The 286960-nt window shown below is 45.0% G+C and overlaps 7 protein-coding genes and 1 long non-coding RNA gene across 9 annotated transcripts; 2 read left to right on the forward strand and 6 right to left on the reverse strand.

The window, feature by feature from the left end:
* Nucleotides 1–14298: 14298 nt before the first annotated feature.
* LOC138117031 (uncharacterized) lies at nucleotides 14299–16016 on the reverse strand. The gene is made up of 3 exons (XR_011154470.1): nucleotides 15942–16016; nucleotides 14881–14920; nucleotides 14299–14386 (listed from the first exon to the last, which is right to left on the reverse strand). It is a non-coding gene; the product is annotated as an uncharacterized lncRNA (long non-coding RNA).
* Nucleotides 16017–46838: 30822 nt separating this feature from the next.
* Nucleotides 46839–77617, reverse strand: CRISPLD2 (cysteine rich secretory protein LCCL domain containing 2). The gene is made up of 16 exons (XM_069026599.1): nucleotides 77465–77617; nucleotides 76523–76569; nucleotides 72242–72567; nucleotides 66819–66937; nucleotides 64537–64669; nucleotides 64333–64448; nucleotides 62921–63021; nucleotides 61581–61739; nucleotides 60209–60269; nucleotides 59520–59586; nucleotides 58427–58557; nucleotides 58236–58279; nucleotides 57243–57315; nucleotides 56489–56564; nucleotides 52160–52293; nucleotides 46839–50220 (listed from the first exon to the last, which is right to left on the reverse strand). The coding sequence occupies exons 3-16, from the start codon at nucleotides 72482–72484 to the stop codon at nucleotides 50166–50168; spliced, it is 1512 nt and encodes a 503-aa protein (XP_068882700.1). The 5' UTR covers nucleotides 72485–72567; nucleotides 76523–76569; nucleotides 77465–77617; the 3' UTR covers nucleotides 46839–50165.
* A 4949-nt stretch (nucleotides 77618–82566) lies between these two features.
* Nucleotides 82567–129993, reverse strand: USP10 (ubiquitin specific peptidase 10). The gene is made up of 14 exons (XM_069026418.1): nucleotides 129882–129993; nucleotides 110229–110297; nucleotides 107250–107295; nucleotides 101645–102670; nucleotides 95924–96015; nucleotides 94236–94345; nucleotides 93718–93773; nucleotides 92480–92583; nucleotides 91635–91734; nucleotides 90241–90421; nucleotides 87594–87759; nucleotides 85845–85989; nucleotides 84736–84801; nucleotides 82567–83668 (listed from the first exon to the last, which is right to left on the reverse strand). Exons 1-14 carry the CDS (start codon nucleotides 129900–129902, stop codon nucleotides 83481–83483), a joined length of 2370 nt encoding a protein of 789 aa, XP_068882519.1. The 5' UTR covers nucleotides 129903–129993; the 3' UTR covers nucleotides 82567–83480.
* Nucleotides 129994–135493: 5500 nt separating this feature from the next.
* Nucleotides 135494–153972, reverse strand: KLHL36 (kelch like family member 36). 2 transcript variants are annotated; one of them, XM_069026478.1, is made up of 5 exons: nucleotides 153867–153972; nucleotides 149518–149599; nucleotides 144848–145921; nucleotides 143789–143946; nucleotides 135494–137508 (listed from the first exon to the last, which is right to left on the reverse strand). In XM_069026478.1, the coding sequence occupies exons 2-5, from the start codon at nucleotides 149575–149577 to the stop codon at nucleotides 136953–136955; spliced, it is 1848 nt and encodes a 615-aa protein (XP_068882579.1). In that variant the 5' UTR covers nucleotides 149578–149599; nucleotides 153867–153972; the 3' UTR covers nucleotides 135494–136952. The 2 variants fall into 2 exon arrangements, with proteins under 2 accessions (XP_068882579.1, XP_068882578.1); XM_069026477.1 differs by lacking the exon at nucleotides 153867–153972 and adding an exon at nucleotides 149716–150031.
* A 221-nt stretch (nucleotides 153973–154193) lies between these two features.
* Nucleotides 154194–174116, forward strand: COTL1 (coactosin like F-actin binding protein 1). Its single transcript, XM_069026479.1, has 4 exons — nucleotides 154194–154387; nucleotides 154712–154794; nucleotides 164518–164675; nucleotides 172802–174116. The coding sequence occupies exons 1-4, from the start codon at nucleotides 154311–154313 to the stop codon at nucleotides 172910–172912; spliced, it is 429 nt and encodes a 142-aa protein (XP_068882580.1). The 5' UTR covers nucleotides 154194–154310; the 3' UTR covers nucleotides 172913–174116.
* Nucleotides 174117–225971: 51855 nt separating this feature from the next.
* Nucleotides 225972–238709, forward strand: MEAK7 (MTOR associated protein, eak-7 homolog). The gene is made up of 9 exons (XM_069026682.1): nucleotides 225972–226072; nucleotides 226282–226396; nucleotides 227497–227673; nucleotides 230233–230463; nucleotides 230936–231080; nucleotides 231708–232148; nucleotides 233376–233494; nucleotides 234332–234511; nucleotides 235531–238709. Exons 3-9 carry the CDS (start codon nucleotides 227506–227508, stop codon nucleotides 235663–235665), a joined length of 1419 nt encoding a protein of 472 aa, XP_068882783.1. The 5' UTR covers nucleotides 225972–226072; nucleotides 226282–226396; nucleotides 227497–227505; the 3' UTR covers nucleotides 235666–238709.
* Nucleotides 236511–264783, reverse strand: ATP2C2 (ATPase secretory pathway Ca2+ transporting 2). Its single transcript, XM_069026681.1, has 27 exons — nucleotides 264372–264783; nucleotides 259193–259303; nucleotides 258427–258543; nucleotides 256634–256723; nucleotides 255909–255944; nucleotides 255755–255816; nucleotides 254455–254563; nucleotides 254229–254378; nucleotides 253800–253868; nucleotides 253390–253465; nucleotides 253085–253151; nucleotides 251749–251873; nucleotides 249511–249608; nucleotides 248697–248798; nucleotides 247789–247878; nucleotides 246304–246405; nucleotides 245597–245753; nucleotides 243811–243981; nucleotides 243386–243483; nucleotides 243248–243298; nucleotides 242513–242679; nucleotides 241790–241858; nucleotides 241591–241707; nucleotides 240831–240978; nucleotides 240154–240249; nucleotides 239713–239854; nucleotides 236511–239098 (listed from the first exon to the last, which is right to left on the reverse strand). The coding sequence occupies exons 1-27, from the start codon at nucleotides 264468–264470 to the stop codon at nucleotides 238986–238988; spliced, it is 2832 nt and encodes a 943-aa protein (XP_068882782.1). The 5' UTR covers nucleotides 264471–264783; the 3' UTR covers nucleotides 236511–238985.
* Nucleotides 264784–269304: 4521 nt separating this feature from the next.
* WFDC1 (WAP four-disulfide core domain 1) lies at nucleotides 269305–284170 on the reverse strand. The gene is made up of 7 exons (XM_069026894.1): nucleotides 283085–284170; nucleotides 277230–277425; nucleotides 276398–276481; nucleotides 274632–274772; nucleotides 273591–273632; nucleotides 272744–272818; nucleotides 269305–271954 (listed from the first exon to the last, which is right to left on the reverse strand). The coding sequence occupies exons 1-6, from the start codon at nucleotides 283226–283228 to the stop codon at nucleotides 272760–272762; spliced, it is 666 nt and encodes a 221-aa protein (XP_068882995.1). The 5' UTR covers nucleotides 283229–284170; the 3' UTR covers nucleotides 269305–271954; nucleotides 272744–272759.
* Between the last annotated feature and the right edge of the window lie 2790 nt (nucleotides 284171–286960).

Below are 286960 nucleotides of genomic sequence, written 5' to 3' on the forward strand. Positions count from 1 at the left end.
AGTTCTGATTGTGGTTAACATGCAATTAACGTTACAAAGAGCTAATTGAATGAAGGAAAACAGAAGTTTCAAGGGATCTCCGCTTCTCACCTAGACCTTGGAAGCAGGGGCAGCCATGCCTCCAATGCTCCAACAGTGGGACTGGATCCTTCCTCACTGCCAGAGGAATTTGGCTTTGATGGATTGGCTGGTGCACAAGTGACAGGAGGTGAAAAATTGTCTCTGACTGGACTTGATAGGGCTGGAAACAGAACGTGACCTGAGCTCCAAGCATGGTTCTGGTCCTCATTAGCACCCTTCATCTTCCCTTCTTTTCCAGGGAGCTACTTATTTCTGAGCCTCAGGTGAGAGCCAGCACCAGCTGGAGATAATTTAGTCCTACTTCACTAATGTTGATGTCTCTGGATTTAATATTGGCACTTCTGGAACCCTCCTAGGGCTCTTTGGCTCGGTGAGGTGGTTCAGGTAGTTATCCTGAGCATAATATTTTGTTAACCAAGAGGGTGCAGATCTATTTCAAATACAAAACAGGAATCTGCACATCCAGGACTAACAAAGCTCCCCAAACTCTTCCACTGCTGGATACTCAGCAGCCCTCAACTGTGGGGAACATCTTCAAAAGCCTTTCAGGCTTAACTAATGCCTGCTGGAGAAACACTCCATACCAAAATTAAGTCCTCAGAGGGAAAATTCAGTGGCTGGAGAGATGGATTTGGATGTGCTGGGAATGCAGAGAGGAGTGAGAGTTGAGCTTTGTCAGGGTGGTCACCAAGCACTTTGCTCAGTGGAAGAGGCATCCAGATGCAGCCAGTCAGCCCCCACTGCTCTCCCCGTGGCTCCTGGGAATACCTGATCCAAGGGACCTAAGCAATGGCCTAGGGAGAAGCTGGGAGAGAGCCCAGATACAGCAAGTTATGAGAAGAACAGACAAATAACTGAGGCACATCACAACAGCCTTTGCCCATACCCTTGTGCCTGGGGACAGGCACAAATCCATCAGCTGAAACCCCTGGCAAACCAGAAAGCCAGAGGGAGATTTAAAAATTGCCCCTTGCCAGACAGGCCATGGAATATTTTTCCTGCACTGTTGCTCCTGAGCTCTACCCAGGGGTGTTCCCAGCCTTGTCTCCCCTGCAGTTCCTGTGTGCAGGATGATCTGGTACAGAGGGACATCAGTGATGGACAGGAGGTACCAAAAGCATCCTCATCAGTGCTATAAAAACCATAGGTGTTATCCCAGGACCAGAACAAAGGAGGGACACAAAGAGAATGAAGAAACCTGTGAGTTTACAGTGTCTTTAGTTTCACAGACTTCCCTCAGCCACGTTCAGCAAAGCCAAATTTAAGATATCTTTTTGCTTTAATTTCAAAGAGTTCAGTTTGATGCCTGCCTTGCCCATGGCTCTGGTGGGAAATGCTGGTGTGATATATATCACAAACAGAGTTTTTCCTTCAAGCCCCTCAAAATCTCATCTGCCTTATCTGTGCCTGCTCTCACACCCAGTCATTTATGCAGGTAACTGCAGTCCCCTCACTTGCCAGTGGCATGGAAAAGCCCTGGAATTAACCCAGCAGTTTTGATGTCTGCAGTAATTGTACTCTGCCTCCTCTTTCACGGAGAAAAAATTTGCTACAATACTCAAGATAAAACAAATAAATCCAATCTAAAAGCCCATCTAATTGAATTAAATGAAAGTAGCCTCTCAGACTGCCCCTTCTGTGAATCACATTATCTTCATGTTTACTGACTCTTTGACAGGAGTCTAAATGATCCCAAATTTAATCAGAATAAATCAACTAAACAAAAAAAAATCCCTTCTAAAGAGGACAGACATTCTTAACAGTCATCTGGAACAGATTATTCCTCTCCAAGTAGCATTGTTGATACTGAAAGTGTGGTAACAATATCCTTTTCTAATGTGGCTCTGCTGTGGCTCCATCCATAATAAAACCAGTCGATGCCAAAGAACCCACTTAGCATGACAAGCTTCCCAAAACCTGGATTATTTGGGTAAGACTCTGATTTGACATTCTGAGCTCCATGATCTGATGAAATTTCTTCTAATATTTTTTAAGGAGACCAAGGAATGAGCATCACCTAATCTGGGGAAATGCTTCTGTTGAACCGTATACCCTCCAAGCCCTTGTAAATCCTAAACACTACTAAAGAGAGATGGAGGCTGAAAATCCAAACAACTTTCCCTGTTTCCAACCTTGTAAAGCCTAAAATAACTGCACCTTTTCCATTTTCTTGGGTATATATTGCCAGCTGTGTGGCATGGCTGCATTCAAAGCTTACCACAGAAAAAGCAGAGTAGACATTACTCTCAGAAATGATGGATAAACGTCATTCAAAGAGCACCACCTTTACACCAAATACTCAGTGAAACCCAGTAATATGGAGGGCTCAAAAGGAGGCAACTGAAACAAAACCACCCAGTAGAAAGAACTGAAGACTCAGCATTTTTTGGCTCAAATACATCAAAGAGTGGCCTGCCAGGATCCCAAATGAAGGCATTTTTACCACAGCAATGGTGGTCAGTGCTGGGAAGGTGCCTTTTATTCCTAAAAAACATCTCCACTTCTGCCACCTTACAGATATTTGTGTCTCATTGCCCAGCACTTTTCTGTCACAAGTGATAAAGAAGTGATCAAGGGCAGAGAGATGGGGCCTGCAGGTCCTTAGCAAATTGCATTTAAAATTATAGGAGTTCCATGACTTTAATCCTATTTTTTCCTTCTCCCATTGTCCACTTGCTGATGCAGGATCTGTTCCTGCCCTACTTACACAACCTCAGTTTCTCTAGATGTACACCTCCACAATTACACAAAAAAATAGTTCCTCTTTGTAAAAGCTCTTCAGAACTTTGTGAGGAAAAACAAGGAAAACAACATCATAACAGACTCTGTTAGATGCTGGACATTACCAGTTCCAGCTGTTCTATCAGCCAAACACTTCCAAACTATTTAGCCCAGAGCAGCAAATCTCAATGAAAAGCTGATCAAAAAAAAAAAAAAAAAGGGGATGAGAAGAGTCAGAGCCACTTCAGAACTTCTTTGAAGTCTTAGTCTTCCCCATCAGTGTGCTGCTCCCCGAGGTCACTGTGCTGTGCCTCAGCCCAAATGCCATCCCAGCACAAGAATTAAAGAGCCCTGGGTGCAACTCTGCATTGTTGCCTGTCCGCGCTGAGGAGAGCAGCCCGTGATCCACGAGAAGCCACAAAACCAGCCAGCAGATTTTGTCCGTGTGGTTGTTGGCAACTGCTGGGACAAAACATGGCTTGGAGTCATAACAGGACCTGGGGTCCCCTCCCTTCAGCCCTGCCACCCTCGCTGAGAGCCAGCTGGGAGCCTTTTTTCTTCTTCTCTTTGTTGTCTGTGTTGTCTGATAGCAGAGGTCCTGCCAGCCTACAATTAGAAACAAGAGCTGTGCCTTTGTGCTCTGTCTGCCCAGAGATAGGGCAGTAATTTATGTAGCCAGCATGCCAAGGACTTGCCAACAATGTCAAAACCAAGTTCATAATAAATTACTCTTTTTGGGGCACTTCCTTCACTTGCCAATGGAGGAAAAGCAAAGAAAAATGACAAAGAGCCCAGCTCGTTTCCTTCAGACAACTGTGATTGATTACAGGAGAAACAAGGAGGATTCCAAAAACATTACTCTTACAAGAGAAGGTAACTCAATCTCCAGCAAAAACAAACAGCCATGTTTAAATAAACCTGAGAAGTGCTACTGCCCGTTTCCCTAGAAATTGGGGGAGCATTTCTTCCCCCCGATATTGTTCCTGTGTGAGACGCTGTTCCGCAGGCCCAGGGATCTCCTTTGGTTTGGGTGGCCTGGTAAGTCACCAAAGGATAAAAGGCGGAGAACAAAGGGAAAAATAAAAGTATTATGAGCTGCAGCTGAAGTGCCTGACAGATGTTGGGTTGCTGCTTGTGGGAACTGCCTTCCCACTCCAGAGCAGAGGGCTCACCCCGCTCACTGCCCAGGCTCCTGCAACTGGTAGGGGAGGGGTGGGATGGGCAAGGTCTTTTGCCAGTACACCCTCCCAGAGACCACTGGTCAGTGGCTTAGGGACTTCCCCCAGCTCTCCCAGGAACAGTGAATTCAATAAATCACGGCAACACTGAGGCCACATACCCTGCAAGGGTCCTCACAGACTCTAGAGCTTTCAGCAGTACCAACAGACTCAAGAACCACCTTCCCATGGCTCCAAAGACAGGATCCAGCCCCTCTGCACTGACCTTCTCCAGACCTTTTTCTCTCCCTTGTGGGAAAGGTGGGAAGGTTAAATATCACCTTCATTCCTCCTCTTCTGCTTTGACACCAGAATGGCAAATTGCTCAACACAACCAATAGAAGTGGGTTCATTAAATTTTGGGAACAAATGCAGGCGTTCAAGAGAAGTCAGGTCATGGGCATCCAGCCTGGCAAAACTTCTGAAGAAATGGCATCTACCTGCCCACTGGTGTTTAGGTCTTGCTTTTCCTTCTCGTCACGCACGCAGAACCCCAACCTCTGATCCCGTGAGGTGTGGAAAGCCCCAGGAAATTGCTGAGTTCCCCTGCGCCCTTGAACAACCCCCAGGGATTTATTGCCTGGACTGAGTGTGATCCCAAGGCACGCCCTGTGCCTCCCTGGCCACTGGCCTTGCTCTTTGCTTGAATTTCTTATTCCTGACTCGTTCCTTCATTAATATGGGCTATTAGGAAAACCCATTCTCTCCACTGAGATAAGACATGATTAATGACACGGGACAAATTAGTCATGCACTTACTTGGGTTTGTAGTTCTCTGAGATGCTGTGAACACATCACTCAGACTCAGGGTAGATTTTTTCCTTATTAAGCTTATTGTGCTTTATGAAGTTCATCAGCAAGAGAGAGGTGATTCAATCAGCCTTTTTTACCACAACTTTAAAACTAGTAGGATAAAGGAGTGGGGAGAAAAACAGCAAGACTTGTCTTTATGGATATCTGTGATGGTGAAAAGGCTGGCAGGGATAACTTGCTCATGAATTAATAGTGACCTGAGCTGCTGTGGTGAGCTGAGAACAAGAGCTTGCACATAGATTCAAACAAATCAGGCAGGGTTAAATCCCTGAGGAGCCCAGGCAGCTGGGACATCCTAAGTGCAAAGCAGGCAGTGCTGCCAAGGCTCCTTTTCCAGCCTGTGGAGACAGCAAGACAACTTGGCCCAGGCTCCAAAATAGCTGGCAAGGGAATCAGGGCCAAAAGAAAATGCCAAGGGAAGAAACATGCCTTCAGCACAGCCTTGCAGGGAATTAGGGGCTCCGGGTGCTGGCTCCCAGCCTCAGTGTTATCCATCCACAGCTGGATAAATGCCCTGAGACAGAGAATCACAGCCCTCACCTACTCATTCAGTGCTGGAGGAGTCACCTTTGAGGCATGAGACATCTCCCTCATCCCTGGGCCAAGAATTCCACTTGTATCCCATGCCCTGCTGTCAGCCCTGGTCTCTGTCAATGGCCACACTCTGGCTGGGCTCTCAATCAACTCCCCAGACTGAACTCGATGGCTAAAAATGCCTTGGGAACACCCTCCCCTGGTAGCCAGAGGCCTCTGGAGAAGACAAGCCAAATGAAGGGATGCCCATGATCCAAGGATGGGAATGAAGAGATGGACATCTGTGTCTCTGCCTCCACCTTCCCTGAGGGCAGTGATGGTCAGTTTGCCCAGAAACATCAGCAGAAGGGACGTTCTGATGCCTCAGGAATCTCCTGGTGGGAATGGAGGTGGATTTTCAGGGGCTTTCTAACTGGAAAGCAAGTCAAAGAGGGGGAGATTAAGGGTCTATACTTTGGGCTGAGACACGCTGAGCTAAACCACAAATGATCAAGCGACATTTTCTATTTGTGACATCAGCCCTAAGTGCCTTAACTGTCTGCCTGGGAGATCCAGCTCATCATCCCATGTCCCTGTGAGGCAGGAGGTACCACCTGAAACCCTCTGCAGAGCTCCTGAACCACACAGCCTGCACAAATAACCCTGCAGGAAAGCTCTGTTTCAGAGTAGTTTGCAGTGAAAATGAAACACTTGAGCACAACGTGTTCTTTGAAGTGCATTCCTGAAAGTACACGTGGCTGTGATCTTTTTGTATCATTTCCCAGATTGATTAGGAATGTACCTATTTTTTTAAAAAATTAAGATCTTCAGCATGGTCAGAAGAAGCCCTCCTGGGTTATATTCTCTGGCTTCTCAGCCTGGGCTCCCTTTGGGTGAACTGTCTCATGCATCCTCATACAACTTCAAAGGAGACACTTGAAAGAACTCAGAAACCACCACCATAAACTGACTAAGAGAGTATTTTAAGAAGTATTTTGAGCTGTCAACTCAAATACCTTTCAGAGACAGATACAACACTGAACTGCAGGGCTTTTTTAAATTTTTTTCCATGGGATAGTTAGTTTTATTCCCCCCAAAACTGAGTGCTTACACTTTTGATCCCTGTTCTTTCTGGCAGCTTTCACGTTTCCATCATTTGGCAACACAGCAAGGATTAGGAGACTTCCTGATGTCCTCCTCCTCCCTGAAAAAGAACACAGGGCTGACGTAAATTTTTTTGCTTGGAATATTTGGGCACACAACAAATGGGGATCTCTTACCTGCTTTGGTGTCACTTCTTGTGCTTTGCCTGCTGCACTGATCTGATAAAATACAGCACCAATGGAACAGATTTATATCAGGGAGGATTTAGCCTGGAAAGAGCTTCCTCTCCCCGTGGCCATTGAGTGCTTCTAACCCCTTCTAAGGCTGTGGGAACACAACATGGAGCTCCTATAGGGAGAAGAAAGCAGAGGAAAGAAAACACCACATCTAGCAGGTAGCAGGTTATGATTTTGCTGGATTGGTTAAAACAGGGAGCGATTTTGAAGGTTTGGTACCTCCTTAACATTTTTCATTCAAAAAGTACCACTTATTCTGGGCCTTTTTGGGCAGATGGCCACTGAAAATGTGAATGGCAATCCACTGATTAAAGAGTGTACATTTGCAACACTAAGAGATATCAGCCAGCCATAAAAGAGGTGTAAATCATTATTTCATATCTGGTCACGGCAGTAGCCATAATCAATTTGTAATACTCTCACGTGCCTGATCCTTGACACCTTTTATGACTTTATCTGCAGATTTCCTCAGACCTGGAAATGTCCAAGGCCAGGTTGGATGGGATTGGAGCAACCTGGGATAATGGAAGGTGTCCCTGCCCATGGCTGGGTAGAATGAGATGAGCTTTAAGGTCCCTTCCAACCCAAACCATTCTGTGATTCCATGATACTCCCAGTATCTGAACACTAGGGGTATTTCTCTGTAACCTCAGCATCTGAAGCTGCTGAATAAACCTGTAGGTCCCTCCAGCCAGGTTGCACAGCACCGTGACAAAAGGACCCACCATGGGAAAGGCAGAGGTGTGGGGTTCGTATCTGTTTCAATAAATGCTTCATACATGAGTAAAGACTCACACGGGGTCACCTCCCAAATTACCTCACCTCTGTATTCCCACCTCCTCTAGGCCACTCTTCAGGCCTGCTCCAAGATGGTCTACAGGTGATAAAGCCTTCTCTTATGATCCTATTGCTAAGTTTAAAACTTCCATCTCCTCATCACTGCCACATTTTAAGTAAATTTAAGACCCCAGGCACAGGTAGTTTTTAGCTGTTTAAGAACATTTACTAACAGAAATTTAGATTTCCCTGGCAATTAAGTATGGGGTTGGAAGCTGTAAAATTTCATTAAACCACTTGAGGAGGGATAAAATAGGACTAATTGTTGTGCCCCAGCTAAAAGTAACTTGGATGACATCACCTGGGCAGCAAACAGAAAACCAGGGAGCTCCACACATCTCCCACACTTGGCTGGAGGTTTTGGTGCAAGGAAAGACAAACTCCCCACTGACCTGGATGAGTCTGTGCCCTCTCCACATCAGGAACAAGGACATTAAAGTCTCTCAGACCTGTCTGACCCTGAGGATGATCTTTCCTGTTTGACTGTCCTAAAACTTGGGAGTTTCAAACTGGTAATTTACTTGGCAAGCAAATAAACTACAGCAGTGCTGGACCCTGAAAAGTTAAACTATCATGTGAACTCTCATTAAGTACTTTATTCATATTTGTTTTCTAGAGAAAGCCCCCAAATTTGAATTAAAACAGAAGAGTCAACAGGAGGAGAAAGTGCAAGCTAAGTGCAAGATATTTCTTTTGCTTTCAGTAGCTGCATTAAGGACAAGAAGCCAAGAGCAAAATATTAAATAAACATTGGAAATACTAAGGTTTTGGTGTTTCATGGCAATTGTTTTCAGATGGATAGACATAAAATAATCCCACATCAAACTGTGTCTGACATGCCTGCCACCAGGTATGGCCCTAGTGAGGCAGATATGGAGGAAGTGGTGAAAAGGAGGATAAATTATTTACCCAAAACCCACTCCCAGTTCCTCCAGTCCTTTCCAGTGAGGGCTGTTAACACCCACACCTCACCATTCAGTGGTGTTAGTCAGGATTTTCTTCAAGCAGCGTTTCTGAAAGGTCACCACTGACAGAAGCATCCTGTTGTAAACCTGTCATCAAACACCTGTGGAACAAACTGGGTTTCCAGCAAGGTCAGAAGCTGGACTGGGCAGGAAGATGCTGCCCATGGGACCTGCTGTGCTGAAGGGAAGACCTGATTTAAGAATTGCTGTTGCTCTTAGATGTCACCAACAGAGTCTGACACTGCCATGGCTCCTCTTGTTGAAGGAACATCAGACAAGATTATTCCCCCAGATCCCGTCAGGTCTGTGGCCACAGTGTATGGAGATGTTTTGATAGCCCATGGAGATGCCCCCCTGAAGTTATTCCATCTCTGGAAGGGAGTGTTTGGACCAGCACTTGGAAATGGCAGCATCAAGCTAAACCTGTTCAAAACTAAAAATCGACCTGGAGGAACTAATTCAGAAAGGGGTGTGAATTCCAGTAAAGAACATGGAAGAGCAGTATTCCTGTCCCTCACAGCTGCAGGAGGAAAAAGCCAAGTTCTATCTGTTCCAGGTCATCTGTTTCAAGACATCCAGGAAACAAGCTACCCATAAAGTTAGGCAGGACACTCAGACATTGGATTCCATCCTGGAGAACAAACAATAAGGACAAGGAATTTCTTGCCTTGCCTTTCCTGAAATCTGAGCTGCTGTTAACCAGCCCTGTTGAACAACAAACCCACGATCCCATCACACACAATATCTCTGGATTCAGCAGGAGGAAACCTGGGATTTGGGATTTCTGTCTCCAGAGACATTCCCCCTTCTGACATTCCCAGCCACAGGACACACCACAATTCATGTTCTCTACCACAACCCTTTGAGGAGAAAAGGAAGATGTTTCTCCAAGATTTCTGTCTTCCAGGAATGAAATTTTACTCACAAGTTTCTCACAATTTTACTCACAAGATTCTTCCAGGGATGGCAAAGAGAAAGAGAGTTGGAAAGCAGGGAGCATTCCCAGTAGGTGAAGTCCCTTCTGAAAGGTCCTCATAACCCATGCCAGTATTACCATAGCTTGGATTGAATATTTCCTTTCAGCAATGAAATTTAAGGCTGAAATCTGAGCTCTTGGGACCCTGGTAGCTTGAATGCCACAACAAGAACTCAGCTCTATACCTGCTCTTTATTTATTCCAATATGAAATATGAAATATAAAATATGAAATATTTGGGCAACATGAGGGTTGAAGCTAGATGACCTTTAAGGTCCCTTTCACCCCAAATCGTTCTATGGTTCTATGGAATATGAAAATTTGCACTTGCAACCAAAATCCTGCCTGTGTTCTGTAGGCAGCCTTCCTCTTCCAGGTGTAGAAAAAGTCTCCATGAAAACCTTCCCCTTCCATTGCCCCCACTGCGCTTGGACCCCATCTAGCAGGCCACCCTTATTCCTTCATTCTGGAATTTTCTTTGGAAGCTTAAGGAGCTTTTTGGAGCATGGAGTGGCTCTTTTTGCTGTGCTATGGACAAAACGAGTCCCATGCCTCAGCAATCTCCTACCCACTGCAGGACATCCTTGTTACTCCACCTCCTCCATGGAATGGCAGGAGACAGGATCAAGAGAACCACAGTGGGTGTGCAGGAAGGACGAGGTGACCTCCAGCTCTGCTAAAAGATGGGTGTTTATTGCTTTCCCAACACGATAAAGCTGAGTTCAGTCCCTTTCGTGCCAGCACTACTGAACCATTCTTATTTCCTGTATGTGGAGGTGGAAATGTCATGCTTCAGCCCTGATTTGCTTTTTTTCTTATTCTGTGGTTTCCATGTGCTAAAACTGACTGGGAGATGTGTCCTCTGTGATGGTGAGAGGCAGCTGCTTCCATGTGAGCTCACAGCCCATTAAGCAGTGCCAGCAGTGAAGGTGTTATTGGAGGAAGCATTTTTATTGCCAGGATTTCTTCTGTCTCTGGGGTTGAGGCACCACAGCAGATTGTTAACGCTGCTCAGAGCAGCAGCAAAATCCTCCTCAGAGCTCTTCAGGCTCTGTTAAAATGGACTGGTGCACTCTTAAGGTCTGCATGGGATTTTATCACAGCCTTGGTGCAGAGGATTCAAACCCAAACATGAATCTCTTTCTGTCCACTGAATCTTTCAGGAGCCAACACTGGAACAAACGACTCTCTTCCAGTTCTTTCCTGACCAGGCCAGCAATTTAACCCCTTTCTAAAAAAGAACCAAACAGGCTTTAGTTTCCATTACAGTAAGGGCTGATTGACCTGGCCCTCTGCTCTTCACAGGGGCACGAGGCCAGCAGTGACACCCAGCAGCAACAAGAGTCACCAAGGAAGATTCATGCAGAAACCAACTGCCCAAGATAAGTTCTAAAACCTCAGTTATTCCCCTGGAACCCATGGGAATCGTTTAATGAATCTGAGAAATTCTGTGTAAGGGAGAGCTGGAGGGCAAAGGCGTGAGCCAGCACAAGAACTTGAGCAAGGGGAGAATTATATGACATTAATATCTATTATAATTACCTCAGTAATTGTACTCAGGGAGATGATTTCTATTTCTTTGGTATTAGAGGCAAAGTTGATCTGCTTTCAGTTACAAACATCTCTAAAATGACAAAACCTCCAAGGGCAAAATAGATATCCATCTACAGACAATTTGCCTAGAGAATGATCCACATTTGTACCTTCAAAAAAAGCAATTAAAGAGTATCTGGCCAACCAAATATCATCTCACCTCTGACCAGCACACCTTTCCTCTTGGCAAATCCCCTACAAACCCAATTTGGTGCTATGGAAACAAAGAATTGGCCCAAATCATTTCACTCTTTCTTAACCCAGGTCATGTTTAACAAAACAATTGTCCTAAAGACTTCAGGTATCCTAAAGCTGAAGCAACTCACTGAGCCGCTGGGATGAGAAAAGATCCAATGAAACAAAGGTGAGGCTGGCAGTATGATTTCTTTGGGATTCCAGTTAAGCTTGCAGTGGGGACAGCAAGAATAGGAAAAAAGACTCCCAAGAGTTCCACGGTGCAGCCCCTACTGCCCTGATAAAATGTGACATCATCTGATGGAGCAGAAAAATCCGAGACTGAAGTCCTTTCTTGCAAACTTACGGCCTAATTAGAGAAGCTACAGGGGGAGCAGACAGCTCTTCTTGACAGCAAACCCAGGAGCTACTAAACTCCCAGCAGAAATTACTACACATTCAAAGTCATCATGTAATTTAAAACATCTGTTCAGATATGGAGTAGGGGAAAATCTTCCATAAGAAATAGATCAGGAACTTCCTTTCTTTCCCTGCTTCTTAGAACTTTCCAGTGAAGGGAATTTCTTTTTTTTTTTTTCTTAATTTTAAAGTACTGTACTGTCTCAAAAGCTAGACTGCTTTATCTAGAAGCTTGATTTCCCACAAATAATTATTACCATAAAGTAATAAGGGAGAATTGTACCTAATTTCTGGCTCCTTTAGTTCCTTTCCTGGGATGATCTTGCAGAGCGGTTTACACATCCCTCAGCATCTTCTCCTAGAAATAAAATAAAATAAAATAAATAAATTAATAAATAAATAATCTGCCTTTCAGGGTGTTTCTTGTTAAAACAAAACCTGAAATAACTCAGCTCTGCCCTCCACTTTTGCCAAAGCACTTCAGAAACATAAAGCTTCCCACAAACTGAGGTGAGGTGCTGAGGGCAGAAATAAATAGGAGGGCGTTTATTGCAGTGTAAACATCAACCAAATATCAGCTCAGGGGCTGCCAAAGTGTCACTGGTGTTGGGCAAATCTTGTGACACACCAGCAGCAGCCATCAGCTGAGGTATAAAGCCATGGGATGTTCCCTGGAGGATCCAGGAGCACTTTGAGGGACACCCAGGACACTCCAAAATGTCTCAGTGCCATGGATGCATCCCCCAGCACTCCTCCAGCTGGGCCCTCTGCCAGCACATAGCTGAAGTCTAACCAGTTAAACCACAAGGAATTTCTCCTGGTCCAGTCAGGAAGATTTAAATATTCCCCTTTTTTGTGGTTTTTTTTTTTTTTTTCCTTATGGCTGGAATTGCTCAGTAAAAGCTTTGCAATGACAGAATGTCTATGGGGGAAAAAAAATTGTGCCTGTCCCTGGCAGAACTGAGGGACACTGAGCAGCCACCACGGCTGGGAGGGTTCCTGCATCTTCTCCCTGTCCCATGCCTCTGTACATCCCATTTGGGTCCCCTCCTGCTGCAGAGCCCAGGTAATTCCTTTACCTCAGGCTGGAATTGCCTATGGCAGCAATCCAGGTTTAGGGGTACACAGATGGAATCCTTTCAGGAGCCCGAGATCAGCGGTACAAACTCTAAACTCATTTCTAATCAAAGAAGTTTTAAATGAAAGTCTAATTTTGGCAATGAAATGAATGAGTTCTTAGGCAAGGGGAGAGGGCCTCACTCTGGCCCCATTTGGAAGCCAGGCTAGAGACACTGGTTGTTTGCTGAGGCACATCCTCTTCCCATACTATCCTGTTTTCCCTAAAATAACTCAGCCAAGCAGTAATTCATGGTTATTGACCAAGCTATAGAAAATCTCAGGGGCATCGAGGAGATAAATGGCCTCTGGTTTTACATAAATAGGAGTGATGGAAACAGAGCCTTTATGTTGCCTCAGGCACTGCCAGGAGGGTTTGCAGCTTCTCTGAAAATCTGTAGGATTATGTTGCTCTGTGCCTAAAAACATATTTACACTGGGAACAACAGGCTGGGTGGAAATGGCACTTTTTATACTGACAAACCACTGGAAAATGAAGTCCTTGATAGACTTTTGCACCACACTGAAAAACAGAATTTAGGAAATCATAAAGACACTTGAATTGACATTAATAACAATGAAAATCTCTGGCTTTTTTGGCGATGCCTTCCCAAAAGCAGCTCCAAATTGTGTCCACCCTCCTGCAGCCCCAGTCTCCTCCATTTTCTCCCTGTGGAAAGCTGGTGCTGAAAGGACAGATATGGGACATGACCCACCTCCTCCCTGGTCCTTTCTATTTTTCTGGGTAATCTCAGACTCTCCCAGCTGGGGAAGCTGTTGAAGCAAGGTTAATTCTGCTAAACACAGCTGCTCCTGGAGCTGGTTAGAAGGTGGGATTGCTGCTGCAGGAGAAACCCTTCATGCTCCTTGCTACAGCCTTATAATTCCTTTCAAATCCGCTGGATTACAGGCATAAAGGGCGATGGTTTTCCTGGAATTGCAACGCAATTCCCGTGTGCAGAGTTTTGGGGTGTGATCAGCGCTAGCAGCACATCACAGCGGCAGTGCTCCCCCGGGTTTGGTGCTCAGGATGTGTCACAGCCCCACCACAGCAGGTGAGCAAAGGCTGCATCAGCCTGAACGCTGAGTTCAGGTGACACCTGCCACACCTTCGGGTGGTGACACGATGGGAGAACCCTGAGCAGCCCTCTGGTGTCACCTTTGCCAGCAGCAGCAGTGATGCAGTGGATACAAGAGGAAGCAAATCAGGTCCTTCCCGTGCAGAAGCAAAGCCAGAGAGTTCCAGGAGCAAGAGGAGTTGCAGTTTGTTGGTTGTCAGCATTGATTCATGCACACAGCCTGGATGAACATCAAATCCTCTGTGGGAAAAGCTGCATTAGTCATTGTTTCCAGAAAAATACAGCTTGCAGCAGACACCACAATGTATCTCTTTTCTCCTGCAGTTACTCATGCAACTATTACTTACAGTCTTCACTGGCTGATTCGAAAAATTCAAATATGAAATTAATTATACTGCTCATCAATTCCTCTGCTCCTGGGCAAAACCTGCATAGACAAAGCAAAGGCTTTGTCTGGCCTGACCTGGCTAAGGGATGAGGGGTCTATTGCTTCTTTATGGGGTTGCACATCATCCCCCAAGGAAAAAGGGTCAACCTTTCCCTAGGAGAGAAAAAAAAAACTTGGCATGAGGGCAGGAAACACTTTGGGTTTTATTTTTCTGTCACATCCCTCCCTCTGAGAACATTTCCCATCTTCCCTGGGCAAGGCAGGCAGTGTTTTGCATCCAGATTTCAGCTGTAATCCCTTTCTGAACGAGCTGCTGCTGCCCTTCAGCAGGGCTGCTCTTCCTGACACTTGGTAGCGTTTATTTGTCATGGCTGAGGCAGAGGAGTGAATGGAATCAGACACATATCCATTTCTAAGAAAGGCTTTTAAAGTTCTCCAAGATGCTTTTCCTCTAAGTATTCCTATGGATCATCTGCCAGACCACCAGCCATGAGGCACTATCGAGTGTAACAGCTCTGTGTTATTTTATGTATTCCTCCAGTTGGAAATAGTCAAATCTTTCTAGAGCTGTGTGGAAAGGGAGGCTTGAAATATTAGTGACACGTTAAGAAAGGACACTGTCATCACATAATAATAGGCAAAATTACCTTTACATCTGTCGTTGCTGCCACTTTTCCTGGAACACCGCTAGAAAGAAATAAATTTAAATTTATCTTAGCTGAACTAGATATAAACACCACCTTTGCTTTCATTATTGCTGGGCTTCTGTAGTGGTTGCTCTGTCAGCGTAGCTAACAGAAACCAATGAAAATGTAAAGATTTTCACGAATTCTAAAGTTTAGGATCATGTGAGCTCTTGGACCCTGATAAACATACACAGAGCTACCATTACCATGGCCAAACCCCATCTCTGCAGGGAAGGAGACACTGCAAAGACCACTATTTTAGAAATACCTGCCTGTTTCCAGAACTCTTGGTTTGCTTCCACTTGCACACACTTTGCACACAAATTTGACCATTTTCTCTACACATCTCAGAGGCTGCAGCCATAACAGCTCTCTGGAGCATCACTTCTGGATAACAAGCAGTGACAGGCTCAGTGAGATCAGCAGGAAAAGAGGTGAGTCTGTTATGGAGATCTCATCCCTGACCACTGCAGGTTGCTGCCAGATCAACACTGCATTTGCATTTTCAGCTCACTCAGGTGCCTTGGAAAAGTTTCTTGGATGAGGGACAAACCACAGGAGTCTCAGCACCTTCGGGCATTTAGCTGGTTCTGGGCAGCTGGGGAGAGACCACTGTTGCTGCAAGGGAATAATGTCAAGAAAACATCTGGAGGTGACAGACAGCTGAGTGGCAGAGGCCTGAGGAACTCCAGATTCTCCTGTCCTTAAACCATCCTCTGCTTTAAATTGCAAAATATTAAACCCCAAAATTTCTCTAAACGTGAACTTGCATGGAGCAGACAATTCCCCTCTGCTTCCCCTGTTCTTGGTGATCTAACCCAGATAAAGTCAATGCTATCAAAGAGAAACTCAAAATGCAGCTCTTTTCTTCACCCTGAAAATTTGCGGCTTTAACTAGATTAGGGGGAAAATACAACAAGATTAACAATGTACAAACAAATACAAACACTTCCTGGGGAGAACACAACTGGGAAAATTTGTTAATGGTGTTAAGAGAGGATTTGAAGGAATGGAGAACTTACAAGCTATAACAGCTGTCAGGGAAATGAACTGAAAACATTTCTTCCCTCTGTGGAAAAGGATGTTGGACCTTTTCTGGAAAACACAGAAATTAAAACAAAGAACCTTTGGTTTTCACGCTGTGTCAAGAGAACTTTCCCAGGTTTTGACAACCCTTTGTGGAAAGGGATTTGGCAAATCCTGTGAAGAGAGGTGAGAGGACAAAGGAGAGCAGAGGTGCTGGGGTCCAGCAAAGCCATTGCTGGGGGCAGCAGTGAGGAACTGCAGAGGATGACACCAGGAAGAGTGAGGTCAGTAATATTTGTGACCCACAGTCCAGGTTTTTCTCCCAATTTTTTTTCTTTGGAGTTTAAAATTCATCTTGTTCCTCTCTTTTTGAATTTTAATATGTGAGTTGTCCCCACAGCAACTTTTCCAGCTACTCCAAGCCTGCAGAGCAAATAAACCCTTTGGTACAACAGCCTAAACTCACACATGCAAAGACACAACATCCCACAGGAAAACAAAAAGCAGAAAGGGAATGATCAAGCACTTGGTTCTTTGTGACATGGAGAAAAAAAAAGTCTAAAATCCAGCTTTTGGGATATCTGGCTGGGCTTTTCTTTGCTGCTCAAAGCCCCATCACCAAAGCAACACGAGGACCACAGGAGACAGCAACTGCTCCAATTGCAGTGATTGGGTGCAAAGCAGTGAGAGGATGCCCAGGCAGTGTCTGGGCTGCTAAGAGAAACAATTTCGAAAGGCCAGGCTTAAAGACATAAAAAAGAGGAGACACACCTCTTCTGGGAGTGGAGGGAGGTGTGAGATAAATCAGAGCTGTCTAAAGAAAATCCATAAGCTGCTTTTCAGGTCATAAAGAGAAATACACTGCACATGAGGAATTTGTTCTTAGCTTTGCTTCACAAACGGGCAGGCAACAGCCTGAGAGAAGTCATTTTAATAGAGAGAAAATATTTTAACAAGATGTTCTGTCCTTGAGCAGAGGTTCTTCCCTGCACCTTTGAGCCCTCGATCCCCAGGGCCAAACGTGTGGGACTGGAAAAGCAGCCGAGGAACGGCGGCCGCCTCCCTGCGTGCCCCCAGCTGCCAGCAGGAGCTGCTGGGACAGGCTCTGCTCCTGTCAAACAGGGCATAAATCTCTGCTCCTGAAGCAGCTCCCTGAAAAGCAGCTGTTCCTGGGCTCCTGTGGGAGCAGGGAGCATCCCCACCGTGGGCCAGGGATGTTGGCTCCAGGTGTGTTGGGCATTTGGTGCAGCTGCCAGCCCATTTCCAGTATCCCTGCGCTGCTTCTGAGTTTGGAACGCAGGAGCAGCTCCCAGGATAAACGAGGTGTTTTCCCACACCTGGGATGCTTTCTGCCTCACTGACGAGGTAAAATTTGGATGGAATGTAGGCAGTGTCCCTCCAACCACCATCTTCTGCAGGGCTGATGGGCCCAGCAGGGATTGATTATCTCAGCAGTGTCCCTGTGTCTGCCCTTGCATGAGGGACAGGAGATGGGTCACTCTGCCACCAGGCTGGAACACATCCCTGTGGGCTGACCTGCCCGGATCATCCTGCCATCATCCTTTCCTCCTCTGATTCAGCCTCTCCTTTCCTTGTGCTGTGGGTACAGCTCTCAGCCTTGCAACACCCCACACAGACACTTATTCCCCTTTAGGGATTAATGGCCCAAATTTCCCTATTTCAGGGCAAGCTGGCAAAAAAAGCCACATCCTGTGTGAGTCAGGTACAATGGCCTTGCGGTTCCATCATGCTGTGATGTGACATCCTGGCAGATTCCTCCTGCCCCCTGTTCATGAATATGCCAAAGGATAACCCTGTCCTAGCAGCCTTAGTCAAACCTTTCAGCTCTTGAGGGTTTTGGAAGTAAATATAAATATACTTGTGTTTATTCAGAATTAAATATAAATAAACACGGTGTTTTGCTTATTGTTGCTGGCTTTGACAGGTGGAAGGCTTTGGGGGGGGTACAAGGTTGGAGATGGGACCCATCAGAGGCAAAGCATCAGCCAGGACATTTGAGCAAAATCTGTGCTCATCTCCAAGCCACAGCATTTATTCCAAGCCCAGTGTAAGGATATTTTTCTTTCCAACAGCTCATGATTTGTGCTAAGTTGTTGTTGGCTGCTCTGCTTTTGTAGATATTTTCACATCTGTAGGCCTGTAAAAGGTGACATTGATCTCTCTCTGTTTCTGTGGGTGAGATTATTTTGGAAAAGGCACCTTGTAGGTGTAGGACATTAAATCCTGCCCTTAAATCATGTCAAAACTCAGGTGGTCAAAACAAAAGATATACCTATAAAAAAGAAAGACTCGGGTTCAATTTTGGAATTTCTAGGGATACCAGCCCATGTTTATTGCCATCTGTCTGTAAAGTCAAAGCTCTTTGGGCCATTTTCACCAAATGATGACCAAAAGCAGTTAAAAAATTACAAAAGCAAATGCACTCTGACTGCAATATAGCTTAATTTTAACCAGCAGGAGTTTCAGGAGGGAAAAAAATAAAGGGAAAGAACTTGTTGACATGAAGCATGTGGAGTCATTCATCCAGCATTGTGTAAGGGCTGTAAATCTGCCTGGAAATGAGGCATGAAATGCATCATAAAAAGTATATCATCAAAACTATAAGATCAGCTTAAAATTTATGGTAGTAACCTGGGGAGAGTGTTGCATATCTGAACTTTAAATCAAATGCTCCTCAGCTGTATATTCCTGCAAGCTTTTGCACAGAACTCCTTTCTCTTATTTCCCTCTCCTTGCACCAACTCTCAGCAGTAAAAACCCCATGCATTTTTATTTTCTGTGAATTCAGCAGTGAAAACTCTGTCTGAAAGTCAATGCAAAGCCTGCCACAGCAAGTGAGTTACAGCAGAAGCATCACTGGTTTAAACTTTGGGGGAAAATAGAGCTCAATAGTGAAACAGAGAATTTATCCTCCCCTGCAAAGGTTTTGTTGATTCAACTAATGCAGCTCCCCATACTCCTTATTACTTTAAGATGTTCTTCTGACCTCCATAACCCCACTGTAATTATCTTGTTGGTGTTAGTTTCTCTTTCTTCCTCTCCCAAAAGACTATTATTCTCTTTCTGTGACCAGATGAAAACCAGATGGGGAAGATAAAGGGGAGAGATGAAGAACTGGGTGTCTACCTGATTTTTGCTGTGCCTGGTGAATATGGGTGAGCATGATCAAAATGAAATCATTAAATTACTCTCTAAATCCTAATAAAAATCGTTCTTTTGGTTTTACTGTTGTGCCAAGGGAGTGGGGGTCGTGATCCTTCCAAATTACAAGGGGCCAGGGGTTTATCTCATCTAAGTTTCTCTGCACTACAAACCAGCCAACAAATTGCCCAGCACAAACCTTCAGGAGGTCTCTTAATCTCTAATCATTCATCAAGAAAAGGCTGCAGAGAGCAATGGGGGAAAGATTCTCCTGCCACTGAAGAAACACAAAATAAGGGCAGTTTCTGAAACAAACCAAGGCTCATCTTTTTCCTGATGTCTCCTGCAGCTTCTTGATATTTCTGATAAGTCTTGAAGAGGAAGCAGCGAACCACAGTCCTTACACCTGGACTAATTCATGCTGTATATTTATATTATGAAACTGTTTCATCTGAATTCTGGTTGCAATCTGGGATGCTCTGTGCCTTTTCCCTGTTTTTTGGAGCCCTGGGACCCAGCATTGTGCAATCCCCCATGCGCAGCTGCAGCTCTGCCAGTTGTAGTGGAAAAGTTCGAGCAAGAAAAAAACATTCCTTGGCCAGACACCAAACACACTCTCCAAAATTACTGTCAGGGTTTAGCTAAGGCTCAGCACTCATGGCTAGCAAGAGCTGATGTGGCCTAGATTTGCAGCAGGCTTCTGACACCTTCACCCATCCTTCTGGGGCTCTTCCCAGGGCTTGCTTTGCAGGGGGACCCTTTTTTTGCCTCTGATCCCGGCAGACTGTGAGTGAAATCTGGGCTGGGTTGGGTTTGAGCATTTCCCTCCTCTGGCAGCTGGTCTGTAGCTTGCAGCCTGCTGCTATCCCAGCAATGGGGTTGTGCTCCCTCTGCCATCATCTCCCGAGCAAACAGAAACCTCTTCTGTCACCTCATCATCATTGCCAAAGCCAAGCTTACAGGCCAGAGAGCACTACAGAGGCCTTCACCAGACAACATAAAAACTGGGAGCAAACTCATCCTGGGGCCAAAAATAAACACCCATGTTTGTGTTTAGGCGACCCAAAAGCTGCTAAAGCCTGGCCTCTTATGCACATGTGACACATGAAATAAATTTTGCTGAGTATCTCCAGATTAAGGTGGACACTGCTGCCACTGGGCAGCCCAGGTGACATTTAGTGTTAATGAGAGGTACAATAAGCAGGGCAGAAATTCGGAATTTGTAGGTGGGCAGTTAAGTCCTTTGTAACCCCTGAGTAAGCAGGGAGAGTTGTGTGACCCTAAAAGTCACATGCTGGTGCCTGAGGTCTCTCCTGGGCAAGGGGAAGAGGACCAGATGTTACCTGCACCCCCTGCTCAGCTGCACTGATGGACTTCTCAGTGTGGAATTGGAGACAAAGACTTCCCAGGCTTCATTCACCTCTGGCCACACATGGGAGAAAAGCAAAGGAGTTTCCCAGTGACTGCTTCCCACAGTGCTGAAAACACCTGGGTAGAGAAGAGACAAATGGGTCCATAATCCCTTGCTTGGTACAAAAGGTGACTCTCAGCAGGCCCTAGAAAGAGGCTGGTATGACCACCCAGAGTGCCAATTCTGCTTGCAAGGCCCAGGAAACCCTAGGATAAAGTGAGGGTGAAACATGGAAGACAAAGACAGGAACACAAATGGAAGGCAGAGCCAAAGGCAAAAACAAAAGGCACCAAATATCCGAGTGAAGGTCTATGGATCTCCTTTTCCAGGCTTGTTGCATGTCACACCCCAGCACTCACTCCCCAGGATGGATTTCTGCCCCTTGCTGACACAGTGCTGCGACATTTGGGCCATCAGGGCAACAAATATTGATCCGTGTGGAGCAGCTCCTGATTCCAGCACACCATGTCCTGCGCCGCAGCCCAAGCCTCATCTGCTCCATTTTATCACTGAAGTCTTGGCTGCATCTTCTGCTTTTTTCCTTTTTTTTCCTTTTTGTACTTTTGCCTATTTCTTTTGGCTTTTTTTTTTTCAACAAGCTCTTCTCTAGCAATCTGCTGGAATGAACAACCAGCCTGCGCCAGCTGGGATGGGGCTGAACATGGAGCTGAGATTTATGGGAGCTGAATGCTCAGACAGTTGTTCAGGGTGGAAACTCTTACCCAGCAGAGCCTGCTGGGTGATTTTAATCAAGGCTCTCTATCTAATCTCTAGGAACCTTTGCAGGCAAACCTTGTAGCTGTGCTCACCAACAGATGCAGCAGCTAGAGAAGAGTTTGGGCTCTAGCCCTTCACCACCACTGGCCAAACCCAGTGCCTCAGTTTCCCTACAAGGTCCCTGAATACTCTCAAGGCTGGATTTTGCTGGGTTCAGGACTGCCCACCACTTCTGTAAGTGTTTGACCTGCTCTGGAGGAGGCCTAGCTAAGAGGTGGGAGGTATCTCAGCACTTTACACCCAGATTTTGAAAAGGTTGAGATCCAAAATAATTTTCAGGTGCCCCCATGAGAGCAAAATCTTTTCAGTCCAGCCCCTCCTCACCCTTAACAGCCCTATAAATTCAGTGGCTGTGGCACAGGGAACATCCCAGAGCCCTTCATCTGCAACAAGGAAGAAAATCCACTGGAGAAAAAGAGGAGCAAGAAGCTCCCCCGGCACCACTTCTTTCCAGGTACTTTGGGACCTCTCCTACATGGGTGTAGCCCCACGTTCTGGGAACAAATCAGTTGTCATTTGCTGTTTTGATTTTTGGGGCTTTATTCCTTTGCAAAGGTTCTTTCTTGACTTTAAAACAAAAGAATGAAAGAAGGGGAAAGAATAGATCCCCAGGGAGAAAACACTATCCAGTTAGAACATAGAAGTTGTTAGATTTTAAAAATGCACTACTTTTTAAACCGTTCATTTGGGGGCTGGTGATGCTCTTGTTACCCTTAAAGGTGGAAACTGAGGCTCAGAAAATTCACAGTAGAAAATTCAGCTCCCTTCTCTCAAAGGGGCATTGCAGAGCTTGGTTACCTTTTTTGTCCTTCTTTCTCAACCCAAAGCTCCTCAGGTCTCTTCAGCAGGTCTGAATCAGGTTGGATAGCAGGGCATTTGCACGGGAACTGCCCTCCCTGCACAGGTAACAGAAGAGAAAAATTTAGGTAAATGTTTTAATTAAGAAATATTTAAGTAAACTTTTAAGTAGGCTTTGCTGGATATGAACCAGGTTACAAAGACATGTCCCAAGGACTGGGTGGGCTGTCACTTGTCTGCCTCACTCTGCCCCACCACATGTGGATCCTCCTGAATGCTCCAGAGCTGGAGGCATCCCAGTTCTGGGTCAGGAATTCCTTGGGAGAGCTCTTTGCAGGGCTTTGAGGGAAAGCCCCAGGTTTGTGATTCCTTTTGCATGAAATAAAAGACATCAAGACTGACTCTGGCCCGAGCTTGGCTGTTTGCCTGTGGAAAACATAACAGTATGCAATGTTCCTCATGCCAGTGGAGAGCCCAAGAAATGTTTTAATTGCTGTTTATGGTAACTGAATCGCAATAGAGAATTCAGTAGGACATTTTTGGGTTCTTAACTCACAGTCGATGCATTCCTCCTCTGCATCCTGGGGAGGTGCTGCAGCCAGGATTTTTCTGGTTTGGAGACACTTAAACCAGTTATGTTTAAGGGTAGTCATGGCACACTTATCCAGACCTAAGGAAATTCTACCCAAGATTCTCCCAAACATTTTTGGTTGGTTTGAATGACTGATGGGACCAGAAGCACCTTGCAAACCTGAGCCCACAAAAAGCCACCACAAAGTTCTAGCCACCAGGCGAAGATCAGCAGAAAAATGATTTTGGAAGGATCACGGAAAGCAAGACAGCTTTAGAAAAACAAAGCATTTACCTGAAACTGTGGTGGTGCTGGTGAAAAGGAGCTGTGAGGGAGAACTGCTGCACTGTCCCCTGCAATCACTGCCAAAGCCTGCACAGACACAGCTGGGATTGACAGGTCAGCGACTGACAAGCAGAAAACAGAGGACTCAGCATTACCACCCCTCTTTTCCTTCCCCTGCACTCACACTTTTTGGTTTTAATGTTGACATCCCCTTCAATTTAATTAATCAGAGCCAGCCAGGTGTCCACCTGTTTCGCTCGGACTGAAGTGAAAATCCATTCAAAACCAACACACAGGACACACTCAAGCTTTCCAGAAATGAAACTAAACCCTAGGAAATACCTCGATACCATTGTCCCAGGGAACACTGCCTCTCATTTCTGATCATTTCTCCAACAGCTGCTCCGAGCTGCTGGGGAATGATGCTCCATTCAGCCCTGGACTCCTTCCACCCTGTGGATTCAGGAACAGAGTCAGGACACCTGTACCTAAAAGCAAAGCCATCCAAGTCTGGTTGGATATGCTGCCTGAGAGATATTATTCTTTTCAGATGAGAAGGAGCTATTCAGCCCTGACTATACTGGAAAGGCAATACTGTATTTCTTACAAGAACTGGGATATTAATTTCTGGCACAACTCAGAGTCAGGACATTTTTTTGCTCTCCTGAAATTCCCCCACCCTGAGTTTAGAGTCAGTGCATTAATCTTTTTTCCCCCACCAAAAAACATAAACTCAACTCCTGCTGCCTTGCCAGTATCGTCTGTCTGTGCAGCCCCAGCCTGCAGTTACACTGAAGGAATGTGCTGCAATGCTGTGCCTCGCCAAGCCTGAGGTTGGATTATTCTTACCTCTCCAGGCCTTTAAAAACGGGCGTACTTTGCTACCCACCCTGCTTTCCTGACAGAGACAGCTCTGCAGCAGGCAGGAGGCCACCAGCCCCCTCAGATGTGCTGTAGGAAGAGGGTGGGTGCTGTTCCTCAGCTGTTGGGGTGGTCTCACTGCTCTCTGGGGGATGATGGATCAGTCTGGGATTTGGCACAGATAAAATAATCTGAGTATTTTTGGCATCACCGTTCTGGGAGTCACCCTGGGCTGTCTGGTCACTGCAATCGTGACGGTGGTTCTTGCTGTGGTGTAAAGTTTCAAGAAGGGACACTGCAGTGACAGCTCTGGGCACAGAGCATCTGTGATGGAGGAGCTTTGGCCACGACCCTACAGCAGTGGGATCAGGGGCTGATCCTGCCAGAGCAGTGGATTTTACAGCTGCAATATCATCGCAGCATAAATAACCGGGCAAATAGGAAACAGCTCAATTTATAACAATCCAAAGTGACACTCTAAATCTCAACCTGTCTCCAAATAAATCCCCTTGATACCATTACTAAGATACACCGTCTGCACCTCAGGCTTTTTCTAATGAGTGGGAGAGAAGACTCCAATAAATCTGGCTCATGCCAAGCTCACAGAGCACAGCTTTCCAGCCTGGGGGCTGAACCACCGCGGCCAAAAGGCAAAAATCATCTCAGGTAGATCTTAATGCCTACAGGCACCAAGCAAACAGCTCTGCAAGCACAGGAGATGGAGCTATTTATCATCAGCAGGGGCCAGGAAGAAGTGAAGTGACCTGTGAAGCCAAACACTTCTGTGGCTCCGATAGAAATCTCAGGATATTCCCGTTCCAGGATCCGACACAATGGCTGTGTCTGGCCGGACGTGCCTTCAAGTGATTGAACTCCAGCTCTGTCTGGGCAAGGCATCAAACTCCACAAATCTCCATCCAAGCCTCGCACCTGATGGCACTTTGAGCCAGTCCAGACAATCATCTGGAGTTTATGCTCCACTCCTTCAGCCACCTGCATCTGCCAGCCCGCCTGCCTTCGCTCAGAGAGAGCTGGGGAGATAAATGCCAGCAGATCCTTTCAAAAGGCAAAGGAATCCTGGGAAAAAAATCGGGTTTTAGGCAATCTTAGACTGATGAGGGAGTGTGAGACCATGAGGGTGATAAGACCCTCCAAGCCCTGGTTGCAAAAGTCAGGAGTCACTGTGGGCTCCAGGGGGTCTCTGCTGGGACCAGCTCCTGCTGAAACAGGGCTAATTTCTAAATTCATGGAATCACAGAATGGTTTGGGTTGGAAGGAGATCATCTAGATCCACCCCCCTTCCATGGGCAGGGACACCTTCTGTGAGAAGGAATTACATCAGGTTACTCAGGACCTCATCCAGCCAAGCTTTGAAAATCTCCAAAAAAGGGGATTTCACAGAGTCTCCAAGGCTTTGGTCCAGCAGGGACAAATCAATTTGTGCTGACTCCTTCATGGTCCCAGCAACACCAGCTCCTGCAGATCCTTACTCCCACTAGACAGTTACATTACATGGAACATCAGCACTGGGCACTATTCTTAGGGGGACAGAATTACCTGAAAATTGAAATGAAGCCTTTATTGATGGACTCAAAGTATTCAGAAGTCAGGAATATGCTGGTTTTTCTCATGGTGACTCCTTCTCCAATATTGCTGCAGTGTCAGGGTTGCTGTCATCTCAAAAAAAAGCAGAAAGCCTGAAAACCATCTGAACTGCAACTGCATTAGACACAGACCTGGCAACTCAAAAACACAAACCACAATTTCCCTGGTGTCCCACTGACCTGAGAAATACAATAGAAAAACTGAAGTCATCATTCAGGAAAAAAAATATTAAATAAAATCAGCACCTAAATTTCTCCTGAGGAACCTGCTCTTGTAGACCCTGATCTAAGAAGAGATTCCGTCCAACCTCAAATATCCTGTGTGATTTTGGTGGGACTTTAAATAATTTTTCACATTGTTTTGAAGTTAACTGTATTGAAACTTGCATTCATGTGCATTCTTGAAAAGTAGCATTAGTGGGGAACTTGTTGAGAAAGCCGTGGAGTAAAACCAAGAAATTTTTCAATTATATTTGACACAACTCCAAACCTGGTCTGGAAATTAATTTATTTTTTTTACAGATTTCTCTGCATGAGCTCCTTAAGTCCTCTATTTACCAGTGGGGCTGTTATGCTCATACTTGTTTTCTCCCTATCAAAACCACACACCTTCTTTATTTAATTTATTGCACCAATTGCTGAAATTGTGCAACTCCTGTGGATTCTTTCTAAAGCCTTCAGACAGATGACATCCAACAGGGAAAAAAAAAAAAAGCCAAAGGAAAAACACCCTTCTCACAGAGGAAGAACCTGAAGTCTTATACACCTGGCTTCCAATTTTTTGGCAACAGCAAACCCCACATTTGCTTATTCTAATATGCATCATTTTGATAGAAATTTGGAATCAGTATCCTTGGTGTCCCAACACTGAGTTTCCAGAGGGAAATATCACCTGTAGTATCTTTAGCAAAAGAAGGCCTTTAAGAGGGATGAAATCTTAAGACATTGAGTGCAGGGGAGGGATGGAGGCTGAGGGAAAGGGAGCATGGACATGGAGAAGGATTTAAAAAGGGAGAGGGAACCAGAGGGTGGTGGTTGGGTGGCCTGGGCATCAATGCACATGCAGCACTGGTGGTGTTTCTGCACCAAAGGACATCACCTGCCCCATTTTCTGCTCCATGTGTCCCATCCATCCCACATTTCAGTAAATTTGGGCAAAAAATGCCAAATGTCCAGAACACAAACCCTTCTGCAGCTCAGCCGGTGTTGAGGCCAGTTTGGTTAGAGAAGAGAGAAGAAGGAGATGACTCACAAAGATCTCCCCAGTCCTCTGAAAGCTGTTAGAGTGACCATGAGACAACAGCCTGTCCCTGAAGATAATCCAGTCCTAGAACTGGGACAAAGAACTGGGAATAACACTGGCAAGAGAACAGACAGGCTCTTCCTGGGGACAAAAGCCAGAACATGCTGATGCATGGCAAGAGGAAGAGGCAATTATTTTTATTATCCAAGCCAATCTGAATCACTGTAGAGACAAGAGCTCAAAAATAAAGACCAGGCCCATGTCCTTTCTCGGTTTAATTGCAGTCACTCCAAGAGGATTTTGTTTGAACAAGGATGCCTGATGTTATGTCTACACTGAAAAGAAAAAAAACGTTTCCATTTCAGTTTGGTCAAGCCCCATGAGCTAACCTGGGCTAAAATAGAGGTGAAAAGACTACAGGAACAGGACAGGGGTGGACTGGGTCACATCAAAGGTCCTCATGTGCTCAGGGAGGAACACCCAAGCAGAGGAAGCTGTGACTAATTCCACACCATATCCAGCCCTCAGAAACCCACAGCTTTAGGAAGGTTTGAAGTCACAGGTCCCAACATGGACATGTTTATGAGCCTCTCATGGGCCAACCCTTCATGCAGCAGCTGAGCCTCCACAATATCCCACAGAAGTGAGCTCCTGGGCTGGAGGATGGACTGTGGGACAAATTACTGCTCCTCAGCTGATTTAAACCTGCTGTGTGGGCACCCCAGCTCCTTCAGGTCAAAGTAAGAGCCCAGAGGTGATTTGGGTTTAGGTTGGGGCTGAATTAAAATTGCTGAATTTAGTAAGAACCTTTGCTGGTTTTCCTTCTTTCTCTTTATCCTTGTTTTCATTAGAGTTAATTAATATGAATTGGTTAACTGGCACTAAAAACATATTTTTCTCTTTCTGCCTTAAATTAAAACAGAATCAGGATGTAGGCATCATCAAGCCAAGGATCCAAACACACTCCAGGCTTAAGGAAAGCCCATGCTCCAATCTAAATTTTGTGCTTGAAATCAAGGAAAAAAATATTTCAGTTTGGTGAGAAGAGTTTCTTAGTCTACGGAATATTATTCTACCTCATTTTTATTTTATCTGAGCCTACCTGATTGCCATAAGGATGAATGATTGTTTTTCCCAAGGCTCCAATCCCAGTAGTATACAACCCTTCATTTTTCTTTCTTTTTCCTAAAGATTTTTGGCAAATAATTTCCATCTCTGGCTTCTCACACCCTATTTTGTATAGGAAGGCTCAGGACATGCCTGGCTGTACAAAGGGGTCACCCTCCAGGTTACTGATTAGGAAATAGTAGGGTTTGTCAACATCTGGCCCTGACAAACTTTTAAAATATAAATACAGATGGTTTTATTTAAAAGGCAAAAGGTCCAAATTCAGCTCAAGGATGAAGCTTGTTTGCTTTCCAATCTCTTTTTTTTCCCCTGGATGTTTGGTACGTTGTGTTCCATCGCTATGAAGTGTAATCACATTTATATAATAAAACGTAATTAAGAAATGGAAGTATAAACTGGGAGTTCTTTCATTTTGCTACTTAATCGAGACATTTCTAGCCCAAACTGAGCAGAATTCGAATATGTCAAGTATTTCTGAGAGTAGATTCCTGTGATAAGAGGGAATACAAGGCCCAGTGAAGCAGAATAAAGAGAATAACCTCTCTAACTGCTACATCTGTGGACCAGAAAATTATTTCCCTTCATCCAGAGTTTGACTCTGCAGTGCTGCATCTGAACCTCTCTTTGCATGAGCTCTGATCCTGCTTAACTGTACAGCACATCAAGTGCAGATCCCACTTTAGCAGCTCTTGCCCAGGTAGAGATTTCTACCCCAGAAAATATAAATCCAAGCCTTTACAGTCTGTCTCCATAGCTTTCCTCCACATAAAAGTTCACAGACTGGCAACAAGGTGCTGAATTGCCAAAGAAAATTGCTCAGTAAATTCTGCTCAACAAGAACAAACTCCCCACCAAATCCTGCAATTCAGGCCAACATAATCCATGTGGATAACCCAACATATGGCTCCCAACAAACCCTGTGATCAGGCACCTGGACTTCAAGAAATCACCATCCTGTATCTCAGGCCTGACACTTTCAGTGACCTTTGGATGCTGCTGCTTTAAAAATACCATCTCACGCAGTCTTCGTGCCCCAGGGCTAATAACCCAATAAACCCACATCTTGTCATTGCTTCCTGTTTTCCTGAGGCTTCTCATCTCTCTCCCCCTGACAAAAGCAAAGGGATTCACTCTCTCTGTGGAGCCCTGTGTTGAGTAGAGCAAAACCAGGGGTTTGTTGGGAAAAGGAACATAGGGGGAAGCACAGAACCAGCATTGTGAAGGCAAAAGGGCTGGGCTGAGAACATCGTTTTTATCAAGAGAGGTGAAAAAATGTGGCATTCCTTAGCTAAAAGCTAGATAGTGCTCCTAGCAGGGCACCAGTGAGCCTGGAGCAGAGACAAAGTTTTGGAGATTTATATCCTGGGAATCTGGCTGTGACTCTGCGTGGTGTTCAGATCAGTAACAGGGGGAGTGTGGTGGAGACAAAACCCCTTTAAAATGAATCTGGAGCTAATTAAAACACCCTGCTCTGCTTTATCAGTTCAGAGCCAGGTCTCTGGGTAGAACCATGAGTCTGCTCTGGGTGGTGTTTGTGCTCAGGACTTAGACAAAGGAACAAGGGGAGAACTTTCAAAAGGCTGAGCTTGTGTTGCAGTAGGAAGGGTTTACTGGCCAAGATTAAATTCCAAATATTCTTGGAAAACTGTTGAAATGAAAATCATCAAATTGCACAAAGAAGAGCAGAGAAAGAAAGGGAAAACCAGGGGTGAGTGGGGGGGCTGGGAATAGGGGCTGGAGGGGATATGAAGATTGGAAAGGTGATGGGAATAAACTCCAAGGGAGGCAGAAGAGAACAGCTGGGAAAAAAAAAAAACAAACCAATTTTGGAAAACACGGTGCATGAACAAGATTTTTTTGTCTAACCTAGAAAAGCAGCGACAGGAGATGGGAAATGTGTGTTCACAGCTAAACACATAAAGATCATTATCTAGGAAAAGGCAGCCAGCAGCTCTCCAGGAATGCTCCAAGGAGCACATGAGATCTTTGGCATTATTTGCAACAAATACCTTGAACATGTCTTCAGATTTAAGCACTCTATGAACTCGCTGTTTGTTGGGATTTCTTTTTCCCTTCTTGGCGTGAAACAACCTGAAGGCAGCACTAAATATATATATATAGAAAACAAATAAATACACAAATATATATTAACAACACTTCTTAGTCATAGAAACCCTGGGAAAACTTCAATTTGGCACACAAACATGGTTGATTTTGCCACAAGGACTCTGTTTTCACCGCAATTTTTGCACTAAGCCCATAAAAATGATGACACCTGAACCCCTGGGACCAGCAGGAGCAGTGAGTCACACATTGAGTTTTCTGCCATTGACATGCAAGGCTGCTGTTATTGCAGAACACAAGGTCCAAATGCACCAAGCAGCACTAAACTACATTTCACAATCAGACTTTTTTTAAAATATGGGTTTAATTTGCCTTATGATTTTAAGACAATTAAAAGAAAAGGGGGAGGACCCAGCACCATTTACTTCAACAGATGCCCACTGTCTTTTCCTTCACCTGCTGTCCTGCAGCACATCCTGCTACTGCCCTTGAGGAACACAGTGGCATTAGGGTGACCTTTGCAGCCTCAGTAACTGAATGGCAGAAAAATAAAACACTGAGGCACAAGCTGAAATTCCCCCAAAGCCCCACCAGCGCCCTCAACAGCCTCCAGTGCATCCTTTGTGCAAGGCACAAATCTCACCCAAAACCACTCATTTTTGTCTCCTGCTCTGTTTGATCTTTGTGGAAGCAAAATTCCTGCAGCACCTGCACTCCTGCAGTGCCAGGCAAACCTGGGGGGACATTCCAAGCTCTGCTGTCCTAAATAGGATGCAAATAATCAAGGTTTTACTCTGTGACGTATAACCATGCTGGGCAATGTTTCCTGGAGCAATCCAGCCCATGATCCAGATGGGAGGGGCTGTAAGAGCTGACAGGGGCTGCAGCTAGAACATTACACTGGAGATTTAGGAAATATTCCTGAAGCTTTTATACTCCATGTGCAGCTGCAGCACGGAAGGCAAAACAGGATGTCGGCTGCACCAGTAGGAGAATGTCCTCTAATTGAAAAGATTTGGTTATTGTTGTATGAGGAAATGATAAAATCTAGTGCAGAGCAGGGTTTGGTCAAGAAATGATATGGGAAATAAATTCTACCAGGCTTAAGACAGAGAAACATTCAGGACAATGGGCTTATTCTCATTTCTCACAGCCTGTGGTGGATGGATCAGCTCTAACCTTCACGAGAATGATGTTTTGTGTGTGTTTGCTCTGTTCAGCTGCCAAGTGGGAAAAATACTTTCAAGCAAGATTTTAAAAGTTCCCCTGTCAGCACAGCTCTGCAGCCACACACTGAGCCCCAGCAGTGCCACCAGAGGCAGCTTTGCATCCAGCACCTCTGCTCTGAGGAGACGCCAGTGCAACACCACCAGAAATAGTCCCAGGGACACCCAAAAAACCCCCAAAATAAAAGCAAGAAGCTGCCTCAACATAAGACAACTCTCAGGGTCACCTCTGGTGATGTAACCTCAGAGAACTCCGGTTTTTATAGGAGGGACTGCATTCCAAAGACCTGTGAAGCAGCAGAGCATTGCCAGCTTGGGCTCCATCCCGAGTGACATTTCATGCTTTGCCACAGGTAACCCAAATATTTTGCAGACATTTCTCCACCAGTGAAAGAGAGAAAAAGGATAAAACTGCCACTAAATTGAGCTAATGATGTAAGGCTGATTAATGAAAGAGGTGAGGGTTGCACTGCTGGCCTGCTGGGAGGTCAGAGCCAGAGGGAGTTTGTTGATATACCTTCAAAAATAGGTGGAGCAGGCAGAACAGATGTGCTCCCATGGAAAACACAGTTATGGGGAGAGGTGGAGCTTTGCTGGGTCAGCCACACATGATGATTTGTCAACCACGGCCTGAAAAATGGCCATAGAGACACGTAATTAAACCCACACTTCTCTAATAAGGGCAGGACAGCTATTGGGTTTGGAGGGTGAGAAAGAGCAGCAATGTTGACACCTGGAGATATCAAATCCCGCTTTTCAGAGGGGATGACCGGACCTGGAGGGATTTGTGGGATCCCTCCAAACCCTCTCTCTGTCCCTTGGTGCTTCTTATACAGCCAAGCCCAACACCATAACCTCAGGGGTAGCTGCCCTCAGCACCAGTTTAGACTGGGTTAACCTCCTTGTTCCTGCCATAACACAGAACTTCCTTACCTCATTTAAGAGCTGACCTCCTTCTCTGGTCTTTCAGCCATCAACAGAAGATTTGTGGGGTCCCCAGGGATGTTTGTTGTTCTCCAGGGATGCAGAGGCAGCCCAGATGCTCAGCAAGATCCTCTTACTTCTCATTAGGTGCTTTAAGGTACCTATGATCTCATGGATCCCCATGGGAACAACAAAAACAAACCCCAAACCCCAAATCCAGAGGTTTATGTAGAGACACAGGGTTTTCTCAAAGCATCAGCAGATTATTATTTTTTTTTATTTTTATTTTTACTCATTCTGGATTGTATATGTCATCTCCTGGAGAGCACCATGTTTCTTTCTACATGGTCACAGCAGCAGAGGTCCAACACAAACAGCTTGTTTTTTCTAACACCATCAAGAGAACTGCAAAGAGAAAATTATCTGTCTGGGGTATTTGAAAGCATTCCCTTTGCTCTGGTTTGCAAAAGACCTGGCCAAATTTCTGCCAGAGAAAAATTCAGCAAAGGGGAGGGATTTGAAGGAAACTTGAAACTGGCAGAACAGAGGAGGAAAATAAATTAAGGAGATTTATTTTAGCCTATTATTTCATTTCTTTAGTGCTATATTCGAGCATTATCTGACTATAGACACAGGTCATCTTTGCTAAAGCACTTAGCTGTTTATCTTTTCTGCTCTCCTTGCTGTGGTATTTCTCGCCAGAAAAGGTTTATGTATCAAATTCCCGAATTTCTACTCATTTCTTCATAAAAACCAGCTAATTGCATCACCTCTTCTCCCTGCCAAATGGAGATTGTCATTTTATTTGGCCTATTCCAACTTGTTTTTTTCTAGAAATAATAATATTTTGGCTGTTTCTTTCTCGTTTGAGAAAGTAAACTTTGCAAAATGGCATCAAACTTCCCCAAACACGAGCTGATTTGGAGATGAAAAGTGTTGCCTTCAGACCAGGGCATTTCTCCTGAGCCAGTGCAATCATTACTCAGTGTTTGCCTGTGAAAAAGCACATGTTTAAATTTTGTCTGAGTCTCTTCAACTTGTGTTACCTCCAGTGCAGGGCTTCAATACTCAGATGAAGGGGGTGAGTGAAGTAAATGAAAATATTTGCTGGCTCAGCAGGTCTTACCTTGCAATTCCCATATGAACTGGGACAATCACATTCATCCTGTAGAGCAGGACATCCAAACTTGGTTAAAGGCTACCAGGCACAGATGCTGATTCATCCTCCCTGTGTCCATCCCTTTCTCTCCCAGCCCTCTTGGCTCATGAGCAAACCAGGGGCCATCTGATTCTCACCTCAGCAGCAGCATCCAAGTGTCTAAGCCCTGCTCCCAGGACAGGCTTCCTCCTGCAGAAAGATAAGGAAGAATAAGAGGAATGAAAACCCCACTCAGCATTTCCAGTGATACTGGAAATACCCACTTCTGGGACAAAGCCTTTTCTTTCTAACTCAGACACAGAGATTGAAAATGATCTGCTGCTGGGAGTTCAGCCTGGTTTTCTAAGGAAACAACAAATCAAACACTGCAAAAGCAATGAAGGTTGGCACTGGGGTCGTGTGGGTGTTTGGCTGCTTCTCTGTTATCCCCTCCGCCTCCCTGCTATTCCAGCTTGAGCTGACTCCAACAATGTGACCCAGACTATCTGCCCTGGTAGCTCTTCCAAATTACATCCTGCCTGCAGATATCCTTAAATTCAACTTGTACTCATTGGTGGTGTCCAGAAGCTGATTCTGAGTTGGAGGAGCCCAAGAGCTCTGGAGTTCCGTGTGGTCAGTTCAGCTCCAGGGGCACCTCCAGCCTCCTGAGGGTCCCACTCCAGCTCCCACCTTGCAACCTCTTCCTGCTGCATGCTAAGAAGCAGATTTGGCCCAGAATTTTAAAGCAAAGCAAAGCAAAACCCTGTGCAGATGCCCAGAGTCAGGAAAAGCACAGATGGTTTGCCTTGGCCTGCTGAAATGTTGGCCATGTTGTTTAACTGTACCTTTGTACACCAGATTCCAAGAAGGAGAAAAAAAGCAACTCTGTGCATTTTATTGCTGAGGTCAGGTTCCTGTCTCCCCAGTCCTGTTTCTCATTCTCTAATCAAACCATTCCTCTTAATACAACCAGTTCCCAAAAGTCTGCTTGCCATAAAGTGCTTTAACCTTAGAATCTTATTTACTATAACCTTAATTGAAGGGTTCATTCAGACTTAATCTATAAAGTGTTTTGTGCAATCAGTCAAAAGCTTGAGATCAACAACAAGGCCTGGGCCCAGAAATCAGCTCTGCCAAGCCCAGCCACTCTCAAGGTGACCTCAAACTGGGTTGCACAAACACTCTCTGGAAGTCCAGAACGATACAGCACATTCAGAGAAAACCATCCCAGCCAGAGCAAGACCAAAAAGCTTTTAGGGAGGATGTAAGGCCAACCTAGAATGAGATGGGTCTGGGCCATCTCACTTTTGGACCTAATTTTTCAAGCTCTCTCATGGTGAAGTCAAGGAGGATCCCATACCTGTGCCCAGCTTGGGAATTGGGACCAAGTACCTGGCATGCCCTCAGGAATCCTCCAGGGAAAAAGCACAGCCTGGGAAAAAAGAGATTTTTGAGGTCGTTCCATACTGTTGGGAGCAACAAAGCAGGAGAACAGAAATGCCACAGCCTGGTCATTTGTTTCCAAGGAATGATCTTAATCCAGGCCACTGACTTGTGTCTGAAGGTGCAACTCTTCCCTACACAGCTCAAGTTATTGGTTTGTTATACAAGAGGCTTTTTGCTGAATTTAATAAGAAATAAATCGAGCTAAGTCTCTCCTGCAAGTGACTTTATAGGATTGCTATGTTTTTTACAGATCCCTTGCAGGTTCTCATACTGAAAGATATTCTACTCAGCACAAAGCCCTCAGCATCGTGAGCAGCCATGTCTTTATAGCCACAGCTTGGATTTCACATAGCTCTAAAAAACCAAAAGTAAAACCAACAACAACAAAACAAAACAAAAAAAACCCCATGTGCCCCAAACATGTTTTCTGGTAACATTTTGATTTTCAAATTATGTATGTACCCAAGAAAAAGAGAAAAACCCTTGATCAAGAAGAGCTGCTTACTGAAAGCATTACTTGTTTCTTATTTCAAAGGGAAAATTGAAAACATTTATGAAGGGTGTAGCTATTTACCAGTCCAGAGTGTTCTTACAAACAAAATAATAAAAAACATATCCTCTTCTCTGTTTTGTTGTTTAATATCTTCCAGCATATCACAACATGGAGAGCAGAACAGAGGAGAAAATAGAGTGTGTTTCCAAAAAACCTTGCAACAGGAGAAAAGGATAAACGACAATGTGTTTCAGCTTTAAGTGCACAGAAAAAAATGAGACAGGTGCAAATTTTCCATCAGAACAGCTGAAGAAAGTCTCTCATGCAATTTACCTGCAATTCCAGTTGGGCACATCAGGAAAAGTGAAGAAATCTGAAGGCCAAGAGAAGAGCTGAGATCATCCAATGGACAAATGCACGTAGGAAATCCTTGAACTTCTTTGGCAACCTCTCACAGAAATTCAGCTTGAGAAAACAGATTAACAGCAACAAAGTCAAGTTCACCGTTAAGTTGTTCTTATTAAACATTGTTCCTCGTTTTATTGACAACTGTGATGTTCGTCATAATTGCTTTATTCACATTATTTTACCCACAGAGAGTCCTGAGACTATGAAAAATAATTTGAACAATATGAAAAATAACTCGAACACATCTCTGGCAGATGGGTTTCCAGCCGGGAAAGATGGGGAGGGTATTTGTTCTTTGCCCTGGGGGGGACAGGCTGTGACAGTGCTTAAGAGGCTGAAGAAGTGGAGGAGCTGGTTTGTTTTAAAAAGAGACAGAACCAAAAGGCTCTCTATCCTTTCACATCTGTAGAACAGCTGGATTTGTCCTGTGCTTCATCCAGGCATTTGATCAGATTTTTTGTCCATTGTAAGCCAAGCAAGGGTCTAGAAATAACACTGCAGTAAGGGGGGAGTGATGCATTTGCTGACGCTGGCCTCTGGATACACCCTATACCTCAGAGGAGCAAGCAGGCACGTCAAAGAAATGCCATGGGAAGTTTATTTCTGTTTCCAGGCCCATGTGATTCCCTGGGAGAAGGCAGCTCTGCCTGAATCCATGCAGTATTTCCAACTGGAACAGGAAACCACCCTCAGCAATGTCATAATTCACAGCTGAGACCTGCAAGCCCCTCCAAGAGTTGTTCCGAAGCTTGGTCAGTGGTGGGCTTGTCTCCAGTCCAACTGCCCCTGAATTTGGGAATGGGTTGAGCATGTTTGACTTTCCCCATATCACTCTGTTGGTACCACCAGTGTGGGGCTTTGGAGGCTGCAGCCAAGGTGTGAAGTAGGTCCAGCAGCAGCAGTGAGGTTGTGCCAATTTACACCCCCTCGGGTGTTTCTGATGAGGGCTTACTGTGCCTGAAGAACCGAGTGTCCCATTCACACCCTGGGAAAGCCATTTATGGTTTCAGCCTCACAGACAACCCAGCCTGAGCCACGTGTTCCCAGGTTACAAACCCAGCACAGAATATCAGTTTGCTTTCATTAGGGAAAAAGAAATTTCTGGGATGAAACTTTCCTCAAGATTCTCATTCATTTGGCCGAGAAGTTGGATTACAAATTGTACTTCCCAGATACCTGGGACAAGATTCTCTGAGACATCAAAAGAGATTAAAAGATTTACCACAAGGCAGAGAAACTGTGTCTGTAAGGACATTCTTCTAAAATCAGGAGTACCCCAATATTCAGAGCACAATGCAAGACCTCTCTCTCCTGCTGCCCAAATCCAGACCACGTAACATCAAAACTCAGGATGACACATCTACAGGGCAGGGTGGAGGGGTTTTCTGTAAAGCAACAGAGCAACACAGAGTAACTGACAACTTCCCTGAGCACAGAAAAAGTGTTTCAAGTAATATGTGACTTTATTTTGTATTTAGATTGGCCGTGCTCTCATTTTCCCACGAGAGAACTAAAACTTTCCAGAGGAAAAGTTGACTCCCAGCTTGAAATGCCACAAAATTCAGATGTCAGAAGTTCAACTTTCCCACCAAAGGTTTGATCAGAAAATGGCCACACCTCAGACCAATATTGCTAAAGCAGGCACCAAAACCCTTCAAATGTCCTGGGCATCCCTGTTCCAGGCTACCCAAAGAAATACTGCAAGCTCTGCTGTCCATGGACAAAAACCCAGTTACTCTCGGGGAGAATAAAGGCAATAACAGAATTATGTTTATCTGCTCCATGATCAAAAGAGCGACCTGAGTTAACGAGCTTTTTGGAGAGGTTCCAGGCAAACTCATGTTCCAAAAATAAACCTCAGATTGATGCAAGTGGACATTGTGCCAAAGAGGACAAGATAGGGGTAAAGCAGAGCACAAGAGCAGCAAAGTGAAATGTGGAACTGTTTGCTGCTTGCATCCTTTGATGACTACAGATGGGAAATTTTAGTTGGAAATCATCCACACAAGGAACTTCAGAGTCCAGCTGGTGGTTTGGGTGAATTGAAAGCAGTTGGATTTCTGAGTGGGCAACGCTGACTTCTCTCTTTCCCAAAGCCATGAGTCAGGCTGTGCACAGGGATCCAACATGAGCAAAAGCACAATGAAGGAAAATCCAGCAAGCTTCAACACGTGGCTGCCTTTCCTGTGGCTCAGGACATGGCCACAGTTCCTTTCTTTGGCTCTTCTCCTGGTTAAGGTTGGTTCCTCTGGGTGGACAAGGATGTGAGCAGCTCCTGCTTTTATTTGGATGAGGCACAAGCACTGGAAATCTTGACTGAGCCAAACGGGGCTGCAAACAATGCAATGACATCCCTGATGTTATTGGAAAGATGTTCCACATTGCCTTCCCTGCTGCTGGAAGGGAACAGTTGGCCTTACTAATAAGGAGACGAGCAAACTTTCTTCTTCCCAGCCCTCCTGTCCAGAATCCATAACTCACTGACCTGGAGCAATGCTGTCCTGCTGACAGGCATTTCTTGGTGGCTGATTTCACTTCCTGGCACACCATGAAGACCTTCACATCTGCTCTAGACACAGTCAAGAACTGCAGTAGCTCTGTTTTGTTCCCTTGAGTCTTTCTTGCTTTTCTGATATATATTTTATGAAAATGTGGTCTCTCTTCATGGAAGTTCATTTTATCCCCTCCTGCCTTGTTACCAGATAGGCAGTACTGAGGAGGACATGTCCTTAAAGCACTAATTCTAAGCCCTGTCACAATGACAGCTTTGTGCACAACTGTTCCAGCTGGTGTGGGCAGAAGAATGACTAAAAAGATAAGAGGATGCATCCCATCAGCCCCATCACTCTCATATCCTGTTCCCCAAAGTCAAGACTTACTTGGAAATGTCCTTCTCTCTTCTGCTGTGCATCACAGGCCTCATCTCACGATGCCTTGGTTCTGGATTTGGAATGGGAAATGCCTTTCCTGCCCCGTAAATCCTGATCCTGGCATAAAACAGGTCCAGACACCAAAAGCTCGGGTGTTACACCGTGGCATGAGGCTGCAGCAGAAGGTGTGACACCATCCCATCATCGCTGACTCAGCTGGCACTAATGGGACTAAATGAGGGTGATTATGTTCGGGAAGAGGTGCTGCCGTGCCTGGAGGGCATCGTCTGTGCCAGACACTTCATTCAATAGTGACACCGCCCAGACATTGCTCCACATCAGCCCACCAACACTCTGCAGCGATTTCAGCAATGGGCCTGAAGCAGAGCTCAATGAAATCAGGGAGGAAAAGAGGAGCGGGGCAGTTTCAGTTCAGTGAGTGGCTGTGACCAAGCGGTGCATCACGACTCGAGTCCACAGCGCAGTTTCCAGAGGAAGAATTACGCAGCTGCGGTTCCAGCCTTTGGGCTTCCTGTGACACATTTGCCTGTTTTTTAATTTCTGTGCAATATCCTTTAACAGATCGTGAGGACCACTCATGACCTTTAATTAGAAAATTGGTGAGCCGGTATTACAACCCACTTCCCACAACCCCATGGATTCCCACAGCAGCGTTGCCACACCTTTTTCTTAGTGCCAGAGGGGCCAGCAGCAACAAGAGGCATGGTCTGATGCCATCTCCTGTCCTCTTCTGCCATGGTGGAAATCATTCATCTGTAAACATATCCTCTCAAAGATGTCACCACTCCAGAAAATCTACATTTTCCTGCATGGCTGGTTTGGAGCCTCTGATTTGTGCAGAACTGGGGTTCACGTGCAAACTATGAGCAGAACTGCAATGACCAGCCCAGGCCCCTGTTAATGGTTCCATAAATGAGATCCCAAGAGGGTTTTGTGAGCCTTTCTCTTCAAAGGGGGTCTGTATCCTCGCACCCTTTGCAAAACTCTCTTCCTGTCCAGTCAAAACAGATGTTGAAATATCGAGTAATTCTCAGTACACTCATTAAAAAAACAGTCTGTGGTTCATTTTTGCTTCCTCTTCCAATAATTTTCTTGTCTCCCTCCTCTCCCAGGAAAAGCCTTCCCCACCATCAGTGTGAGGGGGTTCCCTGAGCTCAGTCTGTGCCCACAACTGCTGCCACCACTATCCCCTGTGCGCGGCACAGCCCTGCCTGCCCTTCTCTGCCACTGGGGAAGGAAGGGGAAACGAAAAAGGGGGGGTAGTGTGCAAGTCCCAGAGGTCTCAGGTCTGCCTTTAATTAAAGATACAGATCACAGAAGATAATGAGAAGGTACAGGAGAGCTCAGCTTAAAATGTGGCTTTGATGAGAAACTCACATCTGCCAAAATCACCGTGCCCAGAGGGCTGGTGGGTCAGAGGTGTTGGTGGGAATAGGATTTCCCTCTGCTTTGCATGCCCCCAGCTCTGGGAATGACTCCTTTACCCATCCACCAAACCAGAGATGCTCCCACAGACAGGATGCAGATTATCCAGACACAAAATCTCACTGCACCCAGCAAGGCACCCCTCAGCACAAGGCTGTTCAAGCTGGCTCTGCAAATGGAGCAGCTGCAAGGGACCCTTCTACTCGTCAGTGACCAAGCACAAAACCGATGGTGCCTATCGCTGCTGCAACAACAGGAGTTGGGCTTTTATTCAGCCTTGTCATCCTTGGCAGTTTTCCAGGCTGCCTGTGCTGTTTGACCAGCTGAGTGAGCTGTTCCATTAATTTTCCCTGAGGAAAGTCCGTGGGGAAGCCGTTGATATGAAGAGGTAGAAAACAACGGCTGTGTTGTCTGCCCAGCCACCGAGCTGGAAAGGTGCCCGTAATTTCCAGAAAACCCAAACGTTAGCTCAGGAAAAGCGAGGCTGCTTGTGGCTGTCTTTTCCTAGGGAGAAAATTTCCTTTACATTGCATTGAGCTGGAAGAATGACACCCTCTGGTATCCCACAGAAGATGGCTTTCCTGGAAGAAGGCAGAGCCAATAGTCAAACTCTTCCAGGTGCTTTCATGGGAAGGAAAAAATGTGTCCTCAGCATTTCTGGGCAATTTCAGCACCACATGAGAATCTGTCTGGAGCAGATTTGCAGGCCATGGACTTATGTCCAACAACCCTGAGACCCTCAGGCTAAGAGGAAAGGAAAACTGGCTCCAGGTGTCCTTGCTGGCATCTCTGTGCCAACACAGCTCAGGAGGGAGCGCTGTCCCTACAGCCACGGTGTCCCTTTTGTCTTTCCATTGGATCAACTTCAGGGTCAAAAAGCAAAATGTGAAGAGGAGTCTCCATTCCCAGTTCCTGGAAAAGAACCTCCACCTGCATGGCCATGTGGGACCAAAAAGCTACAACCCTTCGAGCTAATGTGTGTGCTAATTGATGAATCAACTGCTCAGAGCTAAAAGCTCTCACAGAGTCCTTCCAAAGCCAAGGTTTGGCTTAAAGGAGCTGAGGAACCAGACACAAGAAGTAATTTGGGACCACCTAAGTGGCAGCAGGCTTGGCAGGATGGGCTGCAGAACCAGGACAAGGCATCGTGGAGTTACTGGTGATGAAACTGAGCCTTTCATAACTGCCAGAATGAAACACTTTTCTTTTGGGGAAGAAAAGGAAAATAAGTTTGAGGGGCTTCAAAGCATCAGGATCACCTCACACTCTGTCTTCCACTCACCTCTCTGGATTTTGGGGATTGGCTTTCATTCAAAGTGCACAGCAGAACTTCCCTCAGATTTCACAAAAATAAGGTGTTAGGCTCCAGGCTGAGTCCTTGTCGTGGCTCTTTGCTCTTCACTCCTCCTTTAGCTCCATTCCTCAAGAAAAGCCTTTCTCCTTTGCAGTTCTGCCTGGAACTTCTTAGGTTTTTTCAGCTGACACTCTTTTTCAATTTCAACAAAAGAGATTGCTCCTCTCTTCACCCAGACAGCATCTCAGTCTCTGCATGAGCCAGCAAATGCCAGTGAAACACCACGGGAAAATTAAAAAAAACCAAACAAAAAATTAATTTAAATTTTTCATTAATGCTTTGCAGTGCCAACAAGCTTTTAAGAAGCCACACTTTCAAACATGAAAAGAAATTACTGAAATAACTGCAATTTCACTTTTTAAAACTCGGCATATTTTCAAATTTTTTTAAATATATTTTGATCAAAACCACTTTTCAGTTTAAACTGCCTCACAACAAAAATGAGGATTGGCTTTCACTCCATTTTGATCCTTAATGAAACAAAAGTGCTTTGGGGGTTTGGGTAGTTGCATAAAGTTTAAATAATGTGGTTGGTTTGGAGTTGATTTTTTTTTTTTCTTTCTAAAGGTCAGTCAATGAAAAAAACCTCCATTTATCTGTAATTTGCAATTACAGAGTCAGACCCTCCAATTCCCCAGGAATGCCCCACTACTGACCCTCAGATGAGGAGTGCTGCTCAACGCCCTCCCTGCTTGGGTCCCTTCCAGGGAAGTTGCTCCCCTCGTGGGACTGAGACTCCAATCGGTTTCACTGACCCAAGGCCTCGGAGCAGCTCCACGCCTGGGTCTCAAATGGGAAAAGTTGGCATACAGAAAGAAAAAGAAAAAAAAAAACCAGAGGAACACTTACCTAATTCTGTGCTATTGCTCATTAAAAAGGCCTGCCTGACAGGTCCTGCCGATATTTCTGTTCCCAATGTATGAATTATTAATATTTAGTATCTGTGACTCACTAATATTTACTTTAGGAGGTATTTTTATAAAGTTTGACTGTTTTCTCGAAGTAGGAGCTAACGGAGGCTCCTGTTGTTAACAGCCAGGGAGCCCTCCCTGAACAAACTTTTCTGGTCACTGTTTAAACTGGGCTGCTGGGCTCTTTTGAGGCCCTGACCCTCCAACGCTGAGCACTGAGGCTGGCAGGGATGGCCCTGCTGGGACACAGCTAATTTTAAATCTGGATCCCACGGCAAAGGAAAAACCTCGATTTTACTGGCAAAACTGTCACAGTCGAACGTTGTGTTCAGATTACGGGAAGAGGCTGCGAGAGAGCACACACACAATCCCTTTTTTGGGTACTTGGCATTAACTTTATCTGAAGTCATGGATTATATAAGAGAAGAGCAGAGACCTCACACAACTTTCTCCTGCGTCAGTGCAGGACACCCGGGGAGGGAGGGACCCTCCACTCCAAGCCCCCCTGTTGTGCCACACTGTGCCCATGGCCAAGGGGACAGGGCTTGACCACTTTTCCAGTAACTCTCCTTAAAAGTGGATCACAAGCATTTTCTGGAACTGCATCCAGAGCTGTCCACAACATCAGCTAGAGCTGGCTCCTAAAGTCCTTTTCTTGGTCTAGACTCGAAACTTTGGAGCTCATGAAAACTTGGGTGTTTTCTTAATTTTATTGCCCTCGTTAAAATGGTCGGTGTCCAAACAAATCCCCATTTAATGCTTTGGATTTGCAGAGATCATTGTTTGCTGATAATGAAGCTGTTCCCAAGGAAAGCATTGTCCAGCACTGGGCTACTCAGATCCCCGCATCTGTTTTGCTGTAAGGGTTTGGGACAGCTTGACTTCCCTCGTGTCTTTGGAAAGGCACACACAGCCTGCTGAGCTGGCCAGCTGCCCTCAGACGCCTGAGATGGTTTCTTGACTCTGCAGATGAGAAAATTTCCATGGTCTCCCTTCTCCCCACCCAAAGCCTGTCCTCAGATGGTGGCTGCACGCCTGGCACTGGGAGGAGAAGCCTTCTCTGTCTGTGCTGCTCTGCAGTAGCCAGCACTCAGTCTGGGTTACTCTGCACTGTGACTCCCAGGGGATGCCCTAAATCACCCCTTGCCAGCATTTTTGGGGGGTTGTCCCCAGTATTTTACCTCAGACATGACGGCCACTGGTCAAACACACCTCAAAAATCATTTGTCTGCCAAAAGACCTAAAAAACCCAAAAACCCAACTGAAAAACCCGAACAACAAAGAATTAAGAGTAAATTGACTATTTTTTATCATCTCAGTCCATGCTGCCATGACACTGCACACCTTTACTTAGGCCACTTCCACCAGGTCATCTCTGTCTGTGTCACCCATGGAAAAATGACAGTCCCTGCTTGTGCACCATCCTGGTCCAGCAGTGATGGAATGTTTCCTTTACCCTTGAAAATCATAGCAAAAAACCACCTGGGAAGACCATCAAGACATTTTTTAGTCATCCTCTACTCAAAGCAGGACCTCATTTTAGGAGCTGCCATCCAGAATATTCTTAAAACCCATATGGCTTGAAAAGACCACACAGATAATCTGCTCCAGTCAGAGTCTTTATCAATGGTCTCAGTGTTTCCTACTACATTTTAAGACAATCCCTTCCCAGTGGGGTCCCTTTGGGCATGAAGAACAAATGTCCTCTCTCCCTTTACTGTACCTTTACACACTTCAGGCATCCTTTTCCTCACCTTTTTCATCCTCAAAGATCTCTCCTGCTTTCTCAGGAATTGTTTTAGCTCTCAGGTCTCTCTTTGCCTCCTCCTGGACTTCCCACAGCCAGCTGAGTATTTTCCAGCCAGAAACAGTGCAAACCCAGCCATTGTCATTTTGCACCAGAGACCTGAACAGACCAAGCAAAGCTGAAAGTTTTCTCACCTGCCTTGCTGATCGTGCCCCTCCTTTCACACTTGATGTGACTTTTATCTCCTTGGCTGTAATGTGATGCTTTTGATTCTAATTTATCTTGGTTGGGTTGAGCTATTCCCTACCAGCTGGTCTCCATCTTTTATTATTCCTTGTACTCTTCCAAACGTAATCTGATTTTTGCAGACTGTTTCTTCCAGCACAGGTACTGATGCAGTTTTGGAGGTCCCTGCATTGATATAAACCATATTTTCATTACAAGCACATCAAATAAGATGGTGTGAATACCCCTCCTACAGTCCATCTGTACTGGATTTTACTCTCTTTTTTCAAACTTACACAGCCTGCTCAGCTGATGAACAGGGAAATTAGGCTGCTTTTGAGATTTGTTTCTGACAAACTTCTCCTCTGGTCCCTGGACTTAGTTCAGAGGTGGTGTTTTCTCAGCTTCCACTTGTGCAAAAGAGAGATGTGCAGAAACAAGCCTCGAGGCAGCTACTGAAATGAAAACTTCAGGATATCAGTCAAGAACTTCTCAGGGCAGTTGTATGTGTTGGCAGGTCCCCCCTTGGGGTCATGGTCACCCACATTCCCTAAACCACAGGAGCCCAAACCTGACAGAAGCAGCCCTTGTAAGACATCCCAAAGCTCTGAATTTATTTTGCTCCCTCCTGCTTTCAGCTCTCATGTTCCACCTGAGCCTCCTGACTTTTCCACCGCTATAAATATCCTTGTATTCCTTTTGACACTTAATCTCCCTGCCATGTGCTGGGTTGTGCAGTGGCTGAGGGACAGTGTGGACAGCCCTCCCTGCTGCCGTGGCACAGAGGGTGAGGAGCAGAGGGAGCTGCATAAGGCAGACCTTGTCTGTTGACTTAACTCTGTAACCCAATTTTAACCACTGTCAACAAGATAGAAGGGTGGTTTCTGTTTACACTGAGGCTTCTTTACGCTGCTCTCTCCACACCCTAAAGTGGCATAAATGCCTCCTAAGTGCCTTAAAGTAGGTCCTTAGTATAAATGAGAGCCAACCCCATCGTTTGCAAAATGGCTTTGAAAACATCGCCGGGGGCGCATCCTATAAATGACTGTGGGTTTTTGGAAGGACACCCACCCCAAGGTATGCCCGTGCTATACATAGGCTCTGATGAGCTCAGCACGGGCTGAGGAGCCGCCAGCAGAAGGCAAAACAACCAGCAACAAGCTATTTCTCCCTGAAGCAGCAAGCAGGGAGAGCCCGGCTCCTTGTTGATCCCCAAGGGTTCCTAGCAATGTGGGAATTCAGGGCTATCAGGTCAGCCACCCTCACTCAGTTCCACGTGGGTTTCTCTTTCCCCTCTACTTTCCTTCAACCTTCCAGTTTTTATGCCTTCTCAGCTAAAGCAGAATCTGAATCCCACCCCATCTGGGAAAAAAAAGAATAAATCTTTCTCCTCCCTCTGTGTTTCTCCCCAAGCCTTCACTTACCTGGTTTTCACACCTGTTGTACAGGAAGAAGGAACAGCTTTGTTTGCCATGTTGCTCTCACGCAGCACTGGTGATAACACCAATTTCTGGTGTTATCTGGATGAGAAGAGGACAAAGCACATGGCTCGAGCAGGAGGAGACAAAACCAGAGACAGTGTCAAAGGAGGGGAAGCTGACCCAAAGGATGGGTTGGCTTCAGCCCTAAATTTTGAGCGTGATGCTATTTTGCTCTCTAGGCCAACCAGGACCTGAATTTTAGCACAGAATTCATGGAATCACAGAATGGATTTGGTTGGAAGGGACCTTAAAGATCACCCAGCTCCAAATCACAGAGAGGGACATTTTGTAGCACCACCAAATAGGATATCAAACAACTCTTGTCATTAACAGGGTGCTCTAATCAGCCTCACAATAACCATTAGCCTGAATTCCCCTCTCTGCTTACCTTTAAGCTCTGCTTATGGAAATCTTCCCGAATACTTTCAGCGAAGGAGATATTTCTGCAGCAGTAGGAATGGGGGAATGAAAGCACCAAGTAAATTCAAAGGGGCAGTTTTGAATTGCAGAGCATGCAGGAGCCATGGAACTTCCCTTCTTGAGAAACCACTGACAGTGCAATGATGGTGGTAATTCATCACTCCTAGGCTGGGATTTACAGGGAAATATTGTTTCACCATAACTGCATCAGCCCAACCTCAGAGTAATGCAAACCTCTCTGGATTTAATGTTGATCTTGTTGTATAGGTAATGGAAAACACAAAATTTCATGACCTTGTCAATCAGGATCCCATCCCATGGCCCAGCCCACATTTTTGGTCAAAACCCATCTGGTGCTCATTGCCTGGAGGCTGAGTTAGGGACCTCCCTGGGTTGCTCCTATAACCAAATGGGGTTGGATTACCAGGAAACAACTTGGTTTGATTTGTGGTGCTGTCAGCAAGGATGAGCCTGGAGAAAATTACAAGGGGAATTACAAAATCTGAATACTTTTCCTTTCAAAAAATAAGGGTACTATTCACACCAGCCTGTTCAGGTGGGGAGGAGATAATCTCATTTGTATTTTGAAGCACTAATTCATTAAACACCGTTTCTAACCCATTAATCTACTCCATCCCTTATGTTGCAGGGATTTAAAGACAGCCAGTGATTTTCCCTTACTCTCAGTATGTTTCACTAAGGATTCATCTTATTTTGATGGGGTAAAGATTGACTTTCAATGCCTGAGTATTGGGCAATTTATTTATTTGTGGAGCAGGCTTTGCACATCCCAATCTCATTTGGGGTCTCCAGGGGATGGTCTAGTTCCCAGAAGTAATCCCAAATAGCTTTTCTAAACACAAACCCAGCTCTGGCTGAGCATTAAGGACAAGGGAGGCATTCATTTTGGGAAGGTTTTATTTCACAAATAATTCAGAAATCAAAAGAAAATGGAGGGGTAGGGAGGAAAGATATTTTACAATTCGATATTTAGAAAAAAAAATCTAGTTTATAAACAACCACGGCCCCTTGATAAACATGCAAAGGCACACAAAAATTTACATGTAACTTTTATACATAGGAAGTAAAATACATCATTTTTCATAGAAAAAAAAAAAAAGCAATTCTATGAACTGGCCCTAAATATTTAGACTGCACAAGTGACCAGCTGGAGCCTCCTCAACCAGATGTTGGCTGAAGGTCTTTGAAAGAAGGAATGAGTGGGGCCAAGGCCCCCCAGCACAGCGGCGGCAGGGGAAGCGCCGCGCTCCGGATTTCGGCCTGGTTGTGTTTCCTGGAGATTTGGCTGAGTCAGATGTTCTGCAATGACAATGTCATTGCTTCCAAATCCCAAGTGATGGGAAAAGAACAACCAGGCAGCATCAGCTTTGCCAAGGGTTTAAGCAGGCTACACCTGGATGCCTCAGGTGCCTACAAATCTGCTGAGCTGGGGCTGAGGAGGAACAGGCCTGGTGAGATACAGACGTGATGCATCAAGAAGCTGCACTGAAATATAGCAGGATGAGAAGTGTTTTGGTATCAGAAATAAAATCTGTCAATATTTGGCTAAAAACTGGTACTGTCCCACCTATTTATGAATAGCTAGCACACGCGATTGCAAGTCATTGATAGGTCATGACTGCCTTGGAGGACCTGATCGCCCCTAATTCTGGTGGAGGTATGTTTAAATTAATAGCACCCAGGACCTTGAATAATATTTGTGTAGTAAAGTCACAATTTCTCTTTTGTACAACAAGTATAAAAATAAACAGATACAGACTTAAATTAACATCGGTTTCTAGAAATCCAAACCAGTTGGCTGAAGACAAAAATACGCAATTGTAACTTGAATTAAGGATTTTAGGATATTTCTGTTGGAATAATAACCCTTCCCTTGTCCCCTCTCCGTCACCTAGGTACATCCCCAGCTGTTTGGATTTTTATGTGCTCACAGTAATCCCCTGGGTTTTACTCCAAGAGCCCTCACATTTCTTTCCATCACCTTCCATCCGTCGTTTTCATGGATTCTACGTTAACATCGAGGTGTTTTATGTGCTTTTGCAGTCCCCATGAACCTGACTGCATCTCTCACTCTCTCCAATTCAATTCGTAGCCCATTTGGCCCAGGATGTCCCAGATCCTTGCTGCAGTGTTGGATGGGCTTGAACCAGACCATGCACATGTTTCACAGTGGGCAGAAACAGGGAAGCTTTTCCTCACTGCCAACATCTCGAACACTCCCAACCAGCAGCTTTTCTAGGATATGTTCCAGCTGTTTTTAACATCAATTTACTTAGTAAGAAAAAGAAATAGGTTGGCTTTCCTATCTAAAGTCAATACTGTACACCTTGGAAGACGATACTACATAAACAAAGACGACACGAAGAGTCACTTCTCTCTATCCAACCCAAAAGTAGGTTTTCTGTGCAGTATTTTTTGAGACAATGTAAAACAGTTCCAATTTCAGATTTTACAAATGTTCTCTTTTCAAATTCAGATTTTACGGAGAAATAATCCCCAGTGGTGAGACAAACTGAGTGATAAATGTCATTTAAATGCCATTTCCTTGCTGATTTCATGGTGTTTACAGAATTAAAGAAGTGTGTAATCATATAAATGCTTTTGGTCTCTGTTTTGAAAGAGCTTGATGAGATGGCTCTTGTATCTGCCTAGATTAAACCAAATATGTTCTGGGTGTAAGAGCAGCTGTGAGACATCTGCCAGATAGAGGGAAATACTCCCCCAACTTGTATCCAATATTACAATTCAGTTATTGAGCAGAAGAACTGGGCATTTACAAGAACTGAAGAACTACTCTTGACCTTGTCTTCTCATGACTGATGAAGTTACTGGATGTGTGTGTAAAAAAACCTCACCAGATTTGTGTTTAGACCAATCCTAAAAATTAATTTCCAATGTGAAGCAGAGAATATTCTTCTGCTTTAAGAAAGTAGGTCATCCTAGGCCCTTCTCTTCACTTTGAAATGCATTTGGGTGCACGTCATGACAGAAATATCAAAATATGGAATATCATCATTACAACACCTATGAATTTTGCAAAACCCACCATCCTGGATAGCAAATGCTCACGGGTACAGCATTTACACTGAAAGTGGGCATCTGTTGGCTTCACAAACTGGACAGGAAAAATTAATCTACTCCAATTTATGTCATATCTTTAAAGTCTCAAAACTGCACACACCACAAGGAGCTTCACAAAGGAAAAGTGACCCTGCTTCCTACAGATGCAACCATTCCTAGCAGAAATAAGATTAATTTTATCACTACTTAACTACTATAAAACAACCAGCACTGCTGTATAAACCAATACACTGCATTTAACTGAAGTTATGGCGTGGAGTATAGGATGAGATGTGCCAGCACAGGAGCCCAAATTCTCTGACTTCTTAGAGGTTGCCAGACTTGCAAAATACCTGGGAGTGTTTGACCAGCAAACACTAAACCTGCTCTTTGGATTATCTGGTGGCCTCATTTTCTGCAGTGAGGATCTCTGCCACCATTTTACACCCTGCTCCAGGCCCATAAAACCTCGATTTTGGCTGCCAAGAACAACCCCAACCACCCTCATTCGAGGTACCCTGCCACGGTGCCCCAGCAGCCTCACACAGCGGTGCTGCTGCACACCACCTCGGTGGGAAAACACCACATTTTATCCTCTTTTGCACAGAAACCATCCAACATACACAAAACCACTCTATCCAAGCCCATCCTCTCCCCAAACGATGCAACTTCTCAATGAGTTTCTCATTTCAAAGTGTCCAGCACCTGGACAGCCACTCACTCCCAAGTCCGCTCGGCCACGCTCATCCTCACACCCATCCCAGGAGAAGCTTCACACCCTAAAAACACCATCCAGGGCCAGGCTGAGATCCCTGCATCTGCTGCACACGGAGCCACCGCTGTTCTGTGTAGCAACACCTCTGGTAAAATGAAACTAAGAACAGTTTATGGTCGCTGAATGCCCCTAGAGAAACAAAAACACGAGACGAAAAGATACAACGCTGCACAGGTGCGATGAGATGCCAACAGCTGAGTCAGAACCTGGGGTCTTTTTTGGGTTTTTTTTTTTCCCCTTTTCTTTTGGAGTTCCCTGAAGGAGATTGGCAAGGAGGGTACGGGCAGAGCTGATGCTGTTCAGAGGAGCTTTGGCGTCTCCGGAGATCAACAGAGCGCTCTCCCAAAGAAACCTGCACCTTCCCTGGGGGGTTACTGCTTCACAGCAAAGATTCGGAAGGCGTTCCCATCTGAAGGATTCTTCAAGCTGGAGACAAAGAAAAGGAAAAGAAAACAAACATGGCATGAACCAAATGAAGACATCACAGGACCCAAACAGGCAACTCTGAATTTCTCTTATCTCTTTCCTACCAGGAGCAGGAAATATGAAATAGAAGTGGCACGAATCCATGGTTTCACCTCTTTTTTTATGTTTTCAATCCAATTCTGTAGTGCTAATGCCAACAAAAGGAGCTGGGAGACAACAGACTCTCTTACAGCCCTAGCTTTTATCCAGGGAACACTGTGCTTCCTTGTGAGGAGATTCAGGCATAAAGAGGAACGTGTTTTCCTTAAAAAACAGTTGTCAAATAGGCAGGCAGGTCCTGGCTTGGCTGCTAGTGCTGGCAGTAGGAACAGCCAGATCAGCTCACATTAAATGACAATAAATATGGATATTCATTTTCAGTTTCCAGAGGTGTCCCAAGATGCTGTGACTCCGAGCTGCTGGGGATGTCTGTGTGCATGGGGAGAGGGGGTATTTCTATTCCCAGGTCCTACTGTGCTGAAAAAAACCCAGGAAAAATACAAAACTTCATATTCCCACAAAATAAACATTGCAACAAGGGTAAGGACTCAGTAAATCCTAAAGGCAATCCTTTCCCATCCCTGTCTGGGTGTGTATCTTTACCCAAGGTTATTTCCAGTGTTCTAAAGGGTAAGTGTTCACCTTAATCTTGGAAAAGCTATTTCACTGTCTGGTGGATCTCACAGCATGAAGTTGTTCCTTATTGCCAAGTGTAAATAACACTTTCCAAATCTTCATCCCTGCTGTGAGAATGTCTCTGGTTTCCCTCACCTCCCAGATCAGCACTGGCTGCTCATATTGCACATCCCTGAGAGTGGTGGGATTTATTCTTAGCTAGGGCACAGTTTGCCATCCCAGTAAAAAGTTGCCTTTGAGTATAAAAGATAAGTGAAAGCAAGACTGAGAGAGAAAAAAATTCAAAGGAACAGGAGGTTTTTCACCTAAATCCAATTTATCGAATTGGAAAATGCTGACCGTGACAATCTATTCTAAACCTGCCATATTTAACACCTATAGCTTTCCTGTCTTACCCTGTTTTTATTTCCTGAGATGCTCTAAAGCACTCTGGAATTTCTGTTACTAGAATAAATCCAGCAAACTTGATAGAACTTCTTATGATCTTCATAAAAGAAGAACTACACACAGCAGACAGAGTTAGTAGTGACCAAACCCCCCTAACTGTGGGAAATTCTATATTTGAAAAGATAGCTCTGAGAAATCAGTGCCATCACACCAATATCTGAAAAAAATACATAACAGATTGAAAGTGAAGTTTCAAATTAGAAAGGATTGGATGAGCTGTGACTGGACTGTTTTGATCATGAGGAGGTACAGGATTTCAGAAGCACAGATGTGCAACTGGTCACTGAAACGTGCAAGTTTTGCCCAAGAGAAACTACAAAAAAAACTACAAGGGTGGTAAATTCATCTTCTAAAAGTGTTTGATCGTGTCTCAAGAGGTTAATTTACTCATGCTTCTTTCAAAGAGAATAGGGGACATGAATCAACCAATACAACTTAATCCCACATCCCAGGATTGAATGGAAATCCAAATTATAAACCCCAAATCATGACCCAGGCTGAAAACTGAAAATACCCGTGCTCATCCCCTGATGTGTCAAACACACAGCAAAACAATATGGCCTTGTGCTGTAACAAAACCAAGCAAGGCTTAACAACGTCTCCCACCTTCCACAGGAACCTGAACGCAGCTCCTGCCTGGGGGGAGGTAAGAGCAGGACAACACGCTCTGTTTGTTGGGGTGTCACAATTCACAGTGACACTGCGAAGCCTCGTCTGTCCAAGCCACCAGCCTGTCCAGCTGATATGTGCCGACTTCCACAGGCAGCTGAGCCCGCTGTGGAAAAGGAGAGGAAAGCACAAAGCAAAAAACTCCCACCTCTCTGACTGGACGCCGTTCTTTAGGGAGCCAACGTAAGCTTTCTTCTTTTCTACAGGCATCACGTCCACAAAGCCGCCTCTTTCATCCGAAATGACCCCTGCGTGCACTGCAGTTTTGCAGATACTGGAGCTCTGAAAAATATTCAGTATTTTGATTTACACGCTGTCTGTATTTTATATGCGAAGATTTGTCAATTCCATAAACACCAAGAGAAGCAGGGAATAGAAAAAGAAATGGTTATGAAACAACTTTATCCCTCTTTTGGACATAGAAGGGACTAGATCTTGCAGGTATGTCATAAAGCCTGGGTGCAAGAAAATCCACAACCACCACAGAGGACAGTGTTTCCATCATTCTGAGGTGGAGCTGCACCTGTGAGATCATCACAGAATCATGGAATGGTTTGAGTCAGAAAGGACCTTAAAGCTCATCCACCCCTACCCTGAGCAGGGACACCTTCCACTGTCCCAGGTTGCTCCTAGCCCCATTCAACCTGGCCTTGAACACTTCCAGGGATGCAGGGGCAGCCACTGCTTCTCTGAGTAACCTGTGCCAGGGCCTCCATACCCTCACAGGGAAGGATTTCTTCCCAATATCCAGTCTAAACCCACACTTCTTCATCTTATCCAGGGCCAAGACTGAATTAAGGACAACTTTCCAGCCAGTGCCTCTTGGGACTGCACCAGAGAAACCTCTAAGGTGAAACTCAGTGCTAGTGACCTCAGCAAAGGTTATTCACACCACTGCTTGGAAAGGAAATGCTTCTCCTGAATTAAGGTAAATGACCACAATTATGTGAGAGAGTTCACATCCTTCTTTCTAGGAAAGACAGAAGGGCTGCACCCACTGAGTTTGCACCATTGTAGTTTTTGGATGTGCATTACCCCCTAAGGCAGCACCAAGTGTAGAGGGAGATTAATGCTTCTGGAAAGACTAAAGTTTCTCTCTTGCATGTACCAGAAGAGCTCTAGTAGAGCTGGAGGAACACAAAACAGTAGCAACTGATGACTAAGCCCCCAAAGCATCCAGGAAAAGGGAGCAAAAGCAGAGAAGGCTGAGGGATAGAGTAAACTTGGCCATCAGCTCTCTGCAGGGTTTACATACAGCAAGCTGGAAGAACAGAAAGGAGAAACCAGCTTTGCAGAAGGAACTGCTGCAGGTGAAAATCCCAACCCCAGAAATGCCCTGACTGCTAAAAATCCGAGTACCACGAAACCAGTTCCAAGTGCAACTGTTCCCATTGCATACGTACAACACGGCCCATGCTGCTTCCTTCTCACAGCCATATATGGCAGCTTTGCCTTGTACCCTATATATTTATCACTTTGGATGGCCTATCTCTTGGCAGGTCTCTGAGTTTTGAGTGCCAGTTTGGTGTTTTGTTTCTATATATGGTCAAGGGAGCAAGGGAATGCTGTGTTTGGAAGATATGCAGTGAATTCGCCCAAATATGCGGTGGGAAATCTGTAAATCTAAAACTGCCTCATAAAATTAAACTGTCCTGGATCAATTTGCAACACTCTCCACTGGGAGACATCCTAAACAATGTTCTTTTCAAAGCATTCCTGTTATGTTTTTTTTCCAGGACTTGCTGTTCCGCCGCTTACTCAAAGCTTTGACCAACAGACTTTTTTATTGCCTTACCCCAAACCTCCTCTTATCACTCTGTTGGATTACAGCCCTCTCATGTCCCAGGCCGGGCTGTGCTTTGATGAATTGATTGCAGAGCTTTTAGAAGGTGAGATATTACAAGAATAAGGTCTTCCCTTTCAAGTTCAGGGGTACAGCACTATGGACAATACAAGAGTTCTCCATGGTGAAGCCCCTGGGGATGCTCTGAGACCAATTCCTGATTAAAAGAGCTCCAGGACACACACCATAAAATGACAATACACTTGAGAGTAGGTCATTAACAATATTCTCTGCCTACGAGCTTGACCACCCAGAATTTCCTCATTAGTGTGACTGGTTTAATCATTAAATTCATATTTCCTGAGAGCTGACTCCCAGCTTGGTTTGCTCTGGTGACAAACTCCTGCCTCCATACAGGTCATCCATCCATCCTCCTCCAAGCAATCACTGCACAACTGTGGATAAAAACCTTATCTCAAAAGTGGGGAAGTTGTTCTCTTTCCTGGCTCCACAGGGCTCCTGAGCAGGGATGGGGATGGGTTTCCCTTGCAGGATTATGTCACACCAGGAGCCAGGCAGAGTGACAAATGGCAGAGTCTCATGAAACATAAAAGCTCTTTCACAGCCTTCATAAAGGTCCTTGGATGTTTCCACAGCTCCAGCATCAAGGCCAGGCTGGACAGGGCTTGGAGCAACCTGGTCTGTGGGAGGTGTCCCTGCCTGTGGCAAGGGGTGGAACTGGATGAGCTTTGAAGTCCCTTCCAACCCAAACAATTCCATGGTCCTATGACCACCCCAGAACCAGGCCTGTCCACTTTTACCATTGCTTATTTCTTGCATTTTACTCATTTACCCCAAAATTCAAGTCTCCTCTATGCCCCTGATCCACAGTCTTACTAATTTCCTCATGAACAATTCCCTGAACTGCTTTTTACAGCACAGTGAAGACTGGAAATGGGGTTAAATGCTTCATTTTCTTTCAGATAACTTCACAGCTGGAGCAGAAGTCCTCCCAAGGGCCATGAAGGTGCCACACCAGACAGGAAGTTGGCTTCTCTGACCAGCACTTGTCACACCCAGCTCATTGCCTGCTTTAATCATTCCTCAGCAGTGGCCTTGGGTTAATTCCCAGCACAGCCCTTGCTCCCTGGGAAAAGCCTTTTCCCAAATTCTCCCTGTGTGGTGTGGCTGTTTCTCTTCTCGACTTCCCATTCTGAGCATTCCCAGCATCACCACCTCTCCCTTTGCAGCACCATTCAGAGTCACCTCAAACTCTTTGTCCCAGCTGGTTTCACCTGCTTTGCCACCAACCTCAACACTTTCCTAGCACCTCCACATCACCCTGTTAGCACAACAGTCCAAAAAAAGGTTAACCAAACCCCCTAGGAAGTGGCCAAATACTTTTTTATCATTATTACTTTTCGCTTTTTTCCCGAGCCACCATCCATGCCCCCGTTTATGAAACAATACCCAGGAGGGACAGTAGGAAATGTGTTCATTAAAGGACACTAATCCTTTTGCGTCAGTGCAATGCCAGCCTGGGGTGCTGCTCCTCACCTAATACCCTTGTAATCACAGGCCCTGTTCGGGGTGATCTGAGGGAGGTTTGTCCTCTGTAGGAAGGAGAAAACTATTTCCCATTTCCTGCAGGTGGGAGCATGCAGGAGGCAGGGACTGCAGGGAGGCAGCTGCTCCATGGATTTGCCTGTGAGCTAGTCCAGGATAACCTGTTTGTGCAGCTCTACCTTCAAAAAAATTGGTCCTGAGCAAAATAAAAAATAGTGGGTTTCTTTTCAAAATTGCTTCCCCAAATTACTGTATGATTCCTGCAGGATGGGTTTTCTCAGCAGTCTGCAAAGCTCCAGGGTGACCCAAAGCTGGGGGTCCACAATCTGCTGACTGCTTCCCCTAGGCTTTCAAAAGCCATGATCCTACAGGCTCCAGGGCAGCCAGAGAGCTGGCATTTCTGAACACAGTCCCCAATGGAAAAAAGAAAATGAGGGAAAAACCCAAAATAACCAGGCACCCACAAATGGAAAAACATTGAGATTCAGTTTTTAGAGGCCTAATATTAAGAGATTTCAAGAAAATGACTCTGCCCAGTTTTAGCATCAAGTCTCTGCTCATCCCCATGAGCAGAGCTCAGAAAAACAAACCCATAAAACCAGCTCACACACTTTCTTTCCACTTCTCTGAGTTCTGTCCTGGCTGCTGAGAAACTCTGTTAATCTCCCAGAAACCAGAGAGTGGAGGGAGGCCTTTTTTTTGCCAACTCTTTAGTGTGATGGTATGGAATAAAAGCCCTTTGGTGCTCCCCTGTAAATCCTAATATGCTTTACAAAGGTAAACAAGTGCAACCATGATTTCACAGCCAGAGCTCACAAGGCTTGGGGAGGCTAAGGGACATGCCCAAATCTCTAGGAATCTCTCAGTGCTGGAGAGTAGAAGGGCTCCCCAAACAAATACTGACCATAAGTCAAGGAGTTGTGACGTTACATGCCCAAGTCCTTCAGAATAAATCAGAGCTGGAGAGCAGAAGGGCTCCCCAAGCCAGCTGACCCCATCTCTTACCCCCACTTGCCCATCCCCACATGGAATAACCACAAGAGGGTTTGAATTTCTCCCCTAAACCCCAGTGTGACCCCAGCTCTGGGACAGGACTGTCACGACATGCAGGGAAACGTGGGTACTCACATCTGCGTAAACGTTGGTGCCAAACACCGGTGCCCAGTACGGCGGCTCGTCCTTACAGTGGGCTGGGCAATAAATCCTAGAAAACAATGTATTCAGATTTATTCCCCAGATCAGGGCTGGACAGGAAGGCAAGCTGCATTCCTGGGAGATTTCAAGTGCCTGCATCTGGTCTGCAGGTGGCAACAGTGAATTTGATTATTTGCTCCCCTCAGATGACATTTGGTGGTTGCTGCAGAACTGCAAATAGAGGGATTTGGACCAGTAGAAGAGGGATTGGTCTTTATGACTCTTTCGAGGTGGAGTACCTGTATTTTTGCTCAATTCTGTGCACATAAATCTCTGCACGTGTTTGTGCCCCCGTGCCCTGTCACTTACTCCTGCACAGTTTCCAGAGCAAACTTCTTCCATGTTTTAAGGTGGAAAGGAAAACCACATCCAAAACCCACTAAATCCAGAAGCAAAAAGACAAAGAATGTGCAGTTGCACACTCACACATGAGGGTGTGCTGGGACAGGATTGTGTAGCCTGGCTGATACATTACTGAAGCCATCCAAAAACATAATGTGCACTTTCTACTGTGATGCCAAGAAAAACATGACGGCAGGAGGAAAGACCCCATCCCCAACCCCCTCCTCCAGTTCAACCAGTAAGATCAGCTCTTCTCCCACCAGCCCTTAAATTCAGGGCCCTCAGCCCCTCTGTTAAGCTGCCCCTCCTTAGGAGAGAGGGTTTAAACCAAGCAAGTTTGCGTTACCTTGGGCAGTGGCTCGCTGGCTTTTTGAAGTGGCACAGCTCAGCTACTGTGGTGTAACAATCCAGAGTCTGTGCTGCCAAGATAAAAGTGGGAAGGCAAATTATTAGACCCAAAAGCTCAGGCTGCTGCAGAAAACACAAGTCAGAGCCACACAATGCATTTGGTGAGACCCACGTCCAACAGAGAGCACCAAGAGCAAAGCTGCTCCGGCAGCAGGATCCCAAGACAGGGTTGGCCAGCTCTCCAGCAGCAATCCTACAACCACACTACAACCTGGCCTTAAAAAGGTCACAGCTTTCAAAAGAGATAAGCAGCTGATCCACAACACGTGGTTTTGTTACAGCTCCAGATGTGGAGCCTGATTATCCTGACACCTACGGCTCCCCCTGAAAGGGGCTCAAGTAGATCTAATCAAAGGGATGACTCTGCGTGGGAGGAATTTTTCATAGATATTGAGAAAGTGGGAATTGTTTAAAAAGTAGAACAGTGTTTATTTATACCCTCATCAGAAGTGTGTGACTCACTGTTAAAAACTAATTTCACGTGTATTGTGCTTTTCATTACATTACTGCACTAGGATATTAGCCACTATTTTTTTTTTCAGTTTTTGTAAGTGTTGACACTTGACTGAGGCTTTCATACATGGATGGCTCAACTTCCATCCCCTCACTATGAGCAGCTGAAGTCTGGACCCACCATGATCCATCAGCAGGAGATGCTGCTGGAATTGGCCCATTATCACCTATTTCTCTATTTTCCTCTCAGATTCCCACAGGAAAATGAGGTGGGTGGTGGTGGAATTGCTCGTGGTGGGTGGACAGTCACTCCAAGGTTCTAGATCACCCTACACCACCAAGCCAGGGTTTGGTTGTGGTACAGAACCATTGGACACAACCTCTTAAAATGAAAAAGAGCCCTGAAAGGAATGAGGTTTTCAAGTACCCCATAAAGCTCCAGCAATAATATTTTCTCCCCTCAACGTTTAAAACTTACTTGTGACTTTGGAAACCATGAATGCATTTGAAGGTTTGCTTTTCCTGTAAAACAAGCCAAAAAAAAAATTATTGAAAAACCAAGCAGAGTAGAATTACTTGGATCACTGTATCTACATAAGAGCAACAAAGATGACTGAACATCTGCTTGTATTTAAAGCAAATACCAACAGTTTTTGGTGAAGGCAGTACCTGAACGACTCCACACCGTTCCTGGTGGACTTCACAAAAGCGGGTGTCCTTCCTTTCCTCGTGATATCCACCAGCCCTCCTTTATTGTCCAGGATTCCATAATGGATTGCAGCACGACATATGCTGGAAGACTGACAAGAGATAAATAAATGGTGTGTGAAATAAATCAAACAAATCTCGTCCATGCAGCAACGCTGCCCAGCTGCTGCGTGAAAAATGGAGAAGAAATGAAACCACCACCAAAGCACCATGTGGAAAATAAGCTGAGTACACTCCTTTGGAATCTGGTTGTTAAATCTTCCTCTCCCAACACGGCCTGATTCTTTTATTACTATTATTTTAAGCTCTGCCTGGTTAAATGGCAAGCTTTTTTTTTAAATAACAAAACCATACATTTAAACACAATTTAGAGGAAAAGCAGCATTGGAAGTGAGAGACCAGTCTGAAATATTTCCAGTTCTCGACAAAATATTCAAACCCAAAATATTTCTGCTGACGCCACTTGGAGGGGAATGGTGTCTGCAATCACAGAAGTTGCAGGGCAAAGACACATCATGGGTGATGCAGTCACGCACCAACAGTTGGAATAGGGAAACAAAACCTGATTTTACCCAAAGAAACCCTTTTATCTTCAAACTTCCTTCACCCCAAAAGTAGTTTTGATGGGAAAATGGTGCCATGCTTTATTTATCAATTATCTTACTAATTTAATATCAAGCAAATCAGCCCAAAATGGTATTTCATTACAACATTTAACAATGTTTTTATATAAAGTTTCTATTCAGACGACAGCTGCCCACATGAACAAAGAGATCTTTGTAGGAGCTGCCATCCCTCACTTTCCATGGGTGTCCACATTAAGGACAATTCCTGATAAAATCACGTCTGGAAGCACTTTGCCTTCCCAGAGTCCTTCCCTTTTTTCAACACCAAGATGAGGAAAATACAGATAATCTTTATTAGCAGCGTTTTACAGCACCACAAATGGAGAATATGAAAAGCCAAATTACACCAGAAAGGCTGGCATTTCCCATTTCTGTCATTACCACTGACTCCCACAAATTACATCCACGAGCTATTAAAAGGTACTTACACTCTCGTAATAAAATGTTCCAAAGATCTTTCCCTTACTGTACAAGCAGCCAGCTGGGCACAAATACCTGGTAAAGATATGTATCTTTGAGGGTGGCGAAAAACAATTCAAGAAAAACAGAACTTTGACTCTATTTCATGTAATAGTCATTCCATTCATTTCATGTAACTCTCCCGTTTTAAAAACAAGATTGCAAAATAGCTACTTTTTAAAACAGTTGCTCCACCCTCCTTAAGAGCCCGACCAATATTTAGATTCCGTGGATTTGGTTTTTCTCCAAGTGATAAACTGTCCTGTCCTTTGCAGAAACCTTACCCAGAAGTTCTTGACTGGCTGGGAGGGGACAAGCCATGAATTATTGGTCTGGCTTGGACAGCAGTGAAATGCATAAAAAAAGCTCAAAAAATGACTCTGCCAAAATTTGTTAAATTATTTTGGACACCTGAAGCTGTGGGTCATCATGGCTGAATAAAATCAACCAAACCACCTTATTGCCAGGCTTGGCTGAAGGCTTGCGTTAAGGGAATTTTAGGGGATTTTTTGGTTCAGTTTTGGGGGTTTTCTTAAAGAGATCTACCTAGACAGTCCCAAAAAATACACAATACAGCCTGTTCTGAGTTTGCAAGAACTGAGTAATATTTAGATTACTTTTTCCCTCAGCACTCCAAAAAGCATCAACAAAACCCTACCTGTTGCATGTTGAGCCTCTGCACTTGTCTCTCATCTTGGTTTCACAGGTAATGACTTGTGCTGGAGAGAAAAAAAAAATCAAATAAATGCATTTTTTAAAAAGGAAATTGCTCAGCCTGCTTCCGAGCTACAGAGATGAGCAACCTCCACACATCTTTCCTGGAGGTCTTTGGTGCAGCCCGATAAAATCTGATTTTATCCAGCCTGGAGCAGTTGGTGCCTCTTTAGCCCTTCACCTGAGACAGGTGTCTTTGGAATATTAGCAAGGGATATGCAGCTGACAGCTGAAGGCTTTGATTTACAGCCTGAGGTCTGCAGTCAGAGCCCTCATTCTCCTTTTAATTACAGACTCTCCAGATGCTGGCAGATAAACTTGAAAAGGACCCGCTGGCTTGCCCCACCTTGTTTTCTCAAAAAGTGTCTTTTAATTAACAGTGGTTGGAAAACAACGAAGGAAGTACCAGCAGCTCCACAAATAACTCCAGAAATATTCCCAAGCAAGAAATAAAGAGGAAAGAAACTATAAACCCCAGAAAAGTTGTGAAGGGGGTAAAGTGCTGAGTGTAGAGTGTTTTAAATGGGAAATAAAAGCAGTATTTCCTAATTCTGCTGCTGATCGAGGGGACCTTTGGTACATTGATGTTTTATTGAGATAAGGAGGACATGGACTGCTGGAGTCAGTCAGAGGATGACACAGAGCTGCTCTGAGAGCTGGAGCCCCTCTGCTCTGGAGCCAGGCTGGGAGAGCTGGGGGTGTTCACCTGCAGAAGAGAAGGATCCAGGGAGAGCTCAGAGCCCCTTGCAGGGCCTAAAGGGGCTCCAGGAGAGCTGGAGAGGGACTGGGGACAAGGGATGGAGGCACAGGACACAGGGAATGGCTTCCCACTGCCAGGGGGCAGGGATAGATGGGATATTGGGAATAAATTCTTCCCTCTGAGGGTGGGCAGGCCCTGGCACAGGGTGCCCAGAGAAGCTGTGGCTGCCCCTGGATCCCTGGCAGTGCCCAAGGCCAGGCTGGACAGGGCTTGGAGCAGCCTGGGACAGTGGAAGGTGTTCCTGCCCATGGCAGGGGTGGGATGGGATGATCTTTAATGTCCCTTCCAAACCAAACCATTCTGGTATTCTGTGACATTACTTTAATAAACAAATAACTGTTGCAGATTGCTGTGCAGAAGGCACAAGCAGCTTTTGAGAGCTTTGCTCACCACTTCTGGCAGCTTTCTGCACAATTAGCAGTGAATTTTCATGCAGATCACCTCCCCCTCTACTCAGTTATATTTCCCCAGAGCCTCCTCATCTTTTTACACACCTTTGCCCATAAAGGTGTTTCAAAACTCCCAGGAACTGAAAAAGAGAAAGGCTGTGACTTACTCATGTAGGATTCTGGGATGATTTTCTTGGGCTTGGTGGATTTGCTGAGTTTGTTTTCCGGAGGGCGGAACCGCACCGGCTTCTGCTCCGCCACCTGCGGAATCTCCACCTCGTTGGTCTCATCTGTCTCAGCAATGATGGGATCTTCATAACGGTGATCTTGGTAAAAGAGGGGATCAAAAATAATTACAGCATGCTCACACTGATGGGGAAGTTAGGTTCATGTTTCGTGGGAATGATTTAGTTGGACAAGGATCTGCTTTTCAACAGCTGGAAGTTTAAAAATACCCATTGGATGCAGCACAGGGCTATTGCCAGGACACTCCTCTCCTGCTCCTCTGCACATGAAGCAGCTTTTACAGGATCTTACAATAAAGATTTGCAGGGATCCCCACTAATTAGTGGGAAAAAAAAGTGCTGATATTCCTTCCTCTGTTTCCCACTGAGCTCTTCCCTTTGGAGGAAAACACAAATTTGCTGAAGGGCTCATATTCCATCAGGGCATCATCCCCTTCCTTCTCCCTGCTGCAGCCCTCCTGCACCCTGGGGTCCTCCCTCAAACCCCACAAGATAAAAAATGAGAAATGCAGCGTTGCAGCAAAATAAGCCTCTGCTTTGGGCAAGTCTCCAGGGAATCTCCCTGTTTTCAAAGAGCCCAGTTCTCCGTGGAGCAAAACACTTGGGAGGAGAGAAATGACCCCAGGGGATCCCAGATGCTGGGGGTAGCACTGCTGCACTGGAGGGCTCACCTTAATAATCCATTTTACTCTATTGACCTCTCTTCCAAAAAAACTTCACAGGTCAGGAAAAACCCTTCAGGATCCCCCTCCTCTCCTCCAAGGGACACGGATCACTACATTCATTTTGCAGCCGTGCAAACCAAGGTGGGGAGGGAGGCAAAGGCTCCATTCCCGGCCCCTGAAGGAGCAGGGCTGGCAGCCAAGCTCTGCCCACCCACGATGTCTCTGGTAAGCCCTGGAGAACATTCCCTTCCCAAACAAACCCCTCGAGGACAGGATCGCTCCTGCCCACAGCCTGCCAGCGCTCAAAACCCCCTGCAGTTCCTGTGCCAAACCCATGGAAGCTCAGAGCTGCTTCTCCCCATCCAAGCCCTCTGTTTGCACCAGGAAAACGTGCTGAATCTGAGCTCCAGATTTGCTGCAGCTCAGAGGTTCTTGCTTTCACTGACTGGCGATCTCCCACATGTCCCCATGTCGGAATATTGAGGATGGGTAATTAAAAGGGGCAGAAAGCCGCTGCTGGTTCTAATTAGAAGCTTCCACAAGTTTTCTCCAGCCTTGTCCCCCACCCCAGAGGTGTCCCAAGCCCCCAGCAGATACCTTTGTAGCAGAGGTTGTTCTGGCAGCTCCCCCCATAGCTCGGCGGGCACTCGGAGCAGGGACGGCCAGTCTTGTACGGAGCTTCTCCGATCCAGTTGCCCCTGAGAGCACAGGAGAAACAAGCACCCATCAGACACCCAAATACCCAACCAAGCCTCCAAAATCAGAAACATCATCCTGGCCCAGAGCAACTAAATAAATACTAAACCACCAGCCTTGCAGGAAAGATGTTCCTCCTTGTTTCACCTCTAAAATGACATTTAAAGAAATTGCGTGCCGTGTCACTTTTATATTAAGTTCCAATATAAACACCGGGATCTTATGTGAACAGAAATAAATCAATGGATTACTGCATTTTGCTGAAGGAAGTCCCCAGAACAAAAGCCCATTTTGGCACTCTGTCCTGCAAATTTTAGGGGATAAGGAGGTTGAAGGAGCCAGAGTTAAGCCGTGGCTATAAACTCCTGGGTTATGCTCCTTCAGCTGTCTCCACCTATGAGGCTACATGAGGACAATGTGCACCGATGCCAGAGAGAAAAGATTAACCAGGAACTGCACAAATAGAGTATTTTTCCATCCAGCAGCCCTGAATGGATGACGTGCAAGTCGCCCAGCCTGCTGTGGGGGCTCTGTGGGAGATGGTGTTATCCCTCATGAGGAGCTGGTTGTTAAATCCCACCAAACCATGAGCAAAGTGTGCTCATCTGACATGGGGAGAGGGGCTTAGAGAACCCACCCAGGGAGCTCTGCCTGGGACATGACAGCTCCAGCCCCACACTTTTTCTCCTTTGCATTTTTCTGCACTATGATCCCCCGAAGTCAGATGCTCCCCAAGCCACTCCTTTTGCATAGAGTGATTTCCCTATTTCATTTTGTTTTGAAGTTTTAAATTGCCCAGGGCTTGGAGTGAGAATGTTTCTCTTATTAGCCATTAAACCAGCAAATATTAACTGCCATTGCCAGGTAGTAAACTTCTCCTGGATGTAGTAGGCAAGAAATATGATTTTCATTTTGAAATTTAATCAAACCGTGGAGCTAGTGAAATCTTGACTGCTGCAGTTATTTCAGGGTTTTTTTGGCATTCACCACCACCCCATCCCTTCCCACCCTCTGACAGCAGAGAGCAAGCCTTGCTCAGCAGCACATGCCAGCTCCATCCTGGCCATCTCCTGCTCCTCCTTTCCCTTCCCGTGGCAGGAACATCAAAGCTCCAGTCTGGCCCCAGCCTCTCATTCAGTTTTCCAGGCAGTGCTCAGTAGCTTTGAACCAGCCCTGTGCTGCTGTCTAAAGAAAAAATTTAAAGCCACAACCACCAGTCTAGACTGCCTGAAATCTCTTCCCCAGATCCTGAGCTAGTTAAGCAAGCTGCCAGTTTTGGGAGAGCTGGAGAGAGCCCAGCTGCTCTGCCTTACTTGGGGGAGTAGTTGCAGACCAGGTAGACAGCATTCTCCCAGATCTCTCCCCACACATTCATCTGCTTGCAGACATTCACAGCACAGCCAATCTTGTTGGTTGTGGCCCAGACTATCTGTAAGGGAAATGCAGATATTGAAAATAAGCAAATTACCAGTCTAGACATGGGGGGGTGTGGGGGGTATGGGTACAAACCCCTTTACCTGGGTGTAATGCGTGCACATGGCACCTGTGCACCTGTCTGGGCACCACGGGTTGCACTCGTGAGGATATGGGAATGTGTAATCCTTCACTTCATCATACCAAGACTGGACATGGAATGCCGGAGATCGATACCTGAGGGAGAAAAGGCAGTTGGAATCAGGATGTTCCAGTAGAAGTTTTCAAATTAAAAAAAAAAACAAAAAACAAAAAACAGGTTTTTTCAAATGTTAAAGATGAAGGGTTAAGATTCGATATTGAGAAGGAATTGTTCCCTGTGAGGGTGGGGAGGCCCTGGCACAGGGTGCCCAGAGAAGCTGTGGTGCCCCTGGATCCCTGGCAGTGTCCCAGGCCAGATTGGACAGGGCTTGGAGCAACCTGGGCTAGTGGAAGGTGTCCCTGCCCATGGCAGGGTAGTTGGAACTGGATGAGTTTTGAGGTCCCTTCCAACCCAAACTGTTGTGTGTTTCTACAATTTTTTCCCTCAGATTCACAGACCTGACTCTATTATTTATAGGTTTGACATGATCCTCAAGTGCTGCTGACCTGAAATGCCCTCTCCCTTTTCCACACAACTACAAAATAACTTCTAGTTTGGCGGAAAGTTGTGTTTTGAAAGTAAACAGAAGTTAGGCTTTGCCAAACATCTTAAACCAAAAGCCATCATGTACCAATTTTACCACGGGGCAATTTGCTAAATCTGGAAGCTCACTCACAGCCAACACTGTAAGACCTTTGAAAGTGAGTGGGCTTTTCCTCACTCACATCCCACCAGGAGCTGGTGTGGAGTAGCTGGTGCACTGCACTCCTATCCTACCTTTTTTGGCAGCAATTTCCCCCCCACGCCGAGCCCCCCATGCCCTGTGTGTAATCTCTGCCTCAGGTACCACGGTCTGTGGCAGTTCTGATGCTGTTTGTGCTGTGTTTGGGGAGCACAAATGGTGTCAAAACCACCTGCAGAAACTCATACACGTTTTACTCACTTGGTGCACAGTGAGCAAACAGAATGATCTGCAAACTGCACCAAACCCACCGCTTTTGATTGCTTTCAGCAGCTCACACAAAGTGAGCTGCCAGAAATCCAGATGATATCATTACCAACTGGAGCTGATCCTTTCAGCCAACTTTTCATTAAAAAACATTCATTAGAAGTATTTTAAAAACATCCATCTCATGATGTCATGACGTGAATACTTTCCGAATCCTATTTTACAGGACAGGAAATGGAGGCAATCAAGTTATGGCCTGTTCCTGAAAAAGCTGGGAAATCTGATTTTTCTTTCCTCTCAGGGACTGCAAAGGGAGCAAGATTGGATCTTCTTCCATCAGGAACCCATGGCCATCCTGAGCACTGGTAGGACAGCCAAGAACAGCACAATCTTTTGACTTTGTTTCCAAGGAATTAACCACTCTACTTTCCAGTCATTAGTTAATTCTGCCAACAAAAATGGGCCCAATTTTTATATCGGGCTAATTTCACACCAGCAAATTTCCTTTGCTTTCCACCAAGTTCTGTCTGATTAACTACAAACACAACTGCACTTCCACCCAGGAAATGGGCGAAAAACACTCAAGGCTCCTGAGCAAGTACAAAATGTTTGCTGTGCAAAGCAGGTTTAACCTATAAGAAGCTTAAAAACAGGGCTTAACAATAAACAAATTTCACGTTGAGATGGAGAGGAAAATCCATTTAGAAGCCTTAATGTCAGCTTTCCTAACTGGGTTAATGATTCTAGTTTAAAACTTGTCCCAGGAATTTGAAAAAAAAAACCCTTCAAAGTGTTTTCAGTAAAGAAAAATCAGGAGCCAGATAAATATTTATGGAAAACACAGCAAGAGATAATTAAATTCTGAACTGAATCCAGACACAAACTCTGAGCTGAATCCAGACATTGCTCCTGAGAAACTTCAGCCTTCAGCTGGTTCTCTGCATGATGCCAGAACCTGCCTTGAAACAGCAGATTTAGGAGCAAGGGTTAAGGCTTCTGTGCCTGTTCTCCTTAAGGAGGAGTGACCTTAAGCACCTTACAGAGGAGTTACCCCGAGGTCCAGATGGATGGAGGAGCCCAAATCAAAGCTGCTTTCCTGGGAAGTGTCAGTGGGAGGTGGCTGCAGGTGTTACCACCATAACCATCCCACTGAAGCCATCACAATCAATGACCCCCAGCTTTTCTCCCATCTCCCCAGTGCTCCACCAAGCATCAGAGCAAAGCTTTCCTGCTGTCTCTAAAGGAGGACCCATAAACTGCCCTTTGCAATGATCCTGTAGCACCCCAAGCCTTACCTGCCCCAGTGAACTGCCAGGTTCTGCCCAATTGACCTGATGAGGTCACTGGGCCCGTGGTCCCAGATGCACTCCTGAGCCCAAGCGTGCGCTGACCGTTCCAGCTCCTCGTCCCAGGTCTTCAGGGTGTGGGGAGAGAAAAAAACAGGTCAGTTTTTCATCTCAGACTTACTAGATCAAGAGATTAAACCAAGAGGAGTTAGTGGACAAAGACTAAGGTACAGATTGCCCCCCATGTCCAGCCTGTCCTGGTGAAGCCAGCACATTTCTGTGCTAAAATCACATTTCTCAACAAGTTCCCTTGCCATGAAAGTCCAGGGCACTAAAGGATCTATGATTTTCCCCAGCTGATGCCATGCTTCTGAGGAAATGCTTCACTCAGGTCATCAGAAAACACACAAACCCACATAGGAAGACCTCAAGAACACATCTAGACCAACCACCCTAAACCAGAAGATATTCTTGGCAGTTGTTTTTCTAATATGTTTTAAAAAATTAAAAATTAAAACTCGAGGTTGGAGATCCCATGATCTCCAGCATGACACATATTTCTGAGTCCTGCAAGCATTCTAGCAAACAGTCAGTGCTTTGATGTATTTCAGCATGATTTTTCATCCATTGTCCTTCCTGTTGGGGTATCTCCAGGCTTTCCCATCAAGGGGAACTCCAACAGTGGAGAGCTGTTGGAGTGGAGAGCTCCACTGCCTCCACCACCACACAGCTGGAGATCTTTGGTCCAACCTTTTAATCAAGGAGTGTGGGTCTGAGGCTCCCAGTCTCACCTCCCCTTCTCCTTTCAGAATAACTGAGAGTCCACCAGCAGATCCAGTCAAATACATCAGAGGTGGCAAAGTCCCAGGGTTTTTAAGCTTTTTCCACTCTCACTGAAGCAGGCATCACGTTAGAAGTGACAAATCCCATTTCTGTTCCCACTGAGGGCAGGATGCTGGGGTGAGATCACTCCTCATCGAATATCACCCAGTTGTGAGCCAAAGGAGAGCTCCAACATGACACAAAGGCAAACAGGAAAGCAGCTCTGCTGGCTCTGCTGCCCAGGAGAGTATTTGTTCTAAAGTCCAGACTTACTGGGCCCAGCAGCCAGTGCCCTGAATTCATTGTGTAATTACTGACAGCTGCTCTATTCAGAGCAGCCTTTAGAGGATAATTCACTGGATAAAAAAAATATTACCACACATTCCTACAAATAAAACCAAAGAGAAGAGAGGTCTTGTAATGTGCATCCAGCCCATCCACGTGCCAGCATGAGGCTGTCCTCTTTGGACATTTACCATCACAACCAGCTGCTCTTTCCAAGTCCTGTCTTCTCCAGAAGAAAAGCAATTTCTGATCTCAAACATTTCAAAGGACCTGTCAGAGCCTGGAGGGCTGCAGGGCATCCAGGCTCTCAAACACGTTTAAAAACCATTCTGAGTGAGTATCTGGACACAATCTCGGGCAGTTACAGCTGGGATGAGGAAGGACTCTGCATCCCTAGATAAGACAACAGGAAAATGCAGTGTCTCCTGGAACTTGGTGTGTGTCCACTATCTCAGTGAGGCAAACATGACCTCATCCCACTGAGCTCACAGCCCAGGCCTCCCAGAACAGCTTATCATGAAGCACTCTCAGCAAACCAGATTCCAGCAGCAGCCCAGAGCTGTCCCGAGCTCACCAGCTCATCTTTGGACTGAGCAGTGACCGAGCAAATCCATGTCAGTCTGCAAAACCCTGTGGACACAGCTCTGACACAGGGAGCAAAACCATTTTCCTTCTCAGCCCTCCAGCTCATTGACAGGGAGGGGATCAGACCCACCACACATTCCCAAGCCTCTCGCAGCCATGGCGAGGCCCAGCTTTCTGTGGTGTCCCACCTTGTGCACCCGGCAGTGACCGGCCACAGCCCGCCCTCCCATCCAGCACAAAACCCACAGAAACTCTCCCAAGACGTTCCGCACCCCGAGCTCCTCAGACTCCCACCCAGCTTTATTCCCTGCAGCCCCGGAGGTGGAGATGCTCCAAATCTCCTAATTTAATGCAGAGACGTCCTGAGCAAAAGGCCATTAAATGGGAATTAATGCGAGCGTACGCGTTACGTCTCCCTTTGGTGCCTGTGGATAAAATAAATGAACTCGGGCAAAAGACACTCAACAGGTAATTGGGAAGGAGCTCCATCTCTGCACGGCTTTTTGCTGCAGGAGGAGAGCAGCTCGTCCTGCAGGCATCGGATTACAAAGCCATCCCATCTAAATCAGAGCAGTTATTTGCCTCTTGCTTCTCAGACGCAAATGCAGTCAGGGGGCTGGAATTATTTCAGAGCTATAAACATAGGGGGGGGAAAAGAAAAGAGATTTCAGGCTTTCCCAGCTACACTTGCAAGAATTCTTTATGCCAATATTCAAAGCAGTATCTAGGAAGACAACAGAAGCCAGAGGGGCAACGAGCCTGTGCTCAGCTTCCTTCAGAAGCAGAGGTCAAGAGTCCTTCGGGGGTGTGTGATTCCAAGTGATTTACCACATGGACTCTGTTTTTTCACTCCTGTGAGTTTATAATGGCCTTTCAAAGTGGAGTGTACAGTGCATATGTAAAATAGATGCATATGTACAATACATATATCGTACCACAACTTGTAGGTTCAGATTTAATGATGCATCCCACAAGGAGTCTGCTCACTCAGCCTAACAAGTTCGCAAACCTAAAGCCAGACACCTGAATTGCAGTGATCGGGTTACTCGCTCATTTTTCTCCCCAGCTCAGACTTTCTGCAGTACTGGCAGCTTCCTTTTAAAAGTGGCATCAAACTCCAGGACTGACATGTCCTGGCAGAGGCTTGGAGATGCTTTTTGCTAACCCCCACAGAAACACCATCCCATCCCGACAGGGAGAGCCACCACCCTACCGCTGAGGGGAAGGATGCATACCTTATACATGAAAACAAACTGTTTTCCTTCCAGCAATCTGCACTGAGAATAATTTTGCTTTATCCAGCTGTCTCTGAGGCTGCCGCAAGAGGAAAGATTTCTGCCTTTCATCACTGCTGAAAGCATCTGACTAAGCCATCTTAAAAGGTCACCATGCCTTAGGATCCATTATGTCCTTTTTCCTCTGGGTCCGTTATGTCCTTTTTGCTCTGGGACTATTAACAAGGAGTTTGTTTTGGCCTTGGCACCCATCCACCTCTTAAACAGTCCAAATCCACACTAGATGTGTCGATCATGGAGCTGGTGGAGGGGTTAAGGTAATTTTGAACTGGCCCAGTTTTGTCAGGAAGTTGTGGCCTGCTCACTCATTTTCCATTAGCACTGAATACCTGTGCCAGCTTTCAATTAATTACACAAACCCAGCAGCTAAACTGTTTCTTTCTTCATTTTTCAGTCCACTCAACCTTTATCCCATGTGTATATAGTAATTCTTTTGATCTCCAGATAAGTCATAGGACTCACTGTGTTCTTGCTTTCTTACTAACAGTGTCCAAAACCTGAAGTTCATCCAGTAGCAGTTAAATATGTCCCTTTCCTGGAATATATTACCCCCCATTTCCATTTTAGACCATTTAAATACGTCAGATATGGAGCTGGGAGAGAGGATTTTCACAAGGGAGCGTTTGGAGGTTGATGGGCAAGAACAAGCTCTACCTGCTCATCCACAAATTATCCCTGCACGTCTCCAGTGACGCTCCACTCCGGCACCAAAAGGAAAGAGGAAAGTTTATCTATGGTTCTAAAGACAGACCATCCTCTTAAACGAGTCCAAATGAGAAATGTCCTCTGCAGGACAAAGGATTAAAGAGAAATTCCTGTTCAGCATATACATGGCATTTCCAAGTCATACTGTGTAAACACCAGCACATGAAAGGCTGATTATAGCCCTTCCAAGCAGCACCATCTCATACTCAGCTCCTTTCTTCAGAGCACATAAGGCCCTTTCATTTGCCCTCAATCAGCCATGAAAACCACTAGAAAAGCTCCCTGAGCAAAGGCAAACACAGAAGTGCAACCGCGCCGCGAGCGCAAACAGCGGCCGGGCCGTGGACACTCGGCAGCTGCTGCTCTGCCAGCCCCAGGGCCAACCAAAACACCTTGGGCTTGCTCACACTTTGTGTTTACCCTCTGGAAATCAATCAAGGTGCCTCTTCTGGCAGCACTTCCCTGCAGGATAACGTGAGAGCCGCTGAGAAAGGGATACAATCGCCGGTTCTTAGAAAGGCACGGGATTTCTGGCAAAGGAGGGACCAAAATCCAGCTGGTGTGGACTGACTGAGGGACAGCTGTCCTTCCTCACCACTCCCTGCCCTCCCTTCTCTTTCCCTTCTCCCTGCAGTCACAAAAGGCAGGATTTTCCATTTGCAGCCCTCACTTCAGCACAGCTGGCAAACAATTTTATATTACATTTAAGTGTACTTTTCTTTTACCCTTTTAAACACGGTCTTAGCAAATCATCCATCATTTGATCCGTCAGCAGGAGCACACAGTTGAAGTCAGACTAGTTTTGGTCAGAACTATATTTGCACACCGGGAAAAGGCACAAAAAAAGTAATTATTTGCCTACATCATTTTGTGGCCCTGTTAATATTTTGATGGCATGGCAAAAATAGCTCAAAGTAGGGTCTCTGGCACCAGGTGAGAAAAAACTATTCATGTGAATTGTGGATGGCAAAGGCATATTTCTTACTCGAACGTTTAAGTTCTCCCACTGAAGTGGGAGAATCCATTGACCAAACTTTTATTTTGGTTTCCTGAACTACAAAACCCAACAGCACTGACCCGTCCACCCAGGAACTCCCAAAGCCTTTCCAGCTATTTCCAGTGATTGAAATGCTTTGCAGATGGAGCCACATTTCTCAGGCCCTGTCTCCCTGTGGTTCTGGGCAGATTCCCAGTAGCCTTGTGGAGGGTTGGCTCACATTGCTAAGCTCAGGTGATCAGTGTGTGACCGAGGGCAGGTGCCACCTCCAGCACTGGGTGGCTGCTGATGGCAACCCAAAAACCACCAGAAGATTCCCTGAGCAGCCAGCGGTGTCCCCACAGCAGCCTGAAAGCTTTCACAGGGAGAGCAGGGGTTAAACACTGGGGAAAATTTGCTGCTTTTATGCCATGAAGGTAATGGAAGAACCTGCTGGGGCAGGCTGGGGAATTGCCATCACCGGAGCCGCATCCAGGGCTGGGCCAGACGCTCCTCTGTGAATAATGGAACCAGCTCTGAAACTATGCAGAGGATGGACTCGATGACCCATCGGCAGCCCTTTCCAACCAAAACAGGCCACTGATCTAAAGCATCCTTCACTCTGGAATGAAAGGCTTCAGGAAACCTCTTGAGAAAAACTTATTTCAGAGGAAACTCGCTACACCTCTCACACCACAAGGAAAACTGACGTACAGTTAGGAAAAAAAGAAGCAATAAAGCAAATTATCAGGCTCTAGACTCACCATGTACTCCATGTTAGAGGCCACTGGATACACCTGACCTCTCAATTTATTGTGGAGCATCAGTATCTCCTGTCTGTCTGAGAATAAAATGGCTCTCTTGGATCTGGAGTGAGCTTCCCCATGCTGGTATTTACTCAGGATGCTCTCCAGGTGACTCGAGTTGGGCAAGATAAAGCTCTCAGCTGTCTTTGTCAGCAGCAGCACACATCCAAGAGGAATGATCCAAGGCAGGCCAGGATTCATGGTGCCTCCTCGACAGCCAGCAGAAGCAGAGATGAAGATGATGGTGGGTTTTCTTGCAGGGACTCCTGTGGCTCAGTGCAGGTCTGGAATTTGGGGAGAAACAGGCAGTCAGAGCAGTGCTAGAGGCACTCTTAGTGCACTTGTCCCCCAACAACATGGTCCCACAGCCCAGATTTGTGCTTGGAAAAGACTGGTGCTTACAATTATTGCTCACCCCAATGACAGGAAGACCTGAACAACACCACGAGTGATGGGGACTCACTTTATTACACCTGGGAGTTCCGCTGATGCTGGGTTGGGAGTGAACACTTCCCAGGCACGTAGGAGGATGTTTTCTGCACCCCTGGCATCCCTGGTGGAGCTGCCACCCTGCAATGCCCAGCAGCTCCGAGTATCCCCAGCTCCATCCCTTCACAGGCAGGGGGACACTTGAAGTGATCCCCGCAGAGAGCAGCTCCTAAAGCCGTGAACGTTTCTGAAGAAAAGGGGAAGTAAAATCCCCAGCGAGCCGGATGAGGAGGTCAGGCAGCAGCAAGAGCAGCTGCCGGGCTCTGTGAGAGCGGCTGTTTATGGGAAATGTCACCGTAGGGCCGAGCAGCCCCGATCCGCGCTGGCAGTGACGCACCGGGGCTCTCGCTGACGCTCCCCGGCGGGCGGGAGCGCTGCCAGGGCTGTGAGTGATGGAGCAGCAGGAGCAGCCGCCCTCCCCCGGCCAGATTAGGTGTTCCCAGAAACTCGGATGCCGTCAGCACCCAGAGAGGGTCTCGGTTTGGTCGTGGAACAGCTTCGTTTAATCCCTGTCCCTCGCTCCATGGTGCTCCTGCTCCACCTGTCATTCCCAAGCACTTCCACCCCCCCCCCCGTGCTCCAATTGATCCATCTAGCGATCCTCGTGCGTCTTGGCTGGTTTTATTTGGATCAGGAGCTATTCGCAGGAGGCAAGATGTGCTGCTGCAGGGCTGTGCAGCACACACCGCTCCTCAGTGGGATCCAAGAGCCACTGGAGCAGCATCAATCCATCGGGGCAAGCATCTGTACAGACAGTGCAAGCACAGGATCTCCCTCCTTAGGGCTAATTTTTGGAAGAAAGTTTCCCCATCCCTGTCTCCAACACGAGGTGAGGATCTGTTTTGGACAGCACTGTTGAAAGCCACGCTGAAAGCATTCCTACACAGAGGCAGGAAACAAACCCCAGATTAGCAGGAATTATTCGAGAAGTTTCATCCAATGACACGGGACTTGGACACTCTGGGACCAGATGATTGGAAGCCACCCAAAGCAGAGAAGAGCCGTCTAAATCCCAGCTGGAAAAGCAATGCTCGAGCACGAAGCCCCAAACCCCTGTTCCCCCAACCCAGCACAGCAGCATCTGCGGAGAACAGCAGCAAGCACGAGGTGCTTTGCACAGGCAGGGACCCCAAAGAAGCTCTGAGAACCCCCGAAAACTTGTTGGCTGACTGCACAAAAGACACAGAGTCCCTGTTTGAGGTTTCTTTTTCGGACTGAACCTTCAGGCAGATGAAAACCAGCTGCCCTCAGCCTCACTCCAGGCAGCACATTAAGCCTTTGCCTGGGTACAACAATGCAGGATGTAATTTGCTCCGTTTAGGTAACAGCTTCTCATCATTTCCCGCTCCGCAGAGCAAGTTGAACACACATGCCTTGTCCCCAGCTCCAGGCACACCTGGAAGACAGGACGTTCAGTGGCACGGGGACAAACACTCCTTTAACCTCATCCTCTTCTCAGCCCTGCTTGCGGCATTCGCTTCTCCCCAGGCAGGAGCCCGACTTTCAACCTGGCTACAGAAGGGTAGGGGAGGCAAAAGAAGCAGTTGCTTTTGTAGACTGGCTGACCCAAATTCGGGGGACAATTCCTACTTTGAGGCACTTCCCGGGGAGTTTAAAAATAGCTGCACTGCCACGGCCATTCACAATGTGGCCATTTAGCCCCGGCAGCTCTCCCTGCAGGAACAGCCGGCGCTCAGAGGCGGCCGTTGCACCCCTCGTTTGGCCGGGTGCCCTTTGCTAAACAGGAGCCCAAATCCACCACCCATCTAAGGCAAACACTGAACTTTCAGAAAGGGCAGATTGAAAAAATCAGCTGTAGCATCTGAGAGCCAGAGGAGCTGCCCCGCTCACGGCTCCGCAGCGAAGCCAGCGCGTCTGGCTTGGCAAACCGGCCAAAACCTCGCAACAGATGGTGCATTATTCCTCGGGATGTGCTTCCCTGGGTCTCATTTGCCAGCAGAAGGATACCAGCACCTCTCTAAAATTAGGTCACTTTGGCTTTATCTTCTATTTCACTCGAGGTGTGCAAGTCCCTTCCTCTGCTTCAGCTTGGGGTGAGGAGCGCTGAGTATCCCATGAAAGGATAAAGGGATCAGAGAGGGACGGGGAGCAGAGAGTTCCCTGGCCAGATTAATTGAAAGCGGCTGAAAGATGCTCAGGTTTCAGAAAGCTCTCACGGATTTCAGATGTCCATCCATCTGCCTCTCAATATCCTCACGCCCAGGTGCAAAGAAACACTTGGACATGTGTGTTCCAGCCTAGCCAGTCCCAGGGCCCTGCAGGGTTGGGGCAATGCCTCGGGGCTGCAGCAGGAGCTCCTCATCCAGGGAGGCTGAAATCACATTGCCTTTGAGCTGGGGTTTGACATTATTCACAGAAAATTATCAGCTGACAGTCAGCTGAGGAAGCCTCTGCTGTTGATTTCAAGGGTTCAGGAGGAGCACAACCTCCCTTTAAACGCATCATGCTCTTGCCACTGGTGCCAGGTGAACATCTGGGAGCCATCAGAAATGACTGAGTCAGCAGAAAAGGACTCCTGAATATGCTGTAAAGCCTGTCCAAAGTGGGAAGAAATGGGAGGCCTTCTTCTGGGGTCTGAGGGAGTTAAAGAGCAGCACTGGACTTCGGGAAAGGTTATTTTTAGAAAGCTATTTCCCCAGCTAATGGATGGTGTCTGCTTTGCACGGAAAGCAGGAGAGCTGGTCACATCTGAAGCCTGGCAGAGACGCTGCTGAAGCCACATGCAGGCTGATCCTGCATTCATGTCCTCATGTCACCTTATTCCTTAGTGACTTTGAGCTTTGACTGCCTCCCTGGTAAAGCACACGAGTGGGTGCCTGCTCCTGGGTTATGGGTGGCATTTGCAGCTAAAACATCCCAGCGCCTGTGGAGTTACACATGGCACTGGCTGACATGAAAGGAAAATGCAAAGTTAGCTCAGGATGTCAGGAGAGCATCTAAAACAGCAAGGCAGAGGGGAGTTAGCCTGGGATCAGCTTCTAAACTGAGCCTGGGATCAGCTTCTAACCTGAGTTAGCCTGGGATCTAGGATGAGTTAGCCTGGGATCAACTTTAACCTGTGCAAAGAAATCCAGGGATAAAGCCACAACTTAATGCACTAAACTCCAGGTCATCTCTTTCCCTGGGATGCACACACTCCAAGCTTTGCAGAATTGTGGTGGCTTCCAAAGACAAGCAGGATGACAAGTTCCTTGACACAGGAAAACAGTGACACATTGCACTGAACCCCCCTTAGATTCAGCATCTTCAATGCCATGGGCCAAAACCATCTGGATCTTCCATTTCAATCCACTCCCACAGAACCCAAGTGGGTGAGTTTCCATGTAAAACCACGTGGAAAACCCACTGCTAACAGACACCACACGTGGTGACGCTGAAATTCCTTTCCTACAGGACTTGAGAGCAGAGCTGCACAAACACAGGCAGCCTGGAGCACACAAATGTGCTCCTAGAGACTGCAACAGCATCCCCTGGATATTTTCTATTTGCACAGAAATCCACTCCTGTACTTGCAAACTCCTCCCATTCATTCAAGATTAATGCTTGTTAATCTTGCATTAAACTCTGCAGAGCACACACGAGGGAAACTCAAACTTGTGTTATTTTATAGCATCCAGGCAACTTTTTGGAGAAGTTACTAAAACTGTGCCTTCTTAAAAGAGTCATTTCTTGCACTCACACCACCCCCAAAACCACATTTCAGAAGCCAGGACCGAACTTTACACTTACCTTGCTGAGTACTCCCAAGTCTCCAGGTAATTGCAGCTCCTCCAAGCCTGCTTGAGGAAAATAAATTAATGTGTCTGAAATATTTAAGCGAGGTGGAGGAGGAAAGGATGGAATAAGCCTCAGGAGGTGTGAGATGTGCAAGGTCTCGGCTCAGCAGCTCGGACCAACTGCAGTCTCACAGAGCTCCCCAGTGGTATTTATGCTCTCCAGGCAAAGAGGAGAACCCTGGATCATCCCAGTGACAACGGGCGTGGAGTAAGAACGAAAAGAAGAGGGAGGGAAAAGGTGGGGGGGGGGGGGAAGCCACGAGGAGAGGGGTGTTGGTTGGGATCGCAGCACTTCAAGGGCAGTCATTGGGGCTCAGAGCAGCAGGACCATCCTCCCTAAGGCGGTCACACTGGCAGCGAGGAGGAGGAGGAGGAGGAGGAGGAGGAGGAGGAGGAGGAGGAGGAGGAGGAGGAGGAGGGGGGCAGTCCCTGATCTTATAAAAGTGTTGGCTGTGCTCTCCCCAGCAGTCGGCCCTGGGAGTCGCAGCCCGGCGGCATTCCAGGGGCACGGGGAATCCTCCCTGCAGAGGGGGGACCGCGACGCCCCGATGAGGGCCTCCGGTGACAAGAGAGGGGGAATTCCAGAAGGGAATTTTCTCTGTAAGGGACTAAAGCCAGCTGTCTGCCCTCGGCTGCCGGCTCAGCCATTCCTGCTCGGCGCAGCGAGGGCTGTGGGATTTCCCAGTTCCAGCCCCTCAAGTAAACCCCATGGCATCCCGTTTTTTCCAGATCGGGACTTTAGCTGGGAAACAGGAGATTAATCCCACTCTGCTTTGCTGCCAGAGCTCTCCCAGTGCTGACATTCCCCACGCTCAGCCGCTGCTCCGGTGCAACAGCGGGAGCTACGGGCAGTAAGGAACGCGAAAAGCTGGTGAGACACGCGGGGAGGACTCACCTCTCCTGCCGATGTCCCAACAGCTCCAGCTTTGGCATCCAGCTCCGTGGTTTTACTCACCGTGAAAGGAAACGATTGAGCAAAAGACAAGCTAGAAGTTCCTTCCTTTTTCTTGAAGTAAACAAACAGGAAAAACCCAAACCACTATCGTAACAGCTTTGAGTGTGTCACAGCACCTCTGCTGCAGGACGCTGGAGAGGGCAGCTCCAGGCATCAGCATCCACGGGATTCCCGTGCGATCCCCGTCCCGCAGGGTCAGCACATCCCCCGGGATGTGCCCCTGAGGAGGGGCAGCAGCCACACCCAGCACGGAGCCAGGGGAGCACCCGTCTCCTGGGAGCCGGCCCATCCAAGAAAAGCAGCTCAGATTTTTCCAAATCCACTGCCTAGTCGTCTTTCCAAAGTTCTTGGGGAAAAAAAGGCCTTCCATTCTTCTAACCAGTCAATATTTACTTCTTCAGGCAAAACACCAACCACTTTTATTTACTGTTTACTAGGAGGGGAGTTTACAAGATATTCCCAGAGGTTTGTTTAAACCCAGGGGCGCTTGGAAAGCAGAAGGACATTTATCAAACTTGTTCAACAGAGGAGCAGAGGAGCAAATATTGGCAGCTGGGAGAGCACCACTGCTCCGAGCAAAGAAATGAACCCTCAGAAGTCAGCACCAAGGCATCACTGCTGATCCCATCTCTTACACAGAAGTTTTCAAGAAGGAACAGATTGTCCCCACTGGGGCTGTGTCTCCCACCCCATTTCAAACTGAGATGGGCAGCCAGTCCTCACCAGCCAGCCCCAGTCCCGCAGCCTGGTACAGCCACACCAGCCCCTCTGGCTGCTCTTCCCCTGCCCACACTCTCCCAGCTCTATTTACAAAGAGTTTCTATTTACTTCCAAACAAACTGTGTATGTGAACCAACAACATGTGGTCGTGGTCCAGCAGTGGGACCTGGCACTTGTGCCCTGCCAGGAGCCATTCAGTGCAATTTGGGCAGTTTGCTCCCAAAAAAGCTCAGACTTTGACACCAACACAGGCAACTCAAAGACCACCCAGAACTGGGCTGACAGAAGGTTCTGCACTGCTTTACTGTCAAATCACTGTATCCTCTTTTTTTTTTTCCTTGCTCTTATGATTCCCTCTGCATCAGTGAGTTTGCTGTAGGCTTATGTAATCAGCTGAAACATGCTGCAGCCCCTCCAACTCCTAATTTCCCCAAAACACAGTGAATTTCACCCCAACACAGTGAACCCTCGTGCCCCCACACAGGCTGCCACCCCAAAACCATGCAGATCCCCAGCCCTGACTCACAGCCCTCAGAAGGTGCTGCTCACTCAATTACCATAAAGCTGAATTAACTCATTTTAAATCTCACATACCGACGTACAAATAATTTCCAGACCTCAGAGGAATTTGGTATTTTGTAATCTCCGCAAATATCCCGATGGGAAATGAATCCCTGTAGGATGGTTTGGGTTGTCTGATTGCTCCATCAACCTGGCTGCTTTACAAAGATCTGATTTTTTAATTTATTTTTTTTATATACACCGGGATGGTTTCACTGTACGAGGCATACACAGGGCCTGGTTGTGCTCAGGGATGAGCACAGCCTGGAACAAGAATTTTTACCCACCTCATTTTGTCTCGAGTCAGCAGTTTGGGGTCATATGTTCCACCAAGGCCAAAACAATCAGAAGTTACTTTTAATCATTCCTCGTTATTACTGCCTTGATTATAACGTCTCCATTTCATATGTGGTAAAAGCCACACAAAGCAGGCTGCATATATAAGTATATATTAGGAGAGAGGCTTTTAATGTAATAGCCAAAGAATGGGAAGAGACACAGATTTCCCTATGCCCTCCTAATTGACCAGGCAGACAGCGAGTCTTGATCTCCACTGGAATTAATGCCCCTTTATTTCCTATTTAAACAAGAGCTCGGCAGGAACGGCCCCAAAGCAGTGCAGGGCAGGGTGAGGAACAGTGAGAGGCTCAGAGCTGCAGGGTATTCCCTGGTTTGACTCCTGCTCCAGAGCAGAGGGAGCACAAGGGGATCAAGAGGGTGAAGTGTTAGCAGGGAACCTGCAGAAACTTGTCTGTGATCACAGGGAGAGCACAGGGGGGACCAGCAGCCCCTGAGCTGCTGCTGCTGGGCACTGGGCACAGCCACGCTCAGGTTTGGGGGTATCACCCCCGTCTGCTGCCTGCTCACATCCCCCTCCTGCCTCGGGTAAGAAGTCCCTGCCACACTCATCACTCCAGCAGGGTGGAGATGCCCCTCTCTTGACCATGATGCAATCCAGAGGCTACTCCAGCAGATGAATTAACAGTGTGGGGATCCAAATCACAGAAGGGAAAGGCAGGCATTGATAGATTTACTCCCAAACACAATTATTACTTGGCACTGTGAGCCCCTATTTGTTCTTTCTCGCTGCTCTCCTATTTTGGGGCAGGACTGACCACCCAGGTTCATCTGCAGCTTCTTCTCCACCTTCTCATACTAAAGAACATTCCCCCACATGCTTCATCAGCTGATGATGAGCAAGAAAACAACTCCCTATAAATCTGCGCTGTTTCATCAGTGACCAGGAAAAAGTTGAGGTAAAACAATAAAATAAGAACAGAAGCTGCAGCAATTTTGGAAAACTGGGGGGACACCACTGACTGCACTGAGTACAAGTCAAATGTGAATGAAAATCTACAAAATTCTCTCCATGAAGGTGGTGAGGCACAGGGTGCCCAGAGAAGCTGTGGCTGCCCCATCCCTGGAGGAGCTTAAGGCAAGGTTGGAGGGTGCTTGGAGGAGCACCCTGGGATAGTGGAAGGTGTCCCTGCCCATGGCAGGGGGTGGGGAAAAAAAGAATTTTAATATCCTCTCCAACCCAAATCAGTCTGGGACTCCCTGAAAAGCTGAGCCTTGCTCCCACAGCTCCCCACATTCCCTGGTCACATCTGCAGACTGAAACAGTTCAGGTCCTTTAACCCAGCACCCATCTTTGGTGATTTCACCCCAGACCAGGTGAACTGCCACTACATCTGGTTATTTGCCAGAACAAATCCTTTCAAAAAACCCCTTTGGGTCATTAAAATATCCTGAAATAAACCTCCAGTTGCAGGAATCTCCAACACGTTGACAACATCCCCTGCACGTCCAAGGCTCGCTCTTCATTCCTAGTGAAAAGCAGCAGACTTAGGGCACATCTACAACAAACCCTCTGCTGGCAGCTCGGGATCAATCCTGGCAGCAGCCTTGGAGCTGGACCCCACCCCGGACCTGGCCCAGCCCAGCACTGCCCTCTGCTGCAGCCCAGTCCCGGAGGGACATCATCTCCAGAGGAAATTGTGGAAAACAGCAGTTTCCTACTTAAAACACCTTCCCCCATCCCCCAACACCTCGTGGCTGTAACAACCCTCCTCCCCCAGCCCCTCCAGCCCTTCCCCTGCACATCTGGCTCATGGCACAAAGTTTTCCCCACAGCCCTTTGGAGCAGCACATCCAGTTTCTCACTCTGAAAACTTCAGGTCTTAACGTGCATTTAAAAAAACCCCATTTCGCAAATCCTGGTTTAAAGTTCAGTAACCAACCACCGGATTTACGGTGCAGTGTCATGGGTGTTGGGGTGTTTCTTTTACATAACCACACACAGAGCAAACGATCAAAAGCTGCAAACCCCTCGTTTTGCAACAATGGGAGGAATTTAATACAGAAAATAAAAATTGTGGCTGTGTGTCCACATCACTGTTGCCACATATTTTTATTTCCCTTTTAATACACTGCAGAAGGACTTTAGTGACAAATACATTTGTAATATCCTCAGTGAAAAATTCAAATATTCGCTTTTAAGTGATCCTGAGACACTTCCAAGTCATACTGAGAGAATTTCAGCACTTGATTTTTAAACTGGCAATGACTCATTGCCATTTCTGTAAAACAGTAACACGTGCAACTTCTATCAAGTATTATTTAAATTACTGATCACCTGCAATTTTCTCTGGGCTATTCAGGTTAACCTGCACTATCAGAAATGCACCTCTTCACTGGAGATACAGCTAAATAAATACCCAATACAGGCACAGGAGTAATTAAAAACAGGGTTTCTGCTGTACAGAAAACCACTTCAACCAGGCTCCAGAAACAGGATGTGAATAATAACCAGCACAGAACAGTACGTTCAAAACCTGGTTTCTTTCTTTTTTGGAACAACCTCCTAATCCCCCAAGATTTCAAGTTCTCGCCAGTGGGGGTCTGGGGTAATTTCCATCACAGGGAAGCCCTGGGAGCACCAATCCTTTGGCAGCCCCAGCTCCAGGAGATGAGGTTTTCCTTGCAAACAGCCAAAATCCAAGTGAGCTTTGGACAGAAAATTGTTTTGGGATTGGTGGAAGGTCACCAAAATCACGAGCAGTGTCTCGGTCACCATCTGTAAATCAGAAAATACTAATAAAGCATGATCAGCAAAAACATAACAATACATCTGGACATCCAAAATCATGACAGAGCATCATTAAACTCTCTCAGCAGACCAGCACCACCCCAAAGAGCCATGGGGCTGGGATGCTCCTTCCTACAGCCAGAGCTCTGGGCAGGAAACTCCCGTGTGGGACAGCACAAGAGGGCAGAAGAGTCAGGACAAACCAGGGAGCTTCCATCATCCCATGATGGAATTAGCAGATAACACCACTATCATCAAAGCATTAAATAATATATAGAGGTTTTTAGAGAGAAAGCAATGGGAAGCTGATCAAGGAAATATTTTTACCCAAAGTTCTCCATGACAATGTCAGTTGGCTGAAGAAGACACAAACAAAACACCACCTACTTCAGAAACAACAGTGCAGGGCTCTCAGAAGGATTCAGAGGGAATTCCATTCCCTCTCCTGGCTGCTCAGTGCTCAGCCCTTGAACTGCCACAGCCCTTTCCCCTCCAAGTTCAGTTCCACCTGAATGCAAAATGGGAACATTTCTGAAGTATCAAGAAAAGAAAAATCATCTCCACTTCATCTGGGGAAGGCTTCCTATGCCTCGAGAAAGTCCTACACAGAAACCTATGGACTTTCCAAGGGTAGGATTCACACCTGAGGAAAAACAAAACCCACACACACACCTTAAACCAACTTTGTGACTTTTATTGATGGGCGACAACTTTATACTTCTAGGTATCACTAAACTGTGTACAATTAGGAACTCAACATTATAGGAGAGCAGACAGCAAAATTAAACAAAGCAGACTTAAAGAAATATCAGTCTTAATTATTTTTGCCCATTTTCTTAATTTCATGTACACAGAAGCATAAATGCAGTTTGAAATTTCTTAATAGCAATAAAGTTACAATCACCCATCTATATAGACTAACATCTTAACTCCAAATATTTGATCTGCAATGTGTACTTAAGCAGTTTCTCATCGCACAATTATTAAAATGTGTCTTCCTATCAGGAACCAGCAACTCTGCAGTTTGTACATGTTTTGAAGCACAAAGGACCATTTCCATCTCATACACATCGGCTCATATTTTACCACTTATCAAAAAACTATTGGGGAAGCAGAGAGAGCTTTTTATTTTTTTTTTTAATTTTTTTTCTTTTTTTACTGAAGTAAAGATAAAACATTTTCACAGAAATCTACAAGTTCTGTTGCTGGTGCAGGGTTTTCTTCTACTACGCAATTAGAAAGTGGGGATTAAATGCAAATAATGCAAATCCCCTTTTTATTATCTTAGGATTCAGCATTAACTCGGATGAACTTTATTTTTTTTTACTATTTTTGTGATTCACGAGGCTTCCAACCGAGCGACTTCATTCTGCAAAGTCAAAAAGTCAACACAAACCACGTTGTGCACAAACGGCAGCTTCCTTTATCACTCTATCCCACAGTTGCAAGGGGACCAAAAAAAAAAAAAAAAAAAGGAATAAAAAGGGGGGGGAAAGGAAAAAAAAAAAGGAAAAAAGATTCACTCAGAAGAGCATTTACAGGAGAAAAAGTTAGTGATAGTTGGCGTTCTAGAGCGGGGCGGCGGGGTCACAGCAGGTCCACTTGGCGGTAGTACAGGAGGTAGGCTGTGCGCTCCAGGGCCGCCTTGACCACCTGCGAGTGGTGGATGACCCTGACGGCCTGGTCGTCGATGCGCAGCCACCCGTTGAGGCCGATCTGGAACACGTCCGTCGTGTAGTGCCCGCCCGTCGCGCTGTTGCCGTGGTGGTACACAACTGTGGGACAGAGCGGGATTGGGATGGCAAAGCAAGGGGGAAATGGCACCCAGAGCTCCCCGTGCTGGCAGCTGCTCTAGCGAAGAACCTCAGGGTTTAGGGCTTCCCTGTGTTTGGGCTGTGCAGATCGTGGGATGGGACCTAAAAAGCTCGGCTTGTTCCGTTCTGTGCTTGTCCCAGGGTGCTCCAAGCCCCGTCCGGCCTCGCCTCGGACACCCCCAGCTCTGGCCCAAGGGAGCACGGAGAAGTCCATAGGTGGGGCAGCCACAGAATCACAGAATGGTTTGGGATTGGGAAGGATCTTAAAGATCATCCCATCCCAGCCCCTGCCATGGGACACCTCCCACTATCCCAGGTTGCTCCAAGCCCCATCCAGCCTGGCCTTGGACACTTCCAGGGATCCAGGGGCAGCCACAGCTGCTCTAGGCACCCTGTGCCAGGGCCTCCCCACCCTCCCAGGGAAGAAAGTAACCACCTGTCCTAGGAGACAAATCTTCATTCCAAATATTCCCCTGGTGGTATTTCTGATGGTTACTGGGACTGTTTGCCCCTGGGGAAGTGGAAAATGGGACTTTCCAGCTGCCTGCAATCAATGCCTACATCAATCCCAATGGGATGACATCCAGAGGCTTGGGTGGGATGAACACCTTGGCTTTGTATGGCTCAAATAATCTTTGTATCTGGAAAAAGGAAACTGGGGCAGGGCCCTGGGATTTGGCTGTAAAACCAAGGAGTTGCTTTAGGTCCCTGTGTCCCACCCAATCCTTATGGCAGGTGGCTCCCCACCCTCACAGGGAAGGATTTCCTCCAGTATCCCATCAGACCCTGCTCTCTGGCACTGCAAACTCATTCCCCTTGTCCTAGAACCCCCAGCCCTTGTCCAAATCACTGTTTCCCAAGCACACCAAATCTGCTGATTCTAAACAAACCCCACTGAACACAAGAATCTAACACCCACAAGCTACTTCAGTGCAATTTAAAAGAAAACACTTCATATAATCCAGTGTTTCTACATCTCCACACGCAGAATTTGCATTTGCAATACAGGGACCACACGGATAAAATACCTGCAAAGAGCCGGTAGGTTCTTTGGCCTTTTGAAATTTTACTTTTCACACCAGGAGATAGTAGCTCTGGAGGAGGAAAAACAGTCACAAATTAGAAATCCCATATCAAGAGGATCAACTATTTTTCAGAGAAACCAACACTATCACAAAGGAGAGAGAACATTTAATGGAAATTTCTTCTGCAGCCTTTCAAGAATGGTCGTGGCTCTAATAACTGGCTTTCAAAGAAGTGAATTTGCAGGTTTGCTGAACACTGTACTTTATGAAAGGTTTAAAAATATCACCAAAAAATGAAGGGAAAAAAAGACAGAGTGAAAGATCAGACTTATTCAATTTTTCCCCTTTCATTCCTCCTGTCAGACAATGACAAAATCAGATTCCAAGTCATGCTTACAATCTTAAAGGAAAATTGAAAAATAAAATCTTAAGTTAAACAAAAGAGCACTGCCTGACAAGGTCCTTTTCTCAGCTGAGATGTGAGTATACATTAACTTTATTTATTCCTATTTGACCTACTGGGTGGCTAACTGTCAATTTGTCAGCTTAAAACAAAAGGCATTATTTTGGCAAGATTCAGATGCTGGACAATTTCCAATCTCACACCACTTAAAGTCAGCATCTCTTAGGATATTTGCTAAATAAAGGATCCTTGTTTAAGCTCTGCACTACGGATTGTCTATCTTCAGGTTACATTTTCAATAAAACACCAGTTTCTTTCCATCAGCCACTAATTAATTAAATAATGTGACACGACTCTGAATTAAATTTGTGATTAAAATATCCAATATTGGCAACAGCCTTGTACAGGGACAGAACCCTGATCCAAGGGGATCACTTCCCATATTTGCCCTCAGCAGCCTATATCCTTACTCCATAAATCCACAGAAGCTCTCATTTGGCCAACCCATTGTCTAGGAAGTGCCAAAGGTTTGAAGATCATTCATCATAAAAAACCCATACAAAACATTCACCCAAATGACCACATTTTCAGACAACGACAAAGACAAGATCTTGTGGAAAAAGAAGAAAATTGAAACACAGACAGCCCCAGGAAATACAACATTATCTTTCCCATGAAGAGGGTGAAATTCTGTTCATAAATCTTTTACCTTTACTGATTTCCAGATCAACAGTGTACTCAATATTCTTGATTAGCTTCTGACATCCACCAGTCTTCTCATACACGAAGCGCTTGAGGTGTAAAACGAGAACAGGGGGCAGCTTTTCTAAGGTGAGTCTTCGACTGATCTCCACCTGACACACACACAGGGAGGAAGAAAACCTGTCATTTTTTGTTAACTTTTTGTTACCTCCTCAAAATTACTCCTTTAAATAAGGAGTAAGTATTTCACTTTAAATACTAGCAGCAAACCCCCAGATTTGTTATTACTGCAGTATTAATTTATGATAAATACATGTTTATGACTTAAAGCCCACTAAATCTTCAATCCTAACGTTGTCTTCAAGGAGAACTCTGTATTTTCAAAGAGAAAAACATGAGTTATGACCACACTTTTCTCTACTAAATAGTGATTTTTATATAATTATAACCAAACAATCCACAAAATTTCTGCCTGGAAACCTGGAACTGAGCTCAGAATTGCAGAACAAAAATGTTTTCCCTTCCTAGAAATGAAGACATAAAAATATTTCTCAAAATAACCACTTAAGGTTTTTCTCCATTTTTTAATTGAAAAAAATCTTTATTGGTAACCATGAGCATATTATTTTTCAATATATGGCTTGATTCTGCTAGAACCTATTAAGTGTGGAATAGAAACTCCTGGGGGAAAAGTATTATCTCTTTCCAAGGTTCTACAGACAGTATGTTCAGTGTTCTTACTACAACTTTAATACAAGAACAACTATTTCAACTTGAATTTCTTTTGAAAAAAAGATCTGAAGACACTGTGGAAGCTTGTATTTCCATCCAAACTCTGAAATATCAGGCAGCACCTAATTTGAACACCCCTTTCTTCCAACCCAGCACTGGGTTGTCAGTCAAAAAACTTTAAACCATTTGCAGGAAAAACCAAAAAAATGAGTGGCAAGAACAACAAGATCTTTGTGGTAAATCATAATGAGCTTGAATTGCAAATGTCTTTTTCACATGGAAAACAACTGGAGAAATAAATATTCTGAATATTCAAGGCAAACAAATTTCCACTATTCATCTTTAGCTTTTCAAGGAAAACGAACCATCCTTTATCTAATCTTATTCTCGAAAACTTAGACACAGATGTGAACACCAGAGGGAACACCTACAACTCCAGAGTTATCAAGAGTGCACACAAAATTCCCATGTGAGCAATCCATGCACACCAGAGATGCCTTCACTATTGCCCCCCACAGGAAGCAAGGCAAGGCCTTAGTGAGGGAAGTTTAATTATTCCCTTCTGTGACAAGTTCTCAAACTGCCAAACCAAAGGCAGGCTTTTCCTCCTTGCAAGTACTTTTCTATTGCAATTATTACTATAATGGATTATTTGTAAATAGAAAATAACAAAATATTTACTCTGAAGAGCTGCTTTACTAACAGCATCTGGCAATCCCCAGGAATCATTAACTTGTGATATTGAACATAACATGATGCATCTTTACCACAGGTGAGCCTGTCAATTTAGTACATATTCCAGTAAAATCCCCAATAAATTACTACATCAACTCAAAACCCAGCTATTTACAGGCCTGGCTTTGTTTCAGAGCTGGCATTTCACTGCTGCAGGACACTCTGAAAAGGTTTGTACCCCTTTTGTTAAAGTGTGTTCCAACAACTCTTTGTAAAGCCAGAGCTCTATGAAAACCCTTTTAAATGAAGTTTAGCACTTGGCTGTAAATAAGGGGTGAAAAGAACACACCTCTTGCTTGGTTTTTGTGGTGTATCCCTGGACAGACTCTCTTGCCACCAAACTTTCCAAGGCATCCTGCACAGTGCGGATCTTGTCGGACTGGATGTCCAGCTGCAGGGTGAAGAAAAGCTGCAGCGTGGCAGACTCCTTGGAGCTCTGCTGGTAAACAACAGATCTGTGGAGAAAAAAAGAAATCAAAATGTAATAAAGCATGATTTTAAACCAGACAGAACCTTCAAAGAAGAATGAGCTGCTTAAGTAACTCAATTTATGGTTAATTCAAGAACACATACAAATACAAAGGTTAAACATTGTTTTAACAACAGGAAACCCCCACTTCACCCCAATCTAAGTGGTTTTAACACCCACTAAGAGTATTCTGAATGGGATTGGAATGGAATTGTTTTATTTATGCAAAGTAATTGGATAAGCATCCAAAGTTTAAAGAAAAAGACTGAAAATTTTGATAAAGCATTTAAAAAAAAAATCACCTCCTGGCTCTGTTAGTTTAGTTTTCCAACAACTCTTCACAAGTGCGAAGTGCCAGTGCTTATCTGTGTTCTACTGTAAAAATCACAGCTGATTCCACATTCTCCAACAAATATACACAAATTTTTCAGGCACTTCACTAAGACAGATTTCACTGTGATTTTAAATTGTTTGCTTAAATCTTGCCATAGGAAATATGAATTATGCTCCACTGAGGACTGGCAGCTCCTTTTCTTCCCATCATTTTCTGTATCCAGGCTTTGTCCATGTATATTAATTATTGTGTTGTTATGCATTACAAAGCTCAAAACCAGAATTATAACTGACACAGCTCTGATCCATGTGGCCATGCTGGAATATTTCCAGGTCAGGAAGGAAATGTTAATGTTCAGATTAATTTTAACGTTCAGGATAATCAAAAGAGCCCCTTTTACTCAGGCAAAGCCCTGAAGCACCAACAGAAAGCCAGTGCAGCTTTATATTGGCACATATATATCCCTCAGAGGAAAGAGAATGCATGAAAAACAGCAGCACTTTTATTTACTAAAATATTATTAGAAATTGTATTGTAACACCTCTACAGAATATTTTCTTCACAAGATATGCAGAAATTGATTTGATAGCAAAACCTTTGCTGGGCTATGATTTCCCTGTAACAATGTACCTTATTATTAGGATAATTACAAATCTCAACTGGACATTGGAAAATGCATCATTTTCAATGAAAAATTACTCAGCCACTGCAAGAATTCTCAGGAAAACTTTGTACTTTCCCACTTAAGCCTCATGCTGCTATAAGAAAGATTTTACAGGCTGGGGTTTTTTAAGTAATTATGCCTAAATAGACATTTAATAGATTCAAGCCTCTCAAGGACAGCCTAAAAATTCCCAAGTCTGAAGTTTCTCCAGCCAAAAGATGCCAATTTGAATCATCTTCTCCTCACTGCTTTTCCCAGTTTCTGATGCTTTCATTTAGTGGAATTCTACTGGCAGTTTTATATTCAGTCCTTCCTATCTCCACCCCCAGAGGATGAAGCTTTCCAACATCCCATGGGATGCTGTCTCTGTGGTGAGTTGTGCCCTGGTGTGAAGGATAAATAAAGTGGATGTGGTGCCAGGAGATGTTGGATTGGATCCTGTGGTTCTGCTGCTCAGGGCAAGGTTTTGCCTTTTTCCACTCTTGCCTTTGCTTTATATCATTTTCTGTGCACTTCTACAGAAAACTGCATCATCTCAGTGTTTTTAATACAAAAAACTGATGGAATCAGGTAGAGATCTAAACAAATCTGACAAATTCTGATAAATATGCCTGGGCTGTTAACAGCACCTCGGGTACGTGAACTGTGGATGCAGGACTCCATCAATACCTACAAACATCTGTCTGCCAAATTCAATGGAAAATACAGTTTTATTTACCAGCTGTCTGGCTCAAAACCCAGTAGAATAAATAATTTCAGAGCATTTCCCAGGCAGAAGGCTCTAGCCCACATTATTCACACTTCTAGACTGAGTATCTGGCAACACAGAGAGTCAAACACCAGCAATTAAGTGTCTGTCTCCAATTTAAAAATAATTCAAGTCTAGCAGTTTTGTTTTGCAGTATGTTTTTAGCAAGTGTTTACTTTGCTTTCATTTTAAATTATACATCTCTCCAAACAAGTCAGGAGGCTTCCTTTCCAAAAAATATTCTTTCAGTATCTACTTTCTGCCTTTGTATGGTATCAGACCTGCGTGTAAGTAATAACCTGCATTCTTTTCATTCCAGTAACATCTTGTAGCAATTTACATTTTTCCAGACTTTTTTTGCCTTTAACATTTATTTACTATTAAACACAGCTTTTTTCTCTGGGAAGCATTAAGCGTCTGAATAACTTAAAGTCTACATTTTTTTATTTCACTGTTCCACTGTCAAGATTTAACTCTGTAAATCTCATTCTCTCTCAGTATCCTTATTTATAACATGAGATGCGACTCCTAAGAGCACACAAAAATTAGGCAGCTCTAAAATGCTTTGGAATTCTTAGACAGTATTCAAAGCATAAATATTTCAAACTCCTTTCCTATGTGCAATTCAGGGCTCAGAATATCAAAGCAGTCTGTTCACTTAAAGACATTTAAAAAGATTCGGCCACTACCAGTCAAGAACTTGTAGGAAAAAGTACTGTACCTTATGTGACCACCAAAAATATCAGTGATTGGAGTCTGGACAAAGTCAGCCTGGCGAGTGACTGAGGACTTGTTGCGAGGTCCCACCTGCTCCCACTCATCCTCACTGCCTTCCCCCTGCTCCTCCTGCTCCTCTTCCTTGGGAATACTCTGAGCCTCGGGGCCGTTGGACACCGACAGTTCTTCAAGTGACCAAGGAAAAAAGAAAAACACATTGAGGTTTTTGACAAATAAAACATCAAGACAGATAAAGGATTTGAAAAGCAAAAAACCCAATACAAATTATTTTCTGAGGATAAAATGTTTTCATAGATCATGGATTTGATAAATAAAAAGGAACATGCATATTCCAGGCTTGCTCCCAGCTGGACACATCCATGTATTAACAGAAGGCAGCTCCCTGATGACTGTATGTAAATAGCAAAGTTTGATATATTTTTAGTAGTAAATTTATGGGGTAGAAAATTAGAAAGTCAAGTGTTATTCTGGAAAGAGAATTATGCCATTATTAAATACAATTTCTTCTCTGCACAGGTATTTTACAGGGAACCCAACGCTTAGCAAATATTTTCCCAGCCAGTGCCAAAGTCAGGAGGTTATAAACTGCACACAGCTAAGGAACAAAATATGGAATGACTTTATATCCTAAAAAATTTACCCTACTAAAGAGAAACTGGATAACTAGTGATCTGAATTCCATACCTGGGTAAGACTCACAGTATTTTGTTTCAGGGGGCTCAAACTAAAGCCACTATAAAACAAAACAGAATTTTACTCTGCATACAAATTCTAGCAATTCTTTCAAAGTAAACTCTTCTCCACGTTAGTAAGAATTTTAAAATAATTTAGTATGTTGGTTTATATTAGATATAAATTAGCCATTGTTCTAGAAGTCTCCATTTTAAAAGAAAGACCTTAACAGCTGGTTTAAAGATTAGTGAAGAGGACACTGATATATTTTTGAACTTCCATGAAGACAGTCAAAAACCACTGACACTGCAGGTGTTATAAATGACAAACACATCTATGCTTAAGACAAGACTGGTCACCTCGAGTTAGCCCCCAAGAATGCTCAGCTGGGCTCAGTAAAAATGTGTAATATTGAGTTTTGTTGCTCAGGAGAACCAGGGATGTGACTTATTGTCATTCAGAGTATTGACAGAACTATGATGCCTTTCAAGAAACCCAGTAACTCTTCAGATCATTGGTGAATTGGGCAGAACGGACTCATTTTATCCAGATTTTAAGAAAACAGTATTTGCTAATGTCCAAGTTCTCTAAAACATGACATTCTATCCTTAGCTCGACCTCTACTCCAAGCATTGCTCTGCATCCCAGAATCACCACATAAAAACAGCATTTGAAATGAACTGTTATAAGAAAAAATCCACTAACTTTCATTATGTGGAGAGAGAAGTTTCTTGAGGGTCAGCATTTCTTCATGTAGTCCATTGAGGATAAATCCCAAGTATTCTTCAGCATCCTCTTGCCTGCCCTGAACAAATTTTTTTTTTCAATTAACTTTATGATATTTTCATGGTTTCCTTTTAACAGAAGGTTCACTGAACATGCAGCTTTCTCCTATTAATTTAGCAACTACTCAGTCAAATGTTACAATGTCAAATAAAGTTTAGATTTTGTTATAACAGCACCTCATTTTTAGCCACAGTTAAAACAAAACTGCCCTAAGCAGTAAATACACACATAAGCTCCACAATGGCTACAGGAATTCTGCATTCTTCCCTATACAAATTCCATTTAACTTGTGAGTTGGTACTTTTTTCCTCCATTTCTTTTACAATCACTACTAAAAGTTGCTGTCAAGCTAAGGCCAAATCAAAGGATGATTTGAATTATTATCTTTCCTTTAAATTGAAATTAAACGTGAACAAGGTATTTTAAAGTTTCTGGATCTTCAATCAGTCTTAGCTGAATTCCTCATAAAAATGAGCAACTGTTCATTTCTTAAATGTAAATTGATCGGTAACTCCATTATAAAAAAAGATGTTCCATTCCAACAGTAATTTTTCCATTATTCTGACCTATCAAACTGCCAAACCTGCCATTAACATTTTTCTATAATTCAGGTCCCAAGACAGTCGAGCTTCATTACAATGAACTATCAATGAGCTGATTTTAGTGGCATTTGAGCACGGAGCCTGAGGTTTGGCTTTGCAGAGTTTTAATGCCTGTGACTGCCCTGCACTGCAATTCCACAAGTCAAGGATTTGAAATCCCACCTTTTCTGACAGACTTGACTTTATAACCGTCAAGAGCCTGTAAATGTAGGTTGGTTCAAAGGCAGCTCCTGGTCGGATGTCTCTCACTATTTTATCACCTAAAGCTGCAAGGTCAAAGAGAACTAATGTAAGTAACACGACAGAAAACATTTTTTACATTTTACCTTAACATTCTCTTCATATCACTAGATTTGGAGTCCAGCACTTTTATCTGTAAACATTGTTTTAAAACATCTCACATCACCCTGCACGGACTCCCAGATGGTCAGATGAAATTAGCAAACACTCTGAAAATTAACAACAATATCCACAGCCATCATAAAGGAGCACTTCTAGTGCTATTTACATTTTTGCATTTCTTTTGTACTCAGAGAACATTTAAACCTTTTGTGTATTTGCAATTCTAACAGACCACTTGTGTTCACTGCAAAATGAAAAACCCCAAGGAACAGCCTGGCAGAATGTTCCACCTAATGGCAATACAAGGCCCCAGAACTATACTTGAAAACTACACAATAAAATGACCTACAAGTAAAATAAGTTGCATAAGCCAGGAAGATTTGTTTTACAGAAAGAAACCACAGAAATGTCTGAACTGTTCGGAAATCACTGGAACAACCAGCTCCTTGTAATATTTCCTTATCATGTTACATAAAGAACAGTTTCAGGAATGTGCTTGTTTCTACAAGCTTGCAATACAACAGACTCTGCTTAAAATTAAGATTAAACAACTGAAACCTCTAAGATAATTTATTTGCATAAAAAAATAGGCCATTCCTCACTCTATAATCATCACTGAGCCTAAATATGTATTTGCAGGAATCAGACACTTCTACAGTTTTCCCACTGGAATCAGAAGCCAGAAAAATACTCCTGGAGGCAATCTCCAATTGCTTAAGGGACCTGTTATGGCCCCATTTTGTTCCAAATCAAAGTGAGTGTTCAGGATTTAAGGAGCAGAATTGAGCAATCTGATAAACAAACAGCTGGAAGTATGCAAGGAAGTGGAGGAAAATACAGGGAGTATCAAATGATTTTCTTAGAAAGGGCATGTTCTTAGAAGACATCTTCACAATCAAGGGAACTTTCAACACAAACTGTTCTTTTGGCACTTGTACATTTGGTCTGCCAAACAGAAGAAAAAAAAAAATCTAAGGTGCAATACCTCCCCCAATGCAGATCTTTACCCCAAAGGCTTCTCCCATCATTTTATGCTTTGTGCTCCTGCCCCCACTCACCTTGCTTTGCTTTAGGAGGTACAGGCATATTAGTGAACTCATTCATTAAACGAACACTGAAACAGAAGGGAAGCAACAACTGGACGTGAGCAGCAATTTAAGACTTAGAAGGACAAATAATAAAATTAGCTCGTTGTCATTCTGACTGCCAAAAGACAATAAAATCAAAGTGTATCACCATGAAATCTGGGTGAAGTTCAGACATAAAAATCAACCTGATCATTGCAGTGAAACCCAGGTCTTGGGTTTGGTCTTTGGGCTGGTCCTTGCACCTCTCACACTTCCTTTTTGCACATTAAACACTACATAACACTGGCACTCCCAAGGCAACAGGAATTATCTTCCTTGACAAGCCACGCAGTTGTAAATCACCAAGTTCATTACAAAAGTGTCACCCAAAAACACACACGAAAAACTTCTGGATACATATGAACTTCTAACAACAGTCACTGTTAGGTATTTCTGAGTTGAGTTTAGTCAGATCCCAGACTTTCATTCCTTTTTCCCAAGCTACTTACAAACTGTCTAGCATTGGTGTGGAGGTGCACGGCCTCTGCGATTTGGAATACATTGGAATGGACTTCATTAAATGATACATTGGAGGGCAAGCAACCAAGGCTTGCAGGGTCTATGCAGTGGCATTAAGGAAATATGCACAAAATGGCACCTGTGTATTAACCAAATACTCAATTATATGCAAAATGATATGCAAAACAGAGCTGTATTTATATTACGTAGATCAATCCAAGAATTAAACTGGAAAAGAGGATGAAGCTTTATCACAACATTAAGCAGCAATGTACAGAAGTTATACTAAAAAAAGCCAGCATCTTGTAACATGCAGTGATTTCACCAACATTTTAATCATGGCAAAAACTTTAATTAATGGGTAAGGAAACATTTCATCCAGGAGCAGGAGAGGAAAAGAACCTTCATAGGAAAAACTTTATAAAATTAACCATTTGAAAATTGGCAGGAGAGAACCTGGAACACATTTTCTGAGAAGAATGGAAGAAATCAGCTGAAACTTAAAGGTGCTGAGTCACCCCTGCAACCAAAGCAAAACCCACTGAGATGTGAGACATTCTGCACTGCAAAGAGTGGGGAGCAACCTTGAAAACTCCAGAGTGTGCTGGAAGAGTAATACTCTAAAAACATCACAATCTGTGCTAGTTGGTGAGAACAGTGAACAGAGGAAATGCATTTAAAAAATGGAGGGAAAGGGAAATGACAAAAAGAGGCATTGATCTCAGTAGCTGAAGAGTGACATTAATTTGATTCCTACAGTGTCCAAAAACTGAGTAATAAATTCCCATGTAAAACTTCAAGATTGAAAAAATGGGAGCTAAGATGTAGTGTATGTAACCAAATGAGTGCAGAACTGGTTATATAAGATAAAAGCTTTAGTTTAAAGCACAGTTGTTGGTCTGGAAATGGTTTATTAGGGTCTGCCATGATCAGTCTTGAAATTGGCATACAATATTTTTCACTAGCAGTACCAGCACTAGAAGTATCCCAAGTGTCACTTGCACTAGCCTTGCTGACATGGGAGATAATTTTAAAATTATTATTAATTTTTTATTTTTTATTAAAATATTGATTTTTAAATTATTTAAATTATTTTTAATATCATAATATAGCACTGAGGGAGGGTGCTTTCTGCTTCCCAGGGTAAAAGTTATTTTTGCAGGGGAATACAACTCATTAAGAGCAAGCTCATCTTCCATATGTAAGGTTGTAGAAGGATTAATTTAACTGGTGCTTTACACAGGTGATACGACAGTGACGACCTGCTCATCACAAACCCAAATGATCCACTTACACTGCAAAACAAAGCCCAAGAGTAAAAACAGTTCAAGTACAAAAGAGAAATAACCACTTAAATGGATGCACAGAATCATGGGGAAACACTGCTAGGAATTAATTACAAGGCTTTCAGTCAGGAGAAGCTACAGTTCTGAAATATTCTGACACAGGTAACAAACTGCAAACAGGATTGCAGGGGAACCCTGCATACCAAGTTCAACGATCCAAAATCCCCCTGGATTTCTGGCTGCTACACTTCAACATTTTAACCACAGGAGCGGGATCTGGGAAAACAAACACTTTTATAAAATACTTACCAGAACAATCCAGAAAAACTCTGACAGATATAATATACAAATATTAACTTAAGAGCATTAATTTTTTTCCCAGGGAAGGATACAGCATTGATGTAGCACCAGTTTCCTTTGTTGATCAGCCCTCGGGGTTGCAAAGACACTGGTTTATGTATTAGTCTTACATTTTCCAGTATTTCTGCAGAATGAGAAACAGTAAATTGAGCATCAACAAAACTCACGTGGCCATCAAGCAAATATCCGCTGCAGCATTACACAGTAATTCAAATCAATGAACAAGATTCCCAGAAACTTCAGCAAATGATTTTCACTCCATTTAACCACTGCTCACATTCCAAATCAGACGTTCTTTCTTCCACTGAAGACATCCTGGGATTCGGATCAGGAGATGCTGGTACAAAACTGATCACTGTCATTCCAAAACAAGACCTATTGATTTGGATGTTTGTTTACCTAAATCCAGATATTTTATTTATATTGCTACATAGGTACATACATAAGATATAAAATGCCATTAGCTGGAATCACTTGACACCAGTTTTATGAAGCTTTTCCCACACGTTTCTGCTTTGAAGAGATGAAGCCAATGCAGTGGTCTCAGTTTAGAAGTTTCACCATCCACTATCTTACAATAAAATCATCTCAGTGCAAACACACAGACAGATGTGCTCTGTTCTTCAGAACAGGCTGTTTTATTTAAGACTTCCAAAATCTACGAGATAACAGCCTTATATAACAGAATTCCTACTCTCTCCTGATTTCAAAAACGTTCAGCAAAGGCCCAAGTTTAAAACTTAGAAACCACTGCACATTAGTCTGTCCCAGTTATGAAACCAAGAGCAACACAGGCAGCTTTTCCAGGAATCCTGACCTGTTATTTAGGTACCTAAATAAGAACTGTTTGAAGAAAATATTGGAGCTCATACACTTTAAACTTGCAAAATAAGGACAAGATGTATACAAGACAAAATACAAACTGCAAGTAAATATAGCAATTGTATACTGAGGGGGTTATTTATTTTTGTAATAAATGAGAGGGGCTCTAAAGCCCTTATATGGTATAAGCTGGAAGAGTTTGAGCTCTTCATTAAAGGACTAAACAGATAAAATGACATGACATAGGTATAAAAACAGAGGTACAAAGCTGTAACTAAGCAGAGGAAGTGGCAGAACTGCAAACAAAATCCACGTCCTTCTACTTCCAAGATATCTCCCTATCTATAAGATCATATTTCCTACAGGTAACGCCAGTTCTAACCAAATAGAAGTGACAAAAAACCAGAGAATTTTAAATTCAGTTGTCTATTACATCAAGAACATGCCACCTGAAAGAGCAGACTGCAAAGAAATGTAAAATGGAAGATGTAGTACAGATGCAGAAGAAGATTCTTTTCTATGAGGGCTAAAATACGTTATTAGATTACTGCTAAGTACTTCAGAATGTATTGTTAGAGCAGCCACATGTGAACTGTGTTCACATATACAATATTAACTCATCACTGTTGAAAATAAGGATAAAAGTAATGGGAAAGTTTCTATTTTTTGTGTCTATCAATAACTTTTTACATTAACTCTTTTCTTCTCTATTTTTGCATCATGCTAAATAAAGATATTATTAGGACCTTTAGCATCCTCTTGTGGTCACAAAGCTGCTTTGTGGACAGGCTCCAGTGCAATTCCTGGGAGTTTTGCTTCTTTTAACAAAGGCTTGGGTTTGTGTACAGCAATTACATTCAGTAGCACATTTCCAATCTACATCAAACATTTACACAGTAACAAGAAGAACTTTTACAAGAGTATCAGAAGAAAAATACACTTACAACCGTGAGAAAATCTTAAAATTTCAAAACCTGTTGGAAGCTCTTGTCATTACCCAGAAAATTCATTTCTTTTGGAGGGTGCTGACTTGTGAAATGAGCCAGTATTTAGATATTTCTGTTGGTAAACAGAAAGCATTTTGCTAAAGTTCATTCACTGGGTTTTGTTATTACAAATATCTCTCAATTTTTTTTTAAAAAAAGGTGATTTCCTAATCAAAGCAAGTCCAAAGTTTAATGAGAGAAGCTCTGTGGATACGGTGTCCATGCTGAAGAGATAAGGGTGGTTACAAGTTAGGAACTGAACACTTGGCTTAAGGCCCTGATTTAAAGAATATTGTGTCTGTCACTCAGATCTTTCCTCAAATCTGGACAGTGACTAAAAAATCCCAGGACAACACTGCTGGATGACTCTAAACAAAAACATTTCTGTAAGCATGCAGTTTGAATGTGCAAGAGGCTGCATTTCTGAGGTTTATAAAACCCCCCAGACCCTGGATGTCTCCACAGCTCCTTGCTCTAAGCATTTACCCACCTTTACAATGAGAAAAAAATCTTCTACTATGTAACACTGAAACACCTTTCTTACAGTCTGAACTTTTTTTTTTTAATCACTAGTCTTGGCAGAACTGTGAGTCGCCATCTTCTTTATGAATTTGTTTTGTGCATTTGGATTTACATCCATAGTCACTCCAACAATATCATCTGACACAAATTAAATCCAAATTTTCCATATTTGCCCACATGGTGTTTAAATCTTACTTCCATTTTTGCTGCTGCACGGTGAAATTTTCCTTCAGAAGGAATGCCCAAAGACTGCCATTGCATCAAGTCCTTAACAGCAGAATTAGGCTATTTTCCATGTTTTCCATGTAAATTGTTATTAACACACACTGGGAAAAAAAACAACAAACTTTGTCTTCTTCAGCAGTACTAAAGACACCCATCAACTCCCTAAAACTTCCAGATCCTTTTCTCTAATACTTCTACAATTAGTTTGTCACATTGTACTTGCATTTGGTTTCTGTTCTGCTGTATCCTTCCATACTTGCATTTACTGGATTCCCTTCCTTCTAATTTAAAATCATTCCGGATTTAGTCAGATCTTAAATGTTTCTGTTCTTCGATTCATCTGAAATCCTGCCTGCTGTAAACAGATTTTATGGGCACTGTTACCTCCATCATCCACAGTGAAAACACTGCAAGAGAACAGGATTCAGAAAATGGTTTTAGATTCTTTCACTGCAATTTTTCCTAAGATTACCAAGAACAGTTAAAAGACTACTCAGAGAATTGACAGTTTTCCAAACACTTATTTCCTTAGCTTATTTACAGCATTACATAAGGCATTATTAATTATCAGGTTATAATTGTAGGGGACCAACTGTGAAATGTGGCAAGTAAAGCCTTGAAGAGTCTTATTTTTTACCAATACCATTTATAACCTTACTATCCCTTAGATATTCATTATTAAATGTTTGTTCTAGCATCTAAATTAGGCTGTGGTGCATAATTACCACAGTTGTCCCTTTCTAAACACACAAGTGCAGCACCTGCACAGCCGATACATCTCGGACACTTGTTAAAATTAAGTCTTCAGTATTTCTCATCAAGATTAACATGAAATCTGTCTGTTCTATTTATTTTCTAGTCCTGGTCACCTCCTCATCTTGTGTAGATTCTGTCTAAATTTGAGGCCAAAGAAACCACAGATCTCTGCAGGCTGAATCAAGCAGCATTACATTAGCTTCAAGGTGGCTGTGAATCGTTACCTTCTCTTGTAATAACAGCTGAAATTTGTCCCTGGAAAAGCAACTTCCCCTCTTGTGTGCTGAGCACCTGTCCTAAATAAAAGCTGTACAGAAGGACCTCAGCACTCCAACACTGGGTTGTTTGTTAATTTGATTTATTAATTTTGCCTGTTAACTCAAGATACTTCAGGTGTAGAGTTTACCTGTGTCCGGCACCCAATAGCACTTGGGGTCAAAAATTCATTCCCACTGGCATGAGTTGAAGCTGCTGAATTCCCAGCAAGTCCAAGAGGACAATCTCAACTCAGGCACAGGGAAAACAAGGCACCCACCAGCAGCTCTCTCTGACAAACACACAGACCTCTATGTACCCTGACACAGTGATGCTCACCGAGGCAGGAGATTTGGAATTAAATATGTACAGAACAGAGCAAATGATCTGTCTGGAAATCACGAACTGGAACTCCTGTAACACATTTTTGAGTGTGGGTGTATGAACAAAGCACTCAGGTACCTGCTTTCCAAACAGGACAGAGAACGCTCAAGTACATACAAAGAAAATAAAAACACCTTTTTGCACCCAGCAAAGAACTGATTACATGGCATTCAGATCTTCAAGTGAACATTTTACACTGAAAGCAGCAGCATCTGAGTTACAGGAATTGCAGCATTAGATCCTACCTAAAGCAGCTACAATGAGCAGATGAGTTCCTTTTATCTATACTCAGATTATTCCTCTGCCCAAACAGCAAGCTAATAGTGAAGGTGCAGAAGTAAAAGTTACATTTGTGTTTTACTGCATTGAAGACAAAATAAAAAGCTCTGCTCCCACCTGGTGGCAAAAAGTAGTACAGAAACAGTGAAAGTCTAGAAAGTTAACTTAGAGCTGGAACAACCTGGACAAGATAATAAACCTTTTCCATTTATAATGGCAAACAATCCTAGCTTTATGACTGTCACAAAATAGTTTTAAATTAAAAATCATTACCAAATGATAGATTGAGATTTTAAGACAACATTCTCCATATGGGTTCATACAGACTGTAATCACCTGCTTTTATATATATATATATATATATATATATATATATATATATATATATATAAAAATACAGTGTTTGTGACACCTAAGTGGAAAACACTCTGAAATATAAATTATTCTGACAGCTTTTCTCTCAACAGACAATTCTGAGTAATGAAACCATTGCTGAGCAAGGAGGGAAGGAGAGGCAGCACACACTTCTGGGCACTCAACATCATCTCCAGGTCTCTGTTAAGAGTGGAAATCTGACTTGAAGCTGTCACATTGAAAACAGCACTGTACTTGTAAATTAGCTTGTAGCATCAACAGCAGGATTCTGTACAAGCCTTCTCACACATGGACCACTTCACAGATTTAAAATAATTACTTTGGTTCAAACACTCATGAGCCAGTGACACAAAATGCACCCAACTGGGAGAACTTAACAGTTTCTGGCTGAATCTGTACAAACAACCTCCTGCACTTTCTAGCATTTCCCATTAGGAAAAATATGACAGGACCAGGAATCAAAGCCTTTGCATAATTCATTCCCTGTCCTGATGTCCCCTCTGGACAGCCCCTTAGGGTAATTCTTCAACTGGCAATAGCTAGCACTGGTTATGGATAAAGCAATACTGTTTGTAATGGTTAAAGAAAATGCTAAAATTGGAAGGACAGACTGCTCAAACAGCATCTTAGTAAATATGGTTATTTCCTGAATAGAAATTTCTGAAGCAAGACCCATGCAGACATTACGCTTCAGCTGCTGTTTAGTGCCCAGGAATTTCAGCTACTTTGGTATAAAAATAGTAACACTCTTCCTGTAATGGAATACACTGCAAAATTGCAAATACTGGATAATATAACACACCATTTTCAGAACAAACCTTTCTAACATATTTTCCTTTTTATAACAGGACAGAGCTGAACACAACCAGCCTATTTCAAACCACAGATCACTTGCACAGACTGTCTGACAAGTTGTTTGACAAGCAGCAGTAGTTTCACCGTATCTGGGATAATGACATGGCAATGCCTGGTTGGAATGTTTACTCAGGGGGATACAAATTGGCTTATTCAAATGACATCCTTCATGCAGTGTTTGAACAGTCGGCTCATTTACCAGAGGAATGTTCTCTATCAATATTGCACACTCCTGTTTACAAGCAGAGTTAATACCCTTCCAGTGTAACATCCACTCGTGTGTATTAACTATACCTGCAATCTTTATGGCTACAGGATCCTCTGAAACTGGAACAGGTCCCTCTTTGACTTCAACCTGTTTTTCAGGGACCAGAGGAGATGTGGCAGGAGGGGTATACTTAGTCTCAACATAGACCACAGATGTGGAAGCAGAGGGCTTGGAATTGTGAAAAAGACTAGCCCACGATTTTGCAGGCTGATTAACAGGGACTGATCCTGCAAGCGGGACCGTTGCCTCAGTAGTAGGTGAAGCTTCCTCAGGCTTAGCTTGGTCTGAGTCAGTGCTTTCCACAGTGTGCAATTCTACCCCATTGGCAGCTGTGTCCTCACCAGAGGATTCAAGTGTTTGTCCATTAGTAACGCCAAGAGTTTCAGTAGTATCAGTACCAGCATAAGACTGTACAACAGCTGTCCTTAGGGGGCTATCTCTGATGGCCTCTGAGGGGAGGCAAAACTGTTCAGAATTAGGAAGGCGGCATACCTCGGGCTGCCCGGCAGTCCTGCCGGGGGCTGCGGCGCCGGGGCCGGGCTCGGCACACGCAGCTCCGGCCAGGAAGTCCACAGAGCTGGCGGGGCTGCTGCAAGTCCTCGGCGTGGCCAGGGAGGGGAGGTCTCCTGCCAGCTCCGTGTCCTCCGCACTCAGGCTGTTGAGTCCGGCGGCCGTGGCGTGGCCGTTCACCAGCGCCTCCGGGGCAGCCATGCCGTCAGGGACATCTTCCAAGTAACTGTAGTATCCAGGGGGTCTTTTTTTCTTCTTTTTCCGCTCCCTCTGCCCAAGGCCTCCAGCCAAGCTGTCGTTTTCAGCGTTGGAGCCGCTCTCCAGAGCCAGGGTGGGGTCACTGAACTGGCAGTCAATGGAGTTGTAGTTTGTGTCGCTGAGAGCATCATCCGGAGTTTTCTGAGCAGGTGCACAGCTGAGAATGAATTCTGGAGCCTGAGGATTCAGAGTACTTGAAATACTGTAGTCGGTGTTATTTAGGACAGATGATTGAGTCTCAATAACTTCATTAACACCAAATTCAATTCTCTGGTACTCTTCCCCTGGACAAGAGAAAGCAAATCTGTTAAGAGAATCACACTGAGTCAAAAAGCTACAAAAACAAGGAAAAAAAACTCCCTATTTTCCTGTAACTCCAAAAACAAACTACATTTCCCCAAACAAAAGTAATTCTCATTCTCAATCATGAAGGCTTTCATAAGATCATCTTCTTAAAGATTCTGGTTTTCTTAACCAGAGTTATGTAATTTCCAAATCACTGCAACAGCTCCTGCACATAACCCCTATTAAAGTCACCTCTTAAGGAAAACTATTGAAGTCCAATGACTATAGGAATAATCTGCAATAAATTAATTACTGGATAATTGCCTATAAAATATGGTGTAATACTTAACTCCACGCTTTTTCTCAAGCCAGTCTGTTCAACTGACAATTACAAAATCTAAGCCTTTGCCTTTTTAACTTTTCCCCATCTGAGGTTTGGTTCTTGAGGGGCTGGGTTTGGTTTTCCTGGTGTGATTTATCACAATCAAAGATTTATCACAATCCTTAATAACAGAAAAATATTTTCATTAATTGCCTGGAACACTGCAATTAAAGCTTTTGTGGAACACTGCAATTAAAGCTTTTGAACCTCTAGGCTCATTGATAACTTCTTTAATTTTATCACAACTGGATTTGTTACTATGTAAGAGTAATGATATATACAAGTCCAGGATTTTATGACATGAAATACAACAGATACTCCTCAACATAAAATCAACATTCAACTTGTATATAGGAGTTGTATCTAAAAATTATGAACAGGTTTTTTTGTTTTATTGATTTATTTATTTGCCTTGGAACTAAAGAAACACTAAGAAATATTCTCATGGCACGCTGCAGTATCACAAAATATTTTCAATCACCAAGTTCTGCAATTTCACCGAATTTATTGTTATAATGTATGTGTGCTAACTGGTAACACTGAATACTTCAGCTACAACTATTTCTGTAACTATCAATTAAAGATACAAAATTAATGAAACAGTTTCAGGAATTTTGAAGGTGAGCTGACATTTTAAAGCTCTGTAGGTCTTTATGGTATCTATGTTACTGTTTCAAAGACATTACATTTTAGTATTTTGTGTTTCCTCAACGATGGGGGCTGAAACACGCATTGCCAATTTTTAAGACTTGCTGAAGAACCAAACAACATTAGATATTAATTCCAAAGGAATGTAAGTGGATACACCACTAAACTTTTAAGACTTTGTGCAACTTACATTATGCATGACATGTCGACAAATGAATATTTTCAAGTACACCACAGACTCACTAAAATGAGGTGGATTTTTTTTTAAACACAACAAAAAGCAACCAACAGTTCCCAGAAAAGAAGTTATTCATTCACACACCTAAGGAAATAATCCTATGGGAAAACAATCTAGTGGAGGATATTTTGATATACGACTGTCAATGGAAGAGTTTTGCAACTCTCTGGATACTTTCTAGAAAAGTCTGCTAACAAATATTTTAGCTTTAAAAAATGTGACAGGAACAAGAATCTGTATTTTTTAATATCAAATGAAGAGTAACAAACATTCAACATGTGTTGAGGTCTGACTTATCCATGCGATACCAACATATTATGATTTAAGAACAAATTATAAAGATGTTAATTGCTTTTCTGCTTTGATCTATTAACCTGACTAAACGAGAAGCAAACACGTCACATACCAACTTCAATCTTGTTGCCAGTCAGACTAAAGGAGACTTTTTGAAAACAAAAAAGGGTAAAAATTCCACACACATCTGGATTCTCTAAATCATCTTAAGAGAGTGAATTTCAAATGTCTGATTTTTTTCCCTCTCCCTGTGAGAAAGCATGTTTAACACCCTCTCTGTCATTCACCAACCACATCTGCAATCACTGACAAGCCATCACCACCCAGAAGAGAGGGCTGAAGTTTCTTTTTTAAAAAATCAGCAGCCTGGAGCCAGGGAGGGGGGAAGCTGTGCCTGATCTGCACTGAAGAGGGAAGGGCTGGGAGAGCTCAGGCAGCACCTCCTGTTCCAGGGGCTGTCAATGCCACAGAGCCTGAGCTGGCTGTGCACACAGAGCTCCAAACCAGCCACAGCTCTCTCTGCTTGCAAATGCAAAGTTTTGGGGGATTTAAGGGATATAAAACCACAACAAAACCACTCCTCATTAGTTCATCTGTTTATGGAGTGACTCCTTAGCTCAAGCATGAACCAAGAGCTGGTTCTTTCTACCCTCTGTTACAACAGCACAAAGCACAGGCAACAACTGGTAACATCCAATATTCCTCCTGCCTTGATACAAATGAATTATTGGGCACATTTCAAGTCCTACCACTTCAAATAATCCAGGACTACTTCTTTTCCAAAATCCACGTTAAAAAATGCAATAACTGCTTCAAAACAAAGAATGTGGTTTCCCTTCATGGGCGAGTCAAGTCTATCACAGCCCAAAGTACAAGCTGTCACATCTGTACCCCTGTCCTGCTCCTCTCTCCCCAGCAAGCTCCCAGCACTTGTGTGACCCAAAGCTAACCTAGCAAAAAACATCATCTAAGGGAGCATTTTTTCTAGTTTTGGTGAATTTATCAGTTTACTGTACACTAAACAATCACAAGAGCCCACTCAGGGCTAGTGGGGAGCAGAAAACAGAAGAAATCCCTTACAGTTATGGCACAATGAATGATGTAGGCTGAAACCTTGCCAAGAGCATAACTGATGTTGTAGCATTTAACACACAAATTAGGAAGTTACAACTGAGCAATTAATCTTTGCACCTTACAGCAGGATTAGAATAATAAATAACAGTAGCTACTGTATAGTTAGTCTATGGAATGACTGGCAGAAGCTCATTTGCTGTAAGATTGACAAGTTCATTCGAGAAAAATAAGAGGTAATTTTTTTTCCTTATTTGTTTTGACTTTCCACTTTGCTTCAGGGCATCTTTGTTTCAACCTAGTTCACAGCTCTATTTCTGAATGGACTGAAACAGATCTCTCTGCCGTGAACAACATAGCACACATATTGAAACAAGCACTGACAGATGCTCCAAGGACAGTCTATGTACAACCCCAGAATCTGTGAATGCACAGTACTAATTAGTGTGAACAGAGTTCTGCATATTAGAGCTTAAGCCATGATTTGATTACTCCTAGTAGGTATTAACAGATATTCTAATTCTGTAATGAAGTTAAACACTGAAGATAAGTATGGAAAAAAATGAAGACTATGGGGAATGGTAACATGGTAAGTGTGTGTCATCATTTATAAATATTCTGCATAAACAAGCACTCCAGTTTAGTTTGCACAGCTTCCTATGCAGCCATCACAGTGATAATGTGCATGCACAGTACAGTGCAAGCTTGTTAAAGACATTTTTCAAGCAAAACCTAATTTGCTGTCATTACCTAATCTCAGGGCTGGGAGGGGTTCTCTCAAGGTCTAGGAATGATCTGAAAGACATTTGTACAAACCAACTTTCTGTATGGCTTGTGAACATTAAAATCTCAGTCTGAAAGAACAAAACTTTAATCCGGTTAGACAAAGCAATATATGACTAGATGCCCCTGTCACCAACAGACAATTCACACCATATGGGCTTTTAAAAGACCCTTTCTAACTCCTACTTAAAACTACTCAGGATCCTAAAACTAGTCTCGTACTAAATAAAACTCCTGAATTGTCAGAAGTGTTGCTGATCTGCTTTCAAATGGGACCTGTGGTCCTTCTTTCTGACTGCCTATCTTGTTTATCTTTAAATGCAAGGCCAAAGTCTCCAAGCACAATGATCAGGTGTTCTTAAGCATTAATGTGTGGTTTGGTCCTCTTTTGACTACTTTTGAGAAATGTTCAGTCAGATACTTGCATGATTTTCTAAGGAGATCTGGAGTCATTTTCATTTACATCTGGCTCTCAGCTTCCTTGCTCTCCCCTCTGTCAAGGAGGAAACCAAAAACTAATTTACCTGCTGCTTAAAATACTGTGACAGTTTGGTTTAAACTATATAGAGTGAGGATCCCAGGGCAGCTCCTACCTACCTGTCCATTTCTCATAACTCTGAAGTAAGGTCAGGCTGTAAGAGGTATGAGTTGAGGCAGACGAGACCTGTGAGCGTTACAGCTTTAAAAGGGGGAATCTGTAATGGATTTTTACATTGTCACACTTTCATCAAGATATAAAAAAACCCAAACCAGGATTCTCCAAAAAAAAAAAACCAAGCCAGGCAGAAACAAGAGTCAAAGGGAGCACAGAACAGAGCACTGCTTGCACAGCAGTCTTGCTGTAACTGTTAGAAAATACTCATGCTGTGGCTCTTCAGCCCCACTCACTTTCACAGCTACATCCTACAGGACTCTAAGACTGTGGCACAGTCAAGGAGGAATAAGATGTCCACTGTAATTAGCTGAAGTTCAATGCAGGATTTTCAAAACCTCTCGCAGATATCATTCAGTAAAGGAATTTTAAAAACCAACCTGTTTAATATATCCCTGTGCTGAGCAAGTTCTAACAATTAAAGAGAGGTTACAGTAAATCTCAATAAAGTGTCATAACCTTGAAGTTTAAAAAAAAAAAATCTTGATTTCTTACCATCATGAAACTTACCTGTGGATTTAATACCACATGAAACTGTTTCATTGTATGGGGGGAGCTGTACAAAAAAGAAATGAAACTTATTTAAAGGCAAAGCAAATCTATGAACATTTGATATCAGTTTCATTTGAAACATCCGAATCCTTTAAAAATAACATCATAATTGAGATTTGATTTTTGGAGAGGATGCCTTGAACTCATGCTTCTATATTTATCAAATCCCACACTGCACCTTCAGCTGTCCTTGCAGATTACCACACTGTACTGAAAGATAAAGATTATCTTGGTTATACACTACAGGCTCACCAACCTCTCAAGCAATTCACCTCCCAGCATCAGGATCTTTCTTCATCAACTCACCCCGATTTTAGGATGAGGAACATATCCTCTTTCTCTACAAAAACTGAGGATAGGCCAAATTGTGAAACGATGAAACAAACTTTTGTACAGCCAACAATCACACCTAAACCTTTTGACTCTCAACCTGCTCCAGTGTGGTCCTTGAAACATTTCAGCCAAGGTGGATTCTTGAACACATTGATCAGTCTAAGCATAATGTACTCACAGCACAGAGTTTGTAAATACATCTCGTCCAAACAGTGGCATCACTTTATGGACTCAGGGGTTGACAGAATCCTTGCTATGGTGTAACCACACGTGGGCAATTTCTAACCCCCATCCCCCTGACCTGCCCCAAACGTCCTCAGCAGCTGAAAGCTTCTCCTGTGCCTGCAGAAACTGGCAGCCGTTGCCACATTGCATTCCAGCAGCTCCCTGGAGAACGTGGAACTAGTTCTGCAGTGGGAGATGGAACACTGAGGGGACAGTGCAGCTTTACAGTGCTATTCTAAATAGTAATTCAATGGTGTAAACAAATAAAGGATCTCTTTATTGAAGTTTTCAGTTCTCTAAAGCTACAGATACTTAACATATTGCCTTCTTAATGCACTGCAGACACCAGTGCATCAGAAGTGGCAAGAAAAATATTCCTGAAATTCCATTGCAAAAGTATATAAAAAGCACACATGCTGTAAATCCATGAGGTTTATGAACCTCAATACATCTTAATATATCATCTTTTCAAGTCAACAATGAGAATCAGTGGGTCAAGCTCCAGAACCTACTATCCATATTAATTTTGAACACAGGTTCAATCTAATTTTAGATCTAAAAATATTACTCTAAATGTCTATAACAAACAGTTTATGATAAACCTTGCAATTCTTGGTTTTATCCCAATCAAAGACCTTCAGAAAATAGAAAGATTTTTTAAAAAGTAGTCAGCCTCTTGGTCCCCTACATATCTGATTAATCAAAAGCACCTTTGCACAGCTGACTTGTTCCACACAACTGGGTCATGTGAACCATCTCAGCCAACAGGTATGAGACAGAACATGTGTCACAAATGTCACATGTAAAAGGGACATTTTAGACAACCTTTAGCTTTAACTACTCCCTTGGGTCTGTGGTTAAGAGACCTCAGAGGGACACCAGCACATGCCGGGACTGTCCCCAACATGATGTGTGTCAAACACCACTGCAGCATTATCATCTCTGTCTCGTCCTTCTTGAGTTTCACCCTGCCTTTTTCAAACCAATTTTTTACACCAATTAGTGCAAAACTAATAAGCATCGTTTTTATTTCACCATCCAGGTAATTAAAACGTTGAACTGAACCAGATCAAGGACAAACTTAAGGAACATCGTTTAACAGCTCTTTGTTTTGACAGCCAACCAGTAAGTGGTACACTGAGACAGAAAATGAAGTCACACTGGTTCAGATGCTGCAGGTTCACACTTAGAGAACAGCTTTGCAGAAGTCAAGACAGGATTTTCATCTTCCCCAAGGTGAGTGTTGGAACAGCTGATGAGGGGCACTTCAGGTGACATTTCATGGGATGAAAATGTCCCACTGCTGTGGGACTGCATTTATGGTGGGAAAACAGCAAGATGATCACAGCTACCAAGTATTACCTAAAGATCTCTTCTGTTTCCCATGGACCAGAGACACAGCTCTCCCCCTAAAAGAGCAGAAATGCTCTTTTTCCTTACTGAACTTCCCTCACTCCCTACCCCACCCCATTCCCTTCGTGCCCTTTCATTGTTCAGCAGTTTATTACACTAATTATCCTTAGAAAATTAAGCTACAGGAAGCTAAGTCACATTAACAATGGTTTGCAAACTGTGACAAAAGGATTTCCCCATCTACAGCTCAAGTGTTAGTTTCCTTTATGTTGAGAGGGCAGGATGGAAGCATGACTGAAATGTTTGAATGGAAATGTCTGGAGGAAATACATGGAAATTGACCCAGAGGAAAATTATTTTTCAAGTCTGGAGATTAGGACAATGGGATAAAACTCTTCCCTGCAAAGGAAAATGGTTTCATCATTCTCTACCAAGAACTACAGAGAATAAGAGCCTACAACACTATGTGAGTGGGTAATGAACTCGAACACACAAAGACAACTGTTTCCACTCTGTGGTTCTCTCTGTCACTCTAATTAGTTCATTATTGATGCACTTCTCAGACCTCACATACATCCTTCCTTGTGAGCACAGCTCTGAGGGTTAGCAGTGCTTCACCTGGCCAAAAATATTAAGAATCCCTGTGCTTCAAAAGGCTCCCAAGACTTAAAAGTCCACTTTACAATCAAGAACTCTGCTGGGCAAGTTCTCAGTATCTACCCCTCAAAAAAACTCCACCAAAGCTGAGGTACAGGGCTGGAAAACTCATTGTCAACATCCTACCACTACTGTCAGCTGCTCCAGCTCTGAAAGATGACAACCAGAAGGTGGAATCATTAATTTATATCTAAAAATTTACTTAATATCCACATACATGGAATGAAGACTACTGAATAATATCTTCAGTTTGTAAATTAGAAAGCCAAGTGAATGATAAAGAAGTATGTGTATTGTTGTATTTCAAATTCACACAAGAGATGGAGCTTTCAAATGTTATTTCCAAAACAAGTTTAAAGTAGATCTTACCTCAACAGAGCATCGTGGAGTCACAAAGAACTGATTAAATTCATCAGGGCTGAACTCCCCAAAAATATACTAAAAATAAAAGAGAAGGATCTTTGTTAAAGGACTATTTATATTCAATACAATTAATAAATTCATATTAAAATCCATTAAGATACTAGAATTTAGAAAGACCCATGTGCTGGGAGTCAGAAACTCTACCTGTTTGCATCCCAACTCCCATCTTGGTTCCTTCCCACATCTTTATAAAGAACTTTAAGCTCTGAAACCGTATACAAAGCATTTTCCTTCAAATTCCCATTGGAGGTGACCACAAACTGCTCCTCATCCTGTGACCAGTATAAAATCATCATGCAGGGTGAGGAGTTGCACCAGTTCATACAAGCTCCACACAAAGGCTGGTTTGCCTTCTAAAGACACCCCTCACAACAGAAAATAACCCAAGAATTACGTCTTCAGAGTTCTGCTAAACTGATGAGTTACTGTATACCTGAGAGGTCAAGCACAGAACTGAAACTGCCTAGAAAGTCTAAACATCATGATTTTGTTATTTCAGGAACTCTCCATAACAAACCTAAGATAAAACATCTTTCCCCATCTTTCTGCAGCTTTTCAGGTATTTTGCATCTAGACACTCTCTGAAAAAAAGTATCTAACAAGACCACAAAGAAAATTACACTAAAGTGAGAGTTTATATTTAATTTACAGAAAAGAAAAGATTCCCAATAAAAAGGCCTGACCTGTTGGCATTTCACAGCACCTGGAAGTTTCTACAAACTTCCACCTCCAGCTGTAATTGACTGAATAGCACCCAAACGCTCAGGGCAGAGATATTAGGACAAAAAGAAGTTGAACAAGGAGCTGAATAAACTGACAAAACAGACAAAGAGGACTGAAAAACGCCACTCTTGGCATGTGGAAGGATATTGACTTTAGGAGTCACTAGTCAGAAGTGCTGTGGATGAAAGCAGGTCAGGTTGGCCCAGAACATCACAGTCCCCACTCCCATTTATCTCCGTGTTCTCCCAAGGTCATTCTGCACAATTCTTTGCTCTCCTCCAGCCTCCCACCAGAAAAGCTTTTTCAGCAGAGTCAAGTCTTGCTCGTGGTAAATCCTCAGCTTGGCTGTATCAAGATACAACAAACCAGAGTGGGAGTTGAGCCAGAGAAAAGAATTCCTAAAATCTGGGAAATCATCTCTTCTGAAGCACAGGCTGCCACCACACACTGCACACACAATAACCCAATCACGGGACTTTTTTCAGAGTTTAGGTCATTTACTGCAATGGAACTTGCTGTTTACACGACTCACAGCCATCTACACTCAGAAATTTCAAAGCTTAACTGAAAGCCAAATTCCACAGCAATTACAAACCATAGTTTTCTTACACAAAAAGTGATTTATCACACATCACTTTTACATGTGGCAGTGTGTGCCCATTTTAATGGCCTTCAGGGTTTTTAAAAACATAGTAATGTAATCTAGTTTAGACTACAAACAACTCTATCAGTCAAAACAAACTGGAACATCTGTGATTCAAAGGGTGAAGAACAGTTAAACATTTAATGCTTCAAAAACTCTTCCCACAGCCAACTGCTGCCCACCAAGGGAGAATCCAACACCCCAAACCCAACAGATCCCTAAATTGTACCCGAGTGGCTTCACAGTTCTTGGCACAGGACTCAGGCTTGGTTTATGCTCTCAATATAACCAAAGCATTTTTATTCAGCAGCACATGAACTAGAACTCATCATATTCCAAAAACAAACCTAAGAAAATCACTTGCTGACTCATCACTAAATTATGTTTTACGAGGTATTTTTGATGCAGTCATGCAACAGAACAAAACAATCCCAAGTGTAGTCTATTAAAAGTTACATAAATCCAACCCTAATTCCTCCATGCAATAATATAATACAGTCATTTAACAACATTTTAAAGCAAAGTATCACAGGCCTGGTACTTCTTTCTGAGGTTTTTTTTTAATAAGGAAACACAAGACAAAAAATTGAACAAAGTGATCATTAATACCACTTTAATGAACTGTTTTAATGGTGTATTCATATAGAGAAATTTGTCTCTTTGCAACTCTTCCTGCATAATTTAAAACAGGACTTTAAATATTTACCAACATCTAGTCCTAGTCAGACTAAAGCTCAAAAAACCCATCCCATCTGGGCTTGAAATAAACTGAATTTTATCTGATTTATTTGTTTTTATTTACCAATGCTTCACACCTGCATTAAGTCACCAGTTAAAAGATCTCTGCACAGTAACTGAGAAAAATACTGTTCCAAAACAAACCTGAGGCCATAGGACCAATGACATTAAACCTGCCCAGTTTAACCAACCTCCTCTGCCTCCAGTCAGCCTCATCTCTCCAGAAATAATTTCTGCAAGCTGGACAGAATTTTCTACCCTTTTCGAGACACAACTATGCATTCAAGTGAAAAAGAACCATGATATCACATCCCTTGGCAAGTATAACAATCTCTACCAAAAAATAAAGGATTCAGAGGGGGAAAAACCAATGTATTTTAAGTAATTTGAAAGACACTGTAACTCCCTGCCTGCTGTCCATCCACCCATCCCATCCATGTATCCAGCCCAAGGAATCAGTGTACCTGGCACTCTACAAGTTACCTGTGTAAGGAAATAATTGTTCGAGCTCTGAAACAGCATCAGCATTACTGCACTACTTACCCTCCACCATTAATTCAAATTTAGAAGGTTTTCCTGCACCTGAAATGCCCAATAAGAAATTTTAAGCAAGAGAAGACTAGGATTTTATAAAAAGTAGCACACCCTTACAAGAATAACCTCATTATCAGCATGAGCTTTTGGGGTCCTAGCCTGCACCCTCAAAATTACTCCACCTAATCTCAAAATTCCCAAAGTTGCCTTTTTCCCCAACCTGACAAATAAAATCTAATACTTGGAACATCAAACATTTAATTAAATTACTTACACAACTTACCAGGCTACTCACGATCAGCATTAATTTCTCCCCCACTCTATAAATAACATTTTAACACATGGCAGAGATACATCAGCACGTATCAAAGCTTGGCCAAACCCATTTCAGATGATTTCAATTCCAATTTTAGTATTTTCAAGGGTGCAAGAAACACATACCAAACACATACCCATTACGACTACATCAAACTGATGCCTTTAATGCCCAACTAAGCTGCCTCACGCTGTCTCAGTCTCTGATCCTGTACGTCACACTACTTTAAGGTCCCAGTCAGGGATAACAGACAGACTTCACAAGCTCCAAGGAGAAGTGGGAGTCAGACACAGAAAGCCCAGGGTCAGCCCTGGAGCAGGTGAGAGATTGTGCTGTGCCCGAGATAAGCTGCTTGTCCTGCACCATCACTGCTGTGCCAAGGCAGCAACAGCCTTTCACCTGCACCAACAACTGCACAGCTCCCTGGGCAAAGGTTGGGCACTGCACATGAGCACAGAGCTCACCTGGCCCACACAGCAACAGCCAGGCCTATTCCTATCAATAACACAGAAACTCAGGGGATCTGGCAACATACAAACCCAAAATATTAAAAAACTTTATCCATGGAAAGCTGAACTTTAATTAATAGCTCTCTACAAATTTCTTGTTAAGACAAAATAAAAAAAAAAAAATCAAGCTTTCTCCAACACTGTTTAACATTCAATTCCTGATTTCAAAAATTGACTTAGATTTATAGCCTCAGAAAAAACACAGCTGCTTGAAAAGCATGTTAAACACTAGTCAATGGTGTCAGTGTTTACTCACAGGAGACAGGAATAAAGCTTAGGAGATCCAGTCTCACACCAAGACTGAATTTGGAAGAAAATCTGAAGAGAACATTGGGAGAAAGTTTTGAAATTTTCTGAATGCAACAATACCCCCAGACTTACTTTTAAAGATACCTAATCCCTAAGAGGCTTAACTCAGTCCCATCTGCCCTCCCTCTCCTTCTCAAACCCTTTCCACAACCTATGTAAGAGCTGTCTGTCCTGGCTCCTGTGAAGGAATCCTCTGGCGTTTTTGGGAGCACGTATTTCACATGCACTCGTCCCTCTCCTCTCCAGATGATTTAACTCTGCAGAGCCATCACTGATCCTGCACTGAGTGTGCTCAAGGGTCCCTTAGGACACCTCAGCCTGGAGAGCTTGATTTCTGTCACAAACTAAGAGCAGTATCAAAACAGTATCAAACAAACCCCAATGACCTTCCAGTTGCAACTGTATAAAAAGACAGATGGAAAATAATAACCTCCTCTGGGGGGAGGCAGGGGTGTGTGGAAAGAATGAGGCTTTGTGGAATTCTTGGAAAGGGGAGATACACAGGACAGCTCTACCTCTGCTACCTTTCCACTTCCTTGTCAGTGCTATCAAACTTCTCCTTTGGAATAGAAAAACACCACCAAACCCAAAACATACTGATGGATCTCTTCCATTCTGCAATTCTCAACTGTAACCCAAACTGACCATTTGCCAGAAATGTACAATGTTAACAAACACACTAAAATTACCAAGATTTAACTGATGTGAGTAAACACACACCAACATAATAAAATACTTTGCTTACACTGCACAATCACGTATTTATGTATTTTCCATCCGGTATCTTCCATATTGAGGTTTCATAATCAATCACTTAAAAGAGACAATTATTCACAAGGGGTGCTTTCCACTCTGTTTTTTTAAATACTGGTTTCAACATACACGAGTTCTGAACTTCTGGGAGTTTTCAAATGTGAATCTCTTCTTGCAGATGTCACATGTATGAGACCAAGGATGAAAATAAAACTAACAATGCTTGAATGAACCTTAAAAATGAGGTAGTTTTAGACAGGACATACCTAAAATCTTTCCCTTCAAATACTAACACTAACAACCAGCACATTAACTAAAGAAAAAAATTGCAAAATTAAACATATTTTATGCAATTCTAGAATGGTATATTTTCTCAGGAAGCTACTGGTGACATGCATGTTCCAGTACTTCAAGTTTAATTTCTCTGCCTTACTTCCACCTATCAAGATTTTGCAGTTGAAGTTTGGGCACTGAATGTAAAATACTGTCATACAACTCTTGGGACTACAAAAACCCCCAAACAACTAAATTCTTAAAAATAACTGAAAGAACCAGTTAAAACTGTAGCTCTGAACTGCCTCCTGTGTTACTTGAAGAGAGGATAACAAGAGAGCCGCATCTGTACTCTCTCCTTCCAGTTAAAATTTTAACTAGAATATTACACAAATACTCTGCAGATGAGAAAGTCCTTAAAAGTGTAACATATTTGCAATGTATTTTTTCTATAATACAAGTCAGGGATATTGAATGGATGGGACTATTAAAGCTGGTGCAGTGTTTCCAACTCACTCCTTAGCCTCTGTCACCGATTTCCAAGTTCAGTCTGACATGCTGCAAGGAATCAAGTCCCCTGTATCAAGTCCCTGCCTCCCAACATTAATTCTCTTTACAAAAATACTCATGTTAAACACCTTCCTTAGAGCAAATCCCAAATCCTGCTGATTGTCAGTTGCTGGTGTTTCCAGCCACAACAAAACTTGAATCAGTTTCTAACTTAATCTCTCCAACGTGATTACAGCAGTGTAACATCCAGCTGCACTCCAGCAGATTCTACAGCACTTGGAATAAATCATTTCATCAATACCATCCCCTTTACATCTTCAAGGTATTAACTGCAGCTAGATTTTAACACAAATTACAGAAAAGGAATTAACCAAACACATCTACACAAAAAATGTTTTCTACTACTCAGGAATGAAAGTAAAAGTACTTTTATATTTGTGTAATAACTGACCACCGTGACTGACCAAGCAGCATCTTAACTATACAGATAAAAGCAGCAGAAACAGAACTAATTCCAAGGAGAGGAAAAAAGACCCCAAAGGGTTAAAATACCTGACCTGCAAGCTCTCCCCATGCTGACTGGTTTTTGCTGTGGTCCCCCCAGCCACTTTAAAAACTGAATGCTAATGTTACCCCACCACCTGCAATGAAATCTCCACTGGCGTTCCTGTCTAGCAGCACGAACACTGTCCTGGAGGAATATAAGGAGGATGAGTACGTGTTCCACAGCTACTTGTCCTAGAAAAATGGGTAGAAATAGCACTGCTGATGCATCATCATCCTGGGATCACCTGTGCTACAAGAAAGCCAGGAAAATGAAGTGTCAACTTCAGCTTTCAGAAAGCACTAACGTGGCTTTCATCTACCACCCAGCAGCTTCAGATCTTCAGTCAAATTAGTTGAAGCTGCAAATACTCCCACTTCAACTGCTTTTCCATAAAGGAGTTAAAAATACAGCTTTTACAGCTGGATTATTCCTTGCCACCACTAAACGTCTAAGCAGAAGGTCGAACAAGTCAAACCAGTTCACATTTGAACTGAAATGATGGAATAGCTGATGCCTACCCTATCTATTATATATATATAATCTTGCCCACCAAGCTACTCCTACAAAGTGGACTTATTCTTACAGCTCTGGGACAGACTGGAGTAGAGGAGGAAAAGGAAGCATTCAGACTGAAGTGTGTTTTCTGGAAAGGAAAAAAGGGCACATGCATATGACTGCACTCAGGTTTTATTAGCAGAGAAAACACTCTCCCATTAGTCACCCCCTCAGCAAACAGGGCATCGCTTCCTCACCCCTTACTTCTCTCCCAGTATCTCAGGGTTTATCAGCTTTCTTATGGAAAATGTAGGAAAAAGCAGCCTTCCTTCAGGTTGTCCTTTCCTCTGAGCTGAAATTCATCAAGTCTTAGTACACAGATGATTACTTAATTGGAGACAACAAGGCTTTACAAACTCCTGAATCTCAAGAAACTTATTGCTAAAATGCTTTAAAAAGCACAGACAAAATTGTAAAACGGAGCCCCAACAGCAAACCTGTTTTTTTTTTTTTTTTAGATTTTGAATTTACAACCAGCATCTCATAACCAGGAGCTAAGAAAACCACTGGCCATGTATTTACAGTTGTACCACAGCCTCAATAGTAGTGTTTTTAGGCAAAGCATATGTCAATATATCCTCTTTATGAAAAAATAAAGCTAACTTTTATAAACACAAATGTATGGAAATGAAGCCGTACTTTAAGGTGGAGCAGTTTCATATCAAAACTTTTAACAGTTGAAAATGAAACAAATCAGAAGCAAACTCTTAGTGAAGCTGCCAGTCCTTTATCATTAGCCTGCAGCTCAAAACTAGAACATTAACACATCTTCATAGTGCCTGGAGAAAGATCAGAGCTAGGTAAATGTAGGTCACCTAAGCCCATGAGTCAGTGCCAACTCCGCCTGCCCACCATTTAAGCTATGAAAGGCTCAAAAATATAGTGCATGACTGAACCTTCCCTTTTTTTTTTCCCCAGTTCAGGGTTGTTTTGGATCTTATTACAGAATTTTTAGAGCTGAAGGAAGTTAACAGATTTTCTACACATTTCACATTAATAAATCTGAGGGGTTTTATTCCTTCATGAAAAAAAAAAAAGAATAAATTATCATCCTCAAGAAGTCATTTTCTGCTCAGAAGAAAAGCCAGATCTCTGGCTAGTAGGGAAGTACAGTTGTGACTCTCACATTACTGGAAGGACAGGTTTCATGACCAAATGGCCCCTACATCCTGATGTAATAAAGGAGGCACAACATGGATCTCAGCAGTTTATCCTGAATATTGTAACACAAATATTCACAAAAGCAGAGCAGGTTGTGCTCTTTTTATCAATTATACAACGTATTTCAAGTCAGAGCAACAAACTGAACAATAACCATACACAACCCTGCCAAAAGACGAGCCAATTTCTTACACCCAAACAAGTTCTGTTTATGTACACTCCTCATTCTATTTCCAATAATGAGGTGCCTGTTGGCACTCCTCTATTTCAAACAGCAGCTGCCACAAAGTGCATCCAGCCCAAGGAAGTTGTCTATTAAAATGCTCAGTATAGTTAGCAGGGGGGAGAAAAAAGGGAGTGGAAGAATAAAAACCAACCCATCTTACACAGACACCACTGCATTTCTGAGAGAGCTGTTCCAGAAAGTTCCCTTTAGCTGTTCCCTATCTTCCCATATCCAGAACTGCACCAGCAGAAAACCTCTGCTGCTTCACATTTAAGATTCTCCCCAGATGATATTTTTCTGTTCCACAAAACAACAAAGAAAAAGCCCACCAAAACAGGCACCACCTTATTTTGTAAATAATCACAGCACAAGGAGGGCAATGTAACTGCAGCATTTGTATATGATCATAAAGCAGTGGCCCCTGACAGGAGAACTGTATCCACATTTTCTATACAACTTTTAATTTGCATCCTATGACACACCATCAGGTATTTAGAAAATGCCTTCCCTGCACCTTCCCCTGGGACCTAAGGTAGGAACATACATGCTGTAAACAAGAGCTGCAATGAAGAGCAAGCATTGTGGGGCTACAGCAGGAATACCTGGAAAGTGCATTCCAGGCAAGAGGGAAGGTAACTGAATTGTGAGAGGTGATTACATCAACTCTTGGCTCTTTGGAGAGTAAAAGAAGGAATTTCTGACACCACCACTACAAACCCACAGAACATCTGCCTGTGATAAAGATAAGTAGTAACATTTTCCTATCTGTTTTCTTGCAATGTTAAATTTAAATACAAGCCAAACAAAAATACTTTCCTATCATAATCTCCAAGCTGGCAGTCCTCACAAATATCAAATGAAAAATAAATACTTCCCAAACGGGGAAGCTGGTCCTTCCTCAGTTCTGAATTCAAGCACAGTGGTTGGTACAACACCTCTGGCCAAGGCTCTATCTTCACACCCTTTCTAAATTTTGAAAACACCAGCTCCAGGCTGGTTGCTCATAATTCAGCAAACACATTTACTTCAAGCTCTGCAGGCTCCTCTTGCACTGAACTAGTTATTGAGTCGATGTGCAAATTGGAAACTCTAGCTACAATGAAGTACAAAAATAATTAAGACTTGCATTATTCTGATTTACTACTGCATGATAAGCTCTGAGGAGAGAGAAGTTGGAACATGAAGTTCCTCAAGAACACAGCCAGTTTACTATTTTATTACAGGTGGGGCAGGCGAAACAATCCCTTAGTAATTTTATCTAATACTTCCCAGCAGAAAACCCTTGGTGCTGGCACTTTTTTTTTTCCCTCTGCCAAACTAAAATCATTAGGGCTGCGACCTTCAGTGGCAGACACCTAGAGTGGGATGAACTTCTAAGAATACAGTGGTAAAGTCAGTTCTGCATTTGGAGAACACAGCTTTGGCCACATTAAATACCAAATTGCCTTGGAACACCTCACAGCTGTCCACCCAACTTGCAGGCACGCTGCATAAATCCACCTTTTTCTGTGGTTTACAAAATCTTTATTTAGCAGCTATTCTAGCAGCTAAGATCCTGAAGGATTGTTTTCCACAAGCTCCTCTCAGTTCCTTCAGGTGGAAAACCAGGACATGCCTCTTTCCTACCATCCCCACAGTCCGCAGTATCCAGGAGCCAGCACATTCCTACCCTGGCCACACAGGATGCTCTGGGCTGCTGGAACAAAGACCGGCTTTCCTGGAATGTTTCAAGAACTGCAGAGCTGCTTGGCACTGCCCTGGCAGAGCAAAGCCTTTCTTCTGTTCTTACTATACCTGAATTTACCTCACAGACTGCTTTTACCCTTCAAATCCATGGTTTAAAGAAGTAAAACTTAATAGATCTGGACTTGGATGAGGTTATTAAAAAGAAAAAAACAGAAGTAGAGCTCTAAGAATAAAAAGTGCAAGAACCTGAGTTTTAAGAAATGAAACAGATTAAATATGGGCACGTTTTAAATAGTTCAAGAATATTACAATTGGCTTGATGAGGCCAAGGATGAGGAACAAGAGTTAGATGAAGCGCTGACAGAGGATCTGAAGGATTATTGGTGGAGACAGCAACGGAGAAAAAAAGAAATTGATAATGGGTTTTGTGCCTGCCAGACCACTCTCCCCTCCAACAGCTGAACTATCACCCAAAATTCTGGAGTCACGTAATCCTTCTAACTGTTGTGAGGAATCTCTTTAACACAGTTACAGCAGTTTGTATCTCACACTCCCTCTCCTGTGAGCTGCTCCATGTGCCTCAACAGTGAGTGCCCTTCCCATGCAGGTGAAGGTGCCAACCTTGCAGATACAGTAACCAGCATTCTGGATGGCCCCCTATTATTTAAGGTATGGAAATTACACTAAAAATTATACTTCCAAAATATAGCAATCAAAAGCAAAGCTGCACAAAAATTCAGACCGCTTGTATCTTCATTTGATTCTCACTAGTCTGTGTATGTTTGGTATTTTCTTTGCTTATTTCCACTACTCTCATCTTCAGAGGACAAATACCTCAAAGGATCAATACAGAGCTATCCCAGAGAACAATTCCACCCTGGGTATGAGGAGATTGCTGTTCCTATTTGTCAAGCAAGCAGGAAAGCACAGTGGAATATAAAGAAAAGTGGGAAAAGAACGCATAGCCTCTGAATTACTGTAGCTAAACACTGTAGAAAACTAAAATTTATCTCTAACAGCACCTCAGCAGACAGTCACCCACACAGTGCTTTTCACAAGCAATTACTCAGGGCAGGATTTAAGATGGCTAAGATTAGGTGAGGCAAAAATTAGCTATCTGGACTCCATCCTGACAAAGAATACAGATTAGCACTTCTGGAAAGCAGCTAAGCCCACCTACCCAGGACTCATATACCTCTTTTGATGGCCTACACATCTCAACCCTAAATTTTTGAAGAGTTGAATGCTTACAGCATTTTGCTGGATTCACAGTCTCACCTCTTCTCCACATGTTGAAGGATCACAGAGGTGATTACAGTCAAACTGAGAAAAAAATGATCCAGATGACTTTTTAATTTACTTTTCCACTGATGGAAGGAGTGTTAAGGCAGTGAGGAACCAGTGTCAAACAAAATATACAAGTGGCCAGGAACAAGGAAGAATGAGACTTTCCCCTCTGTGAGTTGTGACCTGCCAAAAATGGGTTATCTCATAGAGAAACAGCCAAAAATAAACTAGAGAATATGTGAAAAATACAATGATTGGTAAATGACTCACGGGGATCACAGAAAAGAAACACAACTACCACTACATAATGAAGTCTCCAATATTTTAAGTTCTGCATCAGCTGAAGTTTGAGAGTAATAGTTCTGCAGAGGTTCTTACTGTGTTTTCTCCTGCAGGAACTCCAGCCCCTTCTAGGACTTCACCAGGTGACACACATGGATGGGGGATGTCCCATGAGGACACCATCCCATGCTCTGATTCTCAGGAAATTCTCAGCCATCCACCTCCTCTATCAGCCCAATGTGTGGCAGGCAGAAACCTGTGAGGATCTGGCAAAGCTCGTGACAGCAACGTTGTATTTCAAAGGGGTTTGCAAGTTAAAATGAAAATTGGGACACCACACAGATGCCACCGCCTCCCAAGACAGTTTTAGAGCTTAAGTATCTGCAAAACAATTTTACATAGATGCAACATAACTGTTAAATGCACAGATTAATACACTGCTGCCACCACACCCCAAACACTAAGCATATTAAACACTCATTTTTAAGTGACAGCATTAAAAACTGGGTATGAGTAGGGCAGTAGATACACTGCAAGAAAGCTTTGACAATTTTAAGACTTTTTTTAAGCAGCTCATTTCAAAAGACTAACACTGATAATGCTGCTACTTTATGTCTTTCCTTGTACAAGATCTTCTGTTAGCATGCAGAATTCTTTTGCACATATGAATGAACAGAACGCACAGCACTCCAGATATTTCCCAACACATTTACAGTCTCAAAGATACTGAAATTCTTTTGCTTTCTGAAGGTGAAAAAGGAATTAAACCAGAACGTACTGATGAACTGATAAAGCCCCCAATGCTCAGAGATCAGAGTACACTCATAGCTCATGTACCCTCCATGCAGGCAGGAGTTGAGTCACCACTTCCTTGGCCTGTTCATCCAGGCGTCTCTGAACAGGAACATCAACACCCAGCAGGGAGCAAATGCAGCTCTGCACTGGCTCTTCAGCTTCCTCAGTGCAGGGACAGGGGCAGGGGCAGGAGCTGCTCGGTCTGCAACCTCCCTGCTCCCACCCCACCTCCACCAGCTCCTCTGCAACTCCAGCACCTCCTTCTCTCCTCTCCCTCATCCATCCATGGCTTTAGAGACCCCCACAGAAGTACTATCAAATTGTTATCTGGCCCACAATGCAGACAAGGTTGAGCAACAACCATGAAACCACACCCTCAACCCTCACTTCTTCACACTCTGAACCTATAATACTTTCCATTTTCGAACAACACCAATTTAGGCAGATTTTGGAAGAACATGCTTCTCATGGGGCTGTACAATGCCTCTTTTGGTTCGAAATCTAATTAAAAAATCTTGAAAATCATAATGACATTCAGTAAAGCAATGAGTTACTCACACAATTGTTCAAAATGGCTGTTTTCCAAATAAGACAGAAAACACAAACTGAACTAGAAAATACAAACTGATTTAAGTTTTACATTAGTGATGTCTGCCATTATCAAATATTGCTGGCTACTCAGTAAACACACTGGATGTGCTGGACACTCAGACCTGACCAGAATCAGACCTGAGAAGCAGTTCTTCACTAATTAGAAGCGCTTTTTATTTTAAGCTGTCACAAAATAAACTTAGGAAAAAAATTGGTTTGCAAATCAAACGGTTAAAAAACACATTTGCTCTTAGCTTATCTCTTTTTTAACTACAACTATGAAGCCACACTACCATCAAAACACCCAGGCCACACAGCTCAGCCCCCACTGGAGCACTGCTGTGGGGCAGGAGGGATCCCTCTGACCCAGCTGCAGCCCCTGGTACCCACCACTGCCAACAGCACAAAGCAAAGGGGAAAAAATGTGCACAACTGCCCTACCACATCATTACAGGGCTCAACACTGATGAGAACTCGGGGGAATCTCTATTTTAAGGATGTGATTACACCAAACCAGAAAATCATATTTGCCTTAATGTGACAATCATTAGTGCTAAGTGTAATACGCGTCCATTGCCTTTATCCTGCCCAATTCAGAAAACTCAGAGCAGTGGCAGTACCTGAAACACCATGGCAGCATCTGCTTTCTGGACTCATAGCAACAAGAGTGACCACCACAGCCCAGTGACCACCACAGTCCAGTGCAGTGTTTGGACGACGATGAAGTTCAAGAGACTGAGACCACAAACCTGTTGACAGGAGCAAACTCAACAGCTTTATTTCTTCTGCTCTGAAAGCTGACTGCTCCTCTTTCACACTTCTGGTTCTGCTTCACTTACATTTTCTGTTGCTTGCAATGCCAGGATGACAATTTTATGTATTTCATTCTTGCCTGCTCTGAAAGCACACTAACTGTAGAAACCCTTTTTTTGTTGTTGTCTTCTCACTATGTGTGAAATGTGGAAGCTTAAACTTCTTGTTGAGGGCAATGGTCTACGGTCACAGCCCTTAGCTGAGAAGAAAGTGAGCACTGCCTAAATAAGTGGAAATTGCCTCAATAAGTTGTCTTCGACTTTTTTCCCAACTTTGTATCAATTAACTGCAGTGCTCCACAGACATTTTCTAACAGTCGTGGTTTTGGTTTTGTATCCCAAAGGCGGCAGAACAGAAAGTGAGGTTTTCCATGCTGTAAGGACATCAGAGTGGTATTTCTTACTTTCTTTGGTCAGCTAGCTATTATTAGAACCCGTAAGATTTAATGGACAGACTAAGTAGACTGAAACTCAAGAGAACTCAATTCTTTTTGCAATTCAGCTGTTACCTGTGCTGACAATGGCTCTTTTTCTTTCTGCTTGACTTCCCTCTCCTTTTTACCCTATCTACTCATACTTAAAATGACAAGGCCATCCCACACCATGCACCAGCCTAATTTTGAACCAAATACTCTCCCCTAAGTAACATGGTCCAAAACCATTATTTGAATACCACTAACCTAATTGCCTGCCCCTACCATTAAACAAATTAACCAAACTTTTTCCATTTCCCTCTCCATCCAGCCTAATGCTTGCACCAAGAATTCAAGGGATTATCAGTATCTTGCCTATTAGTAAAAGGTTGCTATAGTACCTACAAAGGCATCCCACTCCAACAAGACAAAACATTTTCACACCAGAAGCCTTCACTTCTTTGTATGAATGATACACGACTTCTGTATTTTGAGTTACAGTGGCAAAGCCATCACCAGCCTGCAACATTCATGGGGAAAAATGAGGCAGGAAATCTGTGGGTCACTACAGTAGGCTCTAAATGCTGTATGAAAAAACATGATGCCCAGTGCACTGAGGGAGTAACTCAGCTATTTCTGCTGGTCTGCTCAGTGTAGTTCAAACAAAATAAGAAGTCTTTCATACACAGAATTCTTTGAAGAAAACCTACTTTCTTGCATGGTTTTTTAAATGCATCTTTTCATACAACCTTTAGAGACATTCTCTTCTTTACAGTTCCTTACAGATCATGCCTTTTTGTCTTCCACCTCAAAGCTGAGACTCACTTGGGGTATTTACTTTTTTAACAAAGTAAAAAAATTTCAGATCCCTGAAAGTGATCTGAAATGGTTTTCCATTTTGTGTTTTTCCAGTGGTTAAGTGGTTTTCCAGTTTGTGCTAACATTACCCTCTATAGCAGCTCATCTATACCCCTTTCTTTCCTACTATAATTCCAATGCAAATAACATACAATGCTTCTTTTAAAGCTTCCATCCATGATATGAATTCACATACAATACTACAAGCAGCAATTCCCCGAAGTGCTCCTGCGCATTTCTTTCCTATGGCACTAACACTGATGACTACCACAGAATCTCAACAAGCCTTTCTTGATTTTAAGAACACACGCTTTTTCACAAGGTGTACTATTCAAAGAAGCTTTACACAAACACTTTATTAGGGCTACTGTGATTTAATCTTCCTCCTGCCTAACTACAGGTGAAGAAAAACAGACCTTGTAGCACACACTGAAGATCAATAAATCTTATGCTGTTAAACAAGGCAGAAAAGTTCTTACACATATTTAAAATATCAAGAACATCTGGAAATAAATTAGGTATTAGAGAGTCAAATACAAAATGAAAAGTCTAATGTACTTCAAAGTTTTACTCTATTAAAGCATTAATGAATATATTAACATGAGCACTAACAAAAAAGAATCCTTTTAAATGTTTTAAAAATAACCAACACAGCCCCATTATTGGAAATACTTAAAACAGTCTTAAATGTGTATGTTACAATTTCATAAAACAAAAATAGGGTTTAGAACATCAATTTTTAAATATCAGACTATTCTTTTATGGAATGTCTGAATATACAAACACACACACATGTACACACATACACTTTTTTCAGCATGAAGCATAACCCTTTGTTCCCTAATCCCCAGTTGTATGTTTAATGATCACACATAAAACACTTCCATCAAAAAGAAAAAACGCAGTTCCAGCATGTTTAATTCTTTGGAAATGAACATCTACATTGCTGAAATGGCATTAGTGACAAATGACTATAATCCAATGGCCCAAGGCCAGCAACTTCTATTATAACAGATTTGGCAGTTTTGTACGACACAGCATGTTGTGTGTCGATCACTAAACAGAAACGAGACTGCTCAGTTTACCTATAAACAAAACCCCACTTAACTTTACAAGTATTTTAACAGCTACATGAATGGAAAGACCAGTATGTCTGAGCAACTGCCTACAGAAACTGGATTTATTAATAGGTAAATGGCTGGATCCATTCTAAGAAGTCTCCAGATCAGTGCTATAGTCTAGAATGCACAGAATAAATAGCAGTGATTCACAAAACCTGTGGGTTTTAGCCTATTTGCATGCTGCCATATAGTTCCAAATTTAAGTTCCATGTCAGTTTTCCCAGACTTCCTTTTTTTAAGTCAACCAACCCACATTCACCCACTTTACTCTGTGTGGATTCACCATTCACATTTTAGAAAGGCAAATGATCCCTTCTGGCTACCGAAACTCCCAGCTTCAGCTGCAGCCTGAATTCCCAAGATCACGGAAACCTGGAATAACTACTCACTCCATGGGCAAAAGATGAACCCAGACCCTTCTGAGCAATGAAAAAGAAGGGGGAAGAGACAAATGCAGCTTCTTCAGCCCTTTAAAACATGGGACAGCAACTGAGCAGCAGCAGCTGCAGCAAGATGGTGCACTCACACACCTCCCTCCAATTCCAATTTTAGAACCAATTTTAGTCCCCAGCAGCCCTTTTCCACGGCCACCTTTTGTGTTCAGGGTGTCCCCCGTATCTTCAGTGGATTTCACAAACCTGACAAAATCCAACTGCCCCACCCCAAACACTTCTTTCTGCCCATGAGGACACTCCAACATCACACATACGTGCACAAGAAACTTATCCAGCTGCGTAACAACCTTTTTTTTGACATTATTTTTGAGACATGGATTTCCTAATCACCACAAACATCAGGCAATGCACTGCAAAGGCAGCACAGCACAAATGCCTGCAGACTGCTGCTTTTTTTTTTGTCTTCTAGAAAGAGCCCTGGCTTAAGGAAACATCAAACTACACCCTGCCAGGGAGCAGCCCTCCAAGCTGGCCATAAAAGAGGCAGTTTGCAGTGCAGTATTTCAGGGAGTCAGGTTGCATGCCATGTTCCGAGTTCCAGTTCTTCTGGTTGCCAGGCCAGACACAACCTGGGTGAGGATGAGCAGCCTAGGAGCTTGTTCAGCTTTTTTTCTGAGCTCAAACTTGCCTGGTTTTCACTTCAGCTGAGTTTGGGGGAAACGTGGTACATTTAAAATGACACCGAGTTCATCTGACACCACAGTAATGGTGAAAGAACAAAACAAGCATAAATGATTCATTCTGCTATGGTATCCTTTCTTCTGCTTAACTTGTTTTCACAGGATTTACAAACGATGCATCTGTATTAATTCCTTCTATGAAAAACAATAGAAAAAGTGGCTAAAACAACTGTTTATACAGCTCCTACAGAGTTTTATTCTTTCCAAACAGGGAAATAGTTTTTAAGCTTTTTTTTTTTTTTTAAGAGATATTTAGATGTCCTTGATAACAAGTGGTTTTAACCAGATCAGCTTAGCATCTTTAGTGTCATGGAGCGACACAGCAGGTTTACTTCTAGCTCACCTTAAAAAAAGTACAGATTGTGAATACAGTCAGCACATGCACAGCAGACTGACAGCAGCACTTAAATCTCTCATGAGATGATTATGAAATAGTGACATGGAATAGAGGTACAAACGACCAGCAATATCTAAACTCTGATATCAAACAATCCTGTGCTCGCTGGCGAGATGGCCACCCAAAATCAATGTCCCTTTGGAAATATTCAATATGATGGTGTTCCAGGATTCATTTGTCACAATGTGCAAACTGACTGATGAAATATTTCTGCCCACTATTCCATGAATCCATCCATTGGCAGAAATCTGCATTTTAGCTGGAGGAGCAGCAGGATTTTCCTGAAGATGTTTTTTCCCCTGCATGACAAAAAAATGCCTCAATGACAGTGCAGCCAAATTAGAGATATGAAGGAACAACACACTTTACCTCTGCATCATGACACAAACGTAAGGACTCAAAAATCTTATTTATCTTGTGCAACAGACAACTTTTATCAAAACTTTCTTATTTTTTCTACTGATCTGCAACACTACCACCCTAAAACAAAAAGGAAACACGTACACCTAAAACTGCATCCCTTAACTTATCTTCAGGCTTTTCACCCAAAAGGGTCCAAAACATTGTTACCTTAATTCAGCATCATAGCACCACACTGTTCTGGAAGACATATTTACATAAATCCCAGAGAGCATCTCAATAAACTGGTTGAATTTAAAAAAAAAAAACCAAAACACAAATAACATGAACAAATCACTAGCTAAACAATATCTTACAAACGTGCTTCTAAATTGTATATATTTCAAATGATATACAAACTATATAATACAAATAATATATTATAACTTAAGGAGCAGCCTCTCGAGACCTAAAAACCCACCCTTACCTATAGAGGGGGATGATTTAAAATAGTCGACGCTCAAGTTGCTACTAAAGATGAATTTACAGCCCAGTTTTAATTTCAGCTATGCAGCACTTCGCCATAAATTAAATCATCAGCTCAACTTTGTTTTGTTTAAAAGTACACCAATATAATGATGTATACCAAAACACATCCTTAACTCTTCTAAATCATGAAGAAAGCTGCATTGTAAACCCCAAACTTATCAAACTGACCACATGCACTGCTGAGCGCTGAGGGGGGAGAAAGCAGGGAGCGAAACAACTCCTGAGCTGGACAGTGAATCCTTCTGACATACCTGCATTCCAAAAATCATTCACTGGGACAGTAAAAAAAGGTCCAAAAGCAAGCGAGGTTCCTTAACTTTGAAATAAAACTTGAAGGATATAAAAATTTTTAATTATTCTTAAATTTGAAACAAACTCCAGACACTGCAACTGCCTTAAGAACACCCACAGTAACAAAATCATTCACGTTTTTCTCTCAAACATAAATAAATCAAGCTGGACAAAAAACGTCGTATAGTTTTCACCTACAACAAACTTTTTTTTTTATGGAAAAATCAGTGTCAGTGCCACCAGTGCACAACTTCATTTGATGTGTAACTTAATTTCACTCAGAAAAGAAAACCAAAAAACAAAACCCCCAGAAATCAAAATAAAGCATCACCTTGTCCGAAACGACTTACATTTTATGAAATGTATTTTCTATGACAGAAGACACGGATCTTTAACAAAATTGTGTTTAACGCCACCATAGTTTTCAAAACTTTATTATTTGCTAACAACAATGTTGCTCTAAGTCTTGCAAATAAAACACTTAAGTGCTCCACACGCTTTTCCTGACATTTCTGCTTTCAAGCTCTTTGGGAGAAAAACCTTAAGGGAAAGAATCAGCGAAGTGAACCCACTCAATCATTCGCTCTAAGCACACACTGGATTAGCCCAGGAACCGAGCTGTAAACTTCCAGCGAAAAACCACCACGACTGCAGTTTTTTTTCCACTCCGTGCACAAATCTCCCGCCTGGTTCAGCCAGTGGGATACAGGGAATCCGCACACGCATCCCCGTGCACGGCGATCTTGCAACACTCAGCCCTTTGCACCCCGATGCGCCGGGGTTTATCGAGTGTTTGGGCGGGGGGAAGGGGGGGAGGATTAGTTTACAAATCTCCTTATTCCCTTCTCGTTATAGAATCGTTTCTGCCTCTCCCACCCTCCAAAAAATAAAAGAGAGCAGCCGGAGCGATGGGCTCTATCCGAGCCACCCTCGGGCGGGGGGCTCAGCACCGACACCCCCCACCCCGGGCCCCGGCGTGGTGACACTGACACCGGCGCGGGGCCGACCCCCCGCACTCCGGACCCCTCCGGGATGGGAATTCCGCCCCGGGGGCGCCGGATCCGCCGTCCCCGCGGGCAGCGAGGCCGCCCCGCCGCCCTCAGCACATTCAATGAACGTGCACAATCACCCTGGGCCTACTCTCGGCCACCACGCTCCCCCCCCCACCCCGGGGCCCGCCCGCCGCCGGGAGCGCGGCGGGGTCCGGGCGCGGCGCCGCGGGGGTGCCCGCGGGCCCGGGCGGTACCTGCGCGCCGTGCAGGGCCATGGCGCCCCGCGTCCCCGGGGAGCTCGGCAGTCCCGGCCCCTCACGCCGCCGCCCCCGCCGCCGCCATCTTCTCCCTCGCACGCACCAGCCGGGCCGGGCGGGCGGGCGCGCGCCGGACCGCGCATGCGCCGTCCCCGCCCGCCCGCTGCGCGCGCACGGGGCGGGAGCTGAGGGCGCCGAGGGAAAAGGGCGGGAGGGGGCTCCGCCTCCGTGAGGGGAGCGGGCGGCCCCCGGCGGGAAGGCGGGCGGGGATCCCGAAAAACTTCCCCGGAACGCCTCGCCGGGTATCTCGCGTGTGAGAGGCTGAGGGAGTGTGGCGTTTTTAGTCTAGAGAAGAGAAGGCTGAGAGGGGATCTCGTTAATGCATATGAAATATCGCCGGGGTGGGCGCCAAAAGGGTCACAGAATCATGGAGTGGGTTGGGTTGGAAGGGAGCTTAAACGTCATCCAGTTCCAGCCCCTGCCATCGGCAGGGACACGTTCCGCTGCACCACGTTGCTCCAAGGCCAGTCCAGCCTGGCCTTGGAGACTTCCAGGGATGGGGCAGCCACAGCTTCTCTGGGCAACCTGCGCCAGGATGGTGCCAGACCCTTTTCCATGGGGCTCAACAACAGGACAAGGAGCAATGGCCATAAACTAAAACACGAGAAGTTTCACCTCAACATGAGGAAGAATTTCTGTTCATTGAGGGTGGCAGAGCACTGGAGTAGCTTCCCAGGGAGGGCGTAGAGTCTCCTTTGAGGGAGACATTCCAACCCCACCTGGCCACGTTCCTGTGTCACCTGCTCCAGATGTCCCTGCCTTGGCAAGGTCGTTGGACTGGGTGATCTCAAGAGATCCTGTCCAACCCAAATAATTCCGTGATTCCTTAATTAAGTTGGAAAAGCCTTCCAAGACCATCGAGTCCAACCTATGACCAATCCCTACCTTGTCAGCCAGATCAGAGCACTGAGTGCCACATCAAGTCATTCCTTGGACACCTCCAGGGATGGTGATTCCACCACCTCTCTGGGCAGCCCGTTCCAATGTTTAGTCACCCTTTCTGTGAAGAAATTCCTCCTAATGTCCAAATTTCATCTGTAAAAGGCCACATGCCAAGGGCCACTCTGGCAGGTGACAGGTAAGGAAGGCTGTGTGCCCAGGTGATGCCAGACCAAAGCTGTGCCACCTCTGTCCCAAATAAGCAGGCTGGGAATGGGTTCAGGGTTTGTATCTGGGGGGGGAAAAAAAAAAAGAATGACTAAGCCAATCTCATGATTTTGAGCAGATTGAGTCATAACAATACTGAAACCCCCAGGCAAGAATCCATCAAAATAATCTCTAATTTACTCCATATTTTTTTCCTTAAACAAACTACGAAGGCCTGCAAACGTCTACTTCGGCTGGGAAGCAAGTGGTAGACACAACTTTATATCAGTGAGAAAGCTGAAGGGAAGGAAGAGAACACAAGAACTTTGTGTCTTTGGCCGTTCACAGAAAGTGAGGAGAAGATTCCTCCCCGTCTCCACGACAAGGACATGTCCCTCCTGTTCTGTGAAGTGCAACACTTACTGTGTGCTGATGACAGTAAATGATGTTCTCTATCAGTCTTTTACCCTTCCAGCTGACATACCCAGCTGCCGCTCCCTCGCTTTTGTCTCTCGCAAGTGTTGCTGTGCTCTCCTGAGGCAGAGAACCAGCAGTGAAAATGGCTGGTTAATATTAAAAGAGAGAAACAAAAAAGGGAGACAAACGTTCAGGCTTTTTGCATACAGCATTTCAAACGTCTGAAAGCCCCTCTCCCCTCGGGAGTCTAATTTACAAGGTAAATAATGGAGTGAAAACCCTTACGTAGCTCGTCTGGTTGAAGGCAAAATTCCCTTCTGCCCACAATGCTGCCTAAGTAAACTGACTGTTTCAAAATACAAATGAGCACAGTGTCTTCAGCCTGGAAAGCAAAAAATTTAAATACCAAAACTGTTAAAACCCAGAGCTGAGGGTGAAAACTGAGAAAGGATGTCACTGTCTCATTCAGCAACATTTAAAACACGTTCAATTTTATCCCATCTTTGTATTTTATAACATTTTACCATAATATTTCCTAATAATCTAAGGGGGATTTTCTTGTAATGCCATGCTTTGATGAAACTTACCTGCTGAAAAGTTTCCACCTCAGTTCTGTTTTATTATTTTTTGCCTGTTTTAGTGGCCTGTTATTTCATTAATGCCTGCCTTGCATAAATCAGTTGTGTTTTCTTCCATCCTTTATGCCAGTGGCTGTGAATTATCCCTGCAAAACAACAAGTTGCTTTTCCAAATTAAAAAAAATAACAATGGATACACTTTCTGTGTATCCATGTTCTCAAGATTCATGGAATAATTACTAACAACATGTGAATTTAACAACAAATGAGGCTGTGGAATTAAAGGATAGTCTGACAGCAGCCCAGGAGCTGGATAAACCACTCCCACGGTATCTGTCTCCCAGGTGCTGCTGTAATTGCTCTTACCCTGCTGGAAATGCAAAGTGCTGGGGACTCCATGTGATTTCACTGGGTCATGAGATCTGTGCTCATGACAGCGCCCGGGAGATGTGTACACATGACTTCTGAGCACTTCTGAGGATGACTTTTGGGAAGTTGAAGCACTCAGGACCCTCACATCCACTTTTTTAGGGACAGAGGAAATACCTTCCTGCTGCACTGCAGGAACAGGTTGATGACTGTGGCAGGTCTACTGCTATCCTTGTAGGGCTTCCTCCTGGTGTCAAGAGCTTCAGGAGATCCCAAGACTTTTTCTTCAGAGATGCAGAACCTTTATCCCAACAGTTTCTAGGTCCAATAAGGGCTTTGCCTACATAAAGTATTTGCCAGCAGCAGACACCTTCCCTGGCTGGATCTCGGAGAGGGCCAGTTGGCTCATAGTAAAAATAGGATGTTTAAGTTTGCAGTACAGAATCAGCCAGCTCTAGGTCAGCATCAGAGATTGTAGAATTATCAACCTTGGTTATATTTTTTCAACTTTCTGAGCCCTAAATGTCCCAGGCCAGCAGTGGGCATTGGGAGTGGGCAAAGGGAACCAGAGAGCAGCATGGCAGGTAATGTTTCTGCAGGTGGGAACCACGAGCCAGGTACCACAGGACACAAACAGCAGCTATTTAATTCAAAAAATGGGTTAGTACAAACCTGACTTCAAACTCTATATTCTAAAATTTGCTGGAAATTTGTAACAAATTTGTTGATGTATAAAACTTAAGCATGGACTAGTTCGAGCCAACCTGAAACAGATTCGAAGTGTGGACAAGCCTTTAGTAGATCATGTGGGTGCTTGACTCAGTGTTTCAATTATCTATGCAGAACTTCTGGCTAATTAATTGTGACTTATTCATCCTTATCTTAAATATAAGTCTTCTCTCTTCTCGTTCAATCATCTCTTTCAGTTCTGGAGCCTCAAAAGAACCACCAAGTCTCCATCTCACCTTCCCCTCATGTTCTGTCACCGAACCCATCATCATAAAAACAGAAGTATACTTTTTCCCAAAGCAACTCCAAGTTCCAGGAGGAATTAAAAAATGCGTGTAGCATCAACAATCCCGTGACTGGGCTGTGTCCCTCCCTATGTGGAGTTACCAGGAAGGAGGAGGAAGCTGTGAGTAGCTGAGCTGTGCTCTGACTCGCACAGTGCAGTGACAGAACCTCTCCGTCTGCCCTGACCTGATCCCTAAGACATCATAAAGCCGTAAGTTCATGAAGGAATAATTAGCATCTAGCGCATTATTACATTCATGAGAACTGAAATAGCTCAAGAAGCTGAAATAAAATAATATTTAAAGCTGTCTTGTCACAGCACCCTTTTTTCTTTGTCTTACTGGTCAGAGCTTTGCTAAGACATATCACCAAGGGAAGAATCACAATTCAAATCTGCACTTGTTTTCTGCAAGTTAAATTGCTCTCAGAAAGAGTACTGAGGGTTAAATTATTTCTTTACATTCCCTAGTCACACGACCCCTTTTTTGTTGTCACGCAAGGATCCGGAATCCTAAACAGCGCCCAGAAAACCAGCAGTCTTTGGAAAAAAGCACTGAAAGCAGTCTGATCTCTTACACAGATAGACACCAGCACATTTTTCCCAATTTAAGATTTCAACTCGAGAACAAAAATATTTCCATCTTCTTTCTCAAGCCTTCAAAACAACTGCATCTCACACCAGGCTGTAATTTTTCCTCAGGGTGCCTCGGGGGATTTGTTATCTAACGTCAGTTACAGGCAGCAGCTCCTTGACATGCCGATGCCACAATACAGGCATGGAAGTGTGGGAAGAGCAAACCTGAGGGTTTTGGTAGCTGCTTTGTTTCAGGTAAAACGAGCTTTCCTCAGAATTTGGCAATGGAAGCCTTTTTAAAAATGAGTTAGGTAGAGCAGTAGTTATTTTTCCCTGGGGCAGGAAGAAAGAGCTGTGCTTCCTGGCAAGAGTAAAATGCTTCACAGGGCTTAGGGATGAAGGCGGTGGGATGTGCAGGTTCAGGAGCCAGGCTGAACCAGGAGAATACACCTTTCCTCTACCAACCCTAATTCCTCACCAAGAGGTCTGTTCAGACCTCAAAGACCAGAGAAGAAATCCACTCATGTCACACAAATTCTCCCTCTCATTTTTCAGAAATGCCAGCACACCAATTCCCCAAAGCCGTGCAGCGCTCTGGAGCGTGGCTTATCTCCAAGCCCCCTGTGCTATCTGCTAACACTTCCCAAGGGGTGATAAGTCTGGATACACAACATCCCAAATCGAGGGGCACTCTGCCAGACCCTGCCTTACCAGTGCTCCCTTGGAGGTGCAAATGGGAATCACTTGTTCCTTTAATAATGGAAAGATGCTTCTGGCAACAACAGGTAAGATCCCCCAGTGACCTCTAATGGCACAGGAGATGTCCCACACTCACTCACGGCCTCTGGCTTTGGTATTTTCCCCAATACACAGACCAGGGGAAACAAGGCTTGCTTCGATGAGCATTGAAGCCATCTTTTGTTCATGCAATGAAGTTTAATGATAAGAAATCGTAATTGTTTATCTACACCCCATTAAATACTGTCTTTGAAAACACCCTAAAAACGGGATTGGGTCTTTTGTCAGAGCTGCAAAAATGTGGAAAGGAATTTCATAGAATCATAGAATGGTTTGGGTTGAAGGGACCCTAAGCCCATCTCGTTCCCCCCCTGCCACAGGCAGGGACACCTTCCACTATCCCAGGTTGCTCCAAGCCCTGTCCAGCCTGGCCTTGGACATTTCCAGGGATGGGGCAACTGCAGCTCCTCTGGGCAATCTGTACCAGGGCATCCCCATCCTCACAGGGAAGAATTCCTTCCCAATATCCCATCCATCCCTGCCCTCTGGCAGTGGGAAGCCTTGTCTCTTCTAACTGTCTGGAGCAGAAAAATGCAGAAAAGCTGAATTATCTAAATAAGTTCTATTTCTAGTTCATATTGTTAAATTTACCTTCCTACTAAAATGTTTCCACCATTTTCAATTTCACTGAAAAATGATTACAGGGTTATTTTTTTCCAACTAATCAAAAAGGAAAACCTCAGTGAAATCAATACACAAGTCAGACCATGATGAATAGAATATTCTAAACTGGATTTATTGTTCCCAGACATTAATGTAATACATGAACACGTTAAAAGAGGGATATAGTAACAAGCAACCCAGTAACAGAAACAAAGCAAGTCTTTGAAATTTTTATTCTATAGTTACACATGAAAATGTCCCCAAAAAGTTAAGTAGTTGTCAGTCAACATAGCAAGGATTTCATATATTAAAAAATAACCCCAAAAACTTGTCCATGAGCTTGTCATAACCAAAGTGTTTGATTTGGGTTTTTTTGGTTTTGTTTTAAATTTATTTTTAGGCTAAAAAAGAATAACCATTACCTCATGCAGTATACAAAGGCTTTAAAATAAATCCATTAATGCAAATGAAAGACTGACTCCTGAGGCTTTTTTTTTTAGATTAAAAGAAAAAAAAAACACCAAAAAAGAACCTCAGGGAGTTTCAGAAAATTAATTCCAACTAGTTTTCTTAGCATTGAAGAAACAACCTATAACCTCCTTGCACTCCAGAAATTTATTCAGTTACCTCTTTCAGTACACGTGTGCTTGTAGTAGGTCTTGGATTTACCAGAGCTTCAAATGAAATTAAGTGCAAAAATGTTTTCTTAGTGTTCTCCAATTATTGAGGTAAGTAGTTGGGGAAAAAAAAAAAAAAGACAAAAGAATGAGGGTAGCAGGATACCACCTGCACATACACCAGATGGAAGAAAAGGCAAATCTGAAATACATGGAAAGGGAGATGGGAGGGGAGGACTGAGGAAAAAATAACAGCAATGATCAGGAGCTGAACTTTAAACCAAAGCCCTTGAAATCCACTCAGCAGATCACCAGTCACTGAAATAAAGAGTGTTTATGAGCATGGCTGGCGAGCTGGGCTCTGGGGAGGCTGGAATTGTGACAATAGTCCCAATTCCAGCTGACTGCCTGACAATGCTGGGAATGCCAGTGCTGCTCCAACAGCTGCACCACGTCCTGGCCAAGCCACACAGAGACCAAAGATCATCAAACGAGGAGTTCCTGACGGGGTCACGAGCACAGAGCAGCAGCTTCTACAGTCAACATTGTAACATACGGCAAACGAGAGACTGTGGTAGCAAAATGTGGTATAAAAAAGTATAAAAGTTGTTTTTAAAAACTTCCTTAAAACGTCGATAGAATACGATGTATGTGGAAATGCCGTGAACCACAGAAGGAAAAGCCTAAGCCTTAACATTCAGAAGAGCAGCAGCACCTCTCTGGCCACATCACCCTTTGTATAGCAAGAGGGGGAGTTTTTGGTGTCTTTTGTTGTTTTTACCTTAAACATGAGTTTAATCCAAAAAACCACATTCAAGTGGACATTTTCTGAGGCTTCAGAAGATGCCCACCCCATCCTGTTTAAAAAGAAAAAGAATAAAGGTTAGATAGAAATGTCTAAATACAAGGTCCTTTCGGAGTCCACCATCCAAGGGTGGCTATCCAGGAGTGGTCATCTTCCTCGATCTTGATGTTTTTTTGTTTTTGTCTTTTTCTTTTTGTCCTCTGTTTTGGGTTTCAGGGCACAGACACATGCGGACACTCCGGCAATCGCTTTGGGCAAGTCCGTCCCTTTGCACCACTTATTTTTCTCCTTGTCATAGACCTGGACTGTTTTGGAGAAGACAGCTTCCTCCCAGCTGTAGCCTCCCAGGATGTAAATCTTGCCTTCCCAAACTGCCACCCCCGACTCGCTGTTGGCTTGCAGCAGAGGGGCCACTCTGGTCCACTGGTTGCACTGGGGGCTGTAGGACTCCACGCTGAGGATGTCAAAGCGAGCCATGGTTTCGATGTTGTCGTCGCTGCCGCCAATGGAGTAGATGTTGTCCTGCAAGGTGCACATGCTGTGCCAGCCCCTGGCAGTGATCATGGGCCTCTTCTCCTCCCACACATCCGTGCGGTAATCGTAGCACAGCAGGTTCTTTCTGTAGGGGCCGATCTGGTAATCGTGGCCTCCTGAAATGTACACGAATTCCTTGTAGACTGTGCCAGCGTGGCCGTAGGTGAACCTGGGGCAGGCAAACAGAGCAGTCCTTACAGATTTTATCAAGACACACAAGCATTCAGCAGAGACTGTTCTAAAGAAGCAAACAAACAGTAACTAAAGGCAGAAGAGTCCCTGATCCCGTGGTTACCCAGTAACTCCTCTCATTCACAGGGCCTCACCCTGCACTGCAGAGTGCACAGCCTGACAACCACTTTTAAATCATCCTTTCCATAGCAAGTCCCTGCAGAGCACTGAGGTATGACAATCACTTTTTAATGCATCCTCTAGAGTGTGTCACACAGCAGAAATAACCCATCCTGCTCTACTGGCATGACCTTCACTCCCATTTTCCTGCTCCGGTGCTTGGCTTGCATCAGTCTGAGAGGGCCAGAGAGGGAAAAAATCCACATCTCAGTACGGGCTTCTGTGACAGAAAGGGGAAATAATCATGACACCTCTCAGACTTACCAGTAGAGTAGGGATTAACCAGGAGAAACCAAGAAGAAAACTGCTGCTGCCTTGCCCTGGCACAGCTCCAGGATCACAGGTCACATTTCTTACCCATGGGCGCTCTCAGCCCAGTTCATCTGCAGTCCCAGAACAGGCAGTGTCCTTCTCATGAGCCATCTGCCTGCTCTACCACCACTGCCCTACAGGTGGGAACTGCTTTGGTCACCCCAAGGAAAGGCAACAGAGCCCAATCCATCACAGATCATGGTGAAGTAAGAGAAAATAAGATGGTAGAATCAACACCATGCACACTGCATCCACAGGGCAGAGAGAAACTCCCTTTTATCATCCATAGTAAAACCACCACAAACCCAAATCTCCAGGCTGTTCTTAACTTCACACGAGGCTATTCCTGACCAAACCCCTTTCAGCTCTCAGAAGTGGACAGCCAAGGTGATGAACAGCATCAGCTGCTTTGAACATATCGTTCCTGCATGTCTTTTTTTCCTCTTTTTGGGGAGTTGAAGTGTCAAAAGATGTAGCACCAGCCACAGCAAATTGGCTCTCCCAAGGAGCCTAAACGATTCAATGCCCACAGGGCACAGAGCAATGTACTCATCACGCTGCACTCACGAGCCTCTACCACCATCCTTTGTAGTCAGGCACTCGAGACAACGCAGCAACCTCCACGGCAGACAAAGCTCTGTTAGCACTGCTTTAGCCTTTGAACCGTGCCTGAACATGCTGGAACTCTGTGTGGAGAGAACCTTGAGCTGTTTTTATTTCGCAGGGTAATGATTTCTCTGAGCCACACAAATGATATTGTAACATCTTCCACACACCTGAGTGCCAGCACTTCTGTGCCAAGGGACAAGATGGACTAGAAAAGAAACCCCACATTTACCCTGAAAGCACAACACTTCTGAGACAAGGTAAAAAGGTGGTTATTATTCTAGATACCTACCGAAACCTCTGATCCCTGTCTGAATCAGATATTTTAATAGGTTCCTGCTACAAGAAACAGAAATATCCCTGACACTCTTGGGCTGACAATGCTGAGTGACCAGGACAGTCTGTTCAACTATGAGGGCTGGAGCACCAGCCCTGGAGATCTTGCAGAGGTGACTTCACAGCTGTTCTGCTTCTTGGCCTCTCAGGGAAAAGACAGGAAGAAAAAAGGAGAGGACTTAGGTATAGTTATCCAAAAAGGCAACTCAAAATTTCCACGGCTCTCAATCTGCCTCAGGATGGAAGCAGTTAATTCACACTCAGTGCTTCTGTTGGACACGATGTACCTTGAGCACATGCACTCAGCTTTCACCCCTGACAGAAATACCATGGCAGGTGAAGTGCCCAGAGATGCTACTTCATCTTGTTTATGGCCTCTTCCAGACAAGAACCAGGACTGTCCATCTCCAGTGGCTCCTGGGCTGCTTGTCAGAGCCTGTGTTTCTCTACATACACAGGTGTGGGTTTAAAAATGGTCAGTCTGGGGATGGGATGGACAGCTTGAGTTCAGTTCATTTCAAACTGCAGCAGATTTTAAACCCATGTGTAACCACCAAGCTGCCTGGAGGCTGTGCTGTACAGGGAATTTTGAGGAGTCAGAAGGAGAACAATGTGAGGACATCGAATCCACCCCAGAACCCAGCATTATTGCACTGCTGATGGCAATCACACTGCATTCACCAGTCAGGGAAAAAAATTACTCCAAGTTAATAAAAACCTGCGTGGCCTCTGGAGAAGTAGGTTAAATGTTCTCCTACGCTGGAATTCTGTACAGGTAAGCAAGCAATAGCCATTGTTTCTCAAGCACAGGCATGCAGCCCAGCACAGGCAGCTGCAGAAAAAGCACTGATCTTGTTCTTTTGCCTCAGTCAACGGCTGTGTCCAGGGAACAGCAACAGCTACAAGAGTGGTTTGACAGAAACAATCAGATCTGAAGCACCAAATCGACCATCAATTTGTTATTGCCCAGTATGGGACAGTTTCCCACTGAAATGCACCAGAGGTATTTCACTTTGCCTGACTTCTGAAAGCTCATCCTAAATAGCATCACTTTCATTGGAACTGCATGAAATAGATGCGTACATTGAAACCAATCAATAGAAATCCTTTCTACAAGCCCTGTGATTGAGAGAGGGGCATTTCTAAATGGGCAACAGAAAAGGCACATCAATACAGTGGGTCCAGACATCCTCCAACAGAGAGCATTGAGCATTTTGGCAGTGTTTTCTGCAAGAGTGGTCAGAAAAAAGCAGAGGCATTAAGAGAAAGGATATTTGATTTTAACATCTGCTAGAGCTTGGTGCTGATTTTGAATGCCTTAACCCAGATACAACGCTGAAAAATTAGTTCCTGACCCAGTAACACTATTCAAATGCTAGAAAACCTACCATTTACTGTCTGAGACAGAAGAACACCTAACTCAATAAAGCTTTGGGATTCCCCTACTCCAACCAAAGTCCAGGTGAGCTGTGGTTGCTCTGAATGTCGGTGTCCACCTGTTGTAGCCCTGTGAGATCGTTCATGACCCAACCGGCAGAGCAGATACCATCGCTCCCCAGCCTGTTCCAACACAGCTCCTCACACAACAGCTTTCAGTTGTTCTGCCAAACTTTAACCTAGGGCCACTCAGTTAATTTCGCTGCTGTCTGCAGCAGACCTTTTCATGGTCTGTTCAGAATGAGAACACACTGCTCCACCTCCTGCTCTGGCAAGCTCACCAGCCACCGCTGCTCCCTGCCGGGCTAGGAACTATGACAGAAACTGCTCCCAGAGAGCCTGGGAAAAGGGGCAAAAAATTTAGGACCTCTCTGAAAAAAGGGAAAGGTACCCCACAACCAAGGACCCTAATAAGCATCAGGCAAAATGAATTCCCTCGTAGCAGGCTTGGAACAGGTCCACCCTTTAGACAACTTGGCTGAAGTTTTCCCCATTAAACATCTGCCCCGAGAGGCTGTTTTCTGCTCCAGCAAGACAGCATGAGTTCAGTCAAAATAGCTCAGCTCCTTCCAAGAGAGTGCTTAGGGAAAACAACGTGTTGTTTTGACCATATAGGGTGGGAAGGAGACGGGGGTAAGAGGAGATAAAGAAGAGCTTGTAAAGCTCTTCCTTAGAGGAGTGAGACCGCAAACAGCAACGTGGACACAGGGTTTGGCCAGGCCTGTGTGCTCGAGGACACAACCACTGCCTTTCCCCTGCAAATCTCTACACACATGGCAAGCTCTAACCCTTAGGAAGCAAAAAAACAAACCCATTTTCTGAATGTTCAGCATAGAAACTTTAACAAACAACCTCTGAGAGCCCCAACCCACACAGCTCGAGTCGAACAACACAAGCCCACACCCCAGAATGACCTCAACGCATGCCTGTCACTTCAGGGAACAGGATTCCAGGCAGTTGCTGGCTTGCAGCAGTCAGAAATGGCACCAGAGGTGCAGCACGGAGCCTGCTCCTGGTGGTCATGCACCCAAGAGGACCAAAACACCTGCACATGTTCTCTTTGGAGGGAAGAAGACAGACAAACATGGGAAAAGAGGCAGTTTTGTTGGGATACATTGCCTGATCACGCAGTCAGGAAGCAGAGGACTGGAGCTTCTGGTTTCCTCTACATGAAAAGTCTTGATACTAGAATAGGGCTGGGGGAGATGTTATTTGAGTGAAACAGGAACTTAAATCTGTTTGAGGGGAAAAAGCATGTGGTGAGGAGGAAAACAGATCAGATGAGGAGTGCATTGAAGGGAAGACTGGACTAAGCAGTAGTAACTGTAGCTAGAATGCTTTTAATCTTGAATGGATCACAGAATGTTCTCTCATCCTTCCTCCACTGTCTTAAAATCACAGACTCACAGGGATGGAGCAGCCACAGCTTCTCTGGGCAACCTGTACCAGGGCTGCACCATCCCACAGCAAAGAATTTTTTTCTGATATCTGATCTAACCCTGCCCTGTGCCCGTGGGAAGCCATTCCCCCTTGTCCTGGCACCCCAGGCCCTTGTAAAGTCTCTCTCCATCTTTCCTGTGAGCTCCCTTCAGGCACTGGAACACCACAATTAGGCCACCCTGAAGCTTCTCTTTTCCAGACTGAACAATCCCAGTTCTCTCAGCCTTTCCTCACAGGAGAGGTGCTCCATCCCTCTGATCATCCTGGTACCTCCTCTGCACTCTCTCCAACAGCTCCACCTGAAGTACCTCAGGAAAGGCCTGCCCAGACCCTTTTCAGCAGCCCCAAACCTGCCAGAGCCACTCCTCACCCAGCTCGAGCAGTGGACGTGTGTCAGAAAGGTTCCTGTTGCTCACCTCTGAGTCTGGCTTTTTGCAACCTGCATAAAGTTCTTTTTGCCTTATTGCTTCTGTGCAGAAAAAATAGTTGTTGCAGACAAGTCACTGCCCAGACCCAAACAGAAATAAAAGGACTGAAAAGACAGAAAATCCAAAGGTGCCAAGGACAGAGCAACAGGAAGAGAGGATGCAGAATAATTTATTTGGATGCAGGAATAACTTATCCAACTCCCTGCAGTGTAAGAGGGGTCTGTCCCCTAAGGGGGACTTTTTAGTCCAAGCAGACCACACAGGCAATCTAATAAAAATTAACCCCCACAAGTCAAAGTTCACTTTAAATGCTGCAGCTGCAGAATTCCTGAAGCCAGCACACAGGTAGCAGCTGGAAGATGCAGACAAACTGCCCCATTTTAGAGAGGCTGGGTGGATTAAGCCAACAGTGCAAACGTCCCCAGGATCATTTATGAGTAAACATATCCATATAGGATACATCTCACAGGTGACCCCAGTTAAGAGAAGGATTTAGGACCTGAAGATATTCTCCTACACAGCTTCCCAGGAAGGACTGTGGTGTTTAGCCCCAACTTCTGGATCTGTCTGTGTGAGCAGAAATAAAAAAGCATCCTGCTTGTGAAGAGCACTCGAGCCCAGCTGCTAGCCTGGATCAGCCTTACATTGCAGCACCTGCCCAAAATAGAATTGGGCAACAGGCTTCTGTGCCTTCAGTGGCTGCCTCTGGCTCTGCAGCCCTGCAGCTCAGGGAACAGGGGAAAACCCTGAGCTCTCAAACCAAACTGCAGGAACCTGGTCTGTGATGCCACCAGGAAAGCAAGCACTGCTGCTGAAGTTTCAGACATCATGGAAACACCATCCATACAGCCAACATCCCTGTGATTCCCACAAATATGAAACATCACTAAATCTGAGTCGCTGTTTGCACATGACATGCTGTTGTGCTGTCCTTACGAAGTCACTGCTCTGATGCTGACTCAGGACACAGCAATGTCCTGTCTTTTACCACAAGAGCTGCAGGGCTTAAACCTCTCAAAAGCACAACAGCCAAGTTTTAACTCAAACTGAGAGAGAGACAGAGCTCACATTTGCCAGGGTTCTGTATTTCCAATACAGGTAAATGCATTTAACTGCAGCAGCCAATCTGAGCAGCCAAACACAGAGAAACACCCTACAAGGAAAATCATCACACTAAGGTGACAAAGGAAGGCCAAAGAAATGACAAACCCCTTTGACCAAGATGTGAAAGTGCTTCTGAAAATATTCCACTCCAAGTGGTCTCAGGAAAAGCTTTTTAAGAATTGCAGAATGAAATGATCAGAGCTCTCCCTCCCATCCTCCAAATGCACCTTGGGATGAGAATTAAAACCTCACTGACACGAGGCACGCTGCCTGCTCAGATCCCAAATGCTGCTATGGTTTGTTATGGCTGATGCCACGTTGGTTTTACATCCCCTTCCCTCCTTTCCAGGGATCCCACTCATCAGCTAAAGTCACCCAAGCTCCCTTTACTCCCACTCTTCAAACACGGGGGAACTTCCCAAACAGCTCAGTTACCTGGGCAGTCCTGCTATGTAGGTCCAGGAGTCCTTCTGAGGGCTGTAGGTCTCAACTGAAGACAGGGCCCCGTTTTCATTCCTGCCACCAACAGCCACCAGCATGTCAGTGATCGCTCCCAGGTAGAAATCAACTCGTCGCTGTCTCATGGAGGCAACCTGGCAAAGAAGATAACCCGCTGACATCTTCTAGTGTCTGGTAAGAAAGGGGCTTAAGGGCTATTCATGTCTGAGGATGGGGCAGTTGCTCCTTCCCCTTTATTTGGTAAGGAGAGATGCTGGTTTTGACCATTATATTCATAAAACACTTCTGTTTTTCTGCAGTAGCATCCATTTTCAAGTCAGGGGACAACAGGATGCATCTAAGAGACAGGTTTCTCTATAAACATTTGTGTTTATAAGGACCTCCTTTCCAAACTCTGCAAGAAACAGATATTGGAGTCACTGAAAACCACAAATGAACCATCTGGGATGAATGATTCATAGAGGAATCCTGATTGGTTCATATGGAAACCATAACAGGTCCATATAGGAACCATAACTGGTTCATTAGGAGCAACGAGTGGCTGATACAGGAATCCACACGGCCACAGGGTTTCAGGGAAGACTGGGAGTGAAGAGCTTGTTCTAAGGGACATTTAGCACAGAGACATTTGACAATTGTCAGAGACATTTCCTTTTTACAGCACACCCATTTTTGATTTATATGTACTACTGCTTGAGGAAAACGAACCAAACAATCACCTCTAAGTCCATTCCAGCATTCATCCCAGAAGTAATATAAAGAGTTGCAGGTGAATGCTGATCAGAAATTTTACAGATGAGATACCCAAATCCCAAGTGAAGCTGAATATCTGCCCCAAACTCTTTTGCTCTTTGTGTAATTTAAGCATTCCCACAAAGGACTTGAGTATCTGCTTCAACTTAACTAACTCGACTTTCCATTTGGAAGTGCTGCCATGTTGACTATTCTAACAAGCCCTGTCCTTCCACCAGAAAGGAGAAAACACTCTAAACATTAAGGACTTTGAACAGAGAAATAATACAGCTTAAGTCTCACCTTTATCCACTGGTTACAGCGGGGATCATACCTATATAGGAGATTTGACGCCGCATCCCCTCCATTGTCCCGTGAAAAGCTGCCCCCGGCTATGAAGATGAAGCCTCCCAAGACTGCGACACAGTGGTGACTCCGCCGGGCTGGCAGAGGGGTTTCAGCCACCCACTGTCCCTTCCTGGTGTCCAGGAAGCAGGTGTCATCACAGAGCTCCAGGCAGCGCTCCGACACCTCCCCGCCCACGAAGAGCAGCCGCTCCTCGCAGGTGCGCAGGGCCGTGCGCTTGGTCTGCAGCACCGGCTGCGCCGTCACGTTGTTGTGGTAGTTCACTGCCTCCTCTATGAACCCCTCACAGTTGGCTTCCTTGGGCAGCAGCGAGCACACAGCGGGCTTCACTCGATGCAGGAGGTCGCTCTTGGGGATCAAGGGGAAGTGGATGTTGTCCAGCACCTGGTAAGCTTCGTTCTCCCGCTCCGGGTACTGCGTGAGCCACTGCAGGGCAGCCTGCAGCAGGTCGTGCTCACACTCCTGCTGCACGTCGCTGCTGTCCAGGTACTGGCACAGCTTCTGCAAGGAAATGTTCTGCAGGAAGTCCGGGGTGAAGGACAGTGTGCCGAAGTTCTGCAGGATGAAGGAGTCGATGTAGGAGTCAAGGCGCTTCAGGTTGTAGATGGAGGCCAGCTCCTGCAGGTACAGGTAGTTCTCCTCGCTGACTTCGTTCTCCAGGTACTCGCAGCAAAAGTCCACCACCTTCCAGATCTGCAGCAGGTGAGCTGTCTCGAGCACGTAGTCGATATTTCCTCCATCCAGAGACAGTTCGCTGCCATACAGGAAATCCACCACAGCCTTGAGACCGATGTAGGAGGCTCCGAAAAGCTCCACCTCCTTCTGGTGGGCCTCTCTCATGCCGATGGTGAACATGGAGTTGAAGTAGTCACTGCACACGGCGAGGAGGTTCCGGTGGGCTGGGACTCTCTGCTCATCCACCACCAGCACAATGTCACAGAAGAGGCCTCGGTGCCTCTGCTCGTTCAGGCTCTGCAGAACCAGACTGGAGTGGTCATCCCACCTGTACACCTGGGAAACACAAACAGCATCAGGCAAGAGGCACCTCCACCAAGATCAGTTCCAGAGTGGAATGTGTCTTCCCACTAAGTGCAGTCATACATAAGCCAGAGACAACTTTTTTTGTGTTGCACATTCACATTTATAATAAATTCTGACATGAAATAGTTGGCAAGTGCCACAGTATGAGCCTGAGCTCCTCACCTTCACTTTGAAAATCCTAAGGAGGCTTTTACTGCTTCCTACTCCCTTTTTTTATAATTTACTCCTCCCTCCCCCACAATGCTGCATTGAAACCTCCTCCCTGATGAGTTATACAGGCACGATTTTCTGAAACTCTTCCACTCATTGTCTCGGAGACATCTTGCTGACATTTCCTTTCTTCCTTGTCCCCCAAATGACTCCTTACAGAGTTCTCCCAGCTAAGCTACTCACTGAGCATTTGGAGTGGGAGACACACACGCAGCAGCACTCTGAATTTTCATTCAGCCCATGTATTGTTTGGGTTACAGCTTGCTTGACAGCTACCCCCTCTTAAATCTTTCCAGAACTCTGCATTTCTAAGCTTCTTAGGGTAAAATCCCTCTCTTTCTTTCCACATTATTCCAGGCACACACACTGCACTCAGAAGTAATAGCTGTTTATTTATGTGCAAAGCCACACATGTGGATAGCTGATTCCCACAAGGCTTCTCCTCACTTCCAGAAGCTGAGGTAGGTTTTGTTTAAATGAATAGGAGTCGATATTTTTCTTTTAAAGAAAAGGGAAAATGCCCTCAGGACACATCCATTAAGTGTCCTTCTGGGATCCCTCTGGTCCACACATTCCAACCACCAGCTCTGGACATGTCACTGAGCTTTTGAGGCAACCAGCATTTGCCTCTTTTCTCACACACTCATGTCACCAGCCTTTGGATGAACCAAGATGGAAACGTTTTGTTACCCCTCAAACATCCTGCAGAACACGAACTGAACGCTGCTGGTCAGGCCAGCATGTGAAGTGAAGTTTCAGAACCATCCTCTGGAGGAATTAAATGTGTGATGGCACAGTCGGTTACCTTGTGATGTCTCTTAATAAAAGCCAGGTTAAGGTAAGTGCAAATACGAAATACCTTAATTACCAATTAATTACCAAATCCAAACCAGGCAGAGCCTGTAAGAACTTGTAAGAGAAGTGAAAAGGGGTGGAATGGAAGCACATCCTTGTATCCTACCTAAGTCAGCTCTGAACAGTCCTGGCTCTCTGCCTCTTGCCCAGTCCTAAACCCCCAGGCCGCATTCTCAGAGGTGACACCTGAAAAGGTCACACAGGTGACCTGAGGTCTTTTCAAACCTCCCAAACACTCCCCCTTCCCTTCACCACCAAACTGTTGTTTCTCTTAGAAATCCTAATTATCTGTGGTTCTCCTGGCTCCCCACGCAGAGAGCACATGACCACAGCAGTCTGGAAAAGCCATTACTGGGTTGGTTAAACCTTGGTGGGACCCTCTCTACCCACCTGGATGGAAAAGCTTTGATTCTTAGAGCCAAGGGGGCTTTTTGAGACCCAAATTAACAACCAACTGTGCTGCTCTTAGCGTGACATCCCAGCAGATTCTCTTTATTTCCTTATGTTCTTTTCTAAACAATGGAGCCCAAGCTGCCAAAAATCCTGCTGTTAGAATAGCTCTGAACATTCAAGTGTGCAGAGTTAAACCAATCTAAGGGAAGAGGCTTCAATAATTAAAAGGTTTCTGGGTCAAAACTCTTTAATTTGCCTTATACTCATCACACCTCTGAACTTAAAAAGGGATCTATGGCATAGACAACAAAGTAGCTTCCACTGAGGACTAAAAGTGCCAGAGATCTGTAACAGAAAAAAAATGGGGTTTAAGGAGTGTAAAGCTTTTTATCTGTGTTTTCCTGAGGTTGGGAAAGCTGATATTGTACAGGAGGCTAAGCAGAAGCCAGGGGGTAGGAGAGAGGGGGGGAAGAATAAATATGGCAAAGGATAAACCACACTTTTGAGGCAGCTATAATCAAGGGCAGTTGATGGTGACAGATGAACAGACAAGAAATAACAACTGCAGCACCCTCTCCCGAATCTGACTCACGGGGGATGGGATTGAACCAAACCCATCCTCCCTCTCATCCCTGGGAACTGGCTGATCATTTCTCTCTAATATTCCCTAATACCATCACGCATAACAAGATTACACCGGAATATAAGATTTGCCAGAGATCCCTCTCTGCTGAGCTGGATGTTGAGTCAGCAGCGTAATCCTGCCTGCAAACACGCCTGGCAACTCACACTCCTGAAATCCTTGTTGCCATGTGGAAGCACTGCTCCTCCAGGAATCAGGCATGAACCCATTCCACACAGCATTGGAGGCTCTCGGAATACATCAGCATATTTCTGCCACTCGGCAAGTTCATTTGTTCAGGGAGCAAGATACAGGAGCTGAGAGCTGCGCATTTCAAAACCAAGACTAATTTCACACTGAACTTCAACATCTTTCTCAGGCTATTTATATTCTGTAGAACAGCCTTAGCATTATCCAGTAATTCTAAGTTTAACAGATAGTGACAGCTGCTGTCTAAGCAAGCAAATAAAACAATGCTGTCAAGTTAATTAATTTTTAATGTGATGAATTATAATTACATTCAGACTAAACCATTTAAGTGGCAGACAGGATCAGCACAGAGGGAAAGATTATATTGGTAGGGATGCATTTAAAAATTAGTCCTATTTATCTTTCATCAATTGTGTTAGAGCAGAAGTTCAGCTTCTCTTGGATTCAAAGATCTGATTTCTCTCAGACTATTAATGCAGTACTGCTGCTCATCAGTGGTGCAAAACAAAATGAGATCTGGCTCATTCAACTTTGGTAAGACAGATGAAGGCACTGAAAAGTTTCTCTTTTCCACCCTTTTTTTCTGGTATTACAAGATACCTGCTCTGCAATTCCTGTAACTACAACACAAAAGCAGCTTGCACAGGCATGAAACAAAGTGAACATAATAATTACAGCTGATAGTAACATCTTGGAAATCATCATGAGGACCTGCATAAAGAGCTCCCTGAGATGGATTTCCGTGATTTCACAAATAAAAACAATGTATTTGTGCAGACAGAGATTTGATACAAAGAAAATCAACCACACAAACCTAAGAGAGCAACTCAGGTTCTGCGAGTTCTCTGGGCTAACCACAGTTCGCAGGATCAAAACTCCCATCTTGTACAAAACCAAGACTGAATCTAAAGAGTCATCCCAGCTTTGCTTCTGTAACGAGCTGGGATTTTACGAGATGGATCAGTACAAAAAAATAAACACATCACATTTAATGACTGAATTTTTAGTATTGAGAAACTACTGTGCTGAAATGATGTGGGTTTCTAAGTTATGAGTCATGATGAGCAGATGCCCATTTGCTGCTGCTTTTTCTTCTTTTTCCTTCATCACTAGGCAGCAACTTCTACCAAAAATACTTGAGCAGGTAAACCACCATTTCCGTACCTCTTTTTAAAAACTCAGAATATTCACATTCCCACAAAGCAGTCCACCCAAAGGAGACCCTCTACCCCCACCAGCCTCATTGTTTCTGTCGCGGGATTTTTTTGGTACGAACCTTAGAGGATTCACTTATCTTGTGCGGGCGGCAGATCCTGCTCTGCCGGGTTCCCTCCATGACCGCCCGATCCGCAGCACTTCTGCAACAAAGGCACAGGAAGATGTTCAGCAGCTCGCCAGCCCCTCCTGACCGCTCTCACGCATCTTGTGCTGAGCAGGGAGCGCAATTCCCAGACCGGCACGTGCTGATCCGCACCTTGGAAATGTCCGAGTTAAAAAATATTATTTTTCCCTGCTCGGTGCAGTTCCCCGGTGTTGTCAAAGGTCGGTTGTGTCAACAAGTTGGGCACAGCCCAGCGCCGGTACCGGCGGCCGCTCCGGACTCAGCGCTGGTTCCCGGGGGAGCGCCGAGCGCTGCCCGGGGCCGGCCGGAGCCCCCCGGCCTCGGTGACCGAGCGGCCCCGGCCCCCTGCCCGCGGCTACATCGGCAGCTGGCAGAAAATCCGGGCGGAAAAAAGCGGGGAAAACAAAGCGGTGACAAATTCCTGGAGGCTGCAGCCGCCCGTCGCCCCACGCCCGGGGCAGGAAATGCCGGCGGGGCGGGACCCGAGCGGGGCGGGACCGGAGCGGAGCCGGGAGCAGCGGGGGAGGCGCCGGGGCGGGGCGGGGATCCCCCGGCGGGAGACAACGAGCTCCGGGCCGGGGGTGCACGGACAGGACCCATCGGGGCTGTTCCCTGCCTCGGGCTGGGGATGCACGGACAGCACATCCCGGGAGCTCAGGGCTGTTCCCTGCCCCGGGCCGGGGATGCACGGACAGCACATCCCGGGAGCTCGGGGCTGTTCCCTGCCCCGGGCCGGGGATGCACCGACAGCACATCCCGGGAGCTCAGGGCTGTTCCCTGCCCCGGGCCGGGGATGCACCGACAGCACATCCCGGGAGCTCAGGGCTGTTCCCTGCCCCGGGCTGGGGATGCACCGACAGCACATCCCGGGAGCTCGGGGCCGTTCCCTGTCCCGGGCTGGGGATGCACCGACAGCACATCCCGGGAGCTCGGGGCCGTTCCCTGCTCCTGGCAGGGGATGCACGGACAGCCCATCCCGGGAGCTCGGGGCCGTTCCCTGCCCCGGGCTGGGGATGCACCGACAGCACATCCCGGGAGCTCGGGGCCGTTCCCTGCCCCGGGCCGGGATGCACCGACAGCACATCCCGGGAGCTCGGGGCCGTTCCCTGCCCCGGGCCGGGATGCACCGACAGCACATCCCGGGAGCTCGGGGCCGTTCCCTGCCCCGGGCCGGGATGTACCGACAGCACATCCCGGGAGCTCGGGGCCGTTCCCTGTTTCCTCCCCCAGACCGGGGGACGCACGGACAGGAGCCCTCGGGGCTGTTTCTGCTATAGATGGGGTCAGGGATAGTGCTGGCAGGGCCTGAGGCAAGGCGGACATGGGTACCCGTGCCAGGGGCACTGGCTGCAGGGACCGCGGGTGTGTTTTGTTTGCACAGCGGTGATAAACTGTGCAGTGAGTGCGGGAGGTGCATCCAGAAACCCCATCACCATCTCCTCTGGCTTACCTGGCACGACACTACCTGACCTCGGAAATGCACCTCCCCAGTGGGGCTTTCCCTGCTTCTGTGGGGCTTTCCCTCATTCATTACAGCCCAGGAGGCTTAAAATTAACAAACCCCACCCTGCGGTGAGCAGCAGGCTGAAGGTTCCCTGCCTCAGGGGGGAAGTCAGAAGCAAAGACACTACACAGACCCACCGGGCCCGGTTTCAGCGCAATGGTCGCCCCACAACACTACAAGGGACAAAGCCCCTTGCTAACCCAGCAGCCCTGGGTATCCTCCAGAGGTTATCGCCGGGACAGCAGAAGGCTGTGTGTGTGTCCAGGCTCCATCTGCTCTCACCAAGGACACGTGTCCCAGGGCTGACGGGGCTGCCGTCGCTGGCAGAGGATGATGTGCACAATGTGTGACACAGGGGAGGGTGCCACGGCTGCCTGGTGCCAGCACCTCCACCTGCCCCGGCCTCAGCCACCCTCCACTGCAGGCAGTGGTTCCAGTGCTGGGGTAGCAGCATCCAGCCAGTTCCTCAGACACCCCAGGAAACCAGAGGGGACGATGGGCTTCTACTGATCTATTGATTATTGAGTCTGGAGATGGGAAGTGGTTTTGCCAGCTTTGGTCTCTCCTGTAGCCCTTGTGACCATGAGGACTTGGATAAAGACCCTCGACTATCTGAGTGAAATCCCACTTTGCTGCCAGCCTCAATGCTAACTGTGACCTGAAAATTTATAACCCCAATGCTAACCCCGATCTGAAAATTCAGAGCAGCCTCTTCCTGAAAGAGAGCATTGTTCTCTCCATTCCCTTCTATGCTCCTGCACAGAAGACAGGGATGGAGAAGTAGGATTGGGGACAAAGAGGAATATCAGAAAAAAGCAAAAAGGAGGGAAGATGGCAAAGAGCCAGAGGAACAAGGCACTTGCAGGAATGTGTTTCAGAATCGAGATAATGCTCCTGGGGACCCATGGCTGTGCAGAGCCATCCTGTTTACTCAGCTCCCTCCAAGTATTCTGAGACCCTTCCTGAACCTCATGGTACAGTCTAGACAGCTGAAGGTCAGTCCAGATTCCCAGGACTTCATGCCTGCTGGAGATGTTTTTTGAGGAGGTCCATAAGTCCTCACTTTCTCTTGTGCTTCCTCTCCAAGGACTCCTATGACAATGACAGGTATTTCTGCCAGGCCAGTGACATCTTCCTGACAGGATGAAAAGCTCCGTGTTCTGGAGGTCTCAGAATTGCCATATGAAAAGCAAATCAGAGCTCATCAAAATCAGAAAAGTAGGTAATATCCTCACTCCAGTTACAGCTGGATGAAACTGAGCACAGTACTTATCCTTCCATACATTAAAAAAAAAAATCCCTGAAAAAGTGTGAAAGACAAGGAAGAGAAGCAAAGAGAAGAGGTTTGGTCCCACAAGGAAGGTGTACCTTTCTCATGTTTGGATCTGGCACTGAAAAGTGTGAGGCATGAAGTCCCTGATTAACAGAATTCAAACGCTCCAGCCACTGGGTCACAGAGACCTGCACAAGGATGAGGTTCTCCCCTCCTAAGGGGATGACATTGGAGTCACCCACCTCTGCCCTAGGAAACATCAGGAGCTGAGGATCAGTGATTGAAGGGACAAGGACAAGGACAAGCAGCAGTGTTACAGGTATAAACAGCAGCAAGTGCCAATGGATGATAAATGCAGACCACAAAAAATATATTTATGAGCAGATAATGGTCAGCATAAAGGCTTTTGAAAAAGGAAAGTGTTCCTAAAAGCAGTTCAGAAAGAAAATCAATATAAATCCAGAACTATTAATGTGTGATTATATTATCGTCTGCAGCCTTCAGCCTGCAGATACTGAGTGTGATTCACCCAGTGTCCTACACTAGTACTGACTTCAGAATATTTCCCTGTTCCCTATGACCTCATCAAGTCAGAGATGCACTGCAGCAGTGCCCGTGTTGGGCCCCGGAGCTCTGGGAGCCTCACGTCATCCAGGGACGGGGATGCAGCTGGAAGGAGCTGTGTGCAGGACTGGGGCTCTGTGGCAGCAAAGGGTCCCTGGCAGTCAGTGCTCACTCTGGAGATCTTGTCCCTCGAGATGTCTGACAACACTTAGTGACCGTGTGGTAATGAGGTTCCTACTGCTCAGCCTTCACATGGACAACACTGATGTGAAACAAACAATGATCATCCCCTGCAAACTTTAAAAGAAACAAAATGTGATACTTTTTATCATGGAATGTAGTTTTTATTAAATTTGCAAACCCAGCCCCATGGGTTTAGGGTAGAAACCCACTAAAATGCCTAAGGACTGGTTTGTAAAACTCCAGTCCTTGGGCACGACATCCCCTGGCGCTGTTTATCTCCAGCCGAGTTCTGCAAAGCAGAGACCCGTCTCTATTTCTGTCGGACTGAAGCGCAGCCTTCCAGGCAGCCTTTGCCCGCCAGCCCGCATCTCCCCGGAGCGCAGTGGCTCGCAGAGATGCGGGAGTGTTCCTGGGCAGCGCTGGGAGCCCGGCAGGGGGAGATCGCTGCATTGGAACGGGGCGAGCCGCTCGCACACAGCACGGACACACTCACACAGACACACAGACACACACAGGGACACACAGCCGGGCCCCAGCGCCCGCGCACACCTGGCCCAGCAGCGGCTGTCAGCACCCGAAGTCCCCCCGGAGCCGCCGTTCGAGGCAGGGGCCGCCCGCGGGGCTGGGGCCGGGATGGTTCCCCCGCCGCGGGCGATGCTCGGCCCGGCGCTCCCCGCTGCTCCCCGGCCCCGGCTCAGCCCGGAGCCCCCATCCCCGCCCCTCGCCGCCCCCGCCCGCCGCCCCTCGCCCCCCGCTCACCTGCTCCGCTCCGCGCTACCTCCCGTGCGCCCGGCCCGGCCCCCGGCCCCGCCGCGCCTCCGGCGGCCGCTCCATCCCGGGCGCCGCCTCTGCCTCCTTCCCCCTGCCGGCCCTCAGCGGCTGCCAAAGCATCGGGGCGCTGCCAACGCAGCGGCGGCCGGGAAAAGCATCCCCGCGGCGGGTCCGCGCCGGGCCGGGCCAAGCCCCGCGGCCCCCGCGCCCCCGTCCGCGGGCTATTGCATCACCGCGGTCCCCCCGCGCCGGGAGGGGCCGGGCAGGGGCAGGCCCAGCCGAGCCATTGGCGGCGGCGGCGGCGGGGGCGGGACGGCCGCGGGACGCGGGGCTCGGCTCGGCTCGGCTCGCTCAGCGCGGTGCGGCAGCAGCGGCGGCCGCGGCCCCCCCAGCTCCGCGCCGCTCCGCGCTGCCCCCCTCCCCTTCGCCCCCATGGCCACCAAAATCGACAAGGAGGCGTGCAGGGAGGCGTACAACCTCGTCAGGGACGATGCCACCGAGGTGAACTGGTAGGTGACCCCCGGCATCCCCCCGGACGGGCAGCGGTGAGATGGGATTCCCCGTCCTCTCTGCGCGCTTCCCAAAGGGGGACTTCTACAGACCTTGTCCCCTTCTCCTCTCCCCCTCTTCCGAAACGATCGGGTTTATTTAGTCTATTGTTCCCCATCTCCTCCTTTCCCTTCCTAAAGACTGTGACTGTTAAATGTATTCTTCGCCTTCCCTTCCCCCATTCCTAAGGCTGACTTTTAGATGTGTTATTCCCCTTGTCTTTCCCCCATCCCGAAAGGTGACTTTTAACTGTATTATTCCCCTTGTCTTTTCCCTCCCCGAAGGGTGACATTTAAGTACAATGGCTCTACAATCGTCCCTGGAGACCAAGGGGTAGACTATGAAACCTTCAAAAGGAAGTGCACAGGTAAGCTCCGTCTCCATCCCTTTGGCCCCTTTCCGCCCTTCCTGCTGCCCGGTGCGAGGGGGAAAGGATGGGAGGAAACTTGGGAGGACTGGGATTAGTGCTGCTGCTTCCCCGTGCCTGCCCTGCCCTGCGGGATCGCGTTTTCAGCTCCACAGAGTGCAACTGCCTCAAGTCCATAGTCCAGCGGGTCCTTTGTCTCACCCTTAGACTTAAGACCGTTTCGGCTCCTTCTCCCCTCTTTGCGCAATCTTTCACTGCTTCTCGGCTATAAACCAGATAAAACCTTGATAAGCAACGGTCGCCTTGTTTGGCAATGCAATTTCAGGGCAAAACCGACTCATTTTTTGTGGCTAGAAAGATGCGGTCTTACAGATCACTGGGAATGAAATACTTCTAAAATTCTTCTGAAAATCACAGCACTAAAGTAACTGCAGTTGGAAGGCTTGGTGGGATTTTTTAAGAACGCGAAACCTGAGCGGAGGGTGGTCATTGCAAAGCTGGGCTCGAACAATACAGCCCAGCGAACAATCGCAGATGTGGCGTTGCACAACCGCAACTGTTGCGGCTCCAGGTTCAAACGTGGCAGTCGATTGTTGAGCTGCCGGCTGCGGAGCATTCAGGGCAGGAACAAAGCCTGGGGAAAACGGGAATAAACTGAGGAGTTTAACTTCGTCTGGTCGTGACTTTTGATGAGTTTCACAAAAGCGGGTTTTGATTTTTGTCTCGGTTCTCCTCCTGTTTTGGCTGCTGGTTAACAATGTCACCAAGTGATGTGAGACACGGGGCGTTTTTGACTAATACTGGATTATAACAAAGTCTTCCTCGCTCAGCCAGTTACTGTACAATCAAGTGCTATGGTTCACCTGTATTTTTAGAATGATGTGTGTGAACTGGGCAGGAATCGTGCGTTGAGCAGTCTCTGCCCTCTCAGGGTGGGGCAGTTCCCGGGGACACCTCCGGCAGTCCCGTGGCTGTGGAAACAGCAGTGCCTGCCCGTGGGGCTGTGAGTCCCAGGGCTTGGCTGTGCTTTATTGAGTGGAACGGGAGAACTTCCAGGAACGTAACTGAGGGCAGGACAGGTCTGATCAATCAAAGGAGAAGAGTGTATTTTAGTTCTTGGAAAGGAGCCATGAAAGGAAGATGGTTTAGGCTGCCCTGCTACGATGTTGGCAGTGGGGTCTTACTGAGATTAACACAGCCGCTCGTTTCCAGCTGTTCTGGAGAACCTGCAGGGAAAATTCTCAAAACTAAGAGAGGAAAACTCCTGTTGTAGTTGGTGTCAGGAGAGCTGGTCACTGCACGGCAGGAACTCCTTCCCACTCAACTCTTTTTAGTGGGCAACAGAAGGGAAAAAGCGATTACCTGGAATCCAGGGAATCCCAGGGCTCAGCACTTTGGAAGTTCATGGCAGTGATTAATTGTTCCCTTGGGAGGTCAGTGACTTCGGGATCTGAGTGCCACGTTCTCTGTCTCCTCTCCTGGTCAACATAACTGAGCATCTCCGGTGTCTCCAGACACCTGAGGCTTGCAGGGAGCCTTCCCCATTTATTTTTCTCTCCTTATCTTTATACAGTCTATGTCTTTCTTTTCGTCTGAGCTGATTTTCAATGTTTTTTTCTGGATGGCACCCCCATAAGAACTTCCTCTCCTCCATTCTGTGGCAAAGGGAACCCTTTTAGAAGTGGCTGAGCAGGCAGAGGGGCTTTGGCAGAGCACGGGCACTGGTTGGGCTGGCTAGGATGAGGATAACAGCGGATGGAGGCACACACTGCACTCTGGAGTGCGGCCACATTTGTGTTCTTGCCGTCGCTGGCACGGGCCAAACCCGTGTTTATAAACAGGGTGTTCAAACCAAGCTGGCCCCAAGACAGAAAAAACAGGAAATTTTCTGTATTTTAGAAATAATCTCGGTAAGGGAAGAGTTAAATACAGGGCACTTGTGGGGTAGGCTGTGGCCTATTGTGAGCCTCTAATGGGGAGCTAAATCCCTTAGAGCCGCTCCATTGCTCCCTTTCCCTGCTCCTTCTTTCCCTTTCCCTTGGCATGCACCTGGTGAGGACCGTTCTCTGGCAGACCAGGGCCAAGAAACTGTCCTCAAAAGCACCTCTGGAGCACAGCTGTTAGAGGCTTAAAAAAAAAGGCAAACTAAGGCGCCTGGTCCTTGGCTGAGCGCTAGAAAGGATCTTCCTCCACCCGCGAATTAGGGTGCAGCAGCTGGGGAAGGAAGAGATGCAAGTTTTGGAGCCTCCATCTGTGCAGCCAACCTTCACCTGGCCCGCTAGACATAGTCAGGAATCAAACCTTGTGCCAGCAGTGAAGTTGGAGCTTTCCTTCCTGTCTGAAAGAAAGTCGAAGTAAAGTTGGTTGGAATATTTCTACTGAAACAAAGTCAGTAAAGAAGAGTAGCAAGGGATGGGAAAAGCTGCTAAATATTATTCCTTCCTGTTGCTACATCTCTTTCCTCCTGATCTCTTCCATCTCCTTTTACGTTTCACTGGAGGGGAGAAGAGCTGCTATCAATGCAAACAGCTTCAGAAAATGCGATTAAAAATTAAAAAAACCCTGGTATCAGAATAAACTTCCTTGTTTTGAATTCCTATTGTGTGAGAAACACTGCTCTGAAAGCCACAAAGTGCTGCAGCTGCCTCTGGTAGAAGCTGAGCATCATTTGGTGGTTGAAGGTGAGAGCTGGAGCTGGGATTGCAAATCTCAGAGGGCGAAGAGTCACTGTCAGAGCTCACTCTGTTCCACTTCCTGCACCAGCCATTTCAGCGGCATTCTGAGCTGCAAACATCCGTGTTCCCCCTTTCTTTAAGAACCATTCTTATTAAAAGCACCTTCGTGCACATTGCTCCCGTCCCGGGCATCGGGTGGCAGCACGGGCGGGGTCACTGTGTGCTCATTCCAGTGGCAAGGGCTTTTCTACCAGTTTGGAAGACATTTGCCTGTGGTGGATGTCCTGCCTCGTGCAGTGGCAGAGCCTGGGGGGCTGGAAGGGGCTGTTGGTAACAGGGCTGTATTTTTGCTTTTTCCCCCCATCCATAACCCTTTCCATGCCCATCACTGACTCTGCAAACCTCCTCGGGGAACCAGCGTGGTTGGGGACAAAGGGAAAGGAGAGAAACCGAAATTGCTTCTTTTAGAGGAAGCAGCAGTTCAGGGAGGCTGTGTCGGAAACCAGCTCTGCACACCTCCAGCCCCACTCTGGGGCTGCTGGAGGAGCACACATGACAGAGGTGCTGAGCTGGGGCACTGAGGCCCATGCCCTGAGCCAGGAGCTGCTGCTGTCCCTGCTGTGGGGTCATTCCTCCACTGCTCTACTCTCAGATACATGTTCCACATCAGACCTGCATCTTACAGATCCTGCTGTGGAGGCCTTTTCTCCCCAAGCTCTACACTGAACTTTGGGTAGGAGCAGAGAAGTTTAACACAGAGCATCATTAAACTACCACAGTTTCCCATCCCCCTGTTTGGGGACAGCAATTGCCACTCATAAAGGAAGGAAACATGGAAAATAGAACTTCCTCAGTGCCCTTTTGTTCAGGGTCCCGGGGTGATGCTGCAACACAGCCTGAACCCTGGACTTGTGCAGGTCAGTCACTATTGTGCTGGTGCTGTCAAGGTCTGTGTGTCACAAGACAACTCAAACACTGGCTGGGAGGAAGCAGACCCTGCTTTAGAGCCAAGCATTCATCTTCTCTGGCCTCCAGAGGCCAGCCCCACATGTGTGAGCACCTCTCCTCAGCCTATCCCAAAGTAAAGCCGAGGAGGTCGGTTTAAGCCACTGGCACATCCTTGTGTGATTAGGAGGTGGCTGCTGGTGGCTCTTCCTCTTGCAGCCCTGCCTAATGACCAATGTCCTGCCTGTGCTGGCCCTTGTCTGACCCAAAGAGTCTGGAGACCAAAGTCGAGGACATTCACTGTGTCAAGGTCATTAAACACTCGGTGTAGACACCCCCTGTGTCTTCTGGTTGAGGACTGTTTTGCTTGGGCTTAACAGCACAGATTACCTCTGCATTAAACAAGGACTTAATTCAAGGCTTCTGATCCATTTTACTTCCCAGTTCCAGCTCTTGCCTTTGCAGATGGCCTGCCTCCAGAGGAAGCATTAATTTGGTGGTCAGTACTATGTGCCATCAGTACACTTTGAGAAAAGCAGCTGAGCTGGTGCATTTGAAGCCAGAAACAGATAAGAGTTGAAAGTTGTTGTACAGAAGGATGTGAGAGCTCTTAGGATTTTTTTTTTTAATGTTTTTAATTTCAAAGTCTTATAACTGGTGATGCTGTTGCTGAGAAGAGTGGAATGAGTTACAACAGAAATGACATCCTGGGAAACTTGTGTGTGTGCCAGTTGTACCTGACTGCCCTGGACATTGCCTCAGTGTCTGTGTTAGGAAGCAGCAGAGCATCACATTGGCTCTGTCTGTGGTTTAATTTCATTTTTTTTAGTGTGTATTCTGCCATTAAGCAGTAGAGTGGTCAGAAGACTGGATTCCCCCCCCCGGCCCCCCCACACCATATGTGAACAGCTGTTTTCAATGCATCTCTGACAAAAGAAATAATGAGCCTTTTATTTGGAAAGCCCCAGTCCAGATAAATAATTGCAATGACAGCATGAAATGGGATAGTTATTCATGTGTCTGAAAAGATCAGACCAAAACCACACCGGGCATTCAGCAGCAGGAAGAACAGAAAATCTTTGGTCTGAAATAAATACCCTATAAAATAATTTGGGGTTGACATAAAATATTAGAAAATAGAAATAGAATCGGCTCCTAATAAAACTACAAGGTGTTTTGGGATTTAGATCAATTGTCCCATAAAGCCTGAGCTGCACATTAAAAAAGTAGGAGCTGTGAGTTGAGAGATCACCAAGGTTACATTGGCACCTCAGGTTGCAGGAAAGATTTGTAAAAACACACGAGGACATATAATGAGATAGGTACTTATCTGCATTTGGCTGCATCTTAAGTTGCTAAAATGGGCCTTGTAAATTACTCTCCTACTGCTTTTGTTTTTCCTCTTCCATGTTCATCTCTCCTGCTTTCCCTTACTGGCTATTTAAAGGAAGACCTGGGGCCACGGGTGGCTTATGGAATTTGTCACCCTGCCCCTGTGCCCTCCCTGCCTGTGTGAACGTGCTCTTGGAAGGGTCACAGCGATCTCCTGGCTGCCAGCTGGAGCCCAGGCTTAGCCTGGCCCTGGCTATGGACGGGGTGTGGGCTTAGGGAATATTCTCACTGATTTTTGTGGGAGTAACTCATCAGGTCAAGGTCTGCAGTGATGGTAACTCTTTGGTTTTGTGATGTTTAATTAAAATGTCGCGTCTGTGGGTCTGCCTCTGCCATCCCGTGGGAGGCACAGGAGCAGGGAAAGAAGAGCTCTGTACCTTTTGCCTGCCCTTTGTTTTGGGCCTCTCTGGCCAACCAATGCCACCATTCCTTCCTTCAAGGAAGAACTGGATCTCCTTTTGCTCCCACTCTGCCTTCCAGTGTACACCCAGGTCAGGAGAGAAACCATGACTGTCACTGGGGTGGCAGCAACCCCCTGCTGGCTTCACTGGACCAGAGAAGCCCCTGTGGGGTCATTTTCCCTGTCCACTTGTGTCCCTGCACTTACATCAGCCACCCTGCGTTACCTGGAGAAGGTTTGGTGCCACAGCAAAGGCCTTGGTGGCCCTGGGGTCAGACACGTCTGAGATGATTTAATGAACACATCAGGGTAGAGCAAGGCAGCACTGCACGAGATCTGTGGGCTTAGCACGGGGTTTAAGAGGAAAAAACAGTGTAGGAAGAGGTAGGGAACGTTTCTGTCTGCACTTGTAGCCACGTGACCACAGGGCTGACTGAAGAGGTGGAAAATTGACAAATTAATCTAAAATTAATCCAATTGAAGTAAACAAATTCAATCCTCATGGAACCCGTCATGCACTGAAGTAATTCACTGTTGGACAGAAGACAAAAGCAGGTCAGTCCATCACCTGCCTTGCTGCAGGTGACCTTGATTCAGCAGGCAGGTGAAGCTGGGAGCAGTGTTTCCATCGTGGCACATCTCTGGCTTGGCCATTCAGAGCCCTCAGCCTGAGAGCCGTGATGCTCTGACAGTGTATTTCTTTCCTGCAGCTATTATCTTTTGCTGATGAGTCACTGCATTTTAATCTAACGGGGAATTTTTCAGCACAGCTGAACCAAAGCACTTGAGTGGATGTAGAAAAAAGGAAGGATACCATGAAGGAAATCTCTGTAGTTTGGCATCGAGCTTTGCTGGCAGCCAAGGGCAGCTTAATCAGAGTATTTGGAAAATCCTGCCTTACTGATAAATAAAGAGTTTGGAGAGAAATACTGAGTGATGCTCGTTAAGGCATTCATTGTGCTGCTCGTTGTTTGTCCAGCCATTGTGAAAGGAGTCGTGGTAGTAATTGAGTTAACATTGTTAATTTCTGCTGTTTGGATCTTGTGAGATCTCAAATGAAGCTGCTGTTTCTGTTCCCCCCAGATCTGGTATTTGCTTCTCTCTGCCCTGAAATGCATGGCTCAGTGGCCAGGAAGGGGGTTCTAGGCAGGATTTCCTCTTTCAGGGGAAATCTAGGCTGTCTCTGATTCGTTCTGCTCCCCTCACTCCCAGCAAATTCCTAAAGCCACCGTGAGTGGTTGAGCATGAGAAGGGAGTGGTGGATGTTAATGCCTTGAGGTTTCCCGGGGAATTGGCACTGATGGCATTGATGACTTCCAGCGGGGGGACTTGATGTGGCAGGGTAGAACTGATTAACTGTGAAAGAGGAAATCTGGGAGTATGAAAGAACTCGTGTTTTATCCCCTTATCACTCTGAACATGCTTCAGAGTAATTGTGAAACTCAGCCACTTCTGCTCAGGGATTTTGACCTGCAGTTGGAGAGGCTTATACCCAGGCTGAGCTAGTGCTAAAAACCTCTCCTTCCATCCCTGATGCCTTTCTAGAAACAGAGACATGTTAATTGCTCAGGGCTCCAATCCACATTCCCTCTCGCCTTTGTGTGCAGCTGCTGAAACGCTGCCGCGATTCACACACGGCACAGCGACTTAAGGCATCGCGTTTGTGCTAAATACACTGGGCTGAAGACTGTGGCAGCTGAAGAGCCTGTTCTGCCTCCAGTGGGGATATAAACTCCATGGGGAGACGGGAGGAGACGGGACCCAGCTGGGGTGTGACCCCTTCAAGCCCCCACAAGCGAAGTAGCCCCAGGAAATTCTGCCCAAGAGGTGACTCAGAGCCCCAGTCCAACCTCAGGTGCTCATTAAACTTACTGGGACTGAAGGTGGTGAAGTAAGAGTTGCTCATACTCGGGTGATCTCATGGATAAAAGCTGGAATTGCTGGATTTGGCTCTCTTTAGTGTCATAGAGCTGCTTTCAACCAGGATGGGCAAGCACTGAAAGTTCTGCTGAGAAGCAAATCCTGCTGCTGCCAGTGAGCTGTGGGTTCATGCAAAATGGGAGTTATTCTGACAGATAAATTCATAGAATCCCAGAATGGTTTGTGTTGGAAGGGGCCTCAAAGATCATCTTGTTCCACTCCCCCTGCCATGGATAGGGACAACTTCCACTATCCCAGGTTGCTCCAAGCCCCATCCAACGTGGCCTCGGACACTCCCAGGGATGGGGCATCCCTGGAACTTCCTCTCTGTGCTGCTATGAAAAAGCACTGGTTTTTTCACGTTCATTCTCTTTTTCCATTCTCTTTATTATAAAGGAGCATATTCCAGCGTTCAGGCTCTGTAACAGCCTTTGGTAGAAGGGGCAGGGATGAAAACCCCGCAGGCTCAAGGTGGGAAGGGCGGTGACACCAGTACAGTGCAGGAGGTCCCAGCACTCGATGACATTAAAGTGCCTTCCAGCACCATTCCCAGAGGAGCCACAGAACAGTTCTGGGCAGAGCGTGGCCTCCTTTGCTGTGGGAGCTGGGGAAGCAAGGCTTGTTCCTGGATCTGTTAATTGTAACCTTAGGGGATTTACTGTCTTGCTTCACCTTGGGTATTTCCTGGCTGTCGCTTCATTTATGGTTCTAATCAATCTTGGGAAGAGGATTTGCTGTCAGAAACAAGAGTCTCCACGTGAGTTTCTTACACTCCCCAGTAGCAGGGTAACAGAGAGAAGTTTGGTTTGCCTGCGCTGTTGATACACGACTCTTTCTCTCCTTCCAAAGATCCATCTGCGTTTTCCCTCTGAATAAGAGCTTTCTCTTTGTTTCTACTTTGAAATCCTCAGAGGAGTTTGTTTTAAACACTGTACTGGCTCACACACACCCCTCTACATCCATTTTCTAGTTTGCCCAGTTATTTCTCTGTCAACGACAAAAAAAAGAACAGAGAGAACAAAACAGGAAGAGCAGAGATGGAATTTTTTTTCAGATTTAAAAAAGTCTTTTATTGAGGGGAATTTGTCTTTGTTCATACTTTGGCAAATCAAAGTGTTAAAGAAGCTCTGAGATATGTCAGCTTGCAGAGAATATCCCAATTTTTTGGTTTTTTAAGCACTGATTTCTAGCAGCTTATTTCCTGTGGATGAGCAATCCAGAGCTGCTTCTCCCCTGTCTCCAGAGCTCCTGGGGCTGTCCTGGCTGCTCAAGGAGCGTGCTGGGGATGTTGGCAGTCATTCCTGCATCTGGAGCCTACATTTTCACCTGGCAATTAGTCAACCCAGCAAATCCCTCCAAGGCATGTTGAACTGGTCACAACAAGTGTACCAGGACTACCAGGAGTCGTCTCAAACAGCAGGTTTGTTCTTCTGGTTTGAGTCACCTCCTCTAAAAGGCCTTGAATGACCTCTGAGAGATGAAGAAGCCATGATTAAGAATATTCCACAATTGCACAAGTGTCCATCTGCTCTGCTTTCTGCCACTCCTGGTGGAAGACTCCAGCATTCCTTGGAGCCTGGGGATGCAGGGGGATGGTGCCCCTGATCAGGAAGGCTTCCAACTGCCTGGATCCATGAGTCACCAGGAGATGGAGGAAGGAACTGTTTGAGATAAGAGTCTGCAAGGTTGTCACACATATGGCCAGGCTAAATTAGTCTGGTGTGGTGTAGCACAAGCCAGCTGTGAAACAAAGATCAGCACAGTTTGAAAATCCAGGACTTTTCTCTCCAGGGCTTTGGAAGGAGTAGAAAACTCCACCTGGACAATTGTAGATTTTTCTTTTTGCTCCTTCTTTTCCCCTCTTTCTTGTAAACTCCTACTCCAAGTGAGCCAGAATGTTACTGAATGGAAGGAGGGGGAAGGATCAGACTTGCACAGTGGCCAGTTTCTGGTAATGTTATCAAATGTGCTCCTAATCCTGCTATTCTGTAAGAAAGAGATACCAGGGAATCACTTTCTTCCCTTCTTCACCAGACCTGCAGATGAATCATTTGGCTGAATGTGTAACTGGGGTTCTCTCTGTGCTCTTGACCTGCCTGCAGGCTGTGTTTTAGCCATTTCCACTGTGATGTGGGCTGTCCAGCACAGCCAGCTTCCTCCCAGTAACTCAGAGAACCCAGAAGGGGCAGAGCTAACCCAGGCAAAGCACACCTTGTAAGCACAGGGCACATGAGCAGAGCCCCTGTACTGCCCCCTGATTCCCAAATGCTGGCATTGAAACACGGGATCAGCATCTTGCCTTGGTGTATGAGAGCAATAGGCTCACCCAGGAAAACGGGAAGGCAGGGGTGTTCCTGGTTTGAATCACTGTATCCCTTTTTGCCTCTGCAGATGATGTGCGATTGTTCGGCTTCGTCCGATTCACCACCGGCGATGCCATGAGCAAGAGAGTCAAGTTTGCCCTCATCACCTGGATTGGGGAGGATGTCAGCGGCCTGCAGAGAGCCAAAACTGGGACTGACAAGACTCTGGTCAAGGAAGTAGTACAGGTAACCTCTTCCTTCTTCTCTTAACCACCAGCTCCCATCGCTGTTTTCTGTACAAACACCAGCAGGAGGGAGAGAGGGGGAAGGATTGGATCATCCTCCAACTTAGGAGTTAATCCTTTAAAAAGAAGACAGTTTCCTATTGCCTGTCTTCCTCCTAGGAAGGCTTAACATCTGCCCTTTGAGCACTCAGGCATAAAGAAGCACCTTTTGAACTTAAGGCTGCCTTAGCTATTTCACGAGAAGGGAATTCATGCACTCCCCTCCCTGTCACCACTACGATGTCTCCCATCCCCTTCCTCGATATGGAAATAATACAATGTTGAATGATCCAGAGCAGTATTAAGTTAAGCAGGTAAAATTAAACAGGAAAACCCACACCCTTGTTTAAACTTCTCTGGAGGCCTTTTGTCTCTGCCCGGTGAATTCCTGGAGCTAATCACCCAGAGTCTGAAGTCCCTATCGTACCAATTAACTAACGGCTCTTAATAGCTAACTAAATGTGAACTGGCTTTGTTCGGCCCTGGGCGTAGCAGGGGAAAGAGAAACGTGCTCAGTGCAAGTGAGAACAAACACCAGCCAGGAGAGAAGTGACTCGTGGGAGGCTGCACAGAACCACAGCTGAAACCTGGCTGTGATGGAGAGGATGCTGATGTTTGGAATGCTTTTTCTGGAGAAGGATTTAAAGAAAGATTAGCTCTTCCAACTAAACATAGAACCGGCTTGCCAGAGCCTGAGAAATGGTCTTGTTTATGCTCTTGGAGAAGGGGCTGATGATTAAATTAATCTCTCTCAGTAACTGAGCTCTTGCCTGTGTAAAGAAATCTCCCAACAGGACACTATGAAGGGTAAGAATGAAGCCCCTCTCAACTCTTTGGAAGTTTATATGATACAAAATATTACATTTAGATAAGAAGAATGAAGAAGATGATGCATTCCTGCCCTTCCAGACGATAAGATCTGGTGCTAAATGTTTCAGAATGACAATGACTCACAGGGGTCTGTTCTCCAAAGAAAGTTCCAGAATGACACCTGAGAGATAGGAAAGCTAGGTTCTGCTCATGGGAAGCAGCTGAAACTGTGTAATTGTAGCCAAAGATGAAATTACAGAGTACTAATGAATGACTCTTATATGAGTCACTAAGCCCAAAATTTTCTTAAAACTCTGTTTAGACAATGTATTCCTGTTGAGTTGAATAGCATTCCTGAGCACTGTGCTCAGATCTGTCCCTCGGGTCTGTTCCATATAATTTGCAATTTCACTTGTTTCATCTTTGATTAGTAGTCTGTACAAGTTAATAATCTGGTGAAGCATTAGCCATTCTTGGCTGTTACTTAAAAGCTTTCATATTCCAATTAGTCTGTGCTAAGATACAAAAACAATACAACTGGTGCTCGATACACTTTTACTGAGCAGCCTTGTCTATAAACCCCTGCACAGCATTTCTGAGTGTCACGGCAATGGTGATCTGCTCTCCAGAAGAAATTATCTTGACAAGTACTTTGAATAACTCTTGATATGCAACTGAATCCCTCTGAGTGGAGTGAGATAAAAGCAGAACTATTTTCTTCTTTTTATGCCTGTGACCTTGCAGATAATCTGTCAAAATAAACAAGGACAAGAAAGTCCAACTGAAATTTAATAGAGGGAATTTATCCCAGAGCTATTTCACTCATAGCAGATCTCTTGGCCTTCAGATACATTCTCAGTCTTCAGTTTTTTACACTTTTTTATTTGAGATGTGAGTTATACATAAAAAATACACTTTTTTTTTTTTTTGTAATGATAAACTACAATCTGAGTCAGTGTTGGTTCATCATTTGGAATAAGGAGTACCCTAAGGTGGCAGTTTTTTGGTCTGCAAACCCTGAAGGGGATGTAGGTGCAGTTGGCTCTGTGCAGGGCCCACAGGTACCCCCACCCTGGGGAAAGGTGGCACAAGGAGGCTTTTTGTACAGCTTTGATTTTGTGACCTACACGAGGGATAGGTTGGGACTCCAGAAGGGCCCTCACTATCTTGTACTATTTGCCAAAGCAAATAGTACCGTGGGTCTTTAATAAAGACCAAAGCGTGAGGGGATTCCTGTTTTGTATCCTGGGCTGTGCTGTGCTGATGAGCTGGGGCTGAGCTCTGCTCAGAGCTGAACAAACACCAATAAATGTTGCTGTTCCTGTGAGACAGAGTGAAAGTCAGCTCAGGCACCACCTGCCAGCACAACCCACCATGGGGCAGCCCTGGGATAAAGAGTGTTCCCACACAGGGATCATTATGGGCTCCTAGAAGCACCTGCCATAAGGAAAACACAAGGGATATTAACTGGTGAAGAGTAGATTATGGGCTGTGAACAAAGGGATGAACTATTACAAAGCAGAGAGAGGAACTGGGTTGCCCTGGCTTTTGTATTCCTGCCTTGGAAGGGGGAGCAGGTGCGGTGAAATCCGTAGGGAGGTGGCTTGGGAAGCAGTGCTCATAGTAAGTGCAGGAGGTTGCCAGAAAATCTCTCAGGAAGAAAGGACAATTGATTTTTAGCTGTAATAACTGTAAAATGACAGGGATGGATCTCATCTGCTGAAAATAGCTGTAGTTCTTCTGATCTGTACTAGATGAGAGCCAGGTCTTCTGCCCCTATTTGGACTCATCCTTATTACCTCTTTAATGTTGTTGGAAAATGGGTTTTGAGTTTATTGTATTTCTTTTGGATTGTAGAAAAATGCAATTAAGGAACTATCAGGAGCTTTCTTTTTTTTTCCCCACAGACATTTATTTTTCCATCCTTTCCTCCTTAACTCAGCTGGAGATCTTGGATCAAGCCTGCAGCCTGGTCCAAGTAGTTCAGCTGGGAGCAGATTAGAAGCGAGGCCAGGATGGGGAACAAGTGTTTGTCTTAAGGGTCTGCCTAAGTAGTCCAGTGTGAGGCTGCTGTGCAAATGGAGACAGGGAGCAGGGGATGCACTATTCCATCTTTTATCCACTGGGCTTCTCTCCATGCCGAGGACAGACCTAATGGGGGAAGAAGTGGCACACAATTTCCCATTGCAGGCAGTTGCTTAAGATGTTTGGGAGCTCATTTCTGGGGTAGGGTCTAAACCTGTCCCTGGAACACTCTAAACAACTGGGAAGTTCATGGAGCAGTGACTTCTGCAAGGCTGCATCTGTTTGGCAGCAGCAGGAGCAGCAGCAGCCATGTGTCACCTGTGCACGGGGTGACCTGGCAGGTGTGTACAGAGAGCCACCCCTGGGCACTGGTGGCCCCTGCACAGCTGCACTCTGGTCACCAGACCCCACAGCAAGGATGAGCCCAGGCACAGGGGCTGGGGCACTGGGAGTGGCACCCGGTGCTGAAATGGGATGGTTTCGGTGTAAACACCAAAGATCTGGAGACAGGACTTGGTTTCCCTCTGAGTGTTGCTTCCTCTCTGTGAACTTGTTGCCCTCCATGACTGCATTTCCTACCAGGAGATTTTAACTCTTCCTTAGGCAGCATTGGGGTCTTTTCCCTGACAGGACTGAATTCATGTCCTGCAGGACTCTCTCAGCAAAGGGACTGCCCAACCTTTGCCAGTTTGTCTGATTTTCCATGGATTTTGACTCTCCTCTGTTTTCATCAGCACTCCTTCCCCCACAAAGTCATGTGCTCAGTTATTTCCCTAATTCATATTCAGGGTAAAACAGCTCTGTTTCTGTGAGCAAATATTCGTGGCATTTTATTCATCTTTATTTTTGGTGAGGAATTCTTCTGGCTTTCATGATGCCAACAGCTCTACTGAGTTCCTGCTTTGCAGCTCATGGCCAGATCTTTTTTTGCTCACCTTTCCCTTTTCCTCTGGATTCCTCACTGCACTGCTGGTGTCTCATGCACCCACTGATGGGGTCCCTGTCCCTGATCTCGGGTCAGGTACCACACACAGAACTCCCTGTAGGTGCTTTGGTTTTTCATATCAGTACAGGGTCCTGACCAGAAGATTAAATATCTGAATTTAACCAGAAGGTTTAATAGCTTTGTCAGAGGCAGTCAGGAAACCAAACTCACAGGGAATGGCTACGTCACGGTGGCTTTGGGAGTCTTACTCATGAGGGTGAGTGAGATCTTGCTGGGAAAGCAAACTAAATTCTCCTTTTTGACTGTTTTTCCTGCTCTGGTTTACTGTAATGACCATACCAAGTGGATGTGGATTTACAGGAACTCCTAGTCTAGAGAAGGGGGTCAGGATCAGCAGCTTCTCATCGCCCTGTGTCTGACACACAGGCTTGTGACTCTTCCAGTGGGATGAAGCAGAGATAGGGAGAATTTGCAGAGCAGCTGAAATGCAGCTCCCATTGCTGAGACAAGTGTTTGCCAGAGGTTTGGACTGGCTTCTCCCAGCGGCTGGAACTGGTCCACGTAAAATTGGCAGGGAGTAGATTTGGAGAGGGATTTTGCTGAGCTTGGAGTCTGACAGCTGAGTGCAGGAGCAGGTTTGCTGTAGGCCTGGGACTCAGATCATGCTGGAAAAGAAACCTGGGAGATGTCACCTCCTCTGTAGTGCATCTGCACTGAGGGTGAGATGACCAGTGGATGGGAGTGACGACATTAAGCACAGTAGAACTGAGGATTTTGAACATCAGCAGAAGCTGCTGCAAGCCCCAGTAAAAATAAAATTAACAAAAAATGGCAAGAAGCTGCTCAACTACCTGGCATCACCCGTAGCTGCTGAGAACCCCAGTGTCTGTAGACTATACAAGGATTTTACTCCTGGCTTCAGGCTTCCCAAGCTGGCATTTGTACGGGCCTCTGCAGACCTCATTTGGTGCAATATCTGCACCACACACACTTTCCCTTGGACAGTTTGGGGAAATTTTATGGCCCATATGCTAAACATTCAGGGCTGGGAAGAGGAAGAAAATCTACTCCACCCTTTTTTCCCCCCCCTTTAAGCTGGCTGGAAGAGAGGGATTGAGCTTTCTGCACAAATTTTGTGCTTCCCAGGGAGGGGTGCAGGTTCCTTTTTCGCTCCTGCGTGGTTGGAGCCCTTTCAGTCTGTACCTGGTGTGGAGGTTGGCAGAGGGGATGGGGTTGCAAAATTGTGACTCTTTTCTGCTCAGGCACAAAGAGGAGCTCGTGCCAGAGAGGTGCACTGGGGAACCATGGGTGAACCTCAGTATTTCTGTGTCCTGTTCAATGATTCGAGAGGCAAAGCAAAGAGACTGTGGTCACTGTTGTGTTGTGAGAGTGATAGAGACAAACGGCATCATTGTTTCTGTTATCTGTAGGCTGCTGGTGGCTGGGGTGAAGACAAAGGCTAGAATTCACTGGCAGGGCTTGCTGTGGTTGTAGAAAGCCCGGGGTTGGGGGGAGGAGAAGGGAAAAGGAAGTGGAGGATGTAAAATGAAGACACATGTCAGCAAATCAAGGGTCCGAGTATCAGAGTTATGTACTGTGCCTTAGGAGTTGCACCCTGAACAAAAGCTCGGCCCCAGAGAGCTCAGACAGTAAAATCAGAGTGATGAGGGAGGCTGTGGCTGGAGAAGGTCAAGCAGGGCGTTAAAATCAGAAGTTCCAGGCACCAAACTCACCAGAAGCATCTTCTCCCCTTGGGGCCAGGCTTGAGGAGACACCGTGGTGGGTAAGAGCTGGTGTGAGGAACCGAGGAGGACCCTGAGAGAATGGAATAAAGCAGAGCTATTAATAGCAGTGACCCAGATTGCACTCTGAGGGTACAAATCTGGCACAAGAGGTGGCCCAGTCAGCTAAGAGGATATTTAAGAGTGGCTGGGAGAAGAACCTGTCTGTCCACTGCTAGGGGGATACTGTTCAATCCTTGCAAGGTGTCTTGGTGGTATTGATGTGAGACAGTGGCTGGTGGCCACAGATCATCACCCAGGAGTCATCTGGGTAAGTGCCTAATTGAGAAGGCATCTGAGTAATTATATTTAGTTTGTGGCACATATGATTAATTCTCCTCTGTTCAGGCATGAGTGCACTTGCAGTTCTAATTTCAGAATCAGCTGGATTCTGCAGAGTGGGCATTGAAAGGAACCCTTCCCACATTTATAAAATACACCCACTTTTCATGGAATCCCTCTCAGAAATGATTTTATGGGCCTGCCTCAGTTCTCACTAAAGCAGGGCAAAGACTCCCCCTGAAATCAGGTAGTCCTGGATAATCTGCTTCCTGAGGTGAGGAAAATTTGTTAAACCTAGTAGCATAGAAAAGGAATTGAAAAGGCTCAGCTCAAACCTCACATAGGCAGCACACCTCAGCGAGCATCAAATAGCTGAAAATCCTTGGGTTGCTCTCAGCAAGAGCAGAGCTTTGCAGAGATCTCACCCTGGAGACCTGGAAGTGGGACACTTGTGAGAACCTGATGGTTTGGGCAGTTTTCCTCTTCATTCCCATCTCAGGAAAAAAAAATAAAAAAAGGTTTGTTTTTCTCTAAAAAGCAACGTCTTTCCCATTTTCCCTGGCCTCTGCCAAGCCGTGGATGGGTGCCTGTGCTGTCTGCACGGCCAGAAAACCCGACCATTGCGGGCAGCGGAGCCAACAGCGCCGTGCAGGGGTGTTATTTCTGAGCACTTTGTGTGGCTGCCCATCAGCCAGAGCAGAGCAGACAAGGCTTCTGGAGCTGCTCGGAGCTTCCTCCCCCGGCAGCGAGGATTTCCTACGGTGTGAAACGGGATCAGCCGCAGCCCGGGGGACCGGCGGGGGGAGGGAGCTGTTTTCCTCTCCCTTCCATTTCTCCCACCGCATGAAAGAGGTGCTGAGGCTCTTTCAAGCTGCATCCTCCTCCACCCCCTCTGTTACCCGGCTCTGATCCCGAACTGAGACCCTTGAGACGCTGCCAAATAAAGAGCTCTCCCATGGCTTAAGAGTCTGAAACCAATTAGAGCCCCCCCTTCCCGGCTGTGCCAGGGCTGCTCCAGTGCCAGGGAGAGCCGGACAAGATGCCTGCTGCTCCCCCAAAGCGTTGCCTCCTCCTCCTAGGCAGCTCCCATCACCTTTTGGGGAACTCGCTGCCCAGGGATTCGGGCATAGCAGATTTCCCGAGACATTACAGCAGGGATGTTGGGATTTTGATTTTTTTTTTTTTTGGCGGAGTGCAATGGATGCTTGTGTTTGTCATGCTGGCTAAAGCTCTGTGGGGTGGGGGAAGGGAGACTCAGGCAGCGTTCTCAGTTGTGGTTAGGAAGGGGAGGAAAATGCTAAAGCAAGCAGCAGACAGCCTGTTTGCTGAAATGGCTGTGCACACACATGGATGCCATGCCAGCCCTGCTGGGAGGCAGGAGGGACAAGGGAACAAATCCCCGAGGTGCCGCTGCTCTGACAAGAGCCCTGAAGGCACCCTGGAATCCCATTCTGCTCCCAGAAAGGTTTTCTGTGCTCACAGCCTCCCATCCCAGCACACTGCCCGGGGCTTGCCCAGCTCCCAGGAGCTGCAGAGAGCTCTCAAGCAGGGAGAAAGCTGCCCTGCAGCGCACGGGTGTGTTCGTGCAGCGTGTCCTCAGAGGGCACTTAGGACCACAAACCACAGGGCAGAGTGGAGCCTGTGAACAACAGCAGCCGCCTGACTGGGGCAGCACCTTGGCTTTGGCCACGGTGGGTGTGTTGGAGGTGAGGGGAGCAGGCAGCAAATCCACCGAAGGGATGTGTTTGCTCCTGGTACCATCCACGTGCTGCTCAGTCTTCAACCGAGGCACTCTCCCCTCGGCCGGCAGCGTGTGATAGCAGGGTACTCTGGGGTGGTGCTGTTCTTTTTTTAGGAGAAGGGGTCCTAAGGAGGGCACAGAGAGGATTAGTGACTTGCCCAAGATTATGCTGAGGGTCAGTGGCGGTCAGGAGGTCAGTAATTTTGTGTGTTTTAGTTCACATACTGCTTGGGAAAGCTGGCCTGTGCATCTCCAGGAAGAGCTGCTGCACAGGGCAGGATTGGGTCTTGCAGCCAGTGACTGTGGAAGTAGATACATTAAATATTTCCAGGTTAAGTGTTGGGGTTTGCCTTCACCGGTCCTGTCTTATCCACAGCTTTCTACTTATCATCCCTACCACAGATCAGGGTATGGAGCTCACACAGCCAGGGAAGCTGGATAACCCATCTTCATTCAGCTACTTTCCCCCTTTTTTTAACAGGCTTTTTCTTTATCTCTTGCAGAACTTTGCCAAAGAATTTGTGATCAGTGACCACAAAGAGCTGGATGAGGATTACATCAAGAACGAGCTGAAGAAAGCAGGGGGGGCTAATTATGATGCACAGACTGAGTAAAGGCAGGGACCTCCTGGCACCATCACCTGGATCTCCAAGGGAGGGCAAAGGCACAACAAACTAACACACCTGAGAGATGAGGCAACTGAACTCCCCAGCTTTCTGTGGCTGCACCTAAGAACTCCCTTTTTTGCATACAGAGGACTTTTATTTTCCATTCTCTCTCATGAAAAATTCCTCTCTGGGGCTCTGTTTTTCTTTTCCCCCCCTTTTTTTTTACTCATAACTCTGTCCGTGTTTGGCTCTGCTTTGGTCCTGTTCACCAGTGTGTTTGTAGAGGCTTGCCACTGTGTCCTTCTTCATGTCTGTGTGTTTTTCTTGGGCTCAACCTGGTCTCTGAGGGAAGAAAGTTTTGGGGGAGTTCTGAACATGGATTATTTTAATTTTTGAAAAATTCTTTCTGTTATTCTTGGGAATAACATTATTTGCTGTTCTAGGCTCAGATCAGCTTGAGATGACTTCCCTCAAACGTTGATTAAACCATCTAAGCATAAATGTGCAGCTGAGATGTTATCTAACAGCTTAAACAACAAAGCCAACAAACAAAAAGATTTCTTTGACTCCTAATAAATGGGAATAAATTTGCCTTAAACATAACTTGACAGTTGCTATGCTCTGTGCTGCATCTCTGTCCCTCCCTCTTAAAAATAAGATCCACCATGATCCTAAAGCGGGTTTTGTTGCTTTTTGGAGGTATCACAGCACAGTAAACTGAGGGGCTTAGAAATGTCTGGACACTTGGTCACTATTTTGTGTACGTTGGTCTCTGGGTTTGTATTTGACTTTCCTAATGCTGGGGCTCAGGAGGTGAAACTGAAACGCATAGATTTCCTTTTTCAATGATGTCTGAAAAAATAGCAGCCGCTGAATCCTTCCCTGCCCTTTCCCCCCCTGGTTATTTTGCAGTTATCCACAACATCTTCCGTTCTTTGGGGCATTTGGCAGTGAACATCCTGCAGCTGGGAACAAGGCTTGGAGCAGGGCAGCTCTGTCCCAGATGGGGTTAAATATTAACAGCAGAGGCCCAGAGAGAACCTGGGCACAGTTTGGTACCAAACTGTTTGCTTGTGGGGGCTTCTTTGTATGGCTTTTGTTTTTCCATCAAAGGTGACTGTCCCCAGAATTACATGTTGGGAGGAACTGTGGGGCTTGGGAGTCAGCGCTATAAATCCATTACAGAAATAAATGTTTTTCAAGAACAGTTCTCAGCGACTCTGTTGTTCTTTCACCTTCCCTGCAACAAGCCCATATTTAGGAGGTTTCTTAATCCTTGGTGTAAAGCTTTGAGCTCCTGCAATCTTGGGGCTATTAGGAGAATTAAACACTGGCTTAGATGTAAAATGATCCCAGTGCCCGCAGCCCTTGTCTGCTCGTCTCTGCTCCGAGAGGCAGAGGTGACCACAGTGCACCTGACACACTTTTTGTTCAGCAGCTCTACATCTGCACTTCCAGTGCCAAAATGCCAATTGGGAATTGTAATTGGGTCAAAGAGAATTTCGCAGCCACGGAAAATAAATGTAGAGAGGTCAGGAACAGATTTGGGGACAAGAACAATGCTTTCAGAGAAGTTTTGCAGCTTCCTGCACAGGGTTACACGGGGCATTACAATTCCTGACAAAACTTCCTAAACCTTGCCCTGAAAGAAGAAAAGTGGTTGTTTTTTACAGGACTGACAGCAGGGACAGGCGTAACTAATGGGAAGGAGCTTTGCAGAGAGCTTATGATGCTCTGAGGCTTTGCCTGACTGGCTCAGTGACCACAATAAACTTTTATTTGACAGCCTGTGGCACAAATCTCAGTCTGGTCTCGAAGCCTGACAGCACCATCACAAGAAATTCATCGGCACCAGCTGTGGTGGGGGCTCAAGAAAGAGCTCAGCAGTGGCAAATCAGCTTTCTCAGCCTTCAAAGGCATCTCAGCAAACAAATGGAGCACTTGTGCTGCCTTTGGCAAGCTGGGTCCAGGGATGGAGGAAGGGGAGGCATCACCCTGGCTCTGGTGGCTTTGCTCTCCTTAATCCAGTTCTTAGAACATGAAGAATCCCATATTGCCTCTTTGAATCACCTCTGTGGTGTCCTGGCACGCAGGAATATCCAGTTTGCAGGCACTAGTACAGCACTGCATGAGCAACACATGAGAAAAATGAGAAGGAATTACTGATTTGTGATATCAGGATAAATCCTTATGGAAAGAAAAGCAGCCTAATGAATGATAATAATAATAGAATCAGTGGGGATGGGTTTTTTCCAGCCTCAATTTCATCATCTTGGCATCCGCCCTGCTGATGTTATGAAGAGCATTGTGGGGAAAAGCTGGGATGAGATGCACAGGAGCATTGCTGCTGCTCTGCCTCTGGCCTCACTGGGTCAGTGCTGAAAACCCACTGGGGAGTTCTTGTTTGTACAGTCCTGTCCCTCTGCAACAGCCAAGTTAATCAAGTCCCTGCTTGTCAAACCCTCAAACAGAAGATTATCTTGGTCACAAAGAATGTCCTGGAGACACACCCAGCCCAAGCTGATGAATGCACATCCCAAAGGATGCCTGGGAGTGTTTGGGGCAAAATGTGTTTCCAGAATTAAGTGTTCCATTCCTGTGTACTCCTCATTTCTGAGGAGTAATCTGAACTAGCCATTAAATGGCTTCATTTCTAGAATGTTGATAATACTTCAGTATTAGGAATGGTTTCCATTTCCCTCAGGAGAGTGACACTACTGGTGTTATGTCAAACCCTTACATTGGGGGTAGGAGCAGCTCAGCTAGTCCAGGGGCTGCACAAGCCTGATGTAATTCACAATCTGTTCTTCAGCCTAAAACTCATCTCTGGGGTCTGCTCCCGCTTGGCTGGAAGAGTATTTACCCCACAGTGTTTGCAGGCATTCTCCTTCTGTGCTTACAATTAATAATGCAAGACACAATTGGCAAAAATGGAGCAGCAGAAAGACTGGGACATGAAGAGCACAATCCTAAAATCAATTATTTGTGGTGGGTTTGGGATTTCATGCTTGGTATATCACCAGAGCACAACATAAACTGGAATTTGTCTCTCTGAGACCCCAGGGCAGAAGAGTGGCTGAGAGTGGCTGCTCTGATCAGATGCATCAGGGACTCTGCTGTGGGCTGTATTTTCACCCAGTGGTGGAGACAAAGAAGGAATTAATAGTGCCTATTTTTGCTGTTACACTGCTCATCGGGAGCTTCCAGAGCGTTTCAGGAAGATTGGAATCATGGCATCATTAAGGCTGGAAAAGACCTCCAAGATCACCAAATCAAACCTTCAGCCCAACACTAGCATGTTATCTAAACCAGAGCACTGAGTGCCATCTCCAGTTGTTCATTGAACAGTTCCAGGGATGGTGACTCCACCGCTTCCCTGGGCAGCCCCTTCCAATGCCTGACAATCCTTTCAGTGAAGAAATTCTTCCTGAAAATGGTATTTTTACTTATTGACATAAACCGGACTGCACTGAGGTTCCTCCTGGAGCACAGTATCCTCATTTAGGAGGGGCCTTTCACCATGGAACTGGAGCAGGAATAGCAGCCCGTGTGTTCCAGGGCCCCACAGCCCTGAGAATTCAGGCTCTGGGTGTGTGCACTCCTCCCCTTATCACGGCAACGCTGATAACGCTGCATCCCGGGATTGATGCTAATGACCATCTGAGACAGGCATTCCCTTTTTTTCCATTTTTAATGTGTTTTTTATAGAGTCAGGCACCCTGTTTTGTGCCCATTTAGCATTCAAAGCCTGGCTTTGCCTTATCAGCCCTTTCCTCAGGCTCTAAGGAGCTGCTGCTGCCTAGAGGCTCGAGGGCTGTGCTCTGCGGTGTTCCCCGTGTTGTGGCTCAGTGGGGCCGTGTCCTGTGTGGGGACAGGGGCTGGGACACCCTGCCATGCCTCCCCCAGAGCTGGGACAGTGTCAGCAGCGCCAGCAGCGCGCTGGGGGCTGTGTCTGGCAAGGAACAGATGGAAACGGCTCAGTGGCTGCTTTATATTTGGCATCGCCGAAGGATTTGCTATCCCTTCCCATTAGGAGTGCGGCAGATCCGATGCAGGATCCAATTTTAGCAGGGAGGAAGCAAAAGAGCCGAGAGAAATAGCCTCCAAAAATCGTGCTGAATACAGAGTCACGCAGCAGACGAGTTCATTTCAGCCAGCCCTGACTGGGGGGTTTTGTGCAGTGCAGGCAGATGGTGGAAAGGTAGGGCGTGAATGGGTGATCCCCCCCGGGATGTGTTTAGGGTACCAGGGCAGCCCTCAGAGGGGGAAGGCTTTGGTACCCAGGGGCAAAGTCGCGCTTGGAGCGTGGAGAAAACCAGGCTGCTGTGACTCAGAGCTGCCTGTAACATGTGAGCAGCAAATTCTCACTCGGAGGAGGAAGGGAGCCTTTGGAGATGAGAAAATAGCTGAGCCAGGCAACGCTGGCCCCTGGAAACCGCCGGGGTTTTATAGCCGGCTGTCCCCAAGGGTGTGTAATGCCAGATTAGCCGCGGGCTTTAAGGAGGCTCTGCTGTGGCGAGCCTGGGGGGATCTGATCTCTCCAGCTCGAGTGGTGCAGTGATTTAGCAACAAAGCACCGAGGAGAGGGGTGCGGAGAGGGGTGAAGGGACACGCAGGATATTTGGTGAGTTACGGGATGGGACCGGCTCAGTTCGGTGCTCCACCACACGGCACAAACAGGGATGCTGTTTCAAGGATGCTGTTTCAAGGCTGTCAGCACAGGAGCTGTAAGCTCAGCTCCAGTCAGGGCAGGGGCTGTAAGCTCAGCTCCAGTCAGTGTAGGGGCTGTAAGCTCAGCTCCAGTCAGGGCAGGGGCTGTAAGCTCAGCTCCAGTCAGGGCAGGGGCTGTAAGCTCAGCTCCAGTCAGTGTAGGGGCTGTAAGCTCAGCCCCAAGTCAGGGCAGGGGATGTAAGCTCAGCTCCAGTCAGGGCAGGGGCTGTAAGCTCAGCTCCAGTCAGTGTAGGGGCTGTAAGCTCAGCTCCAGTCAGGGCAGGGGCTGTAAGCTCAGCTCCAGTCAGTGTAGGGGCTGTAAGCTCAGCCCCAAGTCAGGGCAGGGGATGTAAGCTCAGCTCCAGTCAGGGCAGGGGCTGTAAGCTCAGCTCCAGTCTCGTTTCCTTGCCCGGATCCTGGCACTGCATCTTCTACAGAGCAGGGGGAGCTGGAAAAAGGGTCTGGGGGATCTCCCATAGATTTCCCCAGACTGGAACCAAAGCCTTGTGGAAGGGGAATATATCTCTTACTGAGCTATGAAGTGAGATCTCCTCTGCCCCCAAATCCCACACTTTTGGGCCCTCTCTGGTCTATAAGGGTGCAATGTGTTATTGCAGCCCTCAGCTGCCCAGAGAAGCTGTGGCTGCCCCTGGATCCCTGGAAGTGTCCAAGTCCAGGTTGGATGGGGCTTGGAGCAGCCTGGGATAGTGGAAGGTGTCCCTGCCCATGGCAGGGGTGGGATGAGATGATCTTTGAGGTCCCTTCCAACCCAAACCTGGGATTCCGTGATCTCAGGCTTGGCTTTACGGCCCAGTGAGCCAAAGCACCAGAGTAGGTTTAATTGCAGCCTGTGTATGGCTTGGGAATGAGGGCAATAAATGACATTTGCAGCCCACTCAGGCCTTCATCCTTGCTCTCCAGCTTTCCCAGACATCTGTTTCTGGCCTGGAGTAGCTCACTTCACTTGTCTTACAGCGGCTGGTTGATTTGTGTAAGTTTATCTGGGCTGGGAAACAAAGAGAAACCTTCCAAGACATTTCACCTTTCTCCCTCTCTCCACCATCAAAACATCCAATAAAGTTTTTCATTAACCTTAAGACTTCTTCAGAGTGAGAGCAAATTTCCTTGGAAATGCAGCTGAAGGGAACAAACAGCATCTGCTGTGCAAATATTAAATGTGGGCAGGAGATGAATAGACTTATCTCCTTTATCATGATTAGCCACATTTCTGCCTTGTAATTTTGGCCTATCACTCAAAAGAAACTGTAATCAGGATGTAATACATCCTATTGGCAAATTACAGCCGTGCAGCTGTTGGAGGCAGCAGCTGAACCCTTCAGCAATTTAAACTAGGTTTTATTACACCAGGGCAAGGCTCCAGTACGTATATTAGTGACATGATTTAAAAATAATAAGAGTTGAATCTTGTCCCACTGAAGTTCATCCCGACGTCGGTTTTCGTGGGAAGAAGTGTTTTGCCAAAATCAGGAATCCAAAAAAAAGCGTTTTGCCAAAAACGGGTCTCAGGGGAGTCCTCAGCAGAGTGAGACTGTGAGAGCAAAGGAGCTGAGGTGAGATCAGCCCGAAGCAAAGGTGTGAACGCTGCCTTCTCACCGGGATTTCTGGGTTACTATGCGCCAAGAAAAGTTCCATTTAAGGGAACTTAGATGAAATCTGGCTACAGAATACAGGGCTCAGACAAGATTTAAAGCGTGCTGTGGCAACGTGTGAATTTTCAGCTCTCCTCCTGAATGTAGCAGCGAAGGGTGTGTTCCCATAACAAAGAGCACCAGAAGTGTGGTTTAACTTAAAAAGGCAGTGTTTCAATTTTGCTGAGTTCCAAACCAAAATCAAACTCTTGAGAGCAAAAAGCCTGCAAAAGTCCCTAAAGTTTTATGCAAAAATTACCAGTATTTTTTCAGAAAAAGAACCATAACTCTTGGTCAGATTCCTGTCACAAAGTCACAAATTATTTTGTGGGCCATTAGAAACACCTTGCAAGAGTAGAGAGAAGCACTGTTCTCTCTTCTAGATGCAAAGTGAGTCTTGTCTATTTTTCAGCAGCAGGGTTTCAGTGCCCATATCTATGTGTCAATATTCCCTGCACTACCCAGACCAGCAGCTCTTTTCCATATCCATGTGCTGGCTGTCACCAGATACCACCTTCTGTTTGAGAATTATTTGCCTTTTTTTCCCCTAACACTTTTAGTTGGAATAATAGGGTTGATGAAAAACCTTTTGGGCTGAATCACAAAACTAGTTTTAAAGTCAGAAATCAGCACTTTCCTTCTCTTTTAAGCTGCTTTTCAGGAAGCATCTTGCATCTGGCTGTACCTTCCTTCTAAAACACAAACTTTCTGGAGAATCCAACTTCTGGATTCTCACTGGGTTAATATGGATACAACTATGAAGTGGTTTGATGGGGAATCTCAGTTGTGATTTGCCCAGAGCAGTCAGCTTATCTCACATCAGAGCTGTAAATCAGAAATGCTACCACATTTATTATCTTTATCTTCCTTATTTAAGAGCTCAAACCTGTCAGATGAAGCCATCAATCTGCTCCTTGCATCGAGCCTCTTAATATTCCAGTTGATGTTTGTTTCCAAAAACTCTCTGCCAACATTTCATTTTCTTCTCATGCTGACACTTAATGCCTTAAGTGCTTGGAAAGATAAACACTGGCTTTAAGCAGTACAATCCCATGATCAGTTTATCTGAGGATTATTACACGGGTGCACGGAGGAGTCAGTCATAAATTGAGCACTTTTTGCCCTGGCTGCTGATTTAATTGCAGCGAATGGAGTGGAATATTCTGAGAATCACTGACCTGGGACGTAGAGGAGATTTAACTTACAATTTTATCCAATTAAAACCTACTGGGGCGGGACACCAGGCTGTAACTGGGACTCGGGCTGGAGGTGAGGAGAGAAGATGAATTTTACTTGGAGCTGAACTGGTGTCTTGCAGCTGAGAACAGCAGGACAGACCAGGAATCAGTGGTAAAAGGCTGAAGACAGATTAACTGAAGCAACAAAATAGACACAAACTTTTTATAAGAGAAGGTGATTAACATCTGAAAGAAACAAAACAGTTGCCTGATTCATGTTTTCACTACAGTGCAAAGCAAGAACTCTCTTCAGCAGATGCTTGAATGAAACACCAACAATTGGATTTAACAAATGGGAAATACAATTGTCCACAGTGCATCTAATCTATGATTAGATTTGATCTCAGCTCCCTTATGAACTTCGAGCATCTCCCCTGTCTCAGGCACAATAATACAAGAGATGATTCAAAGTGTGTTCTCACAGAGCTCAGATGCATTTTCAGTGGCAAGGCAAAAGTGATCTGGCTCTGCTCCAGTCTGGGCAAACAGCTGGAATAGAAGTGTCTTAAAGTGTTAGAGGGATCCAAAGGCAAAACTCATCTCTCAGAGCCATATGATTCTCAGCTGTAAATAAGGATACACAAACCTTTGTTTGCTGTAGTGCTCTTTTTCCTTTTCAGCCCCATTTTGAGTAGATTAAGCTGTCTGAAGTAGGGTTTATGGCTTATGCCAAATGCTACTTTCAGCACGGCCAGAAAAGCTGAAGTCTTCCAGTGGGAGAAGTACTTTAGAACTGATGTGGTATGAAATCAAACCAGCACAAGCTCATCCCCTTAAATGTAAACCAGGCAAGAAACCAAGAAAGTTTGATTTTAGTGCATGTTGGACTGAAATTTAGAAAAGAGTCTGCAAGATGTGCTGGGAGAGAGCTGTGGCAGAAATGTAAGATTAAAACAAGCTATGGAACTGGTCAGTGGCCCCCAGCTCTGCCCTCCTGGGACATGCTGCACCCCAGACAAACAGCTCAGAACCTGCTTGCACATCACTGAGTGTTCCTCTCGGCACGTGAATAGAGACTGAAAGTCTCTGAACAGGATAAGCAGCGAGAAATGACAAATCCTTCAGTTAACAGAGGCACAAAGCAGAGCAGCCACTCCAGTGTCTGCAGAGCTGGTGAGGGGTTCTGGTTACACTCCTGCTCTGGACACCATAGACTGGGACCCTGCACTCAAGGCAGGAGGGCACAATGCTCAAAAACTGAAGTAAAAGCAGTGAAATGTTTGCTAAATTTTCTGTCTTTTCCATTCAAGGCTTTACACTGTTCTCAGCAAGACGATCTCTGCTTGCAGAAAGAATGAGAGTTACTTACCCGTCCCTTGGGCAGCACACCAGGGCAGGGGAAGAGGTGCTCACTGGTTACTCTGCATGGTAAATCCTGTGCAAAATGAGAATGAATAAATATCAAACTAAGGTCAGAAGAGTCCAGTCAGGGCCACTGCCAATTAACTATTGCCCTGGTAATGCAACTATCCCTAATACAAATGCACAGCTCTCAGCTTTCCATTCCACAAGGATATATTTTGGTGAGTTTAAGATCTGCTTAGTGGAGCAAGTCCCCATTCTGCTTTCACCATCTTGCAAACACCACACACAGGCCAAAATCCTGCTGGGGTTTAGCTTTATTGGAAATGTAAATCACAACAAACAACAAAACAGCTTTCACTGTAAACTTCCCTTCCGAGCTTAACTGTTCCCAAGGTTGCTCCCTGGTGACACTTCCGTGCCAGCCTGACACTTCTTTCTTTTATTTGGCTGCAACTTGTAAATCTGATCTGCAAGAGTGAGCCAGCAATAATCATCTTGCTCCTTTTTGCTGGGTTCAGGATTTGAACTGAGTACAGCTCTGCCTTTACGAGCAGGTTGTCAGAATTATTACCCAGTTACAGCTCTTCTCAAATATACACAAATAATTCTTCCAAAGTCACATTTTACTACATTGTTTTTACCAACAGATGTCAAAGCAAGAACACACTGGATTGCATCCTGAAAACTGGTACTGATTTCAGTTTGGGAGTACATACTCCTAATGAGAAACACATTAGAGGTGAGGATATTTTCAAAGCAACTGTTTCTGGCATGTCAGACTTTGAAAATAAAGATATGCTTTTCTGCATCCTAAAAAAGTTCCACAAAATTCACACATACTTGGGAAAGAAAAGATCTTCTTGTATGTGTGTGAAAATTGACCCATTGCTGGAGCAAGAAATTCAAGCTAGCAAACAAATCTGCAATGAGGACAGATCATTTGGGGACTTCTTTACTGTGTAGATTCTCGGACAATTCATAGCTGTGATTTTTGAAATTCTTTGCTTTTGAAAGGTTCTTTGTCAGTGAAATGTGGTCTAGATAGAGTCAGGGGTTTGGGAGCTGGAATAGAAACAGTGTCCACTTTCTCATTAAACAGAGCTCTTTTCATGTTCTAAGCATGACGGACCAATAGAAATCATAGATAGGCCTGAAATTCAGTATTTGAATCCACAGCCAGATCTGCGCTTCCACTCTATTGCAAGGGAAAGGAGGAAAAGACATCACAGTTTATGTTCAGAGCTCACTGGACACTAAGAGGGGACAGAGAACTCCCATTCAGCAGCCTGGTGTACGATGTTGATTGGGGCATGAGATGGATCTGGGGTAAACCTCCATGGAGCCCTGAAAATTCCTGAGGGACATGAGAGTACCCAGACTCTCCCGGGAACCTCTGGTATTTTCCAGGACAGAACTGGAGAACTCTTGCCTGTCTCCTCACACACTCACAGCTTCCCCATGGCTGGACACGCTGCAAGTTGCTGGAGTGATTAATTAATGTGCCTCTGCAAATTACTTTGTGCAAGGAAATTACAGCAACGTCTCCTCTGCTGGTGTCATCTGAGATAAGCTCTGTTACCCCAGGACTGAAATCGTACCTCACTCTCCTTTTCTACAGAACAACAACTTTTTCACTCCACCAGGCTTTCCAGCCCAGATTATGTTTCAACAGTTACAAATGTGGTGTGGTGAAAGCACCACCGAAGAAAATGTCTCATAAATAGTAATAGGGTGCTGTGTTACCCTCTCACTCTTCCAGGGTGAGAGATGATTTCATTTCAACAATGAAGTGCAGAAAAAAAGATAAAAACCTTTTATTACAGGTCATCTGCTCCTTCTCTCTCTTCCTGCTGATTAAGCAGAGAGGAAAATAGACTCAGAACTGTGATTTTGTTTTTCTTTTTATTGTGCATTCACGTTTTTATGTTGGATTCAACAACATGAATTATTACTGAGCTACATCTGTTGGAGAACACTGTCCAGGTAAAATCAGCTTCTATTGGCTCCTGTTCAGATGAAATCAATAGGCTTTTTGCCATCATTTTTATAGGCCCAGATATTGCTGTAAAATGTGAGGGTAAAATATTTGGACAGGCAGACACATATGATGTGTCTGTGCAGACTGGAGCCAAAGCTTTTCAGCCTCCAGTGACATGGTGTCCTTAATTCAGTACAAAAAGGAAGGATAATTTGGTTCAGAAAGAACATTATCATTCCTCCACCTCCCCTCACACCAGAAGGTGTGTTTGGTTTCACCATCATAAATCAAAAGCACAGAGCATCGAGGATCCATGTGCAGTGCTCTGGAGCTCCCCTGCTATGCTGGCTAAAAACAAGCTCAGATTTATCTGGAGCACAGGCCAGGTGTCCTAGACTGGTTTTCAAGCAGTGAGTGCTGCAGAAGGGGTGGCTGGAGGTTGGGCAGCATCCTTGGGATCTATTGAATGGAAATGGTGTTTCTCAGCAAGATCACCAAGCTGGTGAGCTCAGGAAGAAATGATGCCTAAAAGGGAAGAAATGATGCCTAAAAGGGAAGAAATGATCCCTAAAAGGGATGTATTCCACTGCTCTGGCACCAGCAGCTTCATCACTGCAGGGTGGTTGCATTTCTACCCCTCTTTTCTGTGTGACAGTTTTATATTAACTTCAGGCTTAACACTGACAAAGGGCCATCTCCACTGGTGGGGTTGCTCTGTAGCTGCAATCTCCTCTTTGATGCAGCTCCTTGAACAGTATCCTACACGAGGAAGCCATTTTTGACGTTAATTAAGAATGTAGAAGTGATGATGGTTTTTTGTTTTCTTCAGTCATCAATCTTTGCCTGAGAAAGGCTTTGGAGAAAAGCAGCGTTTTCCATATTTGCTGGCTCCCCGGTGATAAAGGAGAGAAGGTACAGAGTTCCTGTACTTCCTGTACACCTGGACATCCCAGTGCACCAGAGGACAAATGACAGCACAGCCTGGATCACCTTCCTGTCTGGCTTTTATTCCCTCTGGCTCACACAGGGATCAGTGGAGAGAGGCAGCTGAATTCAGAGGACACAAGCAGAGCCTCTAAATTAGCATTTACCTTTTCCCTGGGTTCAGTGCCTGTGATAATCTCTTTGGACATTGATACAGTTATGGATCACTTAGGGGTCCCCAAACTGTTGAAGACACATGAAAACACAAGTTCTCAACACAGTTCCTCAAAATGAGCTCCTTGTTCAGGAGCTAGTTCATACCTTGGGATTCTTCCACAACCAGTGCGTGTTTTCAGTGGAGACACAGCAATGGTTATGTGAGGCAGCCTGACAGAGAAACTAAAAAAGAAAAACTACCCCCAAAAGCAGAGAAGATAAAGCAGAAGATGAAAAGAAATTTGGTTTCAAAGATAAGATCTTTAGAAGGCTTTTGGAAACACAGGTGAGGAGAGGAGACTATTTGGAGCTGACTAGAAGATTTTTAGTGAGAAAATTAATTCAATATCCACAATTCTCTGTGTCTCCAACACACTGGGACATTTCACATTAGCGTTTATGAACAGGCATATTTTTTCTCCCTCACTGAAGCATTTTCCCTCTTCTATTTTCAGAGCCCTCTGGAGTGCTCAGATAACCCCCCTCTGTAAGTCAATCCCAGCAGGAGACTCTTTAATAAGACTCTTTTTAAGATAAAATATTTCTACAAAGGTGGAAATAATGCAATACCTACAGTCCTTTTCAAAAGAAGCAGAACAAGAGAATTTTGATGTGGAAAACTCCTTTTTGATCATTCCAGTCCCTTTCTCTTTGCTGCAGCACACAAGAGTGACAGAGGTATGTGATATATGATTATGGCAATAACTGAGACTCATCTGGAGACCTCTGAGTTTCATTATTCTGTTCCACACCATTCCCACTGACCCTGTAGTGTCCTTGGACCTACTCTGACCTGTCTGAGGGTCTTAATTTGGTTGCTAAAAGTCCTCAGGAAGAGCTGGAGCCCGTGCTACAGCTCCTCTGTGTGCCTTCCTGCACTTCTCAAAGGCAATGCCAAGGGGAAGGAACAGAGGAACCTGCTTTGTCTGCTCCAGTTTAACAGAAAATCCCCTCTCTTGGTGTCTCTTCACGTGTTTAAATGTACTCCTCTCTTGAGTGGGCCTGGATGCAATATAAAATCCCATTCTGGTGGGGGCTTTCATTTTATTCTGTGCCATGGAGAATTGTCCTTGTTCATGTAAGGCACGTGGGTCCTTGAGCCATTAATTTATTGGCCATGTTGGTCTTGGCCATGTTCTCTCCAGCCTTCAGAATTTATTTCTTTAAAAGCCAGGAAGAAACATTTTGACACCTTCCCTCAGCAGGTGCCAATTTCTGGCCTTTGAGTGATCTGAGCACCCGGCTTGTGCTGGTGTGTGCCTGGGGAAACCAGGGATGCTGGGCTCTCCTGAGCCTGGTTCTGCTGCCCCTCTCTCTTCAGCTGTGCCTTACATTGAGCAGAAACCTCAGCCCCCTCCCTCAGATGAGCAATCTGTGTCAGACAGGAAACCTTCAGGCTTTCATGTCACTTCAGGGGCAGGAAAATCAACAAAGCGAAAAACGTTCAAGGTCTCATGTACTGTCCAGCAGCCTGAAGTGCCAGAAAACAGGAACTGGAAGTCTTTTCAGTTATTCACCAACCCTGCTCTCTCTGCCCCATGCACCCACAGGATAACAGGGAAGTAGGACATATATTCTATATTGACTGTATATTCCATATTGACTATTCTGACTATTTCCAACGATGAAAGCTTTTAAACACAGCCACAACTTCAGAACATACTCATTGTTTAGAGGAAAAAACAACCCACAAAACGTTGTGATGCTTACAACAAAGCAAAATAACTTTTTACACAACCAAATCATTTTGAGTTGATCTTGGTACACTATTTGCATATGTATAAGAAATTTTGTCCTACCAGTGACATTTCTTTTATTGTTAATTCTTCAAAGAGCAGCACATAATTATTATAAAAAATGTAAACTATTCAACTTATCTTTTTTTCTTCCCTGCTGAACTGAACTGACACATTCCCGGGAAGGTTTTAGTTTTGCAAAATCAGCATGTTCCACAGAATTTTTGCTCCATAGGGAAAAATTTATCTACCTGCATCCGGTAATTGTTCTGTTTTTCACCTCAAAAAGACCTCAGTTGGATCAGGTCAGCTTTCCTATTCTGGTTTACATTTATTTCCAACAGGAAGCCATATCTGTCAACAACTGAGCATTCTGCTAGCAATTAGAATCCAATCCAACATGTGATAGCTTTTTCTAGCACGCTGCAAGAATGGAGGAAGGACATTTTGGATGAATTAGAGGTAGTAATATGAATGTGTGTCACACACTAGGAGTTGTTGATTTGCCATGACAATATCTCCATGGAGATGTCTAAAATATCAATTCCTAGTTAGTGTTTCCACTATTGATCAGAGACTCATTCAAGACCCCCAGATTTGGTGTTAATATGTGTGTTTTAGGGGCTCTGGGTTTCAGAGGAAGTACAGCCAGCTTGGATGCAATTTTCATAGATTCACAGAATATCCTGAGCTGGAAGGGACCCACAGGATCATCCAGTCCTTGTGTGGCCCTGCACAGACCCCCCAACAACCCCACCCTGGGCATCCCTGGCAGCGCTGTCCAAACGCTCCTGGAGCTCTGGCAGCCTCAGGGCCATGCCCATTCCCTGGGGAGCCTGGGCAGTGCCCAGCACCCTCTGGGGGAAGAACCTTTCCCTGAGATCCAACCTGAGCCTGTCCTAGCCCAGCTCCAGCCATTCCCTGGGGTCCTGCCACAGGTCCAGAGAGAAGAGATCCATGCCTGCCCTTCCCCATCCCCTCAGGAAGAAGCTGCAGGCTGCAACGAGGTCTCGATCACCCCAGTGTTTCTGTAATCTTTCCTTTCCATTTGTCTCAAATAAATCTGCATTGTGATTATTTTACATGCTCAGGTGTCATTCTCTCTTTTTTTTTTCTCCTCTGCCTCTCTGATTTTGCTTTATTGCCAGTAATCCATCCACTCCAGGAGTTCTGCAATTTTGATTGACTCTAAGAAATTGAACGAGTGTCTTTTGTTGCACAATTTAATTCTGTTTGCTTTTGGAAAGGTTTTAGCATTATCTGCCAGCTGACCTTGGCTTGAGCAGAACAAAACACCCTGTGAGCTACAGGGGGTCAGTGTTATGGCATGGGAAAGCTCCTCTCCAGAGCTCTCCTCCAGTGGGTAAAGTCTTGGGGCTGCACTGTGCTGTGTGCTCTGCACACAATCTGTGCAAGAAAACAATGAGCATTATCACTAATGAATTAATTTCCATTTTTTCCCTTTCAGCACAGAATATATTTAACAGCTATAAAGCCAAAACAGCTGTAGGAGAATAACAGCAGAGTTCAGAATGGACTCTGGCCCTAAAAATGTCACCCAAACCCTTCAGATTTGCAAAGCTCCCTGTTCACTCTCCATCAGGGATGGCTTGCAGTGCTCCCACAAATTGCTCCAAGTCTCTGCAGCTCGGGATGGACTGAGCTCACTGTGAAATGACTTTCTGGGAAGCCTCTCCCTTGTTTATTGCAATTCCTTGTTTTCTGGAAGAGACTCGGGGATTGTTCTGGCTATTGTGAACGTGATCTCAGATGTCTTAGTTGTTATTTCTCTGCCTGGGAGGATTTAGCAGCATGGTCAATGGATCACAAAGAATGCTCCCAGTTAGTGTGAAAGGTGCACCTGGCGCCTGTGTCAGTCAGTGAAGTTATTCCTTGAGTCAAAGTGCCCAGATGGAAATAAAAATATTAATGGCAATAATAATATTAATGGAAATAATAATAATAATGGAAATAATAATATTAATGGAAATAATAATAATAATAATAATAACAATAATAACAATAATAATAATAATAAATTCATTACACAAGAACATAACTCAGAGAGAAAAATTGTCCTGTTGAAATAGTTAAGGTAAATGCACGATGGCTTCAGGCCACCAAAAAAAAAAAATCTGTAAAGCGCAAGTAAATTTGCAATCAGGAATCAACCTTGTTTCCCAAAAGGAGCTCAGTTTGGAACTTCTAACAATGACTCTCCAGGATTTGCTGAGCTTCTCCTTGCTGGGACAAAGAATTTAAACTATTTCAGGCCTGACTTCAGTCATTTACTACCAGGGCGTGCTTGGCAGGGGCCAGCTGAGGGAATCTTCATGGGATGGACTGAGGAGGAGCAGCTCCCCGTTCCAGCCACAGCTGGAATGTTTCACAGCTGCTTTCCCATTTGGGGATATCTCATTGGACTCTGGAGTCATCCTGTGCTTCAGGAAGAATTCTTCACAATGATTTGCCCTTGCAGCTTTGCTGACTTGCCTGGTGGAAGGAGCAGGAGAAATGCGTGCCCTGATGTTCTCTGAGTGTCTCTGAAAAAACACTGCTGCTTCTTCCAAGCATTTTCCCAGGCTGCCGGAGCGAGGCCCTGGTTCTGGGATCATTAATGCCAGAGCTCTGCTCTGCTGATCTGCCAGAAACACCCACTGGATGTGGATCAGAAATCAGCTTGGGATCGTGTTTCTGGTGAGGTGCTGAGTGCAGGACACAGCACTCACTCCCACTTTCCCTGCCTAGAAGAGGGCAGACAATTTCTGTCAGAGTAAAAATGCTGGAGCAGTAGCTGCAGGAGATGCCTCATTAGGAGAGAGACTTCTGGTCCAACATAAACTTATCATTACTTTTTAATACATTAAAATAGGCAAGTTTGCTTGCTCTGGATCAGTGCTCTGTGTGATGTGATTCTGTGTCATGACTTTTCTGTGCTGGCACAAGGAGCCCTTAAGCTGGATTTATTGTTTTGTTGAATCATGACCTCAGGGATTTGTGAGAGAAATGAACTTCAGCCAAGTGTTGGAGATTTTAAGGCAATTTACAAGTGGAACCTCGGTCACACTGAAGTCAACAGCAAATCTCTGTATTCTTTTTTGGAACAAACCCACCTGATTGCTGAAATGTGAACTTTTTGTGGGAACATATGGACCAGGTTTGGTGGGGCTTGAATTCCTGGCCCGAGGCTTCAAGGAGAGGATATTCATTCTCTCAGAATGATGGAGAGGCCATCCCACCTCACCTTGGAAGGGGGATGGAGCAGGCTCTCACTGGGATCCTGAGCATCCTAAACTTCCCCAGCCCCCTTCTCTGACAAAGCCACTCTGCAGTGTTGCTGCTCCACTGCTGCAGCTGCTGCTCCCACATTTACCCTGGTTCAAGCCTGAGGCAGGAAACACTAAAACAAGCCTTGTTTTGGAAAAGGTTTCTTTAATCCTCTCGTGTCTCCCACTGGTGTCCTTCCAGCCAGTGACTAAGTAGTCAGAGCTGGATAAAAGCCACTTTCCCATCTCTCCCCTGGATTCTTTTCCAAGACATTTGGAAAGGCCCAAGATCCTTTCTACTGCAGAACGGAATATTTTGGAAGATGAAATATAATGTGGCTTATATAAAACTGCAGGATGCAGAACCCCATTCAGATCCAATCAAAGTTTCCCTGAACATTGACATCCCTTGGAAATTTCCATCACCAAAGTTTCACAATCACTAAACCAGCTGAGTTACTTTTTAATGTTACTTTGATTAAAATATTAATTTTCTTTCAACCAATAAATGATCTTAGCCAGAAAATAATTTGCATTAGTTGAGCATATGGGTTGACTCAAAGACAAGTTAATTACAGAACACAGTGCAGAGAACCTTTGCCTACTTGAAGGAGACTGCTACAAAAAGGAAAAATAAAGCAGGTGTTATCTCTTTTTCAATTAAATTGCCTGTTACAGGGGATGTACTTTATTCAACATGAAACAGAGTCTAGATGAAATGAGGAAGGAAAAGAGAAAATGAGATTGAGAAGAAAGAAAACCCATACTTAATAAAATTAAAAGGCTGAAGGAGAGAATGAGGGTTTTTTTTCCTGTATTTTTCAAAAGGGCCCAGGGGCACTGTGGTAAAACTGGGAGATGCAAGATGAAGAGAACAGGACTGAACTGTGCTCCACGCTCTGCTGGGTTAAGGGAATTTCTGCTGCAGTTGCTGCAACTAAGTCAGAGCTGGGCTCTGATTTATATCAAGAAAAGAAAGTTCTTAACTCAAACAATTCCTACCCAGATGTCACAGACTGCCCTGTAATTGTCCTTGGGAGCAGGACAAAGCCGAGGCCGCAGCCTGACGGACCAAGCTGAGCCTTGCTTTCAGCTCAGGATGTCTTCATGCACAACATATAATTTCAAAAGCTAGCTTTAAACACTGGGATGATACAATTCTGCTCTCTGGGATTCCTTCCAGGTTATATATGTGGATATTAATTATGTAAATAAATCTATCATTCATGTAATAATTACACATGGTCATGCATATGAACACTGGAGTCATGCCAGAGGCCAGGGAGTGGCTCTGCCAAATTTCAGAACAAGAACTACTGGTACCATGTCAGTCTGACAGGAGGCTCTCTGATAAGAGCAGAGAAGCCTTGCTGCAGATTAGAGCTACATGTTCCAGTATGTTCCATTCAGAATTGGGAAGCATTTCCAGGCTTGACCTCACAGGTGTGAGAATGGAATTCTCCCAGAGAAGAAAAGATAAAAAATACAAGATCACTTTTCCACAGCCAAGTGTGCAGTGCATGCTTGCATTGCCCAACCATTTTCAGGGTCATTCTCCTTAATCTCAGTGTACAATCCATCTCAAAAAACCTACAGGTTCTGAAACACTTTGTGTATAAATTCAGATCAATATAATGAATGCCAGGTTGTCATCTGTGTTTCCTGACATTGCTTGTGCAGGATAGAAGATTATAACATCAAAGTTATAATTATGTTATCAAAAGCCTTGGATTTAGTGAGTTGGTTGGGTACCTGCACTTTAATCTCTTATTGATCATTCCTCATTCAACCTTTTATTTATCCCATATCTGGAAAATGCACAGCACATGAACCAAACACCAGTTCACATTTGATCTCCCTCCAAAAGCTCTGTGTAGTTTGATTGATTTTTGAATATACCTTCAGCTCTAGGTCACACCAACTGTGGCAATGACAGCTCTTTAGAGTCACTTCAGTATCTCTCATAAAAAGGGATTAAGTCCCTGCTTCTTACAGTACATCAGTTTTACTGTCTGTGTGAAAGGTTTGGACATGTCAGGTATCAGCCAGCCCTGCTCTAAAGGTTAAAAAAGGAAAATGTTCCTGTAAATATCTGGAGATTTATGGAGGCCTAGGAGTGCAGTGGATCTTTTTTATACAGTGACTCAGTACACACGTTATGGTCCAGCCACCACACAGACACAGCACTTTTAAAGCCTTTCCAAGGTACAGGCATTCCAAGCATTTGGATTGTCCTGTGGTTGGTACCAGAGATGAGCTCCAAGAGAACAACTGCACACTAATTTCCACACTTTTTCATGGCTCTAAAAGATTAATATATAATTCTACAACCCAAGTGATGGATGATATCTGTAGGTGCACTTTCCTACTTAAGCTCCACAAATCAGGAATGTCTTCATAATTAATTCTTTAGAAAGAAGAAACTGATTCAAAGATGTCGTTAAGGGCATAATTTACTGTAATGAACCATCATTACGAGATAAAACCCAGCCTTGATCAGAAATTATTGCCAGTTTGCACCTGAGTCTAGATTTTCCTGGTGTCTGTATCAGCAAGGCAATGTTGGAATGGGTTTGGGGCAATCTGGGGAGATTTCTGTGGGGAAGGGCAGGTCTGTGCTCTGCACCAAGGGGGCTCTCAGTCTGAGGGGGCTTTATTGGCCTCAGGTGCAGTGGTACTGAGGCACATCAGGTACTTCCAAAAGGACCCTGACCTGTCCCACAAGGACAGAGGGAGACTTTAGGTGGGTAAAGCTTGAGGAGCCGTGCGGGAAATTTATTACATTTTTTTTTCCAAATCCACCTTGTTCTAAATGAATTCTGAACACGAGCAATCTAGTCAGCATATAAGGGCCCCGACCTAAAGCAGTGAGGTCCCTCAGCCAAACCGTGCTCAGATGTTTGATATCAGAGAGTTGACTCACTAAAAATCCATCCCAGAGCAGGGCTTTCCAAGCCAGTCTGGGGTCTAACTGGGATGTGCTGGCCAGGCAGACCCAAACCCAGTGATGCTTGACCGGTGCCAGTGTTCACAGCAGTGTATAGGGTGCTGGGGTGGATACCATGCCTGCCCTACTTACATGCTCCCTTCACTGAATTGGGGAAGGTCTTGAGCAGCATCAAAGCCAGAGCAGACCTGAGGAAACAGAGCACTTTAACCCTAATTTGACACATTACTAAATTCAAAAAGGACGGGGGAAAAACATCCTTGTGAAAGGGGACCATGAGAAGCCTTTTTTTTCCCCCACAACTTGCCAACCCTAAATTAGTATTCCATGCTCTCTGAAGGAGGGATGGTTTTTTTGTGCTGTACCACTTCAAAATGGCCCTTCAGAAAGTGTTTCTCAGCATGCAGGGAATAGCTGAAGGTCCTGAAAGAAGTGCATTCAGCACTTGGCACTTGCAAAGATTTTGGCTTTCTATGACCCCAGTCCTCCCACTCTTCTACAACTACTGCCCAAAAAGAAATATTTTCATCCAGCTGGCCTCCTGTGTAACAAAACAAGCCAGAATCTTTGTGAGAGGAACCGTGTTAATTCGCAAACTGGGCGCTTCTCTGGGATTTGGACACTCCCAGCTCTAATTTATTCCTGCATGTGACATTTATTCCCAGCACAGTGGCATTGGCCGCAGCAGGCCCAGCTCTGGCCAGGGCAATGTAGGCACCTGCCAAGAGAGCCACGAGCTGCTGCCCTGGTGGAAGGGCTCAAATGGTCACCACAAGGGGCTGGAGGGAGAGAAGTTCTCTGCTATTGCAGCCCCACCATCCTGCTGGCAATGGAGCCCCTTTCCCCAGGGGTGTCAGCTCAGCTCTTTGTGTAACTCCATCCTTCTTCTGCCCTTTCACCAGACAAGGGACTCCACACACAGACCATACTCACAGAGTGGATACCAGAAACCTTGGGAGGATACAAGTTCCAGCTCATTTCCATTGCTTTGATTTAGCTTGACATCAGGTCTTTAATTCCTCATAAGCTTTAAGTTCTTTTACAAAATGAAATCGTTTACTTATCTGTTACTGATTGTTTTCTTATGTTCCTTCCCTGGGAGATGAGGTGAGATAGTATCTGTAAGCACTTTGAAGAAGTAAAAGTGCTTATTACTGTGTTTGAAAAGTCAACAGAATCATAAAGTTACAGGGGAAATATATACATTAAAAAGAATAAATCCCAGACACCACTCCTGACTCATCAACACACCTGGGTGCTGGGTCCTTCTGACCATGGGTCATGTGCTGCTCTTTATCCCACTGTACAAATCCCACTGACTGCCCAGGTGAGGACAAAAGGGGCATGATTTAATTCAGAATCCCAGTCTCATCCTAAAGATATCCTCTGGGATCCAAAGCTTGCTTTTCTCTGAGCAGAAAGGGAATTTTACATCACCAGTTTCTGCCCTTGCATATGTAGGCAGGCAGCTCTGGTTTCACAACTTGAACATCCTGGGCTGCAAATTACAGCCTGATTCAGATGCTGCTTCATATGTGGCTCATCTGTGCCTTCTGCCAGCCCATGAATTGCTGGGACTTAGACAGGGCAGGGCTTCAATTTAATCTCTTAGTGCCTGGCAGTCAATGCCCCGAGGGAGTGGAAAGGAGGTGCAAAGTGAGGCCCTTCCAAATTCAGGTCAGGAAGAGTCATAAGGACACAGAGCACTCGACAGATGGATTTCCCTGTTCTCCACTCCACAGTAATTGAAGAATTATTGTGCAATTAGTGACAAAATAATATAGAGCAGAAAATGGGTTCAGGGTAGATGTTGGCATTGGGCAGGGGATATTGAAGGTGGTGAAAAGGGGCACCACGATGTCCCTTGGTTTATGTCCCTTTATCTCCTGGACATAATCAATCTTGGGAGGAAGGAATAAAGTCTGGAACAGGGGTTTTGCCTTCACTCAGCAGTTTTTGGAGCCAGGCCTTTGAGGGCTCCTGTAATGTGAAACCTCTGTCACCTGCACCGCACTGACCTCCCTGTGCATTTTAAAAACTTGTTTTCTTCTCAGTCTCCCTCTTTGCTTCTCCAGAGCTTCTCTTCTGTCTTGCCATCTTGGAAAGACTTCAGTTAAACCCATCAGAGAAAGATTTGGTTTTCATTGCTCACATGTGATGTGTCTTGCTGACCTTTTGGTGCATCTGTTAACCCTGGTCACTGTGACACTTCAATTTCTCCAAACAGAAAGCAGGAATGAAAAACCAAAGGGTTTTATCTGCACAGCTTCCACCTCTGAACTCAATGAAACAACAAACGTTTAAATTGAAGGAGTTAATAAGTATCAGAATCCCTTTTTTAGACCTCAGAGAAGTGCAGAGAATACAGCAAAGGAACAGCAGCGTCTGCAGAACTGTGATTCAGATTTCTTGTCCCTCCTTTACAGAGCTCACAGAGCTTTTCTTGGGTATTAGCTCTGTCCCTTGTGCTTTGTGCTTCGCTGACACTGAACCAAGCCTGCTCAGCTAATGCTTTTACAACTCAAAGAACCTATTTTATCTGATTATTTTTCAGCCACTTGAAATTAGGGTTTGAAGCTGCTCTCACAAAGAGCCATCTGAACTGATGAGAATGTGAAAAAATAGCTCAAGTGCCTATCAGAGAAATATCCTGACTGTCAGCTGCTTCTGGGGAAGATACGACTGCACTGAGCTACAAGAGGAAGCACCAAGAGCTCTTTAACCCCCTTTTTGCTTCTAAACAGGAAATTGTGTGAGCATGGTTTGAGGAACAAAGCGGGGAGAGCTGAGGTGGGAACTCTGCTAAAGCCCAGGGGTGGTGGGAGTGAGTCTGCATTTCAGCAGCTCGGAGGAAAACGCACGGAACGGGCTGTTCATTGATCCCAAACACCAGGACAGAACCAGCAATTCAGCACCTTATCTGTGTGCAACAAAAGGGGAAAGAACAGGAAAGGTGTTGGGTTTAATTCTCCATCACTGGTAGGAATAAGGAAAAGAGTTCTGTTAATGTGCTGTCTCTATGGTAACTCACTGTGTGTATTTGCTCACTGCTTCTTGCATTGCACAGCAAATACCTGTATCTTCTGTATGAACTCCAACATCTGGGGATTTTATGGACTTCTGACACAAAAGACCAGAAGATGTGGAAAAAAAAAAATGGAATTGTCTTATTTCAGATTTCAGTTTAAGAGCTAGACTGCCAAAAATCCTAAAAACTAATCAGGTTTTTATTGGTGGGAAAACAATGAATGGGAGAGAAATATTCCCTCCAGTGAAAATGCCTTTTGTGGGCAGGGGAAGAATTGTTTTTGTAGTGTGTACTAGAGCTGTGCGTCCTTTCTCTTTCACATGCCCGCTGTGTCTCAGGCATGGATCTAAGGAGAAGGTGTAGATTTTCTTTCTCTGAATGATGATTCCTTCCTGGCACTATTCAAAGGCAGAGTGCCTTTGCCCCCAGCTTGTCATATTCATATTTGAGGTATTACTGGATCTTTTTGGAATTCATGAGACTCGTCTGGACTTCTGTAGTGTCTAGATCTGGCCCCAAGGAGAAGGTTTTGATCTGGAGATATCTCAGCTCCTCAGCACTTCAGCTCTTTTTCCTGATGCAAGGGTGGTATTTCACATTCATTTCAGAGTGCAGAGGTGGAAGGAGAGGGTGATGCTAAAATCACAGATTAAAGCAATGATACAGATGGACAAAAGTTCTCCTATCCCACACTCAAGGGTGGCTGCCACACTGGCCTTTTGACCATGTTGTGGTTATTTGCTTCAGTATCCATGTCCCTCTCCTCTTTCTCAGTTCCTCTCAGAAACTGGTGCCTATCCCAGGCTGCCTAGGTCATTTCCAGTCTGTGCTAACACAGAAAAAGGGGCTCAGCATAACATGAATCCTGTCAGATCAGGAGTCTTCTACCTCTAAAAATTTCCCAAGATTGAAACATGAAAGTAACCCAAAGAAAAAAGTGAAAAGGAGCAAAAAATGATTATGGTAAGAAACACTGAGTTCATGGCAGATTAATTTGCAAGGGGGTTTCCTACTTTTCTTTCCACTGAAATACAAGGAAATCAAAAAACCCCTGGTTAATCTGCTTAATTTACTCACACCCTGAAACCATTAATGAAACCATTCGGGAAGCCAGTCAAAAGTGATGTTATAATCTCTTCTTAATTCTCCTAACACCTCTGGAAAATATCACAGTGGGCTCTGCTCTGGGTTCAGGCACTCACAGAGTGGCTGCAGCAACACAGCACAGTAACACCAAGTCCTCCCCAAAATCCCAGGAGTGCTTTATTCAAGCTACTGAGCTAAAGACTGCAATTATTCTTGTGCTTATCCCAAAGAGTTTTAAGTGTATAATGTCCTTGTTTCAAGGAATTGGTGGCCTCAGCTGGCTCCAGCATTTGTAATACACGTTTTTGCTAGCAACAGAGGGAAGTTAATGCAATTTGAAAAGATTTTAGGTCAAGTTCATCCATGTTTAATGCATTGGGGAATGATCTAGCCCGTTCTGTGCATCTCAATTTGTTTGACTGCTTAAAACAGCAGCTGTGCCTGTGTGAAAGCAAAGAACAGGACTTACATAGTCAAACATATACAATTAGTGGATTTTACTGCACAATGAAAATGCCACGGCTCCGTGGCTGTGCCCTGGTGTAAACCAGGGGGGTTTCACTGTGAATGGCTGCAGCTCGCTGTAGCTGTGACACTGAGAGGAGGCAGAGTGGGAAGGTCAGCATGGCTGGGGTGCTGATGACACTGGAATTTTGCCTGTTTCCTCTGGGCAGCAGCTTTGTGCTGTTTCCTGTTCCCAGTCCCAGGCCATGTCCTTTCTACTCGTGGCTCCATCCTCTACTCATTTCTTTTACCCACTGACACTCCACCTTTCCACTTCCCGCTTTTTCATGCTCTGCTGACACATCCTCTAACAGCAGCAGCTTTGCTCTTCCTTCCAGCCACCCTCCCACTTCCTGTCCCATCCTTCTTCAAATCTGGGGTTTTGGCCACAGTTTCCCTTCTGAACCCTTCCTACACTCATTTCTTTGTTTCCTGAAATGTTGGTCCAGCTTTGATTTCCAGCTCTTTCCTGAAGGGAGCCTGTCCAGGAATGTCCCAGGAGCTCAGATCATATGAAAAATGTGATAAATGACAGCTGGTGAAAGAGCCAGATAAAGCCCAAGCACCAGCTGAAGGATGAGTAAAGTGATTTTGATAAGAACACAAACCAGATAGGTGACACAACAGGGAAGGGAACCATCTCACACTCAGAGCAGACTGAAATCAAGATGTGGAAGAAAGTCGTGTAAATTTAGCTAATGTTGACTCAGCTGATGTCCCCAGGGGGATCCACTAGATCTGCCTTACAGTTTCCTCAGGCTGTTGCCTCATATTTGAGTCTTCATTAAAAAAAACCTTCAACCAACAACAAAAAAACCCACCTGCCACTTTCCCCCTCAAAAAAACTCCAGAGGGTTTATCTGAAGGGGTTCTTCAGTCTGTGCTCTGTATATTAGTGTGTGCTGAGCCTTCCTGGTGTGGTTCCAGGAACCACTGATATGCTTCAGGTACTGGCTGACCAGCTGGAACTGGGAGGAACAAGCTGGAAATGCTCAGCTGAAATCCTCATTACTGAGTGTTTGGCAGAATTATGAGCATTCATTCCTTGAAGCCAGTGATAAATGCCAAGGAAAGCTGAATTTCTAGGACTGCCTATTAAAGTGCCTCCAATGCCCACATCCCAGAGTGTGTATGAATGCCAAAATAGCTGATTTAATTACTACATCTGATATATATCAACACAAATATTTTTAAACAGATGCTGTAAGTTGTAAATGAGATATACTAAATCCTCTCCCTCTTTACTGCTACAAAGGGCTTTCAAAGTGTACAAACCTCTCACAACGTGCCTCGGACAGGCTGTGTGTCCAGTGAGACACAGCTCACTCAGGTGAAACACAGAAGGCCTTCGGAGTGCACAAAGCAGCAATTGCTTGCTAAGGGCATCAGCCCAAGAACAGCATCCATTTGAAACACCAAGGAGAAATTAGGTCAGGAGAACATAATTATCCAAGTTGGAGTTTGTCCAGGTTACCTGGATTACTACTGCTATAAAAAGCAGAGTGGCACCATCAGTGAGTGATTAGGAGCTGTGTTTAGCAAGGCTTTGGAAGTGCCTAATGTGAATTAGTGTTCCATTCCAACCAACTTTTGGTATGAGTTGTGCATCCATTTCATTAAAATCTCCCCTTTATGCCATGGCATTCAGCTGCTGCTTCCTGGCCAGTCACAACAGTAAGTGTGACCTATTTTTTTCTAATGTTTCAATGCAAAACAATTACACATCACCAAGGTCTTCTGCATTATATAAATTATAAAAAAAGTACTAAATGTTAAAACACTGGCAGTTGGTCATCTCTTGTGTTTTATTTTTGGGTTCTTTGCGGTCTCAGCCCTGCAAGGAACCTCCAGATTGAACAGGATTAAGGACTCTCCTTCCTATGAGCCCTAAATTGGTATCTCCAGCTGTAAACCTATTAGAAAGACAATCAGTTCCCCCAAACCTACTGCAAAATGCACCTGTGCAGCACAGTGTATTTCCTGGGCAGAGCTCACCTCTGTGCTGGTGCCAGCTCAGGCAGCCTGACCTGCTCCATCACAATCTGTCATGAGCCAACACCTCTCACTGCCTTCCCTGCACGTCGCTTTCAGAGAAATTAAAAATAAATCTCTCGTTCCCAGAACAATAGTTATTGCCAAAGGAAACGGAGGCAGACTGGGGCATGTTCAAGGTTGAGTAATTCCTGACAGTTTTCTGTTCTGTGCTGGCCTGTCCCTTGCAGACCTATTTGCTGTCTTTGCTGACTCACAAATCCTTCCCTGTGGCAGACTTAAAAGACTTTATTATAAATACACCAATAATCTGAGCTGTCACTACTGTGAGCTGCTAAGCTTCTGCTTGGGGCACGGGTAATAATGAGTTCTTATATTCCTTTATTTTCCATGAGGGAGAACTAAACTGCATGGATTTGTTATCAGACATCTGCCCTGGGGGATTCTACAGCTTCTTATTCCTGCTTCCACGTTCTGGGGAAGGATGGATTCCTTTGGTTATTTTGCTTGTGAGCAGAAAAAAAAAGAACAGCTAATGCTCCCTCCTTTGTCTGTGTGAATTGTGGTATTCAGCAGGAGCTGCTGCAGTTCTTTATTCTGGAGGGCTGTGGTGCTCCACACAAGGGCTGAGGAGAACATACCCATGGCTCCACAGCACACTGAAAAGCAGAGCAATCATGGACAGGACTGTACAAGGTTCTGAGCAAGACCACGACTTCAGGAAGGAGGCTGTGACTGGAGCTTTGCCATAAACAAGGAAAAGGGAAGCTGTGCTAAGCCTCCAGTGAGCACAAGTTCATTACTAGCTGTTCTATCCACAAGGTTTTGCTGCCCACCCTCAGCATCTCTGTATGCACCTTCCAGCTCCTCAGCCTGGGGCTGCCAGAGTAGAATAGCTCCCCTACTCATATTTTTATTCTGTGATGTTAATCAAATAGGTTAATTATATATGCCAGGGTTGACATTGGCAGGAATCATGGAACTGGAACCACCTCCCACCCCCTCACACTCCCCTTCTGTTCAGAGCCGGCGTATTATTAATCCCCTAACACCAAATCACTTTCATTCTGTTCTTCCAGTCATGGCAAATGCATGCGCCAATTAGACTTTTGCCCCTAATTTGCATGTGTCCCTGAGTTTTGAACAGCATGCCATAGGAAAATGGGTCAAAATTCAATGAAAAAGTATTCTGCCACCACTGCTTCTACAAAACCTCTGCCTTCCTTGAGAACATGCTGATTTTCATGTGTTGGCATGGAAAAAAACTCCCCCAAACATGAAGCACTTCAATGTAGTTAAATTATTCTGCTTTGGCTTTGTGCCCAGGAAATATTTTTGGGGGTTGTACATATAGTTCTCTCGTGCATTTCCATTCAGAAGCGATAGGATTGATACTGTAATGATTGCTGGATTGCTGTGCTCTGAGAACATTTGCTGTGTTGTCTGCTGGATACAGCAGAGAGGGGGTAATCACTCGTGAACTATTTCTGTGGGAGAGCCTTCATGCTGCACCAGCCATTTCAGACCCACTGCAGTTTATTCTGTGTCACAACTGTCTCTGGAGAGGCTGCAGCTGCTGCTATCAGACCTGGGATCAGAGCAAACAGGAGTTCTTCCCGCAGTGGGCACCAAGGGCACTGCTGAACCAACCTCACTCTTCAAGAGATGCACTCATAAAGCTCAATCATGTAAGACTCTGATCAAATGCTGCACCTTCTGTCCTTAAAGCTCAGGCAATATTATAACCCCTCACAGTGCTTTTACTTTCTTTTAGCATTTAGCAATTCCTCACATTGTTCCTATTCACTTTTGGCCATGTTCCTCTGCTACTTCTTAAAAATAAAATTAAAAAAAACAATATGTCTCTTCATTACATCAAGTAAGAGGCAATTAAAGCCAGATTTGTGTGAGAGCTCACTGAGACATGTTCTTTAGAGAACTGAAAGGGTCTTTTTGGTTCAATTTTCTCTATTTCCCATTTCAGCTGTTGTGATCCAGGAACTCCCCCCAGCCACAGAGCTCATTCCCCTTTCAGCCAAAAGATGCAAGTACAAATGTATTGCTCTAAGTTGTGCACACCACATTGGTTTGTGTAAAATCTTAGCTGGATTTAGAGGGACTTGTTTCAGCAAATGGTCAGAATAAGTCAAGACAAATCAGGGGAATTTGTGTTCACACCTATAAAGGTCCTCCAGCTTGTGCTTTCTGATAATCCTGTGGCAAATTCTAGGCAGGGAGCAGGATCATGAATTGCATAACCACAGAGCCACAGGTAACATCCAGTGTGACTCAGAGCAAATGAAGACATTTTTCCTCAGAAGCAGAGAAAATATCAGCTCTGTAGGAGCTCCTGCTCCACCTGGGGCAAGGACACGAAGGTCAGTGGGTGGAGCAGAATTGCCTTGCACATTTCAGTTTGAGAGAGTCAGACGATCCTGAAATGCATTCAGCATCTAGAGAATGAAATATAATGAGAGATCCCCGGAGCTACTCTTCTTCATTGTGGGCACACCAAGGAATTCCACAGATCTCCTCCTGTTCATCACAAAGTTCATCTGATGGACAGAGCTTTGTGTACACGTTATGAGCATAAGTAGGACAAGGACAGAAAAAAATGAAGGTCCCTTTATGCTACTATAAATAGATACCCAAGAAAGACCCAAGCAAGCAGCCAAAGAGACAAAACCAGCCCAAGAAGGAGCCAAATAAATCCCCATCCACAGAAGCTCACAGAGCCCTTCCCAGCTGAGGCTGGAGGTGTGCATGCAGCTAATTAGTACTTGCTTCTGCAACCAAATTAATGACCTTTCAGAGCAGTACAGGGAATAGATGAGACTCCCCTACACCCCTCCTATAGGATTTTACAGAGCTCTTCTGCCAGGGCCCTGAAATTTTGGCACACAGAAAACACATCACAGCTTCTCTGGCTGCAGTAAGGGAGAGTTTTTCCAAGCAGAGCAATGCAAGACCAACAGTTACAGACCTCACCCCACTGGGGTGTTCTGGAGCTGACAAGAGCCACCAGACCTCGTGGTTTCATTGCAAGGATCCTGCTGATCTGAGTCACTGGAAAACAAACACCTGATATTCCCACTGACTCCAAGAGCAGCTGCGTTTGCTTAGGCTCAGAAATCAGGGAACAAAGGGCTCCCAGTACACAAAGGGTCCATGATAAAGCTGCTGCAGGCCCATCTGCTCAGAACTGATTTCTGTGATGGAGAAAATAAGAAAGAGGGAGAGAAAGGGAGAAAAGCCCTTAAAGCGTGAGCCTTTTGGGGTTTTAGCATGAATCCTTTGCAGTTTGTGACTGAGGTTGCCATAGCAATCCTGAGCCTGTCTGAATAAAGGTAGAGCTGAAGGCACATGCAAGTGGGCAGTGTTTGTGCCCTCTCTGCACACACTGCAAGCAGCTCTGCTGGGCTGCCTGGGCACCTCCATCTGCTGAAACATCACCGAGCAAGTGCCTGATCACCAACTTTGGGGAAGGATTAGTACAATTAAAAGGCAATTTTTAATTTAGTACAACTAAAAAGTGTCTTTTGAAAACAAATTCTTGTTTCAAAGCCTGTTCCCAAGACTAAGGTACCTTCTGACTTTGGAGAGGGAGAGGGGCTGCTGGGCAAAGGCATGGAGTGGTCTGGCTGGAGAGATTGAAGGTACAGAAAATCTGGGATCTAGACCCTAACACAACTAAATCAAGGAGAGTTTGAAGTTACTTTGGGCAACAGGACTGAATCGTGGCTGAAGAGGGAAAATACTGAATTTTCCCTCCTTCCCCACAACACACCAAGGTTATTCTGCAAGCAGCTGAGAACCTGCACCCACTTGCTCACCGATGCACACCTGGAATCCCAAAGAGGACCTCGAGCTCCAGGGATAGATGTAGGGCGAGCACATAACCCTGCAGGCAGTTGCTGTGGAGTCAAAAGAAAGCCTGTCAAAAGATCCCATAGCAACTTTTATCCTGCAGCTTTCAAAGCAAACTGTTACAGCAGGGAGAAGGAGGGCATGGGAGGTGGGTGTAAAACCCCAGCCATGATGCAGCTCCCTCCAGGACATTTGTGTTGTGCTCACATTTCTTAGCTCCTGGTTTCACTGTTATTTGTATGGCAGCTGGAGCCAGCACTTTTGCCAGCCTTTTTGATCACTGGAGAAGGCACCAGCAGCCACAGTTCCAGCTCAGCACAGAGGAAAAGCAGCTGTCTGTTAAACCATTGGAGAACTTCTCAGTGCAGTGGCTTTTGGAGCATAAATTAGTTTCTGTTAATGGGCCAGGTTGGCAAACGAATTCAATTGTTTCCTTTAAATAGGGTTTTTGCATCCAGTTCAGACAGTGTGTTTGAAGTGGGGGTTCTCAACTCAATGCTTTTTGGAGAGGTTTCCAGAGAACATGTTCCTGAAGAACACCTGGGAATTTGGTGACATTGCAGTATTTGTAACACCTTGTGTAACCATAGCTCCAAGAACCAGCTACTAAGCATGATCCAGAACCATCTCTTTTACTGTGCCAGAAGTATCTGTCTGACTGTTTGGACAAGCCAAGTGAAAGAAAGGAACAGGATATATGGGGGAAAAACCACCAAGGAATCAAAAAATGCACCACATTTTTTTACAAAGCAAATTTCCAGCCTAACCAGTCCCACAGTTCAGGAGCTGGATGGTCGATTAGAGAGCTGCATGAGCTGGCATTGCTGCTAAGACAAAAACACATGCCCAGCTCTGCTCTTTGGCAAGTTACTGCATCTTTGACCCATCCCAAGCCATGACAGGCCTCCCAGAGGGTGAAATCCACAGCCCTCCTTCAGGCTTTGGTGCTCAGTTTGTGTAAGAGCAACAGGATCTTCTTGTGGGGTTTAGGTGTTAAAGAGGCAAGTTATGATTGCTGGGAAAACTCAGTGCAGCCAGGAATAGATTTTGTCTCTTTGCTCATCAAGTATTTGGGAAGGTTGTCTCTCAGTGAACATGGCAGGACTTTTCATGATGAGAGAAAGAGGACAGAGTTCACCTCCATTAGCCAAAAAACCCCATCATAATCTTGCTTGACAAGTCAGCACAGAGTGGCCATTCAGGAGAGGCTGCAAGAGAACAAAGCTGAGTCCTTAAGGGCTGGACCCATGATCCTTGTGGGTCCCTTCCAGCTCAGAATATTCCATGACAATAGGGCTTCTATGGCTTCTGTGGATGGCAGGGTATATTTTCTTCTATATACTTCCATTTCTATTCTGGTACCTTAGAGTTTACTCACTTTTGACTCAAAAGCCAAATAGTTGCTAAACCTCCAGTTACAAGCACAGCTTTTTAAGCCAAGATCTTGTCTAATGATAACTCTGGTATCATTTTAAAAAATTTTTTTCTTTTTTAAAATAACCCCCAGGATTCAGTTTGCTCTGTGTTGCTGCATCCTCTGGAAGGGTAGTGACCTTACACATTATAGTGGTTTCTGCATTAAGCATCTGCTGTGAAAAACCAGAAAACTCCAGCTGAGCAAATTGCTGGGTGTTGTTGGGGCTGTGCTCGGTGCTGTGGTCATGTACTTGACTGAAAAAAAAAAAGAATCCACCTCTCATGCAAGCCTTAACGAGGGACTCCTGTGCATGCCAGCTGTCAGGATGGGGAAAGCAGGGTAATTGGAGCGATTAAAAGCTCACAATGGTTACAGACTTGCTTCTGCATTTAAGGTGGAGTGAAACTGTCCTGTAACAGTGACATGGCTGCTCTGGGAAAGCCTGGGGAATCCTACCTGTCATCTCTGCAGCAGTATTTTAAATTCTGGAACCTTAACCCCACCAGTTGGCACCTACAGAAACACCTTCAAGAGATGCTAGGGAGCAGCAGCACAAAGGGTTGTGCTGACCCCCAAGCTGTGCTAAGGAGCTGTGTTTCAGAAAGATCCTCCACTTGAATAGATGATGAAATAGTGGCAATTTTAGTGGCTAATGTGAGGTGAGCACAGGAGGGCCCTTATTTATTATTGCAAACAGTGCAGGAGCAGTGGTCAGGGAAGGAGAAATTTCCACATGTATTTGATAGGATTCAGTAAGATCTCAGAGACAAGGATCCAGAATCTCTGTAGAAATCAGGACCATCTAAAGCAATGACATTACAGTTCATTTGAATTACTGCACCAGTGGGATTTTGCAAATTATTCTGCTGCTTTGCCCCTCAAAGAGTTGACCCAAACAATATCAGTGTGCAGGATATCTGAATATTATCTAAGGTTTCCAGAAAATATACCTTTCCCAAGCATAAAGGAGACCTTGAAGAAAAACAAACAGTGCTGTCCTCTATCTCCACAGGCTTTCTTGTCATGCACATTTCATGCTGGATAAAAATAGCCTTAAACCCTGGGTTAAGTAAGCTTCTTATATTGGAAAAACCTGTTTCAAGTGGACAAAGGAGACAGAACTGAGACACCATAAAAAGGCTTTTGGTTTCAGTGTCTGCAACTTGAAACACCATCCTGGTATCATTTTCTGTGTCCAAGAGGGAACTGACCAACACTGACACGCTGATTGCAAAGGGCAGAGTAAGCACCAACAGGAGATGTGTGGAAACAGGGTGTGGGCTGTCTGCTTCTCCTTTCTGCATTTCGCTCTCGAGATCAGCCTAAGTTCCTTTTCGAGCCTAACTGGAAACTGTGTGAAAAATTATTCACAGGGAAAAGACAAAGATCCATCTTTGCCTGCATTTGATTCTGCATCTCTCATCAATACATCAGGAAAAGATGGTAAACTTACAAGCTGGTCAAGATCTTCACTAGAGAAGAATCAGCTGCAATCAGGCCACTTCCATAGCCAGTAATTTTGAAACTCCCGTTGGTACTAAAATATATCTAGAGACACACATGGCTTATTTCTGTTGTAATTATTTCTGAGTTACAGTTCAAAGGAAAGTTGAAGAAAGTCAGAGAACAGGATATGAGACTTCCTGGTGCATTTTTAAACTGCAGAGCATAAAGCACTAGAGCTCTGTAGATTACTCCAAAGGGAATGAGAAGGGAACTGAGGAAAGCAAGCCCATTGTCTTGCTAAATTTACTAATCAAGTGTCCATAAACAAAAAAGGGTGAAAAAAGAAGTGCTAAGCAAGATATTCAGAGACTTGATTCTGTTGCCCAGTTCTGCTGGTCTGTTCCTCCTGGCTACAACATTTCAAGCAAACTCGGTCACTTTGCTGTGCCTCGGCTTCCCCTTAAACACCCCACACTCCCCCAAAATAAGAAGTCAGAAGGTTAATCATCTCTCATAATTAGCCACACTAAGATCACCTTGGAGGATTCTAGCCTGAGTCCTTAAAATTGATCTTGATAGGACTAAAAAGTAAAACTTAATATTTCTTATTAATTACTACTATTCCCCTAAGAAGCCTTGTGGTCAAAACCAGAGTTTCTGTGAAACCTCCCGAGGCAGAAGCAGGACAAGCAGCTGGGTGACAGAGGGAGTTCATCAATATCCCACAGCAAACCATTCCCACATCTGAATCCGTGCCATTTGTGATGGAGACCAACTTAAAAGTGAAGTTTGTTGGATCTCTCACCACAACAGCTTAATTCTAAAGCTCTGGAGGCCACGCTCCACCACCAGCTGTGAATAGTTCAAGGTCTAGAAAGGAGAAGAAAAGTTGGAAATTTTGGCCAGAATTATATCTACATTTTTGTGGTTCTAATATACAGAACAAGCAAAAGTAGTTCACATTAGATCTTAAAAATGTGCAGATACTGTACAGAGACATGAGAATAGGAATTTTGTCTTATTGGCTCAAAAAAGTATTTACTTGGTGCAGAAACTGGTCTCAAAGCACTGCAGAAGGGGATCATTGCCCTCATACCAGCAGTTTATCACCTTTCAAGACCCTTCCTTTGAGGGAGCAATTCTGTGTGAGCAGTACCAAAGAAATCCCAAGCTGGATCCATAACCCATTGAGTCCAGCACTCAATGAGCATCCCAGTGCCACACCCCAGATTGACCACTCCTTACCAAACTTAGAGCAAAAGCCATCCCACAATAAATTCACACCATCCATTCCTGAGCAGAGATGCTCCCACACCCCACTCCCAGCATTTGGCATTGCAAATCAGGTCACAGCCCAGAAGAACAAGAAGCTCGATGGGAATAAGGAGGGTGAACATTTTACATGTACTCTCTTCCCAAACAAAAATTGTTTTTTTAAACAGCACTGCACCTTCCTACCAAGCAGCCTTTTCTAGACTGACCTCAGGGCTGTGCTCCCTCTTTGGGTGACTGGCCTCTTGCTCAGCAGTTAGCACAGATTTCAGAAGAGCTGCAAGATTTTTTCCCTGGGCAGGACAGAGAGCCCAGCCAACATCAAAAGGATGACCCTCAGAATGGATTTACATGGTTAAAGACTTCATATCACATCACCAGCTCAGGGTGGTACCACCCTTCTCTTCCTCATAGGTACCCTGGAGGCCACGATGTGAACCTGTCAGGAGCCTGATCTGGCTTTAAATATCAGGTGATTTTTAAGCTGATCAGTTCCCTGATCCACTTTGCTGTATAAGAAATTCCTTTGATAAAACTGAGGGCAGAACTGAAGTGGGGAAAAAACTTACTTGCTGTCTTAATTTATTTCAAAACGTAGACATATATTCATCTGGATTACAACAGTTTTCTAGAAGAGATGGGCCATGCTTCTTCCCCACAAAAATCAGCAATGACACTGAGCAAGTGAAGCCACATAGCCAGGGACAAGCTGTACCTTTACATGCCTACAATTACTAAAATACACTTGGGAAAACCAAGTAGTTTAAGGACATATGTGTTAAAGGGGAAAATAAAGAGAATTTACAATTGGAGCATGATTATTGGGCTCAATGCAAGAGCTATTATGTGCAACTGTGTGGCTTCTATTGTGGAAAAGGCAGATTAAAGCATTATAATGATCCCACTGGCTTCAGAAAATTAACTGTAGGGCAAATAGGAGGATGAAAGGACAAAAAAAGAGCATAAAATAGATTCAGCTACTGTCACATTCAGGTAACACAAACAGATAACACAGGCAGTGTTTGCACACACCCCACCAGTGCTTTCCCAAAAACAGAGCTGTGACTTGTCTCCCTCAGACTAAACAGGAAACAAGAACTGGTTTAGACTGGAGCCACACATTCACAGTAAAATGATTATTGATGAATGTATTTTGTGCCGGTTTCAAACCCCAGTATTAGACAGAGTTTGCTCATCTAATTTATTTTCTCACATATTAACAGGACTTTCATGTAAGACTTTAAACACTGCTTTCTGTGGGGTTTTCACCTTGTAAAGCACATGGCACTGGTCTTTAGGAATTAGGATGATGTGTTCACTACAGCAATGAAAATGCAGCAAAACAAAAGGATAGGAAGCAGAAAATTTAGTACAGGAAAATACAGACTGAACATGAAATTCCTAGAAAACACATTCAGTACACCATTATTTAGCATTGAAATCACCAACCTTCCTACTTATTCCTATTGAACTGCATAATGTGAAAAACATTTTGACTTTTCCCTCCCCACTAAAAATTACAGGTGGTGGTTCTCAGCTTTGAAAATTTTAGCTCTGAAGTTGTCACAGACTTGTTCCCTTTTTACACAAGTGCTTTACTAGAGATAGGCAGACGAAATTGGCTTCCAAACTTTATTTTCACCTTTGCATTTAGAACTGAGCACGTGCCAGGTGTTAGATAGTTCTAGATGGTCTCCAGTCAGAAACCCTAAATACTGTGGTGTTTGAGAAGCTGCCACACTGGTAATTTATACACCTATTGCTCCTAATTAGTGCAGTTTACCAGCAAATCAGGATTTATTTATTCCAGAAATTATAAATAATTTCTAACAACAAATCCATCTGAGAATTTTGCAGTTTGCCAGGAAACAAAGGAAGTGGCAGAATTTCTCAAATTAATTTTAATGCATTATTTACCAAAGCTTCTTACACTGTGAGGTAGGGAACAATTCTCCATTGACAGACAGAACTAGAGTAACAATCTAAACAGATATTTTCATCTTTTGTTTCTACAAAGTAGCAAGGACTAGAAACATTCATATTTGTATCCTTCCTCATCTTTATCAACACTGTGACCCAAAGCAGACTCAGTATGTAACATATAATGAAATATTTACTGACATAGCATCCCATCACTGATCATACTTTTTTCAAATAAAGCAAAAAGTGGCTCTTACAAAATTAAGGATAAATTAAACCGAAACGTGTCTAAAATCTTTAAAAGCCCTTATCAGGGATGAGTTTTCTGGCAGAACATTTCCTTCAGCAGTCTCACCCCAAGGCCCGTTCAAAGCCAATCAATCACTCCCCCTCCTCATTATTTCCTTTTAAGCAATAGCTGGAAATAGCCCCATCTGCTTTGAAAATCAAAGAGCAGCAGCTGGTGATCAGCCCTCTTTAGAGCAGCCTGTGAGACTTAAGGATATTGTCCTGAGCAACTCAGTCAAAATTAATTATAACCTGGATGGAATTAATTAGAGGCTATCTTTATTTCATCTCCATTGTTGTGCAGACAATTGTTTTGCTACTCCTCACATGACTTGGTAATTACAGTAAGATGAAACCACTTAAGATGAAATGTCCTGAATGGGCTTTGATTCAGATTTACAAGAGTGTGTTTGCAGAGGTGGGGGGAGAAGAGTGCTGTTTGTTAAATACATAGCAGATCTACACACAAACACACACAAAAGGTTTGTCAGCTCTTATTATGGCTCAGTCAGGGCATCAAAACAGAAAAGTTTTCGTTAATTAAAAAAATTAAAATACTAACTAGGAACAAGTTATCTCTATCACAGAGAAATTGTGGTGGAATTCTGTTGTAAAATTCAGATTTTAGATTCGGGAAGCCTTCCCCTTGTACTTGAAGGTGTAAGAAGCTTCCTGGGATCTGTTACATATTACCAATCGTTCTATCTTTCACTGTGGGAGGGAGCTTCTGGCACTTTAATTCCAATCCAGATCAAATGGATCTAATCAGTATTTTCTCAACCTTTTATCAAGGCAGGCAAGTGCCTGCAAGTGATGCAGATGCTTCCCAGATGGATTTCAGCTAAAAGGAAAGGGTCTTATCAGGACTGAAAAGAGACAGTGGCAGATTTTTATTTGGTTAATAACCACTCTTCTTCGTATTAACATCTTTGATTAGATTACAGGAATAAGATTCCCTAGCTTGATAATATAAAACCCACTTGAGAACAGCAAAAAAAACCCCCAAACCTTGCATTTAAGAGAAAGGAAACCATCTATCTATCTGTATTCTACTGAAGTAATTTCTCCCTAGATGTATAAAAAAGCTAAATTGTTCTAAAGTAGTGCTGTCTGCTGCACATGGGCCTGTGGGAGGCTAGATGGAAGCTGACCCTCCCTGTGGACATGAGTGCTTCATGCTTCCAGGGGTAATAAATAACATATCCCTTGTTGGAGCTGGCCAATGCATGCCTGGCACTCCTGGGAATTAGGCTAAACTGACTCTGTGGCACAAAAGGGAAGGTGGAGCTGAGTGATTAATTCATGTGGTGCCTGCTACAAGGAAGACCCAGAAGCCCTGGGTCATAGGGACGCTATTTTTAGAGTGTGAAATCCTACAAAATTATCATGACTTTCACATGTATAATACATGAGGAGGCAGGGAGGCCCAGCCTCAATCTGCCTCTTCTTACAAGCAGTGGTTCATGAGTGCGTTTTTGCTTCATCAGTTGTGTGACAACCTCAGGGGAAGGAAGGAAACAGCAAAGACAAAATGGTTCTTGAGTGCAGCAAACTGTTCTGAAAGTGCTCAGCTTTCTGCTTTCTGAAAAACTCTCACACAGGAGCAACAGTGTTAAAAATCAACATGAAAACCATCAGGTAGTTTTTGGGACAGGTAACGGTCACAGGCAGGGGCATTTCAGTGGGAGCCCTCTCAGGCATCCTAGAGCAATCCAAGACTTTTCTGAGGTAATTCCAGTTAAAATGAGCACTCTGCATCCATCTCTGGTTCTATATTAGTGATTTTTCACATGGAGGGACAGAGCTATGCCCCGCAGTAGGATTTTGGGTACTAAAATGTTCCAGTTATACAACACACACAAAATGTTCAGAAAATTTTAACTGAAAAAGTTCACAACTCTCTTTGTGTTTGTCACAGATATCCAAGATTAACTAAGTGTAGCAATAAATGAGATAAAATAAAGATGCATAATTTCCTTAGACCCTAATAATCTGATTTGATTTCCAAACCAATTTTCCAATTTTTATCCTCTGGACAACAATTGCTGTTTACCAAGTTGCTTCCCAGAAACGCTGCAGTAAAATATTAAAACTACTGTGAGCAGGAAAAGGTCATCATGAACATTATGTTCAGTGGAACACAGAAAACCTCAATTCATCCAAACAAAATGAATTCTGTGTGTTTTTATAAAAGTTATGTCTTCCCATTATGTAATTGGTTTAATTAATAGGAATTTTAGACTAAATCCAAACTGGCCACAAAAGATTCTTCATAAGGGAGCAAAAAAAAAAAAAAAAAAATCTGTGATTTATTTATGTATGCAAAATCCTAAATATTTCACACACCATTTTTTAAAGGATCTTTCTGTGATACCAGTCTCATTTTAATCTTAACAGCCTAAGAGACTATTTACAGTTCCTCCTGCTCTAGAAGAGGATTTAAAAACCTTGTGTCCCAACCAGCCACACTATAATTTCCCACATTTAATTAGAAAATAGATGAGATCAGTTCATTTGAGCTGGTACTTGAAGTAAGCAATTAAGTGCTTCACTTAATAGGAGTGTGTGCTGTAAATCTGGCCTTTCATTACATGTACAGTTCCCCACACAATAGGTTTCTAGTACCAGACAGAAGCTTGCAGGCATTGCTTTAATAAAAACACACTATTTAGGAATATTGTGATGTATTTCCAGTGCCCCTGAGGGACTTAGACTAATACAGCCTATTATCTGTCCTTATTACATAGAACTAAGTATGCAATTAATTGGCAATCTGTAGTGGATTATGGAAACATTCCAGATGGATGGGGGTTTATCACAGCATTTTGCTGCAGCAGATACTGTAATTTCCTAAGTTTAGGACACTGACTCTACAAGAATTTATTTCTTTGTCAGATAGGCCTTGTGATCAAGAATTTCCATTTCCTTTTACAGCAGAGGCAAGAGCTCAAGACGTTGCACAAAGCACCCGTGAGATAACCCAGTATTGCTTCAGCAGACTGTCTGTGCTCAGACACAATGGGATGTGTGGGCTGCACCTCCCTCAAGAAATGAAAATGCAATCAATTGACTTAGTTAATATTTTGCTCTGTGGGAAAAACTTCATCAGACAGTCTGGAGCTCCATTAATCCGTGGCATTGCATGAGCTGTGGCAGCCTAAGCAGGAGAAAGCCCTTTGTGGTTTGCCTGCCCTCCTCAGCAATTTGGGGGTGAGGGGTAGTTGTTAACCTTTCCAGCCTTGCCTTCCACTGCCACTGGGGATGGATAATGCAGGAGAAACCTGGGATGAGGTATCTGGAGCTGTCACAGATGGCTCCACTGTCACTGGGGCTGCAGCTGTTGGGAAGGAGAGCTCACCTGGAAGCTGAATCCAGGCAACATCCAGAGGAGAGCAGCAGACCTCAGCAATGCATCACAGAGCAGGCAGGGGTTTGGAACACACCACTCTCCCAGGAAATGTTCTTTAAGATATTCAAATGCGATGCTATTGTGCACAAACCTCGTCAGTGTGTTATTGACAAAAGGAAATGTATGGAGAGCTTCTGCCCTTGATTCTTTCAGCTGCTTTGAAACCAGCAGAACATGAGCTCCTGTTCTGCTGCAGCAAACAGAGGTAGAGGCCATAGGAAAAAACCCTCTCATTGTATCCCACTTTGGGGCAAATTCACACATTTCCCTTTCTGCAATGCCAATAAGTATTGTTGCTCATTGGACTACCTAGGCCTGTGTTGATAAAAAGTCACCTTCAGATAGCACTCATGTTATACAGCAGCTCTTATTCCCTGTCTCACGACTTCTGTTTTCTCCCCTCAGCATAAGTGCCCGAGAAAGCTACTACAATACATGGATGAGAGTTATATTCTTGTTTGTCTGGGTATCAGTTCCTAAAAGTGAACAGATCACTGCTTTTCCTATGCACTCAGCAAGTATCAAAATTCTTGTGAAGGTTTATAAATGCAAGTTTGCATAGACCACAGCTCAGCCAAGTAACCCAATCCTCATGTGAACTACATGCCCTGCTGTAGGAATTTTCACTTTAAAGTGACTTAAGATATAAATCTGACTGTAAAATAAAATACATTTTAGTTCTTCCAGTTATACCTAAGCCTCCTGATTCCCCCTCCTCTTTGGCACTTGCCACTCTCATTTATTTTCAGACTGATAATTGCCCCCTTTACATTTCCACCAACAGACCCCCACACATCCAGTGAATCTCCAGATTGCTTTTGCCATGTGTTAGGATTAATAATTAATGAAGCCAACTGATTGTTCCAAGTGACCCATTATCATGTCAGGGCAGAGATGAACTAGAGAGAAGACAGGATTCATTTCTGAACCTCCAATTTCAATATCAAAGTTCAAAATCAAAACACCACCAGCAACATAAATCTATTTCTCTCAAGAGATCTTCTTTTTCAGAGGTGGCCAGAACAGTCCCCCTAGCCTGGAAAGCAGATATTCCCATACGCAGGGCTTTTTAAACATAAACTACTTTTTCTCCAGTATGTGGCATTTCTCGGGGCTTTTCTGACATTTAGGCATCATCCAGGTATTTAATGATAATCAAGAAGAGAAAAAGAATAGGAAAGGGAAATGTACATTAGCGTGAAAGATTAAGGGGAATGAATATGTATAGCACACACACAAGAATAAAAAGCTGGTATACAATGGGATGCCGCAGAGCAGAGTGGGAGGGCTTCTGTTCATGAAGTGTTGATACAGTGGATTTAAATAAAATTGAATAAAATCCAGTTTAAATGCTAGGATAAAAAGCCCTGAACGATCAGGCAGGGGACAGGATGGATTTCTGTCCCTCAGAGGTCAGATCAATGCCTGACCAACAGCAGCTGCAGATGGTCGACAGCAGAAGCCTGCAAAAATAAAAAATTAGATCAGGTCTGCTGATTCTTTTTAATCCCATTCTTTGCTGCTCCTGTAACACAATATTTCTCTCTAGTCAAAAAAAAGTACCAATCACAGGTGTCTTAACAGAGTTGGTATCTTATTAATTTTTATGATGTCTCAAACCATGTTAGCCTCTACATGTATAATATTAAAACAGTACTATTCAATTCTACAAGAATAATTTATATTTCAGCAAGAAGACAGTAAATTCACCTGCTGAGAAAAAGCAAACAAACAGATAAATGACAGCTCATCAATTTACTTGAAGTCATGAGCAAAGCTTCACTGGAGATAGCACTGCACAGCTTATTATCAGCCTGCTGCTAATGTAGGACTCCCTGCTTTGAGATTATTTAAGGATGACTAACTCATGTTACATTTATTTCCTCTAAACTTGCTCTGGGCTACATGAAAAGCAGGAATCAATTATTTATTTGCATGACCATTCAGACAGTGCTACAAACAAAACTTGGGATTTCAATACAACACTTTTGTGGGGTGCAGTACCCCATGAAGTAGTATCACAAGAAATGAAGACAAAACCAGAAAGGTAAAAATTAATTTTCCACTGCCCTGGGTTATAAAACCACTGAAGCGTTTTAAGCTTGAGAGCAATCTAGAGATGGAAATGTTGATATCTGAAAGGTTTAAAGTGCTGATGGAATTGCATAGGTTTCACTGCTTTCAGTTGTGTCTGCTTTCTACACCACTGTTATAATTAATATTTACAGAATTCAAGAGCTTTCTTAAGAGCCATCCTGCTGCCTCAGGATCAGTATTTTTTCAGCAGATGACTCATTTTAATCCCCTGCATGTCACGGTAGGGCACAGAAAACGAGGGTGCTTATATTGCTTATATTGCCTCTAGCTGGCTGCACAGCCGAAATGGTGCTGCTGTGACTTCATTGTCCCCAAGGGACTCGCTGTTTCAGCAGCATGGGCAGCATGTTTTAGTCATGACAGAAGGCAAAACCTGTGCGTGGTTATTTAAGGCAATCACTGAATCACTTTTGTGTTGTGCCTGGTATTGATTCACTCTTAACTGCTCTTGGCTTTCAGCAATAATCTCACTTTACCCTGAGATGTGTCAGGGACTGCACAGGTGGGGACAGCGGAGTCACAGAGTAGCCTCTAACATAAATTACAGGCAGGTTACAACAGAGAGGATAAAACATCCTAAATGAGATATCCTGCTTTCTGTCTTTATGGAGAACACACTTGGATTTCTGCTTCAAATATGGGCTGGAATCTCCAGAATTTGGATTAAACACTGGGAGCAATCCCATGCCAGTTGAAGGAATGGGTAGATGATTTATCAAGCTGCTGCCAGCTCAAATGCAAATGAGATTATAATGCCATAATACAATACCTTAAACTCTGTGGCCTTTTACCCACATAAATTGAGAAAACTCTGCAGTAAGTAAAAGAGAGAAGTTTCATCTGAAACCTGGACAGCACATTTGAAGGTACTTATTACACAAAAGGATGTAGGTACATTGTGCTTCTTCTCTGCAGGGAAAAGAACCAGGGATTTTCTGAGGAGTTCACAAAAAACGACTTTTTATCATTTTAGAAAAGCAATTACTAAACCACTTCAGCAATGGAGTATCAGCAGCTGTCTATCTTCATTTTTCCTGAAAATGTTAAAAGTGCAAAATCCACTAGGAAGCTCCTTGCAGAGCAGCTGTGGATTATTTACGGTGCCTTTACTACCCGTGGTCTCAAATGCACCGTTCCACACTGAAGGAATATACTTTACCCATGAATGATCTGTGAAACAGACAGTCTTAGCACTTCAGTACTGAAAATGGGATGTCTTGAGGGGAAAAAATAGAGCTAGTGAGAGTGTATTTCAAATAATAAAGTGCATTCAGTACTAATTAATCTGTAATGTGTCAATATGAACAGACTGGCTGGATCCTCTTTGTCTGGTTATTTTGCTGTGTGCCAACACAGAGCTATTCAGAGATACCAGAGCAGTTTGTTAAGTATATGACAGGGTGGTATGTGACTAAAATTTCCTGGAATTACATATGCACTTGACTTTTCACGTACAAAAAATCTGACTCAAGCCTGTGCTAGGTTAGCAGTGCATTCTTCTCGTGCATTTCTCACTCGTGTTTCAAAAAACTGGCTGAAGTTTCTGGTTTCAGGTCTGCAGATTTTCCTCCAGGACAACCATTTTGTTTGCCCATTGCACTGTTACTGGAAGGGGACAGCAACTCTTCCCCACCCAAGATTAAGTAAGGGGAAGAAATAGCCTCAAAAATCAGACCTGTTGTCATGGAAACCAGAACAAGGATTTTTTTTCGAGGCCAAAATGGATGCATTTGTAAATCAGAGTCGAGGGAAATCCTACCCTTTTATAAAAATACGTTAAGTGGAAAACGTCTCTATCATAGGAACTCAGATATTTACTAGCTCAACAAATGCTGCAGTGTAAAGCAGTAAGTGAGTAATTATTTTTTCTATAATATAACATGATCTCATCAGCACCAGTGGTTCATGCATTTGAGAGAAAGGCAGTAGTAGCCATAGAAACAGCCTGCTCTTCCTGAGTGCAGAAGGTATCGTGTGACATCCACTTTTGGTGGTGGCCTCACACTCTGCCAGAATTGTGGCTGCTTTTGACTGTGAGGGGTTTTTTTGATGCACCTCAAGCCACTGGAACCAGTTTTATTCTGTGCAGCTCCACTTCTTGGCATCAGCTCTGAGAGGAGATACCTAAAGGAGGGATATTCTGTCTGCAGGATGGGAATAAAAGGTGGCTCCAGGAGTGCTTGCAAAAACAATGCTGTTACTTTTCTTCCCTGCGTTGTTAGAAAGCATGCTGCTACAGCACTGGAGTAAAATCAGGGCCATTGCACCCTGTACTCTTTCAATATTTGTGTGGAGAGATGTACAAGTGAACAACAAACCTGCCTGAGGCCATAGAGCAAGACAAGGACAGACCTTGGGAAAAAAAAAAAAAAAAGGTTTTTTTTTTTCATTTTTCAATCCCAACCATTCACGCAGAGCATTTCACCACTTCACCTTCTTTTTCCCAGCACCTTGAATCTCCCCTTCCCCACATCAGCTGCCAGCACAGAGCCCTACCTAAAGGCAAAGCTTGGCTTGGACTGATCTCCTGTGACATATTTTCTGTTTAGTGCTGGAAATCGCTGCTTTAAACTGCAACTTGAGCCCTGTCTGGGGACACATGCTCTGAGTCACCTGCAGTAGCAGATGATTTACAGGCAGCCCTTCAAAGCTGTCCCAGCTCACTGTAATTATCTTGATCTCACTGGTACCTTAGTATAAAAGCACAGGTTGTCCTCTTTGTTTGCAGTACCTAATTGGGCCCAAGCTGTAAAGAGCCAGAGTGACCTTTAACAGCTCTTTGTACCGGGGAGAAGAGCTGGATTTGCAGTTTAAAACTGCTTGTTGTTAATGATGGTTTCACTCTCCTGTGATAAAGTACAACTTGAAAACAGAAAGTGCAGAGAAAGCTGCTGTGTTCTGCTCTGGAGATCATCTGTGGGAGACACATCTGCCACACGTTTTATGAAGGTACTGGACTACCTGCACATGGAATAAACACTGAGATGGAAGCAGTTTATTGCCCTAACTTCCTCCCAACAGCTCATGGCTCCAGCAGGTAGCACAGCTGGATCACACAGGAAGCTGCTCCAGAACCAAGCTTTTATAGCCCAATTTTTTTTAAAAAAACCCAACCTGTAACAGATTGGAGTAATTTGGCAATGCTGAGATGTACAAGGACATGACTGCATACTATATACAGTATATACACACATACACCCCTGGGAAAGGCATGAGGCAGGAACAACTTCCTCTCTCACACTTTAATCTGGTGTTTCACCTTTTCCTGGATACTCTTGGAGCAGAGATCCCAGCACTGAGAAGTCAGTAACAATGGAGTGCTCCCAGAACCTGCACTGGTTTTGCTTTGGGGGATAACCATCCCTTTGTGGGCACTTGGTGACTCAGTCAAAGGTAAGCCAAAGACTTTGGACTCTGAGAGGCACACTCCCCACCTGGACAGAAATACGGGAAGCAGTCAAAAGGATGAGCTACGATGGAAAAGAAATTGTACTGCACAAAAAGAGAATGAATAAATCAAATCCAGCCCAGGTGGAAGGGAAGAAGCTGTGTGGGAAAAGGAGCAGCATGTTACAAAGCAGTGCAATGCCACTTGTACAAACCCCTGAAACTCCAAGAAATTTATTTGTTTACTCAATGGCTCTTGACATTACAAGCCATGATCATGTTTCCATCACTTATTTTCAAAACTTAAGAGTTTTCCATACAACAGAGGACAAAACACTGGTTTCTTGTTACATGGTGGGCGTCAATACTGCACACTGCCAAGAAACACAGCTGCCCTGCTGAAAAAGACTTCCTTCACCACTAACTACAAATCTAAGATGTTTCAAGGGGTTTTCTCCCACTGTTTGGAGGAGAAAGAGTCTGCATGCATAAAAGAGGTGAACAAGGGTGAAAATGAGTTCAGGAATGTTACCAGGATTTTCCCATCCCTTACTCAAACACATTTTTGTTTGCCAGACAGAGTGCTCTAAAATTGTTTGATGTTTTTCACTGTGTTTCCACCTTATTGTTTCTGATGGCGGTAGCACTTCCAGGGTTTGGGGTCGTTAGACCAAACATTCTGACCCCAAGGATACAATTGTGATAACACCCTGCGAGGTGATCCAGGCTCACAAACAGTTCAAAAAGTCTGGGCCACAGTGCTACTGTGTGTAGGGTTGCCCACATAACAATTGAGACAGATGGAATTAGGCTGTGTTCTGAGGAAATGAGACCTTCTGTTTCCATCTGGAGCAAAAGGATCCTCTGCTTTCCATCCTGCAGTACTATATATGGAAACAGCTACAGTTATGTATTTTCAGACTCTATGCAAAACTTCCTTATTAGAACAAATTCTAAAATTCCTTCATAGAAAGAAGCCTTTAAATGAAACAACACAAAATTAAACCAACCAACCAAACAAAAAAAGAAGCAAAACCAAAGACTGTTGATATTCAGTGAGAGACAGAATTCTACCATTTGACTCCTTTACTGAGTTACAGGCTTGCCTCTACAGTTTTCACTAAACACAGATTACAAACCTTTGCAAACAAAACAGAAGAGTTGGGTAATGCAGTAAGTAATCTGGAATTTAATTCAAAGTAAGCCTGGGCTAAGCAGAAAATAAACAAAAGGGGCTGTGTAGGGTTTCTCAGCATCAGAGGTTGCATATTTGGTGCAAAAGGTTCTTTTGTTAAGGATTGTTTGCCTTGTTAAATTGGCTCTGGTTTGTATGAATATTATAGCAGATGACTTCTTAAAGTAAAAGATCTCTTAACTCCAACCTGGGCCATAAGCCTTGTTATGAAATAAGTGTATCTCAAACTACACCAAAGAATGTTAAAAATGGCCAACATGAGCATCCCCCAACTGGGAAATGCCAGAGCTCAGGACAGTTTGTCATCCAGTCTATCCCTGACTGAACCAGGAACTCTCTCTCAGTCTCAGCAAGTACAGAGCAGCACAAACCGGACATCTGGGGCACCCCCACAACACAACCTGCAGAAGTGGAGGGGACCTCAGCCCTGCACCCTGGCTAAACTCCCTCTGCCAAGTGAATCCCCTTCAGTCAGAAGTAGATGGATATTCCAGTTTGATGCACAATCCTATTTGGCAGTGGCAGGAACAATCACAGCTGTAAGTCCAGCAGGAGAGCTGTGCTGCTCACGCTGTGTCTTGTGAACATCTGACCCAATCGATATCTTTTCATATTTCAGCTGCCCAGCACCTCCTACGTTCTTTAGCTGAAAGACAGCTGACTTGGAAAAGACACTGGAATAAGCTTTTTCTTTATGTAAATTGCTCCTAAGAACAAAGTAAGTCCTAGTTCCTCATTTTTGCTTGTGAAATTATATATGGAGTTAGTCTAGCCGGTAATTTTCAGTCTTTTCATAAAGACAATCTCAACAACAAAAGATTAATGTCTTCCTCTAATTCTCCCAAAGTGGAAGCAAGAAAATTATCTCTTCTCACTCCAGACAGCTTGTTTTTAATTTCATTTAGTTTTGTGGCATCCAGAAGTCAGCAATGGTCAACACCTCATATCTTCATTAGTGCTCCAAACATGAGCTCTAGAATATTTTTGTACATAAATTACCCCACATTTTGCCTATTGATTTAATAATTCCTCATAGTTCTTCCCATGAAAAAACACTGAATCAGAATCAAAGGATCAAACAGATCCCTGGATCCAATCCCCACCCAAAATGCTACAGTATTTCAAGGAAGGTGAGGCCAGGGCAGTCTAGTAGAGTTTCATATTTATTCCCTTCACTGTGGGTCATACATTTTTTGCAGTCACCTAGATCTAGGTTTATGATCTATATTAATGTTTATGATCTATATATACAAGACATGCTACAATTTAATTTAGTAAAGTCAGGCATTGCAGTTTTGCTGTAGATATGGTGGCTGCATCTTGGCAACAACATATTTCCTCTCAGTTAACAGGCTATGACAGGAGGCTTTTATCCCACCTGTAAGTACATTTTCTAAGATAACCGCATATTCTAATCTCTACCCATAATCACAGAATCAGAGAATGGTTTGGAGGTGACCTTAAACATCATCTTGTTCCAACCCCCAATAATCAGAGTCATCTGTTCACTGCACCCTTTCTTTCTCCTTTTATAGAAGAGTTGGTTACCAGCAGGCAGAGGGGTCTGTAAAGGGAAGTACAAAGACTTGCAAAACCCAGAACTTCCTTTGTGACTACCTAAGGACTCAGTTCGGGTGAGAATCAGACTCTTTCTTTTACCCTTATAAGGCAATCCCACAGAAACCCGAAGGCAAATCAGGTGAGAAGCTGTGAAGGTACAGCTCCTACAACAGCCAGTTACAGGCAGAGCTGAACAACACGGATATAAAAGGGCATCAGGGGGTAGCTTTGGACTATACCTTTTAAAGTCAAAGGAATTTCATGCTGAGGTCACCCTACAGATGATCAGTGGGCTGAGCCTACAACTAGGTTCATCAAATAACATTATTGCAGGATTTCACTGTGATTGCAGATGACTTGTGAAACTTCATCTCTCCATCAAGACAGGAAACACAGAGCCTAATGGCATTAAAAAGAGGTGAAATTACTTTTGTGTTCACTAGACCCTAAAACATGGATGAGGGTCCTTTATAATTTAACTCTTTTAACTCAAATGTGACCTCTTTTGCAAGGGCCAGAGCTGTGCAATATAATGCAACTGAAATGCTGAGCAATAACTGGGAAGTGAAAAGCATCAGACGTGTTTCCTCCATGGGACTTAGAGCAGTGCTTATCTACACCCCAGGCTGCAAGAGGGTTGAAACCTAATGGCTTAGTTTGAACTATAGTCCCAATCTCCCCTTCCCAGAAGGTGAATATACCCCCAAAATATCCTGCTGAATAGTGCATCCGGTGTGATATCATCATTTTTGGAGTTCTCAGATGCCTGTGGCTGAGAGGGCTGGTGTTCTGCTCATTGCATGTGTGAATGCAGCTAATTATAAGCTCTTTGGAACAGAAATCCTGTCTCTGTCTGCACAGTCTGGCACAGCAGGGTCCCTTTCTCAGCTGGCCTTCAGTGAGAACTCAGTTCGAGGTATGAATCATATCAGAGGTGAATCAGAGAGCTTCTGAGTCACTGACACCAGAGGGTAACAACCTTAACACATGTATACAAGACTAATGAGCAGCAAAATTTCTCTGTTCCAGCTCAAGAGAGGAGAAAAAATAATTTTAAAGAAACTAAAAGACAACTGAGTTAAAACAGATGTACTTGATATAAACACACAGCTGTTTAGCTCATCATTGACATTCTATTTTGTTATCTTGAAATAATTTATTTTAATTGAAGGAGACTTACCTGAATGGAGAGACTTGAACTGAAATGAGGATTACCTGGAATTAAGATCATCTAGATTTTCTGTGGTCTTGGTAAACTAATAAAACCAAACGTACTCCATTTTATTCAAGCCTAAAGTATATAGTCTTTTAAATAAAATAGTTTGGGGTTTTGTGGTTTCATTTTTTTCACTCTGCAGTCAAATACACGTCTATCACCAGTTCACAAAATTAGCCACAATTGTTTATAGAACCTTCTTGTGTTTTCTTCCTCTCTTTTATACACCAGTATATTCTTGAATGTCCTTAAAAGGCGTCTTAGTGTATTCTCTCATTCTTACTGGCAGAAACAAAGCACTGGAGACACTTAACCAGCTCTGCTGAGTATCTGAAAATACACATGAGGAAGTGACGACTCGTTTAAGGAGAGCTGCAAATTGCTGCCCTTATGCACCAGGTTTCTAGCTTGACTTTTTACACTCTGGGTGCAAAAAAAAAAAAAAAAAAAAAAAAGCTTTGAAAGGGTGTTTAGCCTCTGACCTGGAAATTCCCCTACAGCAGGAGCGTAATCTGTGTGATTCAGTGTGAGTACCTTGTGGCTTTAAGAGCTGGTTACCCTGCAGTTCACAGCCTAATGTCACAGGCAAGTGACAAAACGCCATCCAGGAGCAGCAGGAAGCTCGGGTTAGATTGATGGGCAGGGCAAATAAACCCACAGTCCACAGTCACCTCTGTCGCAAACGGGCAAGAAATGAACAAAAGAGAATAAATTCGAGCTAAGCCCGGCCAGGTACCTTTCAGTCAGTAGCTTTTGACTGATTCTGAGCTCAGTAGTTGGAGAAAAGAGGTCATGGAATCATCATTTGTTTGTGAAGATGATACTGGTCAATCAGACTTAGCTGCTGGTTGCCAGTCTTAGTGCAAGGTCAGTTAGACTGAACAGAGATCCTACGGGAAGAGATAAAATATGAAACACAACCCATAAACCAAACAAATTTAAAAATCCAATTGCATGTGAAGCAATACATCCACAGAAACACTAACCTTTAAAAATAAATTAAAGAAGAAAAAGTTAGCTTAAATGAAAGCACTTTGTTTTTCTCATTCTGTATATTTATCTTTTTTCCTTAGGCAACAACAGGAAATTTATTAACGCTGATGGAAATCAAACAAACACACAGTAGACTTTTTCCAGGACCTGCTCATGTAGCCCAGGGAGGGACCTCCACCGAGAACCGAGTTTTGTCCTCAGGGCCATTGCGCAGAGTTAATGGGAAAGGGAGGAACTAATTTGTACACAAGCTTTTACCTCTAACACACGGTGTGTAAACGGGGGAATCCAAACCCACTGCGAGCGGTGTTGAAGCCCGCAGTGTGGGCTCCGCAGCGAACTTCCTAAACGCGCGATGCCATCGTGTGGGCAAAGACGTCTCCAGCAGTTTCCAGAGGAACTTGGATGAATTTCATTGAATCCTACAATGTTTTGAGTTGTTTTGAGTGAAAATGGTCATCTCGACCCTGCTACGGGCAGGGACACCTTCCACTAGCCCAGGTTGTGTTCACATGAACACCACATTAATTAATTCCTTCATTTTTACTTGCTATGTCCTGACCTGCTGATACGAGCCGGGTAACTCCTGTGCCTCTAGCGGTGAACAGAGCGAATCTGAAACAGTATCCATCCTGGAATTCGGGTCAATGTGTTTTTTCAGTCTGAGCTGGCAACAAGAAGAATATTCTACAGGTTTTTGTGAAATTTTGCACCCATGAAGGTAAAAAAAAAAAAAAAACAACAAAACACCCCACAATTAAAATGCGTGTTTTAACTTTATCAAGATTTTCACTAATTCCTGCAAAAGAGCAAAACAATGGGAGCTGTGCCGTGGTTAGTACAGACAGAATTACAGAATCACAGAACGGGTTGGGTTAGAAGGGACCATAAAGATCATCTCATTCCAGCCCCTGCCATGGGCAGGGACACCTTTCACCATCCCAGGCTGCTCCAAGCCCCATCCATGCTGGCCTTGAAAACTTCCAGGGATGGGGCATTAATAACTTCTCTGAGCAACTTATATATTTTTTTTCCTAAATTCTCCTTCTTTCGTGCATTTCTGCTTTTTGTTGAAAACACAACGATCAGACTATTAATAAAAGTTAAATGCCAAAGCTGCTAACCTGTTCCATGGTACCTGGGTGCAGGAACACTCACAACATCATGTTTGTGGGAATTTGCCCATCTCCCCCCATCTGGAAGGAGAAGGAGGCTTCACACCGAGCTTGGAGTGCAGAAAATCAACCAGAGTCAGACAAAGCACGGACAAACAAGGTGTCACTGCTATGAAGGCAAAGGCCTTAGTGTGTTACAGGAACCAAACCCTGTGCTTGAAAGAACAAGGGGAGTAATGTAAATGAGATGGAAAGTTGTCAACCTGAAAAAATGTGAGTTCTGGGATCAGAGTTTTGCAACCACTGAGATTAAAATTTTTCTCCCAAGTATTCACGTCTGACTGAAGGCATGGCTAGTCCCTGTGACTTTGCACTTGTCCCTCAGCCCATGTACAGCCTTTTTACCTTTCAGCCTCAAACCAGCCTGATTTTGCCAGTCACGAGATAGAAACTGAACCTATTCATTGAGAAATTGTTGCGCTTTCCCTCCACTCCCCACTGCCATTGAAATTCACCAGAGCCTGAGTGCTTACCCTGAGAGTGACCTCTGTGTGTGTGTATTTATCACACACACGAACACACAGCTTTTTCCTTCCCAAAGGCCACAACCTGCTTCCAGCACAGATCAGGGCCGGCAACACCTCCTCCCACAGACCTTCCCAGGACACTTTTGGGGATGCTTTTTAAAATGCTTCAGCACGGGGCACCCGGCAGCTCAGCCCTGAAGGGATGCTGGGGGTGGTCGCTGTGTCCCAGCTATAGCTCTGAATTTTTACTCTTTTTGAAACACGTTTTAGGGCCAGGGAGGCTGAGGGAAAAGGGATGCCTCAGGAAGAAAGGTCTCCTCAGGGAGGAGGGCTCCCTAAAGGAGAATCTCTCTAAGATGAAGGGTCTCCTCAGGGAGGACGGTCCCCTCAAAAAGGAGACTTTCCTCAGGGCGCAGGGTTCCCTCAAAAAGGAGAGAAGGGCTCGCTCAGAAATGGGGGTTTCCTCAGGGAGGAGGGTTCCCTCAAAAGGAGGGTTTCCTCAGGGAGAAGGGCTCCTTTAGGGAGACGAGTCTACTCAATGCTGAGGAACCTCTCCGGGAGGGGGGGATGGCCGCGCTCTCGCTGGTCTCCGGAGCTCTCCGGCTGTCTCCCCACCGCCTTCCACCGCGGGCTGCGGCACCGCCCGCCCGTCCCCCTCGGATCGCGGCGGCAACACTGCCGCTCCTCGCCTTCCCGGCTTCCCTCCATCCCATCCCTTGCCTGCCTCCCTCCGCCCGTCCCTCCCCGCGGCCGAGGGCCGGCCCCGCGCTCCGCCCCGGCCGGGCGGGCGGAGGTGCCGGATGGCGCCGGCCGGGGCCGGGCTGGTGTCACAGCGCGGGGCGCAGCGGGGGCGGAGAGCGGCCGGGCCCGCCCTGCCGGTAAGCGAGGGGCGGGCGGGGGGCTCGCCTCAGCCTCAGCCTCAGCCTCAGCCTCAGCCTCAGCCTCAGCCTCTGCCTCTGCCTCGTCACCGGCTGCGGAGGGATGGGCTGAGCTAAGCTGGGCACACCGGGAATAAACCGTCCAAGGACCCCCTTTCTCCAGCGGTTCGCTGCTTCAATTAACAATATCTCCACGGTCTGTCTTCTAGGTCGCAGTGGTTTCCATTCACCCCTCGGTGCTTCCCCCACGACCGGCATCTTCCTCAGGCAGACAAGGCTTTAGGCCTGAAGGTGAAGCAGCCACAACTCGGCCTCTTATTTACGGTAAACAAAGTGGAGGACAGAAACACCGCGTTAGGCTCAACAGTGTGTCCTTCGGAGGAGGCGGCTGAAGGGCTGCGTGATGGGCTTGCCTGCAGAAGAGGTGTCAGGAAGGACATGGAATTTGCAGAAAAAAACCCTACAAAACGATCTTGTTATTCCACATCTCACCTTTTTCATATTGTCACCCCAGACTTGTGTTTCCCCCAGACATATGGAAGGCTGATGGCAGTGGTGGCTGTCACTGTGGTCATGGTGGAATTTGGGATTTCAGGCCTTGTTAGGTCTGCGCTGTGCTGCTCCAGGGAGAAAACCAGAGCCCAGACAACACAAAAAATCAAATCTGTGTAATGCAGGTGACTCCTGGGACATTGAGAGAAATAGTTGTACCACTAAATGTGTAAAACAGAGAAACCCCAAACCAACCACCCTATTGCCAACCTTAATTCTGTGGGTACCAACTCCCAATGATTGATTTATTGGTTTCATATGAATCTGTGTGTTTTTAATGGGTCTTGAGTTGTGTTCCTAAATGTTTTTGTGACTTTGTTTCAAATGATTTTAGTATTATGTCCTTAGAAAAAAACACTCTCATGTCATTTTCAGAGACTTTGCAGTGATGTGTTTTAGTGCCGTATCATATTGGCAAACTTAGCTGTAGTCCATTAATGCACCAGAAAGATGCAGCATAGTCTGTCATAACTAATCCATTATCAGGCTTTTCCCTTCGTGTTAGGGATGTGTTCCAGCTGTCAAACTCATGGTCACTTTGTATAAACTAATTTAACCATTAGGTCATATTGGTTTTTCCATTTGATAGAGACATGACAGGTTTGCATTGGTGGCCAGGGTGGTTTTAGCAAAGAGCTGTCAGACTGTTAGCTTTTAAAGCACAGTTGCTGTTCACAGATGCTCTCCAAGTTCATGAAATCTGTGTGAATACAGAGACAATACAGTAGTTTTAATAATTTCCTGTAAGGCTACTAATTTGCTGTTCTTGTAAAGCTTGCACTGGTATGTTAGTCTGTTTGATGTGTCTTTCATGGCCCTTGTGATATCTTTCTGTGTTTAATGTTTCTTTGATTCTTTTTTCTTTGCTTCAGGTTGAAAAGATGGGGAATGCAGAAAGCAATGCTTATCAGAATCACCTTTCCAGATTTCTTCCTGAGGAGCAGTCTGACATTGATGGACTATTCAATACCTTATCAGGATTGAGTGGCTCAGCTGGAGCAAAAAATGCCAAAGCTGCAAAGAAAACTATGACTCTGGCAGCACTACAGGCAAGACAATCTGTTATTCATTATATATCTGGGATGTAGTGCATTGAACAGAATTCCAGAAAGAAGCTATAAAGATGTGGCAATAGTTATTTTTCAAGGATTGCTCATCTCAATTTAATTTTTCATAATTTGGGGCAGGATGGATATTTAACTTTTGCTTGCAGTTTAACATGAGTAGTGACTTTCAGGTTTGCATTCATTTCTTAAATTGCATTTTTGGGTCCATTTGCAGCTTTCCTGATTCTGAAGTAAGCTGGGGTGTATGGAAATATTTTTACAGAGACCTGAAAAATGGGAAGAATATTTTTCCCCCTGGAGTCTGTAGTGGGGGGATCATTTACAGATTGTCTTGAGAAGCTGTCACAAAGTCAGTTTTTATTTGGTTATGCTTGTCTCCCTCAATGCATCACTGTCTCTAATCTCTTCACTTGTACTAAAAGCAGAGAATTCAATTTGACTTGATTAAGCTGTGGCTCCCTGTTTTAGCTAATTAACATGCATTATGCTTCTGATTAACTTTGCATTCATTTTCTAATCAAGAGAAAAATGATTCATTGGAATCCTTAATACCTTCAGCTAGTCAGGAACTAAGTGGCCCAATGAATGTAGTGGTAAAGTGCAGTTTTATATGTATTACACAAATAATGGAGTCAAATTAAAACTCATTGAAAGCAGCAGGTTATTTTAAGATGTTCAGCAATGCCTGTGCATACAGACCAGCTTCAGCCTTCCTGAGCTGTCACCAGTTTTTGGAGCACCAATTTTGGAAATGATGTTCCCGCTGCCTGGTTTTTCAGCATTAATTCATCCAATGTCCTTGGTGCCTGTTATTTGTTTGGGACCTGGAAGAAGTTCTCTTTCTAGCTTTGCCCTAGATCAGTGTGATCTCTGATGAACATTTGCCTTTTCCCTTCCTGGCTTTTTGTTTACCAGCTTAAATTAAAATCTTTTGGAAGACTTCCTGTAGGTGCAGGGACAGTGGCAATGCCATTTCTGCCTTGTAGGTGACAGTGCTCATGCCTGGGCTGGACTGAGATGTGACAGATTTGATCCAGCAGCAGTCTGGTAACACTGGTGAGGTCCCAAGCATCACCTCCTGTGCTCTGCTTAGGTTACACATCTTCTGGGCCAGGGCAGGCTGCACTGCATAGCTTGGGAAGCAGGTGGAGCAGGAACCTCCAGATTATTTCTTGAAGCCATTTAAAACAAGAGTTCTAAACTATCAGAGATGTGAGTTAGATGGTTATTAAAGATTCCTTTTTTACACACCTCCTTTTTTTGCACTCCGGGTCCACTCTTTGGAATAGCTAGAAGCACAATGGGACAGCGCAGTGAAGGGGTGGGATTAGGTAGGTAATTCAGCAGTCTGAAGTAAAAAACCCTTGAGTATAATCTTTTAGTAGTGTTCCCTGCTGCCTCTCCCACTTTAGGCTCATGTAGGATTTTTAGAAAGCCTCTCAAAGACAGCTGTACCCCCTGTGACCATCCCTCCCTCCCTGTGGAGCACTCTGATGTGAAAGGCTGTGGCTGCTGTTTCTGCTCCTGCTGGAATCAATGGGAGTTGTACCACTGACGTCAGTGAAAGCAGCACACAGCTCGGGATCTTGGATCTCTTGTGCCCAGCAACAGCCATTAACAGCAAATAGGAGCAGCCCAGGTGGCTTCCACAGGAGTGGCATTGAGCCCGGGAATCAGTAATAGCAGCTCCCCTGAGTGGAGTAGGGCTTTCAGGCATGTGGGGCTCCACTGATTTCAGCACAGTCCCCACTGAGCTACACCCCGTGTGCAAGAGTCAGGTCAGGTCTTCAGCACGTTGTGCACAGTGCTGTGCACAGTGAGGACACTGGGTAATCATGTCCTCCTGCATGCATGTATTTGAGATGATTTATTTTTAAACAGTGTAATTATCCTGAACACTCTGAAAGTTGAATCCAAAGTCAGATCTTTCCCACAGAGCTGTGATGAATGAATGATGTATTCCAGCTAGATTTCAATTCAAAGGGCCAAGCATGCAATTCAGATGAATAAGTGCTGATTTTGACTCTCTCCTAACATCAGGGATGCTTTTTAAAAATCAGGTGATCTGTGCTTCAATTAGTTGCTATGCAGAGGGAAATTTCCCAGGATTGTTTCTACAAGTGCATGTAGGGTTAAACACTGCCTTGAGGATAAAACTGAGATAGGGAAAACACTACTTTCCTTTTAAGTGACCTCCACTATCAAAAGCAGAGTTAAAACGCAATTTGGAATGTTCTACTGGCAGAATTGGAAACCTTTGCACCAGAGTTATCACCTAGAAACCCTTTGCTTATACCCTATTAAGACTTTACAGTGTTGATTTTTCTGAAGTCCATAGCGTTTCTAGAAAAACAGTACCAACCTAAATCACTAAAAAAATCACTATAAAAATAGAGATTTTTAGTTTTTCTCTTGGCAAAGCAGCTCTTTGACAAAAGTTTATTGCTGGTACTACATTCTGTATGTCAGCACAGATTACCTGAAATACATCAGTTATTCTTCATTTGTAAAATGTGCTCTTTGCTGTTTCTCTCACTGCAGGCACACACCCGGGAGCCCCTGCCAGAGCCAATGACTCTTCGTTTGTACAATGGAATGAAAAGCATTGACCTGCCTGGCAAATCATCTGGGCTGAGTGAACAGATTGCGAAGGAGCAGTTTGTAATTTTTATGTCCAACCTCTTAAAAGGGAATGCAGATGAGAAGATTAGCATAATAATGAGAATGATCGCCGGGACAGGAGGGCCTCTGAAGGGCAAACAAATCCAAGAGGTAAACGAGCAGTTAAATGTGTGTTGGGGAGACAGTAAGAGAGCAGGGCTATAGTTAAGAGCCAGCAAGGGCTGTGGTGTGACTGGTGCTTCTGAGAACTGAGCAAAATGCTTCCTAGAGCTTTAGTTACAGGATCAGCTATGTAGCTTGCAAGGTGAGAGAGTGAGATATCACAGAACAGTAATTCACCAGCAGCTCCTACACTGCAAAACGTGACCCTCCCCTCCCTCTTTCATTCTCTATTTTATGGAGGTGCTTTGTGAAGTAACATGTATCAAACGTCTTGAAAAAGGATCCTTTTCAAGACCTGTGACACTGAAATAGCATTTCTGTAGTTCCTGACTTGTCATGGCAAGAGATGTTTCTGCCTTTGGGATTACAGCGTCAGTACTGTTTGAGTTTATCTTCAGACAGTCGTTTGAAGCTCTTGGAAATTTCATTTAAGAAATACCAAAATGGTGATGTTTTAAAGTTCACAGAGGATCTGATCACATCTGTAGTCCACGTACTGAGCTACAGGAAGGAGCTGAAAGGTTGGAGTTTGGAGAATACGAGGGATTCTTCAAGTGGAGTTAAAGCTTTGGCTTCTGAGCTGCTCTCGGAATTGAAGCTTCCAGGTAAGCAGCCCTGATTCAGCATATCCCAGAGCTTGTGTAATCAGTGATCTCATGAGAATTTCTCTCTTTAGGTCACATCTTTGAATTTAAAGGGTGAGACCAAAATTTCGAACCTAGTGCTTAGAAAATGACATGGGAATTTTATTTATTTTACCTTACCATCTTTCTCCCCTAAATTCAGGTGAGATTTGGTTTGAAGTCCCAGTTTGTTGTGGAACTTGTCTGTTTTACAAATACCTGACTTGCAAGTGACAGGCATGGGCGTCTAAATATCTTTTATTTAAATAAAATTTATCATATATTTATGGCTATGTCCTTTTATAAAGCATAAGTCTATCTTTGCACTGCTGTAATAACAGATTTTGGTGTCTTGCAAAGAACATTTCATGAGTTGTAGCTTGTGTTTCTAAATCATGACAGCCCAGCCAAAGAATGCCACAGGTAAATGGTTCTCAGTCCTATTGTTGCATTGGCTTAATGTAGTTGACACTTTACTGTTGCTGGCTCCTTTCATATGTGGTTTTCTGTTCATTACAACAATGGAATATTGTGTTTACACTTAAAAATCACCTGATTATTTTCGAGACCATGAGACTTACTCCTGTCCCTGTGTGTCTTGTTCTTTAGATGGGACAAAACCTGTGGGTTCTCAGCTGCTGGAGACAAATTTTGATCAAAGTGGCATTGAGGACTGGGTGTACCGAGTTCCCCAGATCTCAGTTTTCCTCAGTGTTGTCATCAGGCAAGGCCTCCATGTCCTGCATTCCCTCCCAGACCAAACCAACGACATCCTCAACCTGGTTCCCCACTGCAAAGGCATCAAAGGAAGAGGAGTTGCCAGTCTCTTTGACATCCCAGCCATCATCTACATCAACTCCCACCTGCCTGCAGAGCTGCAGCACAAGTGGCAGCTTTTATTTTCCTCCAGGCTGCATGGGGAAAGCTTCTCACAGTTGTGTGCCCATATAGTGAACAAAGGCCCTTGCATAGTGATCCTAAGGGACGTGGATGGTTTCCTCTTTGGTGGGTTTGCATCTCACTCCTGGGAGGTGAAGCCACAGTTTCAAGGTAATACTCACTTTTCTTTTTTTAATATCTCTGGTAAACATTCCCTGGTTTTTGTACAGGCACAAGAATCCTGTCCCCTTCGTGGATACTGTCTTTTTAATGAGCCACAGTGTTTTTTACACTTCCAAGTGAATTTTTCTGTGGCAAAAATAACACTAAATTTTCAAAGAATATAAAACACACGCAAAGTTACTCTTAGCATGGCAGTCAGGCGAGTTGTTGATTAATATTTATAGTTTGTTATTTGATAAGGCTTTTAAAATTGCAGGACTTATTGATCACAGAACAAGTTTTCAGGGAAATCTATCAAGCCCTGTAGCTGCTTAGATGGAAAATTAAACGAAAATGAAGGAAATAGAGCACAGATGATGAATTAGTGTCTAAATAAATTTGCCCACAGGATGGCAGTCCTCCATCAGGAACACTTGAGCCTCTTCTTGCCATTTGTGCAGTGTCTTTGTTCCCCTTCTAAATCCAGCAGCCAGAGGATTCTTTGGACAAGCTAAACTTCTTGTTCCCTTAAAACTTAGGTGGGGAGAGAGAGGGTTTTTTAAGGACTCTTTGTAAAGAATGTTTGCGATGGATTTGTGAAGAAAAAAAAAACGGGCTTTGGGTATTCGATGTTGCTGGGAATCCTCACTTTGGCTACATTAGAAACTCAACTCATGTCCTGAATGAGTAGTTGAAAATGACCACTTCAGACAGTTAGTATAATGTCATTTTACACTGACTAGACGTCCCTTTCCTTGTATTCTTTCCTCATAAAGAAACATATAAAGCATAGAGGGCAAGCACAGCTCAGGTGCCTCTGAATACCAAACTGGGCATGGTGAAAATTGCTCTAAATCCTCAACTCTAAACTGATTTCTGTATCAGCGTAGTCAGAACTGGGGGTGTCTGCACTCACACCAATTTGTACAGATCTATCAGTTGGCCAGTTTTAGGTAATATAGTGCAATCTGGGCTAGGTGACACAGTGACATAATGTCCTAGTGGTGCTTCTGACTCTGCCCTTGATCACAGCCTGTAATTGCATTGATTCCTGTGACTACACAGAGTTCATTGAGAATAAAAAATAGATCTAAATCTTGATGGGAGATCTACTGGCTTTCTGAGGTGGTAGCTGCTTTCTTTGAATTATTCAGCTTCAATTATGTTTTCTATTCTATTTGTAGGCAAGTTATTGCTTGCCCACTTGTCTGACCTGAGGTGCTTCTCTGTTTGCAGGTGACAACAGATGCTTTCTGTTTTCAGTTTTCCCCACTCTGGCTGTATACACATACACAGGGTACAATGACCACTACATGTATTTAAACCATGGCCAACAGACTATGCCAAATGGACTTGTAAGTATTCAGAAATGATGATTTGGAAATTGGATTTGTGGCTGGTGTTTGGAAGGGTTTTGTGGTGTTTTGGGGTTTTTTTTGGAGAGCAGATTTGTTTCACTTGTTACTCTCTGAGGAAATTTGCATCCCCGAAGCAGCACAAAACAGTGATCTGTGTAACTGAGGATTCTTCCACTGGCTGCTCTCCCTGCCATGCCAGCTGCTTTTGGAATTATGGGGGAGAAAGCCCAGCAGAATTAGAGTGCAGACATTGCAAGTAGCTGCTGCTGCTGCTGTGTGATGACAGGGGCAGGAGCTCCTCTTACTCAAGTTCACAGATGAGCTCTCCAGATGCAGAGGAGTTTCTATAGAGCTACAACACACCACCTGTCTTGAAAATGCTTTACAGTTTTGGAGCATTTTGTGCCCATAACTTTGGGAATTGCAGCAGGCTGGAATTAATTTGCTCTAGAGAAAGTGAACAACATCAAATGACATTATTGGTTTCTGTAGATACTTTCCTAAATGGAAAAGAGGCAGAAAACCCAAGCACTGCCACTCTGTTTGAAATGGAACTGTTAGTCAATAAACAGAAGCCAGGAGCTAAATTTCACAGATATTTGTATTCTGTAAAGCTTAGAGGTAGGGCAGTATCACTCAGGTAAATTCTTACTTGTATTCAGGAATAACAGATGTGGGTGCAGAGGCCCAGCTTCACTCAGAATCCCCTTCTTTCACCTACTCACAGAAGTGTGGCATAAATACCGAGCACAGCAGCTTGTTCTTAGGTTTCCTAACTTTCCCAGTCTGTTTTCCCTGTGCAGGATGTGTTTGATGTGCTGGTTTTCTTCCCAGGGTATGGGTGGACAGCATGGATACTTCGGGCTCTGGATAGACAGTGACTATGGGAAGGGCCACAGCAAAGCCAAACCTCGGTGCACCACCTACAACAGCCCCCAGCTGTCAGCTAAAGAGGATTTTACACTGGATGCCATGGAAGTTTGGGCAGTGGGAGATGCCCCTGAGAGTGCAGGGGTAGGTGAAATTGTGAATTGAACCTGTGAAATTGTGTCCTGGTTGGAAGAGAAGATGTGAATGCAAAGCTCGCAGTTGCTGTTTTCTGTTTAAACACTGTCTCTCCATTGTAGTGAATAACATCTTTAACTGGCCCTGTGGTGCCATGAGTTTTATAGCAGGCAGACAGCGAAACAGTAGTGGAATTATTGAGGGTGCCAACAAGAAAGAATACCAGGAGCCATGAGGTGATGAAGTTAGAGTAGCAGTACTTTATTCTGAATTTCAAAAGGCCTTTTTGATATTGAGGAATGGTCTCTGGGAGGAACCTCCTTGGAGGGGCTCAGTAAAACCCAGTGTTTCTAAAACAAAAGGTACTGGAAACTCTCAAGGAAAGTTTAATCTGTAATTCATGAAGAGACCCAAATGATTTCTTTATCAGTAACTTTAAATTTACTATTGTTTTACAATAAATTTATGTGAATAGGTTTATGCCAGTCTTTCTGCACTTGGTTTATTTTTGGAAATGAGCAGGAGCCCTCTCTCCAGTCTTCTCTATCCCTGCAATTTATTCTCTTACTAAACTGTCTGGTCTGTACAGTTTGGTGGGGTTTTAAAATTTATTTATTTCTCACTTCTTTTCATACTAAATTCATGTGCCCTGACTTTGCTGGACACATAGCTCTAAATAGAAACAGAGCAAACTGTTTACAGAAAATGTTGAATTGTAACTGGATCTCTTCTTTAAAAACTTTAGCACTTCAGACTGAGGTGAGGTTAACCAGGATGTCCTGGCTGGCTTGTAACCTGAATAAGCTTGAAATAGTTCACTGTCATCCTAGGAAAAGTTTATGGCCATTTTGTGTAGCTGCAGCAGTAAAAATCATTTGATGTATCCCAGTGAGTTTTGGAATTGGAAATACATCTTCTCCATTGTGCCAAGCTTGCAGACCACATCACTTATGGACTTTAGAGTGTGTCCCTTCCCTGTAGCCTGGCATGGACATTTTAAATTGACTGTATTTTATTTTGTTTTGAAGAGAAAAGGCAAGAAGAGTATCCTGGATGTGGATCCTCAGGCTCAGGCCTTGTTAGAAATGGCTGGAAAAAGCCGTCAGAGCGAAGGTCTGCGGGAGCCCATTGAAGAGGATGAAGATGATGATGATGAGAACTAAAGGAGCCACAGTAACATGAAAAACCTTTACTTTATTTGCTTCCAAGTGTTAATGTTCCTTGGACAAGATTTTTTCCCCTTTTTTTCCCCCCTTAAATTTACCTAATTGTCTGGGACAAAGCTTGACCCTTGTGTAATATTTAGGTGTAATGCACTGTTCTGCCCAAAGGGTTTTGTTTGGGGAGGACAGAAAAAGTAACTAGGGACATAATCATTAGGCATGGCTAAGGTCTAGCTGAATATGAATCTGTTCTCATTCCCCCTAGATCATGTCTGCACACTAAATGGAAAGCAGCAGAAGTTACTGATAGTATGGCTTTCTGTCTTGGAGAATTGATATGTACATAGTTACATATTTATAAAGCCTGTTCAAGGCACTGATTAAAGCTCTTATACCTCAACTGCACATATTTATTTGCATGCAATGGAATGAGTCAGCAAAGCTGACAAACTGTAATGATGTCCTACATTGGTGAACATAGCATAGTCCACATGATGCCATATGAAGGGTGCTATTAATTTGCATTGCTTCAGTTAAAGCATTAAATTTCAAGCTTTCTAAATCAGATTTTCAGCAGGTGACTCCATATTCTGTAAGATGTCCAGAACAGTTATACAGCAACAAATTTTATACTACTGCAGTACCCTTGGTCCAACTCACTTCACCTGTTTCTGCAGAAACTTGTCTGTAGGTTTTTAAACTTGGAACAGAATCACTGGAGCCATATTTTTCCTAAAAATGGGCCATACCTCCAGCAGGAATTCTCTAGGGAAGGTACATTCTTTAGTAGCCTCATGAGACTGAAATGAAAGATCAGGCTTTTAAAAAGGTTGAGTAAGAAGCAGCCACATTTAATTGAGAATAGGATCTGTGGATACCTTGTGAAAGAAATAAAAATCAGGGTTATGTGTGTAAAATGTTTAAAGAAGATTGCTGTACACTTTATTTCCACATAATTAATCATTACTCTATTATAGAAAAATATCCCCAGAATGTGAAATGCAGTTGTTGGGGTTTGTGCTCTGTTTTGTGGCTGTTCACCAGTCAGCACCAGTTTTGTCAGGTCTCTTATACTCAGGACTTTTTCTACTTGAATTAGTTCCCATCTCTCAGTAATTATTAGTTTGACCTTGCTAATTCTATGTGTAATTAACTTGTCAAAAATAACCCTGATTTCTACCAGGGGCTGTAATTTCTAACTCAGCAAAAAGCTTGGTTATCAGTGTCTCTGGTTGTCAGTGTTTCTCCTCCTGAGGAAAAGAACTGTGTCAAACCCCCTGTGTCCTGGCGTGAGTTTGTCTTCTTTGCACCTTACAGAAAAACTGTGTTGTAACAATAGAATTCTACAATTCCTGATAATGTGGCCTTCCTTCATGTTCTTTCCGTTGGTGTTTTCTTGTATGTGATTTTTTTCCCCCCACCTGTTGTTTTTCATAGGGAGCCAAATTTGAATATTCTGAACAATTTGCACTTGTGCCTTAATGTGGATCTCGTTTCTAAAAATTATATTAAACAACATGAATTTAACCTTGAAAGGAGAGCATGAAGAAATCACTCCAGCCAGGCATCCTAGGACTCAGCTGTGTGTTTTGTGGAGTACCTGAACTAATGCTTGGGGCATTTATATACTGCTTGTTCCAGTACAGAGGAGGGCCTGGCATAGTGTCCTTTTATCCTGTATTTGCTTAGAGAAACCAGATAGTCTCCCAAATTTGTAAAAAAAATATAACCATCAGAACAATTGCACTGATACTTTTGTATAGTTTTCTTCTCTATATATATTAATAATGTTAAATTGTACAATGTAAGGAGTAGCAAGTAAGTACATGAAGCTGTCTGTAGGTGTGGTGATAGCAGCTTTTGTTTGAACATTCTCAAACTCCCACTCTGAGTCTCAAAGGTCTTTTTCACTTAACAGTGACTAAGCCTATTTAAATACTCCCAAGTGGATGGCATACAGGATGAGACAGTTGAATTTCTGCAGTCAACCATAAAATAAATAGCTAGACTTTATTTTCCTTCCATGACAAGGCAGAAGCTTGCTTTTGAGAACTGAAAGTATCTGCATGGGTTAAAAAAAAAAAGTGAATTGTACAAAGCTACTCTCCACCAAAAATATTTCAGTGGCCAGGTTTTGATTTTTAATGAGTATCAGTATAGCTGTTTCTTTCTAGTCCATGATTCCAAAATGTAATCCTGTTTAAACATCATCTTGTGACTATCAGCATAGCATTCTGACCTCTGAAATTGTAGATTTTTGACAAGTTTGTGTCTGAGACTCTTCACTTTGAAGGTGTTAAGCTGGGGCAAGAAGAAAACTGACACTATGGTACTTCAGCAAATGTCTCAGCAAAGCATTATTTACTAGGACTCCCACTGATGCAAGCAGCAGATGGGATTACTCAAAATTGCTCTTTAAATGTAAAAGATGGGCTTGGCATAGACTCAATTTTTCTTTTAACCTGAACCTGATGATTAAGAAATCTGGGCTTCATGCTCATACACCTAAAAATGTCCAGAAAGCTTTTGTCAGCAGTGGGCTTTGCTATGATCTGAACAGCTCAGTCCCTTTTGTGCAGTTCTTGACCCAACTGCAAAGCTCAGCATCCCTGCTCTGTTCCTGACTCATCTTTATGCTCAGGCTCTTGTGAAAGCGAGTCCCTTTCCCATTAAATCCATCCACTGCTGTGCACTGGGTCTGATCAGCCTTCCCTTTTTCTCCTGTCAGTCACACAGGTACAAAAATTGACAGCTGAGCGTTGGCACTTCAGCTGCCTGCTCTGTTTGACAGCTCCCCACAGTTTCCTTGAAAGTCTTGCTGAATCAAGGCTGGATATCTGGGAATCCACAAACGCTATAAATTGAAGGAAAAGAAATGCCTGAAGGCAGGTCTTTTCCACTCTTCTAATTCAACATAAAGGACGTGTCTAAATCATGAGTCTCACTCAGATGCTTGTCAGTAACATTTTAAAATGTAGATTTTATTAATAAAAACGATTTTGATTTAAATAAATAAAATTTCAGGCACAATAGATGTTTCTGTACAGGTGTGAAACTCTTCTTTTGTCTGGGACTAGCACAGCCTTCTGGACATACAGATTGGTGCTATAAAAATATACCTGTTCTTGGTGTAAAACAGGAGCCACTCTGGAGGTTTCTGCAGACAGCTCACCTGGCGTGGCAGAAGAGTCTCTGGTGTGAGGACTGTTGGTACAGAAGCACTTGAGTACCTTCAGGAAGGATGTGTGGCGTCACAAAGCCACGGATTTGGATTATCCAGCATCACAGCTCTGCTCCAAGTGTGTTTTAGAGAATCGGAGTCAGTTGTGACATCCCTTTGTGTGCTTTGGGTGGCAGCAGCGCTGTTCACAGAGTTTGACGAGCTCGGACACGATGAACACTGAGGAAGCCAGGCCAGTGAGGAACAGCAGGTCTGGGAGAGGAGAGAGTGCAGGGGAGCTCAGCTGGGCAAGAATCCCAGCCCAGGGCTTTTCTGCAGCTGGGAATTGTGCTGATGAACCCCTGGCTGCCCTTCCCAGTTGAAAATTAGGGACACCACTGCAACAGACAAGGAACACCCACAGCTGGGATAGTCCCCTTGGAGGGTGGAAACAGGAATCCTTTGGGATCCCTGCCCCCTGCTTGTGACAACAGCCTAATGTAGATGTAACACGGTGTGGTGGGGTGCAATTTGCTGATTCAAGTTAAAATCTGTGGTGCATTTCAGCTGGGAAACTGCTCTTTTCAAAGGGAGTGTCAGCATAATGATCTGGGAAATATCATCATACAGAGCTCCTGGAAAGTCTTGGCACGTCTGCATTTACTTGCATTTATGTGCAGTAAATCAGAATTCAGAATCTAAGCTGGGATAATATTAAATACTGCTACTATTTGGGTACAGCTCTGTAAATACCCAGGTACAGGAGCTGTTGATTGGTTTCCCCTACCAGTGATGTGTTGGGAGCTAACAGAGCAATGACATCTGCTTTCTAAAGTCACTTCAAGGAAAAAACAAACAAACAAACCATTATTGATTTTGCAACTTACCTAAAACTCCTAAATTCTCTGTCTGGAAGATCTTCTGTAGTGGAGGGATGTAGATAACAGCCAGCTGTCCCAAAAATGACCCAAGCACAGAATACAAGAACATGCGGTTTCGGAAAAAGCCGATTTCAAATATCAACTTTGTCTAGAGCAGGGAAAAAAAAAAAAAATTAAAAGTAGCTTTTCCCAATCTCTGTTGGAGCTAAATGTCACCCTGATACTTTACATTTCAACTCCATTACTTTTTAAGTTACATAAACACTAACTTAGAGCTGCATAATTGAAAGTGTACTTGTACTGTAAAGGATCATTTTATCTATATAAAAAGTTGATAAAAATCATACTGCTTTAAATTATAAACTCCTTACTAGGCAAAATGCTGGTATTCTAATGTTTATGTTTGTTATTTGAGACAAGAAATTACTGCTGACAGAGCAATCTCACCTGAGAGCGACATGTCAGGGCGTTGAAGAGGTCAAAAAACACAAAACAGGTGAAAGTCATCGTTGTGGTTCGAGGAGTTATGCCCCCTTTTGGAATCTGGAAGCACACAAAAATTCAGAGGTTAGTTTAACCTTACAAAAATATGCCAATTCAATAGAAGAATTAAATGTTCTCTTTAATGAGCCCAGTCAAATCAAAGGGTAGTAAAACAAAGGAGTAAATCTAGTTCTAGCTGTTATAGGTAGCATTCATTTCTCTCTGCTCATTTTAGAGTTGATGATCTTATCAACTCTATTTTAAATTCTTAAACTGATGTGGACTTTGAGTGAAGAACATTCTAAACTAAATTACTGAAACTTAAAGTAATAATTTACCAACAGCAATCCATTGTACTTGGCATTTTCTGCTGGGAAAATGGAAAGCTAGAGGGGAAAGTCCCTTAAAGTATTGATGACACATCAAGTAATAGGTTTCCCATTCTAGATTGGAAGCTCCAAATTAGAGGTAACAGAGGGAGGCAGGAGCAGAGCTAGGAGCTGACCCTGCTTTCTCAGCCCTCTGCCCACACTGATCCCTCCTGATGGGATGGATTCCAGAAATCCTTCTCATGTCCTTCAGAAACTGTTGTGCTCCATCCACCCTGATGGAAACAAGATCTGAGTGCAGATCTCCCTCACCTCCTTCCAGAAGACAAAGAGGGTTCCACTGATGATGATGATTGCTGACATGAAGATTTTCAGGATCAGCGATTTGCTGAGTATGGTGTCCGTGGTGCACCGGGGGGGCTGCTTGATGGTGTCCCTGTCAACAGGTTCAACCCCCAAGCTGCCTCCAAGAGAAGCAGAGGGATGTGTTAATGAATGCAGGGCGTCCCCAAATGGACATCCTGAGAAACCAGGATGGAGCTGGAGGATGCAATTCTTTGGAACACGGCATGAATATTCAAGCAAGGTGACACAAGGCCCAAATCTGTCCATGACACTGATGCCAAAGGTCTTTTCTGCATATTGAGCTGCTAAAATAACATTAGATCATCATACCAGTTCCCACCTGAGAGTGAGAGCTAACTGTGAGAGCGTGCATAATGTGGAAGCAGTAATTATATTTAGCTGTTATTGTAATTAGCACTTGCATGAGGTTCCCAAGTCTTGTGATTTTGGAGCATATACCCACTATTCCCTGCCCATTCTACCAGCAGGTGATGCTCTCAGGATAACAGGCTGGTTAAGAAATGGAATAGTTAAGTGATTCCACCATAAAGCAGGAAAATACAGAAAACCCCAAATAAATGTGAAGTGCTCTCTGAAAGACCAGGAGGGAATAAAAGTGCAACTTATCCAACCACTGATGATGATTGATGAGGAATCACAACACTTTATGAGCCAAATTCACACATGCAAAAGCCAAGATTATTTTGCTCATTTAACTCTTCCATACCTCTGTGCTGGCGGCCCATCCATGATGATGTTGATCCATAAGATCTGCATGGCATTGAGTGGATTTGGTAGGTTGAGCACTGTTGACAGGGTAATTAGGCTCAAAGCTGAAATACTCCTGCAAAGCACAGAAGAACATTATTCTTCAGGGCCTCACCCCGAAGGTGCTTTCACAGGAGCTGAAGCAAACAGGAACTTACGTGCTCAACTGGAACCGGACAAAATTTTTTATGTTGTAAAATATTCCCTTTCCCTCTTCTATTGCATTCCTGGAAGGGAGAGGGGAGTTAATTAAGTAAAGAGCACTCACAGTGTTTTACATTGAGCTCCCTCTGACACTCAAAACACAATTTGTCTTTTGTAGCCCTTATTTCAGTAGAAATTCAGAGCCCAGCTCAGGAGGAGGCCGTCAATGCAGCTTCTCACTTACAATTCCTTTATCAACGAGTAGATCTAAAAACCTGGGCCAGGTTTTGGTCCAGAGAGCAGGCCTGGACCTATTTATAGACTCACTCTACGTACCCTGCCCACTCTCTCTGTTATTGTGAGCCAACAGAGCATTGCAAATTATGTTTCCTCTGAGCTTCCTGGATGAGGCAGAGTACAAGGTAGAATCATAAAGGATCAAGTCCAGCTTTTGACTAAAAAAATCTCTGATCTACCCAGACTTCCAGATACTCTCAGATCCCCAGTTAGCTGCAGCAATGAGGAGCCAGGGCTTTCAGGTTAGAGGTGACTTGGTCAGCACCACTTGGAAGGAAAGTCACTGCCATGTATGCAACTAAAAACGAGTCAGAGCCACACTGGGGCTCTCCACTTCCATGTCCTGCATCCTGCCTCATTCCCAGGGCCCCTCACACAACAGGCTTGCTGCAGGGGACAGCCAGAAAGCAGCTGAAGAGCAAGAAAGTCACTAAACCTACATCACTTTTGAGAAGTCATCGTCCACGAGGATCATGTTGGCAGCCTCTTTGCTGACGTCTGTCCCCGCTTGTCCCATGGCGATCCCGATATCCGCGGATTTCAGGGCCACGGCGTCGTTGACACCATCTCCTGTCATTGACACCACAGCACCAGCCCTCTGCAAGGCCTGTGGGAGGGGAGAGGTCAGAGGCTCTCAAGCCGGAAGACAAACAAGTCCTGTTGGCAATTTCAGAGTCTGTACTATTTGCTTTGCTCTTTTTATATTGAAAGATCAGAAGTGCTGTTTGGCTCTGAGGGTAAAACAAACTCGGCACCACACCAAGGACAAAACTCAGACCAAGAATGAGGAGATTGTTTTTTCAGGAGTGTAGGGAATCTCACAACTCCAGCAGAAGTTAGAAGAGGGGAGTAAAACCCTCAGAAATCATTCTCCTGATGTTATACTTGCTAATACCTCACTAGTGTTTTTCAAATGCCCGGGCCAGGCTTGCAAGAGAAATCATAAAATCAAGAGAATCACGGAATATCCCGAGTTGGAAAGCACACACAAGGATCACCAAGTCCAATTCCACAGCTAATACCTTCAGAGAAATAGTGCCAATGCTCTAGCTGGGGTTTTACAGTCCTTTAGTTTGAGCTGATCCTTCTGGGGAAGACCAGGTCATGTAGAGAGCTGAGGCTCCCTCCCCCTTGTTTTTGTGAGGCACACAAGGAATTTTAGAGGCTCTTAGTACCTTTATTATTTTTAGTTTGTGCTTTGGACTTGTTCTGAAGAAAATGGAAACCTGAAAACAAAAAAAGGACAAAATATAATCTCGTATTAGATGGGAGCTATTGGAAATAGGCCTTCTTTATGTAACCAAAGCCATTACATTTTGGACAGTGGAGGAGAGCTCTGCCTCTGCCAGCTGGTCCAGCTCTTCCCCAGACATGGCTTTCAGCTTCCCATTGCAGAGACCAATATTCTGTCCTGCAAAGAAAAGAGACACTCACACTCTAAATATGAGTGGGTTCTATAATCCCAGCAATGCCACCTGTGTCTTTTGAGAGTCTTACACTGAGGTTTTGCCATTTCTGGTGCTAAAATAGCGGAATTAATTTACTGGAATTTGGCCCAGAGTTCATAGCTGCTCTATACTGCATTTAATATTTCAATGGAAAAGCAAAAACTCAGCGACCTTTAAAGCCTCTATTGCACACACAAAAACGATGAGAAAGTTGATTATTAAGGGATATAACATTTGACTGATGTGACAGACACACCACAGACCCCCAGGAAAGCAGCACAGTTTGGTACCTATAGCCACAGCCGTTTCCAGGGCGTCTCCAGTGACCATCTTTACTGACACACCAGACTCAAACAGGACCTGAACAGCTTCTCTCACTCCAGCCCTTGGGGGATCAATTATTCCAACCAGACCTAGAAATGTTAGTTTGCCGAGTTCTGGACCTGAAGCCAAAGCAAGTACTAGTAATAGAGGAGAAAAAAAGAAGACAAGAGTAAATTGTTAATGATGTATTTTCATGCTTTAAAAGGAATATTTAGAGAAGATATTAAATTGCCTGTTTTCCAGCAGAAAAAGTCATTAAGAACAGATCTTTATTCATTAAAATCAGATCTGGTGCAGACACAAAAATCCAGTCCATTTAAATAATAGTTTCTCTGAATGAGAGCATTTCTGTTTGACGTGTTTCTCTTAGGATTTCTTTCTTTCTAATTTTAAGCTGTCTACCATGTCTTCCCTAAATGCAGATGGATTAAATCTGGGCAGTGCTACGTTAAACCAGACACTACTAAACTACTAAGTTAAACAACAGCATTCCTGCAAAAACTTACACTTTTTTTAAAACCTAAAAATGTGAAATGTAAATTCAGTTCAACCAGTGAAACTCCCATCATGTAAACATCCAGCTCTGAACATTTTGTCTCTGTTCTTGGAGCACTGCTCATTATCCTTCAATCATTCTTAAATCACTCTGGGATATTTTGCCAGGGGTTCATGTCAGTGTTGCTTTGATGGTAGAATCATAAACTGCAGCAGCTGCCTGAGTTAATCACTTCCCTTCAGAGCAGTGATTTGCCATTGCCACGAGGGCAGATCATTTGGAGATTGTAAATCAAGCGCTGCACAGGAGTTCCTAACCACAAAGCACGGGGTGGGAGAATATGTACATTAACTGCACCATCCTCCAGATCCAGCTGCCAAGGCTTGTTGTCATCTCCTTACCACCTGGGAATGGTGCCCGTGTTACTGTGGAAACACCTGAGACGTTTCTGAGGGGATGTTTCTGGTGATGAAGGAGGGGACAAGTGTGTAAAACTCCTGTGGGCTGTGCATGACAGGCAATTGGGATCAGATCGACAGATTTGGGCCGAACAAAGGATTGAACCGAGCTTCAAGCAGAAATCTCAACACCCAAATCCACATTTGGAACTCCTCTCAAACAGGCTTTTGTTGTTCTCTTCTCCAAAAGCAAAACTTGGCAGAGCAGGGCTTAGATCGGGCCCAGCACAAAGCTCTCCAGTGCATCACCCAGACCATATCCCAGAAAATCACAGCACTCCATGGAAGAGAAACATTCACATTTCCAGTGCTTATTTTCAATTCCTTCCAAACTCACTAATTTAAACCCAGAAAAGAAAAAAAAAAGATCAGCCAGCAGACCTAAGATACGGCCCTTGGCACTGTGACAAGTGTTGGGAAGAGATCATAAAAGTGATGCTAAGAACTGAATGGCTTTAAACTGAAAGAGGGGAGATTTAGATTGGAGATTAGGAAGAAATTATTCCCTATGAGGGTGCAGAGACCCTGGCACAGGGTGCCCAGAGAAGCTGTGGCTGCCCCCGGATCCCTGGCAGTGCCCAAGGCCAGGCTGGATGGGGCTTGGAGCAACCTGGGATAGTGGAAGGTGTCCCTGCCCATGGCAGGGGTGGGATGAGATGAGCTTTAGGGTCCCTTGAACCCAAGCAATTCTGGGATTCTGTGATCACTGAGCCTCTGACCATCCTAACCATGACAGAGCAGGACAGTTTTAGGCCAGATAACCTGTAAGCTTAAGGGACATGGACAGTAAGGACTGACCTCGAAGTCCTGAGGAGCCCAGTCGCTTTTCCTCCTGCTGGTAGAGGGCTTTCTGCTGGGGCGTGAGTGCCAACGAGATGCCACCGCTGTTGTACAGAGAGCAGTACTGGATAACTTCTTCAAAGGCTCCTTTCATGAAGTAAATATCTTCCTGATCCTTTAAAGCAAGGAGAGAATACACTTTATCCAAAAAAAGGAGCACAGTTTAAATGAATAAGTCTGTAATTGTAGGTAAAGTCTGTTTCCTCTTTTACCTGTTTCAAGAGATGCCCAGGAGCATCCATGTATTATGGATAGGATGGGATATTTTTGCTCTGCTCATTTTTCATGTTCAGCCCTCACAGAAAGCATGGTAATGAAAAGGTTGGTGAGTTTTTAAACCAGAGCACAGTATCAGCCAAAATGAGCTCCCTAACCCAGTAAGGGATGAATGACCAAACACTGAATCCCTCTCTCCCTGTCAGTTCTCTCTGAAAAGCTCTTGTTTTCCTGCTCAAACCACTGTATGGAAAGTATTCCCTCCTCCCATTCAAACAGTTTTACAAGCTAAAATTCCACCCAAGCCAGGAATTTTGAGGTTTGTTCCGTTTTCTCCCGACATAGTTAACTCCTGCAAACATTATTTGCTGAAGAGATACCATTTCATGCCCATTGTTGAGGTGCACAATTAGAAACATGAAACCAGCCCCTGCCTCTGTTTGCTTTACCTGATTTTTCAGTGTGCATTTCACAGCCATCCACTTCTGCTCGGAGCTGAATGGAATTTCCTTCTTTCTTACATAAATGTCCTTTATGTCAGCTAATTCCATCTGAAGCAAGGTAAAACAAAAAGAGCACTGTGAGGCTGGACGTTGCCAAAGCTTGGATATATTTTCCATACCACAAGGATTGACTGTTGACCGTGTCCTTCCAGGCTGTCAGATCCCACAGAGCTCAAGAGAAAACATGAGGAGAGAAAAATTCATATCTCTAACCCAAAATCTTTTGCTTTAGGTGCCTGCTATGGGATAAATTAAACTGGAGTTTGAAGCTTGACCCCTGTTAAATTTTGCAGGAATTAGGGACCTGCCATGCCTCTTGGTGAGAGGAACACGTCCATTCCCTAAACCTATGGCAAAGCAATGGGATGAGCAGATTTCTGGGTTTCTTTTCTGGGTTATTGCCCAGCAACTCTACTTGAAAGAAGAAAGGAAATAGCAAACAGCTGAATGGTCAGTCGTGGATGTGGTTTTGAATTATTTCCTGATGAATTGCACTCAAAAAGCAATTCACAACAAAACCTTTCAGTCCAAATCAATACACTCTTGCTCCAGCAGCATGTGTGATTGTTGCAGGTGAAGTGGGAGAGACTGGAAGCTACTTCTGCTCACCTTCTTCCCCATCTCCCACCAAAACAAAAATTTAAAAATAAATATAAGAAAGACAACCTCCCTCATATTCTGCTATGGCTCAGCTACTGAATGCCAGAGCAGGAGGAAGGTTTTAATTCAGCATTTAGGGAAATGGAATGCCATTGCTTGAAAAAAGAAATTTAAAAAATCATGGTTGCACCGCTAGAGTTATAAGCTTTAAAAGCAGGAGGTAAGATCAGATGTTTGGAGGTGCATCATTTCATCAGGGACCTCCTGTGCTCTACAGCCCACCCGAGGGTGAGGCCTCAGGCTGGGTGACACTGCTGAGCTGATACCTTGAGGTGCTTTACAGCTCTGCCTGGCAGTGTGAATGCAATATTCATAAAACCATCTTGTTTTACATAATCATTACTAGGAAAAAAGTGAAATCTAGCAGATGACCCAAAATGAGGGTGACCCTCTGCCATGCAATCTGGCCTGGCCTGTTCCTGCTCATTTTTAACTCTTGCTTTCCTCCTGGGCTCTTAATTGGCATGTGCAGGAAATATAAAATGAGCTGTCCAGTCTGAGCCAAAAAGAAATGCATAGCCCAGCCTAACTGCAGGATTAACCAAGCCAAAAGAGGATTGCTGTCAGCACAGAAGCTCAAGGAAAGAGTCCATGACTAAAGGCTGACTGGGAGAGGCAACATCTATGACCTTGGGCAGAGGAGACAAGGAAAGATTAAACCAGTCTGGGGAACTTAAAGCAGTCTTACTCTGCTGCCAGACCTAACAAATCCAGCTGTTATTTATTTATTTGTTTTAATTTCAGGAAAATTTTACACTCTAAGGACCTTACCTTCATTGCCAGGGCAATGAGAGCTCCTTCTGTGGGTTGTCCTATCACACAGTTTTTCCTGATAACGGCGTTATTGACTACACAGCCAGCCTAGAGAAAGGGACAGGTTCACATGGCATATTTTTTTCATTACTGAAGTCACAGCTTTTTCATCTCTTTAAATGAAATGATGAAAGATTGGGGAATGAAAGGAACCACATCCCAAAAGTTTTGAGAAAAGATTTCCCCACAGCAGCATCTCTTGAGATCAGTTCTTGTGTTTTCTAAAGCCACTTAATCCATAAGACACACCAATATTCTGGTAAAATATTATGCGTTGGATAATTAACATCAAGAAAACATGAGATATATCTAATGAGCTCGATATATCATGAAAATGAAATCTCAGTCTCTCCTACTATTGTTTCTAATGTGCAGTAGGAATAAAATGGGACCTAATCTCCATTTGAGATTCCAGCTCAAATCATTTCACCACCCAAACACTCACTCCAGCCTACAGCTGAATGTTCAAAATTTTATGTAAAGCTGACACAAGCCCAGAGGACACCACAATACATTTATAAATTGACTGTGTAGCTGGCTAATGTCTACAATCTGTGCACGTTAAAAACCTGACTGTGGTAAAATGTATTGGTCTCTCCTCTGCCAGAACTGTATTTTTATCCAGAATATCATTGACTCCTGAAGCTGATGGCTCTGGTCTCTCTCTGCATGTCTTATGATCACTGCCTTTCACCCATAAGCTTCAGGAATTACATCACGCTCAGTCTTTCCATGAAAATGTTTTAGCAAGACAGTCCATTTTAGAATTATAAAAGTGGGTTTTCTTCACACTAATTATCCAAAGTCATTTGTGCATCTGAAAATTGAATGTAACTAGGATATGCTGGTTCATAATCTAGACTTACCTCCACGAGTTTCCCAATAGAGATGTTGGAAAATTCTTTAAGAATCTCCTTGGATGGCAGAAGATAAACATTTCCTTCTCCATTGTAGCCCACCCCGCTGACCTGAGAGAGGGAGAGAAAGATGGGAAATTTCCTCTGTACCAGTCAGGAGTGGACTGCAGATGTGTGCAGAGGGCTGCACTCAAGAAAATTCTCATTTTTAAAGAGTGCAGGGATTCTTCTTTCTGTCTTAAAGCAATGCTTAAAGAAAAGGCTGCAGACAGTGACAGTATCACACTAAAATGGCTTTATAGGGACAAAAAGAGTCAATTTGTCTTATAGGGAATTTGTTTGCCATGATTCCACAAGTCCCCTGCAGCTCAGGGGAGAGCTGCAGCCCTTTGGCAGCAGCACAAGGGGTTTGTTGAAGCCCTGCTCTCCTCATGACTGCCCTGTCTCTCCTCTGCTGCACATTTTGCATTTTCCCCTCACTTTTCACAGAGAGGAATGAACCAAGCAGAGAATGAAGCTGCTCCTATAATAAATATTCCTACAGCCAGATGGACCAGCAAGGGTCAGTGGCAGGTTTCAGCATTTACAATAATTACAGGTGATGCCAATGGACATTTCTGTGGTACCTGAGTGGTTTTTGTACCCTCAGCCTCACCTCTGCCTGCCCCGGGGCTGCAAAAATCCCTTCTCTTTAAAGGAACGTGCAGGAAACTGCTTGGTTTGGGGCTGGCCAGCCTTCCTCATTTGGGTCTAACTGAGCCAAAGGCACATTCAGTGCTGCTGAATTCCCTCAGGAAAGCCTGGATTCCTGCCTCATCCATACCTCTGCCTGGCAGCCGTCCGAGGTCACGAGCCGGGTCACTGTCATCTCGTTGGCAGTCAGAGTGCCCGTCTTATCCGAGCAGATGACATTGCAGCAACCTGGGGTGTGGCATTGAGGTAAAACCTTATAAAATGAAGGCCTTGTTGCCTCTATATAATCATGGCTCAGGCAAGTTAAACAGCAGAAGGAGAAAACAGCCACATATCTGCACCTGTTATTTTTCTGAATGCTTATGCTATAGGTAGCCAATGGTATGTTGTAGTCAGTAATAGCCAAGGAGTCTGTTGTAGTAGTTTAGCAGCCAGTGAATCTATAACATGAATGATAACATACAAGAAGTGCATAAAAGAGGCTGCTTTGTTTAATAAATGGCTTTTTGGCCCTTGAAAGAGGCACTGTCCGTGTGTGTTGTGACCTCCCCAACAGCGACACTGAGGGAGGAATGGTTTTAATCAGAACTGATCAATAATGCAGCCCAGCAGAGAGAGTGAGAAGAGGGAGAACAAGTTTCACTGATGTGGTTTAAACTGCACAGGTGAAAGGGAGAAAAGATCGAGAAATGGATGAGCTTCCTAAGAAGGAAGGAAAGGATTTGAGTGCACATTGGGGCATCGGGAGCATAATTTGGGTGTGAGATGTGGTAGGAGCCATCCAAAGAGGGTCACATTGTCTTGATCAATGTTTCTGGGATGCAATATCACAGAACAGCTGCTCTATTCCAAAAAGACAGCCCCAATTCCCACTCTGCCAGCTAAGCCTTGCTTCTCTAAATCAGGAACAGCAGCCCTTCCCTGCCTCACCAAGGGACTGGGAGAGGAGGTGGGTTAAAGACTGCTACAAAAAATACTCCAAGATCAACACCTAAGAGCAGAAACTGCCCCTTTGCTCTGCTTTGTGCCAACCCGGATCCAGTAAGGCACATTTTTCCAGAGTCCATTTACAAGGTGCTGCAAAAGGGTGAATTAGCAGAGCCACCGCATTCCAGATAGTTTCAACTCCCAAGAAGGGGGGAAATTACTTTAATATGAAACAAGAATAAGGCTCCAGCTCCCTTCTGAGTCTGAATATCTTCCCTGGCTCTGGAGGTGATCACAGTGCTCAGGCACAGACCCCACAAGCATGATGACTTCTAGGTAAAGACCTGGAGAGAAAATAAAGCGGATTGGGCTGTAATTAAATGAAGCACAGTTTTGAAGGATTAGCACAGAGCAAAGCTGTGATCTCCAACACCCCGTTTTTAGTTACTGATAATTAAAGAGGAAGGATTGTTTTTCTCCTCTTCAGAATTTAACAGACAGTTTTGGCTGCGCCTTCTCTGCACCTGCAGTTCTGCCTCTGTGGGCGCAGCCCTCCCAGAACGAATTCCCTCACGAGGGAAAAGCTGTTTCAGATGTCCTGGGTCAGGGCAGACACAATAAAATAGGGGTGATAAGATTCCTTAACTGCAGAATAAACACAGGCAGCTCAAACAATAGCAGTGTTTCCCAAAAGGACAGGTTTTAGCTGCAGGATCTGGCCGTGCAGCAGATTTTGGGAACTGCTTGGTATTTATTGTGCATTTAATGAGTGGTGCTAAATAGACACTGTGTCTCCTCCTTCATATCCCTGCTACCCTGACCCAGGTCAGAGCAGCAAAGCCTGCAGTACAGCCACCTGGGAGTAAGGGACAAATTGAAGATGAGGGGAGGTGGAAGAACAATTCCATCCCAGTTCGTTCTGCCCTGCAGCTGTGAGGATGTCCTGGATGCCTTCTCCATCCTCTCTGTCCCTCTCTCCGTGACTTTTTGGGTATCAGGGAGTTGGCCACCACCCAGCCTGCAGAAGGATAAATGGCTTTATTTATGTTGCCAAGCTTGACTTGAGGGGCTGGGAGGTTTTTTAGCCAGACACTGAAGAAGTGGACAGGACGGATCTGCAGGAGGATCCCAGAGCACGGAGAGGAAAGAGAAACAAAGATTTTAACCCAATATGTGTCTGCAGAGGGGCTCTGCTCCCCCTGGGCTGGGTTGCACCATTCCAAGCACTTGCCTGTGTTCATACCACAAAATAAGGGAAAAGGGTGAGAAACACAGGGTAAAAAATATATTTAATTCTGAGTGGGTTGCTCTGTCCTGGTAAGACTGTTCCAAATTTATTTTTCTGGATCTGACCAAAGCTCTCAAGGCCAGCCGAGACTTTGGAGCTCAGATTTTGGAGCCTGGCAGGTGACCAAGCCGTGTGGCCCCTTTGCAGCCTTACCTAAGGTCTCTACAATGGGCAGCTTCTTCACAATCACCTTTTTCTTGGCCATGCGCAGCACTCCCAGCACCAGGGTGACGGTGACCACGATGGGAAGGCCCTCAGGGATGGCAGCCACGGCCAGGCTGGGGACAGCAGAGACACAACAGCCTCAACACAGGGCCCAAACCACAAGTACGGACCCAAAGGTGCCAAAGGGACATTCCCAGGGCTGAGTTTTCCTAAGGGGCTCAATGGGATAATCACTGGGGCTGCTGGCACACTGCAAATACAAAAGCAGGACATTTATCCAGCCCTTCAACCTTTTTCTGGATGGTTTTGACAGAGCAGTTATTTTTCTTCTTTACATTGCCAAAGAGCATTAATTTCTGGCTAAGCAGGGATTTAGAGGCTGGATTTAATTTCATTTATTTAACTTTCTGAGGATGGGAGTTGAATATTCCCTGGCACCAGGGCTCACACGTTAGCCACTGGCTCCTGGCCACATGCAGCCCCTCACCTCCTCTCTTACCCCACTGTGGGGGGACAGAACCAGCTCCCCAGATGTCCCCACTGTCAATCAGAGCAATACCAAAACCTGCAACACCTGATATGCTGGAAAAATCCAGCCACAGTCTGTATATTTGATATTAGATATTCCTTGGGGAACTCTGAATGCTTCCAGATATGTGCAAAATGTAATCACGGACGGCTTGCTAAACCATAAACTGCCCCCCCAAACTCAGGATTAACCACTTTTCTTTGCCACCACATCCCCCTGGGAGACAGAAAGGTGGCACTGAGCCAGTTTGGCTTCTCTGTTGTCTCCCCACCTGGGATTTTTTTTTCCTTCCATAGAACACTTTTTTTTTTTTTTTAAGAATTGATTTTAGAGCCATGACAACACCAAGGTAACAGGTTTTATGGGCACTACTGAAAACATTTTTTATTATGTTTGATTAAGAAGCTGTGCATGCTTTTTTATGCTATATGAGATGTGCATTCCTTTCTTTAGATGTAAATCCTGCAGGAACAGCAAAGAGTAATATTTGTTGGTGCACTCCCACTAAATTCATAGCACAGATAGGAAAGGGCATTCACAGCAGGATGAGGTGGAGATGCTAGGGAAGATTTTCCAGATACCAGTTTACAAAATTAAACAAACCCTCAAGCTTGGTTTTGTTCTCCTCCACTCTGTTTAAACCTCACATTAATTTCAGCAGTGCAAGAGAAATATGTATTTATGAAATTTTTATGTATTTACTCAAGCTCTCCTTTGTGAAATGTCCTTTGTTTCGAACGGGAAGTTCCTTGGGACATTTCATTAGAAATCAAAGAGAAAAAGTGCAGTCCTCACCTGACTCCAATGGTGAACATGCTGAGGAGACGCTTCCCTTGCAACCAGCCAATGAGCATTATCAAACCTGGAGGGGGGGAATGAGCTGATTTTAAAAAGTACTTCAAAAACCTCTGACCTGTTTTAGCTGTTTTGCAGAACTAAAAATGCAATGAGGCACCCAGGTCTCTCATTCAGTGGTGTCTCTGCTCGAACCCCCAAGGTCCAGGTGACCCACACCCACAAGTGCTTTTGGAAAAGCAGCCCTGGAGCACGGAGGGATTCCACAGCCAACCACACCAGTGTGAGCATTGCATCCCACTCACCAATTATCCCAAAGGAGAACAGCGTGAGCTGCTTCCCCAGCCTGTCCATGCTCTTCTGCAGAGGTGTCTTGGGAGTCTGGAAAAATTAGAGATTACTGGGTTTTCTTTGGTTGTTGTGTGTGATGAGAAGATGATGGCCAGCCCAGAACAACTGACCCACACAGTCCTGGTTATCAATACATGGTCCCTGCAGTTGCCTTGTGCTTTTCCCACCCTCAGCCCCTCAACAGGGTCTGTTGGGCACAGCCTGTCCTGTCCTTCTCTGTCAGACACTTTGGTGTCCCTCAGTCACACGGGCATCTTGTGGCAGAAGCAAAACTGAACCCAGAGCATTAAACTCTTGGGACTGCTCCTGCTCACAAACTTTTATCCAGGACATCCAGCATTTCCCCAGACATGGGCTGTGTTACCTCCTCAGCCTGCATCATCTTGAACACCTCACCAAACTGGGAATTTTCACCTGTGCCAATAACCACGCCCTGGGAAAAAGGAAAAAGAGAGATGGAGGTGAGAAAATATAGAGAATCCCGGACTGGTTTGGGTTGGAAGGGACCCTAAAGCCCATCCAGTCCCACCCCTGCCATGGGCAGGGACACCTTCCACTGTCCCAGGGTGCTCCAAGCTCCATCCAACCTGGCCTGGGACACTGCCAGGGATCCAGGGGCAGCCATAGCTTCTCTGGGCACCCTGTGCCAGGGCCTGCCCACCCTCACAGGGAAGGATTCCTTCCTAGTATCCCATCAAACCTGCCCTCTGCCATTCCCCCTTTTCCTGTCATTCCATGCTCACACTGAAAGAATCTGCAACAAGTGCAGAAGACCACTGATGTCAGGACTCACTTTTCCCTTCCCGTACCGCACCAGGGTCCCCATGAAAACCACATTGCTCAGCGTGGTTATGTCCCCAGCTTCCAGCAGCACACTGTCAGTCTTGTTGCAAGGCTCAGCTTCTCCAGTAAAACTGGATTCATCCACCAGCAGATCTGTAACCTAATTAAAAAGACGCATTTCTGGCACTGTTAAGACAAGGAATTTCCCAGCCAGGCTCGTTTACAGCTGTATTTACCTCTATGAGCCTGAGGTCTGCAGGAACCCTGTCACCCACAGACAGGTAGATGATATCTCCAGGCACCAGCTCTCGTGCTAGAAGGTGCTGCAGTTTTCCTTCCCTTAGGCTGCACGAGGCAAATGGAAAAAAGAAGAAAGGGAACCAGGCTGTGAGGTTTTTATTCCTTCTGCAGGCTCGGGAACGTGGCTGGCAAGAAAGCAAGGAGCCTTGCCCCAAAGAGCTTCCAATGTAAATAAGAACAGAAAAATCTTCATAGCAATGAGCAGAGGATTATGTTCAGTTTGGGCTCGGTTTTAATTTGTAAACAGAATTTAATTTGCAAACAGATGGGCAGGTTGTGGATGATTTATATTTCATAAGTGACTTAAAGATTATTTATACAATAGAGAGGAGCAACAAGGAGTCATGCTTTCATGCCTTAAATAATGAGTTGCAGATTCTTGAACCTAAAAAGAGGCTTTTTAAAGCTAGAATTACCCCTGGCATTCCACTATTGCATTCAGAGTGGAGCCTTCCAGGCAGCTGGATGCTTCTGGTGTCATATCATAAATAAATAAAGTGCCAACAGTGGGGTTTGTAAGCTCCAGGGTGAACTTTGGACCAGAGGAAAACCCCACACCTCTTTGGCAGGGCAAGGCTTCCCTGAGCCTCACAACTTATTTCTGTTGGCTGTGACAAAACTGATTTGCAAAGACATAAATAGGCAAAATGTTTCCTGTAATTTTGAGCACTGATAACAAACATCAAAGCCATGGACAGTGGTGTTTGGTGCACCCTAAAGCTGCTCTGTGGGCTGTGACCTGGCTGTGCCCGTGCCCAACATGTGGGTACAGCAGCAGGTAGGACAGGAGCCCCAGCCCACCTGCACCTGCACTCAGGTGCTGCTTTGTGCCCATTTCTCGGGGGGAAAAACTACCCTAAACCAAAAAAAAATATACATGGGTGAGGTTTTTCCTGCCTGGGGAGACAGTGACATGCAGGATATGCTGCAGGGATGTGGAGCTTTTCTGGGAGCCTCCTGTCTCTCAGCATTTACTTAATTCCACTGGGTGCCTACTTCTTAGTTCTAATTTTTCTAATTTTTTTCCTAATAATTACAAAAAAACCCATTTCTGATCATTACTGATTATTTCATCCCCCTTCCCTGTGACCTATAGCTGCACCCACTCACGGTGCCACCCCTCCAGAGACCAGGTTCTCATTATGTGCACAACAGCCTGAAATAACTTTCTTTTCCCGTTGGTCCTGCCCTCTTAGCCCCACTCCCTGCTAAGCCCCTGCTGCAGGGAGGTCTCACCAGTTACATTCGGGGGGCACCAGCTTGTTGAGCTCTTCCAGGGATTTTTCCGAGCGATATTCCTTTTAAACAAGGAGGGAAAAGAAAGGCAAGTTACAGGAGAGGTCTCTTTGCTGACAGCCATGGCCATGGGGCTGAGCTCTGGAAAACCCACCTGGATGAAGGCCACAGTGACCACGATGAGCACAGCCTGTGGACAGAGAGGGGTTACAGGTGTGGGCACAGAGAGACGGGGTGGGATGCAGGACAGGGGACACCACCATGGGGATATGGGGGACAAGGGGCACCCACCGTGGGGATGGAGGACAGGGGACACCACCACAGTGATATGGGGGACAAGGGACACCCACAGTGGGGATGGAGGAGAGGGACACCCACCACAGTGATATGGGGGACAAGGGGCACCCACAGTGGGGATGGAGGACAGGGACACCCACCACAGTGATATGGGGGACAAGGGGCACCCACAGTGGGGTATGGGACAGGGGACACCCACCACAGTGATATGGGGGACAAGGGACACCCACAGTGGGGATGGAGGACAGGGGACACCCACCACAGTGATATGGGGGACAAGGGGCACCCACAGTGGGGTATGGGAGAGGGGACACCCACCACAGTGATATGGGGGACAAGGGACACCCACAGTGGGGATGGAGGACAGAGACACCCACCACAGTGATATGGGGGACAAGGGACACCCACAGTGGGGATGGAGGACAGGGACACCCACCACAGTGATATGGGGGACAAGGGGCACCCACAGTGGGGTATGGGACAGGGGACACCCACCACAGTGATATGGGGGACAAGGGGCACCCACAGTGGGGCATGGGACAGGGGACACCCACCATGGGGATGGGGACAGGTGACACCTACCATGGTGATGCTCGCGGCGTCCTCGTACTCCTTGGTGATGACACTCACCAAAGCTGAGGCCAGCAGCAGGAGGATGAGGGGGTTTTTGAACTGAGAACACAAGAAAAATATGGAATGAGAGGTGCTGAAGCCGAGCTGGCTGCAGATCCCATCGGGAAGGGTCCCTGTCTGGTTTGGCTGCAGGGTCCCTCCTTGCATCGTGGTCAGGCTTCTGCAGTTCCTGCTCCACAGGTGATGGGTGTGGGACCAGCAGGACAAGGCTCACCCCAAAACACATGGACTCCCTCCCTTTCCCCCTTTTTGTCTGCCTTTGCAGACACACAGCACAGAGCTGATTCCAAAAGCTTCTTGATGCACAGTAAGTACAAACAAAAACTTTATTGTCATCTTAGAATCTGAAACCAGAAATCCTCTTTCTTCTTCTTCTTTTTCATTTTTTCTTTAATTAATCTGCTCAAGTCTTCACTGGACCGAGGGCTGTGGGAGTCAGGTGCTCACTTGTTTCACTTTTAAACAGACTTTAAGGCCCCTTTTCCTACCTGAGAAAATTACAGCTCTATTTAGCTGATGTGGGAATTGATGGAAAGGAATTAAATAGATAAAGATAAATCTGCCTGCTTTGTGCAACAGATGTGTGGTGATGCTCAGCAGGAAAGCCAGGATTTAAATTTATTCCTTGCTGGAGCCAAAGGTGAAAGTCCCTCCATTCCTCTTTAGAAAACCGAGGCAAAGGGGGATGTTTGCAAAAACAGCAGCTGGAAAAAGACACAGCAAGGGGCTGCTGAGGGATGATGCTCAAGTGCAGGGTGTGAATGAGGCAAGACCAGAGGCACCAAAAGGTTGCAGGAGGATCAGAGATGCACCAAAGAATCCCTCTGGCATCCCTGTAGGAGAAACTGGTTCTGAAGGCTGAGCAGGAAAAACACCATCTCACTTTTTATCAGGAATAAAAGAAGCCTTGGAGAGACTTAGTGATGATTACCAAAAGCTAAAGAATATCAATTATATTGAAAAAGGGATAAACCATGAAATAAAAATGAAGTCTTTCAGAGCAACTCAGATCCTCGTGATTCAACTAAGCAGGAGGAAAACCAGTCAAATCACAGGTTGGAAATGAAAAATAAAAACAAACAAAAGGCCCTTCTTGTCTGGTTAAAAGCCCTCAAAGAGAGCTGAAAGATGCATTAAATACTGATGAGAAATAGTTAATAAAAGCAAAACCCAAGGGTAACTCATCTGGGGAAAGGGAAGACAGCAAATATCACTTTCTGCCTGGCTTTCTGGAGGCAGCTGGTGTGAAACTGTGGATGTCAACAGCACATGGCACCATGTATGAACATATCTGTCACTGCTGCATCACTGATAGAGACCCTAAAACTCCCCTGAGCTCCACAGCTGCCCCTTTTCTGGAGGGATAGCCAAAATCAGAGCATCTTCCTGCTACCACTGGCTCTCCTCAAACCTTTCACGATTTTACCACTTGCCTTAAAGGGAATAAATATGCTCCAGCAACCAGGCCCCTGATCTACAGCGTTTGATTTGTGGGCTGTGCGGAGATAAACGGGTTCATTTCTGTTTGAAGATGTTATCTGCACCCTCAGTGAGCTGCAAAGGAACCTCACAATGGTTTTCCCAGGAGAAGGAGCAGTTCCTGTGTCCAGGGCACAGCCTGTTCCAAGGTTCAGTCTCTGGAATTACAAATCCTGAATATTTCAATGCAGACACATGCTCCGAGCAAGCCAGCCAGGTTTTGTTTCTGCCAAGAAATGAGGATCTGTGCAGAAAATCCTTACCTGGTCCAGATATTTCTTCCATATTGGCTCTGTGTTCTCTACTGAAAATTCATTCCAGCCGTGCTTTGACCGGCGCTGGAGCACGGAAAACTCAGAGAGTCCAGTTTGTAAATCAACCTAGAGGGAAAAAAACCCCAAACCCAACCCAAACATTACATATTACAGTTACAGAAAACTTATTGAGGCAAATTTATATTAAACCCCTATAAGCAGGCTGGGCAAGATCTTCATGGCTCAGTCCCCCATGAAAAAAAATAAATCTGCCTGTTGTTTTTCTGTTAAAATATGTATTTTTGTTAAACTATAAAATTTTACCATCAACCACCACAGAAACCCCTAGAGTGAGCACAAGTTAATTTAAAAAAAATGTTTATTTCCAAAAGGGAGAAATCATATCATAGATGACAAATTAGAAATCTAAAATAGTAAAAGAAAGAACTAGTTTCTGGTTGCACTGTGCATTTAAAGAGAAAATAAAAATAAATACACCCTGACAAAATTCAAGGGAGAACAAAATGAGAAGGGATAAAATCTATTCTGCCTGGATTTAAAAAATAGTGAGGTCAGAAATTAAAATACAGCCAAGCACTAAAGCTTTCCCTGATGGTGGGGACCCTCAAGCCCAGAAAGGAGAGGATTCATCCCACAAAAAGGCAGAGGAATTGGGCACTCCAGGAGTTTGCAAGTCAATTCCAGACTGATTTTGCTGCTCAGGCCCTTCCCACAGGCAGATCCCACATTCCCAAAGACCTGCACAAACCCTTACGTTTAGAGCTCTTGCCAAGTCCTCCTTGTGGCATTTACAGGCGTCCTTCGGGGGCAGGACTGCCACCTCCTTCTCCTGCTCGATTATCTTCAGCTCACACTCCTCACGGGGCTGGGTAAGCAGGGCGAGGCAGAGAGCACAGTTAATTAAAGCTTTTCAGCATCTCCCGGCTTCTTCCCTTAATCCCATTCCCTTCCCTCCCCTTGCCAGCTGTGTGCCAGTCGCTACACCACTTCCCAAATCTCAGCGCTTTAATACCAGCTCTAACCAATCCTGATCACAGCCTCAAAGCCCGGCTCTTCTTGTAGGGGGAGAGAGGTCGTGAGGAGCTGGGGAGCCAAAAATGAGAAGCTCACGGTGCTGATCAGGAGAGGTTCAGGCTGTGCTGTTTGAGGTGTCCCATGCCAGTGTCTCACAGCCCAGGCTCGATGCTCAGAGCAAGGAAAACACTTTCCCCTTGTTAAAAACATAATAAACAGCTGAAAACGTGAGCTAGAAGTGTGAGCCAGAGGGAGAAGCAAAATCTCCTCTCCCACCTCCAGGGCTGTTTTGCTCCACCACTGACTCTGCAGCTGCCTCCAAGCAGGATAAATCCTTCCTGTCCCATCCAGGCAGCCCCAGCCCTCAGCATCCCAACCTCTGCCTTTCAATTTCCTTCATTTTCATCTCTGAAATGCACTTCCCAGAGCAGCAGCATTCCCAAAAATCTCTGCCAGGCCCAGGCTGTGACCACTACTGCAGGCTGAATACAGAGAGGGAGAAATCTCACCCTTCCCAAGGGACAGGAGTTCCATTCCCTTTTACCTTCATTCATAAAGCACAGGAGTTTATGTTCATTAAGGAACCCCCAGAGAGCGTGGCAGGAATTTGGCTCCAGCTCCCCACTCCCAGCACCCTGGAATGTTTTCTGTGGGATGCACTCAGGTCTGGCTCATCCTCCTGCACTGGTATTTGGGGAATTGGCCCTGCCATGAATATTCAGGAGCTTTCTAGGAACATCCAGTGCTTTGCAATTTAAAGCCCGAGATAAATGCAGGAAATCATAAACGCCGAAAACGTCCTTGGCTGTTCTCTCATGGAGCTGGTTTCAGTCTTGGGGCTTCTGGAGAGCTCGGAGCATCTCTAAGCCCTGCTCCTGGAACAGCCTTTAGCCATATCCATCTGTGGCAGCCCTCTTTTATGGCCATTTCCTGACCCACAGCTCAGCTGCCAACACCCCCCTGCTCCCAGTGGGAAAGCACAGGAGTCTGGGAGCCCTTGCTCTGGGCAGGGCTCATTTAGAGCCATTTTGTCCCAGGAACAACCTGCCTTTCCAATCCCCCAGCAATTTGCCCAAGATCTCCATGGATTTTCCTGCTCCCACGTTTCCCCTAAGCCAGTGGCCACATTTTGCCTGAAGAAGCTGCAGTGTTGCTCCCCTTTTTGAGCCATCCTAGCACCGGACATCACCCTTATTTCCACATCTCCTTAACAGACCTTTCTAGAAGGGACAAAAATACCCCTTCCACGTTTAAAACTCATGATTTATGTCCCTGTTTGTGTGCCCTGGTTGTACAAATGCATCAGTTCCCTGTTACTTTGTTGACATCCAGACACTGAAATCCCAAGAGCCACTTATGGAGAAGGAAGGGTTTGGTGGGAAGAAAACACAGGGATAGACACATCCCTGCATTCATTCCTATCCTGATTAATGTGGCCTCTCCAGGCTCCTCTGTGCTGCAGCTGGCACACACAGGTATCAAGGTACAGCTCTGCCCTGGAGGAGTTTAAATTTTAATGAAAGCAGCTGGAGGGAAGGAAGGGACCTGGACACGAGGATAACATGCCTGCAGTCCCCAAGGACAGCAGGGGAAGCAGGGTTCAGCTCTATCAGCAATATTTACCTTCACAAAGGTGTGGAGGAAATAAATGACAAAGGCCTGGGATGTGCCTGAGCCATCTGTGGTTTCTCTGGAAATGCTGGCAGCTCCCTGCTCCTGCCAGCCAGGGCCTGTGACAGGAACAGCTTTATTGGGATGAGTTGCACTGCTGAGCCTACGCCTGTCAGGGATTTCCCCTCATGAACGTGGAACAGCTTTCCCACCAGTTCTGTTTTGCAGAACAACCCCTGCAATGCACAGGTCGGAAATGCATCAGTGGGGCCCCATCTCCCTCCTGCCCTGGATGTGCTGCCAGTGCAGAGCCCCTTTGACCCCAATCCCACCCCAGGGACGTTGTGCACCAGGCAGTGTCCTGTGCCAATCTCCTCACAAACAAACCTCTCCTTGAGCATTACTGGCTTTTGTGTTTACATTGCAAAGCAGATGTGGGTTATCCACAATATCCATTTACATTTATAACCTTTATCCTTTCAGCACAAGAGCACAGACTCCATGCAGCAGGGCAGGAAGGAGTAACAAAAGGGTAATTATCAGTTTATCTATTGCTTTGCAAGATCAGGAGATACTGGAGGCTGTAAAGAGCAGCTGGTGTGGCTGGGAGCCACCTTGGAGGTACCTGAGCATTCTTCATCCTAAAACAATCCCTCAGTTGTCCCAATGAGCAGCCCATGTGGAAGAAAGGGAGCATGGGGCTTTCTGCAGAGCACACAGCCCTTTTTGTGTACTCTGGCAAACAGCCCAAAATACCAGTTCTCGGGATTTTCCCCCACCTCTGCCTCTGCTGAGGCTTTGCATATCCTTTTCCCTGTCTTAGGTTACTTTGGACCAGATAATGGACTGCAATCCAGAGTGGGCTGGGTTATTTAGTCTACATGAAGCCCTTCCAAACATTAAACTTTATCCCTGCCAAAAATACGATAAATAAATCAAACCATTCTCTCCAAAGAGACTTTTACAGGGTTTTTTTTCGGGTGGACATGGCAGGAAAAAGACCCATGTTCCAGGGGTGCAGGCAGAATCCAGAATCCAGCCTAGAGCAACCCTCAGCCCCCCAGGTGAGGGGCTGCCTTATTGGGCTTCCCTATCCAAGCTCTTTTCCCACCCACCACCCTGGTTTCAGCACCTCCCACACAGTTTCTCACTCCCCTGTTGCACATCTATCACAGAATTCCAATATTTTTTACATGAAACAAAGATCTGGTCCCCCTGCTTGCAGATAGAAACTTCAAAATAGTCCCCTTGATTGTTCAAAGGGCCAGAGGTTTTCCAGTAAAGCTGATTTGAAGCATCCACCTCAAGAATTCTGCCCTGGACTGTGCCTACTGGGGGTGACCATGGTCAGAGGGAAAGGGGGATGTAAAGAAGCAGTGCCCAGGCTTTTTTCCCACCGTCACACACACAAGGATGTGTGACTGTGCATGTGCACACACTCTGGGATGCTCAGAAGAAAAATCTCTAGTTGTTCTTCAGATTTCTGCAGCAAACACACAATTCCTGTAAACTATAAATCAGCCCCACAAAAATTCCCCTGGTTCTGGATGGGACACTGCAGCAAAGGAGTTAAACCATGCCCAGCAGAGTCTGGACACAGGCTGGGCATGGGCTTTGATGTGCCAGGTGACTGTCCTGCCATCTCCAGGTACCACCACGGCCACAGGTGAACTGGCCATCACCCCACTGGGGTAACAGCACTGGGGCTTTCCTTCACAGCCCAGTTTGGGCATTTATCCTGGCTGCAGTCCCATCAGATCGCCTGGACTCACACCCTCACACCTTCAAGACCGAGCACAACGCTTTGACCAAAATATTTAAGATCTATAAGGTTGAAAGTGCTCTGCAACTATTTTAAAACAAAGAAGCAAAATGCCATCAAGTAGGGGGAAGATGAGTCATTTACCAGCCTAAACCATACCCTGAGAATAAGTTCTTGATTTGCCAAGTTCCCATTTTCATTTTACACTGCTGTCTGCTTCCTACCCTGTGCCAAAGCTCTCCTCACCTCACTCTCCTGTTACACACAGACCACTCTCTGCGTGGACCTGAGCTAAAATTCAAGAGGGGTTTAGATTTGGAAGTAAATACCTGTCACTATTTATTTTGGCACAGCATAAATGGTGCAGCCTAAGAACAAGCCAGAATAATTGCCTGTGGCCTCCTGCCTACGTGCAATCAGAAATCTCAGCTTCCCACCAAGCCGGGTTACAGAGACCTTCTGTAACCTCATCAAGGTCTTCTTTTCCTGGGATTTTGAGCTCTGTGTGAGCAGTGCAGAGCAGCATCACCCGATGCAGTGCACAGGGGAAGAGTTCAGTGTCTTATTTTCTTCTCCCTGTGACACTGACCCACCCCACACCAGACAGACAAGACTCAGAAAGGGGATTATCTGAAATAATATGTGGGAAAGGCCTCAGTCAGTCAGGAAAAGCACATGAATCTCTCCAAGTGTGTGGATGGAGCTCGTTGGGATGGGAGTAAGGGCTAACCCCATGTGCTAGAGGAATTAGACAAATGGGGTTCACGTGGCAGAGCACCCAACCAATCTGCCATGTGGGAGAAAAAATGGGGCTTGAGCCGTGGAAACCTTGTGCTGAGCAAATAACCAGATAATCCCAGACCGGAAGATTTTGTGGCAAAAACTCAAGGAGAACAACAAATGTGTCACCCAAAGCACCACTGGCCACCCTTTGGTCCATCTGCACCGAGGACAGGCAGTGCAAGCAGGGAGGGGACATCAGTGCAGCATTTTTCAGGACAGGAAAGCAGTATTTCCAGGTGAACTCTGCAGGTCTGAGCCAAAACCCTCCTTGGCCGCTGGTTACCAGCCCTGACTGCAGCAACAGCTCAGGGGACAGCCCGAGGGGCACAGCCCCTCTGCCAGTGACCAGCACTGGTGGCAGGGGTACCCTGGGGACAGGGGGAACCCTGCTTTCCATTTCCCCTCTTGTGCCCACTCTCCAGAGAGCTCCCACGGCCGCACTCCAGGGCTCTCCCACGCGCTTCCTTAGTTTGGAAGCTCCTCAGAGCAGGGAACAAAGTTTCTGGGCAGGATTGAGGCCTCAGCTCCGTGCCCTTGGATTATTGCATAGAAACAAGGCTCCCCATCACTCCCAGCCCCTGGCAAACACCATCCAGCTCATCCCCCTGCTGCCGGGAGCCGCTCGGCTCGCCCGGAGAGGGGACAGCGCAGCCACAGCGCTCTCGAGTTACCGGTGGGACAAGGCAGGCGGAGTAGACAAAAGCAACCCCAACCACACAAACTATTTCAGCAGGTCCAGGCAAGAGGCACAGGCAATCCTCACCTCCTCTTCCGGCTCGCCGCTTCCCAGGGGCTGATATTTCTGCACGAAGCGGAGGAGCGACCTTTTCTGGAAGAGTTTGGTGAAACTTCCTTCGCCCATCTTCGCTGCGCCGCGCTGGGGAGCGCCCCGGGGGCCAGCGGGATGGGACCACCGGCCGCTGGCAGGGCTGGCTCCGCTTCCCCGGGAGCTCGGGGCTACCTGCAGGGAGAGGCACCTGTCCCTGCCGCCAAGTCACGCCTTCCTTCGGCCGCCGGAGCCGGAGGGAGAGAGGTGCGCGCCCTCCGAGCCTCCCCGCGGGAGCTGCTCCCGTAAAACCCGGCCGGGAATGCTGGCTGTGTGTGACAGGGACACGAGGGCACCGGCTCGGTGTGCGTGACCGGCACCTGAAGAGCAGGTTGGGGTTTTCCTCCGCCCTCCGAAGGATCGCTGCGGGAGGAGCGTCGGACGGGCAGATAGGGAAGGTGTTTCGCCAGGGCTGTGAGCGCAGGGGCAGGGCAGGTTACACGCACCGCCGAGCCTGTTTGTAAACTTCCAGGCTGCGATAGTCCTCCTTAGGAAATGCTCCAGTCAGCACAACGCCGGGATTTATAAGTGTTTACATCAGGGAGAGGGCATGGATGTGCGATGTGGGGATTTGTAATGATCGTTCATCAAAACCACAGCGCTTCCTTCGTGCTTTCGTGGTGGATCCCAACGCACAGCTAAGGTTGGACTTCGGTGCCCAGAGCTGGACTTCAATAATGCCTGTGGGTCCCTTCCAGCTCGGGACATTCTCCGGTTCTGTGATTCCAAGATTGATAAAGTTCACTGGTTACATCACTCCCGAAGATTTATGGCTGCCAGGGAGCATCACGCTCTGGTTTGCCCCACGAGACCTACATCCTCCCCCAGGCACCATGACTGCGGGATCCACTTAGCTTAAATTGCCCCTGAGGTGTAAACTGTGAGATTAAGATCCTCCTTTGACAGTAAAAACTGCATCGAGGGAATAAAAGTCATTCCCAGCCAGAGGAAAATAGATGTGCAGTTTTCTGCAGAAGAGTTTTCTCCAGGGACATCCAGGGGACAGCTCTGGAGCAGCGGGGGTGGTGACACCTGGACCATGATGAGGCCAAGCCCCCAGAGCTCTGTGACAGCCCGTGGTACCCAAAACCTGGCCAGCCCTCATCAAACAGCTGCTTTTCCACGGAGCACTGCAGTCTAGCCTGTTTGCATCCCCCAGGTCCCGCCAGCTCCAGGAAAAGCTGAGGAGCCCTTGGGACACCCCACAGAGCCACACCCGGGTCCCACCGAGGTGCTGTGGAGAGAGGGGCTTTTCCCAGACCGAGGGGAAAACAAAGTGATTGGGAAACACGCTGCAAGGAGCCGGGATCTTGTAAAACACAGCTGGGGCTTCCCGGCTCCCTCGGTTGAGCAACGCTTTCGCAAGGATCCCACATGGATGCGTCAGGCAGATGGAGGAAGTTCCTGCACCACCGAAACAGCGCTCCTTCCCGTGGGAAAGGATCCAGGGATAATGCTGGGCTCTGATTTTCGGGAATCTCACATCCAGGCCCTGCCCAGGGTTTAGGTAAGGTGCTTAGCCAGGGTTTGGAGCAGATACAGAGGGATTTGGGCTTTATCATACGGGAATCAGGAGGTGAAACCTCTCTGAGCTCATTTATGCTCTTGAACTGGTCCCCGCCTTGTGCAGCTGTTCCAAGGACCTGGAGCATGTCCAGCTGGCTCTGCCAGCTCCTGACAAGGCACAGCAGCACTGCCTGGCAGGGAATCCCTTCTCCTGCCCACCTGAGCATGCTTGTAGTCACCACAGTTTTAGGATCACTCCAAATCCTCGTGTTTCTGCCATAAAAGTGGTGGAAAACATCTTCCCCCTCTAGGCAGGTAGGAAGAAAATTTCCCTTTGGTTTTGCTCTTGATTTTCTCATCCCCAAATCTTCACTCATCGTCCATGAAGCTGCTGCCCACAAGGAGCATCCTGGGGCTGTGCTGTTCACAGTGTGTCCATGGCCTGGGCAGCCCCAGCGTGGCTCTCATTAGCCACTGTGGCTAATTGAGGAACAGGCTGATGCTTTCCTTATTTAACATCACCCCCTTGGCACAAACCTGCTGCTTGTAGAGACACATGGAGCTCCAAGTCCAAAATCCAGAATCCACACGACAGCCAAGAGGCCACACCCTGGGTTAGGGAGGGGGAACAATGCACTGAGTGGGACTGACAGAAATTCCAAAACAAACAGGACATGGAAAATTTGAAAAACGAGTTGATGAGCACAACAATGCACTGTAACAATCGGTGCATGGTGGTTCATTATCCAGCAAACTGGCAGCTGGGGAGGAACAGCATGGTTTGGGCTCAGGACCACATCCCTCTCTCTCATCTTTATGTTCCCTCTGTTCTGTTATGGGAAATTGTATTTGATGAAATGGAATAAATGCAGGAAAAAAAAATGTTGCTGTTTGCCACTCACTCCGAGAAATTGCTGAACGGCCTCAAGTTTCATTTTCTTGCTGCTGTTGATTTCTGCATGTTAGGAAATGTAATGAAAAATTAATGTATTTTGCTATCCCACAGCTCAGAAAACACTGGGAATAAACTGAATCAAGACTATAATGTTAAGAAAACAACACTAATACAAGTTGTATTTCTTCACTCTATCATTTTCACACTACAAAAACATAACACGCAGCCCAATTACAGTGCCCTTACAGTATTTCCTATTTAATTGGATAATAAAGCTCCAGTTCTAAGTAGATTATTTGGAAAACCTTTTTTTTTTTTTTTTTGTCTTTTAAATAGAAGATATCTGTTGTGAAGACACATACAGCAAAGGAGCCATTCTCTGAGACCCCCTGAGCCCAAAAATAGGATGCTGCTGTGAGGGAAGGGTGCTGCTTTCAGCTCAAAACTCACAACTCCTTCACCTGCTCCCCTGCCAGAACCGGGGCTTGTCGCGCTTTTGTTCCTCTTGTGCCACCTTGAGGGAAAAAAACTCTGCTGCATGGGTAGAATGGAGTTTGCTGCTACCCAAAACTCCAAACGCTTCAGTTTTGGGTTGGGATTTTCCTGGGCAGAACTTCTGCTGCTCCTGGTTGTGCAGGCAAAGAACGGAGTTTAGAGCCACGCTTCTTTTCCATCTTGTCCCATAAAGGTTGAGTAAAATCCTTAGCTCTGACCCCAGGTGTGTAATGGGGAAGGAAGGGGGAATTTAATTAAAGCTTTTGGTTTATTTTTGCACAGTTTCCAATGCTTCAATTGGGAGATCACCTGGTGGGGGGCTCAGGCTGGGTGGAATGAGCCCCAGCATCCACATCTCTGTCTGGAAAACTCTCTAAAGGTCTTTTTTGTTTTGCAAGCTTCTCTTGTTGTTCTTGCTATTTTGTCTGCATGGAAAAGCAACAAGGAGAAAATAACGGGAAGAAATAGGACTTACCTCTGCAGACTCACCAGAAAAAGGGTTTTTTAAAAATTTATCTTCAGAGGATCCTGAATGATGCTGTGAATCCTATTGCCACAGAGAGACAATCAATGCTCATCTGACCCCACCTCCAGAGGGAAATCCAGCCTGTGCAGCCAGTGTGAGGTGGGAGAAGAAAATAACCCCCTGTATGAACCAATCCCTGCTGTGTCACGAGCAAAGAGAAACCTTCAGCCTGCAAAAACCCTTTTATGGGTTGTACAAACCTCGTGGGCTTCTTCACTGCTCATCAAACTATGGAAACCTTCCTGAAGGTGACCAAGACACTCCTGCACCACTGAGCTCTGAACCAGGCATGTCAGAAGTACAGCAATTATTTTATATTATTCTGGTTATTCTGGTAGTAGGTATAGACTTCCTGAAGATTTATTTGGTGAGTCCTTCTGCTGATCCAGCTGTTGGTTTCTGGGAAGCACTGACAGCACTTCAGTGTCACCTCCAGACGCTGCCTCAGGTCACGCTGTGCTTTTTCCACAGAGATCACTACCAAGCTACAGTAGCAGAAACCATATTTGCTTGCACTGGCATGGAAACGAGCTGAAATGAAACCATAACTCGGTGGTGTTCACCAGACAAAGCATTCTCTTGCCAGCCAAGGTTCTTGGTTCCCATCACCCTTCCCAGCAGGGGACAGGAGTTATGTGCACACCCCCTGTGCTCTCCCCATCCAAACGGGCCATTGCCATGAGAGGTCCAAGTGATCCCAAGGACAACTTCACTGACTCAGTGAGGAGCTGCCCTGGCACATGGTGCTGGCTGGGGTCATCTCAACCCCCTCCAAACCCTTCCAAAGTGACAGCCCCCGCTGCTGTCCCTCCGTGGCTCAGCTCCAGGAGTTTCTCTCCCTGTTCTGGTTTCAGAGGGCAGGGAAGGCAGGAAGGAGGCAGGGAAGGAGGACTCCTGCCTGCTCCTGATGAGCAGGTAGAGCAGGACTGCTGTGGGTGGGGCAGGTGGGATGGTGGAGCCTGGAAACGGCCCAACCCCTCTGCTCTGCCAGCTCTGTCCTGCCGTGGGCACAGCCCAGCTCTGGCCTTTGCCTTGGTTGGTTTCTTCACCCTCTGAGCCTCCTGCAGAGCTGCCTGAGCAGCCCAAAGCACCTGAACTGGCAGCAACAATGCCTGGTCAAACAAAGGTCACCTTCTCCAGAGACACCACCCCCAGCCTCCCCACAGTGCTGTCCACCAGCTCCTCTGTGGGCAGTGGAAATGCAGGGCCAAGAACTGAGGGTCTGACCCACAAAAGGGGCCCCTCTGGAAGGGGGCAGGGGTGGTGGATGTGTTTTGGGGTCTGTCACCTCCTTTCCAGTGGACAAAATGACTTTTGTCTCCCCGTGCCTGTGTTATGTGAGTTCTCCCAACAACTAAAAATTTAAAAGATTTGCCCTTTTTTCCATAATCCAGAGCTGAAGGTACATCAAGAAGACACAAGAGAAACAAGTGAAAAATAGACTGGTTGCTTTTTATTGAGCACCAAAGCAGAACCTGAACGTGTCTGTGCACCAGGGGCTTCACAGATCCTCGGGGATGGGGGAGGCCGTGGCCTTGTCAGCACTCAGTGACACAAGGGAAGGTTATCATAGCACCAAACATGCTGCAAAGTGTTAATGGAAGCATTAAATAAAACAACCGACACCAGTCATTTCCTACAGTGCTGCACCAGATAAAGCACCTGTCTTTGGAGAGAAGACCAGCTGAGGACAACTCACCTGCTCTGTGTTTTGATTTCAGTGTCTGAGGGATGCCACTGCTGAAAACACAGCACTTTGACAAGTCCCTTCTGTGGCTTTTGCTTCTGTTTGACAATTAATAACTTGAATTAGCTTGGAAAAAAAAAAAACTCCTGAACATTTTAGCACCATGAAAGAAGAGTGATGGCTTTGATAGCAGCCAGTAAACAGAAATTCATCATCAAATTATTAATTTGCCAATTTTCTTTTTTTAAAATTCTTTTTGCAAGCAAAAAATTCCTGTACTGTCCCAGCCAGGTGGACAGGTACGTGTTTCTGCAGCCACAAAAAACCCAGACACTGAAGTGAATGTGTCCACTCAAGTTAAGCACATTTTGGGCTGCTTTGAGAGATTACGTTGAGATGTGAAGTTTTTTTAATCTTTCATATTTGTGAATGCTCAATACCAGTTTTTCAACTAGCTCCTCACAAGGTTTTAGGTACTGGATTCTTTAGTTTAAAACAGAACAGTTTGGCATTTACTCTTCGGGGCTCAGCAGTGATCACTGGAGGGCTTTGCTCATTTAATCAGAATTTGATCTTCTTCTGCAGAAAGTAAGGCTGAACAAAATCAATCCATTTCACTGAAATCAATTCACTTCACTGAGCAGCACCAAGGAGTGAGGATAGTGGCAAGTTTCTGCTCTAAACAGAGACTGGAACTATAAAATACAGATTTGGGGCTGGATAACCTGGTCCAGTGAAGGGTGATGAGCTTTAAATTCCCTCCCAACCCAAACCAGTCCACAATTCTCTGGTCCTGTGGCTCCTGTGTCTGAGCAGGAATTCAGATCTTGTTGCAGGAAGCTGTGCAGGATGAAATTCTACAAATAGCTCTGTCCAAATGTGGTGTTGCATTGAATGCCTTGCACTTTGAAAAAAAAAGGCATGAAAAAGTGGGTGCAATAAATGAAGATATTTAGGAAAATGTGGAGCCCTTCAGCTGTTCCTTTGCTCTGTAAGGCACCCAGGACTGTGCTTAGAATAGGAAACAGAAGAGCAGTTTGGCACCTTCCATCTCTCCAGCTGCAAACGTCACATGCAAAGTATCAAGAGTCTCATAGGTGTCCTGGATTTGGCTTAAACCATTTAGTGAGTGGAAAAAAAAAAAGAATCCTGTATTTTGTGAGTGGAAGCAGGCACTTGCACTTGTGAATTGGGTATTTATATGCAGTGCTACTACTGTGCAAATTAAAATGCTAATTTCATGCATGCAGATGGGGATGTGGACTAAACCATGGAGCAAATGTGGCTTTTCTGCCAAACAATTCTGGCTGATTTGTCACAATAAATGCAACTGTCCCTTCAGGACTGCCACAGGAAAGGAAAATCTTAATAGAAAATGTGTTTTCCATTGTATAATGCTAAACAGCTAAAAGAAGCTGTGAGGCCCAAATACAAATAACCAGACCTTAAGGATTTATGGAAGCCAACACAAAGGTACAGGAGTCCTGAGGAGCAGTGGCCCATCTGCCAGACAATCCTTGTCATCACACACATTTATCCTGGATTTGCTTTTCTAATACATTTAACAAATTATCCAGACTTCTGGCCTCTTGCTGAGGTTTTGCAGGTACAAAAACACAGATTTTTTTGAGTATTAACTGTGCTGGCTAAAAAAAAGCACATTACAAAGCCTGGCATGCATTTGTGAGTCTGCTTGGATGTTGCAGGAAGGAATCTGTTCCACTATTAACTCTGAATCTGCAGCTCACCAGACTGAGAAAAGGAAAGTAACCTAAAAACATTTATAAAGCTGGTTCTGCTCCTAGCTTAGACTTCCTCAATTTCTTAAGACTTCAGGTTTAGCCATTTAGAGTGGATGTCAAGCCTGGTAAAACCTGGATGTAAACAGGCAAAGAAGAAACTTGCAGGTTTCTTTGAATTTTAAGCTGATGAAAAGGCTTCTTTAGAGGAGTTGCTCAAGACAGGCAGGCCCTGGCTTTGATCCAGAGAACCTCTTTAGTCTCACCTATTTTAAAGCACCTTAGATAGAACATTTAGGTAGAATTCTGACATCACTTTGGTAACACTGGGTTGTGTTCATGGGCCTGAAATCTGAATTGGTCACACAACAAGCATGTAAAGGGCAGGCTCTGTGTCAGCAGCCTGGTCACGGCACTGTGGCTCACTGGGGTCCCTTGGAGGTGTTTGCATTTCACTCGGAGAAGGGCAGCTGATAACCAGTGTGGTTTCCTTCAGGGGATCACACTTCTCCCCCTCCTGATGGGGTTAAAATCTGGACACATCCTGTTCCTTGGATAATGAAATTTTTTTGTCAGTGATGGGCAGGGATCAGGGGGATGCTGGAGATGTGCTTGTGGAGATGTGGGACCGGAAAGCTGCTGGGTAAAGCATTCCTTGACAGAGTGGTCCAGCTGGGTGAAAACCAAACAGAAAAAGAAAAAAAAAAGAGGAATTAAAATATTTATCCTTCCTGGGATGTTTGCACAGAACTTGTCCTTAAGTAGCTGAGTAATCTCAACAGCCAGCCTGACGTAGGTACAGAAAGACACTGAACTGCTTTGTTTTCATAACTCCCAGCTAAGCCTAAGTTAATTTTAAAGTGAAGCCGAAAGTGTTGTGAAAACCATCTTGGGACGGAACTTCTGGTATAATAAATATTTTCATTCTTTCCTACTGCAAGGCTGACAAAATGGATGGAGCTTTTGCTGTTGGCTTGCCTCTGGCCAGATAAATGTGCCTTTGCTCACATGAGAGGGTCCCAGTGCTCGGCACAACTGATCACACACATAAAATTGTCCTATAAAACCCCCCGTGTGCTGAAGTATTTGCAAGACTGACCCCTTTTTGCAGTCAGCCCAGAATAAACAGCTTTTTAATTTGTCTGGCAGGACCAGTTACACCTGCATTAGGAAAAGCCCCCAAAAAGTCTTAAGGCACATCAAGTTTTGCAGCATTTATTTTTCATCCTAAAAGTCCCTCCATCCTCTAAATACCCACAAGGCAAAGGTTCTTGGAAGAAATCAGGTGTGTCTGGTGGAATGAGAGTGCTTCATGCACCTGTGGAGGGTTTTAAGTGCTGTCCTTACTCCAGCATTTTGCTTAGAGGAAATATCCCCCTCAGACAATCGTTTCTCTGAATAATTGAATTCTAAGCACCAGCTATTTCCACCCAGCTTTCCCTTTATTCACAGGGCACTTACCCAGGCAGGCCTTCAATTAGCCTAAATGCTTCTGCTGGTCTTTCACGTAGCCGACCACATTGTTGGAATTGCTCCCTGTAAAACAAAGATCAGCAAAGTCAGGTTTTAGGCTAGGCTGGGGCAAAGGGTTTCTCAAGGTTCTCTCAGCAGTGCAGTGTTATTGGTCCCATTATTCAGCAGTTCTCTTGGAGAGCTGGGATAGACCACACTGGAATAGAGGAAAGGGAATCCTTTAATGGTTTGATCAGCCAAACTGGCCAGATTTGGCTGTTTGTAAATTTGATATCAAAGATATCTAGTTCTCTAGTTGTACCTGAATGTCACTTCCAGTCTGATCCAGATCCAAGAGGGAGAAACCAGGAGCTTTGAAGCTGAGAGGACAGGTCTGGGAGATGCTCCTGCTTCAGATTTGTGAGAGGGACCTGACACCTCTCAGGGAACATTGAGGGACTGGTTCACTGGGCTCCAGCCATCCCTTATCTCTTACCACAGTACAAGACCCTGCTTTTGACAGAGCTCTGTGTTTAGCTGCAAGGAGTCCTGGGCCAAGAGCAAAGCTCCAAAAGTATGCTTAAAAATAACAAAAGATCATTGGACTGGGTGGTTCCCCTGGAAGAAGGCTGCACCCTTTAACTCATTCTGTCACAGCTGAAAATTCTGATTCTCAGGAGTCCACAATCAGGACATTGCATATCTTAAAATAAGATCATCTGACCAAAGCATAGAGAGCTGGGGCTAAAGAATCTCTTTTTTCTGTGTACAAACCTTCATTTCATAAGGAGCAAATTTCTTGTGAGCATTGCAGGAATGATAAAGCTTAATAATAAAAATGAACACTTCAGCTTACCAAAATATTCCTTGTAATACTTATGCCTCAGGTTGTGTCCATCTGGAAAATAAGGTACGTGGTGAGTCAGCCTTCATTTTCTGTGTTAAGCTCTGACCTTTGGTGTGCAGCACAGAGAAATTAGAGATACAGACACAATAACCTCACAAAGAGGAAAATAAAAGTCCTCTGTAGCTGAAGTAATTTGGGCTGCTATAAACCTCTTATAAACTGCTGAGACTACTGAGCTCTGTGGACATAACTCACTTGCCATAAGAGTGGGGATTGCCACTAGCATTTTATAATCTTTTCAGTAGCTACAAGTCAAGGAATCAGAGGTTTTCCCAAATGAAATAAAATTTGGGTAACATTTCAGAGCATCTATTAGTATTTTACATAATTCAAGTTCCATCTAGGTTGTTCTGATTGCCATTCATATAATTATTTCAGCCCTTAGAAATACTTCATGTCTAAGACCCCCCCAGTTCTACATTACATTGGTTACTTTGAATGTTATTAAAGAAAAAGTTATAAAAGAGATGATCCAAAAACCCTGGAAAAACTCTTAATCTGTTGTGGAAGCAGCTCAGAGATCTGGTTTGATGCTTCCCCTGGTTTTTACAGTGACCAAATGGCAAAACTGATGTCTCATGTCTCTACACTGAGGTGATTTGTAGCCCAGTGCCAATGTACATATCTTACCACTCAATGAATATCTAAAAATGCTATGAGCTCTCCTGAAAAATACCTTGGCTTCTATAAGTTCCTTTATTGGGCAAATGTGTCAGCAGAATAAAGGCAACAAAGTTTTGGATGCAGAAAGCAAAGTCAGAAGACAAAACCAGACTTTACAACTCAGATTTCTTACTGAAGTGTGCAGTAACACAGAAATATTTCTAATTTTTGTGCTGCGTAGTAACAGCACATGCAGGTCACCACCTGCTCAGCTGACACAGCCCCACTGGCACAGAGAGTCCTGGTGTCCTGGTCCCTTCCTTTCTGGCTCTGCCCTGCAAACATCAGCATGCACGAAGAGAGGGAGGGAGGTGGGAGCCCACTGACCTGGGTTTCCCCGGAGCTTGATGCACTGGCCCCTGTTGGGGATGCCCTCGGCCACGTTGCCCGGGTTGATGATGTGGCACTCGTAGCCCGTGGGGCAGTGCAGGGGCTCATCCCCATCCTCAGTGGTGCTGCAGGCCTCGGCTGCAAGAGAAGCCTGAGGGTCACCCGAACATGACCACAGGGCCCCTGCTCCTGGGCAGGACCCCAGACTCCTTCCCATCGAGGGCAGCACGGGGCTGGCCCCTCCAGACCATCCTGTGTGGGTGGGTGATCCCAGTCACACCTCACACGGAGCCTGACCTGTGTCCTGGCACAGCTCAGCCCCAATCCCTGCACAACACCCTCCCCACAGCCTGATGTGCAGGGTCTGCGTGAGCCTGGGGTTGGAGACCACCCACCGCTGCCCACCCTGCTGCTGGTGACCCCTCCATGCAGCTATCCCCTCCAAACAGGGGTAGGTGTGTCCCAGCCAGGGCTCTGGCTGGCTGAGGAGTTGGGAACATGAGCAGGGAGCTGGCAGTGTCCTGCTCTGCTCTCTGCTCCACACCCATGGACCTGCTGCTGAATCCAAACCTCAGCTGTGACTCACTGCGGGGTCAGGCACTGCCAGCCCTGTCCCAAACAGAGGTTTCACCACTTTGACCCGGGACAGGCAGCACGGGCAGCACAGAGTGGGAAGGTAAAGCAGGACTCAGGCAGTGTTTGTGGCCATTAAATGTACAGACTCCACAGGGCCGCTCCACCCTCTCATTTGCAGGATTTTAATTTCGAGGACCTCTGCTGTAATTCTCATGCCGTGACTGATGGTTCTCACCTCCCTAATTACTCCCTCAAGCTGAGATGAAGGTGTTCAGATAAGGAACAAATAATATAAGCATGACAAGGATGGATGAGGAGGAACCTATTTTATCTTATTTCTAGCTGTGCAGCTCCAATGAGCTGGAGGCAGAATTTTCTCTTCAAGAACTTGGAGTTTCCATAATACATGAAAGTCAAGGCTCAGCAAGTCTGATACCATCTGTGTAAGACCAAAGAGAGGAATTTATTTGTACTTCCCATATCTGATTAAAGCTGATCAAAAGCTGGGTTAACATTTCCATGAAAAACCCAAAAACTTCAGGGGTCCATACATCTGGGAATGTCTCATAGAAGAAAACTTCTCTTCCCACCCCCCCACTCCCTCCTTATTTCAATTCTAGGTATTGGAAAAAATTAATTAAAACCCCTTTCCCTATGGAATGAACCTGAGAAGCACAACCTCATTATCAGTCTACAAAATTAGATGCTCCAGGTTCACGTGAGCTTGACACAACTCTGCAGCAGTGTGCCAGGGCTCCTGTCCAAGGCACCCAAGCCACAGCCCCAGCCCAAGGCATCTGGGTGATGAGGCCGCTCTGGATTAAAGGATCTCCCATTCCAAGTCCACCTATGGTCTATCAGGAAGCTGGCAGAAAACGTGTACGATGACAAAGCCTTTATCTAAAACAAAGATATATCTGTAATTATTTGAAGAATGGGTGCAAGCCCAGTTCCCTGCAGCATTCCTAGTGCTCTGCTGGATAATCCATCCATAAAAAGTAATTTATTTACTGTGCCAGAAACCAGCCCCCGGCACCACATGGACTTATTCCCATGGAAACTCCAGACAAACACCAGCAGCCCCAGCAGCCCAACATCCTGGGCAAGCTCTGTGTATGAGGGATTTATTCTCCAAGGCTTTTGTGTGATTATGGACCTTGCAAAGAAGACAGAGAAATGTCCTGTACCTTGTAAGACTTCCTCTGGGCCATCCAAAAGCCACCCATTGCCTCCCAGCCAGCGGGGTTTGGGCTGAACCAGCCAGTCCAGGACTGCAGAAGACAGAGACAAGAGATCACAGTGTCAAAATGCAGCAGCCACAGGGCACAGAACTATGGAAAAGTAATGGATTTCCTCTAGGGGCCTGTGAGGAGGCTGCCTGATGTTTGGATCTGATTTTGACATATATTTGTGCTTTTGTTGTCCCAGTGGCAAGGGAGACGTGGATGTTACCCAGGGCCACAAGAACTTGGTGTCCTGAAGGCCCAAGCAGCTGCTGCTCCCCATTCTCATTCCCATGGCAGGGAACGATGAGGTGGCTGCCTCACTTCTGTCAGCACTAATTCAGGTTGGTATTGCTTCTTTTCCTGATATAGAAACACAGGATCACAGAATGGTTTGGGTTGGAAAGGACCTTCAATCTCATCTCATTCTACCCCTGCCGTGGGCAGGGACACCTTCCATTATCCCAGGTTGCTCCAAGCCCCGTCCAACTTGGCCTTGGACACTGCCAGGGACGGGGCACAGAAAATGCCCTCTCAGGAAAAGAACTGGCCTAGACTGACTTCTACAGTTTGACCCCGTGGGAATTTCGCAACACCAGCTGGCCTTGGACACCTTTTTAACTCATCAACCCCCCAGAAACCAGAAGGGTGGAACTGAGCTCCATCCCCAGCTCGCACTCAAGCCTCCCACCCCACACCCGACGCACATGGGGATGACCACCACCACCACCACCACCATCACCCCCATCTCTGCAAGCTCCTCTCTCTCCCAGTTTGCCCACTGCTCCCGCCCTACCTGGCGGGGGCTGCACGGACTCGAGGCAGGCGTAGATGCAGCCGTTGTAGCAGCAGCGCTTGTGGCGCTCGCACTCGGAGTCGGAGCGGCAGCTGGGCACCTCGCAGGCGCGCTCCGGGAGGCTCTGCGGCGGCGGCGGGCACCGGTCGTTCTTCTGGTAGTGGGAACTGTGAGAATGAAGAGGGTACTCATAATCCTTGCAAAGAGAAGAAAAGGAAATCAGGTTTGGCGTAAGGTGAGGACCCAAACATCCCGCCAGCTGAAGCAGGAAAAGGGGTTTCGAAAGTGGTTTTTTGAGTATTTGTCAGAGAGGTGGATTAACTCTCCAGCTCCCCCAGAGCTGTATGATCCCCTCAGTGAAGTGCTTTGGGAACAGCAACCAGTCACTAAATGAGTGTGTGGAACTCGTTTTATAATTGAGATTATTGCAATGAAAATTAGGAGATTGAAAATAATCCTTTAAAGTCTCGTATATTTGTCTGGGAAACAGAGAGAAAGACTCCAGGCATCCTCATGATGAGGACACCAAAACACTTCGGTAGGGAAGCAGGAAATGAGAGCACTGTGTTGTTTTGGGACATGGAACAAATGCCCCTGGTAGCACCTCTCTCCTCAGTGGGCTCCTTCCACCTCCATCACCTGGTCTGGACCAGAATTTATAGGGGAGCCTTTCAAGTGTATCCACTGTGGAGCTCTGGGTTGTTAAATTAGAGACCATTTCTAAAACATGGGACATGGGACATGGGTGAGATCTGTGAGAGTGATGCCAGCTTCATCCCGAAGGAAATGAGGCCGTGTTTGAGTGACACAGAAAGGAGAGCTGCTCATTGCACACTAACAGCACAAGGGAGGTGTAAAGTGGATTAACAGGCACAGGTTTTTAGCAGGAACACCTATGGGGCACCACTCAGATATTTTTCACACTGGGGGTGTTTTAGCAAGAAGCCAAATCCCTGCAGCAGAGAGGTGAATCACCCCAGCCCACTCCTTTCTCACCTGTGGCTCAACCACTCGCTCACCTCTGGGCTCCAGCTCAGCTCCCCAGGGCAGCAGAAAGTGCTCAGGGCACTCAGGTCTCAGATTTATTAACAACCATTTACAAGCTCTAATAAAATCAAAAGATGGAATCTGGATTTGCACTTTTACAAGAGCTCAGCATCAAGCCAGGGCTGTGAGGTGAGCGCTGCCATGGCCTCACGAGCAGGCTGCTAAGAGTCATAAATACAAATAAATGTGTATAAATATACACGTGGCCCAATCACTGGTGTGTTCCAAAATCAGTGATGAGAAACTGGGGTTGTTATTCCAAGGAAAAACATGGTGCAACTGTCCCCCAGGGGTTTCTAGGAAATTTCAGCACCAGGCTATGGAGAAATTTGAGGTGAGATTAATATCCCTCTGTACCTACATCCTGCTCCATCCTTATTGCTGAAACCCCCAATAGCTCCTTTGACAGCAGCCTATTCCCACATGGATTCTCCCAAAAACCAAGGAGAGGCCATTGCACAGAGATGGAGTGTCAGAGAGACAGAGAATTTCTGATATTTTCACTAATGACAGTCTCCTGCCCTGTTCCCAATACCAATAAAAAATTTCCTCTTTTTCCTTTAAAACCCTTCTGCGACATTGTTTTCCCCTGAATTGATAGGCTGTTAAAACCACTAAAAAGGTTTGGAAAAACCCAATTTTGATGATGTTTTCCATGCTGAAGCTGCAAGCTCTCATATTAGCCCACTCCTCAAAAGCTGCAAACACTCTAAAAAATTTGAAACATGCTTTAAACTTGAAGATATTGAAAAAATCCCTTTTATATTTTTGGGTGTTGTTGGATTTTAAATAGAGAAAATTTTCAGACCAGGTATAATTTTGGGATATAAGGCAGCACCGAACAATTAATCTGTGCAGTTCCAAACATTAAACAGGTCTCCTTGTTGGAGGGAGTGTTCATCCTGGAAGGCCACAGTCTACTGTTCTATTTGAAAGGTCATCTGCAGACAGAAATGTGACCAAAATAATACTGGCAAATAATGGATACATGAAAAAACGGCCAAACAATTACTGCAGAGATGATTCAGAAACCAAGAAGCCAAAATTGCAATGAACAGCTGGCTCCATAAATGAAATTTCCGTTGGGGAACAATGTAACTGTTGCAGCCAAATAACTTTGTACCTCCTGACTTCCCTGCCCATTTCTCTGCTCACCTATTGCTCAGAACTAATTTCTTTCAAAATAAGAATATTTTTGCTTATTTGGTCTAATAAAATAATTGCTCCTTGTTTCTGTGTGCATCAAACAGGATTCCCTCAATCCCCAAAATAACCTGGTTAAGGATGTCCCCAGGTTTGGGTTACAAGGTTTTTTAGAAGTTCTCCCAGGATTCACAGTTTGGCTCTGATTTATTATTTTTACAAATTGTGATGACAGTCAAAATTTCCTTAAGAACATTTTTCAATGCAAGATGTGAATTATTAAATCAGAGAGACTTATTAGATCATTTAATGACAATATCTGCCTTAGACATAGCCAGAAACAAACTAAGGGGAGAAGTTCAGAGTTCAGCTGAGGAACCCTGGAAGTCTACAAGGATGAGGAAAAACGTGAATGGAATCACTCAGTCTCAGCCATAATTTCAACAGCAACTGAGGGATGCAGTCTTCCTCCCCAAAGTCCCAGATCTGTCCTGTTATTTGTGCCTGGAACTGGTCCCTGAGCTTGTGTCAAAGCAGAGTTCTCTGCTAATTCATTTTCTGCATGGAGCCCCTCGAGGTGACACATGAGGTTTATTTCAGCCTCCCACCACCAGCTCTGGCCCTGGCAGCTGTTCCCAAACACTGGCCATAAAGCACCTTTCCTCTGAAAAAAAAATACACAGGCAGGGAGAATTTAGAATCCCCCAATATTTCCATCAAAGACGTGGAGAATCACACGTCATTGGTGATCAAAGTGGCAAACACCAGACTGAAGGCAGGTTAAGCAATCTGAAGGACAAGACCAAAGCAATGGGAATAATCTCCTGTTGTTGTTGGCTCTGGGTTTGTCATTTTGGTTCTGCTGTTTGCAGGAGGAAGAATGCTGCAGGATTGGGGTGGGCTCCAAGAAGATGCACAATAGTGATTAAAAGGCTGGAAAGCAGGGAGTACTGAAAAAGGGCTGTGTGTGTGCAGGTTCCAAAGCGGAGGCTGAGGCTGCTCTGCTCACAGGTTATTCTCAGGATATGGGGGCCAGAAATCTCATTGTGCTGACCTGGGGCACAAAGAGGGTACCCCAGTGCTGATTTATGGCAGCTGGCTGGAGAGTAAATAAACTGTTGGAAGAGCATTACAGCAGCTGTGAGGAATTCTTCATCTCTGGAAAACTTTAAAAGAAGGCTGGGATTTTTCTGAAACACTTGCTGCAGCTGACAGTGGAATGAAATCCAGGCTGGCCCAGTTCTCCCCAACAGACATGATGGGTGTTTTTGTAATGAACTGAAGCCCGCTCCCAGGTAGCTCCCTCACTCTGCCCTTTGGGAACAGTCCCTGGCATGTGGGGGCTGCACAATACCAGCTGCAAATCACTGAACTTGACAAGTGTCCCTCTGGCTGTAAAATGCCTGGATTTGTTAAAGCCAGAAGCCAAGCATCCCACTGTGACTGCCAGGTTTTTCTCCTCGCTGCAATCCCCCTTTCTCCCTTCTCCATTCCCACTTGACCCCTCCTTGCCAACCAACACCCTTCCTCAGGGTGAATGAAAATCCCCTGGCCAGACCACAAGCCAGCTCCTCATCCTCACACCTTCCTGTCATTCTGCACCCAGCATTTTTCTGGATACGCTCCTCCTGCTGTAGCCTCAGATTTTCTGGACTCAGACCACACAGCCCTGGCTCAGCTCCCTCCCCCGTGTCCTTCGGGGCTCCCACAGGGATGTCTGTGGCCCATGTCCCATAAGCACCTCCACGTGCCATCCCTCCCTCCAAGTGACTCACAGATGAGCTGCTCTACCCCCAGACTCTGATATTCCAACTGCAGGGAACACACAGCATTTGGTAGGAGAGAAAACACCCCTCTGAGAAACCAGAGGGGCTGCCAGAACGCACTGCTGGTGGAGAAGAGGATGGGGAGCAGACGCTTTCCCCCTGACAAGGCTTTGAAGAGGAGAAAGAAAAGCATTTTCTGTTTTTCCTGGATCAATGTTTCTGTCAATATGAGCGATTCTAGCTGAGCTTGCCAGATCAGTAGCACCTGGATGCCAGGAAAAACAGTGCTTTGAAGAAGTGCAGGTTGAAAGAAGAGGATATGTCCTCAGGGGAGCCGGCTCTTCGCCTGGGCAGGGCTCGTTATCTGAAGATCAACATGTAAATTCCTGTTCTGCTCCCGTCCTATCTCTCTGGGTCATTCACCTCATAGTTCCTATTAAATTTGAGCTTCACTTTGAAACATGGCAGAAGAACATCCATATAAATGCACTTTCCAGTCAGTGATTTTGCAGGAAATGCAGCTCTTTTATCACCATTTTCCAATTAAAGTGCAAACCAGAGTATTCCCTGTCCCAAGAGAGGCTAGAATGAAGAAAACATCTTACAAAATCCTGAGGTGCCTTTCAAATATCAGCACAATGTTTTCTGCAAAATTTCAATGAGACAAGACAGAATTGGAGCTCACTCATCAGGGGCAAGGGATGTGTGTCACAATTCTGAGTCAGAAATTGCACAAACCAAATGTTAGCCATGCACAAACATCACTCTAAAAGTCATGGGCATTAAAACATCCTTTCTGAATTAAAAGCTGCAGGAAAGAGATGGAGGAATCTGCGTGTGACACCAAGGTGCTGTTTATGCACATGCAGCGGCTGGAAGATGCAATCAGACCTGAACATAAGAAATTAGGCTGGTGGGGGCTTGCACCCAAGCAATTCGAGGGGCAGAACCCTTGGGTCAGTTCTAAGGGGACTTTGATGGATCAAGTAAAAATTTCAAATTTATAACTTTTCTTCTTTTTAAACAACAAGTCCTAGAAGTCAAGCTATCAAATAATTTTCCTTTTTTCATTTCCATTTCCTCCATGGCCATCTCTAGCAGCTGTTCGGCCCAGACACACCAGGACAAGACCCAGCACCATCCCCTCCACTCCCAGTAAGTTGCTGCCCCAGTTCCAGCTCCAGCACTCGTGCTCCGAGTGGATTTGGAAGCGGTGGCTGTGCTCAGTGCCCTGTGAAGCCTGCAGGCTGCCAAAAGCAGGCAGGCACAGATGGTGCCACCGAGTGTCTGCCAGGGCGTGGGCAGCAGCTCTGCTCGCAGGGAATGTGCCAGGCACGGCACAGCCACGGGAACGGATTTCTGGGATCGCCACCCTTCGAGGTGATGGGCACGCCGCCCCGGCACTGGGGGTCTGAGGGCTCTGTGCTCCAGGGATTTACAGAACCCTGGGCAATGCCACCACACCTTACCTCGGGGAGCTGGACACATTTCACCCAAAGTTACCCCAAAAAGCATCACAGGAGCTGGCCAGGGAACCCTCCCTGCTCCAAGCCATAAATCCCATTATCTTCTTCCCACCAAACCTATCCCCGGACCTGCAGGCTTTGTATCCCCCTTCTCCCCGGTCACTTTTGCCTTGCTGCCCTGCGGAGTTTCCAGGAAAAGCCGTTCCAAAGCCCTGTCCCTGCTCCGAGCGCGCTTCCCAAGCTTCCCCCTGCAGCAGCTAGGTGGCAAAAGTTCCGTGCAGCCTGGGAAAACTTAAGGAATCCTGTTAGAAAGAGACAGCCACCGATCCAAACACTCCTGATCCCTAAATGCGTAAGGAAAACACCCCTTTCGCGGCGAGCATCCCCAGCTCCCCCCAAAATCCTCCCCCAAAATCCCCCCACCCTCACTCACATCGTATTTCTCCGTCATTTTCAGCAGAGCACGCTTCCAGAGAGTCCTGGCACAGCCCGGGTCCGGCAGCAGGACCGAGACACACAAGGCTGCAGCGAAGACCTTTTTACAGAAATGCATCTCTGGCAGCAGCCTGGGATCCATATTTCCAGGGAGAGATGAAATAAGGAGCGCGGCTCTCGGGATCCAGGCGGTTCCGAGGCTTGGCAAGGAGAGAGGGAGATGTGGAGGGAGGGAGAGTGAGGGCTGAGCGCTCTGAGAGCCGCTTTTCCCTGCGCAGCTTCTGGGAAGGGAAAAGGGGGGTGGAAAAAAAAAAAAAAAAAAAAAAAGAAAAAGGAAAAAAAAGAAAGAAAAAGTAAAAGGAGCCCAGAGGCAGAAGCCGGGAGCTGCTGTTGAACTTCTTTAAGTTAGATCAGGTTCTCGGCTCACATGTTCACACAAAGCTCGCGCTCTGCTTGAGTGATGGACGGGAAGATTACTTGGAAAGATTATTTTTAGACCTTTGTTCCCAACATCTGGCATCCTCCGAGAGCCCCATTCAAAGCCAAAGCGTGGGATCAGATGACAGCTGCCGCAGGGGGAAATGAAGGTCTTGGAGGGGTGGGCTCGGCAGATTTTTGCAAACAGTTCACCCAAACTTCTCAAGAGACTGGGCTCTCCCTTTGTGTGCTTCCCACCGTGCCCCCGGCTGTGGGTTTGCATCACGTTTTGACAAAGTGATAACTTCATCTGAAGCTCGCTCGAAGGAAATGATTTAATGACATGATAAACATTCAGGGCTTTAATTAAACCAAGGTGACGTTGGTGTTCCGAAAATGATTTTGAAGGAGGGGGAAGACGTGACCATTAGGGAAAAATAAATTCGGGTGTGGAATAGGGAAGGAAGGTGGTTCAGAAATTATGCAAGCACAGAGAAAGCAAGGAAGGGGACATGAGTCAGGCTGTGCATGACAATGGGAGGGACAGAAGGAGTGGACGTGGCGTTTTGGACATCCCCATGGACATCCAGTGCCTGAAGGATGGGAATGGACTCGTGAAGTCAGGCTGAAAGCAGCCCAGCATCCTGCCTGGGATGGAGACAGAAGCAGGTGCTGAAGGAGAACCGTGAGAGCGAGGCAGCTGTTACATACCCGTGTGTAAATATGTGTGGCTGCAGGTATAGGACTTTAGAGACATCAGGAGTGCTGCTCAGGGCTTGCTGAGCCAAATGTGGGGGCTATTTTATAATTCCCCCGAATTTCTCCTCCAGCAGCTTGTCCAGTCTCCCCCTGAATGAAGAAACAGAACCACAAAACTTGTCGAGATGCAGACACTAAGCTCTGTTTGCCTTTGCTTTACCCCAGCTGCAGCCCCGCTGAGCAGAGAGGAGCCTTGCTGGATGCATTGGATTAATTTTACATCTACTCTAAAATGGGTCTGCAGAGGAGGGTTATACCCTGTGGACAAACACAGAAAAAGATCTTCCAATTATTCCTTATACCTGAAAGCTGTGGAAATTCACTTTGATCCATGCCCAAGTGTCAATAGCTGCACACAAGTGGGAACCAAAGGATTTCATCTTGAAGCTTGCCAGGATATGATGGTGGGAACCTGAATAAAGAGCAAGGTGTGCCTTAAAAAGCTCTGTATGTAAGGGAAAGTATTTGATTTGTTTAGAGTTAAGGTTCCTAAAGGTTTTCTAGCAGTAACTGTGCTTTGGGCAGTTCTCTCTATATCTCTACTGCTATGAAAAACTTCTTAGTAACAAAACCTGTTCAATTAATGCCAGGGAATTTAGTGGGGAAGTAAAGCCAGGGATTACTCTTATGGGGGGGAAAGAGAGGGGTGGGGAAAAGGAATGAAGAGTTAAACTGGAGAGGGTCACCTCCCTCACAGCCACAGAGGTACAAGGTGGGGGGTCCCAGTGGGATAGCACAAGTGCCTGGCCTCTGCATGGTCTGGGGATTCCCAAAGGAGCTCTGCCAGCAGGAGTTTGAGAGGGAATCCCTGTGGAGATGCACTGACCCTGCATGGCTGTGTTTGTGCAATCCCATCCCTGCTTGATCCATAGAGTCATCCCTTAAGGTGCAAGCGGGGTTTTGGGGGCTGCCAGGGTTTGAGGTGGCCCCATGGTGCAGTTGTTTCAGGCACAGAAGGGGACAGGGAGGGAGCATTTGGGCTGGAGAGCATTTTGTGCCACAGAGGCTTCAGCCTCCACCTGGCTGCTGAGAAGGCTGTCTCAGCAGGGAGCACAGCTCCAGGTCCCTGTCACCTGCTCTGCATCATTTCGCCAGCTCTCCTCTCCCCCAGAGCTGCAGTCATGCATTTCAAGCAGAATTTATCCCAGTTTTCCTTCAAACAGGTCACTTTCCTCAGGCTTCTCTCTTCATTTAACCATAACTGTGGACAGCTCACATCCACAGCTCAGCCCGTGGAAAAGTGACTCCCTAAGGACTGAAGTGTCACCTTTGGATGCTGGCAGAGCTCAGCACCTGCAGGTCACTGTCACCTCCACCCAGATCTCCTCCAAGCACCATCTGAAATCGGCAGCTGTGCTGCAATTAGTGAAAGGCACACTCAGACACCTTCATTACGTCCAGAGAGGAATGAATCACTGCCATAACACTGCGACCTGATCCACCTGTGACTTGATTTTTTACTGCTCAGAGGGCTTTGTCTGACACCACAGGATTCTCCAGTTCCTTTCACAAACACACCTCCCCAGTTTGTTGCAATTTCAATACCTGCACCTTGATACAGGCACATCCAGGAGCTCCCACCCGTGCCCCGACTCCTGTGCTCTGAGGTGACAAATCACATGGCTGGTTGCACAGAACAAATAAGATTTTTCCTTGGAGCATTCCTCCTTAATTTATGTCTTTGTGCTGATATTTCCCTTGTCTGTGCTCTTGCTGAAACCCAAACCTGAAACAACTGCTCACGGTAAATCTCCCCAATTTAATTCCATTTTTTGTTGTTTCATATAATTGCAATCTGGACTTGGAGCAACTAATTAATTCTAGAGATTAATGGCTACTTCAGACACCATTTACTGGCCTTTATTTTTGCAGATACACAGCTTTGACATTTATCTGGGAAAAACCAGGGTCTGTGCCTTACAGTCCATGGATTGTGCACCGAAGAAGTGAGAATTCTGCGGGACTCAACTTCAACAGCTGGTCATGGTCTTCACATAAAAATGCAAATTGATGTTATAACACTTATGGAACTGTAACTCATCCTGAACACAACTATTTCATGAATTCTTCCTGCCACCCATCTCCGTTCCTCACATGCTTCTACCTCCAGTCTGTGTTGGAAACTAAGCAAGGGATTGTATATTTTTTTATAGGGTTAGCAAAAACTTCTCTGGCAATATTGGAAAGAATATTTTTCTCACCTTTTCTGGATATTCATCTTCTTGGCAGTCCCTGCTGGGCTGTGTTGTCACAGGACAACTCCAGGACATCATTTATGCCACTCATACCCACATTATGCTCCCATTTGGAGCTCAGTGGAACCTAAAACACGAGTGACCTCAGTCGCTCACTTATGGAGAACACTACAGAGCAGTTCCTGTCTTACCAAGTTCAATTTGAATGGCCCATTCAGACATAAAAGAAGAGGAACAGGCCTTGACCTTCTTGTTTAACATCTGCAGGTTTATGGCTCCAACTATTAGTGCAAAGCATTCTTGTGAAGAAATTTCAGGCATCAGGCACAAGTCCTTACGAGCACAGCCACTGGGGATAATTAGAAGTTTAAAAAAAGCAGGTTTCTGAGTAGTGTAATTCAGTTGCCAGGTATTTGATGATGTGTGATGATTTAAAAGCAGTTATCACAAGAACAAAAGAAATAACTGACATTTTGTCTTAAACTGCATCTTATCCACACACA

The sequence above is a fragment of the Aphelocoma coerulescens genome, chromosome 11, assembly GCF_041296385.1.
Source record: "Aphelocoma coerulescens isolate FSJ_1873_10779 chromosome 11, UR_Acoe_1.0, whole genome shotgun sequence".
Lineage (NCBI taxonomy): Eukaryota > Metazoa > Chordata > Aves > Passeriformes > Corvidae > Aphelocoma > Aphelocoma coerulescens.

Excerpts from the sequence above, each read along its gene's own strand:
- CRISPLD2 (XM_069026599.1), bottom strand. The coding sequence starts at position 72,484 with ATGAATCCTGGCCTGCCTTGGATCATTCCTCTTGGATGTGTGCTGCTG. Across the intron at positions 63,022-64,332 it reads GTCTGCAACTACTCCCCCAA|GGGCAACTGGATCGGAGAAG; the intron begins GTAAGGCAGAGC and ends CTGTGCTCTCAG. Across the intron at positions 59,587-60,208 it reads AGAGGCTCAACATGCAACAG|GTATTTGTGCCCAGCTGGCT; the intron begins GTAGGGTTTTGT and ends TATCTTTACCAG.
- USP10 (XM_069026418.1), bottom strand. The coding sequence starts at position 129,902 with ATGGCCCTGCACGGCGCGCAG. Across the intron at positions 107,296-110,228 it reads CTCCACGATGCTCTGTTGAG|CTCCCCCCATACAATGAAAC; the intron begins GTAAGATCTACT and ends TTTTTTGTACAG. Across the intron at positions 83,669-84,735 it reads AACCTACCGGCTCTTTGCAG|TTGTGTACCACCACGGCAAC; the intron begins GTATTTTATCCG and ends TCTGTCCCACAG.
- KLHL36 (XM_069026478.1), bottom strand. The coding sequence starts at position 149,577 with ATGGAGGGAACCCGGCAGAGCAGGATCTGCCGCCCGCACAAGATAAGT. Across the intron at positions 143,947-144,847 it reads GCTGTAACCAGTGGATAAAG|GTTGCCTCCATGAGACAGCG; the intron begins GTGAGACTTAAG and ends CTTCTTTGCCAG. Across the intron at positions 137,509-143,788 it reads TACATAGCAGGACTGCCCAG|GTTCACCTACGGCCACGCTG; the intron begins GTAACTGAGCTG and ends TGCCTGCCCCAG.
- COTL1 (XM_069026479.1), top strand. The coding sequence starts at position 154,311 with ATGGCCACCAAAATCGACAAGGAGGCGTGCAGGGAGGCGTACAACCTC. Across the intron at positions 154,388-154,711 it reads GATGCCACCGAGGTGAACTG|GGTGACATTTAAGTACAATG; the intron begins GTAGGTGACCCC and ends CCCTCCCCGAAG. Across the intron at positions 154,795-164,517 it reads CTTCAAAAGGAAGTGCACAG|ATGATGTGCGATTGTTCGGC; the intron begins GTAAGCTCCGTC and ends TTGCCTCTGCAG.
- MEAK7 (XM_069026682.1), top strand. The coding sequence starts at position 227,506 with ATGGGGAATGCAGAAAGCAATGCTTATCAGAATCACCTTTCCAGATTT. Across the intron at positions 232,149-233,375 it reads GGTGAAGCCACAGTTTCAAG|GTGACAACAGATGCTTTCTG; the intron begins GTAATACTCACT and ends CTCTGTTTGCAG. Across the intron at positions 234,512-235,530 it reads ATGCCCCTGAGAGTGCAGGG|AGAAAAGGCAAGAAGAGTAT; the intron begins GTAGGTGAAATT and ends TTTGTTTTGAAG.
- ATP2C2 (XM_069026681.1), bottom strand. The coding sequence starts at position 264,470 with ATGGGCGAAGGAAGTTTCACCAAACTCTTCCAGAAAAGGTCGCTCCTC. Across the intron at positions 248,799-249,510 it reads CGGACGGCTGCCAGGCAGAG|GTCAGCGGGGTGGGCTACAA; the intron begins GTATGGATGAGG and ends TCCCTCTCTCAG. Across the intron at positions 246,406-247,788 it reads TCATTGCCCTGGCAATGAAG|ATGGAATTAGCTGACATAAA; the intron begins GTAAGGTCCTTA and ends ACCTTGCTTCAG.
- WFDC1 (XM_069026894.1), bottom strand. The coding sequence starts at position 283,228 with ATGGATCCCAGGCTGCTGCCAGAGATGCATTTCTGTAAAAAGGTCTTC. Across the intron at positions 277,426-283,084 it reads AAATGACGGAGAAATACGAT|GATTATGAGTACCCTCTTCA; the intron begins GTGAGTGAGGGT and ends TCTCTTTGCAAG. Across the intron at positions 276,482-277,229 it reads GTCCGTGCAGCCCCCGCCAG|TCCTGGACTGGCTGGTTCAG; the intron begins GTAGGGCGGGAG and ends TGTCTTCTGCAG.